At 36.9% G+C, this 286,261-nt stretch overlaps 2 protein-coding genes across 12 annotated transcripts; one reads left to right on the forward strand and one right to left on the reverse strand.

Annotated features, from left to right (window-relative positions):
• Positions 1–43,806: 43,806 nt before the first annotated feature.
• On the reverse strand, positions 43,807–161,600 carry ARHGAP40 (Rho GTPase activating protein 40). 4 transcript variants are annotated; one of them, XM_031954025.1, is made up of 16 exons: positions 161,244–161,600; positions 88,540–88,742; positions 75,387–75,607; positions 72,185–72,260; positions 70,601–70,764; positions 68,962–69,127; positions 67,663–67,754; positions 67,387–67,464; positions 64,645–64,804; positions 61,958–62,040; positions 60,182–60,388; positions 59,057–59,197; positions 53,346–53,506; positions 51,463–51,518; positions 46,975–47,093; positions 43,807–45,992 (listed from the first exon to the last, which is right to left on the reverse strand). In XM_031954025.1, the coding sequence occupies exons 2-15, from the start codon at positions 88,718–88,720 to the stop codon at positions 46,987–46,989; spliced, it is 1,893 nt and encodes a 630-aa protein (XP_031809885.1). In that variant the 5' UTR covers positions 88,721–88,742; positions 161,244–161,600; the 3' UTR covers positions 43,807–45,992; positions 46,975–46,986. The 4 variants fall into 4 exon arrangements, with proteins under 4 accessions (XP_031809885.1, XP_003757049.2, XP_023363086.2 ...); XM_003757001.4 differs by lacking the exon at positions 161,244–161,600 and adding an exon at positions 116,465–116,764; XM_023507318.2 differs by lacking the exon at positions 161,244–161,600 and adding an exon at positions 114,674–115,676.
• A 28,937-nt stretch (positions 161,601–190,537) lies between these two features.
• On the forward strand, positions 190,538–285,303 carry RALGAPB (Ral GTPase activating protein non-catalytic subunit beta). Of its 8 annotated transcripts, none has more exons than XM_031954028.1 (32): positions 190,539–190,795; positions 211,925–212,140; positions 213,559–213,761; positions 216,927–217,090; positions 221,321–221,507; positions 222,725–222,856; positions 224,323–224,501; positions 231,814–231,962; positions 232,087–232,303; positions 235,205–235,240; positions 236,479–236,680; positions 239,408–239,575; positions 240,743–240,857; positions 241,211–241,358; positions 243,975–244,039; positions 244,922–245,048; positions 246,007–246,015; positions 246,692–246,825; positions 248,618–248,800; positions 250,205–250,356; positions 251,883–252,070; positions 259,897–260,003; positions 262,196–262,348; positions 262,562–262,771; positions 267,676–267,834; positions 270,873–271,038; positions 271,537–271,659; positions 275,964–276,100; positions 276,692–276,800; positions 279,170–279,248; positions 280,315–280,463; positions 281,123–285,303. In XM_031954028.1, exons 2-32 carry the CDS (start codon positions 211,955–211,957, stop codon positions 281,314–281,316), a joined length of 4,530 nt encoding a protein of 1,509 aa, XP_031809888.1. In that variant the 5' UTR covers positions 190,539–190,795; positions 211,925–211,954; the 3' UTR covers positions 281,317–285,303. The 8 variants fall into 8 exon arrangements, with proteins under 8 accessions (XP_031809896.1, XP_031809888.1, XP_031809890.1 ...); XM_031954030.1 differs by having other exon boundaries at positions 246,704–246,825; XM_031954036.1 differs by lacking the exon at positions 271,537–271,659 and having other exon boundaries at positions 190,538–190,795.
• The last annotated feature ends 958 nt before the right edge of the window (positions 285,304–286,261 follow it).

The raw sequence follows: 286,261 nt of genomic DNA on the forward strand, positions 1-286,261 counted from the left end.
CCAAGGTTTCCTCTTCATTACCAGGCATAATCATGCAAGCCCCAAGTAAAAGCTTCTCTTTGATTTTCCCTGCCTGATCAATGCAGGGAAGGGCAGGAAAATTGTTTATTTCAGAGAAAATTACAGCGCTGTGGATAATGGGGAAGAAATTGGGGCTGAGGACTCAAATTGAACCTCCATTATGGCCATGATTACAGATAATGTGAGCCAGTGAATTGCAGAGGGGGGAGGTATGCAGCTAAGATGAGGAGGGCACCTGCTCATAGGTTCTGGGCTCCTGGCATGGGTTTTTCTGAGCTGTAGATTAGCATGGAGAATGAGTCCCCAGTCCTTAAGAAGGACCTCTTTCCACAGATACTTGGGTTGGAGCACACTGAATATTTCCTGACCAAATTCAGGGTCTCATCCTCATTCTCCATAGGTTATCCTAGGCTCCGGAGAGCTAAAGGAAAAATGTTTGTTGCTACACAACAGAGTGATGGGGGAGAATTTCCTGGAATTCATAATGGTTCCCAGGAGAAGCTCAAGGTGCATCTCTGAAAATCCACATGAGAGGCTCTGGAGAAGCAGTGTGCAAGAAAATGCAGAGGAGTGAATTTGGAGTCAGAGAACATGGGTTCAAATCCTGTCTCTGCCATTTCTACCTTTGTGGTCTTAACAAATTACTTAATCGTTTTCTTATCTCAAAAATGAGGGGGTTGAGCTAGATGAATTAAGAAGTCCCAACTAGCTCTGAATTGAGGATCTGTTTGATTGGATGATCTCTAAGCTCTTAAATCTATGTCTTATTTCAGGGATAGGTTAGTAAATGTTTAACAACTAGCTTGGTTGTGTGTGTGTGTGTATAAAGTTACAAAATGCTCACATTTAAATTTAATCCATTTTATTAACATTTTCTCCTTCACTTTCTTAAGTCTAGACAATCAACAAAATAATAGATCAAGTCCAGATCAAGTATTTGCTATCACACAGCCACCATAGATATTTCCTTAGCATGCTAAGTGGGAGGCATTTATATATACACTATAATATATATATATATATATATATATATATATATATATATATATATATATATCAATCAAACTATACTATAGTAAAATTATGGGTTCAAAATCAGAAAGCCTGGGTTCTAATCTGGACTCTACTGAGCTATGTGTTCTTAAGCAAGTCAGTTAATCTCTATGGGATTCAGTTTCCTCATATGTAAAATATGGGAATGATAGGCTAAATAGACAGATAGATTGGTGGATAGATAGGTAAAGTGTTCATTAAGTACTTCCTATGTTTTTGCCAATCATGTGCTAGGTACTGGGAATACAAATACAAGCAGAAAGTAAAACTCCCTGCCCTCAAGGAGCTTACATTCCAACAGAAAGAAGACAATATAGAACTTTTGTTAGGAAAGTGCATTGTAAACTGTAAAATATTATTTAAAAGATGAGGTGTTCTCTTTTAGTGGTAGCAAAGAATTGAAAATCGAAGGGGTGCCTATCAATTGGAGAATAGCTAAACAAGATGGGGTATATGAATGTAATGGAGTACTATTGTGCTATAAGAAATGATGAGGATTTCAGAAAAATCTGAAAAGACTTAGGTGAACTGATGCTGAGTGAGATGAGCAGGACCAAGAGAACAATGTACACAGTAACAGCAATATTGTTCAATGGAGAACTATGAATGACTTAGCTATTCTTAGCAATACAATAATCCTGGATGATTCCAAAGAACTTAAGAAGAAAAATATCTAGAGAATGAACTGGTAGGATCTGGATTCAGATCAAAGCATAGTATTTTCACTTTGTGTGTGTGTGTGTGTGTGTGTGTGTGTGTGTGTGTGTGTGTGTCTTTTTTCCTTTTGGTCTATTATTTCTTTCACAACGGGAGTGATATGGAAATATGTTTTACGTGATTGCACATATATAACCTTTATCAAATTGCTTATAGTCTTAGGGAGTGGGAAGGGAAGGAAGATAGGGAGAAAATTTGGAATTCAGTAACAGCAATATTGTACAATGATCAACTATGAATGATTTAGCTATTTTCAGCAATATAATGACTGAAGACAATTCTGAAGGATGCATGATGAAAAATGCTATCTACTTTCAGAGACACAACTAATGAACTCTGAATACAGATTGAAACACACATTATTTTATTTTTCTTGGGATTTTTTGGTCTTTTTTCTTTTGCAATGTGACTAAAATAGAAATGTATTTTGCAAGACTTTACATGTATAATTGATATCAAATTACTTGCCTTTTTAAGAATGAGGGAAGGGCTGTACAAAGGGAGAGAATTTGGAACTCAAAACTTTTAAATGAATGTTAAAAAATTTTATATGTAATTGGAAAATATTTACAAAATATATTTAAAAAATAAAAGTAAACTGTCATCTGAGATTTTTAAAAAATTATAAGTATTAGCAGATAACAATGGTATAGCAGCATGTGAAGACTAGTCTCTTATGAAACACCAGACTGAAATAAGGGGACTTTTCTCTAGGAATTCTGTTGACTATGTCTGATGTAGAACACAGGGAATTATAGATAATCAGAGAATAGCAATATCCTTGAGGTGATCAGGAAGGAAGGCCATGACCACACAGGATTATTATCTTTTATTTTTAATGGTATTTTATTTTTCCAATGTATGTAAAGATGGTTTTCAACATAAATTTTTGTAAAACTTTGTGCTCTAAATTTTTCTTCCTCTTTCCCTTATTCCCCTTCTCCCCAAGACAGCAAGCAATCTGATATAGGTTACATATGTGCAATCCTTTTAAAATATATTTCCATATTTCTCATGGTGTACAAGAAAAAAATCAGACAAAAAGGGGAAAGAAACAACAAGAAAGAAAACAACAAACAAAGAAAAAGGTGAAAATATTATGCTTCAAATCTCATTCCTAGTTCTCTCTCTGGATATGATTGGTATTTTCCACCCCAAGTCTATTGGAATTACCTTGAATCACCTCAGTGTTGAGGAGAGCCAAGTCCATCACAGTTGATCATCATATAATTTTGTCACACAGGATTATTAGAGGGCCAAAATTCAATTTTAGTCTTTTTGTGTTCCAAGAGAACAAGAAACAAAGTAGGTAACCACCCATAAAAAAAGGATAAATAAGTTAAAGTATCTAAAAGTAATATAATATTACTGCTTTATAAAAATAATGAATGTGAAAGATAGAAACTTACATCTGATGAAAAATGAAATAAGTAGAATAAGGAAAATTATATGCAATGACTATAACCACATAAAGGCAAAGAATAACAAGAAAAGATCAAATGCTGTGAAGATCTAATAACTAAACTTGTATTCAGGCAAAAGTTGAGAAAATATATCTCCTCTTCTTTGCAGAGATGGGGGGGAATATAGATATGATATATTACATTTACTGTCTGGGCACAGTATATTTGTGGGTTGATTTTGTCAAACTGGTAACTTGTTTTGTTTACGTATGAATGTGTGTTACAGAAATTTTCTTTATTTTTTCTTTTAAGTAATAGGAGGAAAGAAATGCTTCTTAATTGGAAAATAAAATTTTTAAAAAGTGAAAGCTTGTTATGAAAGGGAACTGGGAGGAAAATATTCAGAAATGGAGATGATGTAAAAGCAAAAGATATCAATAAGTTAAAAAAAAAAAAAGTCAAGTGTGACAGTAAAAATAACCCTAGATTTAGGGTCTGAAGCCTTTAGTATTAACTGAGCTCTGCTACTTCCAATCTAGGTGACTTTGGGGAAGCCACTTAAGTTTTGTAAGTCCTTGGTTTTCTAATGTCAAAAAAGAGAGTGTTGGGTGTACCAATGGAGAGGACATTGGACCAGGATTCGGGAGCCATCAGTTTAAATTAGACAACACCAGATTAATTTTGATCAAGTCAATGCTTCTTGCTTAGCCTCATTTTTTAACTTCACAGTAAGGACATTGAGTTGGATAATCTCTGAGGCCCCATCCAGTACTAAATCTCTGATCCTGTGAAAAGAGATTGCTAGAAAAATAGTTCCAGTCAATATGAGTCATGAAAGTGTAGGGAAGAAAGGGAAATTTAGAACAAAGTTGAAGAGGTTAGAGCACCAGAAGGAAGCATGAAGTGTTTTGTTGTTCAGTTGTATCCAATTCTTCATGACCCCATTTGGGGGTTTTCTTGGCAAAGACCCTAGAGTAGTTTGCCATTTTCTTCTCCAGCTTATTTTCTAGATGAAAAAACTGAGGCAAACAGGATCACACAGCTAGTAAGTGTCTAAAGCCAATTTGAACTCAGGAAGATGAGTCTTCCTGATTCCAAGTCCAGTGCTCTATCCAATGTGTCACCAAGATGCCCCTGTGAAGTATTAGGGTAGTATTAGACTTCTAGACTTCTGAGGACAAAGAAAAGCTCTGAGAGAAGAGAGTTTTTCCCTTATTGTTCTGATAGTGTCTTTCTACATGGGACTGGATTTAACATGATGACCAATATGGCACAGTGGAAATAGCACTGGATTTGGATTCAAAAGACCCTAATTAGAATTTACTTCTGCTGCTTAACCAAATGTGAGACATTAGGTATATTAAATCTTCCCTTCTCTGGACCTCAGTTGTAAAATGAGATGAGTGAGACTACATAATCTCCAAAAGTCCCTTCTGGCTCTAAATCCTATGATCCAACAAAGAAATATGAAAGAACATATAAAATATGTTGAGTGAGTGAAGTGAAGTGAGCAGACCCAAGAGAACATAGTACCTAGTAATAGCAAGATTGTGTGATGATCAACTATGACAGACTTGGGTCTTCTCAGTAATTTGGTGATCCAAGACAATTCCAATAGACTTGGACCGGAAAAAGCCATCTGCATCCAGAGAGAGAACTATGAGTCCAAATGGAGATTGGAGCTTATTATTTTCATCATTTTGAAATTTTTTTGTTTTTTTTCTTCTTATGGTTTTTCCCTTTTTGTTTTGTCCTGCTTTCCAGAGCCTTCAAGTTGGGGTGACAAAATGTACAGTTGCTTTTTAGAGCCCCCACACCGGGGTGATTAAAATATACCATCTTCGTGGAAAAGTGATGAGGTGGGACATCTGAGGATGGTGGAAAAATTGATCCGTTTATTGCAAGGACTTTCCCCTTTTTATACTCTTATAGCCTTATACTCTTAAGTAACAAAAACATTGTGCATGCACCCAGTATATACTGCATATGTAGGACCACATAAACTTGCTATTGTATGTAGTTTGCTACTCTGCTTCAATCACAACACAGGTGGCCACAGCCCCCTGACTTCTCAGGAAGGCCGAGAGTCCTTAGGGAAGATGGGAAGCCGAACCAAACATCATTAGCAGGTTTCCTCTGGGCTGAAGGCTCTTATACCCCACCCAGAGTTTCCCCACTGTCTGTGACCCTCTACACCTTTTGTTCTGATTTTTCTTTCACAAATGACAAATATGGAAAGATGTTTAAAATGATAGTACATGTTTAAACTATATCAGATTGCTGTTTCTAGGAAAGGTGAGGGAAAGTAGAGGGAAGAAAAATTTGGAACTCGAAATCTTACAAAAATGAATGTTGAAAACTATCTTTACATATAATTAGAAAAATAAAATATTGGAAAAAATAAATAAAATGATGCAGAGTTAAAAAAAAGAAAAATGGAATAATATAGAATATATTAAAAGGAAATGTTGAAAATGGCAGTAATTTTTTTTCTTTGCTCTTAGGAATTGGGCAAATGTTTCTAGCCCTTTTTACTCTTCTCCACTCAGCCCATTCCCTGGGATTTATGTGGAACATGACAGATATAATAGAAAATTGAGAAGTCTTTATACTTTAGCTTCCCCTAAATCCCTTCCACATTTGCTACCTAGAAGTCCTGGGAATGATTTGCCCAGAAAAATTCTTTTAATTCTTATTACAATAATAATTATAATGTTTACAATATTAATATTACAATAATTAAAAATTATAATGTTACTATAATTATTATTGTAATAAGAATTAAAATGAATTTGGGAAGTAAGGCAGCAAGATGGTACAGTGACTAGAACACTGGCCATGGAGTCAGGAAGATCTAAGTTCAAATCTGGCCTCAGTTACTTACAAATTAAGCATATAGATTAATAGAAAAATCTGAAGGGAAAAAAACCAAACCACACATATATAAGAAAAAAGAGATGGGAAACGAGCAAACATTTTCCTGATTATTTTGTTAAATTTTGCTTCCTTTTAAAAAGAAGCAAGTCACTTTAACCCCATTTGCCCCCGTTTCTCATCTGTAAAATGAACTGGAGAAGGAAATAGCAAACCACACTGGTTTCTTTGCCAAGAAAACCCCCCAAAATGGGGTTCCAAAAAGTCACTGAAAAACTACTAAACAACAAAAATGTGACAAGCACGGTGCTAAGTACTTTATGATTGTAATCTTATTTGATTCTCACAACAATCCTGGGAGGTAGATCCTATTATATCACCATTTTACAGATAAAGAAACTTAGGAAAATGAAGCTTGTGACTTGCCTAGAATCATATAGCTAGTATAACTAGATTTGAACTCAGATCTTCTTGATTCAGAGCTTGATACTCGATCTACTGCACCACCTAGCCACTTCTACTACATGACTAGGATGCTTCCTTTTCTTGTCATTTTTTTTTTTTTTTTTTTGGTGACAGACTTTGTACCATTTCCTGATCATGATTCATTATTGCTAATATGCTCACCTGACATCTTTCCACTGCTCTCTGGGTTCTTCACACTTCTGATTGTTTGGAGAATGTGAGATTCTATGATTTGCTGCCATATATCACTGGAAGAAGGCATCTACAGAGCTGGGGTTGAATTCAAATCCAGCCTTAGATACTTAATAGCTGTGTGACCCTGAAAAGGCATTTAATTTCTGTTGCCTTAATCCACTGGAGAAGGAAATGGCAAACTATTCCTGTATCTCTGTTAAGAACTGCTAGCTGTGGCTATACAAGGACTGCTGTGGTCTATGGTGGTCACAAAAAGTAAGACACAGCTGAACAAAGGATTCCAGGTCTTTCCATCGTTCAGCTAAACTCCCTTATATATGTTGTTTGCCCTCAGAATATGAGTTCCTTAAGAACAGATTGCTTTGCTTTTCCATTTGTATCCTTAGCACTTAGTGCAGCATTCTGCACATAATAAGCACTTAATAAATGGTTTTTCATTCACTCTTTATTAAAAAAGATTAAGTTTTTGTTTCTGCAAAGAGCTTAGACTGCAATTTCCCAAATGCATTCAGCTCACTCATCTTCTCACTCAATTCTGGACCCAATTTATTGTCTACATGCAGTGCCTGTCCAAGATATATGAACTGATAGAACAGCATTATGAACTGTCTATCCAACTATATCATAATCTGGACAATAGGCATTCTTCATCTTCTTGGGTGGCTATTTAGACAGAATTCTCTTGAATGACTACAAATCTCACTTAGGAGGTTCTGCAATGTTTAATGTTTAAGGAGCTCAATGCAATGCATTTATCATTTGGAAGCAAGTATCGAGGGACCTATAACAGTATCTATAAAGAACTTCTCTTTGATTTGAATTTTGCACTGGATCTCCATGATGATGGAAAACACCTTTGATGATCTAAAGTCTCTATTTTATGTCTCATATGGTAATCATTTTAGGATTCATGAAACAAAATAATCTTGTTGTTAAGTCTACCAAGAGATCTTTTTATGATTTTTTTAATAATGCATGATAAATGCCTGGCTAAAGGAAAACTTTTGAGTATCATGCTTAACTGAAACAAATCCTTTTTAAAAATAGTTAACGAAGGTGATGAAGAGGGGTCAGAATGATTCATCTTCCAGAGTTTAAATCTGACCTCAGCTACTCACTATCTGGCCCTGGGAAAGTCATTTAAGCAGATCTATCTCACTTTTTTCATCTGTAAAATGAGCTGGAAAGGAAAATGGCAAGTCATTAGAGTATCTTTGTCAAGAAAACTCCATTTGGGGCCATGAGTAATCAGTCAGACACAAATCAAAAATGATTGAATAACAACTGAAAGCTAAAAGTAATCAAAATTTTGTATCTTTTATCTTTTATTTAGCTGCATGTATCTAAAGATATGTTCTCCTACTAAATGTTCATCTCAGATTTAAATATCCTCAAGAGGTGTAAATGATTCTTATAAAAATCTTGTGGAAATAAGAAATTAGTTATATGGATTGATAGCAGAATCTGGAGGAAATAAAACATACATATGTAAGAAAAAAGAGATGGGAAAACTAGCTATTTTTTTTTTTATTATTTTGTTAGTTTGCATCCTTTTTTTAAAAAAATCAAAAACTTTTACAAATTATAAATAATTTACAGTTTTATATTTGAGCTTATAAAAATTATTTATTTGGAGGATTTTGTTGTTGATGATGGTTATCAAGTAAGGATCTTTAAAAAAAACAAAAATTTATCACAATTCAACAGACACATAAATAGATGTATTCTATGGCTAAATATGGAGTTGGTTGGGCTTTCAAGCTTAATACAAACCTGCTTTCAAAAAAATTGTTCCTTCTGCAAAGCAATGACACTAACCATCTATATGAATGTAATGGATTATTACTGTTCTATATGAAACAATCAGTAGGATGATTTCTGAGATGCCTGGAAAGACTTACATGAATTGATGCTAAAGGAAGTGAGTCAAACCAGAACATTTTATACAGCAACAGCAAAATTATAAGAAGATCAATTCTGATGGATGTGGTTCTTTTCAACAGGGAGATGATTCAGGCCAGGTCCAATAGTCTTGTGATGAAGAGAGCCACCTACACCCAGAGAGAGAACTGTGGGGACTGAATGTGGATGACAACCTAGTATTTTCACTTTCTGTTGTTATTTGCTTGCATTTTGTTTTCTTTTTCATTTTTTTTCTTTTTTTTTTGATCTGATTTTCCTTGTGCAGCATGATAAATGTGGAAATACCTAGAGAAGAATTGCACATGTTTAACATATATTGGATGACTTTCCATCTAGGAGAGAGGGTGGAGGGGAAAGAGAGGAGGAAAATTGGAACACAAGGTTTTTCGAGGGTGAATGTTGAAAATTATCCATGCATATGTTTTGAAAATAAAAAGCCTTAATAAAAATAGTGACACTAACCATCTCATCCTAGGTTTCCCCTGAGTTGGAAAGGAGCTTCCCTATCTTGGTAGAACTGAGCTGAACAAAGGAGTTTCTCTTCCAGGATGAACACTGACCTGCCTCTTTCCCCTCCCTTCTTCCCTGCTCTGAGGTAGTGGGGAATCTCCTGCTTTGGCCTTTAAAGTTATCAGCCACCCACAGGTTATGTTTCTAAGCTTATCTCCTCACCACAGAGTGCAGTCTTTGTCAGCTCCCTAGTTCTGATGATGGCATAGCCTTACCCATTTATCTCTGAGGGTTCTGTAGTACCTCCTCCCTAATTCTGAGGATATCAAAATCTCCTGCTTTTCAGCTCTGAGCATTCCCAGCCCTTCCACCATACCAGTTCTAAAAATCCCACAGGTTTTTCCCAAATCTAATGTCTTTTTTCATTATTGTTATTAATTTTTGCATCCTTATCACTTGACATAGTGTTTGGCAAATGGTAGGGCTCAATATATGTTTGCTGAATTAAATTGAGTGACCATAGTCAAATGGTTAGCAAAGGTGGCAATATTAGTAGTTCTCTTCTTCAAATACATGTCCCCAGGCAGTCTAAAGAAGTAAAAGCTAAAGAAACAAGAGCCCTCTATCAAGAAAAAAAAGCTACACAGTTTTATAACATGATACTTTCCCCATTGCATGTGTTGAGAAAGCCCCATTTCTTCCCTTTCTATCTATATATTCTCTCTCTTTCTCTTTCCGCTTAGTCCTCCTCCAGTCTCAAATCATGAGTTATTTCCTTGCCTCAGGAAATGAGCAAATATGTCTATAGGATCCCAGACCATTCTCCTACCATGGGAGGTATTTTATATATATATATATATGTGTGTGTGTGTGTGTGTGTGTGTGTGTGTGTGTGCCCCTTTCAGACTTTGGCAAGTTAAAGATATTGAGCATTATAAAATAAGCTTTGAGGATCAGGTTTACAAATAAAGGGAAGAGCTAAGACTAATGGCTTTCTCCCAGGACAATGACTGTCTCAGTGCCTTGCTTCTCAGTCACTTATTTATTTGCATTTGGACAACAGGAGAAACTTAGAGTTAAAAAAAAATAGAAAATCTTGAAGCCCAAGTTATTTGCTGATATGGGGCAAATAACCAAAGCCTGTAGAAAGCCTGAAGATTTGGAAATCTTCACTATAAGTAAGAGTTGTTTCTCACTGAGGGATCTGAGTCTAAATCAAAGAAAAAGTCAAAAGTCAAAGGAAAAGAGAAGGAATATATTGGTATTGCAACCAACCTGCTGACTAGAAAATGAAAAAAATCACCAAAACCTAAGAGCCAGTCAGGAAGGTTGAGGCTTCTGCCAATCTAAGTCTTAGGGTCTCTGCTTCTCCCTGTTTTCAAGGCAATAAGGATTAAGTGACTTGCCCACAGTCATATAGCTAGTAAGTATCAAGTGTTTGAGGCCACATTTGAACTTAGATCCTCTTGACTCCAGGGCCAGTGCTCTATCCATTGTACCACTTAGCTGCCCCTGCCCTTTCTAAAAACTATGCAACACTCGAGAACTTCAGCTATATCTGAAGTAAGAAGCTGCAGAAGCTACCCACACGCAACTCAGCAAAGAGCAGAGCCCTTTGTCTATCAGTGACTTTGGTGGGAGGGAGAGAAGGAACATAATTTAAGAAAAGGTAAATACATTGAAACAATATAAAGATATAGGATTCTGCAGTTCTAGAGCTACAAATTGCTTTGTTTATATATGATCATTCTGCCATATCACTTTGCCCAGTAAGAGACACAGTTTCCCTCATAGATGTTATGTATATTGGAGGAAGAATGTGCTCTAGATTGATAGGAGGAAGTTTTATAACTATTGTTCTAAATATGCCATTTGAATAAACACCTTTGTTTAGAGTTAATTGAATCTAACTGAATGTTGATGGGAAGGACACCAGGGGACTTAGAATCTATAATGTCAGGAACATAGCTGTCTATATCTCCAGATCTGGAAGTGGCAGCCACCCCTTTAGGACACCCAACCTATGTGAGAGAAAGAGAGTTTGTGAAGAAAGACAGGGATGGGAAGAGTACTCCATCTGTAAAATGAAGGGATTGGGTTCAATCACTGGTGTCAAACTCAAGTCAGGGGGTCACAAATCAGTACATAAGGATCCCTGTGGGTTTATTTCAACTTCATTTTAAAATGTAATCTCATCTATGTTTTATAGTATTTTTATTTCTTTTGTTAAATATTTCCAATTGCATTTTAATCTAGTTTAGGCTGCGCTCAGTGGGTACAACATGTTTGATACCTCTGGGCTAGATGATCTTTGAGTGTCCACTCAACTCCAAAACTATGATATTATGATCTAAGAGTCATTGTGAAACTGCTAAAGAGATTTTAATGATATATTTAGATCCCCAAGTAAAAAATATGGAACATTTTGGAATCTGTTCTGGTAAATAGAAGTATGGCAAAAGAAGAACAGGGTTTCTGTCTACGAGGTGTTTTTCATTTAATGAGAATGGTTATAATTGAGTATGAGGAAAGATAAAGAAATTATCTGGTTATTCCAGAGTAGTCTGGGACTGAGGCCAAAGGTAGAGTATCATGGATGTGTTTAGCAATCTGGTGAAGACTATGGATCTTGTCTGTGTCAGGTTTTTAAATGCATGAAATAAAATACAAAGAATTAAGAAGAAAATCAATTACATTGAAGTATACTTTTCACTGTTGTTGTTTTTCAGTCATGACTGGCTTTTTGTGACCCTATTTGGGGTTTTCTTGGCAAAGATCTCGGAATGGCTTGCCATTTCCTTCTCAGGCTCATTTTACAGATGAGAAAACTGAGACAAACAGGGTTAAGTGACTTGCCCAAGGTCACCCAGATAGTAAATCTGAGGCCAGATTTAAATTCATCTCTTCCTGACTCAAAGCCTAGAGCTCTATCTATTGAGACATCCAGCTGCCTCTTGAAACACACTTATTATAATGTAATACCAAAACAAAGCAAATTCATAAACTTCAAGTTAAGAAATCCTGGAGAAAACCTCTAAAGCCTCTTCTATCTCTAAATCCTATAAGTTGAAAACCAGAAAGGGACATTCATAAAGAAACAAGATGAGCAAAAAAAAAGCAGTCAAAGGAGGAGTTGAAAGGAACTACTACTTCAAAACTTTATGTAATTTTTAATTGATGTCTTTTTGTCATTTCATCATCTTCATCTCTGTATATTTCCCTAGTACTCTACAAGTTATTCCCTTATAAGAAAGATTTTAAAAGAAAAAAAGTATTTTAATTAAAACTAGCCAATAACTCATCTGTGGCCATCAGTATATTTTCAACTCTAATCATACAATATTCAGTTTTTAAAAAAATTCTTTCCATTGTGTATATTGGGTTTTTAAAAAATCCTCTTTATTTTACTTGCCATCAGTTCATCTAAGTCTATTCATGTTTCTCTGAAACATATTTATCCATTCTTATGATACAATGTTATTCCATTACATTCATGTGCCACAGTTTGTTAGCCATAGCTGAGCCCTTTGTTTCTAATTCTTTGTTATGAAAAAAAATGGACATTTTGATATAGATGGGAGTTTTCTTTGTGTTTATAATCTATTTGGAATACTTAATTGTTGGATGAAGGAGCTACTTTTAAACCTTTGAAAATATGGAGAAAATACAACTTGAAGTAGGAAAATGTAGCAAACTTCCCCAGTCTGGAAAAGATTCATTTCCTTTATTTATTCATTCACTGACTTGAAATTGCTCCCTTCTACCCTCTCCTCTAGGGTTCTAAAGTTCTGGCTCTTAAAATCCTACCCTTGAGCTTAGTATGTTCTATTTCACAGACTCTTAGAAGTTGGAAGGGATCTCAGATGGTCATCTAGTCTAACTCATACCTACCTCAGATTCAGCCTGTGCTAAAGGGGGAGGCCAGTCCTTGCCACTCTAATTATCAGGAATTACTTCCTTAAATCAAGTCTAAATCTGTTCCTGCAATTTCTACATGTTTTTCCTGATTCTGTCCTCTGAGATAAAGCAAAGGAATATAACTTGTTTTTCTCAGGATAATCCTTCAAATATTTAGTAATCATGTTTGCTCCCTATCCTCCAACACACACACACACACACACACACACACACACACACACACACACACCCCTTTTCTTCTCTTGGATGAACATCCCATTCTCTTTAGTCTTCATATGATATTGTCATTAGTACTGATTGTCTTTTGGATGTACTCTGACGTTAAAGGAAATCTTGGCTCAAGCCTCATCCTTGTCAATTAAGGCAACTCAGGAAATGAGACAAAAGGACACTAAGGCATCAAGCACATGCCATTAGTGCACATGTGAACCACCCTGTCCTATAGGCTGGCTGTCCATGTATCCAAAGGTCAAGCAAGGTTAAAATGTGAGATAACTCAGACTGATTGCACCACTGACTAATTTTGAACACTAATGTCCTTCCAAAAATTCACCTAGAACTGAACTTAGTATTCCAGATGGGGTCTCACCAGGGCAGGGTCCAGTGGGAGCAGTATCTCCCCTTTTTGAAGACACTATAACACTCATCATGAAGGCTGCAATGGCTTTAGTTTTTGTGGTTTCCATGACACTGTTGAGTCACATTGAAGTTGCACTTCAATAAAAACCTCCAGAGCTTTTCCAGACAAACTGCTATCTAAATATGCTTCCCCTTAATCTATCACCAAGGCAAAGAGGAAAAAGAAAGTAGATTTTCTCAGTTTTTCTGTATGGCCAAGCTTGGTCATGATAATCACACAATTTTCAGTTTCTCCTTTTTCCTTCCTTTGTCTATACTGTTTGAATTTGTTTCTTAGGATTTCTTTATCATTAAGAGAATCAAATTCATTCTGTCTTTGAAAATTTCTCTAACATAAGTCATTTCCACACACAGTTTATAGTATTCCCCAACAAAAGACACCATTCTACAATCCAGAATAAACAGGAGGACAAAATTTTTATTTATAAAACAGTACAATAGTAACTCAACTTTTGGTACACTCTGGAGAATTATTTCCCTAAAACCATTCTATACCTTTATGATTTGTCTTTCAACCTGCTCAAAGAACTGGAGAAATACTTTAACTAATTTAATTAATCAAAGATATTCTTCCTCTTGGTCTGATCATTACAGGGAAGTTTCCAGGCCAATTGAGCCTTTTCTTTTAAAAACTGTTTGTCTTTAATAAGAAACAAACAGACATTAGATCAAGACATTATATCTTCAGAGAGTCATGTCTTCTATTCAAAAGAAACCTTTTTAGATACATTAATCATTCATAAATCAAGGATTTTAGATGAAGATACTGAAAAAAATTGATTTCTTAATACTTTTTAAATATAGGGAGCAAAAAGACCTTGTTGTACTTCCCGGTGAGAGAGAGTTGGTAGAATACATTGTAATGATATGAGAAGACTACATTTCCCATGGGTCCAAGGCACAGAACTGATTGGAGATCATCAAGTACTCATTTTCCCAAAATTCAATACAGGCCAGGGACTGATGCTGATTGTAGAAAGAAGCCAGCTGCTGAGAAGGAGAAAGTGATGTTGAGACTGGGTTGGGAGGGTGGGAGCAGTTTTGGGAGGAAGTGGTAGGGAAGGGAGGGTGATTTGGGAATAAAAAACATGTCCTTTAAAAATTATTGCATGAGTTTTAGGCTGTTTGATATTTGATGGAGTGAACTGGGGAGACATTCTGACTATTATAGAGCTGCAGAGACTAGTTAGAGATCCAAGTAAAGATAGTGATGTGACTTTTGCTAAAGCTCCAAATTTACTCCAGAGAAATATGTGATTAAACCTATTCCCTAAATATTATCTATTGAAAATATGAGCTTTTGGACAGATTTGAGACTATAACTCTTCTGGGGAGAAGGGCAATAGGTGTGTACTTACTGGGATTGTAGGGTCTAATTATTTTCTGTTGCTTTGTTTATCTCTGTTACCTTTTGGACCCAAAACTGAGAAGGACCAAAGACAGAAAACAGAAACAAATGCCAACAAAATAATTTCTGAGAGAGAAAACAAAAGAGGATTGGAAAAGATATCCCTCCCTTCCCAGTCCAGTTCATGACTTCTACTTTGTGGATAAATTGTGATCTTCATCCTCCAGAAGTAGCAAGAAAGAGAACGATGGTCTCAATTTGTCCAGATTTAGATGCAGCCTGTTTTGGCTAGGTAATGACCAAAGAGGGCTACTGCCATCTATATAGTAGGAGAATACAGAATGCAGGGTACCTCTATATTACACAGGCTGGGCACGCTTGATAGCCTCGTTATGTTTTTTTCCTGGAAAATATAAAACTGAATTACCAGTCCTTTCTTCTACTATTATCCCTGTGTTATACTTATAATCTTCTTCTTATGTTGAACAGACTTATCCACTGGCTATCAGATAAGCCTGACTATATGTAGCTTGGATTCTAATACCCAATTTTTTTTTTAATTAAAGCTTTTTATTTACAAAACATATGCATGGGTAATTTTTCAACACTGACCTTAACAAAACCTTCTGTTCCAAATTTTCTCCTCCTTCCCACCATCCCTTCTCCTAGATGGAAGGTAGTTCAATACATATTAAATATATTAAAATATATGTTAAATCCAATATATGTACATATATTTATACAGTTATCTTGCTGCACAAGAAAAATCAGATCAAGAAGGAAAAAATACCTGAGAAAGAAAACAAAACGCAAGCAAACAACAACAGAAAGAGTGAAAATGTGGTCCACACTCAGTACCCACAGTCCTCTCTCTGGGTGTAGATGGCTCTCTTCATCATTGAACAATTGGAACTAGTTTGAATCATCTCGTTGTTGAAGAGGGCCATGTCCATCAGAACTGATTATCATATATTCTTGTTGTTGCCGTGTATAATGATCTTCTGGTTCTGCTCACTTCACTCAGCATCAGTTCATGTAGGTCTCTCCAGGCCTCTCTGAAATCATCCTGCTGATCGTTTCTCACACAACAATAATATTCTATAACATTCATATACCATAACTTATTCAGCCATTCTCCAATTGATGGGCATCCACTCAGTTTCCAGTTTCTAGCCACTACAAAAAGAGCTGCCACAAACCTTTGTGCACATGTAGGTCCCTTTCCCCCCTTTAAGATCTCCTTGGGATATAAGCCCAGCAGAAACAATGCTGGGTCAAAGAATATGCAGTTTGATAACTTTTTGAGCATAGTTCCAAATTGCTCTCTAGAATAGCTGGATCCTTTCACAACTCCACCAACAATGTATCAATGTCCCAGTTTTCCCACATCTCCAACATTCATCATTATCTTTTCCTGTCATCTTAGTCAATCTGAGAGGTGTGTAGTGATATTTCAGAGTAGTCTTAATTTGCATTTCTCTGATCAATAGTGATTGGGAGCACCTTTCCATATGACTAGAAATAGTTTCAATTTCTTCATCTGAAAATTGTTCATATCCTTTGACCATTTATCAATTGGAGAATGGCTTGATTTCATATAAATTTTAGTCAATTCTCTATATATTTTAGAAATGAGGCCTTTATCAGAACCTTTGAATGTAAAAATGTTTTCCCAGTTTATTGTTTCTCTTCTAATTTTGTCTGCATTAGTTTTGTTTGTACAAACACTTTTTTTTTCTGTTTTTTCCCCCCTGAGATAATTGGGGTTAAGTGGCTTGCCCAGGGTCACACAGCTAGGAAGTGTTAAGTATCTGAGGCCAAATTTGAACTCAGGTCCTCCTGACTTCAGGGATGGTGCTCTTTCCATTATGCCACCTAACTGCTCCTATACAAAAACTTTTTAACTTAATATAATCAAAATTATTTATTGGTGGTCAATAATGAGCTCTAGTTCTTCTTTGGTCACAAATTCCTTCCTCCTCCACAGGTCTGAGAGATAAACTATCCTATGTTCTTCTAAAACTATCCTACATTCTTCTAATTTGTTTATAATCTCATTCTTTATGTCTAGATCATGAACCCCTTTGACCTTATCTTGGTATACAATGTTAGGTGTGGGTCAATACCTAGTTTCTTCCATACTAGTTTCCAATTTTCCCAGCAGTTTTTGTCAAATAGTGAATTCTTATCCCAATAGCTGGGGTTTTGCCCATTTTTTCAATCTTGTTTCTGGGTCTCTTCTTATTAGTAACCATGAGACCTTGGCTCTACTCTGATTCATAGCCATGAGATCTCAATGGAGATGACATCATCCCTGGCTTCTCCAATGTAGTAAAAACAAAAACAAAAACATGCACTAGCTTTGAAGTTAGAAAGCTTTCTTTTGTGTAGTGGGTTGGACTACAGATGGCTGCTAAGGTCTCATCCAACTCTGTGTAAGAAACACATCCAACTGTATAAGAAAAACCAGATTCAAATTTACATTTCTACCTGTCTAATGTTAGGTAAGTTCTTCACTTCTCAGTTTCTCTACATCACAGGACTATTTTGAAGAGCAATAAAAGCATCCTCCAAAAATAAATATATAAAAACATCAAGAAAATAACTCACACTTTCCTATTGCGATTTATCTTTTATACTCACATGGGATTTGGGCACGAAAAGACCTTAAAGAGAATCTAGTCCAACTTTCTCATTTTACTAAGGAGGAAACTGAGACAGTCTTGACAATTTAAGATCACACACACAATCAGTAGCAGGGCTGGGATTTGAACATAAATCCTCTGATTCTGACAACCATTTTTAATTTCTAAAGCCTAATACCTATTCCTTCACCCACCTTAGACTTCCCACTCAGCTATTATTTCTGGAATGAGAGAAGCCTCAGCTTTTCTAGCCCATATGTGGCCCTGAAGTGATTGACAGCCCTGAGTTCAGTGAGTAAGCAGACTCAAGTCACTAAGTTCTCCCCTCTCCTCCCCCAGTGATTACTCCCTCAGGTTTTCTCCTCTGTGAGAATTACCCCTGCTGCACCACCCGCACCCCATTCTGTCTCTCCATGTTTACAGCATCAAATTAACGTAATACACCATATTGAGAATAGATCATTCCTATTACCCTACCCTGAGAGGATGCCCAGGTCTGAAAAGCTTCTTTTCAGAAGAAAAAAACCAGGGTTTGTGCATACAGGGTTTAGTTCCTCTTTCCATCTCTGGTTGACACCTGGGGGGAGGTGTTTCTGCACAGAATATAAACAAACAGCTGATACCATGACCTCCCAGTCTGGGCTCACCATCAGGCAATGATTGTTTCTATGCTCACTCAGTCAGGTGTGAAATTGGACAAAGGGCTGTAGCCTGAGGCTAGAAGATGCTGAGCTGTGAGTCTGTTGATTGGGGCCTGAGATTTCCACTGTAAAAGGCTGAAGCCCTGAGTTTCTGGCCCTTGGTCCACTCTTAGCTCAGATCAATTCAAATCAATTCAACAAAGATTTATTAATGGCCTATTTCTGTGCTAGGTCCAATATGGAGTGCTAGAGATTCAAAGATACAGGGGACATAGTCTCCACTCACAAGGAGAATCTTATCTAATGTAAAATTGGGTAGGACAAATATATAAATTGTTATGATATGAGGGAGAGTAAGGTATGTGCAAAGAAGAGATTCCAGCAAATGCTTGACAAATTTGAGGATGGGGAGAAAGACATACTTGTGAGGAGGGGTTGGTTTGGGAAAGCTGAGGGGAAATTTGTGTTGGTTCTTGAAGGAAAGAAGGAATTTCAGTCGATGGAAGGTGAGGAGGGCAAGAATCCATTACAGACGTGAAGAACAGTATGAGAAGTACGTATATAAGACTAGAGTTAAAAGGATGGATATCAGGGATGGAGAGTAATCCAGTTTGGCTAAAGCTTAGAATACATAAAGGGAATTTTTGTTGCAGAGTCATTTTTGGTGACCCCATTTGGAGTTTCGTGGCCAAGATACTGAAATGATTTGCCATTTCTTTCTCCAGCTCATTTTACAGATGAAAAAACTGAGGAAAACAGGGTAAAGTCACTTACTCAGGATCAGCTGGTAAGTGTTTGAGGGCAGATTTGAACTCAGGAAGATGAGTCCTCCTGACTCCAGCTCTGGCACTCTATCCTCTGATCTTCCTATCTGCCCTAGGAGAATTGTGTGACATCAAACTGGACAGATAGATTGGAGATAAATTGTGGAAAACTTTTAATGTCAGAGACAGAGATTTATACTTAAATCAACAGGCTGTTTGCTTGTTTTTAATAAAAGTAAAGACAGAGGTCTATTGCTGTGTGGGAACTGGGCAGCCAGAACCACAAGTAGGATAAAGTGATCAAAGCTTTAGAAACTAAAGAAACCAAAATTTGGAAGGTACAAGTAATATTGGATAGGTAGCTAATATCCTCTGGGCACTCTTCCTCCCTTTTCATATGGCCCCTTCTCCACTTTATCCCTTGGTTCCCTGTATTCACATCTTGATCACTCTCTTTCCCCAACCCAGGCTCAGATTGCCACAGACTATATTGGAATGTTCTCATTACATCATAGGGTCTAAGGAAAACTTTCATGGGAAAATTTCATGGTCTAAGAAAACAAATCCCGGCCCCTGCCTGTTGCTCCTCAAGCATCATCACGACTGTCTTTTCCCATGAGGTTTTGAAAGGGGCATTCAGAAGTCAGCAGCCACTGACCTCCACTGAGACATTCTTTGGGAGACAGTGCAGGCACATCACTGTTCCCGTGCCCCAAACTCAGACCATGCAGGAGATCATCATATGGCAACAACAAGACTTTATGACGATCAATTCTGATGGACGTGGCTCTCTTCCACAATGAGATGATTCAGGCCAGTTCCACTTGCTCAGTGATGAAGAGAGCCATCTACACCCAGATTGATGATCATGGGAACAGTGTGGACCACAACATAGCATTTTCACTCTCTCTGTTGTTATTTGCTGCCATTTTGTTTTCTTTCTCAGTTTTTCTTTTCCTTCCTTCTTGATCTGATTTTTCTTGTGCAGCAAGATAATTGTATAAATATGTATGCATATATTGGATTTAACATATATTTCTAGCATGTTTAACATATATTGGATTACTTGCCATCTAGGGGAGGGGTAGGGGCAGGGGGGCAAATTGGAACACAAGGTTTTGCAAGGGTTAATGTTGAAAAATTATCCATACATATGTTTTGGAAATAAAAAGTTTTAATTGAAAAGAAAGAAAAAAAATTCATGATGGAATTAAGATTACAGGTTGGGAACCAGCTGAGGTAGGATTCATTCATTTAATTCATTCAATAAACATTTATTAAGCACCTACTATGTGCTAGATATTGTGCTAAGCACTGGGGATACAAAAAGACAATCTAATGATCTTGAAGACTTTTTATGCCACAGGGTATGAAGATCGCGTATTTTAAAATCAGCGGGAGTAAGGAATTCAGGTTAGGGGAAAATCATCAGTCTTTATTCTCAGTGAAGAAAGATCGGAGGTGGAAGAGAATGGGCAATAGCAATGTGTGCAGCTGAGTCAAGAAGCTAGCTAGACCAGCAGCCACACGACCAGCAGCAAGGAGTATGGAACCCAGGCCAATCTCTCCCAGCTTCTCTTCCTGTCTCTCTCTGCCTCCACCCGCCCAAATCGTCATTTCCTATACAACACATCAGGACTTGCACGGAGAATGGGCAGGGACCATTCTTTATCCAATCATGTATATTAATAGAGTATAGCCCAATTATTATTTAGCCTCACGTACTTGGGACCTCAGTGCATCAACTCAAACCTCAGCCCATAACAACAGAGGAACATCACCATGAACTGATTCTGTTCCTTCACCATGGGGTCTTTTAGGTGAATGCATTTTTATTTGTTCTCAAGGTGCAATGATAAGATTGATTTACTTTAATCCATTGGAGAAGGAAAAGGCAAACCACTCCAGTATCTTTGCCAAGAAAATTCCATGGATGGTTTTGGTGTACGATGGTCCACAGGATCATGAAGAGTGGGACAGGACTGAAAAAAATGAATACCAAAATGTTGACTGATGGATTGATGGGTGTCCCCTCTCCCTCTAAATCCTGGGTACATGCTGGAAGAAACCACTGAGATCACTTGGCTCTGCCCTTCCCTCCTCCCCTTTGAAATGATAAAGACAAGTTTGGGGAAATCAGTTCAGCTTCATTTGGTGTCCTGCTCTAGCTGCCCCAGAGAATAATGGAAGGCAGAAAAGTAAACTGAAAAAGGTAAGAGAACCTTTACAAGCCTCAAATGACTTAATGGGAAGTACCAACAGAGCAAGAGATACACAACCTGGTGATGAGAAATGGTCACGGTCATCAGGATGGTCTCACAATGAATTGATCCAGAGCAAAAGAGAGGCTCATTGGAGCAATCCAACAAAGCATGAATCCCACAGCTACCTGAAGAGACACTTGGTATGGCAGGAGACTGTGAGACCTGGGCATAAAAGTTCTGATTTCCTGGCAGCACTCTGTCCCTGGGACAGAGTGAAAAAATTGGGACTCCAATGTAATTCTTCCATGGTTCAGATGCTCAAGAATGAGTAACATATTTCAGAAAGAAGAGAAATAATGGGGAAGAGGACGGGGGACAACTCTCCCTTATACGAACTGACTTGAAGTACTGCTAATTGCTCCTCCTTCCAGGAAGCTCTGGGCCTTTTCTTCCCTTCCCCCTGCCTCAGGCAGCTTTCCTTCCAAAAGTGATTTTGATATAGACAAAAGCGAGAGGATAGCAACAAAGACTTATAAAGGGGAGAAGGACCTATATGACACCTCCAGGATCAGTTTCCTCATCTTGCAAATCTTTTCTTTACCCTGAAAAAAAGTCTATTTTCAGTCTTTTCTGCTCCTCCCCCCTTTCTCAAAGCCTCCCAAAGTGACATAGAGCACAGAGGGGATTAGTGAGTGAAATGGAGTAGTTAATGTGTTTGTCCTTCCAGAAGTGCTTGCATTTTAATAGATGGCCTAGCTGAGACCTTGTACACTTCCCTAAGGATTTAGGCATAGCGGGGAGATTTGAGTTCCTATTCCCTCAAATTTCACCAGACACCAGAGAACAATTTGTTACTATCCCCAAAAGGCTATCAAACTGTGCACACCCTCTGATGCAACAATACCACTGCTACAAAAATATTTTTAACAGTTCTTTTTATGGTGGCAAAGAGATGGAAATTAAGCGGATCTCTGTTAATTGTGGAATAGCTAAACAAGTTGTAGTATATGAATGTGATGGAATACTGTTGTTCTATAAGAAATGATGAGCAGGTGGAGTTCAGAAAAACCTGGAAAGACTTGCATGAACTAATGCTGAGTGAAGTGAGCAGAACTAAGAGAACATTGTACACAGTAACAGCAAGATTGTGCCATGATCAATTATGAAAGACTTGTTTCTTCTCAGCAGTTAAGTAATCCAAGGCAATCCCAATAAATTTTGCATAAAAAACACCATTTGCATCCAGAAAGAGAACTCTGGGGATTAAATATAAATCAACATATGCTATGTTCATTTTTTTCTGTTTTTCTTTTTTTTTATTTCAATCGTGGTTTCCCCTTTTGTTCTGATTTTTCTCTCCCAACACGATTCATAAAAAAAATTTAAAAAGTTAATATACATGTAAAAAAATAAAATACACATGTGGGGAAAAATAAAATATATATGTTTATTTTACATAGCACTTTAAGGTTTTCAGAGTAAGGTTTACTTCTTACATGGTAACTCATTTGACCCTCAAATGAGGGTCAAAAAACCCTATGAAGCAAGTACTATTATCATCCCCATTTTATAGATGAGCAAACTGAGAAACAGTTTGTTGAAGGTCATACAGATAGTGACTGAGACAGGATTTGAATTTGTCTTCCTCTCAGTCTCTGTCACTGTACCACTTAGCTGCCTATATAGGTTTTTAAACAGTTATAGATATAGCGATAAGGACTGGATCTATGTTAAACTGAAATAAGGAAATTTTCCCTCTGCCCTTCTATTCTTACAGGACTGCCTGGAGCTTGAAGGACTTTTTCTCATGATCATGTGGCATGGTGGCAAGACTTGAACCAGTCTTCCTGGCTCTTTCTACTAGTCCTGCTGCCTTTCCTATTACCCATATAAGGTGACCGGAGGGTGGGGAAAGGCTTTAGTGGCTGGGGGGGTTTGGGGGTCAGGAAAGGCCTCCTGTAGAAGCCTTAAAGGAAGCCAGGGATTCTGAGAGACAGAAGTAAGGGGGCTGGGCAAACAAAAGGAAGAGGTGGAATGCTCCCTCTCCCAGCAAACATGGTAGCACCATACCAGGCTGTCTGTGGGGCAGTGTATATAGAGAAGAATAATATGGTCTACAGAGACTCCCTGGGAACTTATCTGCTCCACAGAGACCTCCCATAAGTATTTTAAACCAGGAAAGGTTCTTTCACTAGGGGCTGAGACCTTCTGCTTCTAGCCTTTGTCCAACTAAAGGGCAGCAGAGAAACCAGGACAAGGCCCGTGCTAGTGGGCAGCCACTGGCTGTCTTTCTCTGGCTTCTTTCCTAGCTCTAATGAGATTCACAGGCAGGTTACCCTAGAAAAACCTTAGTGAGAAGGAAGAATCTGGAGGGGTCCGTGTATATGGCTTTGGGATGAAAGGCAAGCACCTCAGGTGATAAACAGAAGCTGTGGGGTGCCCCAGACACAGTCTCACCAGCCAAACCAAACAGTGGGTTTTAGGAATAAGAGTTTCCATTCCCTCTCCCTTCTGCCAATATTTCATTTCCTGCTTGTGCCCCATAAGAGGGTAAGAAATTCTACATGCTCTCATTTTGTCCCAGTGCTGGTCAGCTGAGGTCATTAGCTGGTGGGAGGGCTGGAATCTGGGCCATTCACTTGGAAACCTGTTGGGCCCAGAGCCAGTTCCAGGCCTGGCTGCTATCTTCAGGGTCTCAGTCAGTCTCCTCTCTCCTTCCAATCTTTCTGTAAGCCTCTTCCCCATTTCCTATCCCCAGATTCCCTCAGAAGCTGTGGAAATGAGTGTCCAATTTAAAATAAAGAGAAATGCTAATACCTACAAAATATCCCCCTTCATTCTGTAGAGGCTGGGCCTAGTTTAAAGAAAACCAGGAAGGGAGGAGAGAATGTGAGTCACAGACTGAGCAGCCCAGAATTTCTTTTTGCTTATTGAGCTCTGAGTGAGGGAGGAATACGGGCCCACCTTCTTGCCACACAGAACTTCTGCCTCCACTACGGGGTGGAGAGGAGCATGAGTCTCCCCTGTGAAGAGAAGAAAGGCAGGAGTCATTCCTGTGAGACTGTGAAGTGTTTGGAGGCTCTCACTGAAGACTGATCAGGGTACCTGTGACATATTGAGGTCTTTGTACCTCTTAGAATACTTTCTGCCTCTGACCCTGGTGCTAATCTGTCACTTTCCCATCAGAGGCAAACTCCAAGGTTGGAGGTGCTTTACCTCAGTGGCTAAAGCTAACCTCTTCCAGGACTTACACACCGCTGAAATGGGAGGGGAATGGGTTGGGGGAGAACCCTAGAGGTGAGTGTGGGTCTGATTAGCTGGCAGTTCTCTTGGGAGGCTGGAAGCAGACTGGGAGCCCTGCCAAGGTTGGGGAGGGGGGGGGGCCTGATCTTTTTTCATACTGATGAATAGTTAAAAGGCAATTACAATGCTAATTTGCTGTGTTAATGTGTACAGAGGAGCCAGTGGGCTGCTGTCAGAAGCCTGGGTGGTGAAATGAAAGTTCCCCATCCCTGGAGGGTCCTCAGTCTTTAGAAAAGAGACCAAGGAAGGGGAGGAAGGGGAGAAAAAGGAAAAGGAGTCAATCACTGTCTGGGGCCTCAGGGAGCCTGTCTGGGGCCTGGTGGAGAGCTCGCTTCTTAATGTTAGAAAGTGGTTTTGGTCCCTGAATGTTTTTTTTAATGATTTTCAAAGAAAAGTAGCATCTGATTCCTATCAAGCAGGGGTGAAGAGGGAGAAGCAGCCTCAAACACTGAGGGGAACCCAAAAGGCTGAAATGGAGCTAGTGATGATCATGGACTATAGAAGACTTTCGTTCCTGTGGAGACAGTTGCATGCCTTCTTGCAAGCTTGGAGATTTTCATCTGAGTACTCTCCTTTCTGCAGATCCATTCTCACCACCTGACTGGCATTCAGACAGGCTGACTGGTTGTTTTCCCTGAACTGAAAGGACACAAGTGGTCAAGATTCTGTCTTCCCCAACTGGGAACCAAAGGGATCTTCGGGCATCTGGATCAACCCTCTCATTTTGCAGATGCTGATGAAAAAAAATGTAGCTGGGTCTAAATGATGATTACTTGAAAAGGTCATTTGTTTGAACTCTAAGTCCCAATTTCTTGTCAAGTGGGATTATAATTATATTGCTTACATTAAAGGGGTGTGTGTGTGTGTGTGTGTGTGTGTGAAAGAGAGAGACAGAGACAGAGACAGAGAGACAGAGACAGGCAGACAGAGAGAGAGAGAGAAAACGAGAGAGAGAGAGAGAGACAGAGACAGAGAGACAGAGAGACAGAGAGAGAGACAGAGAGACAGAGAGAGAGAAAGACAGAGACACAGAGACATGGAGAGGAAGAGACAGAGACAGAGAGAGAGAGAGAGACAGAGAGAGAGAAAGAGAGAAAAAAACAGACACAGAGACACAGAGAGAAAGAGACAGAGAGAGAGAAAGAGAGAAAAAGACAGAGACAGAGAGAGAGAGAGAGAGAGAGAGAGAGCGCACTAACACAGCTCTAGCTATCTGGCACATAGTAGGACACCTAGTGTCCAATACTTGTTGAATAAATGACAATCCTTCCACCTTGGAGACCTTTCTGACTCCTTGATGAGTGGACTTCTGAGTTTTTTTACTCCCTCAATTTTTAAGCTGACTGGGCAAAAGCTACAAAGCCCTGGATGTGTCTGTTGGGCTAGGATAGGATTGCAGCAAGTCTATGCAGTACAGCCTACTAGCATTCAGAAACAATTCACTGGATTTCTCTGTGCTTCCTTAGACCATAGACTCCTTCTTTTCAAATGCTATTTTTAAAATTCTAAATTGAATGAACATCAAAAGAAGAGATCAAGTTCTCTATCCAAAGTAGAATAGAAAAAATATTATATGGGAAATATCTAATCTCTAATATACACCATAAAAAGTATGTAATAAATTCAACCTCGTGCCTTCCAAAGCTATCCTATTTCTTGGTGTTATTTTTCAAACTTCATTCCATTTCTTTTTGTGTATAACCCAGGTCTTAGAACCCATTAGTATGGGACTCACTCCTCATTTGTCAAGACAAGTACTCCAGCAGGGGCATAATTAATGAGAGCTTAGAAAGAAGGGAAATCTGGTCTTCTGGCTTCCTGCTTCAAAAGGGAAAATATGACTGTCCAATCTCCTCCTTCAGGTCACTAAAGGGGGAAAAACTCTAGGAAGAAGCTGGCATGTAGAATAGCTAGCAATTTCCACCATGTCTATTAATAGCTTGCTACACTAGAGACATCATGGAATTTTCCCTTTGGGTGAGATCTGGAACTCTTTTGGTTGAGCTGAGTTATCACATCCCAAAGAGAGAGCTTATTCACTCTGTGTATTGTCTACTATGTAGTCTCATAAATATACCTTTTCTGATTCTCTTTACTTTGTTTTGATAAATGGCTTTCTTTGTTATGTATGTTCATTGTGGAACTGGCATTTGGTGGGAAAGGGGTCAAGCATTGGATATGTAATTTGGGGCCCTCTTTTCCTATTAAGGAATGATTAGGAGTATAACTTAAACTTACACATTTCTTCTTCTAGATTAATAATATTTAAAGGAGAAAATAACTATAATTCAATCCCAGTACCTTATGTCTCTGAGGAGAGTAGAGTCAGTAGCCTCTGACTCCAACCTCCTGCTTCCCCTCCTGGCAGAAATCTGAATTTCTCTAGAGAAAGGGGAAAGGCTAGAGAGAAAGCAGGGCTTGGAAATAGCTATTTGTCCTTTCCTCCTTTGGACCACTCATGTGGACACATATATGCTACATGGGCTAAAAATTATAACATCACCCAAACATATGCAATTAAAAAGTTGCTTCAACATTATCTCTCTTTTTCTTCTTTTCCTCTTTTTTATCTACACTATAACTAACTCCATGGGCAACTAGCTGGGTGGCACAATAAAGTACCAACCCAAAGCCAAGAGGACCTAAGTTCAAATCCAACCTAACACATTTACTGGCTGTGCGACCCTGGGCAAGTTATCTGTAAAATGAGCTGGAGAAGGACATAGCAAACCACTTCAGTATCTTTGTCAAGAAAATCCCAAATGGGGTCACAAAGAGTGGGAGAGGACACAATAACAACAAATCACTAGCTTCTGTCAAATCTGTACCTCCCCTTAAGAAAACAATTCTTATGACAAATAAGCTTAGTCAAGCAAACAATTCAACGTATTTGTAATGTCTGAAAACGTGCATTTCAGTTTACATCTTGAGTTCATCACTTCTCTGGCAGGATGGGGAAATGTGCTCCAACATCATTTCTCTAGAGAATTAGAGTCAATAACAGGATGATTTCAGAAAGGCCTGGAGAGATTTACACAAACTGATGCTGAGTGAAATGAGCAGGACCAGGAGATCATTATATACTTCAACAACAATACTATATGATGACCAGTTCTGATGGACCTGGCCATCCTCAGCAACGAGATCAACCAAATCATTTCCAATGGAGCAGTAATGAACTGAACCAGCTACGCCCAGAGAAAGAACTCTGGGAGATGACTAAAAACCATTACATTGAATTCTAATCCCTATATTTATGCACACCTGCATTTTTGATTTCCTTCACAAGCTAATTGTACAATATTTCAGAGTCTGATTCTTTTTGTACAGCAAAATAACGTTTTGGTCATGTATACTTATTGTGTATCTAATTTATATTTTAATATATTTAACATCTACTGGTCATCCTGCCATCTGGGGGAGGGGTGGGGGTAAGAGGTGAAAATTGGAACAAGAGGTTTGGCAATTGTTAATGCTGTAAAGTTACCCATGCATATATCCTGTAAATAAAAGGCTATTTAAAAAAAAAAAAAAAAGCGAGCCAATCTCAAAAAAAAAAAAAAAAGAAAAAGAAAAAGAAACAGAGGGCAGGGAATGGGAGCATGGGAACAGAAAGGAAGGAAGGAAGGGAGGAAGGAAGGAAGGAAGGAAGGAAGGAAGGAAGGAAGGAAGGAAAGAAGGAAGGAAGGAAGGAAGGAGGGAGGAAAGGGGGAAGGAAGGGAAGGAGGAAAGGGGGAAGGAAGGGAGGGAGGATAGGGGGAAGGAAGGGAGGAAGGAAGGAAGGGAAGGAAGGGAGGAAGGAAGGAAGGAAAAAGAAGGAAGGAAGGAAGGAAGGAAGGGAGGAGGGAGGGAGGAAAGGAGGAAGGAAGGAAGGAGGGAGAGAGGGAGGGGGAAGGAAGGAAGGAAGGGGGAGGGAAGGAAAGAAGGAAGGGAGGGAGGGAGGGAGGAAGAAAGGGAGGAAAATATAAAGCATGGTCTGGTGGAAGGATAACTGGATATAATGGACTATAAGAGTTTATATCCACTTACTAAGGACAGTTTGGCCCCTCAGCTGAAGTTCCCAAACTGAATGACATAAGTCCTAGAGGGTCTGGTTTATTGGAAATCTTTGGGGTTAATATCATGTTGATCTGAGTAAAAGCAGACCTGCTCCCTCTGGAGCTGTGATGTGGTCACAACTTGGCTCAGGATCCAGGGTTTTGCCCTGTCTCAGGAACTGAAATTATGATCTTCATCTTATTCTTAGGTACATTAGATATCTGAAGGATGGTTTTGATATTAAATATTAATCATGATATTAAAGAAACAATGAGAAAAATAAGTCTTATGAAAAATTATTTTGGGAAGCAAGAATGTTCTATGGTTACTTTCTTTGTTCTAAAAGAGCAAATAAGTTTTGGTTTTGTAATTAATAAACAAAGTTCTGCATGAGCTACCCACCTGGCCTGGTTTCTTTTTCCACAAACCTCTCACACAAGCACTGGTTTCTGGAAGTCTTACGGTCTGTGTCTGGAAGATGTCTTTCCTTTGAAGAGGAAGCCCCCGACACTGACATATGAGAATATAAAAGCTTATCAGCTTTTGAAAGAGAAATATTTTTTTCTTTGTACTTGTCTCCAGAGTCTAGCATCATTCCTGGTATATGTTGTTATTGTGTTTCAGTTGTGTCTTACTCTCTGTGACTCCACTTGGAGTTTTCTTTGCAATGACACTGGAATTTCCTCCTCCAACTCATTTTACAGATGAGGAAACTGAGGTAAACAGGGTTAAGTGACTTGCCCAGGGTCACAGAGCTAGTGTCTGAAGCCATATTGGAACACAGAGCCTCCTGACTCCATTGTGCCACCTAGCTGTTTTGATCAGCAAATAGTTACTATTAATAAATATTTGTTGAGCAATGACCAACCAAGATTCTGGAGGACTGATACTGAAGCATGATACCCATCTACTGACAGAGAAATGATTGACTCAGGATGCAAAATGAGATATACATTCTTGGATACAGTCGATGTGAGAATAAATTTTGCTTGATTTCGCATATTTGTTACTAAGTTTTTGTTTTTGTTTTTCTTTTCTAATGGGGAAGGAAGGAAAAAAAATACCCTTTTATTCATTAAAAAATTAAATTAAATGACAATAAATAAATAATTGTTGAATTATTGACTTCTGCTCCTTCAAGAAAAAAGAAATGATGACCTCTATGTCCCTAGAGCCTTCCCCAGTTTTCCAAGAACAAATGGAGGCTATTTCCATCCTTGATTTAGGGTGGGTCAATTAGAGTGTCAAGAAAGTAGTTAAATCTGGATTCTCTTTTTCTTTCTTCCTTCTCTGTGGGTCAAATTTGATAATATATGTAAAGCACTCTGTAAACCTTAAAGTGTTATATAAATGTCAGCTATTATTATTATCAACTATGCCTTGTCAAGAAAAGGATTAGACTTGTTCTGTTTGGCCCCAGATGACAGAATTGGGCATAATGGGTAGAAGGTGGAGAGAGGCAGACTTAAGGAAAATTTTCCTAACAATGAGAGCTTGTCCAAAAGGGGTAAGTAGTGAGTTCCCTACATTGAGGGTTTTAGAACAGAGCTGGGAATATTACTGTGGGGAATTTGTAGAGGGGATTCCTTTCAGATGTGACCTGGACTAGATAACTTTCTGAGCTCCCTTTATTTCTGCTCTTCTGTGATTCTGAGAGAGAAACAGAGACTGGGACAGACTAAAAATAACGGTCTGGATTTGCCCGGCTGGCCCCCGCCCCTCCTAATCAGGATAGGAGCCTGGAGATGCTGAGCTGCCAAGGGTCCCTTTCCATTTCATTGGCGCTAAATTGAAGAAAATGATGTGGATTTTTTTTTTTTGGAAGCTGGAGCTGGAGACCAATCTGGGTTGCTATGCAACCGGCGCCTGTGCCCAGCTGATAACACTGGAGGCATTATTTGTCCACATCACTGCACAAGCTCAGGCTGAAACAGGGCTAATGAAGCTTTCAGCCATCGAGGCTTGGTCTCCGACAGCTCCTCCAGGTCACCCCTGCCTGGCGGGCACGGATGAGGATGTGACACCCCTCCCCATTCTCTACCCCATTCTGGCCAAGAATTCTATGCCACATCGGACCAGGAAATCCGATAGGAAGTGACAGACAAGCAGAATCCACAGAGTGCTGCCTCCATGTCTGACCATGTTATAGAATCAGTCCCCAGAGCCTTGGCAGGGAGAAGGAAAGGGCTCCTGGACTCGGGGGCCCTGGTCCCGGCTTTGGGGAATCTGCTGAATCTGGTCTGTGGTGTGGAAAGGACAGACGGACGTGTGACCTGGAAGGCAGGATGGGTAGAAGGGTCCTGCAGTAGAAACATGACTGGATTTGAGATATGAGCCCATGTGTGATCTAGGACCAGCTACTTCTCCTCTTAGAGAGATGGACAATATAATCTTGGAGGCTTTTTCCAGTTTTAAATCCTTTGATCATCTGCTACTGATAGAGGGCTGGTGTTAAACAAATAAAGGATTCTTAACCTGTCTCATGTCATAAATCCATCTGGCAATCTGGCAAAGTCAGTGGACCATCTTAGTATCCCATTTTGTTGCCCATATTCATAATTAAAGGAAATGTCAAATAAAAACAACAATAGCTGGCTTTGCTGTTTGTAAAATTTCAGTTAGAGGTTAGTAAAAATAAAGATGTTATTTTTTTTCCTCTCCAAGTTCATGGATGTCTGAAAATCTCTCCACAGACCTTTTAGGTTTCCAGAGACTACAGACTGATAACTGTTGAGGCAGGGAGGGTCTATGTGACAGGGTGTGATGGAGAAAGCACAGGACACCGGGACAGAGATCTGTGTTCTAGTTTGGGCTCTGCACTCTGCCATCTTTCAGTTTTTCCATTGGCAAAATGGTGTTAATGACTGCCTGCCTGTCTCCTAGGGTGCTGGGGGGTCCAGTGAAGGAGAGAGTGCAATTGCACCAGCAGAATGACTGTAATAATGGGAGGGATCTGGCCATTCCTGACTTGTCTCGAGCGACCTCCTACTTCACACACCCCACATGCCAGCTGGACTGGCCTGTTCTCTCTCCTAGCTAGGTTTTTGGGGCAGAGTGGAGAGGCTGTCAGAACTGGAAACCAGGAGCCAGGTTTTGAATGCCGGTTCTGCCTTGCTCTTTGAGTGACTATGGGTAAATTGTTTACTTTTCCTCTGCCTCAGTTTCCTCAACTGTAAAATCAAGGGATTGGATTACATGGTCTCTGATGTCTCTTCCAGCTCTGTGACCTATGATCCAAACCCTTCCTTACCCTAAAAGGTGAGTAAACTGAGGCCCAGAAACACTGAATGACTTACTTGCTCAAGATTGCTGCCCCCTCCCAACTCCCGATCTTTGCTTGTGTTGTCTCACCCAGCTTTTGGGGATGGGATGGGCAAAGGAGCAGAGATGGGAACAAAGAGAAGGAGAACAGAATGACAAGAAAGGGGAAGAGACTAGTCCAGCTTGACTGGACTATGATGTAAATAATGGGGAGCAATATGAGAGAAGGTTGGAAAGATGAGACAGTGAGTAGTTGTTATAGTTGTTCAGTCATGTCTAACTCATTTGAGGTTTTCTTGAAAGAGAAAATAGAGTGGTTGCCATTTCCTTCTCCAGTTCATTTTACAAATGAGGAAACTGAGGCAGACAGGGTTGAGTGACTGCCCCAAGGTCATAGAGCTAGTAAATGTCTGAGATTAGATTTGAATTCATAAAGATGAGAACCCTAACTCCAGACTCAGCATGCTATACACTGCTCCACTTAGCTGCCTGTAGGAGAGTAAATCATGTGTATTATTGTATGTGGTATGATCAATAGAGTACCAGATTTGGAACCAGGAAGATCGGAGTTCAAATATGACCACTTTCTACCTGAATGACCACAGGCAAGTCACTTTAAACTCTCAGCCTCAGTTTTCCCATTTATAAAATGTAAACAATAATTTCTCCTTACCTCACAGGATTTTTATATGACTGAGACAAATATGTAAAGTGCTTTGTAACCTTAAAGTGCTACATAAATATGAGCTATTATTATTATTAACATTAAAATGTCAGGTTATAAAAGGCCTTTGAATGTAAGGAGCATTTTATCCTTTCAATACTTAGGGAATCATTGCAAAACCCTAAAGCACTATATAAATGCTAGCTATTATTTAAAGCATTTATATTTTCTGACAATCTTCTGGTAAAAACCCCAGGACAATCTTCTTTCTCTTCTCCTCCCCCTCCCCCCTCCCCCCTCCCCCCTTTTTGGTCTCTTATTGAACATCTAAACATCTTTCTGAAATTCTGGAATCCTCCCCAAATCTGAACAGTGGACCCCATTCCCTTGCCTGGTCCTGAAAGAATTAAGGTCAAATCTGGTTCAGCTCCAGGAAGGAAATAAAGCCCACACCAGCCCAAGTCAATCATGGGCCTGTCACTGAGGATAATGTTACCTCTTCTTCTGCCCTGGCAAATGTGGGGACGGTGAAAACAAATGTTAATTTGTAAAAACGGAGGCTCTCTCATACTAGGTGGGGCATGTAGCCCCCTGTCACTGCCAGTCTGTGCAATCCCCACCCAATCACAGAAAGCTCTTCAGAGCTTTCCACATTGTCCACTCATCCTCAGAGGCAACCAGAGCATCCCCAAGAGTGATTGATTTGTTAATTATGGTAATTTTACCTTAAAAACAGGCAGCTGGGTGCTCATCAGGCTGCAAATACACCATAGGGTAAGTGCTTCTTGCCGTTGGCCTCTTGCCAGCTAAATGACAGGGATAATAACAAGTGATTCAGAATATCCTCCACCCACCGAGGCTACCAAGGATGTGCATGCTGCCGCGAGAGGAGGACAATTAGGGAACCCCCGGCAATGTCTTCTCTGTCATTGTCCTACAGTGAAGTTGCAGAGATGTTTGTCAGCCAGCTCTCCAAGTCTGTCAGGACCTCCTGAGATCTTGTGTCCCTCAGGAACTGCGTGAGAGCCTCTGGGCAAGAGAACCCCACCTATCCATCCATCTCCTCTTACCCAGAGACCAAAGGGATCCCAGAGTCCATCTCTTTCAGTCTGAACCTGAAAGGAATCAACCAATGGTCAATCGGTCTTTGCTTGATTATCTCTAATAATGGGGAACTAAGAATGAGGCAGCCCATTCCATTGCTGAAAGCCAGGGACGCTTGTGTTCCTTCCTGGAGCCCCAGCTCCATCATCAGGATGGAGGTTCTAGGTCTGCAGATCTCAGAGGATCCTCTACCCTCCTACCCTGCCTCTGCCCCAAGATCAGTCCTTGCCACTGCTCACAACAGCCATGTTTGGGTCTAACAAAGGTAGCTTTATTCTTCTCATCCTTCCAGACCCCCTCAGTTCTCAGGATACCCTCACACCTGCCAGGGCAGCAGGAGATGCAGCGTTAGTCTCAGTGGCAGGTCCATACGGAATACACTTGGGCTAATGTTCTCTCCTTCCCAGAGCTGGCCCAGGCTTGACCTTAATCCTCACCCAGGCCCAGGAGGGAAAATGGGGTCCACTGTTTCAGAACCGGGCAGGGGAAGCATTGAACCATTTGTCTCCTCAAAGAGAATTAACTGAGCAAAGATTCAGATCTGATCATTAAACTGGACCAAGGCATGAAAGGGATCCCAGCATTTTAGAAAGATGTTCAGATGTTCAACAAGAAACAAAAAGAGGGCAGGAGATGCAGGGAATGGTTGTCCTGAGATTTTTACCAGAAAATTATCCAAAAATATACTCCTAGTGATAGCTAGCATGTATATAGTGCTTTGAGGTTGACAGGACATTTTACTACTATTATCTCATTATATCCTCACAATCCTGGTAAGCAGGTACTACTATTGTCTCTATTTTACAAAAATGGAAACAGAGACAGATGGTAGTTATGTGACTTGAAGGACATTACCAGCTATTAAGTGTCTGACACCATGTTAAACTCAGGTCTTTTTAGTGCCAGATTCAGTACTCTATCCACTAAGACACCTAGCTCCTTCTTCCCTAAACATGCCATGCTTTCAAGGAATCCTCATTAACTGAGGTTCATCCATCCCCTTTCCTCTTAAAAATCAAAGCACAACCTTGTGTGAATCCAATATAAGCCACTTAATCTTATGGGGTTTACTGTGAGGGGTGCTGGGTAGATTGAGGGAAGAGAGGACACCCTTTCCCACCTCTGGCTCGAGTAACTTGAGCACATGGTGGGATGTATATGCTCTGTGTGGGTAAATCTGAACTTGGGTCTTGGGATTCAGGCTGCCTGTTCTGTTTTGTGGTCCTTATCTGAACATAAGTGACTACCCAGCAATCCTGAGGTAGACATTTCCAATCATGGAAGCTATTTCTTGAGGATGAGAAGTTCAGAATTCCTGGATCTTTTGGCAGAGATGGTAAAAGTAGGAGTATTTTACAATCATACTCTTCTTGGAGAAGATGACTATAGACAGGATAAAGACTACTAATCCCTTGTCTGCCGTGTCAGAAGACACATGGACCTTATAGGAATTGTGCAAACTGAGCAGAGCCAAGGTGAAGGTGAAATGCCAGTGTAGCAGTCTTGTTTTTATACTTCTTTTTAAAAAATTAATAGTATTTTTTCCCAAATATATGCAAAAAGAGTTTCCAGCATTCACTTTTGCAAAACTTTGGGTTCCAAATTTTTCTCTCTCCCTTCTCCCTCCCCAAGATAGCAAGCAATCCAATATAAATTAAACATGTGCAAATCTTCTAAACATATTTCCATACTCATCATGCTGCACAAGAAAAATCAGATCAAAAGAAAAAAATGAGAAAAAAACATGCAAATGACAATAATAACAATAAAAGGTAAAAATGCCATCCATATTCAGCCTCCATAGTTCTGTTTTTGGATGGGGATGGTACTTTCCATCACAAGTATACTTCCAATATCAACCTCTTAAGAGAATATAGTAGCTACAAGTCACAAAGTTTTTAAAACTTTGTGAACATGTGGTCGTGGATCATCTTTGTTTAGCATTTCTTTTATGTGAAGGAAATAAATATTTGTCCTACAATTGATCCACATTGTACAATGAGTAACTTTCACTTTTGGGGAGATCGTAGGCATGGGTCAAATCTAAATCTAAATTACAAATTACTTTTACTGGTGTTCAAGATGAGGAAGTAAAGAATGAAAAGATTCTAGAAAGAGTCTAACCCCTCTCTTTAGTGGGCCAATTTCCCCTAGCACTCAATTTGTTCTGAGTGTATATCAGAGCAGAGAAGGACTTCTTAATGGAAAAGAGAGAGGATAGTCACCCCAGGTCCTTCTACCCAGCAGCAGTCTGATATTGTGGCATATCATTCTATTTCACCTTCATAAACATCAAGATAGAACAGGATGTTGGAGATTTCAGATAGGGAAATTGAGGCACAGAAATATAGAGAAGTTATGTAGGACAACTTGGATTAGAAATTGCAGGGATAGTGAATGAACAACAAGGTAGATAATTTACTCATCCCTTATAAGGGCAAGGCTAGTCTTAATTTGATTACAGTTTCCAGAACAAGTCAGTACCCCAGGGCACCACCATCTTACCTTTCCCCAAAAGCTAGCAACCTAAGTGTCATCTTTCACTTCTTACTCTCTCACTTCCCTCTCCCCCATTCCCAATTTGTTGCCAAACCCTGTTTACTCTAACTTTTAACATGCCTTATATATATTCCCTTCTCTTATCACCTGAATAATAGACTACTTAATAGCTGTTGGTTGCTTTTCCTGACTCAGATCCTCCACTCATCTGTCAAAGTATCTTCCTAATGCATATTCTGACCATGTTACCCCTTGTACCCTTAATTCAAAAAACTCTGGTGACTCCCTATTACCTCTAGAATCAAATGGAAAATCCTCTGCTTGGCTTTTAAAGCCCTTCGTAACCTACTCTCTTCCTTTCCAGTCTTTTTATGCCTTATTCCTCTCCAAGTACTCTGCAATCCATTCTCATTGCCCTCCTTACTGCTCCTCCTCCTCAACACTCCAACTCAAGTGAATTTTCTCCCTTCTCACTTCCACCTCCCAGTTTCCTTAAAATCTCAGGTAAAATTTTCACAAATTTTAAAAGAGGCTTTCTGGGTCCTGAGTTTTAGTGCCTTTTTTATGAGATTATGTTCAATTTATCCTACATGTTTTTGGCATGTTGCTTTCCTGCCCTCTCCTCTGTTGGATGGTGATCTCATTGAGGGCAAAAACTACTTTTATTTGCTGTTTCCCTCATGGCAGCCTGTATAATTTTTTCCTCTGGAATTATGTTTTGCTCTCCAGTCATTATCTTCTCTGGAAAGTATTTGGGTTTGAATTCTTACTCTGTCACTTAACTGTGACTTTTCTCTGACTTGTTTCCTTTTTCTATAAGATGAAGAGGTTGGATTCTGTAAAGTCACTCCTAGCTTTAAAGCCTACATGGAAATGCTCTCCTGGCTTTCATGTTAGTCATTTTCATTTTAGCTATGAATTTTGAAGCAATGAGACAACAGAACCAAAGTTTTAGAACAGATAGGGATCTCAGAAGCCATCTAGTCCAAACCCTTCACCTTACAGGTTAGGAAACTGTGCCTCAGGGAAGTTGAATGACTTGTTTAAGATCATACACAACCCAAAGTGTCAAAACTGAGACTTGAATCCTGACGCCAAATCCAGTGTTTTTCCTTCCATGTGATGTTACATCAAATGTTTTTCAAAATAAACAGATCAAAAAACCCCAAATCCAAACTCAAATGTGAAATAAGGACCCGAGACCTAGTGTGTTAAGACCCACTCTGCCGGCTGAGAGGGAACTTGCCTGGCTCCCTGCAGACAAGCCGATGTGTGATGATCAATCACCAAGCAATGCAAACGGACCAAGAGAGATGAGTGCTCTGATAATGCAGAAGATAAATGGAGGGACTGAAATTTGATTAAACTGGTATCTTTCTTCAGATGATCTCTGAGAAAAGCTGAAAAGACAAAACTGCCAAGAAATTCCTCATCTATTGCAGAGACAATGAGCCAAGGGTGTAGCAAAACACTTTTCTCCCAAAAGATGCCTCAGAGGCAACAATACCATTTCTTTTCTACCCGAAGGCGATTTTCCTATATCTTCAGGTTCCTTTACTTGGGCTGTCAGGACCTTGGACAGAAGCTCAGCTCTGCCTGTGAGTGTTAACTTTGGGAAAGTTGTTTACCTTTTCAGTCAGTCAACTAATCAATCAATCAACAAGCATTTGTTAATCACTTCCATGTGTCAGACACTGCTGGATAATGGAGATAAAAGCACAAGGTATGAAACAATTTCTAATCACAAGAAATTTGTATTAGAACAAAGGAGTCAAGGACATATAAAAATATATATAGAAAAAATACATACAAATAAATACCAATTTGTTAAAATCAGCTAGTTCAGGAAGTAAAAACTAGGGTAAGAAGAAAAATTTTATATAGAAATTGATGATTGAGCTGCATCTTGAACAGGGGCAAACTGGTAACCATTTAAGAATTGGATTTTCACAGAAATGGCCAATTTATTTTTGAGTTTAATCTCATTAACATTTTCTCCATCATTTTCTTAGGTCTAGATAACAATAAACCATAAAACAAACCCTAATTTTGTAGCCTTTACTAATTTCTGAGGTATATAAGTTCATATTGTAAAGAAAACAATCAGGTGAGGGTGGGAAGGCCCACAAACCAGCTCCAGCCTACCACTGATTTGAAAGAAAAGAGAAATTCTATATGGTGAAGGTAAGTAGAGAAGGGCACAATGCTAGGTGGCACAGTAGATAGCGTTCCAGGCCTAGAGTAAGGAAAATGGTTCTTCCTGAGTTCAAATCTGGCCTGGGTGAACCTGGACAAGTCACTTAATTTTATTTGTCTCAGTTTCCTTATCTGTAAAATGAGCTCGGAAAAAAATGGCAAATCACTTTCAAATCTTTGCCAAGAAAACCCCCTAAATGGTCATAAAGAGTTGGACACGACTGAAACAACAAAACAACAAAGGAGAGAAGGCATTCCAATCATGGGAACAGACAATGCAAAGGGACAAAGATGTGATGTCATTTGAAATAATCTTTGTAAGGCATTTAGCATAGTACCTGGCATATAGTAGGTACTTAATAAATTCTTATTCCTTTCCAGCTCCCTTCCCTTAATGTGCGGGGAATATTGAATTTCAGAGTAGTGAAATATCCTCTTAACTCAATTTCCCTTTCTCAAAAGTGGGGATATTTGCCAGATATTATCCTATTTTGATGTTTCTCAGAGAGTTTGGGTCTTTGCCACAAAAAAGCTGGTTGATTCCAGAAGGGGTTTCTGCTCAGAGGAAGAACACACAGGTTGTAATCACTCAAAGAATTTTCAGCAATTCAGCCTTTAGTTCAGTTTCCTTCTTCATAGCATCTTTTCTCACAGGCAGTTAAGAAAAGAAAATTAAACAGATACAAATTCACCTCTGTACATTTCTCTTTTCTCCCATATGGAAAAGATTTTGGTGAATAGGAACATGCCACAAAGATGAGTAGCCTTATCAAGCCTTTGGATAACCCACAATCGGGATGGTTGACATCTAAATAGTAGTATTCTGGACTTGGAATCTGAAAGTTCTGGGTTCTGGATTCAAATCTCACCTCTAATATTTACTGGCTATATTACCACAGACAAATCATTTAATTGAGGTTCAGAGCATCAGTTTACACATAACAGATATAATTATTTCTAAAGTCTACCTCCTAGGATAACATGAATGTCAGCTGTTGATATAACAAGTTGCTAATGACCAACACTGATGACTTTGGTGAAGTTGTGAAAAGACCCAACCATTCTGGAGAGCAATTTGGAACTATACCCAACGACCTCTCAAAGTGTGCATATCCTTTGATCCAGCAGTGTCTATCTGGGTCTGTATCCCAAAGACATCCTAAAAGGGGGGAAAAGGACCCACATGTGCAAAAATGTATGTAGCAAAAAGTGAGTGGAAGCCCATCAGTTGGGGAATGGCTGAAAAAGCTATATGAAAGTAATGGAATATAATTGTTCAACAAGAAATGAGCAGGATGATTTCAGAAAAGTTTGGAAAGTCTTAAATGAACTGATGCTGAGTGAAATGAGCAGAACCAAGAGAATACTGTAGACACTAACAGCAAGATTATGTGACAGTCAACTGTGATGGACTTGGCTCTTTTCAACAATGAGGTGATTCAAAGCAATTCCAATAGACTTGGGGTGGAAAATGTCATCTGCAGTAAGAGAAGGAACTATGGAGACTGAGTGTGGATGAAATCATAGTGTTTTCATCTTTTTGTTGTTGGTGTTTGCTTTTTTCCTTTCTCATATTTTTCCCCCCTTTGATCTGATTTTTCTTGCACAACATGACAAATATGGAAATGAATTGTGCATATTTAATCTATATCAGATTGTTTGCTGTCTTGTGGAGGGGCAAGGGAGGGAGGGAGAAAAAATTTGGAACATAAAAATTTTACAGAAATTTAGTTGAAAATTATCTTTATATGTATTGGAAAAATAAAATACTATTGAAAGCCAGATATTGATGTCAGTAATCCAGCCAATGGCTCTTTGATTACAGACTTTGTTGTTGTTTTTTTCCTAATTCTTCCTTCTTTTTAGGAGACATTATACATTTTTCAAAGCATTCCACTACACCAATAAATACCAGAACTAAGGTAAATGCCAATGAGTAAGTAGGGTTAGGAAGGAAGGTCATAGTTGAAAGACAAATCTAAACCAAAAAACTAGGCCGGTTGGTGGCAGGGTGACTATAAAGTACCAAGATCCAAGGGACTAAGAGAAATGAGAAACTCATTATTGATTTACAGCTTCAGAGCCAAGAAGCTAGGACCAGATTAGGAAGCTAAGATGCCAGGGACTCATTATTTGTTTGATCCAACCTGCTCCACTTTACTTTCACTTAGCCATTGTATGGTACTAAATGTTCTGCTAGGATGCACAATTTGCTTAGATATAAGACCATGTGGGCTTTTGTTATATCTGAGTTCTTATCCAGATACTTACTAGCTGTGTGAACCTGGGCAAATCACTTTACTCATATGCTTCAGTTTCCTCATCTGTAAAATGGGGATAAATAACAGTAATTACCTCCCAGGGTTGTTTTAAGGAACAAATATTTGCAAAGTGCTTAGCAAAATGCCTCTAGGTTCTATATAAATATTAAATATTACCCCCCCCCCATTTTTAGGAAACATCCAGATTCTTAGCTCCTGATCCCATAGGATGCTTGGATCCTTTTCCCTGTCCTTGCCAGAGGATGCTGACATTGCAGAGTTAAGTCAACACTGAACCTGCCTCAGTCTAGAATATCCTACTAAAGAGAGTCGCCCTGTCAGAGTGACTTATTACCAAGGAGCTCTCCTGACCCTGCAATCACAGATATCATTATTAAGTTCCACATCATTAACTCTTAGGGCCCAATCCCTTTTGCTCAGTTGAAGAGAGCAGGATGCTACCCTGAGACTCAGGATTATTTCTTTCCCCCATCTCTGCTTCTGATTCCCTAATAACCCATCCAACCAATTCTTGTCTCACATATATCCTCTTCTTAATTCATCACCTGGAGCAGCAACTTGGAGACTAAAGTTTTCAGCCCATGTAGAATTAATAGCAAGCTTAGGAAGTATGCACAAAAATACATAGGGCAGCACCCACCAAGAAACCCTGAGTTGGTTAGCTAATGTATCCATATGAAGCTGCCATGGTGGAAAGTGTTGGCCTGAAGAGTCAAGAGATCTGTGTTCAAATTCTGATTCTAGCAGTCGTTTTTCAGTCATGGCCATCTCTTTATGATCTTATTTGGGCCTTTTTGGCAGAAATATTGGAATAGTTTGTTATTTCCTTTCCCAGATCATTTTATAGATGAGGAAACTCAGACAAACGTGGTTAAGCGTTGCCCAAGGTCACCATACTAGTTTCTGGGGCTGGATTTGAACTCAATAAGATGACTCATCCTAACTTTAGGTTTAGCATTCCATCCACTGAACCAACTGGTTCAACACCGACTAGCTACATGTCAATGAGAAAGTCACAATCTCTCAATTTTCTCTTCTGTAAAACAGGGATATTATTGACAGTGCCCTACTTCTCACATTCTTATTGTGAGGAAAATGCTTGGTGATTCTTAATTCTTAGAAAAATTACTATTTCTCTAATTCGGAGTTATTATTTATTGTGTCTGTGTGACAAGACTATAGCCATATTAGTGCATCTGGGGAACCATGTAGAAGGGTCCTCCCACCACAGTCACTTCTATATCTGTGCACCACTTAAGTATTTATGGGGTCTTATTTACTCAACATTTAATTTGCACATGTTTAACCTATATTGGTTCACTTGCTGTCTAGGGGAGAGGAGGTGGGGGGAAAACTGAAACACAAGGTTTTGCAAAGGTGAATGTTGAAAATTATCTTTATGTGTACAATTATTAATAATCTCTCCCAAAAAAGACAGGTTATCTCTGTACAGTACTGGGTGAAAAAATCAACACATTTATTAAGTATCTCCTTGTGTAAAGTATGAGTAGCAAGGAAGGAGATATAGATATGAATTTGGTAGGAAGAATGCTATGGAGGAATTGAGTTAATTCTAAGACTAATCCCTCCCTCATCCCAACGTGGGGTAGGCTGGCTGTGTGCAGGTTTGCATGTATATATTATACCCCAAGATATTGGAACAAATATTTGTATATTTGATTTTAGTTTATCTTTGAAGTAAATGTCCTTTTGTGGAAGCTAATGCAATTCTGAATGCTAAATGGAACTCAGGTGCCAGTCACAGGAGACCTACAAATGAGAGGAACACAGCCAGTGAGGCTACAGCAGATGGTAGAGAAGAGACTCTCCAATCCCTTCAGGGCCCATGAGGACTTTAGAGAGCATCAAATAAATAGGCCAGATCCTGAGAGAAGGGGACCAGAGCATCTCTTACATTTATCGCTGTATGTGTTCACACCACTCAGTCCCTACTAAATGTAAACAGATTCCTTAAAGTAGTGATTCTTTTTTTTATTTTTATTTTCCAGAGAGGCAATTGGGACAATTGCCTAGGGTTACATAACTAGAAATGTTTTGTTTGAGGCTGGATTTGAACTCAGGGCCTCCTGACTACAGGGCAGTACTGTGTCAGTGAGCTTCTCCATAATGAATTTTTATTTTTATTTTTATATGTCCTGTGCCTAACATAATACCTTGCCCTTTGGTTGCTGTTTAGTCCTGTCTACATGACTTCAAGGACTTGTGCATGAGATTTTCTTTGTAAAGATAGTGGAGTAGTTTTCCATTTTCCCCTTCCATGTGTCTCCATTTTACAGATGAGGATTGAGGCAAATAGGGTTAAGTGACTTTGGATCCTACAGCTAGTAGGTAAATGTGGCCAGGATTTGAACTCAGATCTTGCTCTATCCACTGAGTCATCTAGCTGCCCCAACATCTTGCAATTTGTAGATGCTAGATAAATGTTTGCTGAATTTTAACTCAAATCCAAGAAACAAACCCACAGAGGGAAGAGAACTAAACATTTGTTAAGTGCTTACTAGGAACTTAAAAAGTGCCAACACTTTACAAATAGTTTCTCTCTTTTAAAATCTTTTTAATTGATTATTTTTATTGTCCAATCCTTTTTAAAATAGTATTTTATTTTTCCAAATGACTCCAAAGACAGTTTTCAACATTCACTTTTGCAAAATCTTGTGTTCCAAAATTTCCCCTCTTTCCCAAGACTGCAAGCAATCAGACATGGATTAAATGTGCAATTTTCCTAAATGTAACAAATTATTAATTCATTTGATGCTGAATTAGCCATCCAGGTTCATACAACAAGACAGAGGCAGACTGAGCACCGGAACTCAGGTTTCTTGAGGTTTAGCTCAGAGTTCTTGCCACTACACACAATAACTCATAAATCTTAAACAGCCCAGACAATAGTGTCTCTCTTCTGCTTTCATTATATGGTAACTTAACCATCTTGGTTGAAACCTGTTGTTTAAATACTTTAGCATAAATCAGTTGAAAAGCATCAAAAAGCATCTTTCACTCAAACCTATTATGTTACCTCCTAGGATATGATAGTGTCATCCACTGAAAGTTGGAGAAGGGATGGAAAAATCTTAAAGGACATAAAACTGAAAAGATGTAAATTTTTCCTTATCTTTATTATTGAAACTAATTTTAAATATAATTTTTAAAAATGAAAAGAAAATGAATTCAATAACAACAAAAGTTTTGGTGTTTTAACCTCTTCATTTTCTTCTCTGACAAACAAGGAAATAAAAAATGGTGGGAACACCTGTGTGAGGTCATTGAAAGAATCCCGGGGTGTCAATCTTGTCTCTGCAAACCTGGGTAAGTCATCTCACTTTTTTCAACTTGTTTTTATTCATTCATAAAAAATGAAGACCTCGGATGGAATGATCTCTAAGGTCCCTTTCAGCACCAAATCTGACACTCCTATCACTCCTGTCTGTGCTCACAGTGCTGACACCTTCAATTTAAATTCTGTCCCAAGAATAGCCTCTCTTGCTGCTCCATGATTTGAAGTCAAGAGATGATTGCAAGGGACCTCAGAGATCAGCCAGCACCACCCTACCACACTCAAACCCCATTTATCAAGGAAAAGGTTAAGGGGCCTGCCAAAGGGTCTTGGATCCCAGGCCAGTTACTGCACCATCAAATTCACAGCAATCTCCCTGAAAAAGCTAGGTCTCTTTGATGGGTTCCTGAAGCTCCGTGTTGCCATTTCTCTTGGCCACAAGCACAGCTGAGCCCAAAGGATGGTGATAAAACTCACAGAGGCCCAGAAGTACCAGAGTTTCTCAGGACACGTGGTTGTCTGGAGCAAACAGTACTAATCTATGGAGGGGAGGCAGCAAGGGAGTGAGAAGGATCAGAGATGCTTAAGGAGCAAGTGAGAGAAGCCCAATGTTGTGTCCTGGTGCATGGAGTCATTCTGGAGGAAACCCCATGGCCCGGGGCTGCATCCTACCCACTTGGTCTTGGGCCAGGCTGGGACCACTGGCCTCTCACAACCTTGTGGGATGTTGCAACTGTGTGCACCAGGGTCAGAGAACTATGTCTCCTCCGCCTCCCCAGTCATGGCTAGAGGCACACATTCAGCCCTGACCACATCTGGAGACGGGCCAAGGGCAGGAGGGTCCAGCCCCCATCTCCCACCTGGCCAAACCACGAGGGGCTGTGCCTAGTTTCCCTGGCGTTGCCTGTCTCTATTTGGAGATAGTGAAGCGGGACTGTAATATATCCACAACAGAAAGGCACAAACATCACATCCCCAAAGCAAACTACATTCCACAAGATGCATTAGCTATCAATAGGTAGACAGTTCTGAGGCAAGGGGGTAGGGCAACATGGCTCAGGGCACTGGACTTCTCCCAGTGTCATCAGCAAGGTCAGAGAAGGAAAGATTCCCGAGCAATCTCTGATATGGAGCAGGGATTTCCAAGGGGGAAACAGACTTCAGACACAATTTTTAAAAGTTAAGACACTGGGTGCTTCTTAAGCAAAAAGTAATACTGGGTCATTGAACTGACAAGAAAGGGTCAAAATATAACTTCAAAAACCCCTAACACGCCATTGGATTCCTGGACAATGACCAATGACTGTGGGGGGAGTGATTCCACAATCTCATGAATGAGGACAGAATCACTTGGGAAAGTCAGAGTAGGCAGCTGAGGAAGCTGACTAAGTGTTAACAGCCTCATCCTCCTTCTGGGGGCAAGTCTTTTAGTAGAATGTGTTGTTCGACCTTAGTTCCTGAAGAGGACCATGATACGTAAGTGAATTGGATTTGGGGGAGGGAGGCTGTGCAAGGTCTCCTGCCTCACTTTCCCCTCCAGAACCACCTGGGTCCAGCAGCCAGATACAGATGAAGATGACTGCCCTAATGCAGAGCAGGATGGAGGATGGAGTTTGTCTAGGAAAGACTACTGCATCTCATAGCAGCAGAGAACTCGTGTGACTAACAGAAACACGAGGGAGTTGTTCTTAGGAGCAATAGCCACAAAGCTTTCCAAAATGGGAATGTCTTTCTCAGCTGCACAATTTTCTTTCAGAATTGCAGTTTCTAGGACTTTGTTCTCTCTCTCTCTTCTATGAGTCACTGCCCAAGAATGAGCAAGGATTTCACTGTCAGGTTGGTTTCTGGGCAACTACTGGCTGGAATGCTGTACAGGAGGATGTCTGCCCACCTAAATGCATTATTCACACATCACTAATGACAGGCACTGTGCTGCTGATCAGCTGGGTTCTTTGGAACATGAAGTGATCTGTAGCTTCCACATCTCTGCCCACCTTCAGGTTGAATTCTGCACATCTTCCAGCTAAAGGTACTGGAAGTACTCAAAAGGAAAAAAATGTTCTTCCTGCTGCTCTTCTTTCTTTCTGACCCTACGGTATAAATAGAACAAAATACAAAACAAATCTAAGCAACTTCAGAATCTAAAGGGATCTAAAAATCAACAATCCCAGTTAGGATTTAAGCAAGAATCCCCTCCATTGCAGCTCTGACAAGTGACCAGCCAGGATAGGCTCAAAGACCTCCAGTAATGGGGAAACATGCATCCTCCTCCCAAGAGAATCCATTCCACTTTTGATCGTTAGGAAGTTCTCCCTATCAAACCTAAATGTTGAGCCTTTCTCTTCAGTTTCCACCATGGCAGACCCTCTGGCCACAGGTAAAATACTATGTTCCATTCTAGGTATAATACTTTAAGAAGGGCAGTGAGCGTATGAAGCAATGGGGACACAGATGGGTGAAGGACCTGAATGCCCGGGACAAAATAGCATCAATGGAATAACTACGTATATCTAATATAGAGAAAAAACTTAACAAGAAATACTAGATTCAAGTATTTGAAAATTTATCCTGAGGAAGAAGATTAGGTTTATTCCATTTGGTGTCAGAGATTATAACTTAAAGCCATGGACAGACGTTGCCAAGAGGTAGTGTACTGTTTGTTATAAGGGATGACTTTTTGATAGTTTAAATTAGCCCAAATTATAAAGACTGGCTCTAGTAGATAGTGAGTTCCCCATCACTGGACGTCATTAAGTAAAAGGCTGAATAGCCACTTCTCAGGGAAGCTGTACTATAGCAGAATTTTATTTTACCATAAAATTCCTAAGAGGGAACCAGATGAAAATGTATTTGGGAAAATGTTTAAGGAAATAAAAATACAACGAAACATATTAATTTGTAGTTTTGACAATCTCATGTTGAAAGCTTCTCCACTTAAGGGCAAAGAAGAATGTTTGACAGCTCCCTATCAAGAGAGTGAAGGCAGCTCTCAGCAGGAAATAAGGCCCTATGTCACCTTAGATGTGGCTGCTTATCTTTACCCAGGACCAAAGTGCAAAAGAAGTCACCTACCTTGTTAACCTCCTAAAGTGTTCGGGGTAAGGTGGGACTCTGTTTGATGACCCATTCCCCATGGGGGTTGGTATGGTACAAGTCTAGAAGGTAGGTGTCTGGATCCAGGCAATGTTCACCTGTGGGGCAAAGGGACAATTGAAAAATAGCTATCAATGCTGGTGAAAATAGAAGAGGCAGGAAAAAAAGACAACAGGAAGAGAAAGAAGAGGAAGAAAAAGAAGACAGCTTTCTATTTGGAGGATTTTACAGTTTTCAAAGATAATGCTTTTAGGTAATGCAAGCCTTTATTGCACAGATGAAGAAGCAAAGGGTCAAATGAAGTAAAATGAGTTTTCCAAGGTCATACAACCTAATAGATATCAGACAAAAGAGCAGAAGGGACAAAGAAAAGTGGGAAAAGAAAAGGAGGAAGAGGAGGACAGAGAAGAGAAAAAAGAGCAAGTGGAGAGCAAAAATAGCAACAGGAAGAGAAGGTAGAGAAATAACATTTTTACCTACAGTTTTAAAGTTTCCAAAGACCTTTCCCCATATAATGAAAATTTTTATTGTATAGGTAAACAAGTTGAGTGCCAGGATATACAATTAATAAGTATCAAAGCTGCAAGAAAAGAAAATAAACGGAAAAAAAGAGGAACAGGAAAACAAGAAAAAAATAAAAAGAGCATATCTATAGGGTTTTTAAGTTTCCAACACTCCCTTCCCCATGTAATCTAAATATTGTTGAAGATTTTTGCTTAAAAAAAAAATAAAGGGATCCCATTTCATCCAGGGCCATCCCCAATTGTCCTGATCTACATCTGGCCACAGGACACAGATGGCTCTAGAGGAGAAAGTGAGGCAGGTGACCCTGCACAGCTCTCCCTCACCTAATTCCCCTGCATGTTATGGCATCACCTCCCTGATGTTATGGTCTTCTTTGAGAACAAAGGAGAAACAACACGTATTAATTGTATAGATGAAGACACTGAGAGGTAGAGAAATGGAAAGTCTTTTTCCAGGTCATCTAGTTACTAAATATCAAAGTTGAGATTCAAATCTGTATGCTGTTCAATGCTGTTTCCACAAACATTTCTGACAAAGTTCATTTGCTGAACTTACATGGATTGGGAATATTCCATGGATTTTATAAGATTCTTGTTGAATTGCCTTGTAACCATGTAAACTATGAAACATGCAAGACTATGCTCTAAACCCACATCGCCCACCATTCTGGAGAGAAATATCTGGCCTGCGGTAATTAGGAAATGATTAGAATATAGAACTTAGGAGGTCAAAGCCATGAATTACATCTTTGTAGGGGATGGTTAGCTTTCCATAGAAAAATATTCTGTATCTCATAGCCACAGCTCGACTCTAAATCTCATTTTTAACCTCATTCCTAACTGTCCTAATTCTGAGTCCCTAAATCTTTCCATACCAGTTGTTCATTAAACATTTCCTAAAAAACAATCATGGATTAATACGGAAGTATGTTTAAAATGATTGTACAAGTATAACCAATATCAGATTGCTTGCTGTCTTTTGAGGAAGGAGAAAAAATTTGGATTCAAAATCTTTCAAAAATGAATGTGGATAAAAGAGGGGAAAGGCCCCATGTGGGAAAGGCAAAAATGTTTCTAACGTCTCTTTTTGTAATGACAAGGAAGTGGAAATTGAGTGAATGTTCATCAGTTTGATGAACTACATGAACTAATACTAAGTGAAGTGAGAAGAACCAAGAGAACACTGTACATAGTAACAGCAAGATTAGGTGATTATCATGGTTCTTCTTAGCAATGCAATGATTCAAGGCAATCCACACCTAGGGATGGAAACTGAATGTGGATCAAAACATAGTATTTTCACCTTTTGTTGTTCGTATGCTTATTTTTTTTTTCTTTTTTGTGTTTTTCTTTTCCTTTTGATCTGATATTTGTGAGCAATATGATGAATATAGAAATATGTTTAAGAGAACTGTATATGTTTAACCTATACTGGATTGCTTGCTAACTTAGGAAGGCTGGAAGGGAGGAGAAAAGGGAAAAAAATCTGGAACATAAGGTTTTGCAAAGGTGAAAGTTGAGAACTATTTTTGCTTATATTTGGAAAAATGAAATACTAATACAAAACTTATCATGGACGAATATGAAAGTATGTTCAAAATGACCATACATGTATAACCTATATCAGATTGTTGGCTATCTTGGAGAAGAAAGGAGAAAAGAATCTGAAACTCAAAATCTTACAAAAATGAATGTTGTATCTAACCTATATCAGATTATTTGCTTTCTTGGGGAAAGGGAAGGTAAGGAAGAGGAGAAAAATTCGTAACACAAAAATTTTATAAAAATGAATATTGAAAACTATCTTTACATGTACTTGGGAAAATAAAATGCTACTGAAGAAAAGAAAGGGAAAGGGGAAAAAAAAATTTTTTTAAACCTATCATGGAGCAGCTTAGGAGGCACAATGGATAGAATATCAGCTCTGAGTCAGGAGGATCTGGATTCAAATTCAGCCTAAGACTCTTACTAGCTTTATGACTCTGGGCAAGTCATTTAACCTTGATTGCCTCAAAAATAATAACAAACAACAACAAACAAGAATCACCTATTATATAGAGTGAACTAGTAAATATGGGAATAGATACAAAATTTACATGAGATAAATATCCCTTTATTCTGCTACCTCTCTGAGGACAGGAAATGTCTTTCACTTTTTTTTTTATATCCCCACTACCTAGCCTGGGACATAGGGCTTAATTATGTTTATTGCCTGGCTTGACTGGTTTCAGAGAGCATTAGGCAAAGGAGATGAATGTGACACAAATAGAGATAACAATAAATTTAAATATTAACTGACAAATGCATCAGAAAGCTAAGTAAAGTCTGAGTCATAACTAGGTAGGTTTATTAGAGAAGATAGAATGAGTTGGACTTTAAGGGCTTCACAGGAATTAAGGAGGGGAAAAAAAAGGAAAAGAAGGAAAAAAAAATCCTGGCAAAAGGGAATGTTGTGAGTAAAGGTATCAGGTGGGAGAGCATATAGTTATTCAGAGAGTAAGAAATGTACAGTTTCCCTAAAATTTGGGATATTCAAAGAGAAGTTATATAAAATAGGTTTAGAAAGGTATAACATTAGATAATGAAAGACCTTTAAAGTAAGGCAGAGGAACTTGAGCTTTACTCAGGAGACAATAAGGATCCACTGAAGACTATGGAGCGGAAGGCTAAAATGACTAGATGGATTTTTGCCTGATCTTTTTAAACCCAGTCAAAACCTGATGCCAAATCCTCAACTTCATACTCGGCCCTGCTGCCCAAATCAGATGCTCTCTCTCTTCCCTTCCAGTCAGAAACAATAGCTTCTACCTCTGAACCCTCAAAACACTTTTCACCTCTGTTAAGGCATTTAAAGACACTTTCATGTTAAAATTATCTGAGCACCTACAGTATCTCCCCTGTTAGGTTGTGTTTATATGATCATAGACTTCAGAGCTGAAGGAGACTTTAGAAGTCATTAAACTCTATTTCTCATTTTATAGATGAAGAAATCCCAAACGAGTTAAGTGACTCAGCTATGGACACAGAAGTTAATTAATTAAAAGGAATCAGGCTTTGACCTGTGGAAGCATATTTAAAAAAATTTTTTTTTGGCAAAAATAAAAGTATATTTAATATCTACTGGTCATCCTGCCATCTAGGGGAGGGGGTGGGGGGAAGGAGGGGAAAAATTAGAACAAAAGGTTTGGCAATTGTCAATGCTGTAAAATTACCCATCCATATAACTTATAAACAAAAAGCTATTTAAAAAAAAACAAAGTATAAAAAAATTATTTACTTCCTTGTGATATCTATAATGCTTCTTATAATCATCTTGGGGTATTGAGTTGAGCCAAAAGGCATTATACCTTTCTTTACAAAGGGCAGAAGTTGGACTTTTGTATCTGCTACTCTGCCTAGATCAAATGCTGCCTATCAGGGACCCCCTGGTGTCTCTGCTTCTCCCTGACCCCCATTTTCCTGCCTCCTTTTGCATGTTATCTTCCTTAGATTCTAAGTTCCTTAAGGGTAAAGATTCTCTCTTTTTTAAAATTATAATCCCCAGCACTTAGCACAGTACCTGGCACATAGTAGCCATTGAATAAATGTTTAGTGAATTGAAAAATAATCACACAAATTGTCCTGGAAGAGTTGAAACTAAAAAGAGAGGACAGCAACAGTATTATTATTTTTTTCTTCAATAGAATCTAGGTTATTTAATTTCAAATCCAGCGCTCTTTTCATTGAGCTACATTTGGTTTTCCCCAGTCTTAAATACAAGGCCCAGATAGTGGGTGATTGAATATTGAGCTAATGAATGAGTGAGTGAATAAATAAAATCTCACAACCTAGAAGATTTCCTCTTTGATTGTCTTCATAGATGTGTCCCTACTCAAAGAAAGAATGACTGGTGGAGTGGATCACTGCCCAAGTAATTGTCTGAAAAGTCCAAAGACAGACTTACTTATGTTTCCACCGACTTCATAGAGGAGTAGATTTGATGATTCAACAGGCCCATTACTGCAGGACACAGAAAAAAGACACAGTGATACATCCTCACTGAGGATGGCCCAAAGACATTCATAATGATAAAAGCTCTCATTTCACTGGGATTTTAAGATTTGCAAAACACTTTTCAAACAACCACCCAAAAGAGACTCAGGAACCATTTAATCTAAACTCTTCATTTTATAGTTGAGTCAGTTAAGGCTCAGCATCATTAAGTGACTTGTCATCAGTTATTACCTAAGTAGTAAGTAGAAATAAAGTTTTTTGACTTGAAATGCAACATCCTTTTTACCTACTCCAAAATACCTCTCCAGCATGAGTGGGGAACTCTTTAATGACTCCACAACTATTCTTTTTTTTTTCTCTTATAGCTTTTCCTTTTTTTCTGGTTACTAACTTTTCAAATACACATTTCTTTATGAATCATATTGGAAGAGAAAAATCAGAACAAAACAACAACAAATGACCTTACACCTGGAAGTGAAGATCCCACTGATCTCTTAAGTGTAATCTTGTCACAAGTCCATCACTCATTCTCAGACTAGTTTCTCCTTTGTAAAGTGAAGAGATAGGAATGGATAATTTATCTCTAAGCTCCTCTCCAGCTCTAGATATTATGGTCTGGTCAGGGAAAAGTACAAAGGCATGTACCAGAACTGCATACCAGATCTTCACAAGGTGAGCAAAGAATATAGCTGAATGAATGACATGCTCAATATATAGAGGTCTGCAGAAAACTAAATCAAATGAACAATCACCCAAGGGTAAGGGATAGGAAAGCAGAAACCAACTTTAAGTCATCTACCTACCTTCCTTACTTCCCTCCCTTCTTGCTGGGAGTGGGCAAAGGTATGGTAACATAAGAAGGTCTGGAACCTTAGTCTGTTACATTCATTGGCAGATGGTTTTCCTTGAGATAATACTTGTTATGGAATAATTTGAGCTCTGTGTTATCTTAACTGAGTTTGAATTGGAATTTTGATATCGACTACTTTTGGACAAATAATTTTCTCTCTCAGGTTACAGTTTCTGTATCTCTGAACTGTAGTAATTGGACTAAATTAATTATAAGATCACTTTCAGTTCTAAATCCTATGATATATAAGAAAAATCTGTAAGAGTTATGTAGATTATTTAGAATATAGAAGCATTATAGAAATGGAAATTATTATCCTCTTCTTCCACAAAAGTCACTTTTCCCTCTAAGACCAAGGCATGAGTGGATATTAAATAACTAAGAGGCCAGCTGTTCTTCAAAACATTGCCCAGACACTGCTCAAATTCACTTTTTTCTCTGAGAGGAGAGGATTCTTTCCCTTTATACCATTAGTGCCTTTTAAAGATCTTTGGGGACATATGAGCTAGTATTCAGTGCTAAGGTTATGTTCTGACATCATCATGCCATCAGAGACTCAAGAGTTAAAAGGAACCTTAGAGGTCATCTAGTCCAACACTCACATTTTACAGAGGAGGAAACCGACTTATGTAAGTTTACAGAGATAGTTAAGCAATTCTGGGATGTGAATCTAGGGGTCTTCCAGTCTGAAGTCCAGTACCCCATCTGCATTTAAAGTAGGAAGGTATTTTAGAGACCCCAGCGTAACCCTTTCATTTTATAGAAGGAAAAACTGAGGACCAGAGGACACACTTATCCAAAAGCTTAGTGGTTAGAACAAAGCACTTAGGAGGTGAGAAGGCTAAACATCGTTTAATTTTTATAGGGGCAAGCTAAACTGCAGAAGCAATATTAAAACTAGGGTCCGCTGGTTCTGAACGCGACACTCTTTCCATCACTGTCAGACTGCTCACTAGCCCCCCGAGTTTCCAGGCAGGAGTTACCATTGGACGGGGCTGACAGTATTCATGACGTTCCAGCTGTTGGAGCAGAGGTGCCTCTGGAACTGCTTCAGCACATCAGCTGCTTTGGTGCCGTTATGGAGATGTACTTCCAAGCAGTCCTTCAGGAGCAGAGCAGCCTGGATTTTCACCACTTTGGATGGCTGAGGAATGAAGGACACACACATGCAAGTACAGACATGAGAGACTCGTTAAAGGAGAACAGGGTTCCTCTCACTGCTCCATAGGCTGCACCCCTGACTCTCTAGACTTTCTCTACAATGCCCTCCCTGCAAGATCGTCCCACCTCTAGATTTCTCCCACTGGAAGTACCCTCTGCCCTTGGACCTTTCTCCCTGTGATTAACTGATTCTTCCCAGAGCTTTCTGTTTAAGGAAAAAGCCCAAACTTACTAGATTGGCTCAGGGAATAGAATGCTGAATCTGGAGTCAGGAGATCCGAGTTCAAGTTCAGCCTAAAACCCTTATAACCTGTATGATCTTCTGTTTGCCTTAATCCAAGGGAAACATAAATGGCCAATTACTCTGGTACCTTTGCCAAGAAATGCATAGTATGGTTCATGGGGTCAGAAAGAATTGGACAGGATTGAAGAACTAAACAACAATAGCCCCGACCAGCCACGTCTCATTCCTCTGCAGAATTGCTTTACAATGTCCAATTCACCAGGTACTTTCATCATTTTTCAGCTTCCTTTCAGATTATCTTCTCCCATTAGAATGTAAGCTCCTTGAGGGAAGGAACTGCTTTTCTTTCTACACAGATTTGTATTTCCAGCCTTTAGCAGGTCCCTGGTATATGATAGTTACACTCACAAATGCCTGTGGATCTGACATGTGTGTACTCTCCATTCCATCTCCTTTTTCTGCTTCTTGTCTTCCCTGCCTGGAATGTACTTCCCTCCTCCTCTCTACTTTCGGAGCCCCTGGCTTCCTTCAAGGCTCTCCTCGAGTGCCATCTCATTGTGGCTGTTCAGTCACATTCCCATCTTCGTGCTGCCCTTTGGGGTTTTCTTGGCAAGGAGATGGGAGTTATTTGTGGTTATTCAGTTGCTGGAGTCATGTCTGCCTCTCTGTGACCTCATTTGGGTGTTTCTAGGCAGAGGTACCAGAATGCTTTGCCATTTACTTCTCCAACTCATTTTATAGATGAGGAAACTGAGGCAGACAGGATTGAGGGACTTGCCAAGGGTGGTATACCTAATAAGTATCTGAGGTTGAATTTACTGATTCTAAGTCAGAATCCTATCCACTGTGCCCCACCTAGCTGTCATCTTCTTAACAAGGTCAATTCTTTTCCAGGGGTTAGTGTCTTCTCTTCTGAAACAACTTATAAAAATATCTATTTTGCATTTACTTATCTGTACACATGTATCTTCTCCTGAGAGAATTTAAGGTCATAGAGGATAAGTGTTTTGTTTTTGCATAATGCCTCATACAAAGGAGGTGTTTGATAAATGCTAATTGAGTGAATAAATGAATGATACAGACTTTAGAAGGCTGAACAGGAAAGTGCACAATTCAATAACTACCTACAATATATTTTCTTTTTTTTAAGATTTACAAAATATATTTAATAACTTATTTCACTTGATCCTTACAAAAATCCTGTGAACTGGTACTTTTCTTCTGAATTTTATTTATTTAATTTTTTCCCCCAGTTACATTTCAGACAAAAAATTTTTTTACATTTGTTTTTTTTTAATTTTTGAGTTCTAGGTTCTCTCCTTTATCCCCACTCACAATTAAGAAACCACATGTGAAGTTAAACATTTCCATAAAGTCAAGTTGTGAAAGAAAACAGTATACCTCCTATCTTAATGAAAATAAAAACCCTCAAGAAAAATTAAAGCGAGAGAAAGAGACACATACAGAGACAGAGAGAGAAAAAGAGAGACAGACAGACAGACAGAGACAGAGACAGAGACAGACAGAGACAGAGGAGGAGAGAGAATGCTTTAATATGTATTCAGACACAATCAGTTCCTTTTCTGGGTATAGATAGGCTTTTTCAACATAAATCTTTCAGTGTAGTTGTGGATCATTGTACTACTAAAAATGGCAATGTCATTTACAGCTAGTCATCCCAGAACATTGCTATTACTTCTACAATATGTTTTTAATAATCTCATTCTGGTCACTGCTATAAAGACTATCCTTTTTATTATTATTTATTTTAATATTCTCTTGGACAAGCCCTAAAGCTGTGAATTATGAGATCACAGATCTATCAAAGTGTTGGTTTATATGCAAGTAGAAGTGAGGGAAGGGAGAAGTATAAAGATGAAAAATTACAATAGTTCCTACTCCAAAGGAACTTAAGATTCACTGCAGGGATTCACTATGTGTACACATAAGATATAAGCAGAGTTGTTCATGCCTGAGCAGCTGGGTGTTGCTGTGAATAGAATGCCAGGTACAGAGTCAGGAAGACTCATCAAATCTGACCTTAGACTTGTTGGGTAACACTGGGCAAGTCACTTAACTCTACTTGCCTCAGTTTCCTCACCTGAAAAATGAGAAGGGAATGGCAAATCACTTCAATATCTCTGGCAAGAAAATCCTTAAATGGGGTCACAAAGAGTAAAGTATAATTAGGCAATTATTAAATTTCCAGCGTGTTGTGGCGAACGCTACAACTCAGAATTTGATTTATTGACTTGTTGATCATCTAGACTTAAGATATGTTGGTGAAAATATTAATAACGTAGATTAAAATTTAATGTATCATGTGCAGAAATGCCCCCTCCTCTTCAAAAGAGCCAGTTATTAAACATTTATCAACACAGTTTAGAATATAAGATAGTGAAAGGAAAGAGACAAAGTACACTTAAGAAAATTTAAGAAGAAAACTATTTCTGTACTCTTAGGACTGCTAAGGTTTTCCCCATCAGTTCTGTAGGTGAATTCTCATATACTGAATTAATAATTTAAATGTTACTAAATGTCTTTCAATTAAAATATAAGCTCCACGAAAGCAGAAAGTCTTACTTTTCTATTTGTATCCTCGGTGCTTAGTATATACTAAGTGCTTAGTAAACGACTTTTCATGTATTTCATGTATGAGCACGGACAAACTGACATCTACCTTGAAGGATGAGAATGGTTTCAAAAGGCAGAGGGGAGGAGAGAATGAATGAGCTTCAGGAATGGGGAACAGACTGAAAAAATTTGGGGCAAAACTAGAGAAAAGTTAGTAGCACGATCTGATTGAAGAGGAGAAAGGATGAAATAAGCCTCATTTTGAAATAAAGCTGAAAAGATTGAGCAAAATTAGGGAAGAAAGCTTGACTTGGGAGATCATAATACGTTGTTCTAAAGGCAATAGAGAGCCACCATGGATGTACATGTATACATACACATTGGGTGAACACAGGAAGTTTAATAAAATAGCAAGTGAACACAGTGAATGACCCTTTTTTGTTATTAAGTCATGGCTGAATCTTTGTGATCTCATTTGGCTTTTTTTTTTTTTTTTTTTTGGTTGTTTTGCCATTTCCCTCTTCAGCTCATTTTACAGATGAGGAAACTGAGGCAAACAGGGTAAACTGATTTGCTCAAGGTTAGCCAGATTTGAACTCATGAAGATGAGTTTTCCCGGTTCCAGCCTCAGGGCTCCACCTTCACCACCAAACAAACACTCATATACAATGGACTTGGGAGGCTAAGGAGAGAGAAAAATGGACCACAGACACCCATGCTCACACAGACTTTTCTGGGTTTTAGCCCAAAATAGGTACATTCAAGAACCCAAAATGAGGGTGGGGGCTTTCAGCTGCAGTGTCCTTCTTACTCAGCACTTCTGCATGGCCAAGAGGCTGCTGAAGCTCTGAATCCCTTTGTTTTTAGGCAGGAACTACACCCCCTCCTCTGCCTCTGGGCATCGGGCTGCCAAGGTCTCCCACCCAGCCCCAAGCCCCTGGGCAGAGGGAGGAGCTGGGACACCTAGGAAAGAGCCCAGAGAAGCCCTGGATTGGGTGCCAGGGAGCCAGGCTGAAAACAATGGCTCACATTCAGCCAGCCAGCCTCCGTCTTTTCACAGTGCTAAGAGCTGTCGACATAAATAAATACATAAAAACAACCTCTCAGCCAAATTGAATCGCCAGCCCAGTTAGAATTTGGGAATAAAGTTGGAGCGCCCCCAGGTGTTCAGAGACAGCCTAGGTTCTGTTTAAAATGACCCGTCTGAAACGGAACCATTGGGGTAGGCAAGATACCTGAATCTCAAGAATTTCCCTTCATCCCCTAGCCAAGGTTCCAGAAAAACTGCCAGTTAACCCTAAAAAAGTAGTGCTCGTTGTCTCCTCTTCCTGCTCTCTGTCAGAGAGCTACCTACCGTAGCACGGTCATTTCCCAGGAGGTTTAGGTTCAGAGATAATAAGGCCACAGATTTAAAAGCTGGAAGAGATGTCAAAGGTCATCTAGTCCAACCCCCTTATCTTGCAGACAAATAAAAAGGCCCAGAGAGTGTCTTTAAGGTAACACAGGCAGTGAATGAGGTCTTAGGGTGGGAAATGAGAAGTGCTTTCAAATAGTGGAAGAGCTGTCATGGGGGAAAAGAACAGACTTTTCTTCTTGATCCCAGGAGTTAAGAATGAAAAGCAATGAATGGGAATTGTACAGATTTAGTAGGTGAAAAGGTAAAGAAGTGGGAAAAATTCCAAAATTGGAATGAGATTCAAGGGAATAATGGGTTTACCATCATTGGAGATCGAAAGGGGTTTGGATGGTCACTTATCTTAAGATTCTCATAGAAGGAATTTCTGTTTAGGTTTGGGCTGAGTGAGAACTGTTTCTGAGGTCCCCTCTCTGGTGGCTCAGCAGATAAAGCTCTGGGTTTAGAGACAGAAGAACTGAGCTCAAATTCAGCCTCAGACGTGTAATCGCTGTGAGATCTGCAATAAGTGACAACTTCTGTATGCCTCAGTTTCCTCAATTATAAAAAGAAGGTAATAGCAGCATCTATATTCTGGGGGATGCTGTGAGGCTCAAATGAGATATTTGTAAAAAAGTGATTAGCACAATACCTGGCAAATAACATGAATAATAATGAAATAATACTATTTAATATGGTATTCTACATATAGATAGATAGATAATAAATGGTATTCCCTTCTTTCCCTTCTAACTCTGGGATTCTATGACTTTCAGAGTGAGGAAACAAATGGATCTCAGGCGTGAGAGATGGAAAGGACCTTACAGATGGCAAGAAGTTGTTCCTAAAAACCAGATCCCATTGCCTATGATCACTAGATCAGTACATGGCTACTGCTGGGTCAATCTATGGAGGGGAGATCATAGATTTATAAAGTTGGAAGGGCCACAAAAAAGCCATATACTCTAACCCCTTCTTTTTATAGATGGAAACTGAAGCCGAGAAAAGTGAGTTAATTTGCCCAAAGTTGTCTGGTGATTAGTGGCAGAGTCAGAATTCAAAATCAAATCCTCTGACCCCAAATTCAGAGCCCCATGAGCAAGCTCAATTTTGAACCTCATCTTTTGCATATAAACTCCCAAATTATCAGTGAAATCTGTCAAGTATTCCTGGCAATGAGACTATACTTAAGGTGTACCAGGGCAAGTACCATGTTTTACAGAATGAACTTTGCCACTGCCTACAGCAGTGAGTACAGTGTACAGCAGACACTACAATATTCACTGAATCAAAGGGAAAATGGGTCACAGCTCCACACTCACCTCCCCAGAGGTCTTGTTCCCCTTGTCTTTGTCCGTGTGAATCTTCCTAAGGAAGTTCTTGATCCGTCTGTCATAGAACTGATGCCGCCAGCTGCTGGACTCATTCAGTTTCCGGACTTGGGCAACCAAGAAGGAGGAGACCTAACACCAAAAAAACCCGGCTGCCGTTCAGTCAGTGTGGGCTCTGGAGAGAGGGAAATGAGGTAGACATGGGGAGAGGGGCGGAATTCTACTTCTACCAGTGACCCCAAGGGCCTCAGGGAACACAGTTACCTGGTAACAAATTAGGAATGTGCCAGAGCCCATCATTCTTTTGGGGAGGAGGGTATCATAAGAACATATACTGAAAGTTGGAAGAGATATGAAAACACTGATCCCATTCTCTTCATCTTATTAATAAGGAGACTGAAAGCTTAACTGCTTTGCACAAAACCATATAGATATTAAACGACAGGGCCAGGATTTAAACCCAGGACCTCTGGCTCCATCCAAATCCATCACACTCTTCTTGCTCAATCATACTTCTTCTTCCATTATGGCACTCAAGCTCCCAGTGAAATGCATCAGGCAGATTCCCAAGCAGCGTGTCTCATGTTCTTAAGGGTGGAATGTATAAAATGATGACACACTTTACTTACCACAGCAGTAATGTGCATAAACAACATTATATTTGAAATGTCCAAGGGCACTCTCTTATTTAAAGGGATTAATTTAAATCACTAATGTACACTGAACAGCTAACACCCAGGTGCCCAGGACTGTGTTCCTATGGTAAAACATTTTGAAAATTTAAAGCATTTTCATACAAGGAATAATACCCCTGAATAGATCCATTTTTAAAAAATCTTCATTAACAAAAGCCCATTCATCATAACCCTCTTTAACTTGAATTTTCTTTATTTAGCTTTATGAATCACAAAACTAATAATAGCTGGCATTTATACAGTATTTTATGATTTGTGAAACCCCTTGTTATCATATTTGATAACATATCAAAAAAGAAAATACAAAGTGGTAGAAACAGATTGTTGTTTTTTTCATTTCATAAATAAATTTCTGGGATCTGTCTGTCACCATTTGGCTGAGGACAGAGCCCTTCTCCATGCCCTCAGCCCCCCGACTTACCGTCCACAGAAGGTCCTGGTAATGAATCATGGCCCGGACGACATCGGCAGCACCCTCGGCCAGCTGCTTCCCCTTTCCCTCTGGGATTCTGTGAGGCTGCCCTTTATGCATGAAAAGATTTGGTGCCATCACCATGGAAACATTCCACAAAGTCATTTTATTGTTCTTCTCTCGGGAAGCGACCTTCCTGAGAAATTCCAGCAGAGCCTGGGGGGGAGGAGGAACAATACAGGGTCAGCAGGGAGGATTTGGACTCAGGATCTGGATTCAAATCCCAACTCTAATACTTACTAGCTCAATAACCTTAAGCTAGCACTTCCCTTCTCTTCTTCCCAGCTTCTACTTCTGTAACATCATGGTGTCAGGTTCTTCAAGTCCTAAGCCCCATGTCTCAGAAAAGGCAATTGGGAAGATTAGGTATTCTAGTTCTAATCCTGAGAGGAACCCAAAGCAGTAGAGGCTGTGGGAATGGAAAGCATCTTCTTTGGGATTATGGAGACCTGGGATTCTAGGATCATTTCTGTCACCAACTTTCTGTGTGATTTTTGGCAAGCTGCTTGGAAACTCTCGGGTCTGTGGATACCCTGCTGTAAAATGGAATGCATCTCTTTTCTCTCCCAATCACTCTTTACTCCTTAGGAATGTTATAGTTTTAGAACTAGAAGGGACCTGGGATGCCATCTTGATAAATATTTAATAGACATTTATTAAATATCTATTATAGGTCAGGCACTGTGCTTAGCCCTAATTTCTCCTCTCATTTACAGAAATTAAAATTCTTAGATATTATAATTATTAGAAAAGTAGTAGAGTCATAATCTGAACCCATGTCATTAAACGTTCATTTTTATTGTATCACACAATAGCATCTCATAAAAGAGGTGAAAAAGAGAATACCTATAACCACACTTATTTCCTTCTAATGAGTGAAGGATAGCTAAAATATTGCAATGATAATTTTGATTTCCATACTCTCAAAGTTCTGTACTTTCACCGATGTGTGATGTCCTTGTTCCCTTTACTAGTACAGAGAGTATCCTCTCTGAATCTTTACATATAGTTTCATGAATTGCTCTAGCCAAAAAAATCATTACCTAATAAGTAATCTTGTTTGTGCTAAAACTTTTTAATATAATCAAAAGAAATCATTTTACATTTCGTAATGTTCTCTCTCTTGTTCTTTCCTTCTTCATAGAACTGGCAGGCAAACTGCCTATGATCTCCCTTTATGGCTAAATTATGTACCCATTTTGACCTTAGCTCCTTTGTAAGGAGTCAGTCTAGACCTAGTTTCTGTCATACTGTATTCTAGTTTCCCCAGCAGTTTTTGTAGTGACTAATCTTGGAACAATGAATCTTTCTGACCCCAGCTAGGCTGGTCCTTGAAGAAGGCTTCCATAGTCTGCTCTAGTCTGTTAGCTCATAATTTTCCAATTAGAAAAGGCCTGTTGGGGTTTGGGCTCCACTGGCTTAGTTTCTATGGACCCAGGATCACCTGAGGCATCTAATTAAAATCCCATTATCCCATGGCATGTATGTGATACCCCCATGAGTGAAAGCCAATAATTCTATTAGCCAATGATGTCTTTGTAAATCCAGGTCAAGGACAAAGTACGACCTTTGGCACATGTGTGCCAACAGGTTGGGGTCAGCTCCAAGGCTGTCTAGAATGATGGAGGGGCAGGAAAGCATTAAATATTTAGAGATGCTCAGGGTAAGGGGGTAGAGAAAATACTGAGTTCCAAAGGGAGAGCAGAGTGAGATCGGAGGCCTTACCTTCAAAGTGTTTCTGTTGGCTTCAGGAAGAATTAAGATGAGCAGATTCAGAGCCTGTAACCGTTGCTTCAGGTCTGGGATATCTGTTTGGGGGGAAAGCAATAGAGATCTCTGTGGTGCAACTGGGGAGGTTCCAACCCATAGCAGGTGGGTGATTTATGAAAGGGAGAAGACAGGGCACTAGACTCGGAATGAGAAAGAATCGTGTTCCAATCTCATCTCAAACCCTTAGTATGTGACACTGAACAAGTCACTCAATCTATCCATGTCTCAGTTTCCTCAACTATAAAACAAAGGGATTGGATTCTATGGTCTCTAATCTCCCAGCTTTGAACCTATTGGTTCTATAAAAGTTCCTAAAGGAAAGGAGTCATTTTAATTTGTCAAGGTATGCTTAGCACATGAAATGCATTTAATAAATGCTTACAGAGGCAGCTAGATGGCACAGCGGGTAGAGCACCGGCCCTGAAGTCAGGAGGGCCTGAGTTCAAATCCAACTTCAGACACTTAATACTTCCTAGCTGTGATATCCTGGGCAAGTCATTTAACCCCAATTATCTCAGCAAAAGTAAATAAACAAACAAATAAAAATAAATGCTTACAGAATCCAGTTAGATTGAATGAACAAGCCCCCAACCAGTTTATATAGAAAGGCATCAGAAATCTAATCTTTTGTATCTTTTTATTTTTTTCCTTAGTACCATATCTTGACACTTAGTACTATGTATCTTCTGAAGGTCTCTTACCCTATTTTGGATTTTTTTAGGAAGAAGTTAGGTAGAGAGAGCTCTGGAGTTGGAGTTCAGAAGACTTGAATTAAAATGTGTCTTCAGATAGTTACTAGCTCTATGACTCTGGGCAAAACACTTAACCTCTTTTTGGCTCAGTTTCCTCATCTGTAAAACAGGAATAATTATAGTACCAAGCTCCCAGGGTTGTTGAGATGATCAAATGAGGTAATGTTTGTAAAATACTTGGTATAGTGCCTGGCACATAACAGATACTTAATAAATTCTCATTGTTGTTGTTGTTGCAAAACTTCAGGGTATTTTTCCCTCTAGAGCTGTCAACACATTTTTTAGCAACAATCTCAACTCCAGGAAGAGCCTGGAATATAAGGAAATGTACTTCTTCCTACTCTCTGTTTCTTAGAATTCTTAATTTCCTTCAAAGTTTAGCTCAAATGCTACAAAAGTGGTTTTTAAATTTTTCACAGCTACTAGTGACTCTCTTCCACCCCCCAAAATTATTTAGTGTTTATTTTACATATATTTTGCTTTTTTTTTTTTTTTTTTTCTTTTTTGGAGGATGGGGCAATTGAGGTTAAGTGACTTGCCCAGAGGCACACAATTAGTAGTGTTAAATATCTGAGGCCTCATTTAAACTCTGATCCTCCGGACTTCAGGGCCTATCCACTGTACTATCTAATTGCCCCTTACTTATACTTTGAATAATGTATAATATGATTTTAAATTTCTATTTTATTTGATTTTGAATTCCAAATTCTCTCCTTTCTGTTCCTTTCTCCCATCACTTAGAAGGCAAGAAAAACAAAATAAATTATAAATATAATAAAATAAATAAATATAAATATAAATACTGGCTATAAAGTCAGTAATGAATAATACACTAAGAGGCAAAGGGGTATAGTAGCTACAATAATGTCTCCAAAATCAGAAAGACTTGGGTTCAAGCCTTACCTCTAACACAGACTATGATATAATTATTTACCTCTTAAGGTTCTCGGAAACTTCCTAAGTCTATAAGTATTTTTTCCTTTAATGTTTAAATTTTTAGCTTCAGATTTAAATTCTCTCTCTCCTCCATCCTTGATCCCATCCCCTGGGAAGGCAAAAAAAAAAAAAAAAAAATACCCCTTCTGTATATAAAGTAAGACTATAAAGTATTAGAGAAGGTTCTAATAGGGAAGGATTTCCTCACCTGAGAGTTCCCACGATTAATAAAATCACATATCCAGACCCTAACCCTTTCTATATTTTATATATATTTTATATGTGTTAGAAGACAAGCTCCTTGAGGGCAGGAATTTTATTTTTGTCCTTGTAACTGCAATATCTAATGTAGTGGACAACACATAATAAGTGTTTTTTAAAAAATGTCCATTGAGTGATTAATTAACAGAAACATGGGTCTTATCAATAAGGCCTGACAAGTTACTTCCCAGGAAAGTAAAAGAAATTTCTATTTGCAAAGAGAGTACTGACCCCCAAAGGAAACTTCCCAGTCTTTTATAGTGTCTTCTAAGCAAAAAGAAACACACCTACATAATCTCAGTACCAGATGAGGAACATTTGGCACTCTGCTCACATACCCCAACAAGCACCCTCCCTGAGATCTAGGATAGACTCTGACACAAAGGACTCTGTTTCTTGTTGCCTCTCCACAAGGAAGACTTAGCAAGCTCCTGCCAGTTGGTTCTTCTTTTACACATTTAAGGTCTCTACAGAATTGAGAATGAGCATCACCAAGGTGGGTGTACAAGCAGTTTGCAACTTCGCGTGGACAAAATTCCCTCTCTCACATCACTAACAAGTGGCAGTCCTGTATCGGGAAACCCCGCTGGAGGCAGCCATTCCGCTTTTAGAAAGGAGTTTATTTACAAACAGGAGGATGCCCTGAGTCTCCACCATTCCCTTCTTCACCCCGACCCGAGAGAGACGACTCACTCTGTACCACAGTGAAGGCAGGCAGGTACTCAGCCGTGAGCAGTGGAGTAGGGAGCTCTCGGATGAACCTCTTCAGCAAGCCCGATGCGTCATTTTGATGGACATCATCCCAATTGAAGAGACCTGCATAGAAGTCTCTCTCCAGCTTCTGCTGCAAAATCTGAAAACAAGAACATGGGGTAGACACCCGGGTTCATGTAGAACCAATGTCTCTCATAACCTTTTTCTTTTGTCTAAATATATAATCATCCCTCTAATTCTGTCCCTCAATCTTCTCTTATCTGGACGATGTAATTGATCTCTCCCCTTTTGGTCTTTTTCGTCTCCTCTTCAACCTTCAAAAAGCAGCCAAAATAACCTAAGGCAAAGGTCACATCCATTCTCTAAGACCTTCAAGGGCTTCCTCGTGTTTCTTGGATAAAATACAAACTCCTCAGGTTAGCCCTTAAGGAACTTCTAAAATTGGCTCCAATTCACCTTCCCAGCCTTATTTTAATTTTACGCTCCTTCCTAATCTCCATGTTACACTGCAGTATAAACTATTCCCAATGCAATACTCCATTTGCACATCCCCAGTGCCTGGAATCCACTGTCTCTTCAACTCTGCCTCTGGGAATCTTTGCCTTCCTTTCTTCAATTATCTCCTCTGTGAAACTTGCCTTGTTTCCTCCCTCCTCTGCCCCCCCCCCCCCCAGTGTAAGTACTTTTCCCTACTTACAATGTTATATTTATTTTATTTGTGTGCAGGTTTTGTTTTCTAACAATCCCCTCCTTTTCCTACCCCCTGAATAGAATATAGACTATAACATTTCCCATAAGGCTCTAGGCTTCAAGGATTAGCTTGAAAAGAATTCCAATTCTGACATCCTGTGATATGTGTCTAAGAACCTACAGGTGAACTTCAGTGAGGTTGTGATGGTACAAACCAGGAGTCCAAACACATTTCTGAGACATAGAAAAGGAGCCAGTCCCTGAGCCACTGAAGGTGGGGAGTCAAATTAGAACATGATGGCATAAGACTTGGTCTGCTCAGTGGGGATGATTCCTATAAATTACATTAGCCAAGTTCTATTTCTAAAAAACAGCTGAAGGTAGAATGAACCTACGAGCCTAACTCCCTATGAAACAAGTACACAGTACAGGGAGTCTCACTGCTTTTTAGTATTCCAACCAGCTACGAAGACCAAGATGAAAAGAGATGAAGGAGTATATCTTCTTTACTCAATCTGACCATGAGAGAAACAATTCCTTCACCCTGGTATACAAGCTTTTCAAGGAATAATGGATCCCAGTTCTCTTCCCCACCATCCCTGGCGTCCCCATCACTTTTGGGTAACTGGGCATTCTGGATTACAACCCTCCAGAAATATGTTTCTCTGTTCCTTTGCTAATTACTTTCATCCTAATGAAATATTTTATTTGAAAATACTTTGTTCTTAATTTTGATTTGCTAGGAAGATGTTGTAACTGAATTTAGATGGCCTGCAGTAGGAACTCAAGCTAATTGCAATACAATTATTATCCTAATTGCCCAGTAGATCCTGAAATCCATGGGAATTACAGGAAAAGAAGTGATAGTTCTAGAGAGCAGTTACTATATATCAGAAACACTAAAAAAAGGGGGTGATGATTCTTTGCGAATAGGGGTTGTAGAAAGATTATATAATGATCAATTCTAACAAACATGGCTCTTTTCAACAGCGAGGTGATTCAGGCCAGTTCCAATGATGTAGTGATGAAGAAGAGACCCATCTGTACTGTGGGGACTGAATATGGATCACAACTTTTTTTGTTGTTTGCTTGCATTTTGTTTTTTCTCTTTCTTTTTCTTTTTGATCTTGCGCAAGATGATAATTGTAGAAATATGTATAGAAATGTGTATAAACACATGTTTAACATATTGGATTACTCACTGCCAAGAGAAATATCCCTTCTCCTTTTCCCCCAAATTCCTGGCCATCTACAATCCAAGGGATTGAAGAATATATGGCTGCTTACATTTTGGATGAAAATATAACCTTTGTGGTTTGACAGAGAACCACTGGGCCTTATCATATCCCCTACCTCTAGGCCCTCCAGAACTCTGACCAGTGTAATCGGACCAAATGAAGTATTTATTATTCCAGAGTCTTGCCCTATGTCCTTTCACATACTGTTAGAATTTTCAGTCCTGTCCCCACACTGGGCCCATAGAATTCTCTTTTTATTGTTTCCCCTAATAGAATGTGAGCTCTTGGAGAACAGGGGCTGTCTTTAGTGCTTAGCAGAATACTTGGTATATGGGAAGTGTTTAAAATAATGATTGTTCTTTCAACTCTAAGAATCAGTGTTTTTGATGGCCAGGAAAATAAGGCGAGTCTTAAGGTGAATTTAAGAAAACTAGATAAAAATTGTTCCAAACATGAGAACCAGGAAGAGGAAATGTGGGTAGAAAAAGAAAGGTGGAGGACAAGATAGTCAAGACAAGTGTTTTAAGAAATCAAATGAAATTAAATAGAACCACCCCAAATGAATGTATCCATGTACTGAATTTGTATTTCACTCATTCAACAAACATTCATGTTTAATTATCCACACCAACTCACAAAATGCATAGGCCAATAAGAGAACATTTCTACTAGCCATATGTTGCTCATTAATAAGAAAAATGCCAGGAACAAAGATCACCATGTGCACATGATTAATATAAAAGCTAGTTTAAAAAAATACTACTAATAAAAGCAAACAAAAAACTCCAATTACCTTAATCCTGGTCTGGGAGCCAGATACTCTCAGAATTCCTTCAGTGTCTAATCCTCTCTTCTCTAAACAGGACAGCAGCTAGGAGAGAGTTGGAACCAATGAATGAAACAACAGATGACAGAAACTTTGAAAACCCACCTAAGAAGATTCCCATTTGGAAGCTAGTTTTTATATATAACCCAGAGTCTGAAAAGTTTGGAACCTCTCAGTGTTTGCAAACAAATGGCCAGAAGCTAACTTGCAGCTACACACATGTGATGTCTGAAGGCAACTTACAGCTTGTAGAATCAATGGGACTTGTGTGTTGGGGACAACTTTCTGATCAGTCTCCAGCAAAGTGCTAAGAGGGACTCCAAAGAGCTGGTTCTCTGTAAAAGGAAGAGACCAAAAAGTATTTAATGTCTTTTTAGTTAATACTGAATTTCCTTCCTTAGTTTCTCCAGAACCAACATGCATTACACCCTCCATTCCAATAGAATTAAAGGATAAATTTTAAAGACAATGACTAAACTCAAAATAAAAATTCTCCTCCATGCCTCCCTGAGACATAGACCCTAAACTTAGTTCTCAAGATGACTATAATGGAACAAGTTCTTGCAGGAATTACTGAGCTGAAAGGGAACTGGACCAGGAACAGACCGAGTATCCACCATACAGGGGACATGGAAGTTTAGAGATGAAAGTGAACTTAAGAGACCATAGAGTCCAACCTCTTTGTTTTTCTGATGAGGTCTGGAAGAGAATGACTTGCTTAAGGTTATACAAGTTAAGTAAATATCTAAGGTGAAATAAGAACTCAAGCCTTCCTGATTCTAAGTCCAATGTCCTGTCTGCTATAATACATTGCACTGGATCTACTGAATTCAAATACACTAATCCCCAAAAATTGGCCAGTGGGCTCTGATTTCTTTGTTCAAAACAACTTATTAAATAAACCATCTTCCAAGACATGGAGAGGCTGCAATCTGTGTAAGTAGGAGCACTCACTGATGGGATCGACCATAGGTTCTTGAAATAACAAAAACTGAGTCTTAGCTTTCTTTGTGTCTATCAAGCAAGCAAATCAGCACAAGGCAAGGATGACTGAGATGAAGCCCTAAGGACGCAAGAAAAACATGTATATGCCACAGAACAGATACACACACACACAAACCTGTAAATGGAGGTAGGGGAGACTTGGGGATTAGGGAAAGTTGGTCTCTGTTACTGGCCATGAGGCACTAGAAGCAGTTAGATGCTGGAATCTGGCTCTAACTGGGTCTGGAGCAAGAAAGACCCGAATTCAAGCCCAGCCTCAGATAATTACTAGCTGTGTGCTCCTGAGCAAATCACTTGACTGTCTGCCTCAGTTTTTTCATCTGTAAAATGCAGATCATAATAGCATTTACCATCCAGGGTTGTTGCAAGAATCAAATGAGAGAATATTTATAAAGTGCCTATATGCTTGGCACATAGTAGGTGCTTAATAAATATTTGTCTAGGCACAGTGAATAGAGTTCTGGACCTGAAGTCAAATTCAACCTCAGACACTTAAAATTTAATAAAAAGACAAGATAGATTAGATAGATGGCTCACCTGTTGACTTCCATTTTCCTGCCTTGCTCCTCCTCAAGTCCAGTCCCAAAATGTCACAGAGGGCTGTTAATTCAATCAAGGCCAATGTAGGGATCTTCTTCATGTCTTGTTGGGATAAGTCTCCTATTCTTGTCACTCCAAGTCTTCCCTTTGGAATTCTAAACTTCTAGAGAAACAAAAAAAAAATTCCCAATGTTCAAAACCTTTAGTAGGGACTAAGGTATCTAGAATTACAAATAATCCCTGGAAATTTAGTCATTTTCAGGTAAAACATGAATGTCCCTTGGAAAAAATCAATGTCCAGATTCTAGTCCTGGATCTGATATCAACATCCTATGTAGCCTTAGACCAACAATGTCTTCTTCTCTGGGCCTCATTTAAGTCATTTGTATAATGAGAGGGTTGGTCTATAACATAGAAGGAGTCTTAGAAATGATCTAGCTCTTATATAACCTCTAAGGTTCCTTTTGACTCTGATAGTCTATGCATCTGTAACAAAAAGAAGTTCACTTTTGAAACACTCTCCCTAACTACAAAAGAACCTCTGCCTCTCTTACTCTCACACTTGGTGAACCTGATCTTTTTTCTCTTGAAAAACTCCAATTCTTCTAGGCATCCCTAGTTTTTAAGTATATTAGTCTACTTCTAGTTCACTTACCACCCTAAATAGCTTATAATCTATGGCCAAATACTTCAATAATTCTCCTGCTAAAGTCCTAGACTCTTTTACCATTCCTGTGCCCACTGACAAACCATCTTTACTAACACTCCATCTAGGATCCCAAATGGGTGATCTTTGACAGAAAAAAATCACAAAACTGACTGAAAGTCACAAAATTGATTGAAGGCCTCACTGAAATTAAATGACAGAAATTTATAGTAGTGCCAAAGTTCCTTCATTTTTTTTTTCTATTCATCTTGGATATTCCTAAGCAAGCATTTAGTTCAACACATAAATGAAAGGAATCGCCACTACAACATACCTACCAAATTGGTCATGCAGAAAAACCTCCAAAGAGGGAAAACTCACACTTTCTTGGGGCAGGTATTTAACAAAGCTACAATTTATTTCTAGGAAATTATTCCTAACATTAAACCTAAATTTGCCACTTAGTAATTTCCATCCATTGCTTGTCTTCCTCCATATTTAAAAATTCAATTGAATTTATTTTCCATTCCAATTTCTCTTCCCAACCCACTGAGAAGACAAAAAATCAATTATAAATATGTATAGTCAAGCAAAATAAATTCCCATGTTAGTCATACTTCCCCCACACCAAAAAAAAAAAAAAAAAAAAAAAAAAGAGCAGGAAGAAAAGAGAGAGATGGAAGATGAATATTCTTTAATCTGTACACCTTTCAGTATACAATAGATTTTGTGTATGATCCCAGTCACCAATAAACCTTGTTTTACAATGCTGTGCATATACCTTATCTCATATAAGAAATTGGAAGTTTCTTGAAGTCAGGGACAATGTACTATCATCTACATAGCCTTCATAGGGCCTTACTCATTGTAGATATCCAGGAAATGTTTATGAAATTGAATCTAAGAGCATACCCTCAATGATGCCTCAGAATCCAAATGCCCCCAAAAGTTAATGCAAACAATCATCCAAGTGTGTTCTCAATCCCTTACCGGCAGTGAGCCCTTGCCCTTTATCCACTTGCTTTCTGGGGGTAGTGTTCTTTTTTGCAGAAGAGCTGCTTGCTCCGAATATGCAGAATCAGTGCTGAATATTTCCTCCTTCCCAGAACTGGGAACTGGGCAAGGATATTCCACACATCCTGGATAATCTGCCACTACCAAAACGGGGAGAAACACAGTTCTTCAATAGAAGCCACAGGACAGATGTCCTGCAGATATTGGGGACTGCAGTTCTGAGGGAGAAAGCTACTCAGGAATTTATCTACGACAGATATATTTCTCCCTCCCTGGACCTCAGACCCATAAGCCAAACTCTTAATTCTCGCATTCAAAGGAATCTTGCCTACAGAGTAACTAACTATGGGGACTCCATCCAAGTTTTTTCCACTTCTATTTTCTTATCCTTCCAATCTGTCCTTCATACTCAGAATATTTTTTCCTTATGCATAGATCTAGCGATATCAGTGATCTGCTAAAGAATTTTCGTTGTTTTCCTATTGCTTCCAGAGTGAAGTTCATTCTTCTTTGACTAACATTTAAGGTTTCTTCAATTTGGTGCCATCTCTCCCTTTTGGGCCTTACCTTACATATATTCTATAAACCTGGTTATCTTTAAAGTTGCAGAATAATCACTGTACTCTCCCTCTTTCTTGTCTTTGCTCAGTTTATTCCCAATCTTTTGTGTGACCTTCTATCCCTCTACCCATTCTCAATCTCTTTGCCTGCTGAATTCCATCCAATTCTTTTCTAATTCGAATTCCACCTCTTTGACCAAATCCTCCAAGACACCACTGGTTGGCAATAGCCTTTCCCCCTTAGATTATCTAAGGCATTCAACATGTAATATTGCAGATTATGAGTAGTTGTGTAAATAGCATATTCCTAGACTAAATTCATGAAGACAAGGACCAAGATTTTTGTATTTGATTTAATTAATTTAAACTGTCTCTTTCCCAGCACCTAATCCAGGGCTCTGATCATAGTGTACACTTAATAAACATTTGTTGAATTGTATCTGGAAGTCTTATAATCGTAATGTGCCTTTTTTCCCTCTATGATATAAGGTTCTAGATACCAGAGCCAGGACTCCCAGCACCTATGATGGGCATTTCTCAAATTCTCTGATACACAGAAAACATTTTTTCTGGGTTATGTTAATACCAGGACACACCACTCTATGCAGATGAAAGAGTCACCACCATTAGGCTCCATCCCCAGATTTGCCTAGAAATTTGGTCCCCATCCCACTGATCCTGCTTAAGTTCATTTCTACATCGGTACTAGAGCCTAGAAGTCTACGAGGCTGGTTTTCAAACTCAATGACAGTTTCACAAAAAACATTAAGAACCTGGGAACCAAGAAGAAGGAATGAGCAGGATATAGGAAGAAGGAGGAAGGGTTTCTTTTTAAAGTTTTAAAAAGTGAGGACTTTCATAGCAAAAAGCTATTTTGACCAATAAACCTCTTCCAGAGGCTGATGTTGGTCCAAAGACCAATAGCTACAAAATACTTAATATCTTTGAAGAGGAACTTGGATATATTTTGAGATTCCCAAAAAACAAAAGGACTTCTTACCCGGTGGGGATTCTGCAGGTCTAGAGTTGAGCTGTGTCCATTTCTCTTCAGCATCTACTCTCTCTGCTAATACCTCCTGAATAAAAATGTTGCAAATTATATCAATCAGTAAGTATTCACTCAGTACCTACTGTGTACCAGGGATACAATGACAAAAATAAAGTCTCTTTCTTCAAGAAGCTTAATGTAAGATAAAAAGCTATACAAAATAGCTATCTACCACAGATACAAAGTAAATGCAAGGTAATTTTGAGGGGAGGAATAGTAATAGCCAGGAGGAATCAGGCTAGGCATCATACAGGAAAAGCATGAAATAATTTTTAATTGTAAATTCTAAAAGGTAGAAGAGGAAAGAGTGAGTAAATTCCAGGCAGGGGGCATCGGGGAGAGGAAAAAGACCGTCTATGTAGAGGGAGAGGGATGAGTGGTGCAATGATATATATGCAGCTAGCAGTTAAGGTTTACAAAGTGACTTCTGTGTCATCTTATTTCATTTTCACTATAACTCTAGGAAGGAGGTGCTATTATTGTCCTCATTTTGCAGGGAAGGAAACTGAGACCAAGAAGGTCAATTTGGCTGGATTGTAGGATATGTGAAAAGAAGGATAGTTAATCCCTTCCACATCTCAAGAGTTAGGGGTATAACATTCCCCCGATTTGGAAAATCCACAAAAAATATTTTGGTTCTTCCTTCATATTATAGAAGATGTTTGAATTATTATGGTATTAAAAGATAAAATATGCCGATATGATACAATACTACATATGTATATATATGTATATACGTACATTTTTGAGTTTCTAAACTTTTTCCTGTGTCATCTGCAGTTTCCACAAAATCCTAACACTCTCCCATTTAATTTTTTATGCCATCCCATGATAAATCAAAAACTTGATGGGGAAAGTCACGATGTGGAAGGGATAACTGTAATGTAATGTAAGCCTGAAAGAAAGCCGAAATCAGGTTGTAAAGGGCTGCCGCTCACTTTTCTGGTCTCCTTTCTCCTTCCCTACCCCCTGATAGGCAGGGATGTTTTAGGTGCCATTGTTTGGGAGACAAAGACCTTTCTCTGGCTCAAGGATGTAGTCTTGGAGGGGGAGGACTTGGTTTTATAAATGCTGGCTCTGCTATGTTCTACTTCTATGACCATAGATAAGTCACTTTTCCCTCTCTGAGAAGCTCAATTTCCTCATCTACAAATGGGGATAATATCATACAGCCAAACTCAGGGTCACTGTACAGAAAACACTTTATAATGCTTTAGGTATTCTAAAATGTGAGTTACTCTGACGGATATGGCTTTTTTCAACAATGAGGTGATTCAGGCCAATTCCAATACTGGATGGAGACAGCCATCTGCATCCAGAGAGAGGGCTGTGGAAATTGAACATGGATTGCAACATAGTATTTTCACCTTTTTTATTGTTTGCTTGTTTTTTTTTCTCTTATTGATTTTTCTTGTGCAGCATAATAATTTTAGAATAGAATTTCAGAAGAATTTCACATGTTTAAATCATGTTGGCTTGCTTGCCATCTAGGGAAGGGGAATCAAAAGAAGGGAAGAAGAAAAGTTTGGAATACAAGATTTTGCAAGGGTGAATATTAAAAACTATCTTTGCAAGTATTTTAAAAATAAAAAGCTATTATTAAAAATAAAATAAAATGTGAGTTACTATTATTTTTATTCTCTAAAGTGGTAATGTGATGGAAGCAGGGACTTCTGAATGATAATTTATTGATTAGATCCAGCAAAGATGCTAGATGTCTATCATGGATTCAGTTAACACCAGCATGGTACAATGAAAAGAATGATAAAGTTGACTAAGAGGATGTAGATTTGAATCCCAGCTCTGCTACTTACCACCTATGTGACCATGGATGGGCAAGTCACTTAAATTTCTGGACCTCAGTATCCTTTCTCTGTAAAATGAAGGGGCTGATGGAATATTATTGTATTATAAGAAATGATAAACAAGCTGATTTTAGAGAGGCTTGGTAAGATTTGCACGAACTGATGCCGAGAGAAACAAGCAAAACCAGGAATACATTGTATATAATAACAGCAAAAATGTCCCATGATCAACTATGAAAGACTTGGTTCTTCTCAGTGGTTCAGTGACCCAAAGTAATCCCAACAGATTTTAGACAGCAAATGCCATCTACATCCAGAAAAAGAACTATGGAGATTGAATGTAATGCTATGTTCACTTCTTTTTTCTAGGTTTTTTCTCCCATGATTTCCCCCTTTTATACTGATTTTTCTCTCCCAACATGTTTCATAAAGCAATATGTATTAAAAATGAATAAAAAGAAATTTTTAAAAAAGGAAGAAAATTTTAAAAATCCAAAAAGAAAAAAAAGAGGAGTTAGATTCCATGGGCTCTAAAATCAGATCTTTAAATCTATGATCCTAAAATTATTGTGTTAAATAAACTCCTAGAGATCAGAAGCAAGGATTTTAACCTTTGTCATAAAATAAGAGACTGAGAGCAAGAAAGGGTCACAGAGATCATTTAGTCCAACCCCCTAATTTTACAGAGGGGGAAACTGAGACCCAGAGTATTAAGTGACTTGTCTAATGTAGTTTTTGTTGTTTGATCATTTCAGTCATAGCTGACTCTTCATGAGCCCATCTGCCAAGGTTTTCTTGGCAAAGTTGCCACTTGGCAAAGTGACTTGACATTTCCCTTCCCCAGCTCATTTTTACAAATGAGAAAAGTAAGGTAAACAGAGTTAAGTGATTTACCCAGGACTACACAGATAATAAGTGTTTGAGGTTAGATTTGAACTCAGAAGATAAGTCTTTCTGATTCCAAGCCAAGTGCCTTTTGCACCATGCTATTTAGCTGCCCATGTCCAAGATAGTTTAAGGACAAGTTTTGTATCAAAATCCTCCAATTTCATATGCAACCACCTTTTCCATGATACCTAGAAACTAGGTGTCCAAGAAACTAGGATAATGTACTGGTAAGGACCTGATGGCTCCTTCTCTTATCCAAGCAAATACATTATCTGTTCAGTTGCAAATCTGACCTTCTTTTGTGTGTATGAGCTTAATGGTCACCAGAGTATCAATGTTTATTTTTGTTTGTGGCAAAAATTGTTTGAGAGAAAATTGCTATAATCAGGAGAAGCACTGGAAGGGAGACAAGAGGGGAAAAGAGAGGACCAAACATAAAAAAAAGATAAGGTTTAACTGACCCCAGAATCAAAGGTCCCAAATATGTCTCTGACGTCCCTCACTGGTGGCTTGTTTTTCCTACGAATTGAGCGTGTGTATGTGTCTAGTCTCCGTTGCACAGCAGCCGCCTGGGTCTTTGTGAGTGTGGATAAGAGTGCTCTGTTATCAGTGTCCGGCGTAGGAGCTCCAATGAGGTCAGCCAAGCCCGTATCCTGAAGCCATTGGGCTTCTGCCTCACCCTCTGTCAACAGATGCAAAGCATTGCATATAGTAAACGCATTACCATGATTCCAGAAGCAAGGCGGGCAGCAAAGAGGGGCATATTCACCCAGATAATACCAGACACACAGATGTTTATAATAACAAGTTCCTTGTCAACCAAGATATTTATTTGGGCTCACATTAAATAGCCAAGGATGGCAAAGATGTTAGGTAGATGGGATACTTACGATTTAAGAGGCTCCCAGGTTAGATGATCTTTGAAGTCCCACCCAAACATTCATTTTATAATTTTCAAAGATAAATATTCACATTCACAGATATAATCACTAAAACACAACTGCCATGGGTAAAACTTGGTTTGAAATATATGAATTCTAGCTGAATGTTTTCATCTAAGGATTAAATACAATGAATTTTTAATATTAACCCTGAATATCTATAGCACAGCAGTTCAATGCCTGAGGTTCTTTCCATGTAGAATGAGGGAGCCGGATTAGCCTTTCAGAAATATTTAAGACTCAGCAAATGTTTTACTTATGAAGTAGGTTCAAAGCATAATTAATGGGAATTATGCTTTCTATCAAGTATGATGTATCACAGCTACCAGAGTAATAAAGGACCGTAAGAAGTCACTGGCCCCTGACTAAAGGCTAATGAATGTCTAAACAATCCAGGGTGTATGATGCCTTTTCTTTTCCTTCAAGGACAGAGGTGTCACAACCACCCTTAGTCACTCCAAAGATTTTATCCTCATGCTGACCAATAAGTTTTCCTTTATGTCTTGATCACCATCTCTCCTTACATTCTAGCTTAAACCCATTTATATTTCATTCAATATTTTCTAAAAGCAGAAGTGTCATATCAAGCAAACTACCAAGTTAAGCAAAATAACAAAATTAATAGAGGTAACTCAGAGAATGTCAACTTAATAGAACAAGCAACCCAGTTCTCAAATTATATTATAAAGCACTAAAATTATTTTATACTAATTAAAAAACCAAAGAGTAATCCAATGCAACTGAGTAGATAAACAAGTCTGAGAATCAAACAAACAGGGGCAGTGTTTGATAGATCCAAAAACAAATTGCTGTAGGAAGAAGTCCTTATTTTAAAGTTCTGGGAAAATTGGAAAGCAGTTAGGCACAAAATATGTTTAAATCAGCATCTTCTCCAGTTGGAACTTATTGTGGTAACAGGCACAAGTGATCTAAATACTAATGTTATGTTATGAGAAGAATCACAATCAGAAATGGAAAGAGATTATAAAAGAGAAAACACAATTTGTACAAACAAAATCAATGCAGCTAAATTAAGAAAAATGATAAAAGTTTTACTTATAAATTATATAGGAAATTGACATAAACTAATAAAGCTTAAAGTTGTATTTTAAAACAAGTTTAGCAATCAAAGAACATGAAGTTTTCCAAAGGCAAAATATATTCTTATCAATAAACAAGAAAAAATGCTCCAACTCACTAAAAGAATTGCAAATCAAAATAACTATGCAAGTAGTTATTAAGTTGTTTATATCCTGTGATTCACAGGAATTACTACTAGATATTTCACCTCACAAAAGTCTATAAAAGGGGAAAAAAATTCTATATATGTGTGCACACATACATACATGTGTATATACGTGTGTGTGTTAATATTCATAGCAACACTTTTGTATAGCACCAAAAGCAAATAACTATTCACTAGATACAGGCTAAACAAATCATTCTAAATGAATGTAATAGAGTATTACTTTGTTCTAAGGAGCAGCAATTATGAAGAATTCAAAGAAACATGAGAAGGTTTGTATGAACTGATGCAATACAAAGAAAAGAACTAGAAGACTAATAATTAAAATAATACAAAATATGACAACACATAAAAATTGCTCAAAATAAATAAATGCAAAAATCTACATTGGTTCCAGATGACAGAAACTGTCACATACCCCCTCTTTTTCTAAATAGAAAAGTGGTAAACTATGGGTACAGAACGCTTCATATTCAAACAAATATGATAATTAGAAAGTTTTGCTTAACTGTTTTCTATTGCTGTCAATAAAGTGAGAGAAATACCAGGGGGAAAGAATTATTAGAAATGATTATATTATTTAAAAATAAAATTGCTAAAATATTTTTAAAAGGAGATTCACTAGAATCTCAAAACATATTATGGTAGTAAAATAATAAAAATGGTCACGTTCTCATAAAAAATGACAGAATAAACTAACATTCTCTTCAAAGGAGCCAGTGCAGAACCAACCCAAGAAGCACTACCTAGAGCCTTGGCATAATGGAACTTTGCTCCAAGGGTAATACCCCTGTCTCTTTGAGAGGGGACAGGGAGATATGTGTATGTAGTAAGTTTGAAGGTCACAGTACCATAACCTATAGAACCAGAAAGGATTTTAGGATCATCTTGTCCAACTGCCACATTGCATATATGAAGGAACTGCAGTTTGGAGGGGGAAAGGATTTGCTAAAGGTCACACAGTAAATATCAGTTGGAATTTGATTCCAGGTTCTTTGTAGTATATGTAGAGGAGGCAACATGAAAGAACGAAAAGAGTACTGAATTTAGAGTCAGATATTTGTAAGGTAAACTGAATTCCCCTGCTCTTGTTTCAGTTTATTTACTTACCTTCCTGCTCTACTCCAATATTTCAGGTTCTCATCTGATCTTTCACTTGTCAACCCTTGATCATTTGAAAGAAACAGACATTATAGAACAACCCTAATGAGTGTGTGTCAAGGGAAAATTGCCAGGCATTCAAAGGTCCCAGGTACCATAAATAGAAACTGAAGCTATTTTATTAAGTTTCCAACCAGAGTCTCTACCAGCATTCTCTGATGAGTCACACGGGCACAGAGGACTCATTTTTAAGATCATCTTAGTCAAGTTAAACTCTGATAGGTCATGCTAAATTGGAAAGACTGAGTATAGACCTGGTCAAGGAAGAAGTTCATCACCAGAAAGTTGGCCACTAAGGTGGGGGATATCTCAGTTACAGTAATTCATCAAATCAATAACTAATGGTTAGTGGTAGGAACTTTACTTCTCAGTGATAGGACATACTCACATTAATTGAATCATGGGTTCTTGAAGTATCTGTCCTTAATGATAAGTGGTCCCAAATAAGAATTTTTATCTGAAGTCATATTTCTTCCCAAAATAAAGTCAGATTAGAAGGGAGGGAAAGAAGAAAAGGAAATTAACAGAAAGAAGGAAGAAAGGAAGTAAGGGAAAGACAGGAAAGAAGGGGAAAAAAGGAAAGAAGGAAGGAAAAGAAAGAGAGAAAAAGAGAAAGAAAAAGAAAGGAAGAAAGGAAATAAATGAATAAAAGTGAAGAAAGGAAAGAAGACAGAGGGAGAGACAGAAGGAAGGAGAGAAAGGAAGAAACTTAACAGTAAACAAATATTTATAAGCACTATATGCTGGGTACTGCGCTGAGTCCTGGGGAATACAAGTACAATCAGGAAAAAAAAAAATCCCATTTCTTAAGGCCAGTTCTAAAAGGGGAAAATAACAAAAAGGTGGGGGGAAGGGAGGGAAGAATTCAATAGGGGTAGGTTCTGATTATAAGATCAAGCTAAGGGATCTCCAACTGAGCCCATCAAGTTCCAGAACTCTGGAAATCACTGCTCATGTTCTTTGGACAGCTATCTTCTTTTGCAAAATAGTCACAAATCCTCAAAATAAAACTAGATTTGGCCTGCATGTTTTGTACACAATTTAATTAGAGATTGTGCAGCCTGTAATGAAGCTTAACCTAGAAAAATCATCCTTGTTCTCAGAAAATTAGCTTTCCCCAGTTGATGTCAGAGACTCCCTTGTAATGACCCACTTTTCTCACAAAGGGTTTGAGCTAAATAATAATAATAAGCTAAAGGGCTGGGTTTGAGTTCAGAGAAAGCACAGTGGTTTCCGGCTGCCATATCCATTTATAAATTGCAAAGCATTATGTTAATGTTTATTATCATTATCATTTTCTATCCAAAGCTTCATCTATTCAACTGCAAAACTCGTTTCAGCCTGAAATGTTCAATTTCTTCTCAATAAAACAGTATAAAAACTAAGATTCATTGTCATAATGTAAAAAAAGAGCTAAATGGAAAACTAAAATGGGAAAACTATTCCATATATTTGGTCCTTTAGAGAAAGCAGTTGTTCTATGATAGAGGTCACACCCATCTGAGCTCAATTATCTAACAGGTCATTTGTCCCTTCATGGACTCCCTATGTTGTGGGTAAAATTTCCTCCTCCCCACACACTTTGGAGTCATTTTAAAACCTGGCAAAACATGAAAGTGTAAATTGGAGCCTGTGGGGTTTCTCCAGAAACTCCCCAGCATTTTGAGCTATACTGGTCACTAGAAAACAAAGAATGAAGAAATACTGACATGCCCACTAGTGCCCTCCAAAACTCTCCCAAAACAGCTCTACTACAAAATTACTGACATTACCTGGCAAATGCAAATTGCTTTGTCTTCTGGTCTTCTAGTTTTACCCAGGAACTAAATGATCTGAAAACAGTCTAATGTGACAAAAAGAAATCTGGATGTGGAATTAAAGACTTTGTCTTCCAAGTCTGGTTCTGTCATTTACTATCTGTATGACTTGAAACAAATCACAATTTCTCTAGGCCTCATTTTCTTATCTGTAAAAAAATAAAGGAGTGTAACTAGATGGCCTTTCAGGTTCCTTTCAGCTTAAACATCCTAATTCTATGATCCAAAAGATTGAACTGAAAGTATTATCTTTAATGAGCAAAAATTTTAAAAAAATTTTTTTAGTTAAAGCTTTTTATTTTCAAAACATATGCGGGGATAATTTTCCAACCATGATCCTTGCAAAACCTCCCCCCACCTCCTCTCCTAGATGGCAAGTAATCTAATATATGTTAAACATGGTAAAATATATATTAAATCTAATATATGCATACATAATTATGCAATTATCTAACCAGCAAGCATTTGTAAAACTCCTACAATGTACTCTGGAGTACTAGGTGCTGGGAATACAAAGACGAAAATTTTTTCAAAGTCCCCGTCCTCAAAGAGCCCACATTCTGGTTGGGAAAAACAATGAGAACACAAATAAGAAAATTCAAATTACATACAAAAAAAAAACCTAAAAACTAAAAACTGAATAGAGGCAAGTACTAATAGGCAAGGGGAATCGGGAACATAGAAAGTAGCATGTGAGATGAGCTTTGAAAAAAGCTAGGGATTCTAAGAGGCTGGAATACAGAAGAAAACATCAAATAAGAGCATTTGACTGAAACAAAGTATTATGAAGGAGAGTCATATGTAATAACTCTGGAAAGAAACTGGAGAGGAAGGAGTTAGAACCAGATTTTAGAAGGCTTTATAATGGGGAAAACTCCTTATCTGTTTTGTCTGGAGCCCTTCCTATGGAATTGAGTCTGCATCTTTGTCCTTTCTAATGGCCTCATCACCAGACTGTTTCTGATAAGTACATTTGTCCTGCTGTTTGCTAAAGCACAAATGTAAACAGAAACTTGTGGTTGGTCTCTTGGTCCCTGCGATAAGGAAGTTAGTGGGGGAGAGAGAGAGCGAGCCAAACCCAACAGAACTGGCCACTGAGCAGAAAAGGCTGCCTACTCAATAGGCTTTAAAAGGAGAGAATTTTATTGATCATTCTTTCCTCCCATTTATCAAATATTTTAGGACTCTTCAAACCCTCAGATTTCCAACAAGGGCGGTGGGAAAGGCTTCCATAACTCCTTAAAGTTATGGAAGCTCGACAGTACAGAGAACACCTGATGGGGTCTAGATAAACCAGAGAATGGAGCTCAAATGCTCTGGCTATCTCTTCTTTGTGTTTTTTCCCTGACCACAGGTGATCAAACAGCAATCCTGAGATGGGTGGATCCAGCCTTGATAACAACTTTGTGAGTTCAATAGGTCAGAAGTTAGCACATTCAAGAGTATGATGGAAATATAGCTTATTGCTACATGCTTTAATCATCAACATACACTTATATATCCATCGTATTTTAAACATTTCTTCTTTAGTGGAAGGAAGAAAAAGTTGTCATATCTTTTCTTCTTTGTGCCTATGCATGTGTAAATGACCCATTCCTAAACTTTTGGAGAATTTTTCCTAGGACTCCAGGAAGGGGTATAATGAGTCAAAAAGGGTAAGAAAGGATTTCTTTTTCTTTCTTTGGAGTTAATCTCCTTCAGGACTGAATGACTAATAAGTCAAGAGGATTCCCCCACCCTCCAAAAAACGATGAATTGTATAGCTTTATATGCTAGATGAAGGCCATTTTAGCCTAAAGACCATAGGGAGCCACTGAATCTTTTTAAGTGAAATAAATTGATTCTGCGTTTTTTAAAATTGATCCTAATTACAATTAATTGATTTTTGTTCAGTAACTGACCAAGTCATGATTCCTTGTCTCTGAACTTAATTCAGAAATTTAGCTGGCCTCTAATGAGTTAGGTTTCCAGTTCTTCTGTTAATCATGCTTTTGTACTTGTGTCAAGGAACTGTGTTAACCTCAAAAAATACAAGTGGACACTAAGGAGACTGGTCTCTAGTATCTTTACAAAACCAAGCTATTCCTCACGGACATTTGGTTTGTTACACAAAGAAATCTGGTTTGCTATCTCTGTTCTTGCAAATGCAACTGGATTCAAACAATGAATATTTCTTAGTCACAGGAGGAAAAGAGGGGGGTTGTTGTTAGTCCCCCTTCCTAATTTCCATGCAATCATATTTTCTTCCATCTATAATGCTAACCTTTGTATTTTCTATATTTCCTAAAACTATAAGAGAACTATCCCCTTCATTTGTGATTTTAGCTTTTTGGGGAAGCTGAGGTCCTATTTATTACTAAATTCATGTTTTATTAATAAACTGATTGTGCTCCTCAGTCTACCTTAATTTTACCTGTTACAATGAGCAAGGGAATAGATTATGTCCTAATGTTCCTGAAAGTCCCAGATAAAGGAAACTTGAAAGAATAGAGCTCCTCTTATGTTCTATTCTGCAAAGGTTGCCTCTAAATCTAAAACTACCAAAAGTATAGACACATTTGTGCAGACACAAATTTAGTGGGAAAGTGGAGGACATAAACAATCTCAAGGGTAGGAGGAAAAAAGAGCTGAAAGCCGAGTCCCACTGATCACAGAAGTACACATTACCATTTCAACATGCTGATCTCTGCTTATTACAACTAATAAGATCTGGAAGGGAATGTTTCTTCCAGTTTGGGTTGGGGGGGGATGAGATGGAAAGTGGGGTGGATAAAGGTAAGACAAAAGGCAAAAGGGAATTCACTTCTTTGAGTTTGTGCACTCTTTGGGGACTGTTTAGGGGAAAGGATGAGAAGAATATACAGAGTTATTTGACATGTTTAAAGAACTGGGCTAAACCGTATTGACAAATAGAGAAATATTTTAAGCAAGGACTTGTTATACCACATAAGTATGAATGCCATCTCTTATCAGGCTGGTTAATCAGAAGAATGCCATGGATTCACTGGAGCTTGATTTTAATAAGGTATTTGTCAAGTCCACCAAGGGGCTGGCTCTGGAGTCAGAGGACCTGTGAATACCTTTGAATCCTTTCTCTGCTACTTGTGTGTCACTCTAGGCCTTGGTTTCCACATTTGTAAGATGAGGAATTAAACCTGGTAGAATGAAAGGGGGATCTCAGTCCACCAGAACTGACAATACCTCCATGGGGTAATGTGGAGGGTGTGTGTATGTATGTACTGTACAAATATACCCACAATGTGTGGGTCTACGTATGTACACTCCTGGGATGGGAAACGGGACTCTCGTGTATTTAATCTTTGAGGAGTCGATACATTGGAAGACTACTTCCTCTCAGATGGTCTTTTATGTTTTAAGTTTCTTCTAGCTCCACATTGTAGGACCCTTTAAAGCAGGGGTCCTCACACTATGACCTGCAGGCCAGATGCGGCAGCTGAGGATGTTTAACCCCCTCACCCAGGGCTATGATGTTTCTTTATTTAAAGGCCCACAAAACAAAGTTTTTGTTTTTACTATAGTCTGGCCCTCCAACAGTCTGAGGGATAGTGAACTGGCCCCCTATTTAAAAAGTTTGTGGACCCCTGCTAAAGTTTCTCATAATAACCTTATAGGCAAGATGGGGATAGGATCTAGGTGACTATGATTAAATGGATTCACAATTGGTTGGTGAATGATTGCCTAACACCAGGTATGATGTCTCCAATGAAATGACTCTGAGTTCGCTTGTCTCATTAAATCCTGCTACAAATGACTGGAAGGTAAAAGAGAATCTGTAAATGGCCCATAATCAAGCAGAATTTGTCCTGCAAAAAAATTCCTTCTTTCCTTCTTTCAAAGCACAGTCCGGGTGCCATCTCTTATAGAAGATCTTTTTCCTTCCAATCAACTATGATCAATCGCTTGATCTCTCTCTGTCTCTCTCTCCTTTTCTCTCTCTCATCTATATATGCTTTGTATTTATTTACTTAGGTAACTCCAAGGAGGCATGCATATACTAATATATATTCTTACAAAAACCATACCTACCACATACACATAAATCGTATGTCACCCTACATAAACACAGATAGTGGGGGCAGCTGGATGGGGCAGCTGTGGAAGGCTCTTCCCTACATAAGGATTGAAAGTCATCCAGACTTCTCAACTGAATTAATCAGAGGTATGAACTGTTGTAAATAAAGCCTAGCCACCTCCAATGAATCAGTGAAGTAACCAACAAAAGGCTTTTCAATGAAATGCATCAAGAATATAGTTATTATAAAATAGTAAGTCACTTTGGATTCTCCAGTGTTTGGCCAGCAAGTGGTGAAAGCAGTCCTAGCCAAATCTCTGAGCAATACAGAAGAGAGAGAAGACCTCAGGCTTTCCTTTCCTTTTCCTCTTTCACCAGAGCATGACTTTGTGAAATGCAAAGGTTCTAGGAACTGGCGTGCCTGTCAGTGCCCCAGCAGCATCTCCTGGGAAAGTGGTGAATAGTGGCAGAGACCGCAATGACTGACCTGGCATGTCTATCAGGAGATGAGGACAACCTGAGGGAAGAGAGCTTCAAGAACCTATAAGAAATACACAAGATGCTAAACCTTCCCGAAAGGAAAGACCCTGAGTACTCCAGCAAGGTAGGGGTTGCTTCCCTTTGCCACATACACTCTCAGCTCGAGACATTCCCTCGCACTGTACTTGTGAGAAAGTATTATAAAAACTTTTTTTTTATTGGGGAGAAGGAGCATTTTATACCAAATATCCTTACTATAATATCTTAATACCCCTTTCTAAATACTAATTGTCTGGCCAACTAATAGATTTCAACTGATAATCCCAGAAGGAAGTACAGTGGTGGTGAGGAAGGGGGCACATAAACCAGAACACCCTTATATTACTCCCTTATCCCTCTAGAGCTCAGAGTTCTAGAGCAGTGCCCTCAGGGAGTATTCATTACCCTATGGTGGGTGGCAAGGAGGAAATAAACACTCACACCAGGAAATCCTAACTTTGGGGTCTCACAGATTTCCTTGGCAGTCTGTTTATTATGCCTTTAAAAACATTCTTAATAAATATAGAGGATTACAAAGGAAAATTTTGCTGAAATACAGTTCCCAAGATATTTTTTAAAAACAGGTTATTGGACACCAGGTTATAAACTCCTGATTTATAGAGGTAAATAAATGTAATGCAATTAGAGCTGAGATGCCGCCTCCTACAAGAAGTCATATGTTGGCAAAGATCATTTCCCTCCAGGAACTCATAAGGGACTTGGCTTTTCACCTCATGTTTGCACTTAATCTCCCTGGTGACTTTGCACAGCCCTCCCTCACTTAAATCCAATTCACTTGTCCTGTCATAGCACCATCTCCTGGGTAGTCTTTGAGAACAAAGGACAAACAACAGCTTTGGTAAGTAGAAGTAGGAGTTTTTCCATTGGGGGCTCAATTAGAACTGGTCAGCTGGGCAACACAATTCCTTCTTTTCTTTCCCTTCTCCTCTCTCTGTCCATACATGCTGGTACTCTACCAAAAGGAATGTAAGTTTTGATTGCTGAAACGTTGCGAAACATCTGGGTTTATGGGCTGGGGCTATGCCTTAAACCCAAATCATCGGGCTCTTATTGATTTACCAACAAGGGGTCCCTGGCCAAGCCCCACCTGCTCACTGTTTGAGCTCTGATTGCTCAGAGAGTGTAATTAGCAATTGTTTCTGTTTAGGCCAGAAATCCTGAGGGCCTCCCAGAGTAATACAGTAGTAATTCAGCACTGGTCTGCTTCTAAACTCATTGAATTCAGCATCCCATACATTTCAAGGAGGAAAAAATTGCTTCAGCACCTGAAGCTTGCTCAGCCCTCCCTGCACCTGGTGGGAGGATCTGAGGTTGACCAGGTGTACTGCCCCGTCCCTGTTCTTGCCCTCAGTCCTACTTGCCAGGGAAGGCTACAGTGCTCAGGTTGGAGGCCCCGATGCAGAGTAGGCCTGTCCTCTGACATGGCTGCAGCGTATCGTGTCCCAGCTCCCAAAAGAGAATGGCCTGCATGCTCAGCAGGAGGAACAGCAACGGCCTGACAAGCAGCAACAGAAACAGCTATGGACCCAGCAGGAGCAGCAGAGGGACCCCCGGGGCTCCCAGGATTCCCGGTGGCAGCCCCGGGGCCTGGGCAGCAGAAGGTGCCGGACCTTAGCTTCTACCTCCACAACCAGGCTCCCCCCATCCCATACCTGAAAGAAGGCTTGGATGGCGTGGGATGGGGAGAGAGTACAAAGGCCAAGGTTCCTCTCAGAAAGTGAGATGGGTCAAGGTCAGGAGCCAGCAGGGCTGGGCTGGCTTGTTTCTCCAAAGCTGGAAGCCCCACTGGGGAATTATATGGGGAGGGAGGGTTGGACTGCAGCCTGGAGATGGATTCCTTATGTGAAAAATTCATTTGATACTCATTTCCACCCTCACTGTGCCGTCTAAAACCAACCAACACCGAATACCAAAGCACTGCTGTAAATTGTTTTTGACCAGGTAAGAGGCCATTCTCTGCCTTAATTATAGACTGAACATTGCCTCTGTCAAAACTTGGAAAAGACCTTAGCTTCAAAAGGCCAAGGTGTCACCCTGCATCCAGGGCCATTTCCAGGAGTCCTGATCTATATCTGGCCAAGGGACCCAGAGGGCTCTGGAGGGGACTTTGCACAGCCCTCCCTCCCTCAAAGCCAGTTCACTTGCATGTCACGGCATCACCTCTCTGATGTCCTACTCCTCTTGGAGAAAGAACGACAAACAACAACAGCCTTATCTCCTCTCTAGTGTACAAGTTGTCTATGTTTGAATCTTAATTTTTAGATTGCAGGCTCCTCCAGGACCGGAATTGCTTATCTATATACCTTGCATTTCCTCCACTGCTCTAGATTGAGTGGATACTAGCAGATGTTTGCTGAATTGAAATGGTTGCTGAAATTTCACACACACACACACACACACACACACACACACACACACACTCTTTATTAGCCAAACAACTCAATCATAACCTTGTTGTTGGGTTCAGTGATTCAGTATATCTATCTTTGTGACCCTATTTGGGATTTTTTGGGGGCAAAAATAGTGGAGTGATTTTAGTGATTTGCCATTTTCTTCTCCAGATCATTTTACAGATGAGGAAACTGAGGTAAATAGGGATAAGTGACTTGGCCAGGTTCACCCAACTAGTAAGTATCTGAGGCCAGATTTGAGTCTTCCTTTACTTCAGGCCTAAAAGTCTATGCACTGGGCCACCTCACTGCTCCAATCAAAACCTGCCTTGGATCAGATCTTTGGAGAAGGGAGAAATTATAAATAGTAAAATGGAAAAAGTTTGATTACATTAAATTTAAAAGTTTTTGCACAAACAAAACCAATAGAAACAAGATTAAAAGAGAAATACAAAGCTGGGGGGGGGGTGGAATCTTCACAGCCAGTATTTCTGATAAAGGTCTTATTTCAAAAACATAAAGAACTGTGTTAAATATATAAGAATACAAGTCATTTCCCAATTGATAAATGGTCAAAGGATATGATGAGGAAATTTTTTAGATAAGGAAATTAAAGTCATCTATAGCTATATACTCTGTGATGCCACTTCTCAGATGGGCTAAAATGACAGGAAAAGATAATGGTGAATGTTGGAGAGGATGTGGGAAAAACTAGGACACTGATACATGGTTGGTGGAATTGTGAACGGATCCAACCATTCTGGAGAGCTTATACCCAAAGAGCTATAAAAACATATACAACCTTTGACCCTGCAGTATTATTACAGGGTCTGTATCCCAAGGAAAACAAAAAGAGAAAAGGACCCACGCGGGCAAAAATGTTTGTAGTAGCTCTTTTTGTGGTAGCAAAGAATTGGAAAATGAGTAGATACCATAAATTGTGGTATATGATAATAATGGAATATTATTGTTCTATAAAAAAATGAGGAACAAGCTGATTTTTGAAAGGCTTGGAAAGATTTACATGAACTGATGTTGAGTGAAACAAGCAGAACCAGGAATATATTGCACAAATAACAGCAAGAATGTGCGATGATGATCAACTATGAAAGACTTGGTTCTTCTCAGTGACCTAAAGCAATCCCAATAGACTTTGGATAAAAAAATGTCATCTGTAGCCCGAAAAAGAATTAAGGAGACTGAATGTAAATCAACACATGATATGTCCCACTTCTTTTTTATGTTCTTTTCTCTCTCCCATGGCTTTTCCCTTTTGCTCTGATTTTTCTCTCTCAACATGATTCATAAAGCAATATATATTAAAGATTAATTAATTTAAAAAACCCTGTCCTGCGCCAATGCACTCGTTTTTTCACATTGAATATTTCAAAATGAAATGTTTTCCATGGAACCTCCACCACAGCCTGCCACACTGCCCTTCTGTCCATTTCCCCTCCTCATGATTAGTAGAAGCAGAGTTCCTCACCCTCTGGGATCTGGGCTTCAGTAACACAACCATCTTCCTGCTTCAGCTCATCAGTCTGCTTCATGTTCTCCACCTCCATCCAAAAGTCATCCATTGAAAGGCTCTCTATGGAGGGGAGCCAGGAGTTTGAATCTTCCAGCGATTGACATTGGGAAGAGCTCTTTGCTGGAAATTGATTCATGCTGCATGGGAAAGTGGGATTTCTGTAAAGAAGAGGAAAAACCAGCCAATAAAGAAGCAGTCTTACAAGAAACAAAAATGTGCTGAATGCTGAGAAAAAAGATCAATCAAAAAGGTACACTAAAGCAAACAGGCCATTATTCTCTTTTAATTTTTATGTTCAACATTTGAAAATTTTTCAATTTTTAAAAATAAAAAAATTGGGGGCAGTTAAATGGCACAGTAGATAGAGCACTGGCTCTGGAGTCAAGAGGACCTAAGTTCAAATCCAACTTCAGATACTTAACACTTTCTAGCTGTGTGACCCTACACAAGTCACTTAACCCCAATGGCCTTGCAAAAAATAAAAATAAAAATTTAAAGACTCTGTTTATTAGATCACAATAACTGCCACAAAACAACTGCTTTGAAATTTGCAAAATGCTTTACATGCATTTTCTTTTTTCTCCTGAGGCAATCAGGATTAAGTGAAGCATCACCCAGCTAATGTCAATAAATGATGGAGATCAGATTTGACTCAGGTCCTCCCTGATCCCAGGGCTGATCCTCTATCTATAGCCATCTAGCTGCCCCTAAATATGTTTTCTTATTTAAGCCTCAAGATAACCCTGTGAGATAGGTACTTTAGGCATTTTTTTAAATAAATGAAAACAGTATAGTTTAAAGAGGAGAAATGATTTGCCTTTAGTCACACAGATTGTGTCAGAGGCAGGATCTGACTCTAGCTCCACATTCTCTTCTGCCTCTCCACCTCCAAACCAAACCCAGAGAAAAAAAGCAAGATCATCAGTAATGTATCCATTTGCCAGAACACCACCTTTCATGGCTGTGCAAATGGAGATAAAGTGGCACAATGGATAACAGTAGACTTGGACTCAAAGAATTCACTTCAAATTTACTTTAGACACTTACTTACAAGTAACTTTAACTCCCTCAACCTCAATTTCCTCATCTTTAAAATGTGGTATAATAATAATGCAAAGGCAGCTACAGTGTATGAGTACTTTAAGTCTGCCCTCAGACATCTCCTAGTTGTATGACCCTGGATAAGTCACTTAACCCTATTACCTCAGTTCCTTAAATTTAAAATTAATTGAAGAAGTAAATGGCAAACCACTCCAATATCTCTGCCAAGAAACCCCCAAAGGGGACCACAAACTCAACCTGAATAACTCCAACACCTGAATAACAAAAAATAATAGCATGTCAACCATAATAAAGACTATTTAAAAAGTCCAAGATTTGAGAGATATCAAGACTGGGCCAAGGTGTCAAACTAAACAATATTAACAATTTTAATTTTTTTTTTAATTTGTATACTTCTGCCTCTTTTAAGCCTCTCTTCCCTCTTTATTACCTTGGGCATTGCTCATGTTTATTGACTTTACTGGTTAATTTAAAAGTTGGCATGGAGGAGAGAAAAGCGAACACAATCTGACATATACCCTAGGTTGTGAGAACACAGATTTCAAAAGCTTTGGGGGGAAAAAAAAAACACACTATGAATTGAAATTCTATAGATTAGCGCAAGAAAAAATGGAGGCTCTCAAGAATGAAAAATTTTGAAAATCCAAAGAGAAACAATTCTAATGAGGAAGAAAAAGGGGAATATAGATGATGCAGGGGGTATCTAAGTGCAGCTAGATGGTGCAGTAGTTAGCATGCTGCTCCTAAACTTAAGAAAATTCATCTTCCTCAATTCAAATCGGACCCCAGATACTTACTAGTTGTGTGACTTTGAGCAAATCACTTACTTCTGCTTGCCTCAGTTTCCTCATCTGTAAAATGAGCTGGAGAAGTAAATGGCAAACTATGCCAGTATCTTTGCCAAGAAAATCCCAAATGAGGTCATAAAGAGTTGGGCACAAATAATCAACTCACTGACCATTAGAGATTTTAAAAGGAAACATATAGAAGAACTCAAGGCCAGGGAATGGAAGACTAATACTTAAATATAGCAGCCATTAAAGAATAGTTAAAGGAGTTCAATGACTGAAATGGATTCAGAAGCTAAGGACAACCAGAAAAAGGTTTTTTAGCTTATGTTGTTAGAAAGGGGAGCATCAGAGCAAGGACAGAACTACTTTGGAGACAGCTAGGATAAGAGAGGAAAAAGAAAGCTTAATTCTCATTGTTTTTCTTTGTTAAGGTGAATTAACTTTGAATTGAAAAGGTGAGGGAGAAAAAAAAATAGTGATCAAGGATTTGAAACCCAAAATAAGCAAGGAGATAGTAAGAAGGCACCTACCTACCTGCCTTCAATGAATTCCAATCCCCAAGGCAGGATAAACTATTTCTAGGATATTCTAAGAACCAGCATATGTGACTCAGGTTAAGTTGATTCATCACCTCTGATAGATTATCACAAACAAAAATAATCATGCCATGGGATTGGAAAAAGAAATACAGCTCTGGTTTAAAAAAAAAAAAAAGGAAACTGAGTCTGCCAATTATAGATGGGTCAATGAATTTGACTTCAATTCCCAGCATGATTCTGTAGCATATAATTAAGGTATGCCTTGTGAACACCTAGAAAGAGAAACTCTGATCTCTGAATGCCAACATGACTCTCAAAAACAGGTCATGCCAGACTAACTTCATTTCCTTTTTTGACAGGATTACTAGACTGGTAGATCAGGATAATGCTATAAACATCGTTTACCAAGATTTCAATCAAGCTCTCAACAAATTTCTCACGATGTTCTTATGGACATGATGGAGTAATAGGAGCTAAACAACAGTATACCTAGATGAATTCAGAACTAGACTCAAAGAGTTATTATTATTTTTTAAAGGGATTGATGCCAATTTGAAGAAAGGTCTTTAGTGGACTATTTCAAGGACTCAGTACTTGGCTGTGCTCACTATTTTTCATCATTAATTTAGATAAAGGCATACATAATATGTTTTTCAAAGTTTCTGATGACACCAGTATTTGGAGATAAAATACTAAAAATAATATTGAGTAAATGGAAACCATAACATTCAAGGGTTGCTTGAAGGATTGAGATCAACCTCTGATATCACTGGTAAAGAGAGCTCCCAGATGAGGAAACTCCCTCTATCAATTCAGTTACTCCCTCCTTGCAATTTATATTCTTATAAAATTGTCCAGAGTAGCATTGTCCAAATTTTATTGATCATACATTTTTATTAGTAAAAAAAGAAAAGTTTGTGCTCCAGTTTTAATGGATATATATTCACATGTAAATTATATACATGTTCTGAAGTATATACACATTAAAAAACAAAATCAAAATTAAAAGGGAACAATATGAATATTTTTGATAAAATTTGATCATAGAATCAATAGGGACCCACAAGAATATACTGAATAGAAAAGTGACATTGTCAGATCTGAGCTTTAAGAAAATCATTTTAGTAGAGGAAAATCACAGCAGAGCAGAAGACAGATTGAAGTGGGGAGAAGATACCTAAAGCAAGGAGACCAATTTGACCAATATGCTTAAAATAGTAATGTAAGCAATGTTGTATGTATAGAAATAAGATATGCGCAGAAGGCATTTCCTTACCTAATAATTTTCTAGATCAATGAAACCACAGGTTCATGCCCTATCCTAACTCTAGTTAGTAAATGCTTTTGAGGACAGATAATATGACTTGTCCAAAGACCAGACTAGGTAAGTACAGAGAATGCAGAAATTATTAGACTAATATATATTATTATAGAAATATCAGTAACTAATACATTAATAACTAAAGCATCTGCCTGGGCTGGGCTTGGAGATTACTTCATTGTTACACCCTTCTAAAACTGCCTGACCTTTTCAGGAGTTGGGTCTTAAAGAAATATGAGGAAAATGATGGATCAAAAATGAATAATTAGTTAACATAATAATTTCAAGAGGCAAAGCAACAAAAGTTTGGTTTGTAAATGATGAATTCTTTGGCCATAATGATCTATAAAACAGACAAAAATACAAGATGACCTTCAGTCCTATGTAGTCCTCTTTCACTTCCACAATGACGGCACTGGAATGAGAAGAAATGGAACAGAGGGTGCTAAGAATCCCAGAGTTCTTAGACAATCCACACATGCTGATTTAAATATGGGTACTTCGAATATTTAAACATAATCAAGTTGATAAATGCTGGAAGAATTGGTTTAAAAGATGTGGAGGTAAGCCCCCAGAATAAGTACTTGGCTCCTCTAAGGAATATTTTATAAAATAACATGGATAGCATGAATGAAAACTTAACTGCATGAGAGAATCTGGAAGAGATCTGACCTACTGGATGGAATGTCAAAGTCAATGGAGATAATGGATCCATCAAAGAATGAACTGTAAAGCAAATTCTTGATGGCCGCCATTTTGTCTCAAGTCCATAGATTACATTCCACATCCATCACTTTCTAATCATAAAACTGTCTCACAATGACATATTTTGTCTGTGACTTACCCAAGTATGTGAGATAAGCTCAGTCATTGCAGAGGCAACAATGCAAAGACCACATAAGTTGGAATTTTAAAACCTGAGTTTGGATCCCAGCTCTGAAGCTTATTAATTATGTGATCTTAAACAAGTCACTTAGTCTTCCTGGACTCAGTTTCCTCATCTGAGTGATTTAATCCACTCAGATGGGGAGCCACCATCATGAGGAAGTACTGACCCAATTAGTGAGTCAGCCAAAACCAAGACACATAGCCCCCTATCTATAGTGATCTCATATTCCATATTGATTCAAATTCCACCCAACATTCCCCTTGAACAATCTCACTATCTTTCCTGCCTTAGCCAGTGAGCTAACACTCTTCCCTCCTTATTCTTAGGTACCAAAAATGCCACTGCTCCTGGAAAGGGGATGTAAAATCAATGAATACTTTCCATTTATTTATTAAAATGGGGATAAAAATATTCTACTCCCCTCAGGATAGTTGTGAGGAAAATACTCTGTAAATCACAAAATACTATAGAAATAAGTGTTTATAAGACACTTTGCTCCAGTAATTTTAAATTTAGTAACCTAAATTTAAGTATTAATATTAATTAAAGTATCATTACAAGAGCATTTCCATGAATGAGATTCCATTGGTTTTATGTCAGATTCCTAATTCCTGTGTAAGTGAAATGCAAAGTTATATTCAACTATGTCCCAAGATAGAAGACTCGTATTTTTGTTAAGATGAGAAAGGTACAAGTACATGGATACAAGATGGGGTACACACAACATACACACCTGGAAGAGAGAGCAAATAAGGAAACAAGCATTTATTAAACATTTATTATATGTCAAGCACTGCGCTAAATGCTTTATAAACATTGTCTCTTCTGATACTCATAACTTTGTGAGATGCTATTATTATCCCTATTTTATAGCAGAGGAAACCAAAGTAGGGAGAGTTTATGTGGCTTGTCCAAGGTCATACAACTTGTGTGTCTGAAGCAAGATTTGAATTCAGGTCTTCTGATTCCCATTCTAGTGTTCTATCCACTAGTGTTCTAGTAACTATCCAGTTAAGACCCACTTAACTGCCCAACAGCCCTGAGCTTATAATGTCTAACAAGTATTAAGAGCCTCTCTTCAAAGCCAGTGTGGTCTATAGGTTCTGCTCTTGCCCTCTCCCAACCTGAGCTGTTTTCCTTTGATTTATCTTGTCATGGCTAGCATAGAATCAACACACATGAAAATCAATGAGCCAAGCACTGATACAGTGTGTCCTAGCCAAGTTGAATGACTATTTTCTAGTCATCAAAAGGCCCATTTAGCTTCAGGGACTCTATGAGCCATGGAGTCCCACATCAGTGGGACTTGCATACAGCAGAGAGCCAATAAATTTGGTTATTGAGCTGAAGTGTTTAAATTCTGGAATGTCCTTTTGAGAACTCGAAGCTCTCTGGCACTGAACTGAGCAAGTGGGTGTATGAGAAAAGGAAGCAAAAATAGCAAGAAGGAGGGAGAGGATCAAATCAGCAACATGTCACTTTTCCCCATTCAGATACCTTCCTTGTGGTTCCCAAGGAATAATTCATAAGCAAGCACTGGGTGTTTGCTCCTAGCCCTATCTCTGGGTTAATAATCAATCTCATACCTTCACCAAGAAACAACTCTTTTATAAAAGAAATTTAATAAGATATAAGAATAAAACTACAAAAGACAAGATACAATAACAATAAGATTTCCAGTTTATTTTCACACAGTAGATTATGCTTTCCATCCATACAGGAATCTAACTGTACTTCTAGCCCTCCTACAAAGTTAATATTCATGAGTGCATTAAGCCGGTTCAGCCTTTACAACATTCGATAACAAGCATTTCTTAAAACATATACTATATGCCAGAAATTGTATTTGGTGCTAGAATGACAAAGACTAAGTGAAAATTAACCTCTACCCTCAAGTCCTGATATCCTATCTAGGATGCCTGAAGGGAGGCCAAGAAGGGAGGGGTCTCTGCTTCTTCCAGGGAAGAAGCACTCCACTTTTTAAAGCAGTCTATTTGGCTTTTAGACAACTTTGATTATTAAAATGTATTGTTTGTCCCCCTTTTTAATACTAAACTAAAATCTGCCTCTTGATCCCTCCAATGTTCACAGTTCTATAATCTATGATGGAACTAAACATGGAGCTAAATCCCTCTTCCACCTGATAGTCCATAAAATATTAAGAGACTAAAGTCATATTTCTAAAGGTAAAACCCAGTTTCTTTAACTGATCCTAATCCCACATGGCTTTGATTCCCCTTCCCATAAAGATCCCCATTTCCTTTTACAATTCTAATGTCCAAATCAAAAAGTATTACACCAAGTGCCTTATTAACTATCTTCCCTACTATTTTGCCATCATAATATTTATTCGTTATCCTCCTTTTTCTCCTTCCCTCTGTAATACAATTTTGCCTATTTCTGAAAGTTAACCTTTTCCCTTTTCTTGTCCCAAAACAGGCTTCAATGCCACTTCCTAGCCATCTCCATGAGTACACTCTCCCCCTACCTTGTGCTTTCTTCCCCGTTTAGAACATAAACTCCTTCAAAGCAGGTTCTTTCTTGCCTGTTTTATTTTTATTTCTAGAGTTTACTTAGCATAATGGTTAGCATTTTTAGTGAACACTGGATTGATGCCTTGCCTATCTTTTTAAAAATTAGCTCTGAGAACAGAGAAGAGAGACATTAAATGTAACAAAAATCTAGGCTCACTCCTTCCCATGTGGTGAATCTAACTTTTGTGGATAGAACCGATTGTATTTATTTTATCTCCAAATTTCATATCACATCTAGACATGAAGAAAAGTGAACTTCCAGCAAGAAAGCTCGTAGGAAGCCTCATCTGTAAAATGAGATTGAGAAGGAAATGGGTAAACCACTCCTGTACTTCTGCCAAGAAAACCCAAATGGGATTATGAAGAGAGCAACATGATTAAAATATGACTGAACAACAACAAATGCTTATTATTCCCTTCCCTGTCCCCCCGATATACATCATTCAAAAGACTGAAGGAATTAAGAACTGGAAGGAATTTTAGAGATCATTTAGTTTTATACTTCTCCCAGTTCTCTTACCCCAGAGCTCCACTCCCTCACATACATAAACACATTTTCCTGAGAAGGAAACAAATAACAAATTGTACAGATAATTTTTTCTTGCTTCAAACCTAAATTTTCCTCTTGTACCTTCTATCCACTGCTCCGACTTCTGGCTCCTGGGACCAAGAACAAAGTTTTCACATGAGAACACAGCCCTTTAAATACCTGAAAACAGTCTACATCACTCTTACTCCACAATCCACCCCAGCAAGTTTTCTCTTCTCCAGGATGAACAAACCTGATACTTTCAACCAATACTCATGTGCAGGACACTATCTTGAGGTCTATTGATATCATGGAAATCTTTCACTGGATACTCTCCAATTTTTAAATATTCATCCTAAAATGCATCACACAGACATGAATACAATGCAGCAGATACCATTGGACCAAGAGAGATCACCAGAACAATCACCAACCTTGTCCTGGTCACTCTTTTTTAATACTGCCTATGATTGCACTAACTTTTTTTTTTTTATTTCTGATGATCATATCACCTTTATATCAAGCTTAAAATAAATCAAAACTCACACGTCATTTTATACAAACTGCTGTCTGGCCACATACACACATACCTCATATTTGTAAAATTAAGTTTTTAAAACTAAGTATGAGACTTTACATTTATTTGCTATATTTCATTTCACTAAATTACAATGCTTAGCACTGTTCTTAGCACATAGTAGGTACTTAATAAATGTTTATTAATTAATAATAGCAATATGGCAAGTTGGCTGGAGAATCTGGAATAACTAAAAAAATTCAAGTTCTGACTGCCCGCCCCTGTGACTCCCGGCAAGTCACTTAACTTCTCAGTGCCCCAGCTGCAAATCTACTTTGTAGAGGGAATTTCCTCACTTAGAGTAAACCAATGAAGTCACAAGTCTGGATGGACCACACATACACACAAGCATACAAAATTCTATTGCAGACTATAAAGATAATTTTGGATTCTGACTGCTACCAGTCAGAATTATCCTCTCAAGCTTTGTTCCAACTGCAAATATGATGAGTATATAGCCTATGCTTGTATTCCAAGTTCTCTCAAAACCACTTCCTCTAGACTTCAAATTTGTCAAGGTTATTCCTAAAATGCGACACCTTGAACCAAATATGATACAGTAGGAAGCAAAAGAATTATTTCTGGACACCAGACCTCATTCCCTGCAGTTTTAAATAACTGTATAGGTTGGTTTTTATTATTTTCTTTTAATCTTCATTACATGGATTAATATATATTAAACACATAATTCACTAACATTGCCAAATTTTTTTCATCATTAATTGTTATGTAGCCACGACTCCCTCATCTTTTACTTATGAAATTGTTTTTGAACACAAACTAAGACTTTACATGTATCTATATTTAAGTCTAATTTAACAAAACAAGGACTGGACAAATGGATAGCTTCTGAAAGTGTGAGTCTAGAACCTTATTGAGGTGGCCTTGCGGTGTTTGGGAACTTGATGTAAACATCACTGTCCAGAGGACAACAAAGATGATGAAGGGTCTTGAGGTTACATAATATGAAGATTGGTTGAAGGACCCAGGAGAGAAGCAAAGAGAGCATAAGAGAAAGGGTAGTAAGGGAGGCAGAACATGAGAGTCATCTTTAAGGAATTAAGGGGTTCCAATGTGACAGACTTGTTCAAAGGAGGTTTTTTTGTTTTTAAAGCACTATATAACTGTTAGCAAATTGTAAATAACTTTGCTATTCTCAGTAGTACAATCATCCATGACACTCTGAAGAACTTATAATGAAAAATCCTATCCATACCCAAAAAAGGAACTGAATACTAACTAAAGGTTTAAAAATTGTTGATCAATGATGGACAGAATCAGCTACACCCAGAGAAGGAACACTGGGAAATGAGTGTGAACTGTTTACATTTTTGTTTTTCTTCCCGGGTTATTTTTACCTTCTGAATCTAATTCTTCCTGTGCAACAAGAGAACTGTTCAGTTCTACACACATATATTGTATCTAAGATATACTATAACATATTTAACATGTATAAGACTGCCTGCCATCTAGGGGAGGGGGTGGAGGGAGGGAAGGTAAAAGTTGGAACAGAAGGGAGTGCAAGGGATAATGTTGTAAAAAATTACCCATGCATATGTTGTCAATAAAAAAGTTATAATTTTAAAAAAGGTTTAAAATTGTTTTGAATGTAACTAGCAAAAAATATTAAATAAAGATGTTAGCTATTATTGTTCTGTTTACCTTAAAAAGGCAGAACCGGGAAGAAAGGGTAGAAAATGCTAAGAAGTAAATTTGGACTTAATATGAGGGAAAATTTACCAATAATAAAAGCTGTCTAGAAGCGAATGTGATGGTTTCAAGAGGTGATGAACATCTTAGAAATCATCAAGCAGAAAAAGGATTACCATTAGTCATTCATTTTATAGTGGGGATTCTTGTTGGGTATGGATTGGACTGGATAGCCTTTAAAATTCCCTATCACTCTCAAATTCATAATGTCCTTGTAAAAGAATCTTGTGTCTACTCATAATCCCTGCTCTCTTTGGACTGTTATTGAACTATATGTACAAATATTTAATTGATTGATTATTCTATGATGTCATCAATGGCTCTGCTAGTGAGGCACTCTTGTGTAGTTCACAGTTTATCCATGTTTCTTTATAAACCACATTCTGCAGTGAGGCAATCTTTCACATATCCCTAATTGATTAAGTACCCCACTCAACATACTTTTCCAGACCTTTTATTCTTTCCTCCAATTTGCATAGCTTGACTTCCCAACACCCCTTCAGCTGAGAACCTTGTCTCATATTTCACAAAAAAAAAAAAAAAAAATTTGAGACCATTTGTCAAGAGGTCCCTCTTCTCTCCTCCTCATCTCATATCACCTAAAGGCTTTCTGTCATTATCTCTGCCTTCATTCCTGTCTCATATGATGAGGTAATTCTTACTGCAAAGGCAAAGCCCCCTTCATGCACAAGTGAGTCCATTCTATTCCATCTTCTCCAGGTGAATGCCCCCTCTATCACCCTACTCTTTCACTGACCTTCTCTTTCTGTCTCCTCGCTATTTCCTTGGTGCCTGCAAACATTCCCATGTCATTTCTTTCCCTAAAAAACCCATTCACTCCACTCCATCCATCTCTACTAGTTACTGTCCTATGTCTCTCCTTCATTTTGTGACTAAATTCCTTGAGAAAGCATAACCTGCACCAACATCTCCTTTTCTCTCACTTTCTTCTTATTTCTCTATGGTCTGGCTTCTGACCTCATCAGTTAATTGAAACTGCTTTTTCCAAAGTTACCTACCGGGGTCTCTTAATTACCAAAGCTAGAGGACTTTTCTCAATCTTTATCTTTCTTGAATTTCCTGTGACATTTGATACTGTTAACTGCCCATTTACCCAACTCTATAACCCATCTCCTCACCACTAGACTCACATGTCCAATTGCCTATTGAACATCTCATGCCCTGTAGACATTTTATATGCAATATGTCTAGAACTGATCATCTCTGCCTGCCAGGCCTTCCCCTCTCAAATATCCCTATTATTGTCAATTGTAGACCACCTTTCCAATTATACAGGCTTTAAATTCAGGTGTTATCTTCTACTCTTCACATTCAACAATTCCCCATATCTAATCTGTTCCCAAATTCTATTGATTCTACCTTCAAATAGCATGTCTCATAAATGACTTATTTTCTCCTCTGATGGTCACCATCTTGGACTAGGCTCTCATCATCTTATCCCCAGACTATTGCAATAGCTTGCTCATTAGTCTCCTTGCCTCAAATCTCTCCCCAAACTCAGGAACCAAAGTCATCTTTTTAAAGTTCAAACCTGACCATATCACCTTCCTATCAAATAAAATTCTACTGACTTCCAATTACTTCCACAAACAAATATAAAATCCTTTGTATGCCTTTAAAAGCCCTTTACAACCTGACCCTTTCCTACCTTTCCAGTCTTCTTACATTTTATTTCCTTCTACATACACTACAAGCCAGTCGTACTGGTTTTCTCTCTGTTCTTCACACTATACATATCTTTTAAGCATAACTTTTCATTGGCTGTCCCCCACTCCTCGAATGCTTTTCCTTCTCATCTCCACCTTGCCTGACTTCTCAGAGGCTTCCTTCAACTCACAGTTAAAATCCCATCATCTGCAAGAAGCCTTTTTTACATCCCCCAAAGCTCATGCTTTCCCACTGAGCTTACTTCCAATTTCTTCACTATACGTGCTGGATGTATATTCTCCTTCTCATTAGAATAGCCTTTAAATCTCTTGAAGGGAATGATTTTTTTTTTGTCTTTCTGAACAACTGAAGCTCATAGCACAGCATCTGGCACACAGAATGAGCTTAATAAATGCTTGTTAGCATATGAACTTGACATCTTATCTACAGCCCCTCTGTAGGGGAGTTACCTGGTGATTTTGAATCAAAGGCCATTAAAAATGTTGTACCACAGAAAGTTATAGAAATGTGATATAAACTTGGAAAGACTTATACAAAGTGATGCTGGGCTAAGAAAATAAGAGCAAAATACATATACTGACTATAACAGCAAAGACAATGTTATACTAACCTAATGCTTAAGGAAAAAAGATACAATGCGAGTAAACCTCATTATTATTACTTTGCAGTTGTTTTTATTATTCATACATGTATATATATATATATATAAATACATGCATGTGCACACTTTTTGTGTGTATATAGATATATACATTTTTGTGTGTATCTCTATACACATATGCTTATGTGCACGTATATCTAAAATGGATGGAGCACTGGGCCTGGAGTCAGAAAGACCCAAATTCAAACCTGGCCTCAGACATTTACTAGGTGGTGATCTTGGGTAAGTCACTTAACCCTGTTTGCTTCAAATTCCTCATCTCTAAAATGAACTGGAGAAGGAGGTAGCAAATTCCAGTATCTTTGCCAAGAAAAACCAAAAAGAAATCTCCAAGTCAAAAACAACTGAATAGAATGAGTTACAAAATACATGTTTGTGTGTGTGTATCCTGTATTTACACCTTGTATAATATATATATATATATATATACACATATATATATGTGTGTGTGTGTGTATTTGTATATATACATATACATGTGGATATAGTTATCTGTGTGTATGTACGCATGTACATATTTTATCAGAAAGCGAACAGTGTGGATCTGAGAAGCAGGATGGTGCAGTGGAAAGAATACTGGCTCTCTTTAGAGGCCCTTGAATTAAATCCAGACTGTTACTTACTCCCTCTCTGATGATCAACAAGCTATCTGACCTCTCCAAGTCTTGGTTTTCTCACCTAAAATGAGATTGAACTATATAACTTCTAAGGTTCCTCCCACCTATGGTCATACAGATTTATGTTTGATTGTTTTGCTGGACTGTGCACGCCTACATTAAAGGCTTTATTTTTGTTTGTTGTTTAATTTGTTCAGTGGGAAGATTGGGTCAAGGAAAGAAAAAGTTTTAAATAAAAGGGAGGGATTCTATTGAAAGGGGAAATTGGTAGGTAGTGATGTAGAGATATAAAAAAATGAAGGAAAAAAATATCAAACATTTAAAAACAGAAGAGAATGGAAGGTCAGTTTTATTTGTTCCATATAAATTTTGTTATTATTTGTATATTGAAATGCTCATGATTATTGATGTTAAATCCATAATAAAAATTTTTCTAACAAAGAGTTATCAGAGCAAGTAGCATTCACTCAGTCTTTGAAGGATCCTTTCTAGGTGATTCAGTGGCCATTTTGAGACAAGAAACTTCAAGTAGATATCAATTCTGCATAAATTATAGGGTTTGCTTTTCCCTCTTTTGGCCCTTTCCCAGAAAACAGCTAGTCCCCGAGCCACCTACAGATTGAGCTTGCACCACATGCTGGCAAAAAAGACATGAGCTGCTTCATCAAGATGTTTACTATTTGTTTGAAAATAAACAAATACCTGACCATGTGCATGACTAAACCAAAATAAAAAGCTCAGCTGTGCCATCATCTTGACTGGAGGGTGAACAATGCCTCCTTTGAGTCAAGTTTTTAAGGAAACTGAAAAACCAGCAGGAAAGAAAAAAAAGGGAGGGGATGGAGGGGGGAACCAATAATGTTTTAAATACACAGTTGTTCCAAAATCATCTTGAACTACATAGAAATGGTATCTGTACTACAGTCTTCTCAGTTTGTTCCAATGCCCACTATTGCTTAGCACATGAGCATGATGGGGCCTCAAAAGGCTCAAATACCCCCATTTTTTGTGGGACTCCTCAAGGTGTCCCCTTCAGAGACCACCTCAACTCCGAGTCTTTGGCTGATAGATCAGTCCCAGTTTCCTAGTGAAAGTGAATAGCAGTGTGGGTTAGGAGAAAGAGCCAGGAGAACTCCTTCTGCCACTAACAGTTTGGGCTGAAAGAATCTGGGAGTTGAAAAGAACTTCAGACATCATTTGGGTCAACCAGAACCTGAACTCACCATCTACAACGAATATGGCACATCAACTTCTGCTTGAGCAGCTCCGGTGAAGGGGAACAAAGTAACCTCTTAAATTTTGTGGCAGTTCTTATCGGCAAATTTGTTCTTATGTTGAACTTGGATCCAACTATTTCTTACTCCCTCCCTTTTCTTCTGGTTTTACTCCTTAGGGTCATCTTCTACTTTGAAAAGGAAGGGTCTGGACTGGAGAGTTTATTGTACAGGGAACTTCTAGTGAGAAAACTTCTTTAACCAATACAGATTCAGGTTAAATTGTTTTCTCATGGTATGTGCCAGAAGGAACTTTGGGCTCAGGTCTTCCCAACAGGAAGCCCAATTGCTTATCCACTATTTCAAGTGGTAGGAATAGAGCCTCAATCTATGATTTCACTGTCATAGGTGTTCCACCAAGAGGAAATTCCTTCTACAATTGCAGGTCCCCACCTTCTCTACCACACAAAGCCTTAGGTTTTGTTCAGGGGCAAATAGCCAGTAGGCAGAAGAGGATGGATTTAAATCAAGATCTTCTAGCACCTGGACCATAGTAAGCATTTAATAAATTAATAAATCAATATTTCCTTCCCATTTCTTTCTTTCCTCCCTTCTTTCCTATTTTCCTTTATTCTTTTTCTTCCTCCCTCCATTCTTTTCTCTTCCTCTCTCCTTCCTTCCTTAATGGGGTTAAGTGACTTTCTCAGGGTCACAAATCTAAGGCCAGATTTGAACTCCATGAAAATGAGTGTTCCTGATTCCAAGCCTGATGCTCTATCCATTGTGACACCTATATATGATATTAAGGGGTAACCTCCTGTAATCTCTCCCCATTGTTTATCAGATTATGATTCTATCTAGATTGACATTAATAAATTAATTAATTCATCTCAACACTTATACTAAGATTCGACTATGTACACATGCTAGAATAATCCTTTACTTCAAAGGAACTTGCATTCTCCCGGAGGGATACAGAATACATACAGATAAATAAACCCAAGATAATTTAAGGAAAGAGAGACTTCCCAAGACTGGAAAGGATAGAGTAACAGTCAACTGGAAAAAGGCAGCATCTGAGCTAAGCCTAGAAGGAAGGCAGAGTTACAAAGAAGCATTCCTGTATTATTGTTTTAAAAGAAACAATCAGTGGAGAGCAGTTTGGAACTATGCCCAAAAAGTTATCAAACTGTGCACACCCTTTGATCCAGCAGTGTTACTACTGGGCTTATACCCCAAAGAGATATTAAAGAAGGGAAAGGGACCTGTATGTGTAAGAATGTTTGTGGCAGCCCTCTTTGTAGTGGCAAAAAACTAGAAACTGACTGGATACCCATCAGTTGGAGAATGGCTGAATAAGTTATAGTACATGAATGTTATGGAATATTATTGTTCTGTAAGAAACGACCAGAAGGATGATTTTAGAAAGGCCTGGAGAGATTTATGTGAACTGATACTAAGTGAAGTGAGTAGATACAAGAGAACATTGTACAAAGCAACAACAAAATCATGTGATGATCAACTGGGATGGATATGACTCCTTTCAAAAATGAGGTGATTCAAGGTAATTCCAGTAGACTTGGGATGGAAAATGCCATTTGCTTTCGAGAACTATGGAGACTGAATATGGACCAAAGCATAATATTTTCACCTTTTGTTTTTGTTGTTGCTTGTTTGCTTTTTTCCCTTTTGATCTGATTTTTCTTGTGCAGCATTATGAATATGGAAATATGCTTAGAAGAATTCTACATGTTTAACCTATATTGGATTGCTTGCTGTCTAAAGGAGAGGGGGAGACAGAGGAAAATCTGGAACACAAAGTTTTACAGAGGTGAAAGTTGAAAAACAATCTTTGCACGTATTTGGACAAATGAAATATTATTAGAGAAAAAAAGAAGCACTCCTGGCCTGGTGATGACTTGAGCAAATTCACAGAGGCAGGAGCTTGGAATGTAGCATTCTAAGAGCAATGACTAATCAAGTCAGAGTGGAACAGAGAGCTCCCAAAGGGAAATGATGTAAAAGAAGGGTAGAAAGGTAGCTTGGTGCCAGATGGAAGAAAAACATCATCAGGCAAGGGAGTTTGTACTTTATCTTATAGTCAAGAGGGAGCCATGTCAGATTTTTAAGAGGAGAGTAAGACAGTCAAATCTGTGCCTTAGGAAGATTTTTTGAGTAGTTCTATAAGAGAGTTGAAGTAGTGTGATAAAATGCCTAAAAGCCAGCTTCAGAGCAGGGATGACACGGGTTAAAGTCCTATCTCTGACATATACCCAATATGTCACTTAACCTCACAATGCTCTGGTAAACTCAAAGACTACATTGCTGACCTGCATTGATAGAGGGAGCTACCCAGATCAGTGAGATCATAGATGCTATCCATGGAGAAAAGAGATTAGAAGCAAGGTTGTCCATAGAATAGTCAGTGTTTGTAACCTTCCTTATCTCCTGATCCTTTCCAATATAAACACTGCAGGCCAATCAGTCTCCTCCAAGATGCCAGATGCATTCCCACCAGCCTCTCTTTGTTCATACCCTTCCTCCAGCCTAGGACACATCCATCTTCACCACCTCCCTAAATCCCACACATTTTCTAAAGGGCTAGGTGATACCGGACAGAATACTGAGCCTGGAGCAAAGAAGGCCTGAATCCACATCTCAGATACTTATTAGCTGTGGGATCTTGAGTCACTTAACCTCTGACTGCTTCCATTTCCACAACTATATAACGGGGATAACAATAGCACCACCTCCCAGTATTGTTATAAGAATTTTAAAAAGACAATAAATAAGCACTTCATATAATTCCTGGCATATAGTAGGCCTTTAATAAATGCTTGTTGTGTAGTACCATGATCCAGAGGTGCAATTAGAGGGGCTATGGTCTATTATCCAGGGTCTAACAGTTCCATTGTTCCTTCAAGGCTCAGATAAAGGCCAACTTTTTCCATAAAATCTTCCCTCACACTCCACCCACGTGGATTTCTCCTTCCTCAGAATCTTCTCAGTACCTAGTGTCTGAAGCACAAAATTTAACCCTTTGGTTTATACACTGAATTACTTCAAGTGAACCTTGTTTCCTAGAGCCAAAGCTAAGTTTGTACCAAGATACTAACTTCAGGAATCTTTAGCACTTGCAATCCTAAAGTGGCGTAAAAATATCACCGACTAGCACCTAGTTAGCAAGACTAATTAACTAAAAATAAAAGGCTATTGACAGATGGCAGACTGTGGTAAACTTCTCCCCTGCCTGGTGCTGCTCTCCCCACTACTAAGGTTACCCTGGCATGTTTATGGTCCTTCTCCAGGATTCTTAGTTACAGCTTTGTTATCTCCATCTCTAGATTGTGAGGTCCCAGGGGTCAGGGACTTTGTTTCTTCCTTTGTGTTCTTCCCAGCAACATGGTCAATAAACACTTTTTTGATTAGTCAAACATAACAGAGAATGTCCACATTCTTCACAGACCCAAATAAACTAACTCTCTTTCAAATGGGTTTCCTTGTCTCATGCAAGCTAAAAGTGCCAGTCCTACTACTGATCAACAGGGTCACTTTTGCTCCTTTTTAGGAAATTTGGTGCCCCTCCCACCTTCCCCACTCCCCAAGACTTGCCATGTTGGTGCAGGCCTTAGTCTGGACACCTGACTGGCTTTATTCTTAGCAGGCTCAGATCTCTACATCTTCAGTCACTACCTCAGCATCCCTGGCAGCAGGGGTAACAGAAAACTTCATGAACATTTCCTGCTTGTTGCCTTTGATTTGCCATGGGCAGCTACAATGAAGTGAGAAGAACAGTGGATGTCAAGTCAGAAGACCTAAGTCTCAGTCCCATTAATAGTTGTGTGAGCTTAGGCAAGTTCAGTTATGTCCAATTCTTTGTAACTCTATGGACCATATTGTTCATAGGGTTTTCTTGGCAAAGATACTGGAACAATTTGCTGTTTCTTTCTCTATAAGTTAAGTGGCTCGTTCAAGGTCTTACAGCTAGTAAGTGGGTATGATGTGTCCAGTCCTAATATTCTATCTACTGAGCCATGCAGCTGCCCCTAAATCACTGTATAATATTCTCTGAAACTCAGTATTCTCCTCTGAAAAATGACTTTCTCATAAGAGTTAGGGAGATCAAATTACATACATATATTCAAAGTATTTTGTCAACAGTTAATAGCTACAGTATTTGTTCACTATTTATCACCATTATTAGAACAGAAAATTCAGAGACTTTGAATTTGTTTATCTTTGTCCATATCTGAGAGAAAAGGAAAAATAAAAAGGTCCTACTGAGATCAAATTAGAAATATCATTCCTTAAGTTAAAAATCATCTAAAAATAGTATTGACATTTATACAGCATTTTAAGATTTACAAATTGTTTGATATACATTAGCTTATTTGAGCATCAGCTATTCTGTAAAAAAAAAAAAAAAAAGATATTAGAAGCTCTGTTATCCTATCTTTCTTTATGTATAAGGAAGCAAAAAATGAAATAATTGGTTACTTACAACTAGTAAATATTAGCGGTGGAATTTAAATCCAGGTCTTCCCGACTCAAGTCCAAAACTCTATCTGTTATGTGACATTACCTACCCAATTCATGAGCATTTACTGAGTTTTTTATGAGTGCTCTCTCTGTTGGAAACAAAGAGTTGGATATAGTTGCTACCCTCCAAAGTGTTCAGTTTTATGCATTACAATTTAAGAATCGATCTACAAGCATTTATCAAGTATTTGTTTTGTGTTAAATCATTATGTCAGGGTTAGAAAGACAAAAAGGAGCTTCTCTTCTAAGGAGCCGAGTACTGCAGTGGATAGCGTGCCAAACCTGAAGTCAAAGAAGACTCCTCTTTCTAAGTTCAATTCTTGCTATAGACACTTACTAGTATTTGACCACAGGCAGTCATTTAACCCTGTTTGCCTCAGTTTCTTCATCTGTAAAATGAGTTGGAAAAGAAAATGACAAACCATTTCAGTATCTTTGCCAAGATAATCCCTCATGGGGTCACAAAGACTCAGGCATGAATGAAAAAGAAAACGATATTGTCTTACATAAACATGTATAAAATAAAGGCTGTCCCCAAAGACTTTGTGCAGCTTTAAGCTGGGATGCCCAAGACTCTGGAGACATCTTAAGATATTACAGCTTAAAGTTACAAGATGACTTTTGGGACATTCTCTAGATACAAAATAAAAACAAGATAATTTTTCAGGGTGAAAGGAGGAAGGATATTACCAAAATTATTTAGTGTTAGAAGGAATCTTGAGACCATGAAGTTCCTCCCTTTCTCTCTCCCTTCTCCTCCCTCTCTCTCCCCCTTTCTCTCCTTCCCTCCCTCACCCCCCCCCACGCGTGCAAGTGGAAAATGAAGCAACAAGAATTTTAGGGAGTATTTTAAGTGATTTGTCCTGGGTCACGAAGCCACTAAGCATCTGACAATATCGAGATACAATATGAGAACAAGGAGGATGGGAATGGGGTCAAATTCATCTTTATCTGGAAGAGAAGATAAGTGTGGGGGATGTTAAGGGTCTTCAAGTATCTCCAGATAGATGTCCTATAGAAGAGAGAGTAGATGTTCTCTGCTTGGCTTCAGAGGACAGAAATAAGGGGGTGGGTGGGTAAGGGGAGTTGTTACCAAAAAACAAAAAAACAGAGTTAGACTTGGCATAGGAAAAACTTCCCAAGTATAATAGCTGGTATTCTCACAGCATTTTAAGGTTTGTAAAGCACTATAACTTTCATTTGATTTTTACAATAACCCCACCCCAAAGCAGGTGGGGCTCCAGGTATCCATTAGGCAATAGAATCAGCTCCAGTCTCTCCTGACTCCACCTCCAGCATTATACCTTTGTGGCCCCTTTAACAATCACTTCTCTCTAAAACTGGAGGGTCCTTAAGCAAAGGTCAGGAGGCTACTCCCTGGGTATGGAAATAGGATTCTTGCTCAGGGATGCATTAGACTAGATGGTAACAATGGTGTTTCTGGATATGTCAAGTCTGAAGTCAGAGGACTCAAGTTCAAATTCTGCCTCAAACATTTATTTCTATGACTTTAGGCAAGTCACACTCCTGGTGGGCCTCAGTTTCTCCATCTGTAAAATGAAGGGATTGAACTAGGTAGCCCCTGAGGTCTCTTCCAGGTCTAGATGTAGGATCTTATGCTATCCCAACTCTGAGATACTTTGACCTTGTGGGGAAAGGAAACGCAGACAGAGCAGGAGCTCAGAAAATAGCATGTTTTGGGGTGAAATATCTCCTTCCCTATTCTTCTCCTCTGGACCACCCTGATGGTTATTCAAGGGTCCCTTAAAAAGATCAATTTGCTACTCACTGCAGGATGGCAGTAATGCAAGGAGAGCCTCCAAAAGCCAAACATTTCAGTATGTGAGATGAGCAGAACTAGGAGATCATGGTACACAGCAACAAGAAGATTATACGATGAACAATTTTGGTGGACGTGGCTCTTTTCAACAGTGAGATGATTCAGTCAGATGATTCAATGAGCTTGTGATGATGAGAGTAATCTACCTCCAGAGAAGACTATGGGAACTGAATATGGACTACAACGTAATATTTTCACTCTTTTTGTTGTGGTTTGTTTGCATTTTATTTTCTTTCTCATTTTAAAAATATTTTTTGATCTAATTTTTCTTGTGCAGCAAGATAATTGTATAAATATGTATGCCTATATTGCATTTAACATATTTTTTACCACGTTTAACACATATTGGTTTACATGCCATCTAGGGGAGAGGATGGGGGGATTGAAAGACAAGGTTTTGTAAGGGTCAATATTGAAAAAATTATCCTTGCATGTTTTAAAAAATAAAAAATTTCAATAAAAATTTTTTTAGAAAAATTTCAGCATACTGCCCAAATCTTTAAAAATTCGAGGATCCTAAAAGGAGAGAAACAAGAGGAGACAGAGAGTGTTGGGAGGCATGCCAAACCTCCAACTACACTCACAGACAGAGCTAGCAGAGACCTCAGAGCTTATCTTGGCCAACTCCTGCATTTTATAGATGAGGAAAGAGACCCAGAGGAGCCGAAGTGCTATAGACAGTCACAGAGATTGAAATGTAATTCAGATCCTCCGACCTCAAATAGAGCAATCTCTTCCATATCTCAATGCTTCTCCATTTCTGAGTCAAACTCCAAGCTTTATTTCCTGCAATGTTGTAAGGTCATTCCCAATATTATCCAAAGAATGACAAATGGATTGTAGATTTATAGTTGTGAAAGAGACCTTAGAGCTTAGAGGTCACTGAGTCCAGCCTTCTCATCTTAAAGGAAATCAAGATAAACAGGGTAAAGTAACTTACCGGGATCACCCAGCTAATAAATGTCTGAGATCAAATTTGAACTTGGGAAGATGTCTTCCTTGACTTCAGACCTGGTCCACTGTGCCTCTCTGCTCCTTACAGAAGAAACTCCTTTCTGTCTTTCTATCCTTGACACAATGACCTGGCACATAACAGGCACTTGATAAATTGTAGATTGATTCTAAATTGAAGTTAGCATCAATAACCAACTCTGTGTGTCTGAGGCAGGAGTCTTGACTGGGACCTTCTGACTCCCAGTCCAGCAGACTATCCATCCTGCATCCTCAGTCATCCAAAACCCAGCAGCAATGTCATCCCTACATAGTTAGGTATCATAGTGGCAAGAACACCAGACTCAGTCAGGAAACTTGGATTCACATTCTAACTCTGCCATTTTACTATGTGATTTTAGGTAAGAGAGGGTGGACGTCAAGATTTTCAAATTCCCTTGTGGAACTCTAAATGCTAGAACCTGCCATGTGATTTTGCTTCTATCACTCATATAACATGTAGCAAGGACAAGCCCAAGGGGTATATGCTCTGGTTCTATGGCACCAAGCTTTTATCTGGCCCCTTGTTAAAGGACATATATGATCAGATGCTCCTGGCGTGTCCCAACAACTGAGGCATACATCAGTATTGAGCCAGTACGAATAGTCCACTCAATGGACTTTAGTGCAGATCCTTGTTACTCGTGGATGTTGCCTTAAGAGAAAAAGACAATCTATTCCCTCTCTCCATCCACCTTTCACAACAAAGGTATCCATGGGACCCACAATATCTTCAAGTAAAGCCTTAATTAGGTTAAAATATAATTGGTAAACATTTAACAAGATAAATCAAAACAAAAATATTTATTATTTCAATGTTTTCAAAGTCATTATGTGGCACATAGGAATCCTTCTACAAATTTAGTGGCCTCCATTTCTATGAGTTTGACATCACTGGTTCTCATCACTAAGTAATCTTAATATATATATCCTGAGCATCTTTTACCTTCTACTCAAAAATCTTCAGACTGCCTACATTCTCCAAATAGGTCTCCCACAGTATCCTGTACATCATGGGTACTAAATAAAACACTTGGAATTTAATTGAATGAAAGAACACAAAACAGTTAACATTTCTGATTCCCCTTCTCCAGATTTCTCATCTTCCTTTTTCTCACAAGCACAAAATGTGGACATATTTATCAATATATCTATCTACAATATCTTCTTATCTACCCACCCTATGAAAGAACATTATCAATTCCCAGTAATAGCTTTAATTGCTAGGGGTAAGGGGAGTGCAATTGGATGGCACAGTAAACAAAAGCATGGAGTCAGGCCTGAATTCAAATCTGGTCTCAGACACTTACTAGCTAAGGGACACTGGTCAAATCACTCAACTCCATTGCTTCCCTCTTCCTGCCACAATAATAATAATAATAATAATAATAATAATAATAATAATAATAATAATAATAATAAATTAGTGTTGGAGGATCTTGGAAAAAGGAAAGATCATTATGCAGTGGGATGGTTAGAAAAGGCTCCAAAGAGAAGATGGGAATAGAACTGAGTCTAGAAGGATGATAGGATTTGGAAGATCTAAAAGCAGGGCAGGGGGGAGGACAGGGAAAAGTATTCCAGAAAAGCAGAAGAAAGACATAAGCATAGAAGTAGGAATGAGTCAGACATATCTGGAGCACAGCAAGCAGATTGAACTGGCTGGAGTGCAGAGTGCATTTAGTGAAATAATGATTTTTCTTCCTATTTTCAATTTTAGGATTTTCCCTAAGGATTTAAGTGCAAGATTTAAGGACCCTCACCTGCTGTTGTCAGGAAGTAACAGAGCTAAAAGAATAATCATTCCAAATTTGGAAAATGTGAAACTTATGGTTAGGAAGTTCATTAGAAGTTCAGGGGCCAAAGATATACCTTTTAATTTTGCTCAGGGGTCCTATACTGGTTGGAATTCAAATAGGTTTTCTCAGAACTGCCAAGGTCTAAAGCTTTGCCTGATCCCTCAAGCTCCATTTTCTGTACCAAGAACATTCAATATATTTCCATCCCTTCCTTGTTCAAAAAAAGGAGAGCGTGGCCTTTAGTCACTGATAATAACATTTTTAGCAACACTGACAGCAAAGAATGAATTGCACAGTCTCAGCTGTGCAGCCTTTCCAGAGCATTGGAGGAATGGTGCTCTGGCCAAAGCAGGTCAACATTTGAAAAGGCTGACCTTTACAGCCAAATTCTAAGAAGAATTTCTAAGTCAGGGCCTACTCTTATTCAAAGATTTTCAGCCTGAGGTCCATGAACTTTAAAATGTATGTATGCATATATATAAATGAATTTCAATATAACTAATTTTCTGTGGTAACCCTCAGTATTTTATTCTAGCATTTATTATTATGCATATTATTCTGAGAAGTCAACTGCCAAAGGAAGTCATACAAAAAATGTTAAGAACTTCTGCTCTAAACAAGGCAAATAGCATGTTTGAAGCTGAGTATAGTTATCCGTTCCACATCACAACTTTCCCATCACAGTTTTGATACATTACAGGTCAACAAAAGAAATAAAATGGGAATTTTGGGGGAGTTTTGCAGAAAAAGCACTCAGAAAACATGTAAAGACCAACAGACAACACTCAAAAAGGCCAGCAATGACACTGAAAACTGAGAAACTTGGAAATGCAAAAATATATGTAATTATATACATGTCAACATGTATTGTATTGTATTATATTATGTCAACATATTTCATCTTTTAATACCATAATAATTCAGACTTCTCTGGTACAAAGAGAGGGCCAAAAAATTTACATCGATCTTCCACAGTGAGAGGCGCCCCAACTCCACTTTTTTTGGAAAGCATAACTGTATTTTCTCAACTTGATTCTAAGAAACCTCTTTCAAGCAAAGACCGTTTCCCCAAATTGCTCATTTTTCCTAAGGAAAAGGAGATTGGTGAGATGCTCTAGGATATTCATTCTTTGAATTATGACACTTCCCTCCCATTCTATTAAAAAAATGCAGATGAAAATAAGTCTCTTATAGTCCTAAAGCATTATGATAATGATTCTCAATAACTCAGATACCTCATCATGTTAGGAAGCTGACCCTAGGTCCTTTAAAAGGTTCAACGCAGTGGCATCCAAGCTCTGGCAGGCCCTATCAGGCTTTGAACACTACGTCTATCATCCAAGCTTGGAAAGACTGATCCCTATGTAGGCTCACTAAATAATGACTTTTTGACTACAAAAAGTTCTGATCAACACCTACGGGTATGTAGCAAACTGAAGTTAACTGCTGTAAGGAGTACAAAAGTTACAGACCCTTGAAACCATAGTGATAATAATAATACAGAAACAGCAGATATAGCAGACAGAGTGCTGGCTTCAGAACCAGGAAGACCTGATTTCAAGTCTTAATTTTAATAGATACTGTTTGTACAATTCTGGGAAAGTCTTTAACCTCGGAGTGCCCCAGGCATCCAAAGTGTAAAGGAACTGGCAACTCTCTCACTAACCTAGGCAGGGAATTCTCCTACACCAAATAAACAAGGAGGCTAGATCTTTGCTCTGGGAAGCACAGTCTGGTGAGGGATATCAAACTTGAGACTTACTATGTGACTGAAGAGACCCATCGGTACCGACAGAGACACCTAACCCATGGGCTCATTCCTTTGAGGTGGCTGATGGGAATTAGGGCCTAGAAGCAGCTGAGCTCCAGCCCAGAGGCAGACAAGTAATCACTAATCACCATCATGGATATGCACATCAGGCTTGTCCATTAAGTTGGGGATATAGGGGATAAACTTGATTACAACAGAAATCTCTATTCAGGTTTGTTGCGGTCAGATAGCACAATTTTGAAAAATTAAAGGGAGCTCTGGCAGAAAGGATCCAAGTTCCTCCCTGCCCTGGTGTTGCTAGTAGAGAGGGGAGGGCCTTGAATTGCAGCTGTTCCAGCTGGTGTCTCCTCTTCCTGAGGGTGTTCCCCTACCCATAGGCAAACTCAGAGTATCCTCGCTTTCTGTCTCCCCCCAGGGTCCTGAGCATCATCATTCCCTTATTCTCCTTCTCAGTACTGTCCATTTTAATACAGTACCAGGCACATACTGGGTACTTAATAAATATTTATTGTATTCCCTTGTATTTTTCATCTTTGTATCCTTAGTACTTAGCATACGGACCTTGCCCATAACTACTAGTTAAATGTTTGTATAATTGAATTTTTAAAAAGTCAGCCTTCAGATAGCCCCTTTAAGCTTTGCAAAACATTTCACATATGGTTGTCATCACAACATTGTGAGGTAGATACTATTATTATACCCATCTTACTGAGGAGGAAACTGAGGCTGAAAAGTTAAATGGCTTGCCCAAGGTCGTCCGTTAAGTGCTGAGACGGTAACATTTCAGCTATACTGGCAACCAAATGAAGCATAGGTGACTCCCTCAGTGACCACTCGGATGACAAAGAACACTGAAGGCCAGATAATCTTCAGCCCAAGGGGCAGACACACAGCACACATTAAGGAGAGCTGCCCCTACTGACACTTTCAGCATTCCCATACCTCCTCCCCTGCTGTTCCCCACACCACTAAGAACCCTTCTCTCAGAGACAAGTTAGAGACAGAGCGAGGGTGCACCTGGTGCAGGACAGCAGCAACTCCCTCGGAGTCCTCCAGGCTAGCCCACCAGGAAAGCGAGGGTGGGTGACCTCAGGTCTGTCTATGAATCTCAGCTCCAGTCTGTACAGTTGCTGTTTCATGGAATGCTACTCAACAGGTTCTGGGGTTTGGGAGGGAGCTTCTGCACATGCCCCGATGTGCAAGGTGAAGGCCCACACCACCTGTCTTTTTACGAACTGTCAGAGCGGGAAGCACGGACTTAGAGGGGACAGAGAAATCTCTTGGATGGGAAAGATGGGAGATCCACCAAATAAACAGATGCATAATGGAATCACCTGGTGCTGCTCTGGGCTGTCTTAATATGGACAAAATAAGTTTAACTGTTAGTAAACAGCAAATGGTTGCTTAAAAAAATAAAGGGGAGGGGAGTAGAATCAAATCACAGATTTGAAGCTGGATTTCATTTAGTTTAACATCCACATTTATAGTACAAGAAACTGAAAACCATGGAGGTCAAGTGACTTGACTCAGCTCAAAGAGTAGTGAACTATAGACTCTAGATTCAAATTCTTTCCACAGTGCTACCTTTCTACTAAGCTCTGAGTAGACCACATAGGTATTTCTGTCTTTATCCGGACAAGTTCTCAATGAAATTGAGATATAGTGATCCCTATCTGAAATAGATTATCCCTTCATTTCCTCTTTATTCAGCTAGTGTTACAGAAATCAATGTACTTGGGTGCACTGTTTAGTAACCATCACCTGCCCAAGTCCTAGACTAATTCCCCCCAAAAGGGTCTTTAAAAATTATAGAATGTCCAATTTCTGAAGACCTTGAAGATCTTTTATTCAACCCTACTCTTTGTTGAGCAGGAGAGTTCCCTCTATAACATCCCTGATTATCAGTCATTCAACTACTTCTGAGAAAGCTTTAGTAATGAGGAATTCCTTCAATCCTCTGTTTTTAGAGAACAAGGATTCTTTAAGACCTATTTCTCTATGACTTCCACCAAATGAGGAGTTCTGCCTTCTGGGACTAAGCCTAATAAAAATACTTGAAGATAGTAATACTATTCCTTCCACATTTTCCTCTTCTCTAAGGCAAGCATTAGTTCCTTCAGGTGAGTCCATCCACACACAAGGATTATATATTCCATCCTCAATACTTCAATCCCACACATGTACTTTACTAGCAAATTTATTTTGGACAAGTAACATTTCCTTAATAGGCTTCATTTTTCTCACTGAAAAATGATTAAGTTGAACTAATCAGATGTTCTTAATTTTTTTTTTTTTTTGCACCATGGATTCCACTAGCAGTCAAGTGAAGCTTTTAGACCCTCTTCACAGAATAATGATTTTAAAGGTGTAAAAATAAAACATATAGGATGAAAAAGGAAACCAATTATATTGAAAAAGTTATTTTTTTTAAAGGTCATTGGCTCTAGGTTAAAGATCTGGATTATGGTCTCCTTAGTTTTAAATCTTAAACAGAACAGGTAAGGACTCAAAAGGTGTATTTGAATTTGCAACAAATGACTGACAGGGAAAAAAGACTTTTTATGCTGGACATAGAATGCACACCAACAAATATCTAGGAAAATATTTCTTATTGCTCTCTTTAGGTGCTCTATCACCCTTGAGAAACCACACAATTCTATTCCTCAGGCTTCTGTGCCCATCAGCAAGATAACCTTTCTCTTAAAGAACTATTGCAGGAATGTGCCGTAGATTATTCCTTTGCCTCTTCCCAGACCACTACCACTGTCTCACCCAAGGAAGGGAACCCAGACAATCAACCCTTGGTACCTGAACATCAGGCTTGAGCCTGGCCAGTGTCTGCGGTAATGGACTGGCTGCCACACAAGCTGCGGCCTGGGGATCCTGGTATGGGTGAAGTCAGGCAACAGTTGCCCAACTTCTTCCATCTTCTCAGTTCTCAGACAGGACAGGAATCGCCTTTTTTCCAAATCACTTAAATTTCTCCCCCTGGAAAGTCCCAGAGCAGGGGAGCTGCTGCTCTGATCCTGCTTCATGCGTGTCTGGGAAGTTAGAGAAAAGCAACCAGAACCACCCACCAGGTAGAGAGAGAGAGAGAGAGAAAGAGAGAGAAAGAGAGAGACAGAGAGAGAGAGAGAGAGAGAGAGAGAGAGAGAGAGAGAGAGAGAGAGAGAGAGAGAGAGAGAGAGAGAGAGAGAGAGAGAGAGAGAGAGAAAAGGAGGGGGGGAAACCAGAGAGATATCAAGAGAGACACATACACAGTAACTATGTATCAGTCTCTCTCATAACCACCTCCTTCTCCTCCTCCTCCCTTGGGTGTAACCAGTTCGGAGTAGGTGCAGCCAAATCTCTGTGTGTGTGTGTGTGTGTGATTCTCTGTCTCCGTGTCTCTCTGATTCTCTCTCTCTCTTTCTGTGTCTCTCTGATTCTCTCTCTTTCTGTGTGTGTCTCTCTCTGTCTCTATGTCTCTCTGATTCTCTGTGTGTGTGTGTGTCTCTCTGATTCTTTGTCTCTGTCTCTGATTCTCTCTCTGTGTGTCTCTCTGATTCTCTCTGTGTCTCTCTGATTCTCTCTCTCTCTTTCTGTGTCTCTCTGATTCTCTCTCTTTCTGTGTGTGTGTCTCTCTGTCTCTATGTCTCTCTGATTCTCTGTGTGTGTGTGTTTCTCCGATTCTCTGTCTCTGTCTCTGATTCTCTCTCTCTATGTCTCTCTGATTCTCTCTGTGTGTCTCTCTGATTCTCTCTGTGTGTCTCTCTGATTCTCTCTGTGTGTCTCTCTGATTCTCTCTCTCTGATTCTCTCTGTCTCTTTCTCAGTTTCTCACTCTCACTCTCTCTCACACACACACACAAATCTTTACAGTTAAAGTTAAATGGGAGGAGACAAATATTTCTTGTTCAGTGTGTGTCATGCAAGTCTTTTCTATGTATAAAATTGGCTCTGCTAGTAAATTTTCTGAAAGAAAAAATACTTGGTTATTACAGCTAAAGTCATTCTGCTCACAAAGTTTCTGAAGAGCCTCTACTCTCCTTGATTTGAGAGCTGTCACAGTACTATGGAGAGCCTGTCATGCTGGGAACCAAGAAGGCCTAGCTTCCAATTCCACCTTGAATACCTCCACCCCAGGCAAGTCACTTAACCTCTCTTCAAAGATTCTGGACTCTTGTTTCATGGGTCCTTTTGGAAATATGGTGAAACCTATGCCTTCTCAGAAAAATGCTCTTAAATGAATAAAATAAAAAACGTAGTATTATAATGATTATAATTATACAGGGTATCTCAAAATTCTTAGTGCTATTTTAAGTTTTAGATAGATTTAAGTTTTACAGTTTTGATAAAATAAAATTGTACTAATAGTTTTAGGACATCCTATATCCAAATAGAGATATCAAAAAAATTTTATTAAGTTCATGGACTTCAGGTTAAGAACCTCTAATCTTTACATAATTCAGAAAATTCCCAACTTTATAATAGATGGAATGACTAGACACACTAAGAGAGCCCAATGCTGCTCAAAATCACAGATCCTATAACCATTCCCAAAATGTCTGACAGCATTTAATGTGGATTTAAGACCAACTTGCTTTTATGAGAGAAAGACAGAAAGAAAGAGGAGAAAGGGGTTCAAGAAGGGGAGATGGAGAAAAAGGAAAAACTCTCATCTCAGCTTCCCTAAAAAAGTGTTTATGCTGTGATTTGAATAGGTCATTATAATATCTAGCATATCTTTTGAGCTCTGTAACTTAACATCTTGATACATGATAATTTGTCTCATTATGTAATAGCTAAAATGATGATATATTGATGTTAAAGCAATCATATATTTATGACATCTTGGGAATGTGATTATTACTCTAAAGAAGAAAATTTGTAAATGCTTCTCAACTACAAAAATCTCACAGCAGAGTTTAACCCCTCAAGAAATGTTGCTCTTGAACTGAGTGTGAACCACAACATAGCATTTTCACTCTGTTGGAGCTTGCTGGCATTTTGTTTCTTTCTCGCTTTTTCCTTCTTGACCCAATTTCTCTTTGCAGCAAGATAATTGTATATATATGTATATGCGTGTGTGTGTGTGTGTGTGTATATATATATATTGGACTTAACATATATTTTAGTATATTTAAAATGGATTACCTGCCATCTAGGGGATAAAGTGGGGGGGAAGGAGAAGAAAATTTGGAACACAAGGTTTTGCAAGGGTCAATAAAAAGCTTTAATAAGAATTCTTTTAAAAGTGATCCCCTTTTCTACTCCTCACCAAGTTACCATTTCATATTATGTATTAGAAAGCCCTGACAACAATCAGGAAATGTCCAGGGTGACCCAAGGGACAGTAATATATTTTCCTCCCCTCAGCTGGCCCAGCCAAGACTGGACAATAGATATATATGACCTTGGGAGCCTACTCATTTCCCCCCATTTCTGTTTCTAGCCCAGTACCCTCCAGCTGTTCATGATTCTCAATGAAATTGGATTTGGAGTCAGATAAGGTGTGGGTTTGAATCCAGAATAAACTGTTTACTAGGTATGGGAGGCCAGATAAGGTACTTTCCCTCTACAAGGCTCTATTTCCTCAACTATAAAATCTTACAAGATCAGAAGAAAATGCTTTGCACACACTATTAAGGAAACATAAGCTGTTATCATCATTATCATCACATTATTATTTTTGCAGGAAGGGCCTCTTTCCAGTTCTGCCCTCAGGGACCAGAACCCTCTTACCACCTACCCAATCTTCCCCCAAAAAGATATGTGTCTGTCCTACAGTTCATTGTCTTAGGACATTCTATCTTCTAGGATTGAAATTGAGAAATTAATTAATGTAACAATGTTTTGCATATAATAGATGTTCATAAAAGGAGGTTAAACAAATGAATAGATACCTATTGTATTACCTTCCCAAGTAATTACTTGTGTACTAAAAGAAGTCTTCTATATTAACCCAAAAATATTTTTAATGACCTTCTTGCAATATGGTAGGAAAGAAATGCTTGGGAAGAAAGGCTTTCTCTTTCGATCATAACAGATCAGCAGCTGCCCACTGCCCATCCTCCTATTTCCACATAAATGGGCTGCTCAGTTTTGTGACAGGATGAGGCAGCCACAGCTGTCCTAAAGAAAACACAATCTCCTAATGGCTCAGCTGTGGGGAAGATAAACCCAGCTGAAGCAGATGTGAGGGGTCCCATTCCTCAGACCCTATGAGGAAAACACTTTGAAATCCATTAATGTCAATGCATGCCTTGGAAGTAAATGCCAAAAACAAAACAAAACAAAACAAAAAATCCCTAGCAATTTGTTCTCACTTTAGGAGAAAGAGAACAGTCAATTCAAGTCAACAAACATTTATTAAATATTAACCACATGTTAGGCACTGGAAATACAAATGCAAAAATGAAGTAATTCTTGCCTTCAAGTTTATTATCTACTGAGGAGAGCCCAACTGTTTCCAATGAGAATGGTTTCTCTGAAATGCAGCATGGTATAATGGGAAAATGGCAGATGTGGAATTAGGATACTTGGATACCATCAGAGTAAATAATCTATCTTTCCTTCTGAGTCTTAGCTTCCTCATTTGTAATAATTAATAATACTTGAACTAATTACTACAGGGTTGTTGTGAGGAAGGTACTTAAAAGTCAAGCCTTTGTGTCAGAAATGTGAGTTACTATTAAGACAATATTATAATTTCTGCCCATATTAATGTTGTTTTTAAAAGTACTAATTGAGAACTAAATAAATTAGGAACTAGATGAATAGGGTTCCACAGTGCCCTTCTCTGAGCTTTATTTTAAGGAGCATTTATTTCTAATTCCCATATAGAATTTTCATTTGACTCTTCTTTGACCCTTTGTTGGGTTTGGAGTCAGATCCTTGGTGGTTTTCCATCCAGAAAGTCCTTTTCTTCTCCACAAGATGATTATAATTTAGTATGGAGAGACAGTATGATTGGCAATCAGGACACCTGGATATGAATCCAGCTTCTTAAGATGCTTTCTGACAGTATTCTCTCCTGGTTCTTCTCCTATCTGTCTGACTCCTTTGTTGGCTCTTCAAGTCACAACAGCTAACCATGGTGTCCTCACGACTTTGTCCTGAACCATCTTCTCTCCTTGTGCTATTTCATTGAATGCTCTTCCATGGTTTAAATTATAATCTCCATGCAGATGACTCTCAGATATACTTACCCAGACCTAACCTCTCTGCTGACCTCCAGTCTCACCCCCCAAGTGCCTTTTATATATTTTGAATCAGATGTCACATAGAGATTTCAGAACTCATATCCAAAACTGAACTCATTATCTTTACTCAAAAAACTCTCTCCTTAAAATGACATGAACTGATGCTGTGTGAAGTGAGCAGAACCACAAGAACATTGTACACAGCAACACAGGATTATGTGATGATCAACTGTGATGGACTTTTTAACAATTAGATGATTCAAGGCAATTCCATAGATTGGCAATGTAAAGAGTTATCAGTATCCAGAGAGATGGAGATGGAATGTATATTTTCTCCTTTGTTGTTTGTTTGCTTGTTTTTTTTTCTTTTGATCTAATTTTTGTTGTGCAGCATGACAAATATGGAAGTATGTTTAAAAGAATTGCACATATTTAACCTCTTCCAAGTACTCTAGTCCAGGGACCCTGCTCTCCTTGCTATTCCTTCTACCCAACACATCATCTCTCAGTTCTAAGCATTTTTACTGGCTATCTGGAATGTTCTCAACTATCTCCTGGCTTCCTTTATTTTCTTCAAGTCTGAGCTAAAATTCTACCTTTTGCAAGAAGCCATTCCCAGATTTCCTTAATACTAATGCCTACCGTTCTAGGCTTATCCCTAATTTATGCCTTGGATAGCTTTAATTGCACAGTTACTTTTTTGTATTTTTTTTATTTTCCTCAGTTACATGTAAAACATTTTTTGGTTATTCATATACATTTATTTTTTAAATATTTCCATATGGATTGTGTTAGAAGAGAAAAAAATGAACATAGCATGTGTTGATTCACAATGTCCATAGTTCTCTCTCTGAATGCAGATAGTATTTTCCATCCAAAGTTTATTGGGCTTGCCTTGGATCACTAAACCGCTGAAAAAAAACCCCAAGTCTATTGTAGTTGATCATTGTGCAATCTTGCTGTGTACAATGTTTTCCTGGTTTTGCTTGTTTCACTTAGCATCAGTCCATGTAAATCTTTCCAGGCCTTTCTAAAATAAGTCTATTCATAATTTTTTATAGAACAGTATTATTCCATTATTTTCATATACCATCACTTATTCAGCCATTCTCCAAATGATTGGCATTTACTCATTTTCCAATTCTTTGCAACCACAAAAAGGGCGGCTACAAACATTTTTTGCAGAACACATAATTAATTTCATGTGATTTCCATTAGACTGTACCCTCTTTGAGAGCAGGAAGTATTATAATTGCCTTTTTTTATTTCTCCAGCTCCTGGCCCATAGTAGGCACTTAATAAATGCTAGATGACTGATTAATTTAATAGCTGTGTGAACATGGACAAATCACTTAATCTCAGAGCTTCAATTTCCATCCAAAAAGTAGCACAATAATATTTATACTTGATATAACTAGGTGGTCTAGTAAATGCAAATTATAATTTTATTTTTACTTTTAATCACACACACAGACTCACATAGGTCATGCTGTCCTCTGATATACATGTCAGCGATATAGCGAGAGTTCCTATAAATTTTCATAGCTCAGACAGTACAATTAGCTGTGCCCTGGAAGGCCTACAATGCTTGGACTGTACACCTTTGCCACATTCTGCCTGATTTTGAAGTTTTTGTCACTCTTGTCTTACCCCACTCTTAGACTGCCTATATGGCCCATAAAGGCAGGGAACATGTCTCATTTATTTCTTCAGAACTCTAGTAGCCCAAAACAGAGCTTTACATTTAAGTAGAGGCTTAGTAAATGCCATTTGAAAAAGTAAGTGTAGCTTGTCCTCTGAACAGAATTTCTACTTGTTTCAGAAGCACAGGGACACTATCAATCACAGCTTCTTAACCTTCCCTGTGTTCTAGGGTTCTTTAGGGGTCTGATAAAGCCTATGGACTTTTTTCAAAACATTTTTAAATGCATAAAACAAAATGTATAGATTTACAAAGAAAACAAATTATTTTGAAAACACAAATTCAAAATATTGAAATAGACCCCAAAGTTAAGAATCTCTGCTCTAAAAAAAAGAGGAAGGATGGAAGGAAGGAAGGAAGGAAGGAAGGAAGGAAGGAAGGAAGGAAGGAAGGAAGGAAGGAAGGAAGGAAGGAAGGAAGGAAGGAAGGAAGGAAGGAAGGAAGGAAGGAAGGAAAACAAGGTACACAATGAGATACTTCTATTATACTACTTATCAACTTCTTTAAATATTGTTGGATGTAAAAATGGAGGACCTGAGTTCAAACTGTGATCTTTAACAAGTGACCCAACTTCTCTTGGGCTAAATTTCACTGTAAAATGGTGATTGAGGGAGGCAAAGCTATTGAACTACATGATGTATAATAAAAGTACTTTTCAGTCCTAAATTAATGCTTATATGTTTTAAGTCACCTGAATCTCTGAGATAAACCACTCCCCCAGAGAACTGCCCATAGTTGCCCTAAAGAAATTTACTTGCACTAAGAAACAATCCTAAATACACAAATATGCTGCCTAACTCAACCCATAGGCCACCTAGTATCTGTCCTACAGGTTTAGACATAGCTAGAGATTTTGCTCAACAGCCTGGAATGATTCCAAGGCCACGTAATGCAGCTTTGAAATTGAAGCATCTCCTTTCTGTCAACACACATTCCTTGTGACACCATAAATCACTCAAGTGAAATGCCTTATGTCATCACATTTTAACTATCACGGAGCACCTAGGATCACTCCATGGTCCTTCTTGCCTCCTTGTGCCACACCCATTCACTCCTACGTTCATCTTCTTGCATTTTCTCCATATTCCCCCAAACTACATATATTCAGCCCCATGGGTCTTCTGACCCAATGAATGTTGCCAGGTGAGGGTACCACTCGTCACTGGGTAATCCTCAATTATATGCCTAGAGGTGGAGCAAAGTCTGATCAAGGGGACCTGGACCAGCCTCAGATAAGCCTGACTCACCATCTGGGGCAGTGCTGGAACCACCAGAGCTGTGGCAGGACCAGAAAGGTGGATCCCCAGGCCCTACAGCGCCATGAGAACTGATGACACACTCAAAGAGTTGCTCCAATGCAAAGTATCGCTGGGTCTCTGAGACTTCCTCTTCATGATAACCCACCAAACCGATCATACTGCAGAATACTGCCACTAACAATAATGGTTTTGCAGTTCACAAAGTGATTTCCTTACAATAACTCTGTCAGGTAGACAGCTGAAATATGACCATCACAATTTCCCAGATAAATTGGAACTCGAGAGAAAGTGACCTAGAATCATTGTGCACAGAGCTAAAAGAAACCTAGAGATAATCTAGTCCATCCCCTTCATGTTACATATTAGGAGCCTGAGAGCTGGAGGGGAGACTTGTCCAAGAACAGCAGATGTGGGAGTTAAGCAATGATCTTCAAGGACTCCAAATCTAACTTTCGTTTCATGATTTTGTATCTCATGCCCCAAACTAGGAAGTGTTGGAGAAGTAATCCTCTTCCATAATGCATTCGGGCTGGGGTGAGCAGGTGTGAATTTAAATGCCAGGTTGACATCCTGATGGAGACTGTCCATAGGCGATGAGGGGAACCTAGGACCAACTCTCAGGACAGTTTGGGACCAGTGACATAGACTAAGAGAATTGCACTGTGGGTGTGGATGAGATCACAAAGGGAAAGACTATGGAGAGAAATGGGGAGGGAACAAGCTAAAGGAGATCTCCATTTAGGAGATCATACATGTGGAACTGGAATTCAGAGGCCATTTAACCCCTCTTTTTTTTTTTTTTTGCTGAGGCAATTGCGGTTAAGTGACTTGGCCAGGGTCACACAGCTGGGAAATATTTAGTGTCTGAGGTCAGATATGAACTTAGGTCCTCTTGACTTCAAGGCTGGTGCTCTATCCATTGCGTCATCTACCTGCCCTGAATCCTCTCATCTTAAAGAGAAAGGAACTGAGTCCCAGAGAAAAGTGACTAATCCAAGGTCACTTTGCTACTAAAAGTCAGAGGTAGGATTTGAACCCAGATTTTCTAATGTTATTTGGTGCTCTTTTATTATACTATGATTCATCAAAGAGGAAGATGAAAAGTAACTATAAAGGAGAGGAATGTATTTATAGCTCATAGAATTACTGAGTTAGAATAACCATTTTTCCCCTTTTCCCTTCTAGGTAGACTGTTGGTATATCATTGTATATTTCTTTTCTTAACTTTTTAAAATATGCTTTATTGATGACCAAAGGGGAGAAAAGTTTATTCCAACTCAGTAATTCTATGAGCTATTTCTCACCTATCTCCTCCAGACTGATTCCATCTTTGTGACAAAGAAAAACAATTCAATAAAAATATCCAATATAGAAACATCACATAAAAATGTATATAGTATTTTGGTTTGGTAACTCTCGATTATGGAGTAGTTATGCTTCATTATCTCTTTTCAAGGATGTTCAATGTTTTCTCCATCATACAGAATTCAATTTTCTTTTAGTTAATTTCATTACATTGTTGTCACATTTTGTATTCTTGTGTCAGCTTTTGTGTCTATGAATCAGTTCATACAAATCTTACATTTCTCTAAATTTTCCATAATCCTTTTTCTTTTTTTTTCTTTTTTTGAGGGGTAAAGCAATTGGAGTTAAGTAACTTACCCAGGGTCACACAGCTAATAAGTTTTAAGTGTCTGAGGCTAGATTTGAAGTCAAGTCCTCTTGACTCCAGGGCCAGTATCCACTGTGCCAGCTAGCTCCCCATAATCCTCATTTTGTATGATGCAATAATATTCTACTGCACTCATGTAGGAAAATTTGTTCAGCTCAAATACTTCTAATGATGGGGAATTCACTATCATCAGAGTCCACTGGGATTATCGGACAGCCCTGGGCAAGTCACTTAATCTCTCTCAGTCTTAAATTTTCTCATGTGTAAAATGGGAATAACACCTACCTCCTAGGGTTGTTCTGAAGATTAAATAACACAACACATACACAGGAACTTGAGAAAACTTAAAGTGCTATATAAATGCTAGTTGTTTTTATTGTTATTATTATTGATGGTGTTCTACAAGCTGCCAACTTTGAGTTTTTTTCCTCCATGGCATCTCCTCTGAGATTCAGGGTTCTAGCTTCATTGTTTTCCACAGAGGCTCATTTATGGTTCCAGGCAATCAAAAAAATACACCTACAGCTTCAAGAACTGGTGTGCCTATAGCTTTTTGTTCAATCATTCTGGTCTTGTCCAATTCTTTGTGAACATATTTAGGGTTTTCTTGGCAAGGATACTGAAGTGGTTCGCCTTCTCCAGCTCATTTTACATATGAGAACACTCAGGCAAATGGGATTAAGTGACTAGCCAGAACTCAAGTCCTTCAGGTCTTCCTAAAACTTCAGGCCCAGCACCCTCCTCACAAACAAAACATATGAAAAATGTGGCCACCTTGTCACTTCCACCCATTGTTCCTTGTTTTGCCCTTTTCAGTCACAAAGAATATAATCTCCTTCCTATTCTATGTCAGCTTTTCACATTAGATGATCTCGACAAACTTCTTTGTAACTCAGTGAGTTTTGATATGTGAAGACACTGTCTCCTCTCTTTTCCATTACCCTTTTTTTCAACTTTAAGCATCACCAGTTCCTTCAACTGAATTTCGTATGCCATTTCTTTAGACCTCAAAAAGCATTTTATACTTAACATTTCTTGTTAGATTTGTGTATGTGCCATATTCCTGAACTAGATCAGAACTTCTCTGAGGCCAGGTCTTATTGTATCCTTCTCCCCTCTCCCTCCATCCCCACTTCCACGTCAACCATAATGCATTAAACAAAATAGAAACAAAGTCAGTGTTTGCCAAATTATTCTTGCCATTCTAGTCTGTTATAAGCTTTCACCTCTCAACCTACAAAGGGAGGAAGTAATTTGGAGAGAACATAATACTGAACATTCTCCCAAAGTCCTAAAAGAGAAGCAATGAACTCCTCAGGGAGCAGGGAGAGACGTAAGTATTCTTCATACATGTCCAATAAGGGAATTTGTGTTGCTTGATTGTGCACATATCTTACAATGGTTGTTAGTTTGTTTCTTTACTTTTCTTTTTTTCTCCTAAAGCAGCAAGACATGAGAGGGAGAAAAAATATCTTTATTTGGAAAAAAATGTTACTCTTATAGTGATGGATTTGGGAATCCTATATTCTGAGTTGGTAATAATAACTAGCATTTATATAATACTTTATGATTTGCAAAGCATTTAACAAATATTTCTTCATCTTATTCTCATTCTGTTATATTTGGGGCTAAAGTGTTTCTGATTTTAATAGACTGGATTTTGGAGACTGATCAAACACTATACCCAGGGAAGGTCCCTGACAACTGGTCAACAGGTCTCTGCTCAGAAACTTTAAGGAATGGGAAACATCACCAGAAAGTCCACTTTGGACAATTCTGGCCAAGTCACTTAATCTCTTAGACTGAGTTTCCTCATTCCTCCTTAACTCTGAGAGGTAAGTGTTATTTTTACCCCCATATTACAGATGAGGAACTGAAAGCTCGGACGGATTAAGTCACTTGCCCAGTGTCTCAAAAACTTGAGACTGAAACCCAAGGACCCTAATTCCCAAGCTCAACATTGCACTGAGCCACACTACCTGTCTCTCCCTAAGGTATAGACACACCCACTATCACAAGACCCATACCTGGAATGTATTCCTTCTTCACTTGTGCCTGCATAAATCTTTGCCTTCCTGCCACCTTCACCATGAACCTTTCTGATTTCTCCAGCAAAAAGGATCAAATCTGCCCTTAAACAGTAGTTTGATGAAGGCAGCCTCCGGTCTCTTAGGTTCCTTACCTGGAGCATGAAAAGGGAGGCTGCTCTCTGAGAAACAAACCATTTCCTTCTCTTCTGGGGTCCAGAATGAAACACAGGATCCACCTGGACCCTCCTCAAATCAGCATCAAAGAACAGCCAGAAACAGGAAGTGGGTCTCTAGCAAATGAACCAAAAACATCCTCCAGCAGACTGATAGACACACATCCTGGCTGACCTCTTGAAAGCTTCTCATTTGCATGGGCTCAGGCAGAACTCAGTCAAGGGGAGGATTGACTGGCACTTCTCCAGCACCTAAGGTCTTCCTTCCTCCCTCCCTGCCAGAGTCCTTCCTACAACAGCCACTAGGAAATATTTCCTGGAATCATTTCTATCCTTTTGAATAGGCATTTTGCCACTAATATGGGGAAGAGGATATTCTGTGGGTGGTGCTGTGGACAGAGGCAGGTTGGTGTTCATTGAATCATAAACTATTCATCTGGAAAGGGTACTAGAAATTACCTAGCATAAAACCTCATTTTACATATGAAAAACTAAAAGCTAGAGGCAGTGATGTGCTACAATTGGAAAGACCTGAGTTCAAATTTTGTGTGTGATAGTGAACAATTCACTTCATGTGGGTCTGCCTCAGTATCCTCCTCTGAAATACAGGAATATTAATAGCACCTACTCTCCAGGGTTATTGTACAAATAAAAGGAGATAATATTCATAAGGCACTTTGCAAACCTTAAAGCATAGAAATATGACCTACTATTATTAGATCAAATAAGGTGCTTAGTTCAATGTCACGGTCAGTTAGTGGGACACAGAGTATGGTCTTGAATACAGATCTTAAATAAATCCCAATAAAATATTATGAGAGAGAGAGAGAGAGAGAGAGAGAGAGAGAGAGAGAGAGAGAGAGAGAGAGAGAGAGAGAGAAGCTGGTTTAAAATTCATTATTAATGTTAGTCTGGACAAGTCATTTCAAAGAAACATAGATTTAGAGGAAGAGGAGCCTCTGAAAACCAGATAGTTTGACTGCTTTCATTTTATAAATGCGAAAATTGAGGAAAGTTAAACAAACTGCCCAAGATAGCTTAAGTTGTAAGCATCAGGGATCTTATTCAAGAGCCAATTTGCTTTCTACTAGACCCTCTTGCCTCATTTTCCTCTTCTGTAAAATGGGAATAATATTGGCATTTATTTACTTTATGGGGTAGTAATGAGGATCAAATGAATAATGTATCTAAAATGCTTGCTGCACTTTTTTAGGGTTACAGAAACTCATTACTGTTACTGTCATTACTTTTTTAAAGCTTAGGAAAGGCTGAGATGTGCACAAGCATTGTTTCAAATAGCATCATTCTTACCTCTTGCTCTAAACCATAAATGCTGAGGAAGCTGACAATTGAAAAAAATTAAAAACAAAAAACTACTTTTCCCTTTAAAACCACAGTATTTGGGGACTGTGGAAAGTATCCTGGAGGGCACAGGAGAAATTCACCAGAGAAAGAATACAGATACAAATATTAAATGTGTTGCCCAGGGAACGCTATTTATTACTACACTCACTCTGGCCACTGGTAGAAAATAAGAAAGCAAAGGACTCAGCAGGATGTAGGGCCTAACTATTACTCCCTTAAATTACTCATTAAATCCCACAGTCCTTGCCCAGAATTACCTGAACACAACTGAGTTTTTCTCCCTATTTTCATGTTTCAACACAGGCAGCTTCAACCAGATCTGCCCACTTACCCCTTCCCTGATTCTTCTTTGAAATAACAAGAACAAACATTTATTACTCAGCTATTGTATGCAGATCCCTGTTCTGGGTAATATAGAAAAGACAAAATCATGGTCTCTGCCCTCAAGTGGAGTTTGCAGACTAGAAGGGAGAAAATTAAACAAACACAGTTTACTAGAATATCCAACAGCTGTTGTTAAGTTTTTGTTGGGAAAGAAACTAGAGTTTTGCCATTTCTTTCTTTGACTTATTTTACAAACTGAGACATACAGGATTGTTCCCAGAGTCACACAGCTGGCAAGTCTTTGAAGCCAGATTTGAACTCAAGAGGATGAATCTTCCTGACTCCAGATCCAAAGTTCTATCCACAGCACCACCAAATAAATGCTAGATAGATCTACTGGGGAGGTGCAAAGTAGAGTACTGTGTGACTACAAAGAGTTCATTACTAAGCCTTGGGACCAAAGGAGTCTTACTTAAAGAAGGTGGCATTTGAGCTGAGCTTTAAAGAATGATTAGAAAATCAACAAGTACAGAAGGGAAGGGAGTTCATTCAAGATGTCAGCAAGGGCCAAGAGGTATCAGAGCTTCTATATAAGGGAAAGAGAATATTCCAGTTTGACTGAAGAGAAGAGTGTATTTTAAGAAGCCCCTTTCAAAAGAGGAAACTAAAGCCTATAAAAGGAAAGGGCCAAGCTCAGGGTAACAGCTAGCAAGTGAAGAAGCCAGGACTTGAACTCGATTTTTAGATTCCACGTTCAGTACTAATGGGGGTGCAGCTTCTAGGAGAAATGGAGCAGTAATTCTGAGCCCCCCCCCCCCATACACAATTTAGGAGTGCTATTGTTCTAACAATTTGTTTGTCAATTATCCTAAAGTCTCTTGGCTTTAGGAATACTATAGTACAGTGCTAGAAACTTTGATAATTGCCAGATAATAATCTGTTGATCAGTGATAACAGGGTTTCTGAGACAAATGGTGTGGTGAATACCAGTCCACTCCTCAGTTCTACCTCTGGGCCACAAAATTAGCATATCAGTGACATGAAGAAACAGAACTCAGTCTTTTCCTGTAAACTTGTCTTCTTGTTCCTGGTTCTTTGCTAAATTCTTTTGGCACTTCAATTGGCATTACAATTATAATAAACTTTGCCCCTTGACTGGAAGATGGGTTCAAGTCTGCAAATTGTTTTGAGACACTTCACAACATCAGTCTGTGACCTCAACTTTTTGGAGTCTCTTTCTGAACTCAACAGCACAGTCTACATTATCCTACACTACCTACCAAAATTTGACTACAACCAAATACCATTTCATATTGCTTTCTAGTTGTTTCACATGCGGACTGTGAGCTTTCTGAAGGAAAGATATTTTCAATATTTCCTACAGCCTCTTGTATCAGCCTGAGCCCATTATAAACTGCAATCCATACTGTGATCAGTAGTTAGATACCTCAGGTTGATTTTCTTTTCTTTTCTTTTTTTTTTAAACAATTCTGTAGCATTTTGGTATTGGTGACTTTGTAGGTGTGGATATTCCTGTCTATTAATGATGGGATCACAGCCTCTTCTGTGACTGGGTAAATGGTCTTCCAAAGTTGCCTTGGACAAAAACATTCTCATCCTAGAGTCATTTCCTTGTTTGGCAAACATTCAAGTCCATCAGTAGAATTGTACTTGAAGCTTTTCCAGCTTGATAAAACCAGTCAGTCTTTATCCATGTAGATGTAGCCTTCCAGAAGCTCAGGTCCCCTCCATGCCAAGAAGAGATGTCAAAGGAGGATTTTATTATAGATACCAGAGTAGGACTTCAGCTTTCACAGCAATAAGATACTATGGTTAAAATCTGGTCAAGTGAAGTACAGTAATTAAGCAACTTCTGAAGATTAAACAGAGGAAGAGCCATGACAATGGAAGGAAGTTTCCACTATGGTATCTATTTTTACAACAAAATGTTATTATGACACTGTTTCTTGGTCAACAACAAAAAAAAAAAACTTTGAAAAATGTTGGGCTCATAGGAAGTAGAGCTGGAAGGGACCTGAGAGATCATCTGCCCTAAGCTTCTCTCTTTACAGATGAGGAAACTGAGTCCAAAAGATATGAAAGGATTTATCTAAGGTTACACAGGTAATTAAGGGCAAAGTTAAGATATAAATTCAACTTCTCTACAAATTTTTTTATTACTTCCATTACTGTCTTCCAACAAGGAGAAAAGAGAGAGAGAGAGAAAGAGAGAGAGAGAGAGAGAGAGAGAGAGAGAGAATGTATTTCTGTGGGTCTATGTTACAAGCATGTGCTGGAGCCAGCTCAAACTGGCAGCTGATTGTTAAATTTTCAAGGGGACCAATTACACTTTGGAAATTGGTAAACAACATAAATCAGGAATGGTTATTGTTTTGTTGATAGTCTAGATTTAAGAACGTGATGTTAATAACAGACTAAATTTTAAAGTATATAGTGGTCCTATACCAAGATAAGGTCAAAATGGATTCATGATTTAGACATAAAGGGTAATACTATAAGCAAATTAGGAGAACAAGGGAGACTACCTCTCAAAAATCTCTAGAAAAGGGAGAAATTTACGGCCAAATAACTAGAAAACATTATGGAATGGAAAATGGATAATTGTGATTACATTAAGCTAAAATTTTTGCACAAACAAAACCAATGCAGCCAAAATTAGAAGAGAAGCAGAAAAGGAAGAAGTTTTTACAGCCAGTGTTTCTGAAATATTTCTAAAATATATAGAGAACTGACTCAAATTTAAAAGAATACAAGTCATTCCCCAATTGATAAATGGCCAAATGATATGAAAAGACAATTTTCAGATAAAGAAATTAAAGCCATTTCTAGTCATATGAAAAAATGTTTTAAATCACTATTGATTAAAAAATGCAATTAAGACAATTCTTGAGGTACCACTTAAACTTTTCAGTTTGACAAAAATTACAGAAAAAAGATAATGATGAATTTTGGAGGGGATGTGGAAAAACTGGGATGATAATGCATTGTTGGTGGAGTTGTGAAATGATCTAACCATTCTGGAGAGCAATTTGGAACTATGCCCAAAGGTCTATCAAGCTTTGCATATCCTTTCATCCAGCCATGTCTTTACTGGATCTATATCCCAAATAGATCATAAAAAAGGGAAAAGGACATACATGTGCAAAAATGTTTGTAACAGCCTTCTTTGTAATGGCAAATTGAGTGGATGACCCTCAGTTGGAGAATGGCAGAATAAATTATGGTACATGCATGTAATGGAATATTATTGTTCTATAAAAAATGATTTCATGAGCAGGACCAGGAGATCATTATATACTTCAACAACAATACTATATGATGACCAGTTCTGATGGACCTGACCATCCTCAGCAATGAGATCAACCAAATCATTTCCAATGGAGCAGTAATGAACTGAACCAGCTACGCCCAGAGAAAGAACTCTAGGAGATGACTAAAAACCATTACATTGAATTCCCAATCCCTATATTTATGCCCACCTGCATTTTTGATTTCCTTCACAAGCTAATTGTACAATATTTCAGAGTCTGATTCTTTTTGTACAGCAAAATAACAGTTTGGTCATGTATACTTATTGTGTATCTAATTTATATTTTAATATATTTAACATCTACTGGTTATCCTGCCATCTGGGGGAGGGGGTGGGGGGGTAAGAGGTGAAAAATTGGAACAAGAGGTTTGGCAATTGTTAATGCTGTAAAGTTACCCATGCATATAACCTGTAAATAAAAGGCTATTAAATAAAAAAAAGGAAAAAAAATGATTTCAGAAAAGCCTGTAAAGACATATGAACTGATGCTATGCAAAGTGAGCAGAACCAAGAGAACATTGTATACAGTAACAAGTAAATTGGTTGCTGACTTAGCGATGGGGGAAGAAAGGGAAAAGAAATTGTAACATAAAGTTTTGCAAAGGTAAATGTTGAAAACTATCTTTGCATGTATTTGGAAAAATAAAATACTATTAAAAAATAAAATAAAAATTAAAAGGGCAAAGAAAAAGGGCTAGCAGAATATTAGGAAGGGAGTGCCAGTTTTTTTTCCTTTTCTTTTTTTTTTAATTGAAGTTTTTTATTTTCAAAATGTATGCAAGGATAATGTATCAGCATCGACCCTTGCAAAACCTTGTGTTCCAATTTTCCCCCTTCCCTATCTCCTCCCTTATATAATAAATAATCCCTTATATGTTAAATGTGGTTTAAAAAAACATGTAAATCCAATACAGGCATACATTTTAATACAATTCTCTTGCTGCACAAGAAAAATCAGATCAAAAAGTAAAAAAGAAATGAGATAGGAAATAAAATTCAAGCAAACAACAAAAGAAATGAAAATGCTATGTTGCGATCCAGACTCAGTTCCCACAATCTTTTCTCTGGGTGTAGATGGCTTTCATCATCACAAGATCATTGAAACTGGCCTGAATCATCTCACTGTTAAGAAGAGCCATGTCCATCAAAACTGATCATCATATAATCTTGCTGTTGCCATGTACAATGATCTCATGGTTCTCCTCATTTCATTTAGCATCAGTTCAATTTGGGCAATAAGGTTCCATTATTTATTCATCCAGAAATCATTTATTAAGTGCCTTTTATATTATTAAACTATTATAAGAAGCAGAATATTTGGTGAATAGAGAATTTGACGTGGTTGAGAAGAACTGGATCCAAGCCTTGATTCTAAAAATGCTCCTAGTGTGACCTTACACACTCCTCAGTACTATCAGGCAACTTTCTAAGATAATAAATTACACAGCTTTTTTGATTTCCTTCTCAGGTTAATTTTACATTATTTCAAAATCTTATTCTTCTTGTGCAGCAAAATAACTGTATGGATATGTATAACATATATTGTATTTAACATATACTTTAACATATTTAACATGTATTGGTCTACCTGCCATCTGGGGGAGGAGAGAGGAGAAGGAGGGAAAAAGTTGGAACCAGAAGAGTCAGTGCTGAAAAATTACCCATGCATATATCTTGGAAATAAAAAGCTATAATTTAAAAAATTTAAAAATTAAAAAACCTACACAGCTAGAGGGAATTGCCTTACCCACTATGGAAGCATACTAAATCTTATCCTTATCTTCTTTCTTTTGGCTACATATTAAGAAAAAAAATTAGGGGGTAGCTAGGTGGTGCAGTGGAGAGAGCACCAGCCCTGAAGTCAGGAGGACCTGAGTTCAAATGTGGCCTCAAATACTTAACACTCCTAGCTGTATGATCCTAGGCAATTTACTTAATCCCAATTGCCTCAGAAAAAAAAAAAAAAAAAAAAAAAAGAAAGAAATATTAGGATAGTACTTTAAGTTTGAAGTCCTTAGTATAATCTGACTTTAAAACCTTATTAGTCTTTCTTTAACTATCTATGGCCTGAGCTAAAATATTTTTATAGCATTATGATTAAATGCCTAACAAGGAAGATGCCTAATTAATTAAGGAAGAAATCATCTCTGAAGCTCATTGGAGTAATTGCCAAACTTCAACTAGATGGCTCAGTGGATAGCATGCTGGGGCTGGAGTCAGTTAGACCTAAGTGACCTGATATGGATTCGGACACTTAAAATCTATGTGATTCTGGACAAGTCACTTAGGCCTGTTTGCCTTCTCTGTAAAACGAGCTGGAAAAGAAAATAGCTAACACTCCAGTATCTTTGCCAAGAAAGCCTAATGGGGTTACAAAGAGTAGGAAAGATATAACTTAACAAAAACAACAATATCAGACTAAGAGCAAGAATGTCTTTTGATTAATCTAACTAATAGAAGTATCTCTTGAGTTTACCTTTGACAAAGTTGAAGGGAGAATCTTGAGAGAGAGAGTGGCTTAAAAAAAAGGATTGAATGGTTTCAGGTAAATGATTCTCCAGAGTGCACCAAAAAAATCATTACTACCATCTTATTTGATAAAAATCAAAAGCTGTGACAACTATTTCTTCTTCATCTTGGCTAAGGAATTTTGTCTTTGATCTTGAATTCTATAAATTTTAAATAAGTTGGACCAGACAGATTTTCAAAAATAAGACAGATCTCTATCTCTTTCGATCATGTCTTCAAGGAAATATGCATACAATTTAAGTAAAAAATCCCTCTGACAGACTCTTGACAAATACATAGAGTTTCTCTTCTACACCAGCATAAATGAAATCACAGTCAATAGCCCCCCAAAAGTATATTATAATTAAAGATAAAAAGACACAGTTGCTTACCCGCAAAGAGCTTATATCCTCCTAAAGGTGGGAGGGTGGAGTAGAAAAATAACATTAATATTTTAACATATCCATATAACACCTCCTTATGTTCTTTATGCTGATTTTCTAGGACACCCAAAGACACCAATTCAATTTATAGATAGGTATAAATAGAGATAGATATCAATGTCTCAAAGTTAAATAATGATCCACATTATTTATACCATTTTTCTCATTCCTATTTACAAGGTTAGTTGTTTAAGAAAGATTATCTTAAGCCAACTTATTAAAATGTAGAGTATGGGCTAAACTTCTTCCCAAAGTGAAATTCAAAATACATTCAAAAATGCATAATCATTTTCATTGGCTCCAACAAATTCCCTTCAACAATTCTTTAGCCTAAGTAGCAGTACAATTTATTAATCTGCTTTGCTTAAAAAAAAATTATTAGTTATCTGGATGGTATAGAACAAGACTTTTTGTACTTGTGACCCATTTTTGCCAGAAAAATTTTACATGTACTAGGTATACAGATACATGTAATAGGTATACAAATCAAACATCTATTAATAATAAATCACAATTTTGTGACCTCCACAAAAGTTACAAGATCCCATATGGGTCACGAGCCACAGTTAAGAAGCTAAGGTTCATATGAACTGATGTTGAGTGAAAAAAGCAGAATCAAGAATACAATGTATACAATAACAACAAGAATGTGTGATGATCAACTATGAAAGACTGGGTTTCTTGTCAGTAGTTCAGTGATCTAAAGCAGTCCCAATAGATTTTGAACAGAAAATGCCATCTGCATCCAGACAAAGAACTAAGGAGACTAAATGTAAATCAACACGTGCTATGTTCACTTCCTTTTTTCTGTCTTTTTATCTTTCCCATGGTTTTTCCCTTTTGTTCTGATTCTTTCTCCCAACATGATCCATAAAGCAATGTACATTAAAAATAAATAAATTTACTAGAAAAAAAAAAGGAAAAGAAGCTGGAGTATAGTGGATAGAATGTTAGAGACAGAAAGACCAAGGGTTCAAATCCTGACACTTATTATTAATTGACTGAGCAAGTCACTTCTTTTAGCCTGTTTTCTCATTTGTTTAAAAAAAAAAAGGAATAGGAATGCTACCTATCTCCCTAAACTAATGGGATGATCAAATAAGATAACACAATCACACTGTAAACAATGATATACATCAACCTTGATACAAATCCTAGTTATTAATATTATATTACTTCTATTTTAGAATATATTTCTTCCCCCTTCTTCCTGAGTCATCTTTTATAATAAATTATAATAAGGAAGGAGGAAAAAAGAAAAGAGGGAGGGAGACAGAAAGTGAAGGAGGGAGGGAAGGAAGGAAGGGGAGGCAGGGAAAGGGAGGGAGAAAGAAAGAAAGGGAAAGAAGAAGGAAAATAAGGGAAGGAGGGAAGAAGGGAAAGATAAAAGGAGTGAGGGAAGAAGGGAAGAAGGAAGGAAAGGAAGAGGAGAAAGAAGGAGAGAGGAAAGAAGGGAAGAAGGAAGGAAGGGAGGGGAAAAAGCACTTCAGCAAATCTGTATATCATCGGAGTCTGACAGTATAGGCAATGAATGAGCTGCATCCAATAATAATTCACCTCTGTTAATTTTCTCTTATTTATTTTCTATATAATTTGCTTTGTACATATTTGAATGTTGTCTCCCTCATTAGACTGTGAGTTCCTTCTGTATCCCCAGTGTTTAGCATAGTGCCTAGCCATAGTAATCACTTAATAAATGCTTATTGGTTGATACAAAAGAAGTACATTTCCTTCAGGTCCAAAACTGATCTATTATCATAATAGTATTCTGTATAACTTTTTGTTTAGTTTTAGTTGTTTAGCTTTTGTTTAGTTGTTAAACAATTTTTGTTGTTTCCCTGGCTCTGCTTTTTTCACTTTGCATTAATTCATATAGGTCTTCAGGAGATCGTTGTATACTTCAACAACAATACTAGATGATGACCAGTTCTGATGGATCAGGCCATCCTCAGCAACAAGATCAACCAAATCATTTCTAATGGAGCAGTAATGAACTGAACCAGCTATACCCAGAAAAAGAACTCTGGGAGATGACTAAAAACCATTACATTGAATTCCCAATCCCTATATTTATGCACACCTGCATTTTTGATTTCCTTCACAAGCTAATTGTACAATAATTCAGAGTCTGATTCTTTTTGTACAGCAAAATAATGTTTTGGTCATGTATACTTATTATGTATCTAAGTTATATTTTAATATATTTAACATCTACTGGTCATCCTGCCATTTAGGGGAGGGGGTGGGGGGGTAAGAGGTGAAAAATTGGAACAAGAGGTTTGGCAATTGTTAATGCTGTAAAGTTACCCATGTATATATCCTGTAAATAAAAGGCTATTAAATTAAAAAAAAAATTCATATAGGTCTTTACATGCATTTCTGTTACTTTTCTTACTAATATCTCACTACATTCATGTGCCATAATTTCTTTAGTCACTTGGCAACTGATAAATTTCTACTTTGTTTCAGGTTCTTTTACCTACAAAAAGTGGTGGAACCTATTTTTTTCTTTGCCTTGTGGCCTTCTCCATGTTTACACTGAATAGTAGGATAAATAGGCCAGAGAGAGAGATATTTTTTAGTCTACTTTCTTAGTACAAAAAATATATGAATGCTTTTCTTTCATGTCGGAAGCACACCATCTAAATGCTGAGTAGTAGAAAGAGCAATGAATTAGAACATCTCATTTTGGATCTCAGATCTGTCATATAAGACAGGTCTCAAAAATAACTACAAATGTCTCTATTTTAAAGATGCCTTAGTAACAGGGATCAGCTTAAGTAGCATGAGACTATCTTTAACCTTTACACAATTAGAAGTAACAAAATTACTACTTGTTATGATCTAGAACAAAGCCTCTAACCTTCTCTGAGCCTCAGTATTCCCCATGAGATGAGGGGATTGGACAAAATAGTCTCTGAGGTCTCTTCCAGCCCTTGATCCTAATGAAATACTACACTGGCAGTGATCTTTCAATGTAAAAAAATTAAACTCACAGCCCAACAAGGTCAGGAAAAATAAAACATTACTTCCCCTCTCCCAACAAATCCTGTCTTTTTTTGTTTTGGCTGAGGGAATTGGGGTTAAGTGACTTGCCCCAGGTCACACAGGTAGGAAGTATGAAATGTCTGAGACCAGATTTGGACTCAGGTCCTTCTGACTTCAAGGCCCGCACTCTATCCACTACACCATCAAGCTGCCTCTGTCTTTTTTAAGAGGAAAACTGTAGTGGGACAAAATCTTAACTTTGGAGTCCAGAGACAGAAATATTATGTGCAATGCTTAGTAACTATTTGACTTTATGTAAATTGCATAGCTACTAAGATCTTTCCTAATCTGTAAAATGAGAATAATGATATTTCCATTATCTACTTTACAGGGCTGTTATGAAAAAATTTATTATATAAAAATGCCTACTGAAACACAAATGGCAGCTACTATAGGTCATCGTAGTAGCAAAAGTCATTTCAATGAAAATATTTTCCAAGTACCTCATTTGACTCAGTGGTCCTGACTGGAAAACAGCACAGTCTCCTCCCAAAGCCTCCATTTAAGAAAGATACCACTCTTCATCACTCAATTTCCCAAGGGATACAGACCTGGAGTACCATCATGCCTCAGTACCCTAACTCTCCCCTCCTCCCCTTTTTTGCTTCTTTAGTTGTCTTCCCTCATTAGACTGTAAATTAGACGAGAGCAGACTGACTGACATCATCATCATGTCTTTTGCATCATGACATCCTGTCTTTTTCACAATAGTATTCCCAGCACTTAGCACAGAACCTAATATATAATAAATAGTAAATGTTCACTGACTGACAGACTACTTGACATCATCTTCATACTGGTCACTTAACTCCTGAAGTTGTATACAGAGGAAGCTCACAGCCTCTGAGGAAGATTATTCTACTCTAAGACACCTAACACAATTACTAGTTACGGACAGGTAAGCCCAAGAGTCTCAGGAGCAACAATTGATCTCAGACCACTACCTATCCATAGCCCAGTGCCCAAAGTCATTAAGAAAGGCAACCCTTTTGGAGAAGGGACCCAACATCCTGGTCAACAACAATACCAAGTAGTAACCCAATGCCACCAAAGAGGAGGAAGCCTGAAAACCACAGAATAATAGTGTTATAATCATCAAATAACACTGTGGGAAAAGGGACCTGCCATCCCCAACACCAGCTGCCACTGCTGACGCTGGCAAAGCGGCCCATCTAAAGCAGCCAAGTGCCCTGATGCGAGAGTAGGAAGTGGCAGGTATATACCAGGTAGGCCAAACTATTACCACCACTTTGACCCTTCCTTCCCCTCAGGAGCTACAGCCACTGCCACAGAAATCATAACTTTTGAAGATCTGGGGGAAAACCAAAATCCATGACATTTCCAAGTGATTCACTATCCGAAACAAATTTTGTTTAATCGATGGACGTTTCACCAAAGACACATAATTACCAGCCACTTTGCTACTATGCCCTAAAGTCCATAGATTTTATTTTTTATCAGACTTGCAGCTAAACCTTCCTGTATATGTTGTCTCTCCTATTATAATAAGAGCAGGAACAATTTTGCTTTTCAGTTTGCATCCCCCATTAATACTCTCCTGAGCTCTTCTATTCAAAAGCAAGTCATTTGGGGCCATCCATACAAAAGATAAGCAAAAGAAATAACCCAGAGAAAACTCATTGTTTTAAAGGACGTCCCAGGACACAGGATCTACTGTAAGTTAACATTAGAATATCTCCAGCCTTGACCCCTTTCTGTCCAATAAGCAAAGCTGTAGAAGAGCCAAAAAATTTCTGAATACAAAACACTTTTAAAACAAATCAGGAAAGTTGGTCAGAGGCCATCCAGATGTTGAACATTGTTTAAAACTTGAATGGAATGCAGCTCAGTGGGCAGTTTTTGCAAACTGTCCAAATGAACATAGGTCACCAGAGACCTGGTGGGAAAATATGCTCATCTTGCATATAAAAAAAACTGGGTTGGAAACTTGCCTTTGGAACACTACCTGTGTTACCATGGGCAAGTCATTTAACCTCCACAAATCTTAGTTTCTTCATCTATGAAATGGTGGCCGGACCAAAAAGACTTTAAGGTCTTTTCCAGTTCTGCATCTATGATCCTCCATTCTTGCTCATCAGAATTTGTGACAAGTTTCTAACTGAGTTGTTACATCATCCTAAGATCCCAAATGGAAAAAGGAACCTTGTACCAGGAGACAGCTCTCACTGAGACATCACCAGGAGTCCTTGTGGTTTCTCCTTTCTATGGAAGAGGACCTTGACCTCAGAGAAGGGATGCCATGACATGCAAGTGAGCTGGATTGAAGTGAGGGAGGGCTGGGCAAGGTCGTCTGCCTCACTTTCCCCTCCAGAGCCATCTGAGTTCAGGGGCAGAAAGGAACTGTCCAGAGACAGCTCTGAAATGACATCTGCAAGTCCTGTGGTTTCTCAAATCTATGAACAGAGACTCAGTTTACCTCGAGAGCCCATGCCATGACATAAGTGCTGGATTGAGTAGGAGGAGCTGAGGCATCTCTCTCCTTTCCTCAGAGCCATTCTGAGTTCCAGGCAGATATAAATCAAATAACTGAAAATGAATTGAAGCCAAATCTTAGAAAGAACTCAGGATTTCTCGAGGCCAATCAGTCAATTAAGGAGTAAATGAGGCATCTTAATGCTATTTATCAACATCTAACAATAATAATGATGAACTAGAAAGAAGCCCAAGCTTTTCTAGCCAACATTGACTCAATCAGGACCAACATCATTAACTGCCCAGTAGATAAGATTCTACATTCACATTGCAAAACCAAGCTTTTCCATTACTAGCTTTGCACTGCTTCAAGACCTAGCCTGCCAGAACAAGATTCTACTTGCACTTGGTTACTTTGGGCAATACCATTCTTTCCATTGATAGCTCAGCTTCCAACCTTTTTAGCTAATCAAACCCATTCCTACTGCCAATCTCTGTTTACAGACTGTTAGCTTTTGCAATCTAATTTCTTGTTTTCCTCAAGTTTCACCATGAAAAAGAGGACAAGTTTGATTTTAATCAAAAGACCTCAAGTGATGAAAAGCTGCTATCCAGGAAAAGAATGTTGAACTAGTATTACAGACTGAAGCATACTTTTTTCATTTTTTTTCTTGCTTTTTTTGGTTTTTGTTTTTTCTGAAAGTTGGCTACTATGGAAATGCTTTGTATGACTTCACAGGTACAGTTTTTATCATATAACGACTTCTCAATGGCTGGGGGAGGAGTTGTAGGGGAGAAGAGAATTTGGAACTCAATATTAAAAAAAGAATGTTAAAAATACATTTTGGAAAAAAAGATTAGATTGTGAGACCTTGAGAACAGTGACTCTGGCACCTCTTTTTGTATGTCCAGTGCGTAACACAGTGTCTGGCAGATAGGAGATGCTTAATAAATGGTGACGGAGGAGATAGGATTCTGGGATCTCTAGAGTTCCTTTTAGTTCTAAACCTATGATAATATTATGTATAGAACCTGGAACAGGCGTGGTTGCCATATAATATAGTATTATTACTATCTATAATGCCATATATATACTATACAGAATGCTATTAATACAGTATTATTAATATCCTAGTACTTAAATGATAGAAACTGGTGAAAGCACTAGACAGGACCATTGCTAAATAAGATGTACCTTGTCAGAGAGGATCATAAGCCTGATAGAGAGCAGAACGGGGTGAGAGCGTTAAGGTGAAAAAATACGGAGTGTATCTCTGCTTTCTTGCCTTCCCAAAGCAGCAACTATGCCGGGGAATGGAATCATCCCATCCTTAGACTCACTTGACGACACAGCAGAGATTCCCACACATGGAGAGCATGCAGCTGTGACTACCGTCCTCTGCCAAGTGGGAGGCTGTGAAGGGGCCAGGGAGGATGGAGAGCAGCTGGTTTCCTGCATGGGCAAATCCAATGAGCATTTCCTTTCTCTGCCGTTAAGCCTTGAAGTTTTTTGTTCTAAGTATTGTCCCACTTTACCTTGATTGGCGAAAACAATTTGGAACATCCAAGAATATCCCCAACCTCCAAAGGATATCCCCTAATGTCACTGGCTGCCCCCCAGCTGCTGCTGAGTCAGCAGCTCAGCCCCTACTATATATTGGACTTCTTGGAGTCCTTGATGAGATTAACTTCTCTGCAAGAAATAAGAGGCAGAACAGAGAAAGAAAGGCCTTCATCCCTCTCCCCTGCAAAAGCCACACATTAAATAACTACAGAACTCATGAGGCTTGCTAAGTAAGGGTAGAATTTAAATAGCACACAGCTAGACAGTAACCTACAGTGGAAGCGGGAATCCAGTACGAGTACTATCTTCTGCAAGAACTGCACAGCAAGAAAAAAATAAAAATAAAAATAAATTAAAAAAAAAAGAACTGCACAGCAATATTACATAAACATGCAGCTACATTATCAGATAGTAGAAAGAATACTGGGCTTGGAGTCCCTTCCAGCTCAAAATTTTATGACTCTACGCATAGTATTCAAGTCCCTCTTTCCTCATCTCTAAAATGGAGTCTGGCACATGTGCAAGAATGTTTGTGGCAGTCATTTTTGTAGTGGCAAGGAACTGGGAATTGGGTAGATGCCCGTCAGTCAGAGAATGGCTGACTAAATTGTGGTATATGAATGTTATTGAATATTATTGTTCTCTAAGAAATGACCAACAGGATGATTTCAGAGAGGCCTGAGAGACTTACAGGAACTGATGCTAAATGAAGTGAGCAGAACCAAGAAAACATTGTACATTATAGCAAGATTATGTGATGATCAACTGTGATGGACTTGCTCTTTTAAAAAATGAGGTAATTCAGGCCAATTGCAATAGCCTTGTGATGGAGAGAGCCTTCTGCACCCAAACAGAGGACTATGGAGACTGAATATGGATCGCAACATAGTATTTTCACCTTTTTGTTGTTTGTTTGCTTGCTTTCTTCTTTCTCTTTTTGTTCCTTTTTGATCTGATTTTTCTTGTGTAGCATGATAATTGTGGAAATATGTTTAGAAGAATTGCACATGTTTAACATATATTGTATTATTTGCTGTCTAGGGGAAGGGGGAGGTGGGGAGGGAGGGAGAAAAATTTGGAACAGAGGGTTTTGCAAGGGTGAATGTTGAAGACTATCTTTGCATGTATTTTGAAAAATAAAAAGTTATTTTTTAAAAATGGAGTCCATGACTTTGTCCACTGCTCTACTCCCCCAAGAGTAATTTTGAAGATCAATGAACATGAAGGCATTCTGCAACACTAGAATCTTTTGCATATGTAAAGAACTATTACCTATGTTTAGAGTACCAGCCTAGCTCACTGCTAGCTGTATGACTCTGGCCAAGTCACTTCACAGTGTCTGCCTTCGGTTCCCCATCTGGAAAATGAGCTGAAAAAGGAAATGGCAAACCATTCTAGTATTTCTGCCAAGAAAACCCCACAAAAGGTAACAAAAAACCAGACAGGCCTGGAAAAAATATTGAACAACAAAAATCCCTTGCTAAGTGATAAAAGAGAAAAAATCAGAAGATTCCTTGGTTCAAAGAATCTTAGATGGGGGACCAATAGTAATACAATATATATAGTGAAAGGAACTTGAAAATCCCTATTATAAGACCTGAGTTACCCTGCCTCTTGTATTACTTACTAGCTGTATGACCTTGAGCAAATCACTTCTTCTACTCCATGTCTCAGCTTCTCTATTTGTAAAATGAAAGTGTTCCTCTCAAAAGTCCTGTCCAGCTCTAAAATCTGGTGATATTATAAGCTGATAGCCTTCAAACAACATTTGGCAACTAAATAAGGAAGATAGGCTTAACCTCTCCATATCCCAAGTTTAGTAACTGTTTAAATGACCATTTCTGTTAGGGACCACATCTAAGTGTGAAATCCAGAAAGACTATAAAGGGTTAATGGGGATTATACTAGTAAGGGTCATTCTCCAAAAGCTCCCCCAGATGAATCATAACAATCCTGAAGGAGTTGCAAATCAGTCTTTACTGAGGAAGATGTTGCTTGTGAATTGGGAATGAAATAAATCAGAGGCAAGAGGGAAGAAGAAGGAGGTCAGAAAATGCACCTGCCTCTCAGTCTCCTTGTATCATTATCATCCTCTCACAAGAAGGGATCCGTTCTGCTGGTCAGAATCAGATCCCTGGCAGCCACTGGCAGGTGGCTCCCATAACACATTTCTCTTTGGGGACCAAAGTACAACAATGACTACAATTCCCCTTCAGATTCTCCCTAGTAGCGAGGCCCTTCGTTTCAGATCTTTAATTATAAATTGAGGAGAATGGACTAAATTCTAAGGTCCCTTCTAGAACTAAGTTTTGCAAAATGTTTTCTTTACAAATAACTGTATTTGATATAAATTACAAAATGGAAGAAGTAGGCCACACTTTAAAAATATTGAGTGTCCCATAAGTCTTGGTATAGTTTTAAGTTATGAAAAGGTTTTCCTAATTCAGAAATGCACTAAGACTTTTGGGATGCTTTTTTTTTAATGTGAAAATGTTAAAAAGGTTATGTGGCAGTCATTTACAAAGTATCAAATTTAATCAACAATCAATAAGCATTTATTAAATGTCTAATATGTATCAGGCATGTGTGTTAAGTGCTGGGAGTACAAAAAAAAAGACACAAAAAAAGTAATAGTCCCTTTTCTCAAGGAATTTGCTGTCTAATACTTGCTGTGGAGTCATTTTGGTTGTGTCTAGGACTCTTCGTGACCCCATTTGGGGTTTTTTGGCAAAGATACTGGAATGGTTTGCCATTTCCTTCTCTGTTCATTTTATACTTGAGGAAACTGAATGAAGTGAGTTGATTGAGACCACACAGAGAGTAAGTGTTTAAGCAGAGATTGGAAAGATGAGTCCTCTATCTACTGCAACACCTAACAGCCCTAACATGGCCTAAGGGGGGAAACTATGTCTATGTGCAAAAGACATAGAGTAAAACAGAGGCAAGAACTTCAGGGACAATCTAGTCTTCATTTATTTATTTATTTAGATCTTTTTGGACTAAGTGAAAGAGGATATTTTTTGCCTCAATTACTACCTAGCCTTAATCACTGACTGGGTGCAGCCTCAGTCAAACTGAGACTTGTTAAAGACCTTAGTTTAAAAAGGCCAGAGTCTCCCAGACTTTGCATCCAGTCGTCCTAATCTGTATCTGGACCCAGAGGCTCTGGAAGGGAAAATGAGGAAGGGGATCCTGCCCAGCCCTCCCTCCCTTAAATCCAGCTCACTTGCATGTCATGGCATCCCCTCCCTGATGTCACGGTAATCTTCAAAAATGAAGGACAAACAACAACCTCTGTGAGTAAAGCTGAACTAGTCAACTGGAAGATTCCTTCTTTCCTTTGTTCCTTTTTCCTTCCCTCTTTTCCTCTTGAAGCAGGGTAGCTTCTATGGGAAACAGCAGTAAAGGAAGTCTCCCCCACACAGACACCTAAGAGTGCTTCTGTTCTAACAATCTGTCAATGATTCTAAAGTCTTCTGACCTAGGAATATAATAATTCTTTCCTTAGACTTTAGGGAAGATACATTAGTGATCCTGAGACCCTCTGACCTTAGAGTGCTATTGTTCTGACAATCTGTCTGTCAATGATTCTAAAGTCTTCTGGCCTTAGGAAGCTCCTAGATCTGCTGGTCATTGATAATAAAATTATGAGACCATTCCTCATTTCTACTTCTAGGCCATAAAATTAGTATATCAATGAATGAAGAATTGGATAAATTGCTCCTGCTTCTTGACTAATCTCTTTTGGAACTTAGCCTGCTGAGTAAAAATCTTTTGCCCCTTAATTTGGAGACTTGAGTTTGCAAATTCTTTTGCCATAGCAGCAACATCAGCCCAGGGACCCCTAAACATTGTTGGGGTGCTTTACTTCACAACATTTGGTGGCTTATAGAGAGTCTGGTCTCCCCTGATTTGATTCCTTCCTTGAATCAAGGAAGCCCCCCATTTTTTTCTCCCTCAAACTTATCAACTGGGACACCCCAAGCAACTGGAAGAAAACTTGTCTGGGATGTCTTGAGCTCCATGCTCAGCAAGTTTTCCTTGACTGGGGACACCCAGACTTGGAAATTCGTGTAATTTTCAGCAAAGTTCCTAGGGAACCTTTGTTACCTTTTCACCTTCTCCAGGATACCAGAGGAGACTAAGTGCTATAGGATGGATTTTAGCAAAGAAATGTTATGGTTTTTGACAAAAATGGGACAGACTTCTTTCATGTCATTTTTGTCTGGGTCTGAGTCTCTGTACAGAATGTCTGTCACATTTGTTCTGTGAGCTATATTGTTACCTGGAAAGATTTAAAATGCAACCAGCAAGAAAAAACTTCTATGATATAGTTAGAGTACTGGGAAAGAGTTCTTAACATTCTTGACTCCCCCCTTAAAAAGGGAAAAAGCCTGACTTTTTTCCTATGAACCTCAGCTCTGGCCAAGCTAAGGGCCATAGAAATAAAATTAGCTAATTAAAATTAAAATAGCATCTTAGCAGATTTTCAAAGCTTTGAGAGCAATCATTAAGAAGTTTGGCAATTAGTCATTTTAAGATCACAACAAAAAAATTCCTGAGTCATTGGAGATAATTCAAAATTTACACCATTCTGGGAGAAAAGAAAAGAAAAAAAACACTAGGTAAATAGCAACTTTTTGCTAAGCATTCCTTGACTCCTATCTTGTCCAGAGACCCCTTTTGCTCCTTTGGAAAAGCATCTCAGAAAGTATTAATGGACCTTTCTCCACTCCACTCCCCAAAGGCCTAAATGCATCTCAATTGTGGTGCTTGCTAACAAGATTGATACAGCCCAAGTCCTTCTGTTTGCTAATTCTCATCTCCAATCAGATTAAGAAAAAAGAATGCTAAGGAACTCAAGGGAAGCTCAAATTATGCCTCACCTACAGAAATAGGAAAAGCAGTCAAACAGTGGAGGCACCACACAACCTTGCCTAAACACCTCCCCAACCTAGCTTGGGGGTATGGAGATGGAGTGGGGGTCAGACTCCCTGGTCAGCATTCTCTGAGCCCTGGCACTTGAAACTCCTTCAAAGAGAGATCCTGGCACCAGTCATCTCAGCCTTCAGCAGGTTCTGTCCAGCAACTACCCTGGGAAGCATCTGGGTACTCATCATACCACCCATCATGGCAATATGAGATGAGAAAGCCAATCAGCCTCTACTCTGTTTCAGTTGTGGATATGTACCAGCTATGTAATTTATGGCAAATTATTTTATTCTGCCCAGTTTTCTGATTTGTAAAGAGAAATAATAATGATTGTTGTTGTGAAGATCACATGATTGTGAAAAAAAGGGCTTAGCATAAAACATGCTATGTGAATGTTAGCTGCTTTATTGCATATAATTGATTCATATTTGATAATTTTACATGGGTTTTTAAATGTCACTAATATACAATGTCTATATTAAGATAAATGATTTCTAATTTGTTAGTTGAGATATGATAGTAAACATAGTTTTAAAAGAACTCTAATCAAAGCCTACTAAAGGGATATGAAAATTGTAATCTATTTGCACTAACTGTTAACAGAAGATTTAAGAGTTTGGAAACTCCCCTTCACAGAGTGGGGAGAGCACAGGCCATGAAAACACTAATAATAGTGGGGTGGGCAACAGCAAACTTAGTCCCCTCTCTGGCATTTGTAATCTTTAATTTGTAATCTTAACAGTTTTCTTGAAACCACCAGGATAAGCAAAGTCAACAGCCCTGAGAAATGAGCCTCTTTAGGATTTATAGTTTACTAAGAATCTATAAGCTTGTTTAATGATTGATCCTTTGCACTAGGAAAAATTTAAACACATAAAACATATTAAATAAAAATCTTGTGTTTAAGTCCTGATAAAATTTTAAAAATAAGGTATCTAGCTCTAAGTTGCAATTAGTAGAATTTACTATTAGAGATAAAATCTCTTAGGACTGTAACTGATTCTTTTGAGTTTTGAATTTAACTGCCTGATCATTAAGTCAGTAACCCACCATTTGAGAGAAATGCCATAAGTTACTCAGAAGATGCCTTCCTGAACCGTCATAGGTGGACGTCTTATCTGGGAAAGAGCTGGGAGGACAACTTTACCCTCTGCTCAAGATGGGATCCTTCTGACTCAGTTTCCCAGTTCTGTTCTTGGTTTCCCACCTGATTATTCCTGAGTCTGGCTATGAGATGGAATTGTTACTGCGTGATTGGTTGTCAAATAGAGCTAAGAATGCTTTATCTTGTCATATACATGCTCTCAGGCTGAAGCCTCAAGGACTTGTTTTGACACTATTATAATCATGTCCCCAAATTTTCCTCTTGCAGTAAATTTCTATAATCAGAGCAAATGGTCAGTGGAAGCTATGAGCCCAATATAAGTATCCCAGGGATCACAATGCTTTTCTACCTTAGATCTTCAAAAAATGCTTTCTTTCACATACCACTGCATAAAAACTCACAATTTCTTTTTGCCTTTGAAGGGACAAATCCAAGGGAAGATAATCTCACCAATTAACATGGGCAGTCCCGTCCATAACATGGAAGTAGCTTAGGATTTCCATGGCAGCCCCCACATATTTGGACAGGCTCTGGCCATCCAATATGCAGATGATATCTTGACCTGCAGCCCCACCTGAGAGGCTTCTCTGGCTACAGCCATAAAAACCCTTAACTTTCAGGCTCCCTTTCCCCCACACCCAGGGCTATGAAGTTTCTTTGTCTAAAGGCCCACATTGCTTATCAGTCTGTTAATCATTTGAGCCATGAATTAACTCCCACCTCCCTTTTGCTCACAGGGGAGAGGAAACAATCTTATCATTCCCTGAACCTTCTTCAAAGAAAGGCCAGGTCCCAGGGGGTCTCAACTCAGTCTCTGGAATCCTATCCCAGACCCCTTGCTTACATGGTGTCTTTGGGGTGACTCTCCTGCCTGAGAGCTGGCTGCCACTGTCCTTCTAATTGAGGAAGCCTCCAAGCTCCCCCTAGGACAACCTTTGGAGGTTCTAATCTCACACTGGGTTCAGAGCATTTTTGCCCTCACTTAACCCAGTTCACTTGCACCTCATGGCATCACCTCCCCAATGTCATGGTTATCTTCAAGAATGAAGGACAAACAGCAATAACAAGAAGTTTATTTCTCCCATTTACTGTGGAGGAAACTGAGACCCCAAAAACATTCAAGTGAATTGCCTAAATCAGGGGTCCTCAAACTTTTTAAACAGGGGGCCAGTTCACTATCCCTCAGACTGTTGGAGGGCCGGACTATAGTAAAAACAAAAAATTTGTTTTGTGGGCCTTTAAAAATAAAGAAACTTCATAGCCCTGGGTGAGGGGGATAATCGTCCTCAACTGCAGCATCTGGCCCGCAGGCAGTAGTTTGAGGACCCCTGGCCTAAATCATACAGGTAGTTAACAATAATAGCTACCATTTACATCATCAGCCAAGCACAGTACTAAGCTCTTTATAACTGTTATTCCAATTATTGTTCTAGAAGAAATGATGAGCAAGCTAATTTCAAAAAAGTCTGGAAAGACCTACATTCACTGATGCTAAGGGAAGTGAGTAGAACCAAGAGAACGTTGTACCCACAGCAACAAGATTAGGTGATGAGCAATTGTGATGGATTTGGCTCTTTTCAACAATAATTCCAATAGACTAATAATAGTCATCTGTATACAGAGAAAACTATGGAGACTGAATGCGGACCAAAGAATATTGAAATACTTTTTTGTTGTTTGCTTTTTTTTTTTTCCTTGTGTTTTTCCTTTTTGATCTGATTTTTTTTTTTTTGGCACAAGCATGATGAATATAAAATTATATTTTGAAGAATTGCACATGTTTAACCTGTATCAGATTGTTTGCTGTCTTGGGGAGGGGAGAGAGAAGGAGAGAAGGAGAAAAACTTGGAACTACAAGGTTTTACAAAGGTAAATATTGAAAACTTTCTTTGCATGTATTTGGAAAAATAAAATATTTTAAAAAATTTTTTTAAATTGTTATTCCATTACATACAACAGTTTTATTATCTCATTTTATAATAGATGAGAAAACTGAGGCAAACGAGATTAAGTGACTATAAAAACTAGCTAAGTGACAAACTTTGGATTTGAACCCAGGACCTCTGACACCAAATTTAGTACATTTCCCCTGACTCACAATGTGATTCATCATTTTAAAAGAGCATTCCCAATTTACAAGGAATGCTGGAAATAGGGTCAATTTGCCCCACAAATTGATGTGCACAGAGCTTTTTATGAACACACTTTTTACATAAAGCAAGCTATGTCCATACTGTGACTACAAAGAATGCTGTTTGTTAGTAGACAGCAGAACACAGTTCTCAAATACTACGCATCTTTACCAAGCCAATGCTGATATTCTGGGTTGTATTTTTCTGCTAATTTCATTTTTATTGGTAAAAATAGTTAGCATTGTGTGACTGTGCACACTCATAGATATCTGAAACTAGCACGTGATCAAAAAGGCTTTATTTTATCCCTGAAGATGCCCCCGAACTGGAAAGTATGAATTTTGAATCCTTTGGTTGTGAATAAGAAGAGACAACAGCGTTGGTAACCAAGTACTCTCAAGGAATATAGGTCTCAATTTTCTTCCTTCATTTCTTGTCCACAGTCCCACATCATGTAAGAAACCTTAACATCTGCTTCAAACCCTCTCATTAGAATCTCTTCCTTGACTGACAAATCAATATTAAACTGTAATTTTTTTTTAAATCAAAGTCCTTTTTCTCTAAGTTTGACAAGCATTATACAATAGCAGGCTTAATTTTCTGGCACATAATGTCTCAAGCACTTTGTATGAGGCCGTATCTAATCCCTAGGCACTCAGCTGTCCAAGTCCAGCATTTCTGATACTCAGGCTTAGATTGTCAAATGAAGGAAGCACCAGGGTCAAGTGGACGGGCCTGTGCTGAACAGACCTTGCCTCAGAGTAACATTTAACCAGAGAGACATTCACTTGGTGAGCAATCAGCCCAAAGAGTGACTGGGAAGAAGTTATAAGACAAATAAAAAGTTGTGGATTAGAAGGAGGGGAAAAACAAGAGAACCAGAAAAAATGAAAATCCTGGCAGTAGGAAGACTACTTCTGGTGGGGTTAACTGGAAGACTGTACACAAGTATAATAAAAATCTAGAAATTGCAGATATTTATATAGTCCTTTAAACTCTTCAAACACTTTACAAGCCTTTTCTTATTTGCTTTTCACAACTCTCCAAGATAAATATTGTGATATTATCATCCCCATTTTACACTTGAAGGAACTTCAGTTCAAAGAGATTAAGGTATTTATTAATCAAAGAAGAGACTCAATCCCTGATCCTCTGACGGTTAACCCAGCAATATTTCTCCTGTACCATATTTTAACAACCCTTTTTATATTAGCTGGAGACCCCTGCAGTTCAGTCATTTCAATTGTGTCCAACTCTAGCTCATTTTATAGATGAGGAACTGAATCAAACAGGATTAAGTTATTTGTCTAGGTCAGTAAATGTTTGATGTTAGATTTGAACTCAGGTCCTCCTAATTTCAGGCTAGGCACTCTGCAACCTGAAATCATAGCTGCCCTACAGAACCTCAACACATTCATCGATAATCTCAAATAACAGAATTTTATTAAGGTGTGCAGGAAAGCCAAACCTGTTTATCTCCCACCACCCCTATTTCTCTCTAATCTTTATCACTTTTTTTTCTCTCCCTCTGTCATCTCTCCCATCTCTGTCTGTCTCTGACTCTGTCTCTCTCCCTTCTCTCCCACATTCTTGCTATCAAACTCATTGAATTGGAAGGGACCTCAGGGGTCACATAGCCCAATATCCTCATTTTACCAGTGATAGATGAAGAAACCAAAATTCAGAGAGGTTAAGAAAGCGTGAAATCACAGAAATTCCTACCTTTATGTCATAGATCTAGTATTTAAATTCAAGATCTCTGATTCCCAATCTATACAATGATGACAGTCAGCCAACCTTTACATAATTGAACATGAATCCTCTCCAGGTGTCTTATGATTCTCTCCTCTTATGACTATCAGAGAAATAATCCTAGATCTCTTAATCTTAACCATCCCTTCACAATTCACCTCTCTGCCCTCCCCTCGCACCCACAGCTAAAAGCTGTAACCTTGGCTATTTATCAGAAATCTCTAAGGTGATCTTCAAACAGAGCTGATATAATGGTGAATCAGACAGACACAGAGCACAACTTGGGATGGGGGGCTCCTTGTGTTAACTTTTCTGATGGCTCCTGAGCAGAACACTGAAGCCCCACTTTTATAGTCTGTATTCCTATTGAAAATCTAGATCAAGAAAACATTTTCCCTGAAAATTAGTATGGCAGAAATTAGGCATGGACCCACACTTAACACCATATACCAAGATAAGATCAAAATGGGTCCATGATTTAGGTATAAAGAACGAGATTATAAATAAATTAGAGGAACATAGGATAGTTTATCTCTCAGACTTGTGGAGGAAGAAGAAATTTGTGACCAAAGAAGAACTAGAGATCATTATTGATCACAAAATAGAAAATTTTGATTACATCAAATTAAAAAGCCTTTGTACAAACAAAACTAATGCAAACAAAATTAGAAGGGAAGCAACAAACTGGGAAAACATTTTTACAGTTAAAGGTTCTGATAAAGGCCTCATTTCCAAAATATATAGAGAATTGACTCTAATTTATAAGAAATCAAGCCATTCTCCAATTGATAAATGGTCAAAGGATATGAATAGACAATTTTCAGATGATGAAATTGAAACTATTATCACTCATATGAAAGGGTGTTTCCAATCACTATTGATCAGAGAAATGCTAATTAAGAACTCTGAGATACCACTACACACCTCTCAGATTGGCTAAGATGACAGGAAAAAATAATGATGAATGTTGGAGGGGATGCAGGAAAACTGGGACACATACTTTGTTGGTGGAATTGTGAATGAATCCAGCCATTCTGGAGAGCAATCTGGAATTATGCCCCAAAAGTGATCAAACTGCATACCCTTTGACTCAGCAGTGCTACTACTGGGCTTATACCCCAAAGAGAGACTAAAGAAGGGAAAGGGACCTATATGTGCTGTTTGTGGCAGCCCTTTTGGTAGTGGCCAGAAACTGGAAAATAAATGGATGCCCATCAATTGGAGAATGGTTGGGTAAATTGTGGTATATGAATGTTATGGAATATTATTGTTCTGTAAGAAACAACCAGCAGGATGATTTCAGAGAGGCTTGGAGAGATTTACATGAATTGATGCTGAGTGAAATGAGCAGAACCAGGAGATCATTATATACTTCAACAACGATACTGCATGAGGATGTATTCTGATGGAAGTGGATTTCTTTGACAAAGAGAAGATCTAACTCAATTCCAATTGATCAATTATGGACAGAAGCAGTTACACCCAGAGAAGCAACACTGGGAAATGAAAGTGGACCACTTGCATTTTTGTTTTTCTTCCCGGGTTATTTTTACCTTCTGAATCCAACTCTCCCTGCGCAACAAGAGAACTGTTCGGTTCTGCACAAATACTGTATCTAGGATATACCGTGACCTATTTTACATGTATAGGACTTGTTGCCATCTGGGGGAGGGGGTGGAGGGAGGGAGGGGGAAAATCGGAACAGAAGTGAGTGCAAGGGATAATGTTGTAAAAAGTTACCCAGGCATGGGCTCTGTCAATAAAAAGTTATAATAATAAAAAAAAAGAAAGTGTTTTCCCTTCCCTATCTTAGGACTATGATAATATCAAAGAAAAAGACATTAAGGGATGGGAAAAAGATTGTAGAGAGAGAAAAGGAAAGGGGAAGTAAAATGGGACAAATTAAATCATATGAAGAAGCACAAAGGGCCTATTTCAATAAAAAGAAAGGAGGGAGGGGAATGAGCATAGTCTGAAGGCCACAAACATTTTGGCACATACTCCCCTGCACTATGTCCTCCCCAAATTCTCTTTGTTTGACAAGTATACCACTACAATCAAATCCTCTACCCACCCCACTGTATTAATGTGCTTTTCTAGATAATGAGTCAGTCTTACCCTTCTGTTTACCTACTTGTCTTACTAGGTAAATGAGAAAAAAAAGAGGAAGTGTGGCATTTAACCAACTTTTAAATATATTTTACATAAATGAAATTAATTTCTCACCTACGACTCTAAGGTTCACATTTAAAGCAGAAAGGGCCACATCTAGCTCAGGGATCATCTGGGATTAACTTGCACCAAAGAGCTAAATGTTAAGTTTTCAGTGTGAACATTTACACCTCAGAAATTGGCAAAAATTATAAGTCAGACCTTAAGTCATTCTGTTCATTGTCCTAATGCTTAAGTCATTCTATTCATTGTCCTAATGTAGAAATATAATGTGAGAAAATGTGAATAATGCAGATTCAACTTAAAAGTGCATCATGTATACATTTTTCTGTAGAGCTTGTTGTTAATCATTTACCAGCACATCTATGTTAGCCCACTTAAGGTCCAACATATATAAGTGAGAAAGTTGAATTTGAACTCCAATTCTTTGACTCCATATTCAGTATTCTTTTGGCTTTGATCATCTAGCTGACTGGCCATAGTTTCATCACCAAACCTTTCAGCCTCAGTTTCTTCAACTGTAAATACCCACACCGTACCAATTTATATATTTATAAAATACTATACAAACTCTGAAGTGCTAAATAAACATCAATTTTAATGCTGAAAATTTCTAAGATTAGAAAATCTTGTTCTCCAGAGACGACAGGAGCTTGTTTTGTGATAAGACAGTGTGCTGGGCTTGAAATCAGGAATACCTGAATACTTTTCATCTTGCCTCATATACTTACTAGCTGTGTGACCTTGGGTAAGTCACTAAACCTGTCTGCCTCAGTTTCATAGCACCTGAGCCTGAGAGTCATTGTGAGGATCAAATGGATATAATTTATGTTATAAATCTTTGTAAACTTTAAAGTGTTACATAAATGCTAGTTATTATTATTTTAAATCAGGACAGTAGGGATTACAACCAAGAATCAACTATCCAGCAAGACTGAACAACAACTTTGAGGGTAGGAGATAGATTTTCAAGTAAGAGGCTTTCAATCATTTCTATTGACAAAAGCAGAATTAAACAGAAAATATTCAAACAGAGGACTCAATATCTCAATATAAGTTTAGAAAGGCAAAAGGCAAAGGGGGAAATATATATATATATATATGTATATATATATATACATAAAATTTAAAGGCTAAACTATTTACATCCCTAAATGGGAAAATAATATCTGTAACTCTTGAGAGCTGTTTCTGTTACTGTGCAGGTGTGGATATGAATGGACTATGATAATATCAAAGAAAAAGACATTAAGGGGTGGGAAAAAGATTGTAGAGAGAGAAAAGGAAAGGGGAAGTAAAATGGGACGAATTAGATCATATAAAGAAGCACAAAGGACTTATTACAATAGAAGGAATGAAGGGAGGGCAATGAGCATAGTCTGAAGCTTAATGTCATCAGACTGAGCTCAGAGAGGGAATAACATATTCACTCAGTTGATATAGAAATTTATTTTGCCCTATAAGGAAGTAGGAGGAGAAAGAGGAAAGAAAAGGGAGGAAATGGATATAGGAAATGCAGAAACACTAGGAGAAAGGAAAAAGAAAAGAAGAAGGGTAATGGAAGGGAGGGCAGATTGAGAGTGGGGTAGGTTAGAAACAAAATACTACCTAGAAAGAACAGCATGGAAAGAGAATAAAAGTATATACAGGGGAGAAAATAGGCTGCAGGGAAATAAAGAGCTAGTAATCATAACTGAATCTGAATGGGTGAACTCTCCCATAAAATGGAAACAAATAGCAAAGTGGATTAAAAAAAATCCTACAATATGCTATTTATAAGAAACACATTTGAAACAGAGATACATATAGAGTAAGGGTAAAAGGCTGAAGCAGAATTTATTATGCTTCAATCAAAGCAAAAAAAGCAAGAGTAATAATTCTGATCTCATATTTAAAAAAATAAAAGTAAATCTAATTAAAAGAAGATAAGGAAGGAAACATCTTGTTAAAGGGTGCCATCAGCAATGAAGTAGTATCAATACTAAATGTAAATCAGGACAGCAAAAGCTTAGGCAGACAATTTTTTAAAATGGGATGATTATTTTCAAGACTTCGCCGAAGCCCACAAAAGCCACATCTATTAATCCCCAAATGTAAACTGAAGCTAATGATTACCAATGAACTGGAGGAGAGATTTCTTAGGATCCCAAATCAAATACTGATGGCCCAAACAACAGAATTATGTTTAGGAAAACTAAACCCAAATATAGACAGGTAGGTATTGCAGTAGATAGAGGACATGGCCTACAGTCAAAAAAAACTAAACTTCCTGAGCTGAAATCCAAGCTCAGACACACACTAGCTTTGTGATCCTTGGCAAGTCACTTAATCCTGTTTGCCTCAATTTTCTCATCTATAAAATGAGCTGGAGAAGGAAATGGCAAACCACTGCAGTATCTTTGCCAAGAAAACCCCAAATGAGGTCACAAAGAATTGGACACAACTGAAAAACAAAGGCCAAATATTGCTGAATTGAAGCCATAATTAATACCTGCCTAATTAGGCTGAATATATCTTGAAATGAACTTGACAATCATTTATTTTCAGACAGATCAGTGTTTGATGACTATCCCACTGGCAAAAATCTACCTAAGAAACCCTCCATGTAATCAGCTAAGGAAAGTAAGTCATTGAGGAGAAAAGAACAATTTTGTGAATGTGAATAGTTTTTTGTTTTTTTTGTTGTTTTTTTTAAAGATCACATAATTTAAGTTCATAGATTTAGGGCTTAAAGTACAGTACCATCATTTCACAGATGAGAGAACAGTAAGTCAAAGATGTAAATTTAAAAGTGAGGTCTTCAGACATGTTCTAGCTATAGGATCCTAGCAAGTTATTTAACCCTGATTGCCTCCCCAAAAAAGAGCAAAAGCGGGGTCCTCTGATGTCAAATACTAAGTTCTTTCCTCTATACCACATCAAAAAACATGAATAACTACTCAGCTTCAATAGAATTTACTGAAATGAATAGAAGTTTCTAAAACTGATATAAATTTATAAAGGAATGTCCACTCCCCTATGTATAGTCAAATTCAAGTCAAGCAACAGTTATTTAAATACATACTACATGCAAGACATTGAAAGTCAAAAGGTAGGGATAGTTAGATGGCACAGTGGATTGAACTCTTGCACAGGAGTCAGGAAGACCTGAGTTCAAATTTGACCTCAGACATTTAACATTTACTAACTGTGACACTGGGTAAGTCCCTTAAATTTAACTGCCTTACCAAAAACAAACAAAAACATCACCAAAAAAAAAAAAATCAAAGATTTTAAGCTCACAAGATGATATCCAAACAACTTTGAGATATCCATTAAACTTAAAGAGATCTTTAAAGAAATTTAAAATTCACTAATGGTGAACCATTAAGGAAAATGTATACTGTTAAAACCAGTTGGTAAACAGCAAGGAGTTAAGAGAACCTGTATGATGCTGGACTTGACTTTAGGAAATCTTGAGTTCAAATATAACCACAGATGCTTGCTAACTATTTGACCCTGGACAAATCATTGTGTCTCAGTTTTCTCATCTGTAAAATGGAGATGATATTAACAATTACCTTCAAGGAGCTGTTAAATATTTGTAATAATGTTTGCGTTTTGTAAACTTTTAAGTGTTACTTAAATTCTAGCTATTTATTAGTAGTTATGAATGATACAATATTTTTGTAGAGTAATTTGGCAAGTTAAAGTTGATGCAGTAATCTCACATCTAGTATGTTCTCCAAAAGGTGGAGATGAGGGTAGAGAAAAAAAAATTGTATAAAAATATTCATTTTTATAATAGAAAAAAAGTTGTAAGTATAACCTTTATAGAGACCAAAGCTTTGAGTAGCTTGAACAAATTGTGGCATATCAATATAGTATATTATAATCCATAATAATTCTAAGATTCATTTTATAATAATATATAATAATACTATAACAATTTTATATGAGTTACCTCATTTGATCCTTACAATAATCATTATCCTCATTTTGCTGTAGTTTGCAATAGTTGTCTTTTCAGTTGTGTTCAACTCTTGATGCCCCTTTGAGGTTTTCCTGACAAAAATACTTGTCATTTCCTTCTCCAGTTCATTTTAGAGATGAAGAAACTGAGTAAAGTGACTTGAGGCGGAATTTGAACTCATCTCTATCCAGACCCTAGACCCTCTATTCACTTTGCCACCTCAACTGCCCCATCCTCACTCTATAGATGACAAAAGTAAGTCTGAGAGAAATTAAAGTGACCACCCTGGATCATATAGCTCCTCCAGATCTTCCAGATTTCTATCTATCAGCTGAGACCTCTCCCTTCAAATACTCCTCCTATAGAAGCAAAAGACTTAGAACAAAGGTAGAAAACACCACATCCTACAGGAATATTACAAGAAACCAGAAACCAAGGGAAACATTTAAATATGAATAACAAAAAGGGATAAGAGTGAGGAAAATAAAATAATACAATAAAACATAGATAACGTTAATGTGTGTTTTTCTTAGTCAATATGCAGCCCTTGAGGATGCTTGAGTCTGACTTAGTGGCTCCAATTTCTTTCCAAGTTTGACATCAAGGTCAGCGAAGGCAGTTTCACCAGCTCTAGTGAGGGAGGAAATGGCCTCAGGCAGCTACCCTTTTCTGGTGTAGAACCTTCCTGTGCAATTAGCAAGGCTGGTCATTGGAAAAGACACAAAGTCCTCAGTCCAGCCACTACTTGAAGCTTTTCCAGCTTGATGATACCTGCCAAAGTTTGGGCTCAGAAGGCACAACATTCCTGAACCTCAACACCACCAAGACATTTTTAACATAAGTGCATTATGCACCTAATAACACATAAGAATACAAAGAAATATAGGAAGAGTTACTCCAAGTGATGCCATTTGGAGAAAGTAAGATCAGAATGAAGTCTATGACTTTAAGTAAAAAGAAAATGAGGACAAAAAATATGACAAATACTATTTACTATACTATAAATACTAAGATACCAGAAAATGGACACAGAGAAAATACTATGCTACCGTTGTTTTACATATGTAAAAATACTGATTTTCTTTTATCAAACTAGTTTAGTTTGTGGTTGTAATATTATGTTTTAGTTTTTGCTGATAGGCTTGTTACTGTTTATTATGAGAGAGAAAGGAGCCTAAGAATGAGAAAAAGAATTAGAGAGGGAGAATAGCAAGGAATATCGATTAAAGAAAAAAGAGAAAGAGAAAGACAATGCAAAGATAAAAGTGAGAGTAAAAGGCTTAGAAAGGAAAAGTTTGAGAAATAGAGAAAACGAAGAATGATAGAGTGAAAGAAAGAGTAAAAGAGAATATTAATGATGGGGGGGGGGGAGATAGAAAGGGGAAAGAGGGAAGACGGGAAGGGAAGAGACCTCTTCCAAACCCACTCAGTCCCTCCATCCAGAACAGGGAACTCAAACCCAACACTTCTTACTTTTTACAGGTGTTCAATTTACCAAGCATAATATATAATGTGACAATTAACACTAACATTGTAAATTCAGAAATGCTCTGCCTGAAAAGCCATTTATCAGATACAATCTGGTTAAGCAAATGAGCAAAAGAGAAAATGTTCCAAGTTAAGCCAAGTGTCTCAGTGAATAATATATTTAGCTCCGGGTCTGATCCAGGCGAGCCTCCGGAGGGTCACAGGGAGCGGCCGCCGAGGACCCGACAGAGCCCCAGAATCCCCGAGTAAAAAGCAGCCTCCACCGAGACACGCCCTCTCTGAACCCCACTAGGTGCTGGAAAGTGGGTCTCCAGCCCGTGCAATTTGTCCACTTCGGCTCGACCAGAGACTTCTCTTCGCATTTCTGCTTGGCTCCCCACAGATGTGCAAACAGTTGTCGGAGCAAAGAGAGCCAGAGGTTTGCAACAATCGCTCTTTGAAGGTTAAAATAAGAAGTTAAACATTTGTACCTTTAAATATCCCCCGGCAGGCCCGGGCCGGCCCTCACCTCGCTTGGCCCGAAGAAGGCAAAGTGCCCTGGCAACGGGCTCCGCCTCTCTCACCCTTAAGCCCTCTCTCTCAGGACGGCTAATTGGGCTTTTTTCCCCATTGCTTACCTTTAAAGTGGTCAAAGCCACCTCCCCCCAGCTACCTTTCGCGCCTTTTACTAAGTTCCCGTCTAGGAAGTACCCTTTGACCCCCTTACTCAATAGGACCCTCAAGTTAGCCAGATTCCCGAGACCCCCCTTCGTATTAGTGCCCTCTGCTCTCCCTCATTAGAGACTACGATGATCCTTTCATGTTTCCAGTGCTGCTCTCCCTTCAAATCCTCAGACCCCCTCACCCAGTACCCTATCAGAGCCCCCTTCCTCTCGCAGGGAGCCCCCAATCCTTCTCCCGGGACCCCTAGTCCGCTGCGGCGTCTTCTCCAAGAATCACCGATGCCCCGGAGCAGACCTTCCCCTCTCCATGGAGCCTCCCAAGACCTCAGAGCCCCCACACTCCTCCGTGCGCCCTACCTGCTCTGCGCTCCAAGGAGGGATGGACAAGCGGAGCAAGCAGGGACTGAGACAGCTCTGGGGCCGGTTCCCCTCGGGACTCGCAAGCTGGAGCAGCAGCAGCAAGAGCGCAGATCGCAGGGGCAGGCGTGCAGACCCAAGCAGCTGCGATTCGCAAGAAGCTGGGCTGGAATCCGTCTCCCCGGGAAGCTGGAGCTGGGGCGGGGGCGTGGAGGAGGGCGGGAGCAGGGAGGCGCTGCTGCCTCCCCCTAGCCTAGGCCGACAATTCCCAAAGTTTCCAGGGATCTTTGAATCCCTGCGTTTACTGGTCAGTGGTTGGGCTGGTTCTCAGTTCAATGTCCCCATTCAACAGATAATTAGCTAAAGCCTATTGTGTTTTGGAATTTGTCTTAAAAAAAAAAAAAAAGATATTTAAATACTCATACCCTTTGACCCAGAGCTGAGCAACAAGCCCCAAGGAGATCAAAGATAGAAAGTAAGGTTACTAACTTACATCAAAATATTCTTAGTAACTCTTGAGGTGGCGGAGAACTGAAGTAGTCACTTAGCGATTAGGATTGGAGGTTCTCAAATTTTTTTCTCAGTCTTATTATACTATTAAAAATGACTGAGGATCTTTCCATAGAGTTTTTGTTTATGTTGATTATATTTACCATATTAGAAATAAAGACTAATTTTGAATCTGTTAAAGGATTTCAAGAGACCTCCCCCCACCCTCCAAGATTCTCTGGAACACACTTTGAGAATCACTGGGCTTAAATGATTTGTGGTATGTGAATATGGGTCATAAGAAATACAGAGAGGTTGGAATTCAAAATCTTACAAAAATTAAAGTTGAATATACTTTAACATATTTAACATGTATTGGTCTACCTGCCATCTGGGGGAGGAGGTGGGGGGAAGGAGGAAAAAAATTGGAAAAGATTTGGCTATCGTCAGTGCTGAAAAATTACCCGTGTATATAACTTGTAAATAAAAATCTATAATAAAAAACAACCCCCACACACAAAAAAATGAATGTGAAAACCATCTTTACATGGAATTGAAAAAATGAAATCCTATTAAGTGGGAGAAAAAAGTATGATCTAAAGGGCAGAGTAGGCTCATATGCATATAATGGTGACCAGTTGTTTACCCTCTCCTGGAGGTCTTTAAAGAGGTTATAAATGTTCATTCATTTGAGAATTTAAACGTGGCTGTCTAAACATGAGAAGAATGGGTTAGAAGGTAGATTTGTGGAAGTTCTATTAATCTTTTCATGCCATATTGGTGACTAAGAAAAATTATCACATGTTGAATAGATCTTGTTCACATTATAAAAATAAAATTCATTTTGGTAAAAAAGAAATAGGAGGAGGTAAGAGAAGACATGGGAGCAGTTGCCAAGTGATACAAACAGAACTAGAAAGGTAATGTAAATAAAGACTGCAACAGCTTAAGTGGAAAGAACAACAATACAATAGATACCGAATTCTGGGGATTTTTGCCCAAGCTTGGCCTGAAACTGGAAATAGAAAAATACATCAAATAGCTAAGTGGCACAGTAGGCTTGGAATCAAGAAGACTCATCTTAGGGAGTTCAAATCTGGTCTCCAACACTTAATAACTGCGTGATCTGGGCAAATCACTTAACCCTGTATGCCTCAGTTTCCTCATCTGTAAAATGAGCTGGAAAAGGAAATGGCAAACCACCCCAGTATGTTTGCCAAGAAACCTCCAAGTGGAGTTACAAGGAGTCAAACACAACTGAAAACAACAGAACAAGTAACAAGGGGGGAAAGTATAATGCTCACTATTGATCTCTGAGAGAAATATAAAAATGTTATTATTGCCCCCAGTAATTTCACAGTTAAAGACAGAGATAATTATAATACAAGGCAAAATATGATAAGGGATACAAGGTTTATGTGAGCAGAGAGTGAGAAAGAGCACTTCTATTTGAGTGAATTCAGGGGGTAGTTTATTAGAGATGGTGGTGTTAGAGCTGGTTAGGAGTCCAAAATTAGGGCGAGAGTGGGCTGCTGCAGTCTGAAGAGTTGGTTTCAAATTGGAATAATAGATGGAGCAAAAGGGAGGCAGTGAAAAGAGCCCTAGACTTAGAGAGCAGAGAGTCTACTCATTACCTCTGTGACTTTGAATAAGTCATTTCACCTGTGCAGGCCTCAGTTTCCCCATCTATAACATTAAAAGATTGGGAAAGATCTCTTTAAATCCCATGATCAAAGGTCTTTTCCACTTCCAGATCTATGCCTGCTATAATGAATCTATCCCCAAGCAACCCTTTTCAGGATGATTGAGGTGCTGCTGCTAGTAGTGGCCACTAAGAGGCAGCAAAGAAACAAGTTCAGTTCCAGTATTGAAAGAATAGGATAATCACTTTTTGGGGAGAATCCTACCTAATTAAAGCACTCTTCCTTCCAGTTTAGGGACCCTGGATAATAGAAGATCCCTCACCGTTACAGAACAATACAGAATGCTTTATCGTTCAAGAAGGCTAGCAACCTCTGGGGATTTATTCACAGTCCCTGATAAATATTATTTTCCTTCTTTGGAAAATCCACATGTTTTTTCTCTTTTCAGCTCCTAACCCTTACATGAGGCTCCAAGTATGTTTATTATGCCTTATCTAAGGAATCAATGTTGTTGGCAAAGCCACTCAGAATTACCACCCTATTTGATTTAAAATATTGGTTTTAAGTCAAACTTTGAGATAAAATAACCTTGTCGGTAGCCTAGAATAATTGGATTCAAATATCCCATGACACTGTCAGAGGCAGGTCATAAAGCATCAGCTTTAGAAAACAAGGTTTGGGTCTCTCTTGCCTGGCCCCAGCAGTCATTAACCAAAGGAGCAAAGGAGCTACTTTAAAATTTCCCTAGGAAACATCATAGAATATTAGATCATAAACCATACAGAGGTTTACTAGTAAATGTTTGACCACTGGTCTTCACGGGATAGGAGGAGAGAGGGAAGAAATGTATGCAGAACACACACTTCATTATTTTGTTTTCTCTATCATTTTCTTAAGTCCAGAAAATCAACAAAACAATAAATCTAGCTTTGATTTGTATAATTTGCCAATTTCCAAGATGGAAATACTCTGAAAATTTAACTGCTCTATTGAATGGATAAGAGCTAGCTCCAATGTACTCCATGAATCATAAAACTCATTTGTGTGTCTCAAATCTGGGAGGAGGAGCAGTCTTACAATTTAGACCATAGGGTCTATTTATACTAAGAAATCATCTAGAAAAGTCTAATTTTCTATTATAAAGAATTTATTTCCATCCTAATTACTTCTCAACCAGGGAAGAGAAGGAGGGAACAAGCATTTATTAAGTGCCTACTGTGTGCCAGGCACTATGGCAAGTGCTTAACAGATATCTCATTTCATCCTCACAACAATCCTGGGAAGTAGGTACTATTATAATCCCCATTTTACAGTTGAGGAAACTGAGGCAAACAAGTTTGGTGTCCAGAGTCACAAAACTAATAAGTCTGTGAGTCTGAATTTGAACTCAGGTCTTCCTAACTCCAGATCCAGCATTCTATCCACTGTATCACCTTGCTGCCTTATTATAAAATATATATAATAGAACTTCTTAGTCCCAAGAGGAGAAGAATCAGGAGAGAGATTATCGCAATCTTCTTCCAGTATTGAATGGACTGTCATGGAGAAATGGAGTTAGATGTTCCATTTAACATGAGAGAGAAGAACCAGAAACACTGGGTGAAAGTTTTGGAGAATTCAATTTTGGCACATAATATAATTCATATCATACATATCACCATATAATGCAATAAACAATGTATAATTATAAATGTAGCCTAATAATATGAGGTATAATATGGTATGATGTAATTGTACAAAAGTAGAATGGGCTACCTCAAATGGTATTTTTCAAATTTTTTTTTTCTGTGAGAAGGAAACAAGATTTTTCCTGAGCTAGGGGAAACCACTGAGGGATCCAGGAGAACACTGTAACAGGATGCGGGTATTGATTATGATGATGCTGATAAAGACAAGAGAAAGCATAAAGGACAAATTGGGAAGAGTCAGTAAATCCTTCAACTGGAAAGAATCTCTAAAATGATTTAACCCAATCCATAGCCAGACCATTCATTTTATCTGAAACAATACCAATAGATAGTCATAGGGTCATTCATTCATTGTAGAATCATATCTTTGGAGCTCAAAGGACTTCTCAGAGGCAATCAAGTCAAAATTTCTCATTTTATGAATTTGAGGCAAATAGAAATTAAATGACTTGCCCAGGATCACAAAACTAGTAAGTATCTGAGGCAAGATTTGAACTTGTCTTTCTGATTCCCTGGTAGGTTCTCTATCCCAACTCATTCAGCTTCTATTTAATCACCCTCAAAGATGAGTGTTTCACTACCTCAATTCCTGTTGGAACTCACCTCTATAAGGTGAGTTGAAGTTTATCCTTAAGGAAGTGAGAACACATGGGTAGCACCATGTAATAAAATGATAATAGAATTTAGAAGACTGAGTTTTAATCCTAGATCTGGTATTTTGTGACTTTGGGCAAGACATATCACTTCTCACCTCCACTGGTAATATGATTTAGAGTTACTTTAGCTTAGTTGCTAAGATTTTTTATTCTAGGGATTTAGCGATTGGGCAGCAGCTCCAGTAGTGGCCTTTGGGTATCCTAACATCTCTGCCTCCTCACAAAAAGCTTCTTCCAGCTGTGAGCACTTCAGGTACTTGCTCTGTAGCGTTTTCATTGCTTGTCCTAGCTACAAAAATGATTAGTTATGACTCTGAGTCCCACAATCTACCTTAGCCACACAGAGATACCACATCTAGGTTTGGGAGCAAAAAACAAGTATACAAGATGCTAAGTCAAGACATTATTGTTTGAGAAAGGAATTTGAGAATGTGAAATTGCAGAAGTAGGAGAGTTGTGGATAATGGAATGATCTAGGGTGTGGTTTCATCAGTTCACTATTTGGATAAATGGATTTACTCACTATTCACTCCTTGAAATGGCCTTTTTGTACAAGTGGTGGGAGAGTGACAGGCCTCCAAGGTATGATTTTAAGTCCTAACCCTCACCTTAAAGGAATAATGTTACCAAGAAAGAAGTTTGAACCTAGGAAAACAAAGAGATATAATTCTAGTTCAGTTCCCTGCCTTTTTCAGAGGCAAAGTAGCCAGACTCATAACTCCCCTTCTTCTGTTCCCTAAAGGAAGGAATTGATGTTTCTTGGCAACAATTGAGAGATATTCCAGGGATATCAATGCTTTTTCTGAGCCACATTTGGACAACATATATGATACACATCTAATTTGGTCAACATATATCTTATAGCATAATTGTTTCATGCTATGCTTGTGCAACAGAGATGACTAGATTCAATCTACATTGTAGATTCAAATTTGGCTAAATTATTGGACCCAAAAAGTAATGTTTAATGTTTCAATGCCAACTTGAAGAGAGGTTTCTAATGGAGTACCTCTAAGATCTTATCTATATATTGCGGCCTGATATTTTTATCAATTTGGATTGAAGAATAGATTCATGTACTTTTCAGAGGATACAATGTTAGTAGAGATAGATAACATGTTGAATGATAGAGCCAGGATCCAAAAATATCTCAATAGTTTGGCAGTACATTGAACCTTAAACTTTTCTGAATAAGATGACATTTAATAGAGTTTAGTATATAAAGCTCTATATTTCAATTAGAAAAAAATTTTATGAGCAGAAGATGACCAAGGACATGACTAGATAGTGGTTTAAATAAAAAAATAAATCTAGGGGTCTTAGTGGACTACAAATTCATTGTGAATCAAAGCCCCCAAAACTAGCTATCTTAAACTGCATGAAGAGAAATTGTCACATTGTCCAGAATGACAGAAGTGATGAGTCCTCTGTAATCTACTTTGTTCAGATCATCCCTCATAGGATTGATCATAATCTTTGAGCTAAAAGGGATCCAGTCCCTTCATTTTACAGATGAATTAGCTGAGGCCAATGGAAATTTAGCGTGTCTTGTCCAAGGCTACCCATGTAGTAGGTGACAGATGTAGAATTCATACCCATATCCCATAACTTCAAATTTCTCATTTTTCCATTACATCACAATACTTTCTGAAGTCCCATGTTTGCTTCTGAGTGCCATATATTAGGAAGGATATCAAAAAAGCTGGAGAATGCCCAAAAATGTTAATTAGGATGACTAAGTGCTTGCTGAGGATCACTTGACAGACCAGAGACATTTAGAGAGCAGAAAATTTAGTGTGGCACATGGCAGTTGCCTTCAACTATTTAAAAGACTTTCAGTTCAATACAGGATTAGACTCATTTTGTATGGCTCCAGCACCAGGAAGAATGGACAGAATTTGCAGAGGTAGAATTTGAGTAAATGTAAATAAAAACCACTTAAGGAAAGGTAACCAAAAGCATATTGGATTGCCTGAAGACTATTGGGTTTCTCCTCACTAGAGATTTTTTCTTTTTTCTTTTTTTTCACGGAGCCTAACTTTCTTTCTTTGCTATTCTCATCCTTTGTTCTTGGTTATACCATTTGGGTCCAAACAAAACAAATTGATTCCTTCCCTGATGACCTTTCAGATACTTGAAAGAAGCTGCCACATCTCTTTTCTTAACTTCTCCCTTTCCAAGGTAAAGTTCTTCAGTCCTTTTAATTGATCCATAGCTAGCACAAAATCGAATATCTCTTGGCTATGTAGGTTGTTTTTGGATGCTCTTCAGCTTATCAATATCCTTTTTTAAATATGGCACTAAACACTGTACACAATGATATATGGTCCAACAAATAAACAGGTTGGCAGGACTGTTGTGTCTCTAGTCCTATACATTGTCCTTAAGATTAACGTAACCCAAGATCAAATATATTTTTGGGACACTACATCAGATTTTTGACTACTTTGGAATTTTCAGTTTCCTTCCTTGTTCCCTAATCATTATTCTCTTTTCCTTCATCCCACCCTGGAGTCCTTTAATGTCTTTCTGATAATGCCTTCTTCCACGATTGAATCTTCTCCCAAGCCATCCTTCCTGTTCGTGGAATAGTTTCTACATACCATACTGCTTCCTTCCCATTTCTTCTAAGAAATCTTTTCAGAGTGACAGTAACTCACCCCTCTCTCCAACACAATTTTTAACCTCCTCTTTTCACTTCATTGTACTTTGTAGGCACGTGGATTATGAGTTCCTTAAGAAAAGAAACCTTAATGGACAGAAGTAGCTACCCCAACGAAAGAACACTAACAAATGAATGTAAACTGTTTGCATTTTTGTTTTTCTTCCCGGGTTATTTATACCTTCTGAATCCAATTCTCCCTGAGCAACAAGAGAACTGTTCGGTTCTGCACACATATATTGTATCCAAGATCTACTGTAACCTATTTAATATGTATAGGACTGCTTGCCATCTGGGGGAAGGGGTGGAGGGAGAGAGGGGAAAAATCGGAACAGAAATGAGTGCAAGGAATAACGTTGTAAAAAATTACCCTGGCATGGGTTCTGGCAATAAAAAGTTAGAGAGAGAGAGAGAGAGAGAGAGAGAGAGAGAGAGAGAGAGAGAGAGAGAGAGAGAGAGAAAGGAGAAAAATGAAAAAAGAAAAAGAAAAGAAAAGAAAAGAAACCTTATCATGCCCTCTTCCCCGATACCAAGGACTAACCATATAGGAAGTCATTAATAAGCATTTGTCAAATGAATAAGGCTCTATGTTTGACCCATCTGAAAAGAGCTTATTGAATTATAAATGTTTTGATGCCAGGGACCACCTTAGTTCTTTAATATGTACCACTAAGTACACAGCCGTGAACCTTGTGGGCACTTAATAAATACACATTGAATGACTTCTCCCGATGAACCAGGAAGCCTGAAGGGCCATTGCAGGCTTCATTTCAGCAGCCCACAAGGCATTCATCTGATTAAGACTCAGTTTCTTCCCAGGGTTCCAGAATAGGTCACCTGCAATAATGAGAGGAGAAAAAAAAAAAAAAAAAAAAAGGAGTTCCTCTTTGTCCTCAGTCTCTGGATCCCGAGGAATGGGCACAAGTCTTGTTATGCTGAGAGCCTTCCCTACTCTTGTCTTTCCTATCAGTGTCATGCTTAATTTCTGATGCTTAACTTCTGACTCTGGGTTTATAGAAATCACACTGGAGCAGCACTTCATTAGCTCTTCTGTCCTGGGATAACAAAGCTAAAAGAAACTGGAAGGTTAGTCCTTTTAGCTTCTTTCATATTAAAGAATTAAAGCACTGCAAAAAATAATTGGGTTTGTTTTCTTCTTTTAAATCAAATGGAAGAATGGGATGCTGGTCTTCTGGTAATTCACACTATCATGAAGATAATGTACCTAACTTGATGTAAGAGGGTCATAGAGTTGCTTCTAGTCATTCAGATGAATCTGAACTGAACTCTCTACAATATCTCACTTGGTTCATTTAATAAACATTTATTATGTGTATATATATATATATATATACACACACACACACACACACATACATACAATATGTGGAGCACTGCACCAGCTGTTAAGATACATATACCTGGTTCTGACTGAGCAGTGCTTATTTGTGAAATGATTCCCTCTTTGAATATCTCAGGTGACTGTCCTATCCTAGTCATGTTCTCTCTGTCTTGTACTATAATTATTTATGTATATCTTACAACCCTCCCTATAATAGTACATGCTCCACAAGGGAAGAAACAATTTCATTTTAAAAATCTGTTAGCACAGTACCTTAATTACTGATAGGGATATGGAGTGTAGAATTTATGTCCAAGAAACAAAGGGAAAAAGGGGTCCACAAGAAGATTGAACTAACACTGATCATTATTAGCATGAGCAGTATTCTAATTACTATGATCTAGAAATTGTACAGTTAATAGATAGCAACCCTGAGATCTCAAATTAATCCAATGGATTTTTTTTCTATTACTACTACTTCATTCTCCAAAAAAAAAAGCTGGAAGAGATGCTCAGCTATTCTAGCAACTAAAATACAGAAGTATTACTGGAGGTCCTGGCCATTTGCCCTGTTTTCACACCTATAAAATAACTCCTCCCCCCCCCCCTACCTCCCGCTCACTCTTGGATTTTTCTCTATCCTCATGCTGACAATAAGCGTTGGTCTCATTCTCAGCCTCAGAAATCAGATTCTACAACATCCCCTATAAGGAACCCTTCTTAGATTTTACTTACATGGAAAAGTCTGATCATCTGACGAGTGGTTCAGCTGCCCTGCTTTGGATGAAACAGTCCCTATGTGGTGGGCTTTGTTCCTTGCTCCAGGTTTCCCACTCACAGGAGACATCAGACTCATTTCCCTCTGAATCTACCAGTCAGAAAAGCAAGCATAATAAGATTTTGGAAACCATAGTTACCACAATATTCCCTCTTCAGCACTTTAATCATGTAAAGAAAAGTAGCTTGAGCAGATAATATTATTTTACAGGAGCATCAGTCATGACCAGAGATATACAAAACAAGTCACTGACATTTATAGAGAGCTTTTAAGTTTGCAAAGTGATTTTTTACACACAATGTCTAATTATATCCTCCTTCACAATCTTGGAAGGTGATAGGTGGGGATAGGCATCTCCTTTATTTTACAGATGACAATACAGTCTGAGTATTGAAGTGACTTCCCCAGGATCACACAGATAATAAATGTTAAGAGGAAAAATATGAACTTATGTCTCTCCTCTAAGTCCAAATGAATTCATTACACAAATGTGATCTTTTCCTATTTCAGAGAATGCTAACAGCTTCTGCTACTATCACATTCTCAACATCAGTCATGCTCTCAACTTATTTCCCAAAAGCTTGCTCATGCCATCCTCACATCAACGTTGAGGAAAGTACAATCAAGTCAATCAGACTATAAGCCTCATGTAGGGAAGATTGGAGGTCTAGCCTGTAACACAAAGCTCAGAAGTTCCTGATAATGTCACCACTGACTCTCCTCCTCCTATTCCCATCCTTAAGAACATTCATCATATACCTCCGTCATCACCAACAGCTCCAACTGGATTCTAGCAATTAACCAATGAGGAGTGGCTAAATTCCTACTTTGTACTCCATCTCTCTCACTGTTGTTAATTTGTTGCCAAGTCTTGTCATTTCTACCTTTGCAACATCTCTCCTTTGTGCCATTCTCCCCTCTGAAATAGTGGTCATCCTAGTACAGATTTATCATGTGTACTAGAGAGCAATAACTTTCTGGTTGTTCTCTCTGCCTCAAGTCTCTCTCCACTCCTTCATGCAATTCTCCATTCAGCTGCCAAAATGATATTTTTCCTCTCAGACCTAATAGTATTTTATTTTTTCCACTTACATGTAAAGATAGTTCTCAACATTTACTTTGATAAGATTTTGGTTTCCTTTTTTTTAATTTCCATTTTTTTCTCCTCTTCCCTCTTCCCTCAAGATAGCAAGCAATCTGATATAGGTTGTACACGTACAATCATATTTCCATGTTAGTTATGTTGTGAGAAAAAAAGAATCAGAACAAAAGGAGAAAACCACAAGAAAGAAAAAAACAAACAAAAAATGGAAAAAGTATGCTTTGATCCATATTCAGGCTTCACAGTTCTTGCTCTGGATGTGGATGTCATTTTCTATCATGAGTCTTTTGGAATTGTCTTTGTATTGCTGAGAAGAACTAAATCTATCAAAGTAGATCATCACACAATGTTGCTGTTACTCCATGTTTCTATGTCTCCTGATTCTGCTCACTTTACTCAGCATCAGTTCATGTAAGTCTTTACAAATTTTTCTAAAATCTGCCTGCTCATCATTTCTTATAGAACAGTAGTATTCTGTTATATTCACATACCACAGATTGTTCAGTTATTCCCCAACTGATGGGCATCACCTCAATTTCCAATTCTTTGCCATCACAAAAGAACTGCTATAAATATTTGTGTCCATATGGGTCTTTTTCCAGTTTTTCCTCTCATTTCTTTAGAATATATATTTAATAGTAGTATCGTTGGGTTAAAGGATATGTATGGTTTTATAGTCCTTTTGAGCTTAGTTCCATTGTTCTCCACAATGGTTGGATTAATTTACAACTCTTAAAACAATGTTTTAATTTTCCAATTATCCTACAATCCCTCCAATATTTGTAATTTTCCCATTCTGGAATCTTAGGCAATCTGATAGGTGTGAGGTAATACCTCAGAGTTGTTTTAATGTGCCTTTCTCAAATAATGTTTTAGAGTGTTTTTTTCATATGATTATAGCTAGCTTTGATTTTGCTTTTATCTGAAAACTCCCTGTTCATATCCTTTGACCATTTATCAAGTAGGCACTTATTTGTCTTCTATTTGCTATATATTTCAGAAATGAGGCCTTTATCAGAGAAACTTGTTGGAAAATTTTCTCCATGGTTATAATTAACTGTGTATTTCCCTCCATCCTATTTTCTTCTCTCTCTCTCTCTCTCTCTCTCTCTCTCTCTCTCTCTCTCTCTCTCTCTCTTACCTTTCTCTTTTCACCATGACCCTCCTCCTGAGAAGTGTTTTGCTTTTGACTACCACCTCCTATAATCCACTCTCCCTTCTATCAATAATTACTTCCCCCCTTTTGTTATCATCTTCCTTCCTATTTCCCTGTGTACTACTTTCTCTGTGAGCCAATTACAATAAAAATAAATTTGTCTTGTCACCCCTCCCATCTTTTCTTCTATTGTAAAAGTTCTTTCACAACTCTTTTAGGTGAGCTAATTTATCTCATTCTATCTGTCCCTCTCTCTCTTCTTCTATCATAGCCATCTTTCTTACTCCTTAATTTTATTTTTAGATATCATCCTATCATAGTTAACTTTCATCTATGCTCTCTGTCTATGTATACTGCTTCTAATTGCCTTAAAAATGATAAAGTTCTTAGGAGCTACAAATATCTTTTTCACATTTAGGAATGTTAGCAATTTAACCTTATTGAATCCCTTAAGATTCTCTTTCCTGTTTACCTTTTTATGTTTTTCTTGAGTCTTGTATTTGAAAGTCAATTTTCTATTCATCTCTGATCTTTCCATCAGGAATGCTTGAAAGTCCTCTATTTCATTAAATATCCACTTTCTCCCTAATGGATTATGCTCAATTTTGCTGGGTAAGTGATTTTTGGTTGTAATCCTTGCTCCTTTATCTTCTGGAATATCATACTCTAAGATCTTCAATCCTGCAGTGTAGAAGTTGCTAAATCTTGTATTTTCCTGATTGTGGCTCCATGATATTTAGATTGTTTCTTTCTGGCTGCTTGCAATATTTTCCCTTTGACCTGGGAACTCTGGAATTTGGCTATAATATTCCTGGGATTTTTCATTTTGGGATCTCCTTCAGGAGATTTTTTCAAATTCTATTTTATCCTTTGCCTCTAGAATAGCAGGACAATTTTCCTTATAATTTTTTGAAATACGGTGGTGGGCTCTTTTTTTTAATCATTATTTTCAGGTGGTCTAAAAATTCTTAAATTGTCTCTCCTCGATCTATTTTCCAGATCAGTTGTTTTTTCCAATGAGATGCTTTGCATTTTCTTCTTTTTTCATTCTTTTGATTTTGTTTTCTGTGATGTCTCATGGAGTCATTAGCTTCCATATGTCCAGTTCTAAATTTTAAGGTATTTTTATGCCTCTTATTCCATTGGTCCAATTCTATTTTTTAAGAAGTCCTTCTTTTATTATTTTTTGTGTCCCCTTTATCAAGCTGTTGACTCTTTTTTCATGATTTTCTTGCTTCAGTCTCTTTTCTCATTTTCCCCTCTACCTTTATTTAATTTTTTAAATCCTTTTTGAGCTCTTCCAGGAATTTTTTTGGGTCCAAGATCAATTCGCATTTTTTCTTTGAGGCTTTGGCTATAGAATTTTTTTTACTTTGTTGTTTATTTCTGAGTTTCTGTTGTAATCTTCCCTATCACCATAGTAACTTTCTATAGTTAATTTCTTTTTATTTGTTTGTTTGTTTGCTCATTTCCCAGCCTATTTCTTGATTTTTAACTTTTTATTAAAATTGGGTTCTGCTCCTGAGTTTAGGGATAATGAACTGTTCCAAATTTCAGGTTTTTCATACTGCTTTTTTCAGAGTTAGTCCTGGAGATCTGTACATTTTCAGTTCTTCTAAAGTATTATGATCTTAAAAAGTGTGTAGTTTCTGCTATCCTGATCCATTCTCTGGTCTATGCATGATAACAAACACTTTTCCTTTGCCTATAATTGGGACCAGGGCCCCTATACCCCTGCAACTACATGTTTTGGTGTTCTAGTGCTCCTCCATTTCCTCATCCTGGGATTGTGACCCAGAACCAAATATGAGTAATGCAACAAAGTTCTATAACTGGTGCCAACAAAGAATTTCTTCTTAAAGCTTTCTGATTAGTTGTCTGACCCTCTTATCATCTATGGGCTAAGAGCTCCAGAAGATCTGCTGATTTATTCACTCATGCCAATTCAGTTGTCCCCAAGGTCTGCAGCTGGTTTGCTGGGGTGTGGCCTGTGCTGGCAGGGCCTACATGGCCTATATTCAACTCTCATCCCAGGAAGGTAGACCTCTCCTGCTAATCTTCCAGCTTGTCTTAAGCTGTAAAATTGTTTCACCCTCTCTTTTTGTTAGTTCTATTGCTCCAGAATTCACTTTGGGGCATTATTTTAAGGTTGTTTCCAGGAGAATTTGGGAAAACTCAGGTGAATCCTTGCTTTTATTCCACCATGTGGTTCCCAGTGCTTTGACTTTCCATTCTTTCCTTTCCATTTTGTTACCTTACTCCTATGATGTGTACTTTTTAATCCAATAATACTGATACTGGTGGACTCTTTTGCTATTCTTTACACAGGCACTGCATATCTGGTGACTCCACTGACTTTTTACTGGTCTCCCATACCTTGAAAATACTCTCTCCTACTGATTCAACCATTCTGGGGAGCAATTTGAAACTATGCCTAAAGGGCTACCAAACTGTGCATGTCCTTTGGTCCAGCAGTGTCTCTACAGGGTCTGTATCTCAAAGAAATCTTAAAGGAGGGAAACACCCACATGTGCAAAAATGTTTGTGGCAGCCCTTTTCATAGTGGCCAGAAACTGGGAACTGGGTGGATTCCCATCATTGGAGAATGGCTGAGTATATGAATGTTATGGAATATTATTGTTTGGTAAGAAATGATCAGCAGGATGAATATAGAGAGGCTTGGAGAGACTTACATGAACTGATGCTGAGTGAAATGAGCAGGACCAGGAGATCATTGTATACTTCGACAACGATATCTGTATGGGGATCAATGCTGATGGACGTGGCTCTCTTCAACAATGAGATGAACCAAATCAGTTCCATTTGTTCAATAATGAAGAGAACCAGCTACACCCAGTGAAAGAACTCTGGGAAATGAGTGTGAACCACAATATAGCATTTCCATTCCTTCTGTTTTGTCCACTTGCATTTTTTATTTCCTTCTCAGGCTATTTTTATCTTATTTCAAAGTCCGATGTTTCTTATGCAACAAAATAACTGTATGGACATGTATACATATATTGTATTTAACATATACTTTAACATATTTAACATATATGGGACTACCTGCCATCTGGGGGAAGGGTGAGGGGAAGGAGGGGAAAAGTTGGACCGAAGGTTTTGCAAAGGTCAATGATGGAAAATTACCCATGCATATATCTTGTAAATAAAATACTAAAAGAAAAAAAAAAGAAAAGAAAAGAAATTATCAGCAGGATGATTTCAGAGAAGCCTGGAGAGACTTTCATGAATTGATGCTGAATAAAATGAGCAGAACCAGGAGATCCTTGTACACAGCAACAACAAGACTATATAATGATCAATTCTGATGGACGTGGCTCTCTTCAACAATGAGATGAATCAGGCCAGTTTCAATTGTTCAGCGATGAAGAGAGCCATCTACACCCAGGGAGAGAGTATGTTTTTTGATGTCTCAGTGTAGACCACAACATAGCATTTCTCTCTTTCTGTTATTTGCTTGCATTTTGTTTTCTCAGGTTTTTTTTTCCTTCTTGATCTGATTTTTCTTGTGCAACAAGATAACTGTCTAAACATGTATACATATATTGAATTTGGTATATATTTTAGCATATTTAACATGTATTGGACTAACTGCCATCTAGGGGAGGGGGTGGGGGGAAGAAGGGGAAATTTTTGAACGGAAGATTTGCAAGAGTCAATGTTGAAAAATGACCCATGCATCTGTTTTGTAAATAAAAAGCTTTAATAAAATAAAATAAATAAAAATAAAATAATGAGCCTCAATAAAAAAAAATATTCTCTCCTTATCTTTACTCCTTGACTTTCTTAAAGACTTAACTTAATGACCCACTACATAGAATTTCCAATCCCTCTATTTTTGACCTCCTGCATTTTTGATTTCCTTCACAGGCTAATTGTACACTATTTCAAAGTCCGATTCTTTTTGTACAGCAAAATAATTGTATGGACATGTATACATATATTGTATTTAACTTATCCTTTAACATATTTAACATGTATTGGTCAACCTGCCATCTGGGGGAGGGGGTGTGGGGGGGAAATTGGAACAAAAGGTTTTGAAATTGTTAATGCTGAACTATTACCCATGCATATATCTTGTAAATAAAAAGCTATAATAAATTTTTTTTTAAAAAAAGACAACTTAAATCTTACCTTTTACAATAGACTTTAACCAGGATAGTGCTCGCCCTATGAGATTACTTCCCATTTAACCTGGAAATTCTTAGTGTGAATATATAAATGTATATGTTTGTATGTATATATATATATATGCATAGATAGATAGATAAATAGTTGTTTTTATTTGAGATTGAAATCTCAAAATTTCAAAGATCAAAAAATCAAGAAAATGAGATTGAAAAGAAAGTGGCAAACCAATCTAGTATCTACCAAGAAAACCCCAAAATGGGGTCATGGAAAGTTAGACTGAAATGAAACAACTGAACAACAAATTGTTGGGAAGGCTTTCCTTTTCTCTAGATGACATATGTCCTAATTCTATCCTCTAAGACAAAACGGGATGAGATATATTCATTCAAATACAAATCTAAGTGAAAAGAAAACAGGGGCTGCTAGGTCCATGAGAAATTACTGTGATTGGTTTTATTGTTTTTGATACACTGCTGTCTTTTAGCTCAAGATTCCCTGAGTGACTCTTATCCTTTGGAAGGGTCAGAGAAAACTGGTAAACCCAAAGGAAACTACTGCCCATTAGGTCAGAGGGTAAGTTTAATAGCCAGAGTGTAAGTAGAGCAAGGGCCAGGAGGAAGAGGGAGGAAACAGTGTCCCAGGCAAAAAGGAATGAAAGAATCCCAGGCAAATTTCAGTTTGGAAGAAAAGCAATTTCTTAGAATCAGAGAAATGGAAACAAGGACTACACAAACTTTTGTCTATTCAGACTCTTAGAGGGTTACAGACAGTATTTCCCTTTCAGACTTGTTGAACTGACTCAGAGGTTCCTGGGTATTTTTTTTTAATACTCTCTTACTTACTCTCCTCCATCTCATCCCCAGCTATTGAAGAAAAAAGACTAGATTTAGAATCAGAAAACCTGGTTCCAATCCTAGCTTTTACTACCTGGCTAAGACAAACCTTCCAGTTTGAATACTATTCTAACTCATCCTAAAGTTCTGAGAGCCCAAGATCTAAAGCCTCTGCTAGATAACCACATAAGGCAGTCTCATACTGAGAAAACAGAGATCCTCATAGAGATGATTTCTCTTCTTCAGATTTGTCAACAATCTATTGGAGAAGCAGCAAGTGGGAAAATCTTAGAACTAGAGCCATAAAACCTAAGTTCAAATGCCAATTCAACATTAATTAAGTTGTGCTGGACAAAGCCATTTCACCCATCTGAGGCACAGTTTCTCAATTAGCTAAATGGAAATTACAATATTTCCACTACCCTCTGTATCATGTATCTCTCTGTATCATACCCTCTCTGTATCATGAGTTTTTGTGAGAAAAGCACTTTGTAAAGGGCTATGAAGAAGATACAAGCCAGCATTATTTGTCCATTGGGAGCTTCCATTCCTTGAGGGAGGAAAAAGTCAATTCGAGTAAGAATTTTGTAGACATCAAAATCTGACTGCTTCATTTTTTCTTTTGAAAGAAACTTCTGCTTTTTCAACTGATTCAGCAAAATACATACATACATATATATATATATATATATATATATATATATATATATATATACATGTAAATATGAGCTTAACTTTCTCAGCAGTAGTTTCAAAAAATTCAGTCCTTCTACCCCAACGTTTTAGAACTCTACCCTCCCCCAGGTGAAAATCACCCTTACCTTCCCTGAGGAGGGAACCAAACCAGCCGATCATTAACAACAGCAGCAGACCAAATGGCAGGCAGAGCCAAAAAAGGAGGAAAGAAAATGTGAGCTCATTCAACAGGGGCACCAGAGGGTACTTCATTTCTTGTGTTCGGCAGGGGATGGTCCTGGCTGAGCCAGTGAAACTGAAGCTTGGCTTTTCCCTCTAGTCGACTCTTGTGATTCAAGTGATGATGTAACAAAGGGTCTTGGAGACCTGGGACTGGCCCAGATTATAACCTACGGAGCTATTTAAATACTGGAAGAAGCAAGGAACTAAGGAAATGGATCAGAGAGAGAAATCTGAGACTGGAGGACTGATCCTCCTTGTTTCTACATTGACCACCTACAGACACATACACTAATAAACAGGTTTTGAAGGAGCCACATTCAGAGCATCCCTGAAGAGTCAGTTCTCTATTGGAAGCTTTAACTTCATTTAGCTCTTCTGAGGGTACAAATCATTCTAAAGGATCGACTAGCTCTTTTTAATCTTCCTCTTTCTCTTAGGTCTCCATGAAACCTGGGGAACAAGAGCGAGGCTAATCTTTTTTTTTTTTTTTTTAACTTTTTATTGACAGAACATATGCATGGGTAATTTTTTACAACATTATCCCTTGCACTCACTTCTGACTTTTCCCCTCCCTCCCTCCACCCCCTCCCCTAGATGGCAGGAAGTCCTTATGCAAGTTAAATATGTTATAGTATATCCTAGATACAATATATGTGTGCAGAACTGTACAGTTCTCTTGTTGCACAAGAAAAATTAGATTCAGAAAGGTAAAAATAACCTGGGAAGAAAAACAAAAATACAAACAGTTCACACTCATTTCCCAGTGTTCTTTCTCTGGGTGTAGCTGATTCTGTCCATCACTGATCAATTGGAACTGAGATCTCTTTGTCGAAGATATCAATTTCTATCAGAATACATCCTCATACAGTATCGTTGTTGAAGTATATAATGATCTCCTGGTTCTGCTCATTTCACTTAGAATCAGTTCATGTAAGTCTCTCCAAGCCTCTCTGTATTCATCCTGCTGGTCATTTCTTACAGAACAATAATATTCCATAACATTCATATACCACAATTTACCCAACCATTCTCCAATTGATGGGCATCCATTCATTTTCCACTTTCTGGCCACTACAAACAAGGCTGCCACAAACATTTTGGCACAAACAGGTCCCTTTCCCTTCTTTAGTATCTCTTTGGGGTATAAGCCCAGTAGTAATACTGCTGGATCAAAGGGTATATATAGTTTGATAATTTTTTGGGCAAATTCCAGATGAGCAAGGCTAATCTTACAAAATAAGTTTGGAAGTTAGCTCAAAAGCTGCTATTCCGAACCATCTTCTCTCTCTAAATTCTCCCTTGGTGACTTCATCTACTATATGGATCCAGTAATACCACTGACATTGTAATGCCATGGAGTGATCATTTAGATGAAGATACTGACCAAATCTACATGGCCAGTCATTTTCTGAACTCTAGTCCTATATCATTAACTATCTTGTTGGACATCTCTACATTGGTATATCTTTTATTGAATTTATAATGTCCAAAGCAGAATCAGTTATAGACCTAGATCTAGCAGAATGACAGAGATCATTTAGGATGCATCTTTAAAAAACAAACTTAATAGTCTTTTATTTTTCTAAATACATGCAAAGATAGTTTTCAACATTCACCTTTGCAAAACTTTGTTCCAAATTTTTCTCACTTCCTCTCTTGTCCCCCCTCCCTTATACAGAAAGCAATCCAAAATAGGTTAAATATGTGCAATTCTCCTAAACATATTTCCATATTCCTCATGTTGCACAAGAAAAATCAGATCAAAAGGAAAAAATATGTAAGAAAGAAAAAAACAAGTAAACAAATAACAACAACAACAACAAAAGATGAAAATACTATTTTGATCCATATTCAATCTCCATAGTTTTCTCTCTCGATACAGATAGTTCTTTCTATTACAAGTTTGTTGGAATTGTCTTGAATCACCTCATTGCTGAAAAGAGCCAATAGGACCCAGCTTCTTAAACTGTGGTTTGCAACTCCACATGGGGTCTGGTAACTGAATGTGAAAGTTGAGAAATTATGATTTATTATCAGTAAATGTTTGATTTGCATATCTCTTCTGTAAACCTAGACACATAAAAATTTCTTGTATGAAAAGAGGTCATGGGTGGAAAAAGTTTAAGAAACCCTGTACAACCCCCTTTATTTTACAAGTGAGGAAACAAATCCAAAGAGGCTATTAAAAAAAAAAAAAACAACTTGTCCTAGGTCACACAAGTAGTATGTATGCAGGTTTGAATTCTGATCCATTTGCTCTAGGACCAGGGCTCTTTCCACTGCACTATTATTTTCCCTCCAAAAGTCCTTCTCTTTTAAAAAGTTTCCTGAGATATTCATCCTTACTCAGATTACTTGAATTGGAAAGTTATTAAAGGGCAGTGTTAAATGCTGTGAAAGTAAAACCACACAAATCCTTCTCACAATCAAAAGAGAGATATTAAGCCAAGTTTACTTTTACTCAGAGACCCAGATAGAATCAGTATATAGTACTGAAATGTGAGATTGTATTATGGCTTACCTGGTAGCTATAGTTGATATAGGAGACTAAATCTCTCCAAAAATGATATATACACCTAAAAGGTAGGTGCCAGTTCATAGATTTATAAGTTTAAAGCTAGAAGGAATCTAAAAAAGCAGTCTACATTTGGTGCTTTCACTTCCTTTCCTCTTATTTTCTATTTAACTTTCTACAGTCTGGTTTCCCACCTCATCATTCAACTGAAATTGTTCTCTCCAAAGTTACCAGTGATGGTTTAATTGCTGAAACCTTTTCTCAGGCTTTATCCTTCTTGATCTTTCTGCAAGCAGCTTTTGACAATGAGGTTCACCCTCTTCTTCTCTTGACTTTAGATTTTCATTTAGAGATCTCTTTCAGGAGGTGATCAGTAGATTCTTTAAATTTCTGTTTTACTCTCTGGTTCTAGAATATCAGGATAGTTTTCCTTGATAATTTCTTTAAAAAAGATGCCTGATCTTTGATTTCCTTCACAAGCTAATTGTACAATAATTCAGAGTCTGATTCTTTTTGTACAGCAAAATAATGTTTTGGTCATGTGTACTTATTGTGTATCTAAGTTGTATTTTAGTGTATTTAACATCTACTGGTCGTCCTGCCATTTAGGGGAGGGGGTGGGGGGGGTAGGAGGTGAAAAGTTGGAGCAAGGGGTTTGGCAATTGTTGATGCTGTAAAGTTACCCATGTATATATCCTGTAAATTAAAGGCTATTGAAAAAAAAAAGATGCCTGAGCTCTTTTTTTGATCATGATTTTCAGGTAGACCAATAATTCTTAAATTATTTCTCCTGGATCTATTTTCCAAGTCAGCTGTTTTTTTTTTTTTTTTAAATGAGATATTTCATGTTGTTTTCTACTTTTTTTATTCTTTTGCTTTATTGTTTTTTGATTTCTCACAAAGAGAAATTTCTCATTTGCTCAATTCTTCTTCTTCTTTTTTTTTTTTTTTTTGCTGAGGCAATTGGAATTAAATGACTTGCCCAGGGTTACATAGCTAGGAAGTATTAAGCGTGTGAGGTCAAATTTGAACTCAGATCCTCCTGACTTCAAGGCTGGTGCACCAACTAGCTTCCCCTCAGTTCTAATTTTCAAGGAATTATTTTCCTCAATGAGCTTTTATAGCTCCTTTTCCATCTGGCCAATTTTGCTTTTTAAGGAATTCTTCTCCTCATTAGCTTTTTGTAATTTTTTGCACCCCTATTCCCAATTTTTCTTCTTCTAACTTTCTAAGTTGATTTTCTTTTTATTATTATTATTATTATTATAGCTTTTTATTTACAAGATATATGCATGGGTAATTTTTTGGCATTGACAATTTCTTTGTTCCAATTTTTCCCCTCCTTTTCTCCACTCCCTCCCCCAGATGGCAGGTTGACCAATACATGTTAAATATGTTAAAGTATAAGTTAAAGTCTGTGAAGGAAATAAAAAATGCAAGTGGATAAAAACAGAGGGATTGGAAATGCTATGTAGTAGTTCACACTCATTTCCCTGAGTGTAGCTGGTTCAATTCATTATTGCTCTATTGGAACTGATTTAGTTCATCTCATTGTTGAAGAGAGCCTCGTCCATCAGAATTGATCATCATATAGTATTGTTGTTGATGTATATAATGATCTCCTGGTTCTGCTCATTTCACTCAGCATCAGTTCATATAAGTCTCTCCAGGCCTCTCTGAAATCATCCTGCTGGTCATTTCTTACAGAACTATAATTTTCCATAGCATTCATATACCACAATTTATTCGGCCATTCTCCAATTGATGGGCATCCACTCAGTTTCCAGTTTCTAGCCACTGCAAAAGGGCTGCCACAAACATTCATGCACATATAGGTCCCTTTCCCTTCTTTAAGATCTCTTTAGGATATAAGCCTAGTAGTAACACTGCTGGATCAAAGGGTATGCACAGTTTGATAACTTTTTGAGCTCTAAGTTGATTTTCAAAATCCCTTTTGAGCTCTTCCATGGCCTGAAACCAATTATTTTTCATGGAGGGTTTGGATATAGGAGCTTTGATTCTGTTATCTTCAAAGTCTGTGTTTTGATCTTCTTTATTACCATAGAAATCTATGATAATAAATATAATGGTATATATGGTCATCTATAGGTAATAGATTCTATGGTCAGAATCTTTTTTTCTGTTATTTGCTCATTTTCCCAGATTATTATTCAGTTCTTAACTCTTTGTTAATGTAGGGCTCTGTTTCCAGGGTGGAGAGTGCAACATCCCAAGCTTCAGGGGTTTTGTGCAGCTATTTTTAGAGATCCTTCTAGGGACATGACTATAAGTACTATTTTCCGCCCTGGAACTGTGAGGAGGGTCCCTGCTTCACTGTGGTTTTAAGTCCTAGTGTGCTAAAGCAACAAAGACCCTCCTCAGTGCTAATAAAGAGACCTATGAGCTGAGGCTTTGGAAGCAGTTGCCACCACCTGCAACTAACCCCACTCCTGGTTTGCTGGTTTCCAAGGCTCTGTCTCCCTAGTGATAAATCTTTCTTGATGACCTAGCTTTGGTGTCTCTGGGCTGAGAAGTCTAGAAATTGCCAGTGCTGTCACTGATTCAGACAGAGGCCCCAAGGCCCACTCCTGCTTGACTAGTGCTGGAGCTAGGTGGACTCCCTCTCTGGTGCCACAGACCTTTCCTGCTGACCTTCTAAGTTATCTTTGACTGGAAAATTGTTCCTCCCCATTTTTTTGTGTTTTCTATTGCTCTAAAATTCATTTAGATTCATTATTTAAAGGAATTTGGAGGAGTTTGGGGGAAGAGCTTGACGAATTCCTACTTTTATGTCATCTTAGCTCTGCCTCTCATTCTAGATTTTCATGACACTATCTTCTCCTAGTTTGCCTATCTTTCTCAGTATCCTTTGTTGGACTTTCTTCCATATCATGCCCATAAGGTCTCTCCTGGATTCTCTTCTCTTTTCGCTCTGTTTTTTTTTTCACTTGGTCATTTCATTAATTTCTACAAATTCAATTATCATCTCATTGCTGATGATTTTCAGATCTACTTATTCAGCCCTAACCTCTCTTTTTATTTCATGTTTCAAATCTTCAACTATTAAACATCTCCAATTGTATGTTCCATAGACGTCTTAAAGTCAACATGTCTAAAACCGAACTCTTGTCTTTTCCCCAAGCACTTCTACCTTCCTAACTTTCTCACTGTTGTCAGGGACATCACTGTCTTCCCAGTCATCTTTTTATTCACATCTTTTAACTTTTTGTTTTTCATCTTCCCATCTCCAATCTAATTGGCAATCTCATTGCCAAGTTCTATCAATTCTATCTTCAAGTAGCAGTACTTTCCTGCTTTTCTCTGGCACTGTCATAACCCTGATGTGGGCTCTCTTAATTTCACACTTGGATATTGCAGTAGCCTGCTGGGTTGGTCTGCCTGCCATAAGTCTTCTCCTCTCCAGTCTGTCCTATACTCGGCTATAAGTTATAGCTTCTTTTTTTTCCCTCAATAGTATTTTATTGTTCCAAATACATTTAAAGACAGTTTTTAACATTTATTTTTGTAAGACTTTGTGTATAAATTTTTCTTCTTCTCTTCCTTCCTTCTCTCTCCAAAAGACAGCAAGCAATCTGATATATGCAATCCTTTTAAACATATTTCCATATTTGTCATGTGCAGGAAAAATCAGACCAAAAGGGAAAAAACCATGAGAAAGAAAAAAAACAAATAAGCAAACAAAAAAGTAAAAATAGTATATTTCGATCCATATTCAGTCTCCATATTTTTTTCTTTGAATACAGATGGCATTTTCTATCCCAATTCTATTGGAATTGTCTTGAATCATCTCTTTGCCAAGAAGATCTAAATCCATCCCAGTTGATCATCACATAATATTGCTGTTACACATACAAGATTCTCTTGGCTCTGCTCACTTCAAAGAGTGATCCTTCTAAAGTTCAGGCCTACTTAAGTAAATTATTGTGGTACCCCATCACCTACAAGTATAAATAGAAAATCCTTTCTTTGGCATTCAATGATCTTCATAATCTGGCTACATCCTACCCCTTTCCAGGCATCTTACACTTCCTCTGATATATTGACATACTTTGCTATTCAGTGAAACTGGATTCCCTGCTGTTATTTCCAACAAGTTCCTTATAGGCTCTTATAAGTCTTGCTAAAATCCTACCTCTTATAAGAATAATCCTTAAAGTTAGTACCTTACTTCTGTCGATTATCTACAATTTATTGTATATAATTCTGGTTTGATATATTATTTCTATATCTTCCACATATGGTCTGCCCCTTATGACTACTAGCTCCTTGAGAATAGGGACTGTTTTTTGACTTTCATTATATTTTCCTGTAAAATACTTGTAAAATCTACTTACTGTTATGTTAACTAGTGTGAGAGAAACACCAATTAGACTTACTTTTCTTAGTTCCAGCAATCAAATTTTATATTAATGAAATGTATTCAAATTTTAGTATATATATATATATATATATATATATATATATATATATATATTAGACAATACAAAAATCACCCCTGCTAGGAACCAACTATCAACCTGATTTCCCTGGACTTCCTAGTAAGCTTTTCTTATACTGAAATTCAGTAACAAGGATCTATCTCTTCCAGAAGAGAGGTCATGTATCTCCCTTTAAGGAGATTGCCTGCATTGCATTGAATTCCCAGTCCCTGTATTTATGCACACCTGCATCTTTGATTTCCTTCACAGGCTAATTGTGCGGTGATTCGGAGTCTGATTCTTTTTGTACAGCAGGGTAGTGTTTTGGTCATGTATACTTATTGTGTATCTGGGTTGTATTTTAATATGTTTAACATCTACTGGTCATCCTGCCATTTAGGGGAGGGGGTGGGGGGTAAGAGGTGAAAAATTGGAACAAGAGGTTTGGCAATTGTTAATGCTGTGAGGTTACCCATGTATATATCCTGTAAATTAAAGGCTATTAAATAAAAAAAAAAAAAAAAAAAAAAAAGGAGATTGCCTGGAGAGTTAGTCAGTTAGCATTGCCTTCAAGTAAACCCGAGAATGCTTGAATCTCAAAGTTGGGGAACATCAGTCTTAAGTGTGTGTGTGGAGGGGCACAGGTATCTCCCTCGATTAAGATCTAAGTTCCTGCTGAAGACTGGGGAGATTCCAGATGGTTTTTTTTTTTTTTTTTAAATATTTCTAGCTATAGGCCTTAGTTGGTTATACCCAAATTTTGATCAGTGATTCATTACTTAGGCTTATGATGAAAGGAAACTATTAATAAAAACTAATTTATTAGCAAGTGTTTCTTAGTTGTTTAGCAGATTTGGATGACACTTATCATTACAGTGGTTTGCCAAATCTGGGAAGCACACTTCATTAGGAGTTGTTTACCAAGAGTGGAGGAAATATATCATTTCCAAACTATACCACTCAAGTCATTATTAGAGGAAAACAACTTACATAACAACTTTGTTGTTTAGTCATGTCCGACTCTTCGTGATCCTGAAGGGTCACAGAAATGTGACAGAAAATCTAAAATCATACTGTCCATGAGATTTTCTTGGCAAAGATACCAGAGTGGTTTGCCATTTCTTTCTTCAGTGAATTAAAACAAACAGAAGTTAAATAACTTGCTCAGGATCATACAGTTAATAAGTGTTTGAGGGCACATTTGAATTCAAGTCTTCTTGACTCTATACCCAGCCAGATCCAGACTCCAGATTTTATCCAATGAGCCACTTTGCTTCTCATACAATAACTACTCAGTCACAAAATAGTGGCTTCAAAAAAATGGAGTCATATCAAATAAATGAACTTATAGTCACTCTCCCCCAATACTTAGCAGAGTGTCTGGCTCTGAGCAGAAACTTAAAAGTTTTTTGACCAACTGCATTAATACAAAGGAGCTTAACAACTAATACTTACCATTGGAGCAGTTTGGTAGCAGAATGTGATGGTTCCAAGTAAAACTAAGAAGAAAAACATAGTGGAATTTTTTTTGCCTTTGCATCTCCAATTATTAGCACATTGCCAGGAATTGTTTGTTGATTGGTTGATTAATATCCTCAAAACTATTAAAGAATGAGCGAGGTTAAAAGGATTGGATTGGTTTTACAATAAGGGTTCTTAACATAAACTCAAATAAAGTTCTTAAGTATGTAGAATTACAAAGGAAATTAATTATGTTAAGATACAATTATCAAACTAAAAACCCAGTATAAATAATCTCTGGCTGAAGCAAAACCAAGAGTAAGTAATATGAATACCAATATCTTCTCTAGAACTACTTCAGTCATTCTTTGGACTGAAAAGATTCTGTTGAAAAATCTGTCCCAGCAAAGGCAGATATAAGATGTGAAAAGAAATGTCTTTCAGTACTTTTTTGTGGTAGCAAAAAACAAAAAACGAAGGGGGTTTTCATTGATAAAAGAGGGGGAGACTAAACAAATTGTGTTGTACTATTATTTTTTGAGGCAGCTTTGTCTACGTTTTATTTATTATTTTTTTTATTTATAAGTTATATGCATGGGTAATTTTTTCCAGCATTAACAATTGCCAAACCTTTTGTTCCTATTTTTCCCCTCCTTCCTCCCACCCCTCTCCCCCAGATGGCAGGCAGACCAATATATGTTAAATATAATATATGTATACATACCCATACAGTTATTTTGCTGCACAAGAAGAATCAGACTTTGAAATAATGTACAATTAACCTGTGAAAGAAATCAAAAATGCAAGCGGACAAAAACAGAGGGATTGGAAATGCTATGTAGTGGTTCACACTCAATTCCCAGAATTTTTTCACTGGGTATAGCTGGTTCTATTCATTATTGAACAAATGGAACTGATTTGGTTCATCTTAATGTTGACGAGAGCCACGTACATCGGAATTGATGTGATGTACTATTATAATAGAATATTATTGTGCCCTCAACAAACATGAATACATAGCCGCTCACATTAGATTATGAGCTTCTGAAGAACAGGGGCTGTCTTTTGGCTATCTTTGTATCCTCAAAGTTTAGCAGAAGGACTGGAATGCTGTAGGTACTTAATGCTTATTGACTCATTAAGAAAACAGGAGAAGACTTAAATTAACTGATGCAAAGTAAAGTAAACCAAAACTAAGGAAAACAACACAATTAAAACGTGAATGGAAACAGTCACAAAAACATAACAATTATAAGGGCTATGAAAGGAGTTGAAAAAATTGCACCTCTCTTTCCATTGGAGGTAGGAGACAACTGCTATGGAATGTTGCTGTAAATGAGTTGGTTTTGCTGAATTTCTTTTAAAAGATGTTACAAAAGAATTCACCGGATGAGAAATGGAATGTATTGAGAAACAAAGATGATGTAAAAACAAAGTTATCAATAAAACATGATCAGGTCATTCCATCTCCCACTTTACGATGCATTTTTACTAGCTATTTCCCAGTGCCTGGAATTCTCTTTAGAAGCATTCTCATTTCTCACAACTGGGTGCCTCATCAGCATTTTTCTTTACTGAACTCCTGTCCATAAGATGCCTTCCCAGTTCTCTTCCCCTTGGGGCAATTCTATTTTTTTTTAATAGCCTTTTATTTACAGGATATATACATGGGTAACTTTACAGCATTAACAATTGCCAAACCTCTTGTTCCAATTTTTCACCTCTTACCCCCCACCCCCTCCCCTAGATGGCAGGATGACCAGTAGATGTTAAATATATTAAAATATAAATTAGATACACAATAAGTATACCTGACCAAAACGTTATTTTGCTGTAGAAAAAGAATCAGACTCTGAAATGTTGTACAATTAGCTTGTGAAGGAAATCAAAAATGCATGTGTGCATAAATATAGGGATTGGGAATTTAATGTAATGGTTTTTAGTCATCTCCCAGAGTTATTTTTCTGGGTATAGCTAGCTCAGTTCATTACTGCTCCATTAGAAATGATTTGGTTGATCTCGTTGCTAAGGATGGCCTGATCCATCAGAACTGGTCATCATATAGTGTTATTGTTGAAGTATATAATGATCTCCTGGTCCTGCTCATTTCACTCAGCATCAGTTCGTGTAAGTCTCTCCAGGCCTTTCTGAAATCATCCTGTTGGTCATTTCTTACAGAACAGTAATATTCCATAATATTCATATACCACAATTTATTCAGCCATTCTCCAGCTGATGGACATCCATTCAGTTTCCAGTTTCTAGCCACTACAAAAAGGGCTGCCACAAACATTCGCGCACATACAGGTCCCTTTCCCTTCTTTATAATCTCTTTGGGATATAATCCCCAGTAGTAACACTGCTGGATCAAAGGGTATGCACAGTTTGATAACTTTTTGAGCATAGTTCCAAACTACTCTCCAAAATGGTTGGATTCGTTCACAACTCCACCAACATCTATTTTATGTTTCTCTGTGGTATCTATGTTTCAGAGGCAGGACCTGAGCATGAATGAACTTCGGCACTCTGAGCATCTGGAGAGGGAAATATTCTTTGTCTGGGGAGTTTCACATTCATGAGTGAAATCATCCCCATTAAATTCTGGTCCTAAACTTGCCTTTTAAAAATTATTACTTATTATCCTTCTCCGGTGTGAACTGGATTTAGGTGAGGCAGAGTTGCACAAGTTGTCATCCCAAGGTCTAGCTCCTCCACAGTGCCGGCTTCAGCTGCCTCTGTGGCCGTTGGATCAAATCGCTCTCTCCTTCCACCAGGGAATGCTTGAAATACATTATCAGTAAATAGTGGAAATAGCGTTGCTTAGTCATTTCGGCTGTGTCCAACTCTTCACGACCTCATCTGGGATTTTCTTGGCAGAGAGATTGTCGCGACTTGCTCTTTCCTTCTCCAGCTCATTTTAGAGATGAGGAAATTGAGGCAAGCAGGGTTAAGTGACTCGCCACAGAGCTGGTTAAGTGTCTGGGGCAAACGTGAACGCGGGCGTCCCTGACCCAGGACCCCGGAGGATCCGCTGCGCCGCCTAGTTTGTAATGTATGTTTATCCTCTAAATCGATTTCCATTATATGTTCATGTCTGTAAGATAACAGATTATGACAACGACTCTTTTCAAATTGATGCGGGTGCTACTTTGCCCGCTGCCTACCAACAGAGGGATCTCACACCCCTGAGGGAGGAGACCCACCCCTTCTCCTATCCCTTCCCGCCTCCCTCTCGTTCCTCCTCTCAGTCTCCCCCCCCAGCCCTCCTAAATCATTCCTTCTCCACCTCCCTCGCCTTCTCTTCCTCCTTCTCCCTCCCCTCCCCGCCCCGTTCCAGTAACTCGGCCCTATCCCCAGGAAGGGGCGGAGGGGAGACTTTTTTCGCGGGGAGGTCTGGGATGCACGGCACATGCGCAGCGGCGAGATTTCCGCGGTGAGCTTTTTGACGCCGCCGCCCCCGGCAGTCGCAGTCGGAAGTTGCGGGAGCAGAAACCTGCCGCCTGCCTGCCCGCCAGCCGGCCGGCCCTCGGGACCGACCCTCCAGCCTCCTTCGCCCTTTCGGGCCGCTCCATTTCCTCTCTCTTCAGCGACCTGACGGACGGAGGCCCTGGGCCGCCGCGGGCCCCCATGGAGTCTGCCCCCTGAGGCGGAAGGCTGATCGGCGGCGGTGGCCCTCCCCGCCCCAGCCCAGCGATGCGGGCCGGGCCCCTCGGCGCAGGTAACCCTGAGGGCGGCGCCTCCCCGGGCCGGGCTGGCTCCGACCTGCGGGACCAGCCCGGGGACGCATAGCCGCCCGCCGCTCCTGGACTGACTTGGCTGGCCTTTCCCCAGCCCCGGCCGTAGCCGGACTCCGGGCCTGCCCGCGGACGTCGTCGGGGGCTGGGCGGCGGGAGGATCTCGGTCTTTGGTGCAGGGCCCGGCGAAGACTACAAGGGGGGGCGACAGTCTGTGCCCCGGGGATAGAGGAAGCGGGGGGCCCTTGCTCGGTGACTTGGGGACGGAAGGAGGGGGGACCCTCGTTCGGCGTCCCGGGGAAGCAGGAAGGAGTCCCTGAACTCGGTGCCTCCGGGACGGAGGGGACATGGGGAGTAGGAAACGGGGAACGGGGTTTCTGGAAACGAGCAGCCTCCTTCCTCCCTCCCGGGGGCTGGTGAAGGTAGGAAGGAGTCGGGGCCAGGTAGGTGTCTGCCTGGAAGTCACCTTCTTGGGCCGCAGCTGCGGAGCCGTGCCCCCTGACCCGGTGTTTTTCTGTTGATTTCCACTTGGATGGGACGGCGGCTTCTGCTGCCGGGTCTGTGGTTCAGTGAGGCCGCTTGAGGGACGAGTTTGAAAGAAAGTTAGATGAATCTAGGCAGTTCGGTGCTCGGTCATAGGACCAAGGCGTCCAAGTCAAGTCAGCCACCGGCTGTATCCCGGTGCCAGGCCAAGTGCTAGGCACCGGGATACCCAGAAAGGGAAAAAGAGCCGCCGGTGTCTAGCGAGGTAAAAGTGAGCTTGCATTACTATCTGCCTCTCTTTTGATAGTGAGCTGGGTTTGTGCGGCTTTACTTTCACACTGCCCTTTAGTAACTTTCCAATTCTGGTAATCTGAGGAAGGACGATGTCCAGGAAACTTTTAAAAATAGATTTTATTTGATACCTTTTGTCTTTGCTGCAGTCATTTCCGACAACCCTCATATATACATACATACATACACACATCCATCATCCCTTCAGATAAGAAAAACAAGTCAAAACGTAAGCAGGAAAAACATATACGGAAACTGAGACCATGTCTGCTGGCATAGACAGCATTCTGCCAACCTGCATCTAATTTCTACTTTTGTCTTTGTACTTTAAAAGAAACTCCCACTGTAGGGATATTTTGCTTCCTACTGGGTCCTATCCAGTCCCTGATATATATTGCCCAACAGTTGTTATGCTATGGGTAGTTTTCCTTTTTTATTCAGAAGTACTTAAGAATGTGTTTATCAACTTCATAGTATTATGAAACAGTCAGTGGCATAACAGAGCACTACATTTGGAATGAGAAAAAATGGGTTCCAATTCTTTCTTTCATTCATGCAAATTCTATGAGCAAGTTCTTCAGCTTATACTTGTTCTGAAGCTAGGAAGCAAGTCATCTAACCTCAACTGGTCTATACTTCTGTAAAATAGGGATAATTGCCTATGCCACAGGGTTATTGTGAAAAGTACTTTGTAAGCTATATAGGACTATATAAATGTGAGAGACTGTTATGTTTTATATCACAATATGCTTTCTTTAACTTCTTGCAAAGATCCTTTTGAACTTAACAGGTTTGGTGGTGATTCTGAGTTTGTCTGCATTAACATGTTTATTTTTGGCTTAACCCAGAGAAGGGAGGCATCCCCTTTCCTCATACCTTTGTGGGCCCTTTTCGGTGTCAATTACTTAGATGCCATTACTGTTGATTAGTTTGCTTTGTAAGGGATCTTCTGCTTAATATGTAGTCTGAATGCTTCTTAATTCTAATGCTTCCACAGCCTCTCCCCACTCATCCTCTAATTGACTGTTTAAAGAAAGCTTGAGAATCATGTAATGGTACCTCCTTGTAAGCCCCTAATAAATGTATAATATAATGTATTCATTAGTATGACTACTTATGTCACCAAGAGAATATTAGACATGTTAAAAAGATTATCTCTTAAGTGTCAAATCGAAAATAATAATTTACTGGCCTTTATTTAGTAAAGAATTGCAAGAGTAGTACTTGATTTAAAAGATGAAGGATATTGGGATAATTTTGATAAAGACTCAAGTACAGAAGCTTAGAAAATAAGGTTTACAAATGTCAGGTTTTTTAGATCATTGTGAAAAAATTTGGTGTGACTTTTCCTGAGAGGAAAAAAAATGTCTTTGACTGAAAGATCTAGTGCAATATACACATGCGGGTATATATAGACCAAATACAAACGTTTAATGTTACATTTAACACAGTAAAATTCTGAGCTTAAGGATCGTTTGGTTGTGTTCTTTATGTTACACACTTAGTTTTTATGGACAAACTAAGAGTAATATTTCTTATGTTAAATACATACACACAGCAGGCTTGTCTCTTTGAATCTGATTTAGACAGTGTTATACTAAGTATCCTCTGCTGGCTGGGTATGTGGAAGAAACCTGACCTAAGTAAACCTGATCAATTAAACAGTGAGTTGTCTATTCTACTCCTCAAGAGAAGATGGAAACTGTTGGGTGGTAATTGATTTAAGGGATGTTATTTATGTCTATACTTCAGGTTAGAGCCTCCCTAAGGATGTTTTGGAAGTGAGAAAGAGCCCTTCCAAAAAGATACATGCGTGTCATCTGGAAAAGAATTTACAGAGTTCATCTGTTTCAGCTTCAAGTTATATATGAGGACACTTGTCAAAGTCACACAGCTGGTCAGTGATAAGATCAATACTAGAACACAGGATTTCTGACTCAATTCAGTGTTCTTTCTCATTGTCACTGTCTTTTGGGGATTTTTTTGTTTTGTTTTGTTTTTTTAAAGAATAAGTGGATGTGAGGTTTCAAATTATGGATTAGTGAAAGAGTTGATTTTAGAATTTAGAACTGGCAGGGACTTCAGCGATAATAATCTAGCTCACATCCTCAAATTACAAAAGAAACGGGCTCAGAGAAGGGAAATGATGTGGTCAGAGTCACACATAGTGAATAGCAGAACTGGTAGAGAATGCAGGTCCTTTGACTCTTATTTTAATGCTTTTTCCTTTGTATAGGGAGAGACTTGCAGAGGCTGTATATAAAAGATGAATTAGTGAGACTTGAGCTGAACTGAGGTGGGATTTCCTGTGATTTTTAAGAATTAAAAGCAAAGAACCTTCATATGTAGGTGGGGGAGGTTGTAAATTAGGTGCAGTTGTAAGGATTAAGGAGGATATGTGCCCTACTGTTTTTTGTAATGTGTGAGCTTGATAAATAGAGGGACTTTGGACATTATAAAGCCAATGAAAAGACTCATACCCCGAATTTGATTTGTCTGTTTTTCCAAAATGTGCCTATTTTCAAGAGGTCTTTACGTGTTTATACTCTTTTCCTCTGGAAATTTTAACCTTATGACAACAGTGCCTAGTATTGAGCATACTACCTGATACATAGTAGGAGTTTTAATAATTCCCTTGAGTAGGGGGAGTTGCTTTATCTCTCTAAGCCTTAGTTTCCTCTTATGTAAAATGGGTACCTAGGTGGCACAGTGAGTAAAGCACCCTCTTCCTGAGTTCAAATTCAACCTCAGACATTCACTAGTTGTGTGGCGCTAGGTAAGTCATTTTACCCCATTTGCCTCAGTTTCTTTATTTGTAAAATGAGTTAGAGAAGGAAATGGCAAACTATTCCACTATCTCTGTCAAGAAAACTCCGAATGGCGTCAGAAAAAATCAGACATGACTGAAAAATAACTGGAAAAAAAAGGGATAATAATAATTGTGCTATTCACCACAAATGGTTATTTTGAGTCTCAAATTCAGTGGGAATCACATAAAGCATTTATTAAGAGTTTACTGTGAGTTAGGCATCTGGTACATTGTTACTTTTAAAGTAATCATATAAATGCTAATAGTTTCTTCCCTCTTTCCCCCCCCTCCCCCCCCAGTACCTAAAAGTCAGAAATATTTTTACTTACTTTTCTTTTACTTATTCACATATTTACACACATCCAATGTCTAATTTCTCCTGTGCAGACTTATTATTCTCACTTTAATTTAAACCCTCATTTTCTCTTGCCTTGACTATTATAACAATAGCTGGCATGATTAAGCTTTCTAAGATTCATTCCCCTGCTCAAAAACCTTTGATTGTTTACGATTGTTTACTGAAGTCCAGTTTCTTTAGTTTGTGTTAAGACATACAGACAGAAGTATTCAGGTGAGGCATCTGTGATCTGGCTTATATAACCTAAGTGGCACATGGAAAAGGGCATTGGAATAGGAGGGCTCAAAATCTACTTTGCTACTTACTATGTGACCTTGAGTAGATAGCTGCAGCTCTCTGGACTTCATTTTCTTCAACTATAAAATCAGGGTGTTAATTTAATTAATCTCTAAGGCCCATTCCAGCTTTAAGTCTAGTTCCCAAGAAGGAGTCTACTTTTTCTACCTTACACTGCTCCCCTTTGTGTGTCCTACCGTATATGCCAGCCAAACCAGTCTGTTCACCTGTTCGTCAATCATGTCCTGTGAATTTGTTGAGCAAAAGTAAAAGACTGAACTGACCTATATCTGGAATATTTTTTCTTTTCCTCCTCACTACTCTTCCACTCTTCTTCCTTCTCTACATTTTAACCATTGTTTAAGGCTTGTTTCAAATTCCTTTCCCCACCTCTCTCAGCTAAATGTGATCTCCTGCTCTGGGAACATTAAAGTATTTATGTATGCATCAGTGCAATTTCTTATGTTATTTTATATTCTGTTAATTGAGGTCTCAATTTCCCTACTAGGTTATAATCAGATCAGGAGATGTTTATGAATTTGTGGTCTCCAAATCATAACATGTCCTATACCAGAATTGTCAAACACTCTGCTTCAGTGGCCAAAGGAAATTAAAATGTAATTGGGAAGTATTTGACAAAATAAATAAAAATACAGTAGCATGTAGAAAATGTTAATGTGTGCTTTTCTTAGTAAGTACATATTGCTCAAAGGGATCTTTCTGTATGGTTCAGTAATCCTGCTTCAATTTGACAGTACTACTTTAACCTGTTCCATTTCCCCATTGCCTAGCATAGGGCCTTCCATTTAGTAAATACTTAAGAAGTGTAAGTTGATTCACAGTGAGTCTAGGCTCAAAGGTGGTAGTATGTTACTTATGTTTTTATGTGGTGCTTTGTACTTAAAACACAAATCCCAGGTTCTTTTGAAACTGTCCGTTACTTATAGCATAATGATATTACATTGCATTCATATGCCATAATTAATTTAGCTGTTCTGCAGATAATAGCCCCTTGATTTTCAATTTTTGATACAGTGTAAAGAGGTAATGTAAATAGTTTTGTATATGTAGGTCCTTTTTCTCTTAATGGTGACACTTGGTCAAAAGGTGTGCACAGTTTAGTAATTTTGGGGTCATAGCTCCAAATTACTTTCCATGTACTTGCTAATTAAAATCTACCAGCAGGACCTTTGTGCCTGTTTTCCTGCTTCCTTTCCAATATTTATTTTTTTCCTCTTTTGTCATCTTTGTCAATTTGGGTGTGAGATGCTTCCCCAAGATTGCTTTAATTTGCATTTCTCTTAGTAATTTAGAATATTTTTATATGGTTAGTGATAGTTTGATTTTTTTTTTCCTGTTCATATTCATTTATCATATTGGATAATGACTGTTTTATAAATTTACAACAAAAATTTGTTCCTCAGTTGTTTCCTTTTTGATTTTTACTACATTAAATTTTACAATTTTATGTAATTAAAATTGCCTTTCATCTTGTTCATCTGTATCATTTTAGTTATGAACTCTTTCCCTGTCCATAGATTTGAAAAGCAGTTTCTTTCTCCCTCCTTTTATTTGTTATATGAACTTTTATACTTACTTCATGAATCTATTTGGAGTTTATCTTAGAATATAATGTGAGGTATTAGTTTAAATCTAATTTCTGCCAGATGTCCAGTTTTCCCACAAATTTTTGTCAAATAGTGTGTCTTCCCCCAGCAAATGGAGTCTTTGGGTTTATCAAAGATAATGCTACTCTGTTTACTTCTGTGTGTTGTATATATACATAATCTCTTCTGATAATTACCCTTTCTAATTTTTAACCATTATTAAATTATTTTAATCATTACTGATCTGTAGTATAATTTGAAATTCTAGTGTTCTTTCTGTTCCAGTATGTTGTCTTGTAAGTTACCATTCATATCAGTTATTATCAGATGCCACAGTTTAAATGACAGGCATAATATTTTGGTTTACTTTAAATGTGTTACCTGTCTCTGATTGCTTTTTATAAACAATAAGCTAACAAAGAAAGTAGATAGTAGAAAAAATCCAGAGGGTCCATACACATCATTAGAAAATTAATATATTAATATTATATGATTTTCAGGAGTTATACCAGGAGATTGCTTAAGCAATCTTAAAATTAGATTCTTCTTTAACAATCAGCTTCCTCCCTGCCCTTCCCTAACTCATAAGACAACAACAAGTCAAACAAAATTGTATAGTAATCTCAAAAAACATTGGTATTCTGTTAAAAATTAAGTTTTTGGAAGAGCTGTGTTTACTTGATGTATTCAGTTGGATATAAATCTAAAATAAAGTCCGATCGAAAGAGGAAAGGACAGAAAGTGGTAGGTAAAGATGTAAACCATAGAAATAGTAGCTAAGAAGGATTTCAACTGATGCACCTTAAAGAGGGGCCTTTTAAGTGTGAAATTCAATACATTGTGCTTTTAATTGGTATATTTATAGAGAAAAATAAGAAACATTTTAAGGAGAAGGGTTTTATCCTTCTATTTTACTGTTTTTCTTTGTATCGCTGATAAGCCAGTTAGAAAAAATTTGGATTATAAGATTTTTATTTCAGTGCTTAATGAAGTATTTATTTTTAAAAAGAGACTTTCATGGATCACCCTCCTATCTTTTTCCAATAGTTTCTAAAACCTACTCAATAGAAAGATTTTTCTATTAAATTAGTTCTAGAAATCAGTGTGTCTGAATCAAACCATATTGACATTCATTTTATATGGCTTAGGTAAAGTCAACTGCTCTTAAGAATTTAAGCATATTGGGGTAGTGAGGTGGTGCAGTGGATAGAGCACCAGCCCCGAAGTCAAGAGGACCTGAGTTCAAATGTGGTCTTAGACACTTAACACTTCCTAGCTATGTGACTGGGTGCAAGTCACTTAACCCTAATTGCTTCAGAAAAAAAAAAGGAATTTAAGCATATTTCTCTTTACAAGTACAGAAGAAATTCTAAAAACCAGAATAATTTTGTTAGCCATTTCAAGCTAGTAATATCTTGGGATCAGTCTTAAGGTTAAAATATAAATTATGGTTATACTTCTGTTGCTTTTGATTGAATTGTAAAACCAACAACTCAAGATTTGATCTTGAAAAAGTATTTTTAAATGTTGCAGAACACAAAAGATCAAGTTTTTAATTCAAAAATATAATGATGAAATTTTACTAAAAATATCCCATCACCCAACAAGACAGCAGATCCCTTTATATTCTTTGACTCCTTCTCACCTTAAAATTCCTCCTTGTTCTATGTTTGGGAATATATTAAATGTGTGTGTACATATATATGAGAGAGAGAAAGAAAAAGAGGTTAATAAATTAAATAATTATTTTTAAAAGTTTACATCCCTATCTCTATTATGGGTTTACTTAGAGAGTGCAGGTATAGTTTCATTTTTTTGTGATGATATAAAAAAGAAACTAAATTTGGAAAGGGTTGTATTGGAAGAAGGAAAATGGAATTAAAATGGGATAAATCTCATGAAGAGGCAAAAAAAAAAAAAAAAACTATTACAGTTGAGGGAAAGAAAGGGGATGGGGCATGAGCATTGTGTGAATCTTAGTCTCATCAGATTTAGTTCAAAGAGAGAATGTCAAACATATTTAGCTTCACAGAGAAATTTGTCTCACCCTACAGGGAAGTAGAAGGGGAAAAGAAAGAGGGAGGCTAATAGAAGGGAGAACAGAAGTAGAAGGAGAAAGGTATAAGAAAGGGGAGAGGGGATGTAAAAAGGGAGGGCTGTTTGAGGGAGGTGGTGATCAGAAGCAAAATACTGGGAAGAAGGGAAAGAGGGAGAGAAAAGATAAAAGTATAACTTGGGGAAAACAAAATGGTGGGAAATACAGTTAGTAATTTTAACTGACTGGATTAAAAGCCAGAATCCTACAGTATGTTGTTTATAAGAAACACATTTAAAGCAAAGTGATAAATACAGAATAAAGATAAAAGGCTGGAGCAGACTCTATTACGCTTTAGTTGAAGTAAAAAAAGCAGAGATAGTGGTCCTGATTTCAGATCAAGCAAAAGCAAAAATGGATCTAATTAAAAGAGATAAGGAAGGAAACTACATCTTGCTAAAAGATACCATAGATAATGAAGTAATATCAATGCTAACCGTATCTGCACCAAGTATCCAGATTCCTAGAGAAGTTAAAAGAGTTATAAGAATTAGACACCAAAACTATACTAGTGGGGAATCTCAATCTTGCTCTCTCAAAACTAGATAAATTGAACAACAAAATAAAGAAGTTAAGGAAGTAAATAGAATTTTAGAAGAGTTGGGTATGATAGACCTTTGGAGAAAATTGAATAGAGAAAGAAAGGAATATACTTTTTTTTTTGACAGTACATGGAATCTATACAAAAATTGATCATGTGTTAGGACATAAAAACCTCAAAATAAAATGCAAAAGGGCAGAAATAGAAATAGTAAATGCATTTTTTCCCCAGATCATGATGCAATAAAAATTACATGGAATAAAAGGCCATGAGAAAATAGACCAAAAATTAATTGGAAACTAAATAATCTAATCCTAAAGAATGAATAGGTGAAACAACAAATCATAGACATAGATAAAATTGATAATTTTATCCAAGAGAATGACAATGAGACAAGATACATAATTTTATCCAAGAGAATGACAATAATGAGACAATCTACATAATTTTATCCAAGAGAATGACAATAATGAGACAAAATACCAACATTTATGGTATGCAGCCAGAGCAGTTCTTAAGGGAAGTGTATGTCCAGCTACTTATTTGCATAAAATAGAGAAAGAGAAGATCAATGAATTGGACATGCAACTAAAAAAGTTAGAAAAAAGAACAAATTAAAAACCTCAAATACCAAATTTGAAATTCTGAAAATAAAAGGGGAGATTAATAAAATTGAAAGTAAGAAAACTATTAAATTAATAAGCAAAACTAAGAGTTGGTTTTATTTAAAAAAAAATAGATAAACATTTAGTTAATTTGATTAGAAAAAGTAAAGAAAAAAATCTAATTATTAGTATCAAAAATGAAAGGGAGAACTTTCCACCAATGAAGAGAAAATTAGAGCAATAATTAGGAACTATTTTGCCCAACTATATGTCAATAAACCTGATAATCTAAGTGAAATGGGAATACTTACAAAAATATAGATTGCCCAGATTAACAGAAGAGGCAATAAATTATTTAAATAGTCCCATTTTAGGAAAAGAAGTTGAACAAACTATTAATCAGCTCCCTAAGAAAAAATCTCCAGGGCCAAATAGATTTACAAGTGAATTCTGCCAAACATTTAAAGAAAAATTCATTCCAATACTATACAAACTATTTAGAAAAATAGGGAACAAAGAAGTCCTACCAAATTCCTTTTATGGTGCTGATACCTAAACTAGGTAGTGTCAAAACAGAGAAGGAGAATGATAGAAGTCTTTATATAAATTTAGTCTCTTCAAACTTCAGAATATCTAGCATTTTCGCAGGTCTTCAGCTCAGCCAGTTTATAAGGCCCATGATTTGATTGTTGTAGGATTTCCCACCCTCGATGCAGAATGCAAATCCTCCATGCCTTAGTAGAAGGGAACTTATGAGTTCACACACACTCCCCCAAAATATTATCACTTAATAGCCCGCATTTTTAACATCTCTAGTAATTATTAAAGTTAAATATCTGTGGCCTATGAGCAGTGACTTTTATCAGCATGTTGGAATTCTAGAACTACTGGATTGTAGCGTACTGCTACTGCTTCCTCTTAGTTGTTCTTTATACTAATCAACAAGATGCAAAAAAGGTGAAATGTGATTTGCCTCTCTTCCCAATAGATTTCATATGTGTAGGAACTATTTGGGGTGTGGGGTGGGGTTATGAATTTGATCATGAATTTGTAGAAATTTGAGGGGGCCAGAGTCTTTGTAAGGCCAGAATAATTCTGATTATTCTAGAGCAGAGGTAGGCAACCTTTTTTCTTCCAAGGACCATTTGGATATTTATAACATCATTAGGGGGCCATGCAGAATTATCATTTTATAGAACTCGAGCTTTGTGAGATTGTTTTCCCTAGCTTTTGGCTTATCATCTCCTGCCTTTGATTATGCAAATGATTTTGCTGTCCAAGCCAGCAGGCCAGAGGTTCCCCACCCTTGTTCTAGAAGTATTGGAAGCCAGAGAATAAATTAGTAGTAGAACCTGGGAAAAGAATAAGACCTAACTGCATAGACCCTAGTCTTTTTTGTTTGTTTGTTTGTTTGTTTTTTTTAGAATTTTAACTGGAAGAAATTTTAGAGTTACCATAGGCCATACTTTCTTTTTACAGAAAAGGAAACAGGACCTCAAAAGGCAAGTGACTTAACCAGTGATGCAATCTAATTACTTGGCAGAACTGGAATTAGAATCCAGGTCTCCTGAATTATTAATACTCTTTCCACTATGACACATTGTTGAAAAATAGAAATAGGGACTAATTATCTCATGTTAAATAGGAAATATTGCCTCAACCATATTTCAATCAGATCTTCATTTGAATTTAAAATTGGCAAGAATTTTTTCACTTAGAAAAATGGAAATCTAAAAGCTAATTTCTGGATGTGCATAACATTCCTCCCTAAAATCACATTATTATAGTCTTTAAAAACATAAGCCTAGATATAATTCAGATTGATTAAGAAACAATAACTATTGCCAAGAATGTTTGAATTTGGTAGTATCTCATAAAATTATAGGTAAATTCTTATAATGGATATTCAAGAAAGAAAAATTTTTTTTCATTTATTTATTTGTTTGTTTATTATTTAGAAAACATATGCTTGGGTAGTTTTTCCAACATTGACCCTTGCAAAATCTTTTGTTCCAAATTTTCCCCTCCTTCCCCCCTCCCCTCCCCTAGTAGTCCAATACATGTTAAATTTATTGAAATACATGTTAGATCCAATATATGTATACATATTTATACAATAATCTTCCTGCACAAGAAAAATCAGATCAAGAACAAAGGAAAAGAAAAACTGAGAAAGAAAAAAAAAAGTGCAAGCAAATGATAATCAGAGAGTGAGAATGCTATGTTGTGTTCCACAGTTCTCTCTCTCTGAGTGTAGATGGCTCACTTAATCATTAGACAAATGGAACTGGTTTGAGTCCTCATTGTTGAAGACAGTTACAGCCATCAGAATTGAGTGTTGTATAGTCTTGCTGTTGCCATGTACAATGATCTGGTTCTGCTCATTTCACTCAGCATCAGTTCATCTAGGCCTCTCCAAGCCTCTCTGAAATCATCCTGCTGGTCATTTTTTTTTTAATAGCTTTTTATTTACAAGATATATGCATAAGTAATTTTTCAGCATCGACAGTTGCAAATCCTTTTGTTCCAACTTTTCCCCTCTTTCCCCCCACCCTTTCCCCAGATGTCAGGTTGACTAATACATGTTAAATATGTTAAAATATAAGTTAAATACAAAATATTTATACTTGTCCAAACAGTTATTTTGCTGTATAAAAAGAGTTGGACTTTGAAATAGTATACAATTAGCCTGTGAAGGAAATAAAAAATGTAGGCGGACAAAAATAGAGAGATTGGGAATTCTATGTAGTGGTTCATAGTCATCTCCCAGAGTTAAGCAAGAAAACTTTTAAAATTAGAATACTAAATTAAAGGTCATACATTCGCAAATGCTTAGTGTAAGACATTTTGCCTTATTTTAATATGTAAAATGCTTAGCATACAAAAACTCTACCTTATTTTAATATGTCTGAATATCTTTTCACAAGTGGTGAATATACTAAAAATTCAGGCTAAATTATATTATTTAAAATATTTTAATTAAATGTAAAAATGTAAAATTTGATTTTATCTTTTTAAAAAACTACTATTTGAATCCCTTGTTAACATAAGATTTAATCAGCATTTTTACAAAGAAGAAAGGTGTGATCCTGTGACTTGCTAAGAAGAAAAGTAAAATTAAATAAGCAACTTGATTAGGTGGAAAGATATGTGCAAATTTGTGACAGCATTATGGTTTAGTGTAAAAGGGGGCATAGAACAGAATTCTAATACTATTATATATATGTATTGTCATTTGCTAGCTATGTAATTTGGGGCAAGTCTATTTGGGGATAGTCTGTAGCTATCTAATATGTAAAGTATTATGATTTGTTATTAATTTAGAAATGAAGCAGTAAGAGCTTTGTTATATTTTATTTGGTGAATAGCACATTTAGACAAAACAGTGTTGACAGTTACATTTTACAATGTCCACATTTCCTTTTTAAAAGCTTAAAATTTATAATCATCACAGTTTCTTTAGAACTCTTTGAGGTAGGTAGTTAACTAGTCATTAATTTGGGTTTTAGCTTTTTACCAACATTTAGTCCTATGAATAGTGGTATAGTGTAGGTATTTAAGAAATATTGGTTAAATTAATGAATAAATCTCTTAACTTCATTAAACAGTAAAATGGTATATTAAACTGACTCTTCTGTGGTTAACTGAATGTTATTTAATAGAGACTTTGCAAAATACTGTAAAAGTAGATAGAAACCAGGATATTATGCTTCAAATTAATCTGAAATCCTTGGTAATCCTATATGGAAACTGTATCTAGCTTTACCAAGTAGTATTTTCACCATGATGAATCTTCTCTTCCCACTCCCAAACAGATATAGCACCTCAAAACTCAATACCATAGTATTGGCTTCATCTAACTTCTACCAGTAATAATACTGATAGCTCTAGCTACTATGATACCAACTTTGAAAGGACCTTGTGAAAGGGGTCTGGGTCCAGGGCAAGGAGAAGAGAAGACTGTGACTAGTTTTGTGACCTACAAGATGTTTATGCTGAAGAAGAAAAGACAATAATGTTGCTTTAGCTACGATTTTGCTCTTTTCAATTGATCTATTCTCACTTTCATCGGAAGGGCAGGTGGGTATCTAGGAATTCATTGGAGGTCATGCAGTACCTAACATGAGGATAATGGAACCACAAGTTGCTTCTCTCTTCCTCCATAGAGAATGTCATTTCTTTAATCTCTAAGGAAGTTGTTGAAAGAAGATAAACAGTTTATTCATTTATTAAACAGATGTGGTCAACTGACATTTTAAAATTTTACTAATAAATCATTAGTAATAAACTATTTATAATAGTTGAGCTACTTTTTCCTGAGAGAAACAAGAGGATAATTATTTTAGCTACTTTTTTTTTTAAACATGCAGTAGATAATAATTTTATGCCATGCAGAAAGCAAGGGACCAGCAGAAGTGAAGTAGAAAAGTGTAAAGATACTGAAAGAGTTGATGAATCAAAACTAAATGCTGATTCATTTTTGTGTTTATAAGAGGATGACCCTAAAATCATGATGATATTGACAATTATTATGGGAACTGATTGAAAGAATTAGGAATATTTAGCCTGGAAAAGACTTAGGGAAAGAAAATCTTGTTAAGTGTCTTCCCATATTAAAAGGGTATATTAGAAAAAATCTCAGGTAAGAAGGCATCTACATTCGTTTGATCTTTGGCTCTTTGTGGCCTGTGTTTTCAGTCCCTAATTGCCTCAACTACATCCCAAAACATGAGTTTGTCAATTGACATCTTTTAGAGGCCTTTTCTTTGGACTAGACAGAGATAGATGCCTTTCCTCCTTAGTCCAACTAAGATCTAACATTTGTAAGAGGAACTTCTTTAAGGACTGGATGGGGTAGAGTGAATTGTGTTGTAAGAAGGGTGAGAAGAGTTTGCAAAGTCTAGAAATGGATAATTCAGTCAGTGAAATTATTTTACCAAGATGACATTTTAACCAAAAATAGGCAACTCTAGCTTATGGCCCTGGCAAGGGAATTCTGTCTTTATTCCCTTATTTCTCTGTAGGGAAAACCTCTACAATTGAAGAATTGAACCAAATTTCAGTTGATCTGCCTGCCAGTGGTTATTGAGTTATCTAGTTAACTAGATTAAATTGTAGTTCCTTCTGATTTTAAGGTGTTTATGTGTCATTAATAGGAAAAGAAATATATAAATAAGTAGATTTCTAAGTCATTATTTAGATCCTTGTGTATCATTTAGTGGTCCCTGAATTTGAATATGAGAAAAAGAGCTTCAGACTATTCTAGGAATATGTCAGCATACTAGTATACATTGTCCTAGCCCTGAATTTATAATTATTCTACATCCCACAGAATGTCAGTCCTCCCAACTTTCTACTCCAAGGACTCTGAAGCTGCTTCTTGGAAGGGAAAGGAGGAAAGGGGAGTGACTAGGCATCTACTTTCTTGGGGCTATTAGTAATAACAGAACCTTATACGTACTAGCAATCTTAATGGCATTTTAAAAATTTTAAATGCTTTTAAAATTTTTTCATTTTATTTATATATTTCTGATGTATCTCCCTTCCCCCCCTTGTCTCTTAGAATGAAGAATTAAAAGTTGAGACAGTTTGAGGGAAGTAGTAGTTTAGCAAAATTGATCAATATATTATTAGTAGTCTGAGATAGGAAGCAAGTAGATGGCACAGTGCATTGACCCTGAGTCAGGAGGACCCGAGTTCAAATTTGGCTTCAGACACTTAACACTTAATAGCAGTGTGATCTTGGGCAAATCACTTAACTGCAGTTGCCTCAAAAACAAAACAAAAAAGTCTGAAATAATGTTTCCCCTGGATTCTGGACTGGGCCTGACTTAAGTTAATCTGCTGATAGTTTATGTTTGATATTGAAACAAAATAAGACATTCATAGATTATTCAACAATTAACATAATATTTTCTTAACAGCAGCAAAAGAAGGCTGTAAAACAAGGGTAAGTATTGAGATTCAGCTGAGCAAAGTTTCCATCATAATCCCACTGTGAAGCATTTGAAAGCCTCTTCAGGTCCTCCTGGTTGCTTTGTACCCAGATGATAAGGAAATGACATCAACAGTCTGAGCTTTTAGTCTTTGAGTCAACTGACTCTTAGGAAATGTTTCAGGATCTTTTAAGAAAAAAACTAACCTACATAGGAGAAGAAGTTAGGATATTGTTTCTACCACACTCCACCCTTTAATAGTGAGGACCCTACAGTCTTCTAGAGGTGTAAGATATGAGATTTGAGGGCAGCATATGGCCCACAACAACCCTAAATGTGGCCCAAACTAGATTAAATTGTAGTTCTTTCTGATTTTAATGTGTTGATGTGTCATTAACAGGATAAGAAATATATAAATAAGTAGATTTCTAAGTCATTATGTAGATCCTTGTGTATCATTTCGTGGTCCCTGTTTTATGAATTTGACATTGTTGTTCCAGAGAACCTTCCACCACTTAAATGACTTTAGGGCTATTACAAGTCAGTCTTGACCTCGAGTATTTAAGAAGCCTGATATATAGGCAGCATTGAAAGGGGAAGAGAAAATATTAAACTAAATAACAGTTTCCCAAAGTAGTGACCAAATCTAGAGAGACCTAAGAATGATCAAATTTTAGTTCTCAATAATCAGGTCCACTTCACAGCTGCTCTCTCAAAGAAAAAAATGATGACTGAGCAGAAACAGTATCAGGGCTACAGCAAAGATGATCACACTTCCTATATAGTTATCAAACCTTATCAGGTAAGAAATAATTGTCCTGTACCACTAATCACTTAATATTCCCTGGCTTACCAATCAAGACCCTCCTTGGGAGTCTCATGATAAGGAGTGGGATGGAATGGAAATTCTTTACCTTATGAGAGGCCTCTGATTGACTACCCCATTTCTTCTGTGAAGGCTGGTTAAGGCACTTTTACCTCCTTTTCCTCTTAAAGAAAGCTTCCTCCCCAACTATTCTACTGTTTTATCTTCCAAGCTTTTCCTAGGGAGAAGTTGAACCATGATCACTGGATGATATGCTGGCAGCAATGTGAAAAGTCCAGAATCCAGGGGAAACATTTCAGACTTTTTTGTTTTGTTTTTGAGACAATTGGGGTTAAGTGATTTGCTCAGCATCACACAGCTAGTGAGTGTTAAATGTCTGAGGCTGGATTCTTGTCAGTCAGATCTTCCTGACTTCAGGATCTATGCTTTTTCCAAACTGCATCATCTAGCTGATCCCAATCTTACTTTAAAAATATATTATCAGTTTTGCTAAACTATTACCCTCCCTCCCCCCTTTCCCCACCCCAACCTAACCCACCTTTTAATTCTTTATTCTAAAAGAGAGGGCAGAAGCAGTGGACTTGCCTTTTGTGCTCTATGTACTTATTTCCACTCTTCAGTAGATAGGTAGTATTGTGGTTTTACTCACAATTGTATTTGGAGTCAGGAAGATCAGAATTCAAATCTCTTCTCAGAAGCGTAACATTGTGACTGAATAGGGAGGTCATTTAATGTCTCTAAACTTCAGTTTCCTTATCTGAAAAATGGGGATAATAATAGCACCTACTTCCCAGTATTGTTGTGAACATAAAATGAGATAATATTTATAAAATACTTTGCAAATTTTAAAGTGCTACATGAATGTTACCTATTTTATTTTGAGTTGCCTTTGCTGCTGGAATCTGTCCTCAGCATGTGCTGAGGATTACATCTATGTCTGCTGCCCCTTGAGCCAAACTAGTTTCTAGGAACATTTTTGTACCTTTTAAGGAGAAATTACCTGCATGGGGGAGAAGTTAGGATATTGTTCCTACCATACTATTTTAAAAAATTCATCATTTCTTGTTAGCTTTGGCAAGAATTGAGAAAGAGATTAAAGGAATTAGAATAGGCAATGAGGAAACCAAATTATCACTTTTTGCTGATGATATGATGGTATTTAAAGAGAACCCCAAGCTACAAAAATTTTAAAATAATCCCCTTTAAAAGTTGAAGATTATAAAATAAACCCACATAAGTCCAAATTTTATTATACTAACAAAATCCAACAGTCAAGTTAAAAGAAAATCCCATTTAAAAGTAACTACATGTATAAAATATTTGGAATCTATCTGAAGGAAAATCAGAAACTTTATGGAAAACACAAAACACTTTCCACACAAATTAAGTCTGATCTAACCAACTGGAAAAATATTAAATGCTCTTGGATTGGGTGAGCTAATATAATAAAGATGACAAACTAACTAAACTAATCTTTATTTAGTGCTATACCAGTCAGACTCCCAAAAAACTATTTTGATGACCTAGAAAAAGTAACAACAAAGTTCATATGGAAAAACAAAAGGTCAAGAATTTCAAGGGAATTAATGGAAAAAAAAAATCAAATGAAGGTGACCTAGTTGTACCAGATCTAAAATTATATTATAAAGCAGCAGTTACTAAAACCATCTGGTATTGGCTAAGGAATACACTAGTTGATCAATGGAATAGGTTAGGTTCAAAGGACAAAACAGCCAATAACTTTAATTATCTAGTGTTTGACAAACCCAAAGACCCCAATTTTGGGATAAAATCATTTTTGAAAAATTGCGGGAAAATTAAATTAGTATGCAAAACTGCATTGGCCCCTTAACACCGTTACCAAGATAAGATTAAAATGGGTTCATGATTAGGCATAAAAAATGAGATTATAAATAAATTGGAAGGCATGGATAGTTTACCTCTCAGACCTGTGGAAGGGAAGGAATTTATGACCAAAAAGAAAGAACTAGAATCACCTTGACTACAAAATAGAAAATTTTGATTATTCAAATTGAAAAGTTTTTTGAAAACAAAACTAATAACAAGATTAGAAGGAAGCGATAAATTAGGAAAACATTTTATAGTCAAAGATTCTGATAAAGGCCTATTTCCAAAATATTGAAATTGCTCAACTAAAAATAAAACCATTCCAATTGATAAATGGTGAAGGATATGAACAACAATTCTCAAACAAGAAATTAAAACTATTTCTACCATAGAAAAGATGCTCCAAATCATTATTAATCAGAAATCAAATTAAGACAACTCTGAGATACCACTACATACCTGTCAGATCGGCTGGAATGACAGGGAAAGAAAGGGAATTTGGAAGGATGTGGGAAAACAGGGACACTGATACATTTTGGTGGGAAGTGAACACATCCACCATTCAAAACAATTTGGAACTATCCCAAAAAAGTTATCAAACTGTCATACCCTTTGATCCACAGTGTTCTACTGGGCTTATACCCCAAAGAGATACTAAAGAAGGGGAAAAGGGATCTGTATGTCCAAAATGTTTTTGGGCACCTTTTTTAGTAGCTAGAAACTGGAAAATGAATGATGCCCATCAATTGGAGAATGGTTGGGTAAATTGTGGTATATGAATGTTATGGACTATTATTGTTCTATAAGAAATGACCAGCAGGATGAATACAGAGAGGAATTACATAACATACATGAACTGATGCTGAAATGAGTAGAACCAGGAGATCATTATATACCTCAACAACAATACTGTATGAGGATGTATTCTGATGGAAGTGGATTTCTTCAACAAAGAGAAGATTTAACTCAGTTTCAATTGATCAAGGATGGACAAACACTACACCCAAAGAAAACATAGAAATGAATGTAAACTGCTTGCCTTTTTGTATTTCTTCCTGGGTTATTTATACCTTCTGAATCCAATTCTCCCTGAGCAACAAGAGAACTGTTCGGTTCTGCACACATATATTGTATCTAAGATATACTATAACCTCTTTAACATGTATAATCTTGCCATCTTAGGGAGGGTGGAGGGAGGAGGGAGGGAAAAATGGAACAGAAATGAGTGCAAGGGATAATTTGTAAAAATTACCTAGCAGGTTCTCAATAAAAGTTAAAAAAAATAAAAGAATAGAAAAGAAAAAAGAAAAAAATCATAGATCCTTTAAAAAAATTCATCATTTCTTAAAGGACAGTGAAATTTAAAATGCTTATGTATTACAACTTGTTTGTCCACTGCCTAAAGTTAATGGTTGTCTATGTTTCCAATTCTTTGGTATATTGATAATTATCTTTTAACATTGCTTTGCTTTCATTTACTAATAGAAAGACATGTACAGGTAAGCAAAACAAACTGGCATGTTAACTAACTGATAATATAGATAGATGTTTCTCTCTATCTCATAAACCTGTAGTTTATTTTTATTTTTTTCTTTGTAATCATATGTATTTTATTTTATGAATTTAAGAACATTATTCTCAGAAAAGATTCATAGATTTCAGTAGTTTTGTTTTTTTTTTTTTAAGAGTGAAAATATTTGTTGTGGTCCACACTCACCTCCCACATTCCTCTCCCTGGGTGTAGATGGCTCTCTTCATCACTGAACAGTTAGAACTGCTCTGAATCATCTCATTGTTGAAGAGAGCCACGTCCATCAGAATTGATTGTTGAATAGTCTTCTTGTTGCCGTGTATAATGATCTCTTGGTTCTACTCACTTCACTTAGCATCAGTTCATGAAAATTCTCCAAAGCCTTCTTATTTCCTTTGGTCTTTCTTCAAAAATAATATTCCATAACATTCATATACCATAATTTATTCAGCCATTTCCCAGCCCACTACAAAAAGGGCTGCCACAAACATTTTGGCACATACAGGTCCCTTTCCTTCCTTTAGGATCTTTTTTGGGATATAAACCCTGTAGAAACACTATTGGGTCAAAGGGTATGCACAGTTTGATAACTTTTTGAGTATAGTTCCAAATTGCTCTCCAGAATGGTTGGATCCATTCACAGCCCCACTAAAAATGTATTACTGTCTCACTTTTCTCATATCCCCTCCAACATTCGTCATTATCTTTTCTTGTCATCTTAGCCAATCTGAGAGGTGTGTAGTGGTATCTTAGAGTTGTCTTAATTTGCATTTCCCTGATCAATGGTGATTTAGAGCACTTTTCATATGACTAGAAATAGTTTCATTTTCTTTACCTGAAAATTGCCTTAAACCTGTAGTTTAAAAAAATATATATGGTTACATCTCTTCCTTTGTAAATTGTTTAAATCCTTTGACCTGTAAGGGAATTTATCCACTGGAGGATGGTTCTTGCTTTATTATATTTATATCAATTCCCTCAGTATCTTAAGATAATAAAAATATTTCATCTGAAATTACACCTGCTTCTCCTCCCCAGTACTTTCTTCTTAGTTATATTGATTTTGTTTGTGCAAAAGCCTCTTAATTTTTCAGTCTCAAATGTCTTTTTATTTGGGGGGGTTTCTGTGATGTGTTAAATAACTTGACTAGTAAGAAATTATTCCCAGAATTATAGATATGAATGGTAGCTTCTTAAGGTCTCTATTTTGTTGGTAGAATGACTTTAAAAAATCATGTATCTAGTTGAAGTATAGTTTGATTGATGTATGATATAACTTGTTGGTCAAAGTCTAATTGCTGCCACACTGTTTTCCATTTTTCTGGGTATTTCTTATTGAAGAGGGAATCTTTTCTCTTTTCATAGTATTTTCTTTAATAATAGCTTTTTACTTTCAAAATACACGCAAAGATAATTCTCAACATTCACCCTTGCAAGACTTTGTGTTCCAGATTTTTTCTGCCTCTTTCCCCTCCCCCTCCCAGCAAATGGTCCAATATAGGTTAAACTTGTCCAATTCTAAAAATATTTTCACATATATCATTTCATAGTATTTTTAAATGTTATTTATTTCATCTTATCATTATAATAGATTTTCTAGGTGAATAAAATATCATGCTCATTTTACAATATGGAAAACTGAGACTCAGGAGGTTAAGAAACTTGCAAAGTGGTCTCACAGTTGAACCTTGTTCATACCTCTTTTATTCCTCATTTGCCCTTCTATGTAGGTATTATTTAGGAGATATGCCTTGAACATTTAGATAGAATCCATTGACTTGTTTGCAGTGTGTAGTTCTCAGTTTTAAAAGAGATAGTAAGATGCACCTTCTTGATTATTTTATCTTGCTCTGAAGAACAAATGAAGAAAAATACATCTATCACAAAACTGCCTTTTTTTTTTTCAGGTACCATTTGGATAATACTTTAGTGGCACAATGTACTCTGAGTGGCGGTCACTTCATTTGGTTATTCAGAATGATCAGGGTCATACTAGTGTGCTTCACAGCTACCCTGATAGCGTTGGTCGGGATGTTGCAAATGCAGTAGTACGTCCTCTCGGACAAGCCTTAAATGCCTCTTCAGGGGCTGGAAGCGAAAGTTTGTTAAAAACAGACAAAGAAGTAAGTGTGTTTTTGTGTGGTTGAATGTCTGAAACTTCTATATACTTTTTTTAAAAAATCATAAAATTGAATAGACATGAGTAAATGTGAATGTTTCCCTAAAGGAATAGCAAAAGAGGACAACATATAAAATTGGTAGCTTCTACCACGTACAGCTTACTTAAACTTAACATATCATTAAAAGGCAGTAAATGTTGCAGTTATGTCAGGTTTTTAAAGGTGTAATGTATTCTGCTGGTACAATTATTGCCTAACAATACATGGAGTTTTCCGTTAGCCCTACCTAGTTTTGTGCCCCACTTCTAAAGACTGTGAGAATAATCAGAAACAAATTGAATGATTTTATTATCCATATCCTTACTGACCAGGATCCTGTTGTTTATGAGAGGCCTTTCTATTCCTACTGAGATAGGCACAGACTAGCTGCATTTTAAAATAAAAGGTTCCAGTTTCTTATTTCATTGGTTTTATTTTGGAGATATGTAAGGCATGTCCTCTACTCCTGCTACTGTAGTTCCTATTTTTAGTTCTAGAAAACCCCTAGCTAGAAGGTCTGGCATGTATTCTCATTGTTAAAAAAGCAACAGTCATTGTGAGCTTATTGTCTTCATAACAGCACCAATACCATCCTCAGGCGGCTTCTCCAGACAGAGAAGATAGTTACAGGATTAGGGTTTCTGCAGAAGAGCCAAGTTCTGTGATAGTTTGGAACCAGGACCTACTTTTCTGAGGGTATGGCGATAGAATGCCATTGGAAAACAGTGAAGAGAGGAGAGAGACTGATGGGAAGAAGAGAAGATGCCAGAGCTAGCAGTGGAGGGCAGGTCCCTTGGAACTACTTACTTCAGAAGCTTCTCATTGTTCTTTAGTGAAGGGGGTTGGGAAAGGTTAGTGGCTTAAAAGGCAGTGTCCCTTAGAGAATCAGCCCCCACACTTTATATTTGAAAACTATGGAAAATCAGGTAGTAAAGTACTGCTGTGCTACAGGTTCGTCATCTGATATGAATGCAATATTAGAATCTCACTTTTATCCTCGTTATTGAAATTTAAATATGAGTAGGAGACTAGCTACTAATTGGAAAGTATATGTATACAGTATAGTGCTTATTGGATTTGTATGGTGTTTTGAAGGAATAGATGGAGGTATGATTGTTCACTAGAACTTGAAAGTGACATGACTGTCCACTTTTTTTTTCCAGAAATGTTATACTTTGTACGTATTTGGCCTTTTAAAACATGCATTGTTTTTTGTTTCAAATTTCTGCTTGGAGTACATGTACATGGTATTTAGAAAAGTTATTTCCTAGTTTAAATGTGTATGTATCAAGATGTAGCAGTAAAAAGTAATTAATTTAGCCTAGTTAAAGTTGTGTTTTAAATAGAATAATAATCTAATCTTGGTATTTTACTTTATTTAGGTAAAATGGACCATGGAAGTGATTTGCTATGGACTGACTCTTCCATTGGATGGAGATACTGTAAAATATTGTGTGGATGTATATACAGATTGGATAATGGCCCTAGTATTACCAAAAGACTCCATTCCATTGCCAATCATCAAAGAACCCAACTTATATGTTCAGAACATTTTAAAACATTTACAAAATCTTTTTGTACCAAGGTAAGAAAAAATTTAAGAACTGGCATTTGTCTGACTTCATATCATCAAATATTTTTTAACCATAGACTTTTTTTTTAAGGGATTATGGAAATTTAGAGGAAAGTGGTGTAGTGAAAGGAATGCTGGTCTTTGGAGACTTAGATTTGAATACTATATGTAATACTTATATGACCACAAGTCAATTAACCTCTTGTTTCAGTTTCATAATCTATAAAGTGGAGTGTGTGTGTGTGTGTGTGTGTGTGTGTTGGGAAAGCATTAATATCTTCATTTTCCATTTCACAAGTTTGTTCTGAGGATCAAATTAGTACTCTGATAAGTAGTTGATGGTTTTCTGTTTAGAAACTAATGCTGTGTATCTAATTTATATTTTAATGTATTTAACATCTACTAGTCATCCTGCCATCTAGGGGAGGGGGTGGGGGAGTAAGAGGTGAAAAATTGGAACAAGAGGTTTGGCAATTGTTAATGCTGTAAAGTTACCCATGCATATAACCTGTAAATAAAAGGCTATTAAATTTAAAAAAAAAAATAGAAACTAATGCTGTACTTGAGGTTAAAAAGGAGCATTAAATAGGAATCTGTATAAAATTTAGCCAACTAGACTTTTTCTTTAATCATGTAAGAGTGTTCATTTTTGAGTATTTCAAGTTTTGAGTTTTGAACATTTTGAGTGTACAGTTCATTTCTAGCATGTTTGTTGAAAGAAATGAAGATATTATGATTTCTATTCCCCACTGTAGATTAAAAAACTAAGTCTCTGACTTTAATCATGTGAAGTAAATGGTACAAGGATTTTTATGCCCATTTACTTGACAAGGAAATTGAGTTTTAGAGAAGTAGAAGTGAACTTGTCCAAAGTCACATACTGAGTGCAGAACCGTATCTCCAAACCAGGTTTTCTAACTCCAGTTCTATGATTCTTTCCATTCTTGTATGTTCATTCTACTTAGCAGTCAGGCTTTTTTCTAAGAACTCTATTATATATCCATTGCTGACAACCTGTCTGCAGTATCCTAAGAAGGAAAAAAAATTATGTCTAATTATTAAATAAAGCCTGGCAGATTATGCCCTGTAAAGTTATATTGGATGAATATTGCTTACTATACTGTATTGTACAGGGGGAGTTCAGGATCACTTTTTTTCCCATTGTTGTATTTGACTTTGCACATCTGTCCAAAGATTTAGAATACTTCTTGCTTTTTTTACACTCAATATTCCCTTCTTCTTAGATGTTTATTCCATCTAATTAGTCAGTTTTCTCTGTCCTTGTTGTTAACATTTGCTGACTTCTAGGGAACTTTCTTTAGCCTACTACACAAGGCCTTTTATAATCTAGTCCACTTGCCCTTCCCAACCTTATCCAGGTTGTCCCAAAAGTCTGAGGGCAGTTTTAAGCTGTTAAAAAGTTTAAACTGCACTTAGACTTTTGGGACACTCCATATGTTGTATCCCTTCATGTATTCTTGATTCTATTTATACTGTGCTGCTGGACATTCACTGATCTTATTCTGATTTATTTTTCTTCTATGCTTTTGCTCACATTGTTTTTGCATGCCGTGGACAATTATCTTTCCCCTTCAAGATTGTTAGATCTTGGAGAGCAAGAATGATGTCTTATTTATGGGGCTTATTCATTGTGCTAGCACAATTTCTCATACACAATACATGCCTAATGCTTTTTGAATGATGTAACTTCTTTTGATGACCAAGTTGGTTTTATCCTGTTTAAGGATTGAATCCTTACATTCATAGAACATTGAAGCTAGAGAGGTACCTTTGAAATCATCTAGACCAACACTTTCTTTATAAAAGGAGGAATTGACATTGTCTTTCTCAAGAAAACAGGTCTTTCTTTCTCTCTTCTCTCTCCTCTCTCTCTCCTCCTCTCCCCACCTTCCCCTTTCTTTTTGCTGAGGCAGTTGGGGTTAAGTGACTTGCCCATGGTCACACAAGTATTAAGTGTCTGAGGACAGATTTAAACTTAGGTCTTCCTGGTTTCAGGACTGGTGCTCTATCTATCCACTGCACCATCTAGCTGCCCTGTCTCTTAACTTTTTAACACACTTTTCTTTTCATGTATCATGCTACTTCCCTCTAAGAAATAAAGATTTAATTTGTTCAATAGAATTAACAAATATGAGGTTTTGTGGTGTGTGTTCTCTGAAGATCACAGACAGGAACATTTTGTATAGGTCTCTATTATAATGGACAGTATTTTGGAAAAGTAATTATACAAAAGATAAAGAAACATATTAACCAAGTCATTTTATCCTATTAAGGTTGAGTATATAGCATTAAATCAACTTATATGAGGAGCTAGGATAATGTGGTATTTTGTTTTTTGATGTTTTAACAGAGTAAAAGATTAGAATTTGAAGAATCTAGATGCATATATAATTAATGTGTCCATTAGACTGTCCTTCTCAAATGTCAGGTTATTTCATGATCATATGTCCTCTAACACATTGATTCTCAAACTTTTGTTCTAAGTATCTTTATGCTCTTAAGAAATTATTGAGGATTTGTTCAAAGAGTTCTTGTTTATGTAAGTTATATTTATAGATATTACAGATACTATATTCAAAATAAAAACTAATTTTGAATTTGTAGACCCTCTAAAACAGGGGTCTCAAACTATGGTCCATAGGCCAGATGCAGCAGCTGAGGACGATTATCCCCCTCACTCAGAGCTATGAAGTTTCTTTATTTAAAGGCCCACAAAATAAAGTTTTTGTTTTTACTATAGTCCGGCCCTCTAACAGTCTGAGGGACAGTGAACTGGCCCCCTATTTAAAAGGTTTGAGGACCCCTGATCTAAAAGGATTTCAGAGACCCCCAGGATTCTCTGAACCACACTTTGAAAACTTCTGCTCTAATAAGTACCTATAACAAGTACTGTATTGATAATCAGAGTGAGAGCCATAAGTTTCAAGTACCTGATGTAAAGGAGGACAAATTGACATATCATTTTGAAAGCTTAAGAGCTGAACTTGTATTGCAGTGGTTTGATCTTCTATTTCAGCATGATTATAAGGGAATATTTTCCAAATGAAATAAAGAATCTTAGAAGGGCTCCTTACTCTGAGTGGTTGATTTGACTCTTCTCTGGGAAAACATTTAGCAACAAATCTATTTTAATTATGTTACCTATTTTCTTTATAGACAAGAACAGGGATCCAGTCAAATTAGGTTATGCTTACAAGTTTTAAGAGCCATCCAGAAGCTAGCTCGTGAGTCAACCATCATGGCGCGAGAAACATGGGAAGTTTTGTTATTATTTCTCCTGCAGATTAATGACATTCTTCTGGCAATGCCAACTGTTCAAGGTATGTACTTTTGGTGGTTTTCTGCTGTTATTTTATAGGATTTTCTGTTCTGTCTTTAAAATAATTTATGTTTTGTCTGTTCTTCAGTCACCTTGTTGTAGCTTTTAGCTTTAGAATTTTCTTAGGTGTTTAAAATGATCAATAGCAACAGTGTCTTTGTTTGAGGATATATTTGAGTTTGGACCTAATACAGAACCTTAGCCTGTGACTTTGATTTGTGTTTTGTGATGGTGCTTCCAGAGCCCTAAACTCATGCCTTGATTCTCACACTTGACAATGAAAGTGGGTTGGAATTCACAGTAGGTGAAAGGAATTGGTGAATACGCAATGGGTGCCTCCTGTAGAGACAGAGTTAAATATTAGGCTGTTTTCTTTCTCCTATAGAAATGTGTGAATTTCATCATATTGAGATCTGAAAGCCTTATGAAAGAATGTAGTTGTAGAATTGTTTACTCCAGTCAGGGCATCATTCATAGGTGTACAAGCTGTAGAGCTCCTAACACCAAACTAGATACGGCATAATAGAGTTAGTGATTTTTCTCAGTTGAGTGGGTCATATTAGTGGAAATTTCTCCACGTTTTTGAATATCTTCTGCTAAATTAGTTTCACATTCACTTATTTAATACATACAAGTGACACAAACATACCATCTTTTGAATTCACCTGGGTGTTTATGTATTTTTCTAAAGAATATGTAGCTAATAGCAGAATCAGAGGTCCATAAGTTTTATAAATATCAAGGGAGGATAGCAAAAGTGAATGAAGAGACTGATAGGCAATGATTGATAGTAGCTATCTTATTGGTTTTTGTTTTTTCCCTGTCACACTGCACTTATATTTGCCCATAGTAAGTACTTAATAAATGTTTGTTTGGATTGAATACAATTCACCTCAAAATAGGTTGATAGGTTGATAATTTCAATTAGGAATAACCATACATAAACCAAATTCAACTTTTTGGAATTTGGAATTTTGGAAACTTTCCTTACACTTGGTAATGTTTCAGCTATCTCAAACATATTTTTCTTATATAAACACAAGTATATTTCTAGTTTTACTTAAAGAAAAAGACTGGTGCAATTGTTACCTAAATAGGAAGTTGTCAACATATCCAATTAAAAAGTTATGAAAGACTTTTTGAAAAGTTGAATTACGATTTTATGTTAAGTTCTTAACTTGGGGTCCATGAACTTGTATTTTTAAAAATGTCTTGGTAATCATTTTTTAATATATATAGCTTCCTTTATAATTTTAATATTTTATACATTTAAAATATTATTCAGAGAAAAAGGTCTATAGGCCTCACTGGACTATGAGAGGGGTCTATTATACAAAAAAAGGTTTTAAGAATCTCTTGCCCTAAATAAAGGGCTAATTTTTTTTTGGAGGAGGCAATGGGGGAAGAAGGATGTGAAAATGTAGAGTCATACTTCCTTCTATATTGCCCTCAGTGTTGTTTCTATGTTTTTACATTCTCTCCTTGTTAAATCTCTTCCCTTGTTAAGTTTCCTTAGTATTCTCTAACTCTTTTCATTTCCCAGAGTTGGTCTATTTCTCTGTTCTTACTGCCTCTTTGTTTTCTGATTTCCTTCCATCTTACTCTTTTCTCTGTTGTCATCTTTACCACACCTTCCCAAAAAATCTGAGTTACTTTACATGCTATAAATGAGATGTACATGACCATGACATCCATCCTTTTTAACTCTTGTTGTAAAAATCCTCCATCTTATATAACTATGGCATAACTATATACTGATATCCTACATCTAACCCTTTTAAACACACTCTTATATTATACACTCTTAGGTATACCAGAAAGTTATACATACAGCCTTCTAAATTGGCACTAGTTCCTATGTCCTCTGAAGATCCTCTCCTTGGGAGAGGTATGTGGGTTTGGGGAAGTTTTGTTTCATCTGTTCCTTCTGCAGTGTTCATAAAAAGGTGACTTTTAAAAAACATTAATAGTAGTTTCTTTTTTTCCCCAGAAATACATGTAAAAACCTTAACATTCATGTTTTAAAATTTTGAGCTCCAAAGTTTTCCTCCCCCCACCCAAGAGAGTGAACAATTTGAGAGAGCTTAGTCATGTTATAAAAGAAAACACCCTCACCTCCCAAAAAAATTCATAAAAAATAAAGTGAAAAATTGATTATTTCAATCTGCATTCAAATTATGTTTTTTGGAATTACCTTAGATAATCATACTGCTAAGAATAGTTAGCTATTCTTATTATTCACAGATAATCATTGTATAGTATTGCTATTACTCTGCACAGTATTCCACAGGTTCTGCTAAGTTTACTTTGCACTAGTTTGCATAAGTCTTTACAGTTTTTTATGAAATCAACCTGCTCATTCCTTATAGCACAGTAGTATTCTTATAGCACAAGTAGAACGCTTGTTCAGCTATTCCCCAATTAATGTACATCGCCTCAATTTCCAATTCTTTGCCACCACAAAAAGAGCTGCTTATGTATTTTTATACGAATAGGTCCTTTTCTCTTCTAAAATTTTTATTTCTTTGAGATATAGATCTAGTAGTAGTATTGCTGGATTAAAGGGAATACAGAGTTTTATAACCTTTTGGACATAGTTCCAAATTGCTCTACAGAATGATTGACTCAATTCACAATTCCACCAATAATGCATTAAAATGTATGTTTTCCCACATCCCCTCCAACATTTATCATTTCCTCTTCTATCTTATTAGCCAGTCTTATTGTTTTAATTTGCATTTCTCTAATCAGTAATGATTTAAAGCATTTTTTTTCAAATGGCTGTAGATAACTTTGATTTCTTCATCTGAAAACTGTCTTTTCATATCTTTTGATCATTTATCAATTGGGAAATGACTTGTATTCTTATAAATTTGACTCACTTCTCTATATATTTGAGAAATGAGGCCTTTATCAGAAACACTTGCTGTAAAAATGTAAAAAATATAAAAAACTAGGAAAAGCATTCTGATTTCCTTCTAATCTTGGTTGTAATCGTTTTGTTAGAGGATCCTTTTTAAAAAAGGAATCAGATCAATATACACTTCAACAACAATACTATATGATGATCAATTCTGATGGATGTGGCTCTCTTCAACAATGAGATAATTCAAACCAGTTCCAATTATTCAATGATGAAGAGAATCATCTATACCCAGAGATGGGTGTGGGAAATGAGTGTGGACCACAACATAACATTTCCACTCTTTCTGTTATTGCCTGCATTTTTGTTTTCCTTCTCAGGTTATTTTTACCTTATTTCTAAGTCCTCTTTTTCTTGTACAGCAAAATAATTGTATGGATACATATACATATATTGTGTTTAATATATACTTTAATATATTTAACATGTATTGGACTATCTGCCACCTAGGGGAGGAGGTGGGGGGAAGAGGGGAAAAGTTGGACAGAAGGTTTGCAAGGGTCAATGTTGAAAAATTATCCATAATTAATTACCCATAAATTAAAAGCTATTAAAAAAAAAAGGAATCAGAATCTCACAGTTGGAAGGAACCAAAAAAGTCATTTAGTATAGTGTCTTACCTAAGATAGGAATCGCCTTTAGTCATCCCTCAGCTTCAACTTGAACATTTTCAGTGATGAGGAGTCACTTTCTACTCTTTTTTTAAAACAGCTCTAAGTATTACAAAGCTATATATTTTTGGATGAATGGAAATCTTCTACAATTTCTACTCATTGATCCTAGTTCTGTCCTGTGCATCCTCATATAATGAAGGATGTCAAGCATCTAGCTTCCTTTTTCCCCCCACAGTAATTTAAAAACAGTCACAAGGGAATGAATCTCCATTTATAAAAGATTGGTGTCTGTGTGCCTGTTACTCCTCCTTCCTTATCAATCTCCTGATACTTTAATATCCCGATTTGAACAATATTATTACGCAAAGTGGTTTCAGAGCTTTACTGAAAATCTTACTGATTGCTCCTGTTTGATAAATAGCAAATTGACCTGAATTTAAATTCTGTTTGAATTTATTCAAGATTTGTTACAGTAGCTTAGCTAAAGCTAATACATATTAAAATGTATATTTTTAAAAGTTTTATTATTGAGGACAATAATTATCTGAAAGCAAAATTTCAAACTAATATGCTAATTATTATCATGATTATACATGGACAGTGAGTTGATGACATGTACCCCCATTGATGTTTGAACTATAATGTTTTTACAATAAGCATGGCAAATATATATGTTTCCTTCATTCTTGGTAAGGTGGCATTGCTGAGAATCTAGCAGAGAAGTTGATTGGTGTTCTCTTTGAGGTCTGGTTACTAGCTTGTACCCGTTGTTTCCCAACTCCACCTTACTGGAAAACTGCCAAGGAGATGGTGGCCAACTGGAGGCATCATCCAGCTGTGGTGGAACAGTGGAGCAAAGCTATTTGCGCCCTCACTTCTAGGTAAGTGGTTTTCTTCCTTAAATTGGTCACATTAACTTAATTGATAAAGTTATTTATTTGAACAAAGCAGATTATCCCCAATTTTTTTCTTAATTAGAGTTTAGAGATGGAAACCTCAGAAGTCCTTTATTTCAACCTTTCCTCTATTTAAAACTCTTGTAACAGACAGCCAACTTTTAGCCCCTGCTTGAAGATCTTTAGTGATAAGATCAATGAATCCTGAGGAAGTCAATTCCATTCACTTAACATTTCTACATATTGTAAAGTTGTTTTTTTTTTTGAACTGAAATATGCCTTTGTGTAACTTTCTACCAATTAATCCTATTTCTCTTCTCCAGGACCAATCAAGATAAGTTTATGCCCATTTCCTTATGATAATCTTTTAAATGTGTGAAGATATATAGCACTCAATCTTTATATCTCAACTCTAGTCTGTGTTTATGAGCATTCTGCTTGTCCTTCAAGCTCCAGCCCAAATGTTACTTTTTTCATAAAGATTTTCTTTATTTCTAGATCTATTTCCCCTCTAATAAGTAAGTTCTCTCCTTCCACTAAACTCTTAAAAACATTTTACTTTTCCTGTGGCACTTAATGTATTTTGACTTGTCATTTTATCATATCTTTCTAGCTTAGAAAGTCTTTGAAATCAGAGAATCATGTTCAATTCCCCATAATTATTAAATAGCACATGGCTCTTGTCTGTTACAATAGGCTTTCAGTAAATATTTGTTGAATAATGGTGACCTCACCACCATGAATACCTCATACCTCAATAATACCTCAACAAGTTCAATGTTTTATGCAGTAGATGTTTTTTATTTTTTTTAAATTGTAAAATGATTGATCAATAACATTCACTAGAGATTCTTACTGGAAGTGAATCTTTTTTGCTTGGTAAATTAGAATATGTCTATGCTATATTTTTCTTTAATTTTTATATTAAAAAGTTTAAGAACTATCAACATATATATTCAGATATCTTAAATAAGAAATAAAATTTTACCTAAAACCCTTAACACAATTAGGTTGTACATTTTAAGAGAGTAGAATCAAACAAATTATGTATTTGCTCTGTGTCCCTCTCCAGATATATCTGAAGTTTAGCAACCTTTTGACATTCAATTGAATTTGATATCTTCTCTTCATATTTTAATGCTTTCTTTGTTTTCTTTGCCTATTTAAAAGTGAATTTCATGAATCAATATTTCTTTTCCTAGGTTATTACGTTTTACATATGGTCCTTCATTTCCTCCATTTAAAGTTCCTGATGAAGATGCCAGTCTTATCCCGCCTGAGATGGATAATGACTGCATTGCACAGACATGGTTTCGCTTTTTACATATGTTAAGGTATTGTTTAAATATTTCCATTGTTTGCACATTATCTCTTCATTGATACTTTTTATACTTCTTTTACATACTTAATAAGTACCCTAATGCTGTTCAAAATATGTAATAGGTGCTATTTATTAAATTGAATCAAATAAAAAAATAAGTAATTTTCTTTATCCAGGAAAGAATTATTTACATTTCACTGAACTCTTTAAATCAGTATGTTAAAAAAATTCTCTTAGGTATTATTTTCTAGTTTCAAATAAAAATTTTAAAATGTTAACATAATGAAAATGGAGCTTTATTAATTTTTAAGAAAACAAATTACATGTTTTATCTACATAACTAATGATTAAAGAGTTTTTGGCACCGATTGGCACCGATTTTATTTTAAACAGCATAGACAGATATTGGAGCCAGGAAATCCTTAGGCCAATAGCTGTAGAGCCAAATTTGTCTTTCAATTCTAAATGTAAGAAAGCATAATCTTACACTGAATTGCTAGAGCTAGAAAATATATTAGAGATCACTTCATTCCTTTTTCCCTGTTATTTATATTCTGTAGGTGAGGAAACTGAATGCCAAAGAGATGGAGGGACTTGGTTGTAGCATCAAATAATAGAATTGCCTAAATATCTGCAGTGACTTCCTAAGTGCCTCTACTATAAAATAGAAATACTTTAGTAGACCATTTAAAGATTTTCAGTCTGGTTGCAATCTGACCTTCTGTCCTTATTTCATGTTACTTCTCAGCATGGATTGTACATTAAAGCATACTGGCCTATATGCTATTCTATAACCATCTGTTCTATGTCTCTGGACTTATATACAGGCTGTCCCCTGTATCTACAGGGGACCTCCTTCCTCTTTCTTATACCTTTTAAATATTCTCTGATTTATTTATTATTTTTATTATTATTTTTTGCTAAGGCAATTGGGGTTAAGTGACTTGCTCAGGATCACACAGCTAGGAAGTGTTAAGTGTGTGAGGTCAGATTTGAAATCCAGTCCTCCTGACTTCAGAGCTGGTGCTCTATCCTCTGTGCCACCTAGCTGCCCCTGTATTCTCTGATTTTTGCCGTCCCTCCACTCCTATTGTTAATATTCTCTTCATATTGAAATTATATTCATTTGTGCATATATTATATCCATCCCTCAGTAGATTTTAAGTTCCCTATAGGCTGGAATCTTTTCATATTGTCTTTATAACCCTAGTATTTTTACCTTCATCTTAGCACAGTGGCTTACACATAGTAGGCCTTTATTATTTAAATTGAATCGAATGGAACTTGGAAGCTATTAAATCCAATTTTGGAGACCAAGAATTTGAGAATTAAAAGGACAGATGTCACTTGACTGAGGAGACATAATGGTCTCCTAAAGCCAGATTCTTAAATTATATATTATTTTATATTAATAAAGTTCTACTTATTAAGAAATTGTAGTTAATTTGGTAAAGTAAAATTTTTTCTCTTTTTTGATAGTAATCCCGTGGATTTGAGTAATCCAGCCATTATAAGCTCTACTCCCAAATTTCAGGAACAGTTCCTTAATGTGAGTGGAATGACACAAGAATTGAATCAATATCCCTGCCTTAAACATCTGCCTCATATATTTTTTCGTGCCATGCGTGGAATCAGCTGCCTGGTGGATGCATTCTTAGGTGAGTTTTGTAATTATTGGTAAGTAACTTGATGCCAAAATTAAGATCTGTTTTTTAGTCACAGAATTCATGGGGCTAGAAAATACCTTTGAGTCTTCTGGTTCACTCTTTTGATTCAAGCAGTCTGGTCAATTACCATGTAAGGTTTTTGAGGTTGGGATCTCTTTTCTTCCATTTTTCTTTCATTATCTTCAGAGTGCCTCAGATATTTTGGATCTGTGATCTCACCCTTATAAATGCTTCCCCTTAAAGAGTGCAGATCACTGTCCATCTTATGCAACTTGTTTTCTGTAGCTTCTTATAAATTTTTCATTGGTTGCCTTTTTCTAATATTGTGTGGATACAAGTAGAGCAGGCTGTCTTTCTACTGTTTATCTCTTGATAAATCACCAGCCTACCTTATTTTCTGGTCATACAACTTTCTAATATTATCTTTCACCTTGATTCTTCTGTTCAACTCTTTATTAATAAACCTATTGCATTCGATCCATACCCATCTTGTATTTTTTGACTTATAACTTGAATTTGGATACTAGTATTCCATGACTTGCAAGCCATGCAGAGTCATTAGAAGAACTTTGATGTTAAAAAGATGTGCCTTAAAAAAAAATATGCCTTTGTTTCACTCAAGTTACTATGTAATACCAAAAAAGCAGTACAGCCCTTTTCCCCCTTTTATTCAGTTTTGGTACCAATTCTACATATTTTCTTTTCAACTGCATATCATAGTAGGCGCCAAACTCCTCTGAGTGATTATAGATGTCTTTAAGAACCTCTGCAGTGTTCTAAAACTTGTAAACAACACATCTGCAAATAGTCAGAAAAAACTTCACCATTCCTCTTTGATTTGGACCTCCTACATCTTTCAAGAAATTTTGCAATATTTTGACATATTTATAAAAGCTATCTTGGTGGTGGACAGTGGACAGCCTTTTTGGCAAATCTATCAAGTAAATACTTTTTGGGTTTTAACCCATGAAAAATAAGCATAGTTGGAGTTTATATTTTCTATAACATTTAGTCAACTGAATGCTTATAAAGTGTGCTGTAGAATATGTCTATTTCCTTCTTAAACTCTCATTGAGATTGCCTTCAAAGGATAAATGGAGTAGATGTCCTTATAAAGAGTGATTTCATGTCTTTATAGAAATGTTAAAGTAAAAACATGAAACAATAGTTAACTGCAACTATTTATCTCCCATCTTTTTTTTTTTTTAATGTGAAAGTTTTTCCAAGACTTCCATTCAATCAACTCGTTTTTGTTAAATGTATATTATGTACCAGACACTAGTTAAGCTATCAAGGATACAAATAGAAAGAATAAAATGATCTCTACTTAGAATGAGCTGACGTTCTATTGGATTAGAGCATGGTTACAGTTTCTAACCCTAATTCCAGTAGATTTCTTCTATGTATTTTTATAATATAGATAATTCTCATCTTCTTTATTTTCTTGAGGTTTTTTTTTTTTAATTTCTTCATGTACTTCATCAGTGATTGTAATAGGAGAATATTAATGTTGCTTCACCATCATTGATGTGGAGAAAAAGCTTACAGATCTTTCTTCTTTATTTTTATATTCCCAATCATCCTTACAGTTTTGGCCTTAAAAGTTTTAGGATATTTAGATTTAGGTGGATCTGTTGTCAAGGTTTCTCTAAAGTCACTTCTCCTATGCACCCTTCTTTACTTCTTGCTATTTTTTGAGATCATACTTCCCAAAATATACCATCCTTCACTAATAAATTTATATTACTATATAGATTTTTATATAATATATGCAATATTATAAACCAATATATAATGTTATAATTATATAATTATGTAATTTTGTATATATTTTATAATGTAATATTATAAATAAACATAAAATAATAAATATTAGTATTACATACTAATAAAATTATATTCTAATCCATTGTTGCCATTGATGCATTTTTTCACTTGGCAAAGAGATTAAGCATTTAATAGCTAAAGTGATTTTTTTTTTTTAATTTAGATTTCTTGTTGTCATTGTAAGTATTGATATATATTGGGAATTGATCTAAATTTTTTAAACTTCTTTACAGAAGGATTATGGTCTTGCCCGAAATATCTAGTATGTAGACATAGACCAAAAAAACCAAAATAACCCAAACAGTTACTGACTACTCAAGGAGCTGATGTGGCTTAAATTGAACTGTCCTAAACAGAAATTGAGTCTGTCTTACCCTTAAAGGTTTCTAAAGAAGTCTTTTCAAATGCCTCTTCCCAAAAAACTCTTATGCTTCTTACATGATTTCTTCAAAAAAAGAAAGAAAAGAAAAGTTGGGAAAATATATAGAATTTTTATTGTTTAGGAAAAGAGAAAACCCTATTTCCCACAAGTCCTTTATGCCAGCAAAGCACAACAGCTAGAAAGTTGAATTAAGCCTAACAGATTTTCAATGTAGGTTTAGTGATGGAAGATGCATGATCTGAGTGCTAGGCTGACTAGATTTTGGGGAAACTCATTTGTAGAAGGTTGACCATCAAGGAACATTTTGCTATGCATAATAATTTATGAAATCCTCATTTGAGTTATGGAGGAATTATTAGCAATGGAGAGTTTATCTACCAGGATGAACTCATCAATCCTTGAAGTACTGAAGTATATTTTATTTTAAAACCTTGAAAAAGTCAGCATGGCATAGAAGAAAAAATGCTGAATGTGGAATAAGATGGCCTAAATTTAATTCCTGGTTATTTTATTATTTATCTGACATTGGACTAATTACTCAACCACCCTGGGCCTCATTTTATTTATTTTTTAACGTGGGCATTAGACTAGATGAACTCTAAGGTCCATTCTAGTTCTAAAGCTCTTAAAAAAAGAACTTAGCAGGGAGTCAAGTGATAGGGCATACATAATCAGTAATGATGTATGGGAAGAAGGGAAAATAGGTAAAGCTAAGCTAATACTGTGTGTGAACAGAAAAGTATAAGAAATTTTCTTTAGAAAAATTAATTAAAAGCTATTATTCTTAGTACTGTGGCAGATAAGCTGATGCAGTGTCTAGAATCAGGAAGACTCATCTTCCTGAGTTCAAACCTGGCCTCAGACAATTACTAGTTGGTGACCGTGGGCCTCAGTTCCTCACCTGTAAAATGAGCTGGAGAAGGAAATGGCCAAACAGTCCAGTATGTTTGCCAAGAAAATGGAGTCATAGTCATAGTCATGACTGAAACAACATAACTGAAATGTCTTAGACAGCAACAACACAACATCAGAATCACCCTTGGATATAAATAGTCCTTAGTACATGGAGTCTCACCTAGAGAAATCACATACTCAAAAATTCTCCAACTTCCTATTAACCCATGCTAATACATCGCAAACTTCTGTCACAAAGTTCTTACTTGTATTTTACAAAAATGTAATTTTTCCTTTTAATTTCATTTTCCTGTTCCAATTTCAGGGATTGTAGTTAAAGAGCTGGAAGGGACCTTAGTTCTGCACCAGCATTTTATAGATGAGGAAGCTAAAGTGACTGGCCCAGAGTCACAAAGGTTAGTAAGTGGGAAGAACCAGGATTTAAACCCTAGGTCCTTTCATTCCAAATCCAGAACTTCTCTATTGTACCATATTGCATCTTCATAGACTTTAAACATTTAGACTTTTGTTGAATCCCTTCTTATTTTTCTGATTTTTCAATGTCTTTAGTTTTCTTTTTCTATAAAAATTTTTTGAGATGTGACTTCTCAAGTCTTCACTTAGGTTGGATTCTTTTCTCTTAAAGATATTGTCTGTTCCAGTTTCTAGTCCACTTTTTGGATTGCTGCCTTTTACTCATCATTAATATAGCCAACTGAACCATAGCATCTAATTCAGTTCACCAAGCTTTATTAAGTGTCTGATACATGCAAGGCATGGTACTAGGCTCTATAGACACAAAGACAAAACCAAAAGAGTCTCTTCCAGTAAAGAATTCATATTCTACTGAGTGATATGACAAGTATATAAATAAGTAAAAATAATTTCAAGAATAACATAATTCAAGTAACTGAGGGAGAAGGGACAGTAGTAGGAAATTTGAATAGGAAGTGATATCAGAGTTGTGCTCTGAAGGCAGTAAAAGATTTTACAAGTCAGGGGCATTCCAGAGATTGCCTTACACAGAAGCATGGAGGCAGGAGATGGAATGCCCAATGTGGGGTACTACAGCCAAGCCAATTGAACACAAATGGAGAGTGCAGGGAGGGGACTGGGACTAACATGAAATTAGAATGCAAAGGTAGATGGGAGTCATATTGTTGAAGGTTTTCTTTAAATAGCAAACTTATTTGTGTTTGGTGTCAGAGGCAATAGGGAGCCAAAAAAGATTTGAGGGTTGCACAAGTGTGAAAGAATGTTTGGAGAGAAGAAACTGAAGACAAGGAGATCAGTTGGGAGACTAGTACAGTAGTTCTGGTAAAAGTAATTAAGGTCCTGAGCTAGGGTTGTAGTTGTATTGCTAGAGGGAAAACAGATATGACATGTTATGAAGGAAGAATATAAATAACTGTTAACTGATTGGATAGAGATATTTATGAGGTTGCAGACCTGGGGGACTAGACCAGAAAGATGATGGTGCAATAAAGAGGAATAGAAGAATTTGGTTTGGGGGTAAATTATAAGATTTGAGTTTGAAATTCTTACTGGACAACTGAATGGAGATGCATGGTAAGCATTAAGTGGAACGAAAATTCAGGAGAGACTCTGGAATTGAATATATACAGAAATGAAATATAAAAGTCTGAGAGTCATCTCCATAGAGAATTTGGTCATTGAATTGAAGCTAATGAAATCATCAGGAGAAATAATAGCAGAGATGAAGGGGCTTAGGATAGAACCTTAGTAAATCTCTATAGTTAACAATGGGAAGAGAATGATAAACTAGCAGAGGAAACTGAAAGAACAATCAGAGAAGAAAAAATATAATCAAAATAAAATATCAGATCTCAGAAACCAAGAGAGGAGGCAACTGTGATTTAGAAAAAAATCATCAATATTGCTTTTTTTTTTTTAAAGTTGCAAGAATGATCAGCATGAAAATTTCCAAAAGTAGCTTGTTGAGAATGAGATCAAGACACAAGTAGAATTGGTGGTCTTTATATTTTTGCATTAGTTATATATCTTTTGATATCTTAAGACAAACTTTGACACAATCAGTTCAGTTGAATTTTCAAAAATTGTTAGTTCCTAGGAAATCCTAGCATGTCAAATAAGCAAGAAGTTTGAATCTCAGTGACATTTTTAAAGAAAGACTTTTCTTATATATTTAGTTTTATCTTTTAATGTAGAAGTTGCTAAATCTTGTGCTATTGTGATTGTGGCTCCACTATATTTGAATTGTTTCTGGATGCTTGCAATATTTTCTCCTTGATCTGGGAGTTCCAGAATTTGGCTATAATATTCCTAAGAGTTTTCATTTTGGGATCTTTTTCAGGAGGTGATCGGTAGATTCTTTCAATTTCTTTTTTACCTTCTGGTTCGAAAATATCAGGACAGTTTTCCTTGATAATTTCATGAAAGATAGTGCCTATGGTCTTTTTTTTGATCATGACTTTCAGGTAGAGCAGTAATTTTTTAATTGTCTCTCCTGGATATATTTTCTAGATCAATTAGTTGTTTTTCCAATGAGATGCATTTCATGTATTTTTCCTATATTTTCATAATTTTGGTTTTGCTTTATTGTATCTTTATTTCTCGTGATTAGCTTCCATTTGCTCAGTTCTATTTTTTTAAGGAATTATTTTCTTAGTGAACTTTTGCACCTCCTTTCCCAATTTGCTAATTTTGCTTTTTAAGACATTCTTCTCATTAGCTTTTTGCATTTCTTTTTGCACCATTTCTCAACTCTTTCCCTAATTTTTCCTCTATCTCTCTTACTTGGTTTGCAAAATCACTTTTGAGCTCTTTCATGGCCTGAGCCCAATTCTTATTTTTCTTGGAGGCTTTGATTGTAGGAACTTTAACTTTGTTATCATCTTATGTGTGTGTGTGTTTTGATCTTCCTTGTCATCGTAATAATTTTCAGTGGTCAGAAACTTTTTTTGGTTTCTGCTCATTTTCCTCACTTATTCAGCTTTTAACTCTTTGTTAAAGTAGTGCTCTATTTCCAGAGTGGAGAGTGCATTTTCCCAAGCTCCTAATGTTTTGTATAGCTACTTTTAGAGCTCCTTCTCAGGACTTGACCAAAAGCAGTTTTTTCTGCCCTGAAGCTATTAGAAGAGTGTTCCCTCCCTATTGTTGCTGTAGGAGCTGATGTACTAAATCAGCAGAATTCTGCTTTGCTCATGCTAAGGCTTCAGGGTTGGGGCCAGGCCTGCTCTGGTATGGCCCTGGTGTGACCTGCACTGGGACTCCACACTGGACTCCCCTCCTTTGTCACAGACCCTTTCTACTGACCTTCCAAATCACCTGATATTCTTGGGCGGGGAGAAGTCCAGAAGCTTCTAGCACTACTGTTGATTCAGAGGTCCCATCTTGTCAAGACTGGGGTCCAGGCCGGGTCAGGTGCAGCCTCTGCTGGGATTGCGTTACACTCCCACCCAGCTTCCGCAGACCTTTTCTGCTGACCTTCTATGTTGCCTTCAGCCGGAAAATGTTCTACTCTGTCTTTTTGGGTGTTCTGATGCTCTAAAATTTATTTAGAGTCATTATTTAAAGAATTTGGAGTGGTTTTGGGGAGAGGTTGGGTGAATTCCTTCCTGCCTTCATTCTGTCAACTTGGCTCTGCCTCTCTCTATTTAGTTTTATCATAGTGAAATCTGTAAACTCATTTTAGGTACTTGATTTTAAATTATTTACTGTAAGGGGATGAAAAAGCATTTATCAAAAACATTATGGGCTAAACACTGTGGGCTTAGCCAGTCTCTGCTCTCAAAATTCTAATAAGGGATACTGAGTTTAGGGAGTGGTGACCAGGGAAGGGATTTTGGTTCAACAAATTTCAGAGATTATAAATGGAGCCATCTGGGCATAGAAAGACACATTTGTTCCAGGAGGAACTTAAGAATTGATTTGATTATGAATCTAGAACCAGAACAGGGGGAGTAAAGCACCCAAAGAGACCCAGCCACCAACCAAGATAGAACACTTGTTCCAGAGAGCTGTTGGATGAAAAGGTTAAGTTCTTGGTGCCAGTAGCAGGGTGAGGTAAGAACAGGAAGTGAATATTTTGACAGCATGAAAGCCATCAGTTTTGGGTGGGGAAGATGTTTGTAATAATAGTTCTGTAAAACATTATGACATCAAGAGTAGTGCCAGGCTCTGAACTGAGACCATTTCTTCTCCTTACTGTTGTTTTAGGTATTTCTCGACCTAGATGTGACAGTGCCCCACCCACACCAGTGAACAGGTTGAACATGCCCCAGAGCACTGCCAGCAGCACAACTCCCCCTCATAATCGAAGGCATCGAACAGTTACTGTGAATAAGGCCACCGTGAAGACTAGCACAGTAAGATCTCTAGCATCAGAGTTCTATTTTCCACCTTACATTTTAAGCATCTGGTCTTGAATTGGGTCTTTTCTTTGTCTTAAACTTTTCCTGCGGGTGGGGGGTCCTCTTGTCCTTCCACTAGGCCAACATTGGGCATGCCTCTAAAGTCTCGCACCAGACGTCTTCCACTTCTCCACTGTCTAGTCCCAACCAGACTAGCTCAGAGCCTCGACCACTGCCTGCCCCGAGGAGGCCCAAAGTGAATAGCATCTTGAATCTCTTTGGATCATGGTTGTTTGATGCATCGTTTGTTCATTGTAAACTTCACAATGGACTAAACAGAGACAGCAGCATGACTGGTAAATATTGCTCAACAAATATGTATACTTTACTTTTCTTGTTTTCTGACATTTCCTACCTGCAAGATTAACACATACCTAAAAAAATTCTTTCTAACAAAGCAGTGTGTTATGGTTAACCCCTTCCAGCTGAACTGCCACTTACTACCTGTGTGACCCTGGGCAAGTCCCTTCCCTTCTCTGGGCTTCAGTTTCCTCCTCTGTAAAATGAGGGGGTTGGACCAGAGGATTTCTAAGGTCCCATCCAGCTTTAAACCCTATGAATTCAACCAACTGAAATTGGAGTTTTTGCCACCAGCCCATTGTAGGTATGTTTTGTTGGGTTTGGGCTTCTCTCTTCTTCTCTCTGTCTCGCTCTCTCTCTCTTTCTCTTGCTCTCCTCGCTCTTGCTCTCTCTCTCTCCCCCCTTCCTTCCTCTCTCCCTCCGTCTCTCCTCCCTTCTCTCTCTGTCTCTCTATTTTAATGAGCCATAAATTATATTAGTCAATTTTGATTGACTCAAAATTAATGTTATTTCATTTCCTGGCGGTCCCCTTCATGTTACCCAGAAAAATTAACACCTGTCACAAAGAGCCATGATTTATTGACTTAAGAACTTGAGTGAAGTATTTTTCTTAGCTACAGGCATACCCCACAAAACACTGCCTAAACCAATGCCATTTCATAGTAACATCATTAAGACCTTTATGCCTTGCCATATCCTTCCAAACATTGTGTTGTTATGTCCATATGGATGCTACCCAAACTGATGATCTTGACTTCTGCTTCCTGTCCCTTTCCACGCTTCCAGATCAGCATGCCCCATCCTTGCTGTTTTTAATTCTACTCAGTTCTGTCCCTATGGACTATCTCCTATGACAGTATTTTGCTTAACATTGTGTTTCTGCATAATAGATCAGTTAATGACATGAATCTCGGGGTATGCCTATGGTAAAAATGTCAGTAAAATTGTACATATGAAAACCAGAAAATAGCATAGAAATTTCTCTTTTGTGAAACTGTAGCTTTTGACTTTAGTCCATGAAAGCATGACTGATCTTGGTATGAAAGATAAAAGTGTAAGTGTACCTCTTTCATAGCATCATTTTAAGCTACAGCTTGCTGGAGTCATAATTTTATTTAATCATACTCTTTGTTAAGAGTAATATTAAGGATTCACCCATGGTATCAGTGTTTAGGTTTGCCATTACAAACCTAAAGCAGTTAAAGACAAAGACCCAATCTATTTGTTACCTTCCTCAGAGATGGTAGTGTTTTCTTTTTGAAAAGAATATATTAAATATTTATAGTGTCTATAATCATGGATCAGCCCAGAATTTGCAGATTACTTTACAAGAAAGCACTTTTTTTCTGGGGTTAGGGAATGGAAGCCAGGTAAGAATAGTAAAATGGATAGAGTAATTAATATTAACATTACTCTGGAGAATATTTACTTAAGAGAAAAATATTCCATTATATTAATTATGAGGTCATGCTTGCATCACATGCCAGAAGTATATATAACATAAGTTATTTCAAAATAAGGACTAATAATATAAATAATCAAAAAGCACATTCTCTTAAGTTCAAAAAATTATAAACATAGAGGAGTATCCTCACAGATACAGGCAGATGAAATTAGGAACACTTAAAATAGTAATTCCTAGTCATGCACAAACATCTTAGAATTACTATTTCTGGTTTCTGCTATTTGACTTCAAATTAATATTTTCTATAATCTCATTTCAAGAGAAGTCTAACATTTCTAAGTTCATAATATTTTACTTTATAAGAACAAATTTTGAATGTTAAAGAATGCAAATAGTATTTAATAATAATAAGTATGTGGAAATTATATAGAAACAATGTTGAAAAGAAGACAACCATCTGGAAGTGACATTTTCTAGAGTCTATTACTTTTTATTCAGAGTTGTTCCAAACCACATTGACATTTAAAACAATTATTTGTATGGTAGTCAGACATGGCATTAGAGCCTGTTTTTAGAATTTTTGTCAAAGTATGCTTTTTGTTTTTTGTTTTTTGTTTTTTTTCCAAAAGTTGATTTCAGACATTTTACTATTAGCACTAAACTCCCCAATCCCAGAGGATCTCAACTTCTCTGTGATGTAGAGTTCTTGTGAGTCCTTTTAGTCTCTAAAGAGTTTGTTCCTATGTATCCATATTAATGATGATAATCTTTTACCAGAAGACATTTGTATTGAAATCAGAATTAGATGTGTTTTCAACACAACCTTTTCTGTCTAGTCATTATTTTTCTATGAGTGTGAGACCCACTAATTCCTCACTCAAAAACTTCAGTATATCTTTTTTTTTTTTAAACACATTTTAGACAGAACTGTCAGGGTATAGTGAAAGCTGTAAAATAATTGAGGTATTATTTAAGTAAGTTTAAAAAAATCAAAGGGTAATGAGAGTTTTGGAGGTAGTATAGGAAATTGGTTTCCAGGAACTTCCATTTTCATCCATTTTGCAAGTACTAACTGATCACAAAAGGATTCTTCTACACAGTTCACCTCAACTTTAAAATGCCTGTTCCTTTGACCTATTAGTTTTAGACTAACATTATAGCATACTATACTTCATAAAAGTGACATTGAGCTGGGAAGGGTTAATGAATTCAAATTTTAATGCACGTTGATATGAGCAGATCAAAGCCTCAACTATTTGTAATTGTATAATTTTCTTCGTTCATTGTTTTGCATGATACAAAACCATAATTTTGGACCTGAATGCCAGTTTTCCTATGTGTTTGAACTAGCTTGCTATATCATAAAGCTTTTAATCTAATTTTTTAAAAAGCTAAAAGCTTCTTAACTATAATAAAATTTCACCATCTTTAAAGTATTTTATAACTACTGCTGTCCTTTGATTTGTTTCCATTTATTTCTATTATCTTGCAGCATCTTTTATCCAAATTCTTCTTTCTTATAAATCTTGTAAGTAGGAACCAGTAGCTTTTCCTTAATTGCAATCATGTTTTTTATTTTGTTCATAATTCCATTTTTAATTTGATTGTCATTGTCATTGTCTCTTGTAGCTTTTGCATTTGGGAAGGAAAATAATATTTTCTGTTTTGAATGGGGAAGATTGTTGGCAAAAGCAAAAATTAATCTGCCTGAATCAATCCCATTATTTCTGTACACTAGTCTGGTCATGTCATGAATTCCAGGACTTTGCACTAACTGTGTTTTGGCTTTTATTTTTTTATTTTTATTTTTTTTAAGCTTTAAGCTTATTTTTACAGACCTAGTGTTTTGATTTGTATGCATTCTGCATGTAGTGTTTTCTAAGTATATTATGCTAAATAGCTTATTCAGGACCAAAATGGCTCATGGGAAGTTGCATAAAGATTTATGCTTTGCTTACATATTCCATTAAATATTTCATGTCAAATAATTTATATTATTTTGTAAAGATCTAAAATATGTTTTGTAATGATTTTAATATAATATTAAATCAGATTTTTTTGTAAAAATAAAAGCAACTTTCAAAGGGCTTCTGTTTCAGTGACCTCCAACAATGAGCATGATCATATATTTCTCTTTCTCGTCTATTTATATATCCAATTTATTTTTTATATCCCAGCTTCAACTTAGACTTAGTTTTTCCCTGTGATGGTTGAAATTCATATTCATTTTGCTTGGTTGGGAGAATATTAAGTTTGTGCTTTATAGTCAGGTGAGAATTTTATTCCTCTCCCACCACCAATACAGGCCTACTATAGCCTGTATGGATTCTTGCTTTGAAGACTGGTAATAGGAAAATAATAAGTTTTACTGGCTAATTTTCTCCGTCGCTTAAAAAACTCCTATAGGAAAAGAAATGGAAAATAAATAAAAATTCTAAAATGATCTCTTTTACATCATATATCTATAACATGTATAGATATATGCATAATTTTAAGTGGACTAAATACGTTCCAGTTGAAAAATGCTTCTTATAGTGTTCATTAAAATCTTATTGTGCCACTCTGATTTAACTGCTGTCCATTCTTAGAAAATTCAAATAGCCCTTTATTCTTAAATTTACAAATAGTTGCTAAACAGAAGCATTATTGGATCCTATTTAAGAAGTTTTAAAAATAATTACCAAATTGGATCTTTGTGTCCAGGATCCCATGAGCCTATTTGGCATATTAACTAATACAATAAAGCCCTCCCTTTTCTCTCCTCAGCTATAACGACACAAGCTAATGTGGAGTTCCGCCGGAAAGGGTCACAAATGTCCTCAGACACCATGCCTTCCAATCTCATGTTTGATGCAAGTGAATTTCCCGATAACTATGAAGCAGGAAGAGCTGAGGCTTGTGGGACACTATGTAGGATTTTTTGTAGCAAGAAGACTGGAGAAGAGATTCTGCCAGCTTATTTATCCAGGTCTAAGACTTTATTCTAGTTTTTCTATTATTATAGTTTGAGTTAATTAAAAAAAAAGAAAGAAATGTATAATGATTCAGTAGATTGAAAAAAAAAAGTAGACAGTGATCTGAAATACTTGTAAAGGCCTCTAAATAATTGTAACACTTCCTTTCTTAGGCTTTGGTGGCAACAGTTATTCTTCCCATTAGAATGCCTTAGGAATGCTCCGCCAACAGAGAGCATGTAGTTCCTTTTATATTGGAATACCTGATCTTTTAAAATGGTTATTCTCCTTTTTAGATATGCTCAATGGAAATCTGTTTCCCCCTCTGAGCTGCTACTGTTCCAGTACATCATAGAACCCTTGAATATAGGATTTTCCAGATGTTGATACTATTTTGCACAAAAGCATTTTATCCCTCATTCCTTATTTCCAGTAGAGAGAAGACTAAATTCTAAGAGAATCTAATATGCATATGGCCCCCAAAATTCCTATATCTATTCTTGATATTGTCATTGAATATAAGTATGTGCCTTGTAATTGTGCTTTTTTAAAGTAAAGCTTCTGTCTCCAGCATTCTGTTTTGGCTTAGGTCAACATAAACTCCTTTATAATTTTCCTTTCACTTAGCTCATCTCCCTTCCCTTATTACTGGCAGGTTTCACTGCTTTCCAGTTAGGCTTATGGAATTTTCTAAAGCTCCTTATCCATTCTTACAATATTTATTAAAAACCTGCTATATGCATTTCAATTTCACTGTGCTAAGTTGTGGAGAGCATGTAAAGATAAATCAGACAGTTCTTGTACTCCGGTAACTTATAGCCTAGTGGTTTCCTGGATCCTATTCTGCCTTAGTCCCTCGTATGGCCCTACAATCAGATATACTGATTCTTGGTACCATCATCCCCAAATGCATTAGAATACTTTGTATAAGTGGTATTAGATTATGTGTGGCATAACCTTTTCCAACTTGTCTAGGGGAAATTTAGAAGATGAACTAAGATAATGAAAATTTCCAAAGGTACTACAAAAATACAGTGTTTTTCTTATATAACAGCAGAGGATTGAATGCATAAATTTTCCTACCTAGCAATTCTCATAGCTCAATATAAGTTAACAATGGTAGCCAGAAGGAAAAAAAAAAATAGCAAAAAATAAATATATTGTGTTCTTGGGCTAAAGCTAGAGATACAACATCCAGAATAAGGAAAGTAATAGTCCTATTACTGTCCTGTTCTGACCACATTTAGAGTATTATTTTCAGTTCTACATGACACATTTTAAAAGAATATTGGTAAGCTGAAGAGCATCCAGAAGAGAATAGTAGTTAAAATAGTGATATACTTTGGGATTATGCCATATGAAAAGAACTAGAAATTTTTAACCAAATCTAAAGAAGTCTAGATTTTTTGTTTGGAAAAGATTTGGTAAAAAGGGGGGGGCTTTAAATATTTGAAAGTCTGTTACATGAAAGATGAAGGAGATGATTATGCTTAGCCCCAGAGTGTTAGATATTTCAGCGAGCCTGATTTTGTCCTTCATAAGGAGCATGGGATTAGCTTAGAATGTAGCAAAGACTAGAGGATCACTTGCCAGATTTATTATGGAAGGAATTCTGGTTCAAGTACCAATTAGACCAAAAAGCTCCTGAAGTCTCATTTAGTTATGAAATTATGTGAGCCCATATCCATCTTCTAATGCTAACAGAATTGTAGATTAGTTAATAAAGGGAACACCAACACTGATTGAATCACAAATCTTGAAGTAATGACCTAAGTATGCTTGAGCATAGTAAGGTAAAGAAGAAATTATTCTTCTAGTCATTCAGAAGTGTCTTTGTGGAGGAAGTATAATTTTAATTATTAGAATTTAAATGATTGAAAGAAGAATAGTACAAAGGAGTAAAAGGAGAAAGAGCTTTTAGGTGCAATCTAAGATACCCTGGCATTGATAAGATGGAATCCTTTAGGGACCATCATAAACTCACATATCTGGGAGCAGATTTTATATACAAATAAACTGTTTAAATGGCCTACTTCAGCTTTGTTTTTTTCCCTAAGAAAAGTTCATAACCCTTCGGCAATTTGGTGAAACTTCTGGATTCTTTCCTCAGAATGTCTTAAAATAATCGAAGGAAATGCTCATTTTTGTTAGAAGTTAGTGAAAATAAAGGTGTGATTTCCACCACCACTCCCAATTCATATATTCTTGAAATGTATTCATGGAACCCTTTGGGATTGATGAAACCTATAAGTTAAGAAACTGTCATCTATAATATAGCTTAACTTTTTATTTTCTCCTGGAAACAGGAATCTAGGGTTAAATGAAAGTGTTTCCCCTTTTGTCCTTTAAACGTGAAAAAAGCAAAAACGTTTTCATATTAAAACAATGCTAAAATGCTTATGAAGTTCTGAAAATTTTTCAATATATTTATTAAAAAGAGGGTATTGTACATTACGAATATGTTTATTATTTAAAATTGCTTTTTGATTCTTTGGACTTCATTAAAACTTAACTCTAGAAGGAGTTGGGAAGGAGTGAACCTATATTTTGTATTCATTAAAAACAGATAACTTATTGGCTTACCACTTTGTTTTAAATAGAAGTTTGGTATAATTCAAATATCTTTTAAAGGTGGCTATAATAAAAGGTAGACTTGACTGCTGAAAATTAATATTTATCTGATAGTGATTAATGGAAAGTTGCAGCTCCATATATTTAAAATCTTTCTTTTGCTTTCCTAGATTTTACATGCTTTTAATTCAAGGTTTGCAGATAACTGATTATGTGTGCCACCCTGTCTTGGCCAGCATTATTCTAAACTCACCTCATTTATTCTGCTGTGACCTGAAAGGGATTGATGTTGTGGTTCCTTACTTTATTTCAGCTCTTGAAACTATATTGCCTGATAGGTAAGTCATATTTTTTATACTGTGTTAACAAGTAAGTTTGCTTTCAGTTAGATTTTGCTACTGTACATGACCTTTTTCACTGCTTCATCATCTGATCTAACTTGTCTATTGCCGTAGTACTCAGCAATTGAAAAGACTTCAGTGTCATCTGAAGGCTGTCAGGTGTCTAGATCTAGTCTCTGCTTCCAGTCCCTTTATGATAGTTTTTAAATATCTTTGGCATTTCTAAATATATCCCTATTCCTCTTATTTCTCTTGTCAAGCCATCCTTTATAACAAAAATGAAAAAAGGAAATTCAGCAGAACCAATGTGTCACCTTAGTCTGACAGTGTATACTGACACATTCCATATCCTTATTCTCTTTCTGTTGTCAATGAACGGTTAAGTTAGTTTGGGGAGAAAGTTAGGTCAAGGTCTACTGATGACAGAATAGTGTGATGGAATAGAGGAGTCACTAACTTTGGAGAATAATGCCCTAAGTTTGTGTCTCAATAGTGCTATTTATTATCATAATGGGTATGTTGTAGAGTCTTATATTTTCAATTTTTCTCATCTGTACAAATGTTAGGAATTAGAATACAGGATCTCTAACCTGTCTTTTAACTTTTAATTATCAATTTTGACATACCATCCTTAGGAAAGACTTTACCTCAAATTTTTTTCAAATAAAACAAAAATATTCTAGTACAATTTAAGAATTACTTAGCATAGGAATTCACAACAACAGTGTCAATGCTAGTAAAAAAAAAAAAGTCACTTAAAGGTAGGAAACAGAATTGTGAAACAATAAGCAGCTATTATCTGTCAGGGCTCTGTGCTAAATGCTTTACAAATATGACCTCATTTAATCTTCACAACAACTCTGATAGATGCTATTCATTTCAGAATTAATATGAACTATTTGTTAATTTTTTTTAACTATTAGCAACCCGACATATATCAACTAACATTGCTATATCCCAATACAAAAGAAAAAAAAGATTATATATAAAACCATAAATCTTTATTTTGTACAGCTTGTTTTGTCTTTTAAACTAAACTTTACATTTAACTTGATAAGTTTCCATATTGCCTTACTTGCCTTTTTTTTTTTTTTTTTTTTTTTTTGTCACCTGAAATTCATTTTGCTCATCTTCTAAGCTGTTTCCTATTTTATCCATTTGCAGGGAACTCTCAAAATTCAAAACCTATGTAAATCCAACAGAGCTAAGAAGAGCCTCTATTAATATCCTACTTTCCTTGTTACCACTCCCTCATCATTTTGGCAATGTCAAATCTGAGGTAATGTTTAGAGTTTCTTGTGTCCCCTTTCTTGTGTATTAGTTCAGGTCTAAATAATTTTTAAAAATGTGAATGAAAATTTTTTTTCTCTGTATTCCAAGTGTCAGTGATGGACTTAATGATTTAAAGGTGGTATTCCTTTTTCTCAGACTGCCATCACAGCTTACTGAACATTTGTTTTTGTGATAAGAGATTACTCATGTTTTTGTGGCCCAACAGAGGGCAAAGAGACTAGAAGTGATAAGATGGAAATCATGGTTGCAGGCAGATCCTTTCTTTCTCTAGAGCAATTCTATTGCTTGAGTTCATTATTCAGGATAGTTAATATTCAATGTTATTTATTTTTTCTCTAGGTGGTTCTGGAAGGAAAGTTTAGTAATGACGACAGCTCTTCATATGATAAACCAATAACTTTTCTGTCACTGAAATTGAGGCTTGTGAATATACTAATAGGTGCCTTGCAAACTGAAACGGACCCCAACAACACTCAGATGATATTAGGTTTGTGTTCATACTTTTGTATAAGTTAAAATGTCAGGCAGTACTGACCCATGGGTATGTCATAAAGGCAAGGCAGGGTTGATTGATATGGCATTAGCTGAATGGCTGAAGTAGGTACACTGATTCAATACTTAGATTAGATGGTAAAAGTTTAGAAGAATTTGACTTTAAATGCATTTAAACTCTACAAAAATTTATTGAACATCAACCATATGCAGTGTAAGAAAGGGTTGCATCATGACTAAAGAGTTGGCTTGGAGTTAGAAAGATCTAACTTTAAGTCCTTCCTCTGACAAATACCAGTTGTGACAATGTGGGCCAATCATTTAATCTTGTTGGATATCTTGTCTTAAAAGTATAAATTTAAGATAAATTACTAATCTACATTTGGTGGAACAGATTTCCATACTGGGACTACTAAATTATAGTACTGTGCCCTCTAAAAATTTTCATAGTACTGTGCCAGAAGCAAGAAAAAGTTTAGGAAAGGCTGACATGGTGTCTCCCCTCTCCAAGGCTTACAAGTGTAGTAGAAGAAATATACATATATACTTTTACTGTCTTGCTGTCTGTTATTTTTATGAGTTTGTGTAAGAGAGGTACAAATAACATTTGCATCCAAGGAAGAGAAACCCATTGATGATGGGAAATGGAACATTAAGGAAACTATAGGAAGTGACATTTGACCTATGCTGTAAAAGATATGTAGGATTTCACTAGGCAAAGAAGGAAAAGGAGGGTATTCTGGCATAGGGAATATTGTGAACAAAAGTAAAATTCAAGGAGACAAATTTTGTAATCTGACTAGAACATAAGAGTACAGTTGGGGTGGGAATTATGGGTGGAAAATAGGATTAGAAAGACTGAGTTGTAGCCAAATTGTGGAGGGCCTAAGGTATAAAGCTGAGGAGTCTGAAATTTACTTGATAGGTAATAAGATTTTAAATCAGAGTGTAACATGTCCAGATTGAGACATGGAAAAAAAAAAGATTCTGGCTGTGGCATATGAGAAGGATTAGTTTAAGAGTGAGTGGGAAAAGAAAGATCTATAAGGAAGTTATGGTAATAGTCCAGATGGATAATAATGAAGATTTTTAACACAAGATGACAGTGGAACTAGAGAAAAGGAGATGGACTTTAGAGATATTAATGAGGTAGAATTGATGGGACTTTGGGAATATGATGGAAACAAATGAAAGAGTCAGAGAATGTCAGGATTTAGAATGGAGTAGCTTTCAAGTGCCATTGACTGAAATAGAAAAGGAGCTTTTAAAGGGAATGGTACACAGAGAAGGTACATAGAGGGAATTTCTGTTTATATGGCTCCTATGCTCATATTCATCGTGACATGCTTTGGAATATTTTCTTGGTCAGTTTTTTATTTTTCCCTCTGTGCTTTTTTTTTTTCTTTAAACCTTTGTAATATAAAAATTGCTTCAGAACATTGTTCTGAACCAACATTTTTTCATTGCTCTTATTACAGTCCAGTAATTAGCCCTGGGACTAAAGGGAAAGGATAACTCACCTCAAATAGGTTTAACTTACCCCCAGAGTTGTGTACCATTCAGACCTTTGCTTTCTGTAAGAAAGTACACATGCATCACCAGAAGTTGTTTTAAAGTTGAGTACTAGTTCAACCGGCTTGAGTTCCAAACGCTACAGCATTGTCAGCAGTATGTTTAGAGCCCCTATTCTTTCCCCCCTTACTACCCACCCAATTTTAGAAGCTGCTTTCAGTTTTGCTCTTGGTGTTATTTAGAAATTTACAGAAATACTGTTAGAATTGGAACCTTAGAGAGTAAATTAGTCCAAAAATTTCTCCACCACAATTTCCATTTACATTATCCCTATCATAGTTAGTTAGCCTTACCAGAAATACCATTAGTGATGGGAAATTCACCAGTTTTTGAGACCTCTTATTTATTGTGAAGGTTAAAATCAGCCTTTTTGTAACTCTTAATATTTTCTTAGCCTTGCTATGTAAAGCCATAGAGAATATGTATAATCCCTTTTCCACTTAATAGCTCTTCAAGTAATATGGTGCATATAGTATGATAGAAAGAATCCTGTACTTGGAGTCCATATTAAGATTGAAGATGACCTATGCCCCACTCCCTGAGCTTCAGAAATATATGAAGAAACCAAACACAGTGACTTAGATCACCTCTTAAAAACATTGAGCCTCTGGTGGTATTTTGTCTCCAATTTTTGTGGTATTATAGAAATGTTTAAAAGTAATGCTAAGTTCTCTTTTAAAAAATAATTTTATTTCATTTTACCTTAAAAATAATACAATGCCCTAATATTTCTAAACCTGAATATGTATTTTGTTACTCTTAATGTAAAATAAAATGTAAAATGGAATTCCCTTTATTTTTAGTGACTTGGAAAATACATATTCTATTCTTGCTCTTTGAGTATAACCTCTTCCCAGTCTTCTAAATAACAGTCAGGGTCTTAGTATTTAATAAATGATCTTTATAATAATATTCAGCAAAAATGAAATTCATATATCTGTAACAAGTCCTACTCAATTTTCCTAAGTGATACTTTATATAATTTGATTTTTAAAAACTCTTGCCATGAATCCTACATAAAATATTTTCTTTGTTATAGGTGCAATGTTAAATATTGTTCAAGACTCAGCACTTTTAGAATCAATTGGTTGTCAGATGGAAATGGTAAGAAGCATTAATACTTTTGTGCCTGGTATCTTGTTAATTATTTTGTTATTTCATAAAATATGTTGTGTTGAGATTTTTAAGACATATTTGGACCTTTGAGAACTTTCTTTTGGTTGGTTAAATAGAAGCTTTCTTTTTTATTTTGTTTTGTTTTAAAGTTGGTCGTTATAAAAATGTGATGCCTTACAAAGAGACTATTTTTATGACCTAATTGATGGCTGACTGTGACATTGTTTTGCTGAGCTAATTACTGTAACTTTTTTTGTAAATGAAATATCATTCATAATATATCCCTTCACTACCACCATTCTAGAATTTGTTCTTGCTCATGAAAACATTGGTGCTTATCATTGGTATTATACCTCGGTTCATTTGTTATTTGGGGACACTGAATAGTGATAGTAAAAAAAAATACTTGCCTCTGACTGAATCATTGATTTAAAGCTGAATCTCAGAGTTAAGGTCCAGTCTTATCATCGTACTGTTGGGGAAAGTAATGTGTAGGGAAGTTGTGATTCACCTACTTCACACCAGCTTATCAATTGGCAGAATTGCCAATTCTGAACATTGAAATCCAGGATGTCTAGCTGTATATGAGATATAATTTTCATGGTACTCCTTAGTAAAATGAGGAAAAGGCTTGAATTGGCTATCAGGAGTCTGTTTTTCTTTACCCTCTACTCCTTTCACCCATAAATATATGAATCTATAAATAAGGTAAATGAGGTCTACTATATCAGCTTTTCATTCCTGTCTCATTAGCAAAGATAGTATACCTATGAATAATATATCTATCTGATATTGAATTTACTTGCTCATTCATCCCAAATATCAATGGTTATGGTATTTCTATCTTTAAATAATCTTCAATTTGGCTAGAATGGTGAAGAAAACCTGAAAAGTCATAGTCGTACTAATAGTGGCATTAGTTCAGCAAGTGGAGGAAGCACAGAACCTACAACCCCAGATAGTGAAAGACCTGCCCAGGCTCTCCTAAGAGATTATGGTAAGTTGCATATTTTTTTTTCAAAATCTTTAAAGCATTCTGAAAATAACATAACATTGCTTTTGGAAATTATATTTAATAGTTTGTTGACTAATTTTCACATATTTGAACATAATTGGGAGAACATTACTAGTCCTTCTCTAGATGTTAATTTAGATTAAAAAGTATTTTGATTTAGCTGCATTGTTTTATATTCATTTTATATTCACTTATATTTCTTTCAACTACTATACCACTCTGAAAACAACCTCATGTTTAAAACCGCTTATGTACTATAGCATAAGGTTAGGAAATTATTTTATTCATGAATACAAAATATGACACTTGCCAACCACCTCCTTAGTAAAGCATTTTACTAAATATCTTGATTTAAGAGTATTGTTTTTGAAGGATTTTGTAATGTGTGCCTTTAAGTATTTCTATATAGAGAGACATATTTACAGAGTAGACATTAATCCAAGGTTGAAGTATTTACTTATGTGTGAGTTTAGCATCTGTTTATTTTGAATTTGATTAAATGTGTTTCTGAGCTAAACTCAGTTCCTTAACCTTGGGTATATCATGTGTAAAATAAAATCTCTATCAGTTGTTATTCAAATGCACATTTGATTAATCATTGAATTTACTAATATGTGTTTAAAGTTTAAAGTAATTTTTACACTATTCATTTTATATATATGGGTTCTGGGTACCCTAGTGATTAATAAGATAATATTTAAGAGAATATAAACATGATTTTTTTATATTGAAGCAGTTTTTTTTTTTTACTGTATGTGTCCCAATAGGCATGTGTGAAGTGACTAGTCTGTTTCAGCATTTTGATGAACTGTTAGTAAGTTCTGCTTGTAATGTTGCAAAAAGTTTCGCTAAGAAATCCAAATTTGTGTTAGTGTGCTGCATATATGTCTCTCTTTAATGACCATTCCTTTTTCTGTTGTCACTGCCCTCTTCCCAATAGGATTGACAGGTATAATGTCCCATAAGTTTCATTTATGACTTTGGTTTCATAGTCTCCTAATTTTGCAATACCAAAATAGTGCTTTCTTTTACTTTTAGAATTGACAATCAAATAAAACTCAGGGGGTTGGGAATGCTAATTTTCTTACATTCAGGAATAGCGTTCTGGGTAGAAACATTTTTAAAATTAGTTAAGGGTATTGCATGTAATATTTGCATTGTAATGTAAGGGTTATATCTTAAAGGAAATGGGTAGTAGCTGCCATGGGTGATTTCTATCTTATGTGGATGCACTAAAAACTTAGACTTCATAATGGTTCAATACACAAAGGATCATTAAAAAATTTCCTTGCAAAGCCTATAAAAATTTTCATTATGCTTTTAAAAATGGAACCTAAGAGCTATTAGCTAACCATATTTTAAGGTTCAAAGTTCAAAATATCAAAATTCTACTCATATCAATTTGATAGAATTCTGCTTTGATGTTAGAAGCTGCTCGAATTCAAATAAATAACTTGTTAGTGTGGTGTGCTGATTAATCAGCCTACATGTAAATTGCTAAATTCATTGTCCAGGTGCTTATTGTGGCTGCTTTGGTTTGTGCCTAAGGGAATGCTTTGCTTATTGTTACTAATGCTTAGTTGTTTTCCCTCCCTGTGGTATGTGGCATTGGGGTTATATCCTAGCTCTTAATACAGATACAGCTGCTGGACTCCTGATTCGTAGCATTCACCTTGTAACCCAAAGACTCAATTCTCAGTGGCGTCAAGACATGAGCATATCATTGGCTGCATTAGAGCTTCTTTCTGGACTGGCAAAGGTGAGGAAAAGCTGTAGTTTTAGCTTAGCATATTTTAACTATTTGTTATGCATTAATATGGGATAATCAAGAGTTGGGTGTATTTTTACCTAGACTATAACTAAAAATTTTGTAAAAGGCAAGCTATAAAACATTTCTTACATTAGAACCAATGAAACAACAGTAAGATGACACACATATTTACATATATTTATATGTGTACATACATGTTTAAAGAACACTCATCAAATTTAATACAATTAATACCTTTTATATTATGTTATGTGTCAGTTACTATGATTGAATCTGAAAATAGTAAGTTGAAAAATGACATGATCTTTGTTTTTAGGAATTAATTTAAATCTAGTAGGAAATATGAAACATACCAAAAAAAACAGATGTTGAAAATTTTCACATATATAATTTTATCAGTGTGGATATTTCATATTTCCAGTGGTATTTGTTATTGTTATTGTTTCATTTCAATTTCATCTGACTTTTCATGACCATATTTGGGGTTTTCTTGGGAAAGATATTGGAGTGATTTGTCATTCCCTTCTCCAGCTTGTTTTATAGATGAGCAACTGAGACAAACAATTAAGAGACTTGCACGGGATCACACAGCTATTAAGTATCTGTAATCAGATTTGAACTCTGGTCTTCCTGTCTCTAGCTCTGGTGTTCTAACCTTTGTGCCACCTAGCTGCCCCAGAGATGGTAATTACTCTGTAAATTAGTAAATAGCCTTTTAGGATTTCTGTGACCAAGAAATTCATCAACTTAAAGCTTATTTGTTGAGATACCTCTCCAAAGTTAGCTAGGTGGTCCCTAGGACAATAAACATTAGCTCTGACAATAATCCCTCTCTCTAAACCTTTCTAAATTCTGGCCTTGCCAGTTTACTCTGCCAGTGTAGCATTTAAGAATATAGAGTACAGAGTTCACTTTCACACCACAACAACATCAGACTTTCATTACAAGTTATGATTTGATTTGCATAGGAAAGGACATAGTAGAATGAGAGCTATAAGGAGGGAGAAGGGATCATTACTAGCTAAGGCAGTCAGGGAAAGCATCATAGAGGAACTACATATAGTACCTGAGCTGGGCCTTGAAACAAGAGAAACAATTCAGTAATCAGAGATGGAGGAGCATAAAGAAGTAAAGAGGAGAAATGAGACAAATCTGGAAATGTTTGCTCAGCCACATTTCATAGACCTTTGAATTTGCAAGCTGAGAAATTTTGTTCTCTATAACAATGGTGTCAAACTCAAATAGAAACAGATGAATACAGCCACATATTGACTCAGAAAACATTACATTAACATTATTTGTGCTGTGTTTTTATATTTTGTTCAATTTTTCCTAATCACTGCATATTTTCATTTGGTTAATTACTATCTCTAGTTTGACATCTCTACTTTAGGCAATAGACTTGATATATGGATACATCCATACTGAGGGTTTTTAAATCGTGCCCAGCTTCAAGAATCTCCAAAGGAGTGTCTTAAAATAAAGACATGGCAGATTGAATTTGTGGCTACTTCTATTCATTTGCATATTCAAGGCCACCGATGATGTGAAAAATTGTTCTGAAAGAGGTTTTATAACCTTACGTTGGTGAAGTGTGTATTACTACCACTTCTAGCATATGTATACTTTAGTAATATCTTAGACTTTTCTTCATCTTATGTATGTGTAAAACCAAAGTATTCTATAGTGCCTTACATATTTAAATGACACTGAAACCAAGCTACTTGCCAAAGAAACCGATATCAACTAATTTTTATCTTCCCTACCTAAATGTTCTTAGGTGAAGGTGACAGTGGACTCAGCAGACCAAAAGAGAGCCATTAGTTCTGTGTGTAGTTACATTGTGTACCAGTGTAGTCGGCCAGCTCCACTTCACTCCAGAGATCTTCACTCCATGATTGTTGCAGCTTTTCAGTGTCTTTGTGTCTGGCTGACAGAACATCCTGACATGCTTGATGAAAAGGTGACAGAACAACTAAGTTTGGAGACGTGTTAAACAAGAAATTCCTTAATTGAAACATGACTTTCTCTATTTTAAAAATTGTTGTACTTAAGTATTTATCAATATACTTAAGTATATATCAATGCAACTCTAATCCTGATTGGTACATCTTGCTAGGTACAATGTAGCCTGTAATTAGTTTGGATGAAGAAATGTATTAATTAATGAATTTATATGAATATATGGATATATGAGAGATCCTAATTTTGCACTGTTTTTCTTTTTGAAAAGCTCTAAAGTTTATTTTCATGAAGATTAGAAATCTTATGTTATGTTAGCCACCATTCTCTATCAATGACAAATCACTTAACTCAGTAGGTGAATTAAAATCTACGTTGTGAAATCAGTGACAGATGAATAGAGAGGCATTATAACTGTACATTTTGGTATGGTGATATGATTCTCATTCTCTCTCTCTCTCTTTAAGAGGAAAAAACTAATCTGATGCCCTGTAGAAAGCAATCACCTTGTTATTAACATATGGTTTAAAAGGAGAAAGACATGTTGGCTTAATAATAGAATAATAAATTCTTTGTTTAAAGTTTTTAAAGCATTTTACAAGTAGAAAGTGATATGATTGAAAATATTTCCATATTTCATGCATTTTCCAAAGCAAAGATATAATAAGAAGTGGCTTATATTATATATGCATATATGGCTTATATTTACAAATGTATTTTTATTTATACATATATATGTATATTTAAGTTTCTCTTTTAATACCGTATCATTATTTTTACTATCCCATTATTAGCAGAATTTTTGGTATGTCCCTCACAATTTCATAGTTAAGAAATGTTAGAACAGATATGTATGACAATCACAGTATTTTATTTTTTTTTAATAATAATTGTTTTTTTTTTAATTAATGCTTCTTAATTTTCAAAATATGTGTGGATAATTTTCAACATTCACCCTTGCAAAACTTTGTGTTCCAAATTTTTTCCCTCTCTTTCCCCCATCCCCTCCGCTAGACAGTTAGTAATCCAATATAGGTTAAACATGTGGCTTTTTTCTAAACATGTATCTACATTTATTGTGCTGCACAAGAGAAATCAGATCAAAAGGGGGAAAAAAGAGAGAAAAATGCAAGCAAGCAAACAGCAACATCAATAAAAAAGTTGAAAATACTTTGTTGAGTCACAATATTTTAAAAGAAAGTTTATACAAATACATTGAAAGTAGTTTTTGGCTTTATTCATTTTGTATCCTCACCTTAAACTCTACATAATTACAAAACATCATAATTGAATTTAGTTTCTGTTCAGTAATCATCCATTCTCTGATCATCTAAGAAAAATGAAGATTCGCATTTAGTTTCTCATGAAGAATTAATTTAATAAGTCTTCTTTTCTTCCTCTTTAGGATTGTTTAAAAGAGGTATTAGAGATTGTGGAATTGGGTATCTCAGGAAGCAAGTCCAGGAGTAGTGAACAAGAGGTCAAGTACAAAGGAGATAAGGAGCCAAACCCTGCATCTATGAGGGTAAAGGATGCAGCTGAAGCTACCCTTACATGGTATGGAAGCTTTTAGTTAAGGATTATGACCCAATAGTAGTTTTTGTTTATTTGTTTGTTTTCTTTTTTCTAATAGTTTGATCGTTGTAAATTTTCCCATCCTTTCACTGGTTGTGAAACATTGTAGGGATTTAGCTAATTGTTTCATGCTTTGTATTCTCCAACTTGAAAATAAGAAAGATTTATAATTTATTTTTGCCTTACAAGATATATATACCATGTGCCATTGAATTAAGAAATGAAAATTTCAAAGGCTGACAGCTACATTACTTTTCCATTTCTTTGCGATTTAACTTATATAAGATCAAGCTCCTTAAAGTTGACTTTTATAGTAGATAAAAGGAGCTATTTAAACTTTAGTGAAAGCTCAGCAAAAATAAGTCTTCAAGCTGAATAGATGTAATTGAATGAACTGTTGCAAATCTAATACTAAAGAAAAGTTTATTAGAGTCAAGAATTTTTAGATGTGGAAGGGACCTTAGATATCACTTAGAACAACTGCTTTTATTTTATAGATGAGAAAACTGAAGTATAATGTTTGGGCTAGCTTTCTGGATGACCTCAGAATCAGCCCAAGTCCTTGGTCTTAGTGGAGGAGTGCAGGAGGCAGGGGGCACGTGGCAGGTCAAAGATAGAATGTCTATCTTCCAGTCCTTCTTAGCCCTTATATAACTTATTATAATTACATCATTACAGCATACTGATTGTGTGTGAACTAGAGAATCATTACATCACCATACTAAGTACTAAATATATATGTGAACTAGAGAACCATCATCTCATCAATTCCACTGAGTTAATACCTTGTTTCAAGTATACTTCTCCAGAGTTCCGGTCCTCAACACTGGGGCCAAGAGAAGTTTGATAATTTGCTAAATTAGTGGTACAATGGAGACAAAACTCAGTTCTCTTGATGTCTCTCTAGTACAGTGTTCTTCCTAGTACTCTATGCTTTTCTTAAATTTGACTTTGCAAGTTTAAATCAATTATCAAGTTGGATTTTTTTTTTCCATATCTCAGTGATACTAGCACTATGCACTGAGAAAAGTGATTTAGTTTCTGTTTCCCAGGAATTTAATCTCTAGAGAAATAATGCTTAGACAAAATAAATGATCAAATGCCAAATTATGTAGCATAAACAATTCTATTATAACAGATAGTCATTGAAACCATAATATGTACAAGTAACTGTGTTAGGTGCTATAAGAAATTGAAAGTAAAACATGGTCCCTTCCCTAAAGTTATTTACAGTCTAATATATATATATATATACACACACACACACACACACACACATACACATGCATTTGTATATGCACATACAAATATTTACAATTCAAAATGCAGTATGGAATTCATGAAAAGTGCTAATATGTACTGCAGAAGTTCAGGGTAAACAGTGTTAAGAAGCTAATTAAAGTGGGATCTAAGAATGACTACATGAAGATAGTGACATTGATGACTAAAGTATTCTAAAAGTGCATCCTTTTGGAAATTGTAACTGAATTCTCTCCTGTACTCTGCAGCATCATGCAGTTACTTGGTGCATTCCCTTCACCTAGTGGTCCTGCCTCTTCTTGTAGCCTGGTGAATGAAACTACTTTGATTAAATGCTCTAGGCTGCCTACAGTAAACAGACATAGTTTCCGATACTTTGTCCTGGATAATAGTGTCATCCTTGCAATGCTGGAGCAACCCCTAGGGAATGAACAGAGTAAGTGATTTTTTTTCTAAATATATAAGACTTACTGGGGATTTTTAAGATATTCTGTTTTTGGAAGGATTATTTGGGAAATGTGAGTATAGATCAAAGAGTCCTAGTGCATTTGAAAGGTGATGGTCAGAAGAATGTGGACCTTAGGAAAGCTTTTGACAGATATTACTTAGCAGCTTGCCAAATAGAATGGTTGGGGTATTATAGTACAAGAGAAAACACAGAAGTCATGGTATGACAGAGAGATAGAGAATGGAGACAACATTTCACTAGCAAGCAAAGTATTCATTTTGGATCCCTTTGAGTCTTTGTAGGACCTGCTGGCAACCTCTCTAGAAATCATGTACTGAAGAATGTTGAGAGGAAATAAAGCATGTACAAGTCTTCTATTGATCTTCCAGATCATTTCCTTTTCTTCCTTTAAAACTGATTTCCCAGGATTTTTCTCTGAGGAATCAGAGCTTGATCTTTAAGTAAATTAAAATTTCATAAACTAGCCACCATGCAACTCCTTCATTTTATTCAGTTTGAGCTAGTTCCCTTACAAATTTATTGTCACATTATCTGAACATCAGTCTATATCCTCATATTAACAATCTATATTTTCATTCTATTCATTAATGACAAGAGCCTATTGGGATATTAGAAGATCAATGAGGAAAGATAAAATCAGTGATGCTATCAAGCACAGTATAAATGGTGATGGATCTGCAGAGTAGGAGAGCATATTTAGCTGTTATCAGATGTTATGAATTAAATTAATCAATCATGCTTTGGTATCATTTCATTTATTAAAAACATAACTGTTGGCCAAGATGGCAGAGAAAGTACATGCAACTTTCTAAGCTCCTCTCATACCTGACCAATTTTTAAATTCAGCCTCAAAAATAGCGCTTGACTGGTAAAATTCACAGAGATTAGAAGTACAAAAATTTACCAGCCGAAGATAATCTGGAAGATCGCCAGAAAAGGTTTGTCCTGAGCTGCTGGAGCAGATCAGCACAAGCAGGGATAGAACTAAAGGCTAAGGTCCGGAGCGGACCGGGGGTGGGGTGGGGTGGGGGGGTGGCCTCTGTGGTTGGAAAAGTTATAGAGACTACTCTGCCATAGGGTGACTGCTCTGCCTTGATTACAAAGCACTAGACCAGCAGAGAAATTAAAGCCAAAGGTAGAGGATACTCTAAAAAAACACCAGAACCTAATAAGATCTGGCTATACCCACTCAAAACCGCACAGCACAGCTGTGCAGCTGCATGCTGCTAATCCGCACAGCTGGGCACTTCTGCAGTTCAGCCTGTGCTACCTAGGTCTGAGTCACTTCCAATAGGGAACTTTTTCCCAGAGCACTCCTACACCTTGCTCTTTGCATTGCAGCCTGTCAGCAGGACAGCTACTATCCATACACTTATCCCTACTCTGTCCAGGAAGCTGGTAACCTCCTTGCCCTGAAGGCAGACCCTACAGGCTTTAAAAAAAAAAATCAAAAGGACAATCAATAGCTTCTATACAGAAAAAGAGCAGGTTTTCAGCCCTGAGGAGACTAATAGCAATAAGTCTCCAGATAAAACTGCAAAGGAGGATGTAACGTGGTTCCCATCACACAAATCTCTCCTAGAAGAGACTATTAAAAAATCTTAAAAGAGAGCTAGAAGAAAAATGGGGAAAGAAAAGAGAAGCTATGCAAGAGAGTAACAACTTCCTGAAATGTGAATTGGAAAAAGTAAAGAACTACCAGGAAGTACAGGGAAGCAGAATTTGGGAATTGGAAAAGGTAAAGAAATCCCAGGGAAATAGAATTTGTGAATTGGAAAAGATAAAGAACTCCCAAGAAAGTAGTATTTGGGAATTGGAAAAAGAAAATAACTCACTTAAAAAAAAAATTAGTGAAACGGAAAAAAAATTCCATAGAGCAAAACAACTCATTTAAAAACTCAATTGGACAGTGACAGAAAGAAATAAAAAAAAAGCTATTGAAGAAAATAACTCATTAAAAATTAGAACTGAACAAATAGAAATGAATGATTCATTGAGACATCAAGAATCACTCAAGCAAAACCAAAAAAAAGAAAAATTAGAAAAAACATTAAATACCAATTGGAAAAACAACAGACCTGGAAAATAGATCTAGGAGAGATAATCTGAGGATTATTGGACTTTGCGAAAATTATGATGAAAAAAAGTCTAGATGCAATTTTACAGGAAATTATAAAAGAGAACTGCCCAGATGTAATAGAATCAGAAGGTAAAATAGGCATTGAAAGAATTCATTGAAAACCTTGTGAAAAAGACCCTAAAATAAAAACTCCAAAGAATATTGTGGCCAAATTTCAGAACTATCAGACTAAGGAAAAAATATTACAAGTAGCCAGGAAAAAACAATTCAAATACCGAGGTGCCACAATAAGGATCACTCATGATCTGGCTGCATCCACATTAAAGGATCAGTTGGCCTGGAAACTGATATTCTAAAAGGCAAAAGAACTTGAAATGCAGCCAAGAATAAACCACCCGGCTAAGCTGAGCATTTTCTTCCATGGAAGAAGATGGACATTTAATGAAACGGATGATTCCATTTTTTTCTGAGGAAAAAACCAAATCTAAACAAATTTTTGATCTCCAACCATAGGACTTAAGAGACTCAGAAAAAGGTAAAAGGAACTCTTGAGAACTGTATTTCTGTTGTGGATATACATAAAGACCACCTGTATAATTTGATTTTACTGATAAAATGTTTTAAAAAAGGCAAGTAGAAATGGAAAGGGGATAGTGTCAGAAAAAGGGAAAAGGGAAGATAAAAAGAGGGAAACTACATCCCTCGAAGAGGCAAAGGAAAACTATCATATCTGAGGGAACTTAGAGAAGGCGAGGAACATTGTGTGAATCTTACTCTCATCAAAGTTGGCTCAAAGAGAAAATAATTGACATATTTGTTTTACAGACAATCTTCTCTCACCTCATTAAAAAGTGGGAGAGGAAATGGGAAAAGGAAAAGAATAATAAGGGAAGGGTACAAGAAAGGGGAAGGGATTCAGAGGGAGGGAGGAGGGATCCTAAAGAGGGAGAGCTGCGTGATACAAGTGGGGCTCATATTTTTTTACTGGGAGAAAAGGGGTAAAGGGGGACAAGAAAAAGAAAAGCATAATTTGGGAATAATAAGATGGCAGGAAATACAGAATTAGTAATTGTAACTGTAAATGTGAATGGGATGAACTCTCCCATAAAGCAGAGGCAGATAGCAGATTGGATCAAAAGTCAGAACCCTACAATATGTTGTTTACAGGAAACACATTTAAAGCGGGGGGATACATACAGTGTAAAGGTAAAAGACTGCAGCAGAATCTATTATGCTTCAGGTAAAGTCAAAAAAGCAGGGGTAGCCATCCTTATCTCAGATCAAGCAAAAGCAAAAATTGGTCTAATTAAAAGAGATAAGAAAGGAAACTATATCTTGCTAAAAGGTAGCATAGACAATGAAGCAATATCAATATTAAGCATATATGCACCAAGTGATATAGCATCTAACTTCCTAAAGGAGAAGTTAAGAGAATTGCAAGAAGAAATAGACAGCAAAACTATAATAGTGGGAGATCTCAACCTTGCGCTCTCAGAATTAGATAAATCAAACCACAAAACAAATAAGAAAGAAATTAAAGAGGTCAATAGAATATTAGAAAAATTAGGCATGATATATCTTTGGAGAAAACTGAATGGTGACAGAAAGGAGTATACTTTCTTCTTAGCAGTTCATGGAACCTATATAAAAATTGACCATATATTAGGACATAAAGACCTCAAAATTAAAGGCAGGAAGGCAGAAATAGTAAATGCTTTCTTTTCAGATCACAATGCAATAAAAACTACATTCAACAAAACATTAAGGGTAAATAGACCAAAAAGTAATTGGAAATTAAATAATCTCATCTTAAAGAATGATTGGGTGAAACAGCAAATTATAGATACAATAATTTAACTCAAGATAATGACAACAATGAGACATCATACCAAAATTTGTGGGATGCAGCCAAAGCGGTAATAAGGGGAAATTTTATATCTTTAAAGACTTACTTGAATAAAATAGAGAAAGAGAAGATCAATGAATTGGGATTGCAACTTAAAAAGCTAGAAAAAGACCAAATTAAACACCCCCAATCAAATACTAAACTTGAAATTCTAAAATTAAAAGGAGAAATTAATATTGAAAGTAAAAAAAAACTATTGAATTAATAAAACTAAGTTGATTTTATGAAAAAACTAATAAAATAGATAAACCTTTGGTAAATCTGATTAGAAAAAGGAAAGACGAAAATCAAATTGTTGGTCTTAAAAATGAAAAGGGAGAACTTTCCAGCAATGAAGAGGAAATTAGGGCAATAATAAGAAGTTACTTTGCCCAACTTTATGCCAATAAACTTGATAACCTAAGTGAAATGGATGATTCCTCCAAAAATATAGGCTTCCATTCTCCAATTGATAAATGGTCAAAGGATATGAACAGACAATTCTCAGATGAAGAAATTAAAACTATTTCTAGCCATATGAAAAGATGCTCCAAATCATTATTAATCAGAGAAATGCATATTAAGACAACTCTGAGATACCACTACATACCTGTCAGATTGGCTGGAATGACAGGGAAAGATAACGCGGAATGTTGGAAGGAATGTGGGAAAACAGGGACACTGATACATTGTTGGTGGAATTGTGAACACATCCAGCCATTCTGGAGAGCAATTTGGAACTATTCCCAAAAAGTTATCAAACTGTCCATACCCTTTGATCCAGCAGTGTTTCTACTGGGCTTATATTCCAAAGAGATACTAAAGAAGGGAAAGGGACCTGTATGTGCCAGAATGTTTGTGGCAGCCCTATTTGTAATGGCTAGAAACTGGAAAATGAATGGATGCCCATCAACTGGAGAATGGTTGGGTAAATTGTGGTATATGAATGTTACGGAATATTATTGTTCTGTAAGAAATGACCAGCACAATGAATACAGAGACGATTGGCGAGACTTACATGGACTGATGCTGAGTGAAATGAGCAGAACCAGGAGATCATTATATACCTCAACAACGATACTGTATGAGGATGTATTCTGATGGAAGGGGATTTCTTCAACAAAGAGAAGATCTAACTCAGTTTCAATTGATCAAGGATGGACAGAAGCAGCTACACCCAAAGAAAGAACACTGGGAAATGAATGTAAACTGCTTGCATTTTTGTTTTTCCTCCCGGGTTATTTATACCTTCTGAATCCAATTCTCCCTGAGCAACAAGAGAACTGTACGGTTCTGCACACATATATTGTATCTAAGATATACTGTAACCTCTTTAACATGTATAGGACTGCTTGCCATCTTGGGGAGGGGGTGAAGGGAGGGAGGGGAAAAATCGGAACAGAAGTGAGTGCAAGGGATAATGTTGTAAAAAATTACCCTGGCATGGGGTAAATAAAACATTATTAAAAAATTTTTTAAAATTTTTAAAATTAAAAAGTTTAAAAAATATAGGCTTCTCAGATTAACAGAGGATAAAGTAAATTGCTTAAATAGTCTCATTTCAGAAAAAGAAGTAGAACAAGCTATTAATCAACTCCCTAAAAAAAATCCCCAGGACCAGATGGATTTACATGTGAATTCTACCAAACATTTAAAGAACAATTAGCCCCAATGCTATATAAACTACTTGGAAAAAATAGAGAATGAAGGAGTCTGACCAAATTCCTTTTATGACACAGACATGGTACTGATACCTAAACCAGGTAGGTTGAAAACAGAGAAAGAACATTATAGACTAATCTCCCTAATGAATATTGATGCTAAAATCTTTAACAAGATATTAGCAAAAAGACTACAGAAAATCATCCTCAGGATAATATACCAAGATCTAGTGTTGGACAAACCCAAAGACTCCAGCTTTTGGGATAAGAACTCACTGTTTGACAAAAATTGCTGGGGAAACTGGAAATTAGTAGAGCAGAAACTAAGCATTGATCCATACTTAATACCGTACACCAAGATAAGGTCAAAATGGGTTCATGATCTAGGAATAAAGAATGAGATTATAAATAAATTGGAAGAGCATAGGATAGTTTACCTCTCAGACCTGTGGAAGAGGCAGGAATTTATGACCAAAGAAGAACTAAAGATCATTATTGATCACAAAATAGAAAATTTTGATTATATCAAATTGAAAACTTTTTGTACAAACAAAACTAATGCAGACAAGAAGGGAAGCAATAAACTGGGAAACATTTTTACAGTCAAAGGTTCTGATAAAGACCTCATTTCCAAAATATCTAGAGAATTGTCTCTAACTTATAAGAAATCAAGCCATTCTCCAATTGATAAATGGTCAAAGGATATGAACAAACAATTCTCAGATGAAGAAATTGAAACTATTTCTAGCCATTTGAGAAGATGCTCCAAGTCATTATTAATCAGAGAAATGCAAATTAAGACAACTCTGAGATACCACTACACACCTATCAGATTGGCTAGAATGACAGGGAAGGACAATGCGGAATATTGGAGGGGATTGTGGGATAAATCTTACAATGTTGGTGGGACACTGATACATTGTTGGTGGAATTGTGAATACATCCAGCCATTCTGGAGAGTGATTTGGAGCTATGTTCAAAAAGTTATCAAACTGTGCATATCCTTTGATCCAGGAGTGTTACTACTGGGCTTATATCCCAAAGAGATTTTAAAGAAGGGAAAGGGACCTGTATGTGCACAAATGTTTGTGGCAGCCCTCTTTGTAATCGCCAGAAACTGGAAACTGAATGGATGCCCATCAATTGGAGAATGGTTGAGTAAATTGTGGTATATGAATATTATGGAATATTATTGTTTGGTAAGAAATGACCAGCAGGATGATTTCAGAAAGGCCTGAAGAGACTTGCATGAACTGATGCTGAGTGAAATGAGCAGGACCAGGAGATCATCATATACCTCAACAACAATACTATATGATGATCAATTCTGATGGAGGTGGCCCTTTTCAACAATGAGATGAACCAAATCAGTTCCAGTAGAGCAGTAATGAACTGAACTAGCTACACCCAGGGAAAGAACTCTGGGAGATGACTAAGAACCATTAAATTGAATTCCCAATCCCTGTATTTTTGCCCGCCTGCACTTTTGATTTCCTTCACAGGCTAATTGTGCACTATTTCAAAGTTCGATTCTTTTTGTATAGCAAAATAACTGTTTAGACATGTATACATATATTGTATTTAACTTATACTTCAACATATTTAACATATATTGGTCAACCTGGCATCTGGGGGAAGGAGGGGAAAAAGTTGGAACAAAGGGTCTTGGAATTGTCAATGCTGAAAAATTACCCATGCGTATATCTTGTAAATAAAAAGCTATAATTAAAAAAAATTTTAAAATAAAGATATAAAATCTCTCCTTAAAAAAACAAAAAAAACTTTTTTTTTTTTTTTACTAAGAAGAGAATTTTAAGGGGGATAGATGGTGGTAAGACAAATCCAAAGTATACTATGGTCACAAGACTCAGGATAGCCAGACAACAAGAGAAGAGTTCACTCTGCATTTAATAGAAACAATACAACTTAGCTATGGATCAGAGATGAATTAATATTTTTTTCCTTAAAGTGATACGAAAATTGGATAATGTTAGTGGTTAGCAAATACTTATTTTGCCATAACTGATTATCAGAATCATAAATTTCAGGAAGATAAGGTCATCACTTATTACTTGGTTTATTTTTATTGCTTACAAAGATATTTTAATTTAAAAAATTAACATTGTGTCTGAGTTCTAAATTGCCTTTTCTAAACTTCTCTTTACAGATGATTTTTTCCCATCTGTCACTGTTTTGGTCCGTGGTATGTCTGGAAGACTTGCTTGGGCACAGCAGCTTTCCCTTTTACCAAGAGGGGCAAAAGCAAATCAGAAGGTATCTATCAAAATTCAGAGGAATAGGAGATCACTAAACTAAAAAAAAAAAAAAAAAAGTTTAGAACCCTGTTATGTTTGGCTTGTTTGTTTTGAAAGTTTTATGGAATACTCTTATTAGTACACAAAAGAATTTTTATACCTTATGTGAAATTTATTACCTTTTTGTATTTGATAACAGGCTGTATATGTGATTGCTAAGTATGTAATTTGAGAAGACGCTGTAGTACAGAGGAAAGAACATTGAATTTGGAATTAATGGGCCTGGATTCAAAACCTGCTATTTAACAGCTATGTGATTTTGGGCAAATCACTTTTCCTCTCAAGTTTTTCTTTGTCTTTAATGCTAAGAAGAAGGAGAACAAATATTTATTAAACTCCTGCTTTGTGCTAGGTCATGCAAAGTGCTTTACAAATATTATCTATTCTTACAACAACCATGTGAAGTAGGTGCTGTCATTATCTGCATTTTACAGTTGTAGAAATTAAGGCAGAGAGAGGCTGACTTGTGCAGGACTGGATAGCTAGAAGTCACATTTGAAATCAAGTCTTCCTGGCTCCAAACCCACACTTTATCTGCTGCATCATCATCAGCTACCTCTCATGAGAGAAGGAGCTGAATTAGATCATTTCTAAGATCCTTTGAGCCTATGACTTAATTAAAATTGAAAGAAGTCTAAGTGTTGCTTATCTAAAAAGTTAGTTTAACATGTTGAACTTTCTTTTCCTTTTCAGTAAGAAATTTGTTTTCCATCATATGGGACAGACCAGCACTATTCCCTTAGTGACGTTCAACTCACAGTCTCATCTTATTTCCCACTTTGTTGCAACACTTTTTAAGTCTCTTAATTAGTACCTAAAAGTAAAGGAGCATATCATTAAATGATATCTTTGTTTTCTTAGAGCTAATACAGCTTCTAGAAATGCTCGTGACATTTTAGGTATGGATTGTGTCATCAAAGAATCAATCTTTGTATTACTGATACATGCATTGTTGCTTAATAGCATTCCACCTACCTTTAATATTCTGAAAACTTCCCCAGAGGTCCAGATTTGCCAATAGAAGTTTGCCTGTGTGACATAAGGAGAGTAAGAAATATCTCTGACCCAAAATAACTTGGCAACAGCATGTTGCCAATATTTTCATATTTGAGATTATGGCTTTGGCTTTTATTAAAATACACATATACTTCCAGGATAGAACACTACTGTTGTCAGTAATTGATGTGTTAATTTATTTGTTAAAAACTTTGGACGTCTCAGCACTAAAATTATCTCTAGTGTTAAGCTTGTTTTTTAGGATTCTTCAGCAAAACAAAAGACATATAAAATCAAAGTCTTTTTGATCTTGACAATAATGTTTTGGATAGTTGGACCTAATAAGTATTCTTATTTGATTTCTCCTAGAAAATAAAAGTATTTATTTAACACATTCGTTTAATTTCTGATTCTTAGTTTGCTCATATGTAAAATTTGAATAGTAATATTTTGTATTACTTTTTTCACAGTTTTGCTATGATTCTTATATAATAATGTAATAAGCCTTAGGATGCTACTTTTATTTTTTTTAATTTTCGAACTCTTTGATCAAATTAGATTCAAAAGTCCTGTTGGATTCTATTTTTTAAAAAACCTCCCATGCAAAATAATGGTGGGAGAGACAAAAATACCTTGTCTCCAAAAGCTTCACTTACAGAAGAAAATCCTGTCCTGTTTCCTAATTTTATGCCTCCTTTTCTAGTATCACAGCCATCATTCCTACCTCCAGGATCCAATCTTGTATAAGACCATCTTTCTAGGCTTTATGTTACAAGAAGTAATGGGTAAAGGAAGAAAATAATTAAGGGATAAAAGGTCTTCATTACTTCATTCCTTTCCCAAATGTTTTATTATTATTCTATAGCTCTCTCTTCAAGAGTTTTTTCGGGGGAGGGCAAGACTGGAAGAGGGAGGTAGGTAGTCCCTACTCTCAGGAAATTCACAGTCTAATGAAAGAGCCAACATGCAAATAATTATGTACAAACAAGCTAAATACAGGATAAAGTGAAAATAATTATCATTGTCGATCTGAACTTTCTAGAATTAGGGGAGATCAAGAAAAGTTTCTTACAGAAGGTAGGATCTCAGCATTGCATTATGTATTTATACCTAAGTGCTTAGACCATATAAATTGGCTTTGCTTCATTTTAACAGCTTTTTGTGCCAGAACCTCGTCCACTTCCTAAAAATGATGTTGGAATTAAATATACAGTGAAACATCGACCATTTCCTGAAGAGGTTGACAAAATTCCTTTTGTAAAGGCAGATCTGAGCATTCCTGACTTGCATGAAATCGTAAATGAGGAAGTAAGACACTAGTTCCTAACTATTGTTTATTTCTTGTGCATGTCAGTTTCCTGTAATACTTGTTTAATAGTGTGCTATGCATTGAATTTCACTTACTACTTGAATTTTTTAAATTTAATTTTAATTACAGAAATAAGAATTTTTTTATTTTATATTGAATATAGACCTCATATAATTTTAAATGTATAATATAATGTCTTTGATGCATTTCAGTTAGAAGAGAGACATGAAAAACTTAGGAATGGCATGGCCCAGCAGATCACTTATGAAATATCCATTGAGCAGCAAAGTGAAGAGGAGTGGCGAAAGAAAAGTTTCCCTGACCCAGTTACTGACTGTAAACCCCCACCTCCTGCCCAGGAATTCCAAACTGCACGTCTTTTTCTTTCACACTTTGGGTTTTTGTCATTAGAGGCATTAAAGGTAATTTTGGTACACTTATGTGCTAGTGATCTTGTACGCTTTTGTTACATACTAGAGGTGTGAGGAATTATGGTACACAGATCTAATGCATTATATAAAACCACAATTAATGTTATTTTTTTCTTTATTATCATATGATTTCATTCAAATGTTCTAGGGTGAAGTGGGAAAACTTTTAAGCCATTGGAATTTTTATTACCTGTACATATGATTCATTTTATGTGTGGAAGCCCTGAGGTGACTCATTATATAGGTGCCTTCATGCATTTGTTTTAATACCTGAATTGGAATTTTCATTTCCAGTCTTAAGATGATTTTTTTGCATATATATTCAAATATATTTCTTTGAGTTCCCAATACTTCTGGCTCTCACATACCTCTAATAATGAAAGGGTAAATATTGCTGGGATAATTGAAATTCAGATTTTTTTTAAGTACCATAATAATTATTTTCTGTCCCCACCAACCTCTTTATATAAGTATCAACAACTATTACAAGTAACCTATGCAAGTTGATATTTAAAATATTAGCTTGGTGTTATCAAATTTAAATAGGAAGAGGAACCACAAATCCATTTATAAAGATCCCTGCAGGCCACTTACTGATTTGTTAAAAAAAAAAAAAAAAAATGTGACACCTATGTTTTCTTTCATTTTCATTTTGTTAAATATTTTCCAATTACATTTTAATCTGTTTTGAACCACATTAGGGGTATTGTGGGTCACTTGAGGCCCAAAAACACTTCTATAGACTATACCAAAAATTGTCATCTAGTTTATATTACCCTTATATTTGCCATTGGACACAATGGAATCAAAGCAAGTTGTTGTTTTTTCAATTACTAAATTGTTTTTGATTCTTTGTGACCTCATGAACCATAGCACATCAAGCCTTTCTATTCTCCACTCTCTCCTGAAGTCTGTCTAAACTCATGTTCATTGTTTTCATGCCACTATCTCATTCTCTATTATCTCCTCCTTCTTTTGCCTTCAGTCTTTCCCAACATCAGGGTCTTTTTCAGTGAGTTCTTTCTTTTCGTTATATGGCCAAAGCATTTAAGCTTCAGCTGCAGCATTTGTCCTTCCACTGAGTAGCCTAAATTAATTTAAATATTGACTGATTTGATCTTACTGTCTGAGAAACTCTCAAAATCATCTCTAGCAACACAATTCAAGAGTATTGATCCTGGGGAGCTCAGCTTTCTTTATAGTCCAACTGTCACATTACTACTGGAAAAATTATAGTTTTGATTATATAGACTTTTGGCAGCAGAGCTACAGTGTATCTTTTTGATAATCTCTTCTTTTTGGTATTCTGTCTGTGTTTGCTATAGCTTCCCTTCCGAGGAACAAGTGTCTTTTTAATTTCATGGCTACAGTCACCATCTGCAGTGATCTTTGAGCTCAAGAAAGTAAAATCTCCCTCTTTTTGCCATAAAGTAATGGGACTATTTGTCTTATCTTGGGTTTTTTGTTTTTGTTTTTTTTTAATGTTCAGCTTCAAGCTAGTCTTTACATTATTCTCTTTCACCTTCATCTTGAAGCTTCTTAATTCTTCACTTTTTGCCATCAGTATGGTATTATCTGCATGTGTAAGAGTCTTGATATTCTTCTGGCAACCATAATTTTGGCTTTTGATTCGTCTATTTTGCATGATGTACTGTGAATATGAGTTAAGTAAGGGGCAATATACATACAGCTTTGTTTCACTCTTTTTTCAATCTTAAACCAGTCACTTGTTCTATTTTCAGTTTTAACTGTTGCTTGTTGGTCTACATACAGGTCCCTCAGGAGACAGGTAAGATGACCTGGTATTCTCATTTCTGGGGACTTACCACATTTTCTTATAATCCACACTGGCTTTAGTGGAGTTAATGAAACAGAAGTAGATGTTTTCTTTAACCCCCTTGCTTTCTCCATAATCCACCAAATGTTGGTAATTTTGTCTCTAGTTCCTCTGCCTCTTTGAAAACTAGTGTACTCTTCTGCTAATTATTGACTCATTTCTTGTTGAAGCCTAAATCGTAAAATATTTCTGGCATGTGAAATTGTTTGATAATTTGAACATTCTTTGGTAGTGCCCTTTTTTAAGATTAAAGCATAAATTGATCTTTTCCAATGCAGTGGCCTTTGTTGTGTTTTCCAAATTTGCTGATAAATTAAGTGTAGTACTTTAATAACATCATCTTTTAGAATTTTAAATAGCTCACCTGAAATTCTGTCATCTCCACTAGCTTTATTCTTAAGGTGCACTTGACATCATTCTTCAGGATCTATAGTTTTAGATCAGTAATCACACTATTGTGGCTCTCAGTGATGATAACATCCGTCAGTTCTTTTGTACATGCTTGCCACCTCTGTTAAGGCCTTAGCATTTTTGTCTTTTATCATGTCTGTTTATGCTTGAAATGTTCTCTTGATATCTCTGACTTTCTTAAAGAGATCTCTTTTCTTGTTTTCCTCTATGGGACTTATTTGACATCTTAGTAGGTCATCAGTCTATGTACCCTTTCCATTCTTGTCTTATCTGTGCGAGGCCTGCCTTCTGTTCTTTTAATGTCTTGGGCATATCTATATACCCCTCAAGCTGCCTGTCTCATTTTTCTTTGTTGTTGACCAGCTCGTTTCCTTTAGTGCTCATATATGTCTACAATGATACCTTTTATCCAATTGGTAACCTGAATGTTATCACTAGTAATATCATGTAACCCATCCGTTATGTCCACCATACATGATTGTTGCATTACCCTTAGTGGTGCTTATAATTTTGATCTTTCTACAAATATGATGTTCTATGATTTTTAATGTGGTGGCATTATGGAAATATTGGTATTAAAGAGATGTACTTTTGCTGTGCTGAAGAGATTAGCATCATTAGAAGCAGTCCCAATTTCCAAATTCACACTATCCATACCTCTATCATTGACTCAGTCCTAGGCTCATTTTATTTAACACTGTTCAGCTGGTTGCAAATCATAGTTTGGGCAGTTTATATTTTTTTGTCTGCTTTATGTAGTTTATGTAGATTACCTTTGTGTGTCTGTGAATTTCACAGTGTTCCAGGGATCAGTTGGGGAGTTAGGTGCTACAGTGGATAGAGTGCCAGACCTTGGAATCAAGAAACTCATCTTCCTGAATTCAAATTTGGCCTCAGACACTTCCTAGCTTGTGATTCTGGGCAAATCACTTCACCATGTTCGCTTCAGTTTCCTCATCTATAAAGTGAGGTGGAGAAAGAAATGACAAACCCTTCCAGTATCTTTGTCAAGAAAACCCTTAATGGAGTTAGAAAGAGTCAGATGTTACTGAAACGCTTAACCAACAGGGATCAGTGTGATTTGTGTGTTGTCATATTTGAATTGATGATTTGGAGAATAATGATCCACAGAGGATCCATTTTATGGACTCTTTTATCATTTATATTCCATGATGCTAGGGGAAGAACAGGGAAAGTAATAAGCATTTATTACATGCCCACACTGTGCCACGCACTTCACAAGTGTTATCTCATTTGATCTTAGCAAGCTGTGGATTCTTACTAAACTTTGAAGATCTCTACTCATTTGAAATCCAGAAAAAATTCATATTTTATACCTCCTTGGAACATTAAAAAGGGTATAGAGCTAGTCCAAAACATTGGTTCATTGAGAAGTATTCTCTTCATTTCCACTTATTCTGAAATAGGTAAGAAAGGGGTATTGTTGATGTTGTAGAATTGTCTCCTTTTATCTTTCTTCTTGTTGAATAGCTATTCTAATAGATCAGTTTCAGCAGCTCCATTAATATTCTGATACCACAAGGGAGACATAATACCTTACAATGAGAGCGTGTCATTTTGTCAAACTTAAAGACCACATTATATGTGACCTATGCTATCATACTGAATTGATGTATTTTTGTTGATTTTATAGAACTACTTTTTTTTTTCTCTTTCAGATTCTTAATAGGGGTACTTGATAGGTAGGAAGTCAGGGAGTATTGTATATGGAAAAGAAAGTATTGTGAAAACAAAGATAACCAGAATAAGTTTGTTGTACTGTTTTTTAAAGATGAATTCTGGCTAATGTACAGCAAAGAGATGATTGTTTACTGTTTCTCTTCAACCTGGAAAGTCAGGTGATGGGGCAGCTTGGTGGCGCAGTTGATGGAGCACTGGAGTCAGGAGGATCTGAGTTCAAATTCAGCTTCAGACACTTGACACTAACTAGCTGTGTGATCCTGGGCTGTTCACTTAATTCCAACTGCCTTGCTAAAAAAAGAAAGTCAGTCAGGTTGTGTAAAGGAAACAGTACTGGATTGTAGCCCAAAGACCAAGCTTCCAATCCAACATTGCCTGTGTGACCATGGGTAAATCTACCTATCCTCTCTTAAGTCTCTGTGCAGTGTATTCATTTTGCCTCAGGCAGTTAATAGTTGTTTGATTCTGAGAAAATTACTTAATGTTTTTTCCCCCTTTGGTGAGGTAAGGTGAGGTAATTGAGTTAAGTAACTCGCCCAAAATCACACAGCTAGTGTCAAGTGTCTGAGACTGAATTTGAACTTGGGTCCTCTTGACTCCAGGGCCAGTGTTCTATCCATTGTGCCACCTTGCTGCCCCAAGTCACTTTGTCTTAGTTTCTTGATTTGTAAAGATGAAGAATGGCATAACACATAATAATAAAATGATGGCAACTGACTCTGAGAGTTGTGTGGCTAAAGTGAAATATTTCAGAAGCACTTTTCAAATCTTAAAGTTCTATGTAAATACTAGCTGTTGTTATTATCTTTTAATAGAACTCTTTTTTAGTTTGTTGTCTTCAAACTGATAAAAGGAAATTTATTCTAAAATATGTTATTCTAATTTCTTAAATGTTAATAGAAATTGAAAATAATTTGTTTTATTCTGTTTGTTTTTGGATGAAAAGGAACCTGCAAATAGTCGTCTACCTCCTCACCTTATTGCACTTGACTCAACAATATCTGGATTTTTTGATGACATTGGCTATCTGGATCTTTTACCATGTCGCCCTTTTGATACAGTTTTTATTTTCTATATGAAAGCATATCAGAAGACAAGTCAAGAGGTAAGTTTTCTGGATATGTTACAACATTTTTTCCATATCGATCCTTGAAAATTTATTTGTGAAATCTTATTGCCAAATACTTAATTTATTAAGAAAATACAGACTATAAAGCTTTTAAGTCTTAAACTCTAGTATTCGTTTTTTCTTCTTGTCTTATGAAATTTGTGTGTTAAAAACTGGGTTATTTACAGTAAATATGAATAAGCTTTTTTTCAAATTCAGAAATTTTTCAAAGCATCTACCAGTCACTGTACTAGGTGTGCTAGGAATTCAAATCCAAAAATGAAATAGTCCCTGCTATCAATGAGCTTACATTCTAAAATAGGCATTTGATTTTTTTCTATTTAGAAAATGAAATACTTTGAACATGGATAAGGGCTTCATAAATGTTAGATTTCACTTCTGTACAATAGTTTTAATGAGTTTTTTTTTTTAAGTAAGTAGGTTTGTTTACTGTCATTCTTTCACTTAAAATAAATTAAAATTTAAAATACAACTAAAATAGCTTTCACAAAAATACTTAAATAAATTGTCTATTCTTGTGTATTTTATTATAGTGCCATAGCATCAATAGGAAGAATTCAACTACAAGACCCTAGTAGTGAGATTTTTTTACACTTTATAATTGTTGACATTCAATTGCAAATATTTAGTAAGCTGTTAATTTTGTGCAAAGCATGAGGGCTACATAATGTATATAGATAAGCAAATATAACATCAACAGATGAAGGAATCAGTTTCTGGGCTTGGAAGTTAGGTATTCCAAGACAAAGAGGTGAGGAAGAAATGTATTGGAAATTTGGGAGGCATTGCTTATCATCCTTTCTGTCCTGATTCTGACTGCATAATTAGTGTAAAAAATAAAATATTATATTGTTCTTTAAAAGTTTTGAAGTGGAACTAATTAAGAATTAACATCAGTAAAATTAAAATTTTATTGATAAATAAAAAAACATGATTCCTTGAAGCATAGCCTTCCTTACTTGTTTAGCATTGACAAACATCCTTCTAATTAATATAGTAGTATAAAGACTAGACTGTGTGAAAAGAATGTTTTAATAAGAATAATGGATTGGAACAGGGTTAATAGAAGATAGAATAAGTGTCCTAGTTCTATCACTTGCTATGTATTTGCTTTTAAGTCCTTTAATATCTAGGAACTTTAGCTTCCTCAACCTTTAAAATTAAAGGAGTTATACTAAATGATCTGAAATATCTTAAGACTAAAATTCTGCAGCATTTCTTCTTGCATCTTAGAAACCACGAAATTCAGATGCCTACATATATATCAGAAAGAAAATCACAAGAACTATGAACTAGAGCTCAAGGAACATGAAGAGACAACTTATGACAGAAGAAATAGAAACTGTTGACAAGATTCTCAAATTCTGTAGTCAAGATCAATGAATTAGGCATGCAACTAAATAAACTTGAAAAAGAACAAATGTAAAATTCCTATTTGAGCACCAGCAATCCTGAAAATCGAATCAAAGGTGAAATTAATAAGAATTAAAGTAAAAAAACAAAAAACAACTTGTTGAGCTAATAAATCTAAGAGCTGGTTTTATGAAAAAACCAATAAGATAGATAAGCCATTAGTTAATTTAATTAAAAAGAAAGAAAATTAAGAAATGAAAAGGGTGAAATCACCACCAACAAAGAAGTCATTAGGAAATACTTTTCCCAATTATATGCCAATAAATTTGACAGTCTGAACAAAATCAGTGAATATTTACAAAAATATAAATTACCTAGATTAACAGATCCGGAAATAGCCTAAATAACCCTATTTTAGAAAAAGAAATTGAACAGTTAACAAACTTCCTAGGAAAAATCCCCAGGATCATGGTTCACGATTGAATTCTACCAAACATTTAAAGAACAATTAATTCAAATGTTATAAGCAGCAGAAAAATGAAAATACAGACAATGACTAAAATAGCAAAAAAGCAGCAACAACAAAAATTGAAAAAAAAATTGGTAATAAACACCATTGTTGGTGAAACTGAGAAAACAAGTTCTCTACTATGTTGTTGATGGGATTTTGAATTATAATGCAAACATTTGGAAACCAGGATGGCAGAGGTCTTCAAGATCACATGCCATATGAATATTAGTTGGAAAAACTGAGCATATTTCCCCTGTAGAATCTTTGAGAGAGGGAATTGATGGCTGTTTTCAAATACCTGAATAGCTGTCAATAAGGAAGGTATTAAAAGTTATTTTTCCCAGAGGGAAAAATTATGAATTATGGGTAGACATTTCAAGATGAAATTGAAGTAAAACTTTTATAACAAATATGAAATGGGCTATCTTAGGAGGTAGTAGATTATACCCTTTTAAGCAAAATTTGTTGGGTGCATTGGAGAGGAAAATCTTGGTCAGATATAAGTTGGGCTTCATGGTCTTTGAGGTGTTTTCCAGTTTGGTTCTGGTGATTCTGAAAGAGAATGTTTTTGTCTTTCCCTCCAAAATGACCCAAAGCATTGCCATCTTTTGGCTTTTTCCTCCTTCCTTTTGTTTTTGTTTCTTAAAAAGAAAAAATTAGTTAGGAAATAATGCTGTTGGGACCAAATATGTCCAACTTTTTCATTTCATGTAAAGGGAGACATAATTTTGAATGTGGACAATTTGGAAATTTGTCTTAATTATACATACAAGGGATTTTTGTATTTTTTCCTTGATATAGGGGGAAAGGATGGTGAGAGAGAAAAGCAAGTGCTTGCTAATTGGAAGGGAAAAAAAAAAAACTTACATTAGTGTTGCTCATGATTTACATGGTATAAATATTGTGGAAAAGGGTTTCCAAAATGAGAATATAATGCTACTTCACAATTGTTCTTCTCTTTGAACTAAGGAAGGTTATTTAGGACCATTTTACTAAAACTTGGTTATTCCCTAGCACTAACTTTAAATTACCAAACACTTTTAAAAAGTAATTTTTCAATTAAATGACACATTTAAAAAGTCAATTGTTTTTTATTTTTAAATTCAACTCTATTTAATTGGCTTTTTCCATTATTATTTCTGTGTTTCAGATTTTGAAGAATGCCGAGTCTTCCAAAAATGTTCAGCCACATTTCTTAGAATTTTTGTTGTCTCTTGGCTGGTCAGTGGATATAGGCAAGCACCCTGGGTGGACTGGACATGTTTCTACAAGCTGGTCTATTAACACTTACAGTGATGCTGATGTACCTGAGCAAGGTAAAACATTATTCGACTAAAAAAATTGAGATATTTGAGGCAAATTGCTTTTTAAAATTAAAACTTAAAAACTATAAATAATATATCTTTTATCTAACTTCTATTAGGAGAATTACATAAATATTTTAATTTAGTTTACTTAATTTTCAAGATCTTGAAGAAAATGGAACTAACAACAGACTTATCATCCTACTGTTGAAGGAAAGATTCTACTGAATAGGGGCTAATTACCACATGGGAAAGTTTTTACAGAACCTAATAAATTAAGTTTTATTATTTAAAATATGAAAAGAGTGATGGAAAACTCTTTTCAATAATATTTATACTATGTTCTGATACAAAACCCAGTAAGGGATAGAGACTGCCCTTTTTCCTCTATACAGTGTTGACAGTCTATTTTAGGGACTGTATAAAATGTTATGAAGCTAGATGGTTGGCATTCTACTGAACACAAGTTCATACTCCTTATAACAGTGACACTTGGTTTTTTGTTCCTAGAGGAAATAGGTCTGTGTGAAGATATTGGAGCAAGTATTTTCAATGGACAGAAAAAGGTGTTGTATTATGCTGATGCCCTTACAGAAATGGCTTTTGTTGTTCCTTCACCCGTGGAATCTTTAAGTAAGAATATTTTCTGCATTTTCCTGCCTCTGGTGCATTGCTGTATAGCATCCAAAACAGTTGTTTTCCCTCTTCATTTCTATCTACTCAAACTAAATATATATTTTTATATTTTATAACTGCTTATGATATATGATGAATATATTTTATAACTGCTTATGATTGGCCCTGTTGCTGATTTTACTTGATCCAAGGTAGTCTTTTTACATATTTTTCACATAGATTCTTCAAGTTAATAGAGAACTCAAGAAGATTTATGTTTTAATCCCATGTCTTTGGATATGGAAAAACCTAGGCCATTTAGGAAAGATGTTTTCTACATTGCCTTAATGATTTCTAGGAATAGAAACTCCATTCCCACTTTTGTGGGTTTAGCTAACATCCCCATCTTTATAAAAGTCACTCCCATTTCCTCAGATTGATTCTTAGAAAAGATGCTGAATTCTTCAGCTGTGTCCTCAGCGCTTTTACCAGCCTCTAGTCTGTTTTTCACAGATCATACTCCCTCTCCCAGTGCTCTGTCTCTTCTTAGCCCCTTTATTTCCTGGCTTTCATCAAGACTCATCTCAAATCCGCCTTGTGCAGAAGCTTTTCCCTTTCCCTATCTGAAATTAATTCCCATCTATTCTGTACATATTTAAATGTTGTCTCCCTGCCTTCGAATGTGAGCTTTTTGAAGACAGGGACTGAATTTTCCCTTTTTTTGTGTTTTTATTGCTTAACATAGCAGTTGCCACTTAATTAAAGCTTAATAAATACTTATTGACTAGCTAATCTTATGACTCATCCTCAAGCTTTTTCTTTTCCAGCTTAGTGTATTATTGATCTCTTCTGTACCACTTTTTCCCTCTATACTATTAGAGTAATATAGTAGAAAGATCACTGGATTTAGATCCAAGGACTTGGGTTGAAATCTTGATTTTGCTACTTTTTTGTTAATAAGTAAGCAGAAATTAGAATATTAGACTTGCAGGGACAGAAGTGAAACAAATATAAGACAATTATTCTAAGGAAACTTTAGTTCTGTTTTCTACCCAGATCGGTCAGTCTACAGGCATTTATTAAGCACTTAACTGTGTGCCAGGCATCATTAGTACATAGTGCAAGGGATAAATAGAAAAGTAAAAAACAGTACCTTCTTTGAAGGGAGTCACAATCTAATAGGGGAGACAACATGCAAATAGCTTTAATCTAAGCTATTTTTCTACCATGCTAGGACTAGAACCACTTCAGCTTAGCCAAGTTTATAGAAATAGGCAAGTAGGTATTTACTTGGCAAGCATGGTAGTTGTAACTGTGTATATTGGCTCATTAATCTCCAAGAATGTTATAACTACTTTTCGTCACTTCTTTCAAGATCTGTCTCAAGGCATATCTCCTTCAGGAGTCTTCCCTAAAATCTCTTGCCCAAAAGAGTTTTGTCTTTTCTTGACTTCTTGAATCATGTAATGTCTATTCCACAAATCAGAGCTACTTGATTCAGTTATGATACATTACAGCACCTCTGACATCCAACCCCTTCTGTCTGCTCACACGGTCACCACCCTTATTCAGTCACTCATCATCATTGGCCTGGACTATGCAGTAGCCTCCTAATGGGCTCCCTTGTGCCAAGTCTCTCTCAACCCTAATTTATCCTCCACCCAACTAGCACAGAGATTTCTCTGAGTTGAAAATCAGATAATGTCATTCCCCTAGCCAGTAAACTCCAGTGGCTCTTTGTTACTCTAGAATCAAATATAAAGTCTTCTTTGGCATTTAAAGACATATTACCTACCATTAACTATCTTTCCAGCCTTATTACACATTACTTCTTTTCCCACATAGTATATATAGTCCGGCTTTTTGGCTTTCTTACTATTCTTTAATAAGTGACATTCCACTTTCCTTATTTGTACTGACTGAACTCCATCCCTTCCTTACCTCTAATTTTTAGAATTCCTACTGTTCTTCCAAGTTCAGATACTACCTTTTACATGAAGCCTTTTCTAATCCTCTAGCTTATAGAAGTACCTCTCCTACCTCTTGTGTCCAGTATCTCTCTTATGTGTATCTGTATACATATTATGTACACATGTATTTGTGTACATTTATGTAACATACTAGTCTCACCCAACTAGGTTGCATGTTCTTTGAGTATAAATACCTGGGTTTTTTGGCTTCATTTCCTAGTGTCTAGCTGAGTTCCTGGAACTTAGGTAGGTACTTAATAAATGCTTGTAGATGGATAGTAAGCTTTTATTGGGCATCAAGTATTGCATTAAATGCTGAGAATATAAAGAAAAGCAAAAGACATTTCCCTTCCCTCAGGGAGCTTATGGTGTAATGGTGGGAACAACATGTAAACAGTTACATGAGTTCATATAATACAAGATAAATTGAAAATAGTCAACTCAAAGAAGTACTAGATAAGGGAATCAGGAAAGACTTCTTGTGGAAGATGATATTTTTTCACCAGGAAGGCCAGGGGCAAAGTTGAGAAAGGAAAGCATTTCCAGCTAGGCATGGGAGACAGCCAATAAAAATATCCAAAATTGGAAAATGGTGGATCTTGTTTGAGAGGAACAAGACAGCAAAAGGAATGTAGAGGGGGAGGTAACATGAGGTGTAAGAAAGGTACAGTCCAGGCTTTGAATGCCAGAAGATTTTATATTTGATCCTAGAAGTGATAGGGAACCACTGAAGTTTATAAAGGGAAGAGAAGAGTGACATGGCCAGAACTGCATTTCTAGAATCTAATCACTCTTGGAGGACTCATGGGAGTGAGAAGTGACTCAAGGCAGGGAGACCCACAGCTAGCCATTGCAGCTGTCTGGTCTCAAGGTGATGAGGGCAGTGAAAGAGGAGAGAAGGTCAGGTCTATACAGGTCTTGACAGTAGATTAGATATTGGGGAGGGGAATGTGAAGATTTGAGGATGACTCCCAGGTTTCTGAAGTATCTGGAAGGATGTAGTACCCTTGACTACAATCAGGAGATTAGAGAGAAAAGTGGAGGGGAGTTGGCAAAGGCAAAGTGGTTGAGTTTTGGATGCATTGAACTTATAAGATGTCTATAAAGACACATAGTTCACAATTTCTAGTAGGTATCTAGAGACAGGAGACTGGATATCAAGAGAGATTAAGCCCAGGAAGGGTAGATTTGAGAATCATCAGCATAGTTAATTGACTCCAGAGCTGATGAGATGGTCAAGTCCAAAAATATAGGGGGAGAAGGGAAGAGGTAAAAACAGTGGATTTGGAATCAGAAGCCTTGGGTTCAAAAATCTACCTTTGCCTCTTAACTAGCTAGGGTACCTCTGGGAAAATTATCAAAACTCTGCCTTCTTTTTCTCATCTTAAAATAGGGGTGTTCTAAAGAATGTGGCTCCTTGAAAGCAGTGAATGACTTTTGCAATCAGGTGGTGGCCTAAAAAGAATCTTTGTTCTCCGCCATTAGCCCCCCTCTGTTACCTACACCCCTTCTAGAACATAAGCTCCTTGGGAGCAAGAATTGGTTGTGAAATTAGGGCTAGAGATTTATTTCCTATAATTTTGTAATATCCAATTAATGGGGAATCAGGGGAGGGGCTTGTGCTTCAGGAGAGGAAATAAAATGCTGCCTTTGGAGTTTCAAAGGTATGTCTACTCATTTAGCACCCATTCTTGCAAGAACATAAAATAAATCTTTCCTGCATTCAAAAAAAAAAACAAAAAACACAGGAATATCTCCTTGGCCCTTCTTCATAGTCCTTGCTGTGTGGGAGCAAATGAGAAGTTGTAGAAAGGATTTTATAAAGCTTAAACCATTGTCATAATTATTTGATTCTTTCTGTCTTATCTCTAATTATTTCGTAGCTTGATCTCATTGTCCCATTAGATTGTACATTGAGAACAAAATGACAAGAATTAAACCAAATGACTACAACATTTCTTCCAGCTCTAAAATTCTGGGTCACTTTTGTGTTCCCCTGCACAGTTACCTGGCATACTAGAGCTACTCATTAAATGTGAATTAGATTGAATTAACATTCATATATAGTGTTATAATTTTAGCCAGAGTATTTCTGAACATGTATGACATTTTATTGTCGTCAAAATATTAAAGTAAGAAACAAGATTTTGTATTTTCTAAACTTCCTTTGCCACTTCTTAGAGGCATTATACCCATTTAAAATATTTACCAAAAATCATGACTGAATCAAAACATTTTCAAACATTGTCTTGGGAGGCTCAGTTAATACAGTCATTGACATAAATAATTTTTAACTCTTTTGGTTTGGGAAATTAGTAGATTTATCATTATTATTATTCTTATACTCCACAGCTGATTCAGTAGAAAGCAATATTTCAGACCAAGAAAGTGATTCAAATATGGATCTTCTGCCTGGAATACTAAAACAGCCATCACTTACACTTGAACTTTTCCCTAATCATACAGACAATCTTAATTCTTCACAGAAGGTAAGGCAGTGTGTTGATATGTTTTCAAACACTTTTTAGGTTTGTTGATTTATAACAATTGTAGATTTATAATTAATGTCTTGGCACTGTCCATTTTATCAAATCTCTCCTGCTTCCCTCTCTAAAGTCTGCAACATGTTTTTCTTCATGGTTTACAGCATTAAGTAGTGCCTTATACATAAGAGATAATCATATATTTGCTTATCAGTAGATTCAACCATTTCCCTATTATGTCTTGATTTGGAGCTTGGGATTTGCCAAGATTCTTCTCAAACCTCAAGATATAGGTTTTCTTTCTTTAGTTAGCACTTTATATTAAATCTCACCAATATGTTTATGTATTATTTAGTTTTGGAGTTATTTGTATTTATGTCATTTCTCCCTAATAGACTATACACTCCATGACAGTAGGGACCGTATATCTTAGCTAAACTTTGAATGTATTCTAACTTTCCTGAACAGTCTTCTCCTGCACATAAAAGACTTGATAAAAGTTGACTTGAGTTGATCCTATTAACAAATTGTATTTTACTAGTTCAGGGAATAAACTCGTTTATAATTAATTCATTTTCTTTTCTCTCTCATTTATAGTTAAGTCCTACTTCCCGCCTAAAGAAGTTGCCTCAGGGTCGGACTGTCCCACCTATGGGACCTGAGACAAAAGTGTCTGTTGTCTGGGTTGAACGTTACGATGATATAGGTAAGAGTATTTGATTTTTCTTCATAAAGTCTAAATGTTAAGCTCATAACACCAGTAACAATGACTTCAGGGATTTTTCTATTATATTTTTTTAAAAGCTTCTATTAAAGCATTGCTTCATAATGATATATCCTTGCAGAGCACAAGCTAAGTTAGATCCTGCCAGCCTGTAAGAGGCTCAGAGTAGGATGGCCAATCCTCCAAAAACTAGTGTTGAGAGACTTGGAACAATACACAGAACTGTACTAAAATTATACAAGGAATTGTAATGGAGGGAAGATACGGATTCGTCCTTGAAGTAAGAAGTTTTAAAGGCATAAAAATGTCAAAAGATGGTAAATCATGTTGGAACAATTGTGGGAAAGGCAAGCACACTAATACATTATTGGTGGAACTTGCAAAGTAGTCTCACTTTTCTGGAAAGTGATTTAGAATTATGGCCTTTACCCAGAAATACCCCTCTAACACCTGTATTCCAGGAAAGTCAAAGTTCAAAAAATCTCATAGATATCAAAATGTTTACAAAAACATCTCATGCCAGTTGAGTGTGGAATAATTAAACAAATCATGGTGCATAATTAGTGCCAGCTAAGTAATGTAGAAGCCAGGAGGCTGGTCTTAAGAATAAGGAAGACTTCAGTTCAGCTTCTCTTTAAGATACTTGCCAGTGTCATTTACTCTGTTTCCTCATATGTAAAATGAGGGTAATAATATCTCCTGCACAGAGTTGTTGTGAGCCTCAGATGATGAACTCATAAAACACTTGATCAACTTTATAAAGTGCTTATGTTATGCTAACTATTATTATCATTATTTTTATGGGAATATAATAGGATATGATGTTGCCGTAAGAAAAGATGAGATTGAAGAATTCGGAGAAGTTTGGAAAGACTTTTTATTTGAACTTTGATGCAAAGTGAAGCAAGCAAAACCATGAAAACAATATATATTACATATATAACAGTGCAAAGTGAAAGAAAAGAAATCAAAACTGAATACTATGTAATTAATAATGATCAAAGTTGCCCCTCATGAAGAGATGAGAAAATACCCTTTTTACTCTTCTTTGTAGAAGTGAAAAATTTTAGGGTATCAAATGTTATTTATTTTGACATATTTAATTAATGTATTAGTAAGTTTTATTGAACTTTTTTTCTCTTTATTTTGACATATTTAATTAATGTATTTGTAAGTTTTATTGAACTTTTTTTCTCTTTTTTCTTCATTATAATAAGGGATGACCCTCTGGATAGAAGAGGGCTATATTTGGAAATTAAGGTGAAGGAAGAATTTTTTAAAGTTCATCTTGCTACAATTGATGTTTCAACTAAAACTGTTGCTCTGCAGATAATTTCCTAGTTCTTCTTCAGACCCTCTTAAAAGAAAAGAAAAGAAAAGCATTTTACTGCCTTTAACCCATTGGAACTTTTTAAAAATTAACTGATGCCTTTTGTTTTTACTTCACCTTTGCTTCCAAATATATCCCTACTGCTCCCTTCCATCCCCAGTGAGCCTTCCCTTGAAATAAAGATTAAAAAAGAAACAAACAGTTCAACAAAACCAAGCAACATCCAATATATCTGCAGTATATGGAGAACTGACTGCATACTCTTTGTTCCCCTGCCCCTCCAGGTTCTTCAGGGAAGGGAGGCAGGTTCACTGTCTCAGCTCTTCTCTGGGGCCAAGCTTGATAATTAGCATTACACAGTGTTCAGTTTCACTGTATTCTTTCCATTTACATTGTCCTCAGTCTATATGTTGTTTTCTTGGTTCTACTTACTTCACTCTGTATTGGTTTACATAAGACTTCCCTGAGACTTCTTTTTATGAGGTCTATCTCCTTATGTTAGTTGGGAGGTGAGTCTTGTTAGGCCATCACAAGTAGTAGTTGTGGTAGTCTAAAGGTTTGAGCTGTTTTTCTTTTTTCCTTTTTTTATTTATAGTTGTGGATAATTTCTCCTTACAGTTATATAAACTATTTAAGAGGATAGAAAATGCATGTTTGGGTCAGACTTGTGGGTCCATTGAGCACAGTGCTCTTGTTCAAACTGTGAATAGGAATAGTTTATGGGAGAGTTCAAAAGGTGTTTTTGAGGTCCCCAAAGGTTAGATGATCCCATCAATATCCCTGTTGTGAATAACCTATGTGGAGGCATAAATTAACTAAGTTAGGCCTGTTTTGACCTTGCTTGGAAGAGTCATAAGAAGTTTTATTATTTGTTTTAATTTGGGAGTATTTTGGTGGTATACATTCTACTATTGTCTGTTGTTTAGGGAATTAAATAAAAACATACTGATTTTTATTCACTTTCGAGTAAACAAGAGATGTAGCAAAATCATAATTGTGATCAAATGCTGATTTCTTCTAGAAAACTTTCCCCTTTCTGACCTGATGTCAGAGATCAGCACTGGTGTAGAAATGACTTTAAACAGTAGCACTTCTCTGAGGTAGGTCATGCTCACCTAAGAACCATTCCTTTGCATGCCTTTGCTTCTCTTCAAGTCTCAAATGAACACTTGCTGCATTGCTTTGCAAGGAAAAGTGTTAATTTTGTTGCCCAAATGACAGTCTGGATGTCATATGGGTAAAAGGACATCCTTTTTTTGATGGGGGGGGGAGGTTACTTTTGAAATATGTTTGGTCTAGATCCTCTCACCTCCTATCACTTTGACTCATCTTATTGGGGGGAGGGGAATTAGTTTGCTCTATCAAGAAATGTCATGAACTTCAAATAGTAACATTACCTCATAAAATAGGTATGTTTCTGAAAACATTCATTGTAAATCAAATGTAAATCAGATTGCTTTAAGCTTGGAAGAGCTTACAAAATGAAGAGTCCTTCTGTCCCTCAAGTAACTGCCTCTCATTTATCTTTGTAGTTCACATTTTTTCAGGTTTTCATCAAGTAAGATACTCTTTCATTGAGGTGTCATTTTTCTCATGATAATTTGGGATATATCTGGCCACTCTGATGATCAAAACTCTTTTGTGGGATTTTTCTATATAGAGATGCCGTCCAAGAAATATTGTTAAGTTTGACTTTAGCACTTTCCACTCCACCCTCAAGATAACTCATCATTTCTGGGAAGGGGTGCTTTCCCTGCCAGATTCTTTCTTTTGTGTTTCCCCAACTTGAGGTACCATACAACAGCTGTAGTTGCTTATTGAAATCTAATTATCCATTTGCTCCATTCCCCTAAAGGGCCAGCTTTTGTTTTGTTTTGCTTTACAGTGTTAATGAAAGAACCTTTAAACAAACTTCCTTTATCATATGTCAATCTCCATTCCCAGCTCTCTTTTATCAAAGCCTTTCTAAAGAAAATATCTCAGTTCTTTTTGGCTAGCTGGAAAGAATGGGAAAAAGTGCCATCATACTACCATGGAAGCAAGTTACTGTAAGGCAGTTACTATGATTATGGACAGTTATCAAGTCCGTTCCTTAAGCTTACTGGTAACATGGTTATATTTTATCTAATTTAAGAAGTTTATTTGTTCCCTTTTTCCTTCTTTAAGATCAACTACCCTTGAAAAAGAAGTTCCTATCATTTTCATCCACCCTCTAAAAACTGGATTATTCAGAATAAAAATTCAAGGAGCTACTGGCAAGTTTAACATGGTCATCCCACTGGTGGATGGGATGATTGTCAGCAGGAGAGCACTTGGTAAGTTAGTCTTTAAATATTAAGATTAAGAAGATATGACTGATTTTACCATAGAATTAGTAGTATTTTAAAACTCTGATGGACTTTAAAAATACCAACTCAAACGTTTTCTATCTTCCCCAAACTCCCCCCAATATGTTACCAAAAAAAAAAAACCAAAAACAAAAACTAAGATTCAATGAGGGCAAGAGATTTGCTTGAGGTATCACAACTTAGTTAATGGTCATAGGCCTTCAGAACCCACCAATTCTTTTTATAGACTATATATCATGCTGGACTGACGTATAATATATATATATATATATATATATATATATATATATATATAGTCTATAAAAAGAATTGGTGGGTTCTGAAGGCCTATGACCATTAACTAAGTTGTGATACCTCAAGCAAATCTCTTGCCCTCATTGAATCTTAGTTTAAGAGTTACTGTATCCTAGGACTTGATGGGAGAAATTAGAAGATATTTTGATTTCATTATATCCCTTTTGGCGAGCTTTATCTCAGAAATACTGTGTTGGTCCTTAGGAACATCAAAAATGTCACAGAATTCAATACTGCAAAGATGTTTACAAAATAAAAGTGTTTTAGTTTAATTTTTTATAGTATACACTGATATGACTTTTAACATTTGTTTTTAAAAATTTTTTTTAAAGGTTTCTTAGTGAGGCAGACTGTAATAAACATTTGTAGAAGAAAGAGGCTAGAAAGTGACTCCTACAATCCTCCACACGTACGCCGAAAACAGAAAATTGCAGATATTGTCAATAAATACAGAAATAAGCAGCTGGAGCCAGAATTTTATACTTCACTTTTCCAGGAGGTTGGACTCAAGAATTGCAATTCTTAAACCAGTGTCCTCCAAAGACAATTATTAGATCAGAGATTGGTGGCTACCAGAGGGAACAGTGGAAATATGTTACTAGACTGACTGGACGAAAAAATCCCACCACCACCACCACCAAAAAATAAATAAATAAAGCTTATCTTTCAATCACCAATACAGAAGAGATACCATTAGAAGTACAACTTAAGAAGAATTTCTGCTTTCTGGTGAGAAGAGGTCTCCCAAACACAATCATAAACCTCTCATTGGGGTGATATAAATTTTATCCAATACAACTTTTTTTTTAAAGTGACAGTTTTACTTAAAATAGTACATTTCGGGAGAAACTCTAAACAGCTTTGATAAATTGTTCATCAAGAAAGGGGAAGTGTAATATAAAGTGGTTCATAAACTAGCAGTCAGAGTCTTACACAGCTCCCTTTTCCAGGAGATTAAATACCAAATGGGTTCTTCTCCCAGAATCTCCAAAGACTGATTTCCCAAACCTGGAGTTGCTTGTGCTGGGGAGAAAACCAAGAAGAATTCTAGTCTCTTATTCTAGCATCATCTTTACAAAACGAAGAACCCATGAATATCTCGTATGCAGATATTTTTAAAGGAAAGGTCTGACTTTCAAATATTCATCTTCATGTATCAAAAAGATAACAAATATGTCAATGTCAGCATTGTTCTACTCATTTATACAGATCATCTGTCTAACAGTAACCACAGGTTACCACAGAAAGGGGTCTATCAGGAGCACACCCAAAGTGGGGGGTTCCGTTGTCTACATTCCTTGGCAATGTAGAAAAACACAAAGCAAAAAGTTATATAAAATCAGTGAAGCCATCACTCCACCTGTGTCCAGTTCAGTGTAGCAGAAAGAAAGATGTTTCTCAGACACTAGGAAGGGAAAGTTGAAATGTTACAAAATTTCTTGTTGGTTTCAATAAATTTCACTTCGCAACTATTGTTGAAAATGATTTGATTTCATGTATGATCTATATTTTTATCAGGACTCAATAGAAAATGTCTACTGTGGACATATAATTAGGAATTTTGAAAGTATAAATTAAACTTCACTGATTTAGTTGTATTGCAAAAAGAAATTACCTATTGCCCATGAATGTACTCAGTATTAGTAACTATGTTATTGGGTTCTGACAGAAATTGTTCCTCTTTGTCAATCGTTCTGTGTCATAGGTTTTGTTAATCTGAAGACATGATACACGTTAAAATCCTTATTGTGATTAATTTTAGACATCCCCCTCCACCTGACTTTTACTGGTCTTCCCATATGAAGAGTTTTAGGTGGATCCAAAGTATCCTTATAGTGATTCCTAGAGCATTGTAAGACAATTCTTGTCCTCTTTTCTTCCCTTTATTATTTATTTGAGATTCTTTTATCTTCAGGTATTTAAACAACCAATTCAAATTCAGAGAAATTTGATCATATTTCTTTCAGTTGAATGTGTTCACTATTACATGAAGCATATTTGGTTAAATACAGTGTTTTGTTTGATGTTATTCTAATTTTTACTACCCACCTTCCCCTACTCAGATTCAAATCTTATTCCGTAAGGCATGCAAATTTGCCATCTGTACACAGAGATGTGAATTGACAGCTTTTGTTTCTAAGTTTGCTCTTCAGTGTTTTTTTTTTAATTTTCTTTACATCCAAGCCACTTCTTTTTACCCAGTTTCCCCTCACTAGTATAATACAATTCTAATGATAGTTTATTTCCTTTCAAACCAAGCTAGAATTTCCATATTTCCAAATTGTTGAGTAGTGGGAAAAACAGAATAAATTTGTTCTACCATAAAAATTAAGTAGCTGTTTGTATGAAATCTTAAACAGGACATCAGGTTTTGCACATTGTAAGGAAAAACTGGCCTTATCTTTCAGTTTAATCAATCAAAATGATTATACTATAGCCTTAAATTTTTTTAAATCCTAAAATTCAAAGGTGATTGACTAATGTCATGCTTATCCAATATTCTTCAAATAAAACCCAACTTTTGCAAAAGTGATGAAGTCAGGAAAATCTATTCACGAAAAAGAAAATGTCCTGACTCCACTTCTTTTTACTAGCATCTCTACATAATTTCCCCCCTTTCTAACAGATGAATAAGTCATGGAAAATGTTTTGTTTGTGGAACGGCAGGAGTATTGTTTGTATGTTGTTAGTGCAAAGAAAGTAGTGGGATTCAATGACCTCTCTCAAAATCTAAAATCTGCATCATAAGCATTCTTCTTTAGTCCCTAGAAGTATTTATATTGGCATACATTACATGACCTAGAGGTCAGATAAAAGCAATTGCTGCATCCATAGGGAAGTTTTTGATTAAGATTGCTGAACTAATGCACAGTTGGTTTGAGTTCATGATCACTACATTCACCAACTGTTTTTACTATATACAAATCATTCTGGTTAAAATGGCCTATGAGAAGCATATTTAATCCACTGATTAAATGGCATGGCCAGTGCATGTGCTCAGTTGTCACATAAGAAGTTTTTACTATTCCACATAATTGAATGTTTCTGCATATATTCAATAATCACTTTTGGACATCAAAATCTGCTTTAGTTTACTTCATCTATAATGTATTTGTCTTTAAAGTATATTTAGTCACCATAAGTGACTTTGCTACAGGTATACACTGGAGGATGAGTGTGTTACAAGAACATAGAGTAGTGTTACAGAATTTCACTTCCAAGGCCAAGCTCTATAACACGTGCTCGTGTACACACATACACACACACACACACACACACACACACACACACACTTTCTGAAGGTAAATTATTAAGATGTCTTCTGGAATGAACTGTTAAATTTTTCCCATTATTAGCAGCAGTTCTGAAAATGAGTGTGGGGATGCTTTTTTCGGGCTTTAAAATCTTTTTTGGCTACTTATCCTCTCGGTCCATTTCATCAGTTCTTTCAAGCCTTTACCATTTCTACAATTTCCCCTATGTGGGCAATATAATTATGTAACATTTTTTCCTTTCTCCTCCCTTTTTATTATTTTCTACTCTGAGGAGTTGTGTCCATCCTCCTCTCCACCAATCTCCTTTCAAGAAAGGCAAAGTGGTTAATAATGGTAAATAATATATGTTGGCTATAGGTTGTCCAGGATTTGAGGCCTTCACAAACAGTTACCTCTTCTGCACTTGATGGGAAGTACTTGATTGATTTTCAAATACACAAATGTGTTGATCTAACTTAATATTATTATTGGAAGGTTAAATTTTACCCAGAAAGGTGAGTACAATTGACCTGAATGGCAAATTATATAATTTTCTGATATCAGAGATTTTGACATTACTTACCTATGTGACAATTAGATTTTCTATTTAACTTTTAAAACAATTTCAAGCCCCATTTAAGTACTGGATTGTATCTTCATAAAAGTATTGTTTTGTATATTTCAAACCATCTCAGTGCTTTCTGAATTTAGAGAGCTGCTGCAAAGACAAATCTTAGGAAATACCACTTGTAAGACGTTCAGTCAAACAGTTTCTCAGCAGATAGATACATCTGCTTCACCTATGATAGTAGCTCTCTTTTGTCCCTGAACTAATTTTTCTTATTAAAAAGTAAGAAAAAGAGTGTCATTTGAAATTTCACATTTCAAGACTTTCTCTAGAAGTGAATGGAGGGCATCTTTCTCAGGCTTTGTAGTTGTGGCTGGCAGTGAGCAATAGCCATTATTTGCTTGAAATCACAATACAATTTGTATGAACTTATGTATGTTGCCAAGACATGATCTTTTTGTTGTTACTGTATTTTCTGTAAATATTTCTGGCACTAAATTGTAAAGTAAAGACAACATGTAAATATGAAGATGTGAACTCTGTTCCCTCCTCTCTAGTATTTTATCTCTTTGTTAGAGAAGGCACAGAAGCTTGTTTGTATTTATGCCAATTCTTTGTCCAGAAGAAACACATGGAATACTGAATGTAACACACTTAGTCAATTAAATTTTAAGGATATTCTTATCTAATACCCTGTGTGCTTTTGGCTAGAGTCTTATTCCTTCCAGCTGAACTCTTTCCATTTCTTGCAAGGATCCATGTGTGGACACGAGATTTTTAAGCCAATTTTTGTTCACTTTGAACAGTAGGATTTGTGGGCCATTCAGGTGGGAAAAGTTCATTTTTAATTGATCTTTAGGTGGGAAAAGTTCATTTTTAATCTTTATTTTTAAAATATGAACCTCCATAGCATTTTAAGGGACTCATGTCTCATAACTTAACTAGCAAGTATCCTATCCCAAAAAGATGAGTACCACCAGTTTAGCAGAACCAGATCAGATCACATTTGAGTTGTAGAATAGGAAAATGCCCATTGGACTGGTTTTAATTCTGGCTGAGAGAATGGGGAACAATCATGAGCCACTGAAGTCCTATTTTTAAAACACAAGTCTGACCATGTTTCTCTCACACACATATACACAACTCCAGGGACTCCCTGTTGCCTCCATGATCAAATATGAAATGCTGTTAAGCATTCAAGACCCTTCATAACTTACTTACTTCCTAAAAGTACTAAAGCCTTTCTGCCACATACTCTGATTCAGGGACATAGACCTCCTGGCTGTTTCACAAAAAATAAACTCCATATCTTGGCTCTATGTATTCCCTGTGGCTATACCAAAGCTAAAATGTTCTCTTCCCTTCACTCTACCACTGGCCTTCCTGGCTTTCATTGAGTCCCAACTAAATTCCCTTTTACTGGATACCCTTCCTCAAACCCTCTTAATTCTTGTGCCTTCCCTCTATTATCTCCTATTTATCCTATACATAGCTTGTTTGTATATATTTGTTTGCTTGTCTTCCAAGTTGGATTGTAACTTCCTTGGTGGCAGGGACTGCCTTTTGTCTCTTTTTGTACCCCTAGTGCTTAGCACAGCGTCTTAACACATAGTAAGCACTTAATAAATGTTTTGATGGGAAAGTTTCCA

The sequence above is a fragment of the Sarcophilus harrisii genome, chromosome 2 (assembly GCF_902635505.1).
Source record: "Sarcophilus harrisii chromosome 2, mSarHar1.11, whole genome shotgun sequence".
Classification (NCBI taxonomy): Eukaryota; Metazoa; Chordata; class Mammalia; order Dasyuromorphia; family Dasyuridae; genus Sarcophilus; species Sarcophilus harrisii.

Bases quoted from the DNA above. Each gene is read 5' to 3' on its own strand.
- ARHGAP40 (XM_003757001.4), bottom strand. From the start codon at position 116,691: ATGAAGCAGGATCAGAGCAGCAGCTCCCCTGCTCTGGGACTTTCCAGG. The intron at 88,743-116,464 runs GTACCAAGGGTT...TCTTCTTTACAG, and splicing joins GGCTCAAGCCTGATGTTCAG to AAATCCCACTTTCCCATGCA. The intron at 59,198-60,181 runs GTAAGTCGGGGG...TTTTGGTGTTAG, and splicing joins ACCAGGACCTTCTGTGGACG to GTCTCCTCCTTCTTGGTTGC.
- RALGAPB (XM_031954028.1), top strand. From the start codon at position 211,955: ATGTACTCTGAGTGGCGGTCACTTCATTTGGTTATTCAGAATGATCAG. The intron at 224,502-231,813 runs GTGAGTTTTGTA...CTGTTGTTTTAG, and splicing joins CCTGGTGGATGCATTCTTAG to GTATTTCTCGACCTAGATGT. The intron at 244,040-244,921 runs GTAAGAAGCATT...CAATTTGGCTAG, and splicing joins TTGGTTGTCAGATGGAAATG to AATGGTGAAGAAAACCTGAA.